We start from the raw sequence: 243,950 nt of genomic DNA, 5'->3' as shown, positions 1-243,950 counted from the left end.
TTACCTCTTTCAAGAAGAATCATGATTTCCTGTTTGGTGACTGGTGACTACCTCAAGTTACATATATAAGTTTATATATAAGCTACATGTTCAAAAATGGTGTAGTTGTAGGTTGGTGTGAAACTAGAGATGCTGTGCTGGGGAAGCAGTGCCCTGGGAAATGTGTTCATTCAAAAAGGATGGACAAAACTAGCACAGATGGATGATGATACTTCATTCTGTTGCTCTATTTTATTCTTCTGGTGCAGATCATCTTCTGTAAAAGCTTTGAATTATCATTATATTAGGGCAAACTTACTCTTTTCTGTGTGATTTCTTTAAGGCAAACAGTGTTTTGTAAGTTAGTGGTCTCATGTGCTTTTTGCACGTATTTTAGCTGTATGTGCTGTGTTACATGTGTCTATCCTCCTGCAGAACCAAGGGATGAAACTGTAAAACTTGATGTGGTGTAATTTCTGTGGCGCTCCTCTAATTGCTTACTTCCAGCAGAGTTTCCTTTGAGTCAGAGTAATCAGGCAGGCAAGGAAGGCTGAGAACAGCAAGACTTCAGGACCTGAAATTTGCGAGTAGAAGGTTGTCAGTAGTAGGATGGGCAGGTTCTGGCTGTGCATTGCCAGCAGCTCAGCAGCACTTTATCTGAGGCTCAAGGAATTGTCTGCGCAGCCTGTATCAGTATGGGGCTGTAGGGCTTTAGAGCTCACTCAGCAGAACACTTAAGGATGCCCTTCCCACTGCTTTTCACAGGCTTTCCTTAAAGTATGTGTTGACAGGTGGGCTGCACGGGTGCCTAGGTCAAATATAGCCTCTTGCACAGATCTGAAGAGACTGGGTGAGGTCACAGCCCAGATGTGGTCTGGGTCTGTCCCAAGTGTGAGACAGGAGGTGCTTAACTAAGTAAAGTAGATATGAGACCTAGGTGCTTATGGTAACACAAGCTTCTAGGGGGAAAAAATCAAACAAAAAAACCCCAAACAAACAAACAAAAAAAATCCCAAAACAAAACAATAAAAAAAAACCCCACAGAAAAAAAACCCCAAAACAAAACAAGGAAAATTATCTAGAGAGGATGTATTTAAATGCACTGCTTTCAGTTCCATATTTCTGTATGTTTCCCCAGTTAAATTCAGAATTACTCTTCTGATTTTTTCTTGCATTGGGATCTGAGGAGGCTTGTAAGGTTAGGTGGTTGCTGCTATTCCCAGCTTGAGTTCATAGTCACTGGGACAGTGTCTCCAAACACTAGCACAGTGAAGGGAGGACCAAGTTCACAGTTTCTGAAAACTAAGGGATATCAAAATTGCACTTGCAGTGGCTACTGCACCCCCAGGATGCGCCAAACTGCAAAGCCTGTGAATTCAGTGGGGTTCCCACTTGGTGAGAAAAGCAAGAATGTTGTTTACAGCACAAATCTCCTTTGCTTCTCTTTGCTTGCATCTGAAGTAATTTCCAGTATGGATTTATTTTCAGTGTGGATTTCCCTTTGAGAATTTCCTTCACAGCTTGGAAAGCTCTTCCCAGGTGCAGAGTTCCCTTACCCCTCACACAAAGCAGCTGCCCTGGGGATGGAGCTGTGTTGACCTCTGGAGCCACACTTCACTGCCCTGCTTAAGGCTGTGTCAGCCCATTCAAAGTTTGGGGAAATAGCTCAGGGCCAGTGGAAGACAGTGAAAATATAGTTAGTAACACTTTGACTCACTGGTCATACAGCATACTCTTGACATCACCAGTGTATTCTTTTACTTTCCCTTTGAAGTTTGATGCCTTTTTTAATGTTAATAAACTTAGAATTATCTCACTGACATTACTAGGTGGTCCAGGACTGTGAGATAGGAGATTATATTAAAACTTAATCCCATTTTGCATGTTATTCCTACTTTGCAACCACAGCATGAAATTTAATCACTCCTTCAGAGCTGTGCTCCCTGGGTTAAATGTGGCTAAGCTCCTGGGAGAAGGGGCTGGGCTGCACAGTAACAGTGCCTGCTGGGCACCCACAGAGCTCCTGCTGCTCTCAGTGACCTAGAAAACCTTTTACCTTGCTGGCATAGGTCCTAATACAGCTCTCCCTTCTGAAGCAATGCATGCTTATCTGAGCAGAAGTTAACTTCCCAGTGGGGTGATTCATGTATTTTATTGTGAATCAACTGGTGTTTTAACAAACATTACCAGTCCCACACTCAGGGAATGTTTAATCTGAGTATACTTTGGGTATGGGGCAGAAACATGTGTTAACACCCTCGTGTGCTGTGGCTTCCATTGCCTGCTCCAGCGCTGGATGAGTTTCTGGGAAAGATGAACACACGCAAGCCTGCATGAATCAGGGCTGCTGCTGTGTGCAGCTGTGAAAGGAGTTGTGCAGATGAAGGAGACTGATTCCATCTGAAAGCAAAGCAGTGTTGTACTCTGGTACAGGAAAAGATCAGGAAAAGAGCTCTGGCTGGATTATTGGAGGATGAATAAAAATAATAGGACTGAGGGTCTGAGTGCAAATGGATTGTCTGGTTTTGCATGACTCTGCTATTCAGCCACTGCCTGTGGGGTTTGGGTTGTGGGGTTTGTGTGTGTGGCACTTGCTCCATTTCTGCAAGAAAACAAACACAAGGGAAGACTGACTGCAAAATGCAGTGATTGCTGATGCAGGGAAAATTGAGCAGACATCCTGAAGACCCAGACCCTTCCAGTTCCTATCCCAAGGAGGGATACACAGGTAAGGGGATTTCAGGTGGAATACAAACAGAAGCTGGTTACAGGGACATAAAAGATGGGGAGACTTAAATTGTACTGCCAGGATGTCACCATGCTTGTCCACCCTCTGTCACATGGGCTTTTTAAAGTGACACACTGTCAAGCCAGTATTTGGTGTTAATCCAGCAGAATGTGTTTTATAAGAAGTAGTCAAAGGCAAAAAAAAAAAAAAAAAAAAAAAAAAAAAAAAAAAAAAAAAAAAAAAAGATATGTTGGGGCACTTTAAAGCAGGCAAATTCCATCCAGATGGTGGGACCAAGCAGCAAACATCCTTTGAGGAAATTGGATGGCTGCAGAGATAGTGTCCTCCCCCCCAGCCCCTTTCTCTGCCTTCTGTGACAGGTTTCTTGCAACAGCCTCTGAAATAGGCCTTTTTGAGGCAGTCTGTGTCACAGAACAAGGAGAACAACGTGGACGTTTTCGGCATTTCCAGTATGGAGGACCTGCCTTTTCCCTGTGTAGACCATTGGCAACTAGTGATCTTGAAAGAATAGGCTCATTGTCAAAATCTCTCCTTAAATGATTTTGTTCTCTGGTGGATTTCAGCCTGTGTAACACTATGTATCATCAATGATTTTTATTGCCTTCAGCATTTTATTTAATCAATATTATTTGCCAAAACTCAGAAAGTACTTTCCCCGTTCTGAGTTTTGAGCAGCTCACCAAAAACTCTCTTTTAATGCCATAGAATCCATTATATAACTTAATATCCAAGTATGTAACAGTTAAGGTTTACCCAAACTATTTGGACTAGAGGCTGCTGTCAACCTTGGAGCATCCTCAGATCTTACACCTGCAGTTGTGTGATGGTGAGGATTAAGAGGTTTGTGATCAGTGTGGTTTTGTGTGAGTGAGGCTGGAGTGGTCTCTTTGCTGCTGCCACTGGCTGCAGCCAGTTCCTTATGTTCCCCAAAAGTATGTGCAGTTAAAATTACTGTCGGTCTGTATGGTCTGAGTTGATTTTCCTGGTTTGACTAAAATGTAGCTGAAGGGCTTTGTTCCCAATAGTATCTCCCAGAGCTCAAAAGAGAACTGTTTTAAGTCTTATTGTCCATCATGTCCTGCCTCCCACCACCTACCCCTCCATAAAAACTTCCCCTTCTGCCAAAAGCCTTCTCCCCTCATGGTGGAATTTAAAAAAAAAAAAGCATTGCAGTGAAGCCAGACAGGCATTTACCTCAAGTGATAGCAATGCAGTAATGCCCCCAGTAATGAGGTAAGGAAGAAACACATTTTTTATCAGTATTTCCAACCTCAGCACAAAAGAAGGGAGGTATATTTCTGCATAATGTATGTTTCAGTCAGAAAAGTCATCATTTTTTAATGTCCGTATTTTGCCAGTTTCCTTTTTGTGTCCTGCTGTGGGGTAAAGGGCATTAATAAACTATGGTTTCAAGCTGCTGTTGTGAATGTTTTTTAGCCATACATGATTTCTTGTAGGCAAGCTAGAAGTGTGCTCCCAGAATTTATTTGTTTAAGTGATTGCAGTTAGTTAACTTGCTTTAGTTTAGCTGGGTCACCTTTATCACTCCAAAGTTTTCAATGTCCTTTACTGTATTCAAACTAAGGGGAGGTAATTGCTTCCTTCATTTATTTGAACACATACAGGATTTGCTCATCGGAAAGCAAATCAGAGGTTTTTTTTGTTTTTTTAACAGTACAGTTCAAAGTAAGGTGGCAGATTATGGATGAACCTGGATGCAAGGATCTGAAGGATATTAATGGCATTATTTCCTTTCACACCAGCTACCCTGCAAGGCAGCTGCACAGTGTAGTTATTCCAGGTTTGATAGCCTCCAGAGATCAAAATTAAACCCTCTGTTTGTGATTTGTTAAATGCAAGTAACACACTAAAACATTTTCTGATTTACAGCACTGCAGGCACAAGAACATGAATTTCCCTGCAGTTTGGATGCAAAACCTGTATATCCACAATGAGTGTTATTTAAGATATTCTTTTAGAAACAACAAGGGGAGCTGACAGTGGAGCCTCTTGCTCCTTTCTTTGCTGATTAACCCAGCAGATTGCTGAGATCCCAGCTAACCAGAGAGTCAGGATGACAGGAGGTTTTGAGACCTCCTCTATCAAGAAATATTTCAGGTTGTGCCAAAAATGAAGCCATCATCTTCTAGCTCATAAAAACAATGAAGATGAGTGGTTGGAACTGGTACAGTTAAACTGACGCTCCTGGGTTGCCTTCTGTTTTTCTGTAATCACAGAATGGATAAGGTAGGAAGGGACTACTGGAGGCCATCTAGTCTAACCTACCTGCTCACACAGGGTCCCCTAGAGCATGTTATTCAGGATTGTGTCCAGACAGCTTTTGAATATCTCCAGAGAAGGAAACATTCTTCTTTAAAAAAAAACCAAAACAAATAAGTACCCCTCCTTAGGTTTCTATTGGTGCTTCAGGTGATTAAAATTAAATTAGAAATGTAATTCACTTATCTGTGAATAGTCCAGATAGTTATTTTACTTATATGTTGTCCCCAGTCAAGGTACACAAACGAGGTTTTGTCAATAAAAAACAGTTTTTGTCAATAATGAGTCTCCAGGCAGTTTCATTTCCTAAACCTCTCCAACACAATCAGGGCAGTGCAGTAACTACAATTGGTATTCCTTGAAATGAAGCTATTCCCTTACAAATCATTAAAATTAATCATGTATTTTATAAAAGAGAATATTTAAGATTTTTTCCTCATGAATCTTAACAAACAGCCTACAGTTTTTCCCCCCGTTTCAGACTGTCAGGTTTAGCTCCTTTATGCTGAAGGCAGAGGAGACAACTGCTTCATGTGACAACATCTATTTCCGATTAAACAGCACGGCAATCCCGTCTGCTTTAGCAGTGCTTTTGGTGACATCAGGAATGTTGTCTCTGATCAAAGAGGCATAGGACAGGTAGGCTACTTACTGAAGTATGAATCTAAGGCTTGGTTGCTTCATAGGTGATGTTCTGATGCTTTGTGAGTGTATGGATAGTTTGGGTTGGTATGTAGATCCCTGTTGCATATGCAGTGTCAGAAATTGATGTGAATTGTCACACTAATGAATTCAGGTGTTAGAGAGATTCTGTTTTGCACTGGGAGAAGAAAACCCTTAGGATGACCCCCAAACAACCATCTCCCTTCCTCTTCCTTCACCTTTCCCCCTCTTCAGTTGAAAATAGATGTTTGAGTCACAGGGCAAGCCAAAGCAAATTCAGGCAGGATCAAAACAGGTGGCCCATGAAGTTGCAAGGTCTGTGCTAATGCCAGTGTAATTCTGTGTCGGCAGAGTGGCAGCTGTTGCAGAGGGTGGAGCTGGGCTCTTCCAGAAGCAGTCATCCTGTCTGCCACTGCACCATGTCACAGCTCTGGGCTCTGTCTGGCCACTTCATCAGCTGTGCTGGGGGCCAGGAACTGGGACAGGCACAGCTCTCTTCCTGCACAAGAGAGAAACCTGACACATGATCTCTAGCAGGTACCAAGTGGCAAAAAAAAAAAAAGTTGTCTCTCTAAATTTGCTGATGCAAGGTATCTTCTTGTTCCGAAAGAAGATACCAAGTTCCAAAGCACCAAAAGACTTGGTGCTTTTCCCTGCCTGGATCATTTTCAGCACTTCAGCAGCTAAGGCTGCTCTTGAGACATAGCTTGACCTCAGAGGTGGGAAGCAAAAGTAGAAGGATCCATCAGGAATAAGGGAGACATCCTACAAGTCAAGGCTGCAGCTGTGAGCAGCTCAGCTGAAGTTTGCCAGTGGAAAGGCTGGAATAGGGACACGGCCAAAACATAGAGGTGGGATGGCTGCCTCTGCAAGAGGCTCAGCAGAGTCCAGCCAGCAGGGAGGAACAGGCTCCAGCCAACTCCTCTGTTCTGATGACATTGAAAATGCTTAAATGCATATTATCTGGAAAGAGAACTAGAGTGTATTGATTCCTCACGTTGTTCAAAGTGCTCAACTCCTTTTCTTTACCATCCTGGTAATTTTTGCTGCTGTCCACACTTTGCTTCAAGTTCTCAGATGTCTCTAATATTCACACATGCTGGTGCATGTTATACAAGTCTGCCTGCCCCAGGGTCATGCTCCCTCCTCTTTGCTACTCTGCATTAGGAGGACCTACCCACACACATGGTGCCCCAGAAACACCAGCTAGGGCGGTAAGAAGAAACACATGACATGCTCTTTTATGTTGAAATGCAAATAAGTGTTTTCCTCATTGTAATTTTTCAATCTGCTGTCATTTTAATGATACCCATCCATTTATTTCAATTCCAGAAACTATCAGTATGTTCAGAGTCATCAAGAGAAATTTTTTCTCAGAAAGAAAAGTATACTCACGGAAAAACTTTAAAAATTATCCTGCCTGATGTGAATTACTCACAAAGCTTGTTAATATTTCAGTTCTCAGTTTGCATAATAGCTGAAAAATATAGGTGTGCCAGATGGAGTCTTTTGTGCATTAGAAATTACAGAATTTTGACTTCTAGCATTTCAGATGTGCATACATCTTTCTGAAATTGTTGGGAAAGGGCATATGCAAGAAAAGCGTTTCCAACATCTCTGAACAAGTGCTAAGAATCAAAGATATAGCATGGATGCATAATAAAGAATAATATTCATGCTTAATGATAATGACATGGACCATTCAGAGACAATAAATTTGGTGGTAATATTGATGATATGCTTTGAACTTTTGCAAAAGCATGGATTTAAAGCATTTTATGAGGATGACTTAAGCATCACAGTGCTCTTGTGGCATGTGTCTTACTGCTCTCGTGTTACAGAGAGAAAAACAGGTATGAAGAAACCATCAGAGGATGTTGCTTGGCACTGGTAGAGCCAGAGCACCCAACTTAGCAGGAGCACAAGGCCAGTGATGGGTGAGCTCCAGCACTGAAAGTGGAAGTGAGCAAAGGCAAACTTTGCACCCATGTGGCCAAGACTTGGACACAGGGTTTTTTCTACCAGCCATGCTGTGCAGGCAGCAGCACTCTCTCACTTCAGTGGTGCTCTCAGTGCTGCTGGCTGGCAGGAGCCTTCACCATCTGCCAGGGGCAGGAGGGGCCCTTGTTCGGGGTCCCTCTGGGGACCCACTTCCCCAGAGCTGGCAGCTGGCAGCTCAGGCTGCCTGTGCTGCTGCCAGGAGCCAGCAGAAAGCTTGCTCCTGCTGCTTGGCTTCCCCTGCACCTCTGCCCTTGACGGAGCAGTACAGACACGTTGAAGAGCTCCCCTCATTTCCCAAAAATGCCAGAGAGGTTTCAGTGTAAAGAAGAGGGATTTTGGATACAAGCTTCATCCTTGCATAATTGCAAGTAAAAGAAAACTGTGACATCTTTGTCTCATATTTCTCCCAGAGTCCTTGTGTGACACGTCTTGAAGGGCAGTGATGTGAATTCAATGGAATAACCCATCTTCAAGTACTCCTCAGTATCCAGATGAATTATGTCTCTTCACCCCCATATTTGGACCAGGTCTTTCTGTTCTTAATGAGCACAAATGTGGCATCAATGTCTCACATACCTACATCTGTTGTCTTCTTGGATCCTGACCCCAGAAAGATGGCTTAATACACAGCATTAAAGTATGCTATAAAATCCATGAGGTTTTACCCAGCAGTGCTGTATCAACTGCACACATTTTCTGAGAAGACTGTGCTCTTTGTGCCTGCCTTTGCTAGTGATCAGTTCGAGAATCTTTGGATACAGTTTTAACAGGAGACCATGAAGAAGCTCTGTGCTGGTGAAACCATTCAGGTGAAGCTATTCCTCTCTTCGTACTGTTGACCCAGGAATGCCAGGCTTGCAATGTTCAAGTGGGAGCTTGCACAGTACTTAGTCCAGTGTGATGCTCTCATCCCTCTGGGCTTGTCTCTGGGCTTCTTGTAGAGGGCGGTGTCCACTTCCACCTGCCACTGGCCTGATCATGAAATGGATTTCCTTTGCCTCAGCAGCCCCACGTCACAGCTGATTCCAACCCGTTCCTGGAAGAGCAGAGCTTTAAAGCTGAAATTTGAAAATTTGTGACTGGAAGAGTCAGTGCAACACTATATATTAGCACAGAAATGTTCACTGGGCATGGTAATGACTCAAACAGATTTGGTATTTTAGTGCCCTTTTTTTCATGTTGATGTGGATAGACATTCAACTAGGAAATGGTTTTTCCACTGCCTTGCTGTTGGTGTAGGAATTTGCACTTTGTGTAGATCATAATGACTGTAAAATTAAACCTTACAAGAAATGTGTAGTTTAATGCATTTTACTCATACTTTATTTGTGTAAATAAAACCCTAGGGAGAAAGCAGAAGAAAATCCAGCAATTTTATGTTGTTGACTACCTAATTCAATCACTTCATAATAATTGGGTCTGAAAAAGAAAATCAAAACCTTTATTAAGACAAAGGAATGAATTTAAATCACTAAACAAAGGTGAGGCTTCTGTAGATCATCAGATACCAAATACAATTTTATCACAAATGTCACCTAGTATTAAGCAAAAATTTCCAGCATTCAAAAACACAGGAAGGACCTTCTTTTGTTTTAAACCACTGCAGCTCAAAAACTGATTTTCTAGCTTTCTACCAGTAGAAGTCAGATCAGAATCATGTTTAGAATATTATTAGTCCAAAATATAAATGTTTGATAATGCTTGGTAGGTTTTATGTTGTTGTTGTTATTTTGTTGTGATTTTCTTAATGTGTTTGTTTGTGAGATTTCGGGGGGTTTTGGGTTTTTGGGGTTTTTTTGGTGGTTTTTTTTTTTTTTTGAGTGAGGTATTGGGTGTTCTTTTCCTATAACTACTTTTTGAGACTAGCTTGTTTGAATGTTTGTCTGTTGAGAGCTGCTGATGACTCTGTTAGTTTGCATTAGACTGTGAGTACAGTCTGCTGAAATAAATCTGGCATTCATATTCTCCTCACAGAGCCTCAAGTTTTGCTCTATCAACACTTTTCTTAAGTTCACTTCATTAAGAATTCAATATGACAGGTTTGCACCTGGGGGCAAAGCCTGTTCCCTTCCCTCCCCTCCTTCCCTAAAACCCCAAGTCTTTAATTTTCCTTTGTTCAGGATAAAATGATATGTAAAGTATGTGTTGCCATGGATGCAAAACTGAGAGCCTATTGATCCTCCCCTTTACCAGGTAGATTTCAAGCAGAATATTTGACATCAGAGGGCACTATGGCATGGATTCCCAGACAAAGACAGATTGGGGCAGGAAGAAAATACTTTAAGATTGAAGTTCCCATAGCTCAAAAGTATCTGGTGAAATAAAGCAACTCTTGTGCCCCCCGGGGGAAGCTGCTGGACTTGTTCCCCATGTGCTCGGCAGCATTCCTCTGCCTTCACTTGCTCCCCTCCTCCATGCATTCCCACCATGCCAGGGACATGGTTCATTCCCATTTGCCCCCAAAACTCACTCAGATTTGAGCTGTATCCCAGATAAGAAATTTGTTGTGCGTGCCACAGATGGTGCAGCAATGGTGTTTCAATGCCGTGGGAGAGCACTGGGAAGGTGAATGTCTGCAAGTGCTGCCAGAGGATCCCCCACTGCAGAATAACCCATCAGGTTCAAGCTGCTCGTCCAGCTAGGGCAAGCAGGTAGGGAGAGGGGAATACACTGCCACTCACAGCTCAGGGACTTCTGCTGTGTTTTCCTCTTGCAGCAGATGAGAGCAAGCACCTGGATTTTATGCACAATATATGGGGTAATGCTAAGCCACTGTAAGAGGCAGTCGTCTTACAAGAGTGTTATCATGCCAGCGAGGGACAGAGTCGGGCTGTGGTATAAACAAATACATTTCAAAAGTAGTTTACGATGTTTCCCTAACTTAATTTCAACCTTATTTTTTTATATCTATTGTTTTTGCCATGGCTTCATACCCTTTCCTTTCAGGAACAGCATACCTAACAGAACATCAATTTTCCATTGTAATTACATTGGACTGTGGCCTCCACAGAACTCCTCTAAAATTGTTGTATTTAATTTTGTCTAAAGAGTGTAGCATTGCTTCCACAGACTTGCACCAAAATTGACTCATTTTGCTTCAGATTAATTTTTTCCCCGCAAAATTGCATTATTACAGCTTGCACTTGTTCTTCGTTGCCATAAGCACACGCTTGCATCCAGCCTGGGTCATGTGTTAAATGCCTTTTCAGGAGGGTTTATATTTTTTATTGCTGGGCAGGCTCTGAGTACTCGTGGGCAGAGAACCACCAGAGCCCTGCTCAGCAGTGCCTGGTTCAGAGTAGAGGAGGGCAGAGGTGAGCACCAAGCTGAAATTGGCTTCTCATTCAGGCAGCTCGATGTCTCTGTTATTGGGGCAGAGGAAGGTGAGGGCATATGCAGGAGCAGCAGGGACCATTGTTTCCCTTGTTTCCAACAATCACCCCGTTGCAGGGCCCTTGCTCCTTTGTCATTCATAACAGCCACTGCTGCAGAGAGGCACTTTCTTTTTTCTAACTGAAAAGGGCTTTAATAAAGCTATTGTATTTGATCACTGGCTAAGGAAACAATAATTTAGCATAATAGAAAAAGATCATTAATGTTCAATGAACCTAACACTCTGCTCCAGTTTTTTGTTGCCCTAGAGAGATGGAGTAAACTCTTCTTCCTTAATTGAAGACTAAATAGAGTACATTTCATTTTTCATTTCCAGCACTTTTTCCAATAGGCTTGTGATGTTTGCTAATGTGTGCTGAAAGGGGTGGACTGCCTGGCAGCAGCAGAGAAATTGGGTGGGAGGGTTTAGAGCACATAAAAACTCTCTTGTTCTTCATCAGACAGCTCTCTAGGGCCTTCAACTTCTTTCTTGACAAGCCTAATTTCTAAAGCCCCTAAGGATCATGCCAAGGAGATGTAGCAGTCCATTACATTACAAAATAGAGAGGAACAGAGGACAGTGCTCATGTCCCCAAATGTCCCACAGCCATCTCTCCATGGGACACCCATGTCCAGGGACACTGCTAAAACTGGGATCTGGCTAGCATTTTGATCGGAAATGTAATTTTATATGAAACCAAGCTGATGAAAGCTTACAAGCATAAGGTTTGCAGCACTGCAGCTCTGGATTCAAATCCAAAGCCCACTCCCAGGAAAGTGCAGCCATTGTTCTCTGCACTGGAGACAGCTCAGGGCTGCTTCCATCTCTACAAATCACTTCAAACACTTTAGCATTGCCATTTGCAGTCACCTGCACGCACATCCCCTTCTGGAGGCACAGCACATTCCTGAGCTCTCCCCTCACAGGGGCAGGAAGGTGCCTCTGCATCCCCTTTGTCAGAATTGTTGGCTGCGAGGTTGGCTGTGGCTGCTGCGGCCGGTGTGGGAGTGAGCTCTGGCCACGTTCACCTGTGTAAGACGAAACACATGGCAGACACTGCTGTTTCAGCTCTGCCCAAGGAGCTTGCTGAATAAAATGCCTGAGCTCAGCTGTCATGAAACAAGCAACTCCACAGAAAAAACTGTGGCACAGCTAACAGCATCAGTGTAGCCTTTATTTAGTGCAATAAAAAAGGGCACCGCTAAAGACTGGTTTTCCCCCGGAGTTTTCCTTGATGGATTTTGCCATCGGAGAATGCACCATCCTCAGTCCCTGATGTGCAAGAACAAAATTAGAGGACACAATCAGCAAAGAAGCAAACTGAAGCAGCCTGGGTAGCGGTACTGCAGGAAGAACTTGCCCTACAAAAATAATAAAGGACTGAACAATGCATGTTGCTGCATTGCCTGGTGCTCAGGCTGGACATCACTGAGAAGAGCCCTGCCAATTGCAGTGATAATTAACAACAAGATTAATGATAATTTCTTGTTCCGAAGCCACAGCGAGTGCCTGGTGATGCAGAGCGGGTTTGCTGTCCCTGAGGGGTCTCTGTGTGGGCACAACTGGGTGTCGGAGCGTGCATTGCAGATGCTGCGTGTTTGAGGTGCAATTTTCGGGGGTGTCAGGCTCTGCTGGGCCATGGACTCGCCACAGACTCTTCCCACCAATCCTGGCAGGCAGCGATCCTGGTGTGAGGCCTGGAGGCCCACCCTGGCCCCGCGCCGCAGTGGGAACACCAGGTGTGGGGGATCGCTGTGGCTCCTGGCCCTGAGGCAGCGCTGCGGCCTGTGAGGGAGCGAACATGTCACCACTAACACCAGTGGGTGCTTTCCGTGAGGGGAACAGCTGGGAGCTCCTGGTGTGACATATTTGTGCTCTTGATAACCATCAAAGTGATTTCCTGTGTGTTTGTGCCCCCCAGCCAGCCTCTCCTGGGCACCACCAGGCCACTGCCATGTCACTCCAGGAGCGGCTGAGCCTGCAGGCCTGCGCAGTCAGGCGGCAGCTTAAGGGCTGTTCCAGGAACCTGCTGGCACCAGGTGCCATCATAAACCTGGTAGGTCTCTGTAATGTCTCCCAAGTAGCTTGATGGCTGCTTTCATGGAAGCCAAATGAAAGGGCAAAGCAGTGGCAGGCTTTTAAAGTACTAACTAGACATGGGCAGGGAGGATACTTGGATGAAGTTCCAGGGATTCGAAGTTCATTACTCAGCTGGCTGACAGTAGTGTTCATTGACAGACAAAAGACTCAGTGGAAGAAGCTAGCACTCCCTCTGTTCTTCCATGTTCCTTCACTGCTGGATGCTTTGGGAAGTTCCTCCTCAATCCAGTGTTAGTGAGGGAGGAGAATGGAGTGGTTCAGGGTGGGCTGTTAGCAAAATATCAATCCTCAAGCCTTCAAGTTTCTTCCAAGTGTAACGGGCGGCTGCTGCCATGTGATGATTACTATGGGTAGTGCATGCACCATAAGTGTTGCCTCAGCTGGCAGGGTTATCAGAAAGGCTAATGATGAAGGGTTTTTTTCTGACTGCTAGATTAAATAACGGTGCAAAAAACATGCTGTTATTACTTAACATATTTTTTATGTAAAATTGGAGTTTCAGTCTTCAGGATTTATAAGAACAGCTCCTGTTTTGTGCCCAGGGTACATTGTAACTCTAGTGGGAATTAGGCCTATTAAATTTTTTCTGAGAAATGAAGGCTGTTATCTAGGGGAATTGAAGAAATGTAACATGAAGTCTTCATCTAGGGAGTAGGCTGTGGTCTTCCTTTAATGCTTCAGGTTACTCCTGAAGATCACAACTTTTCTTTATTTATAAAGGAGGTATCACATCACAGACCTGTTCATTCAAGCAAGATTTCTATGTAGCTGTGGGTGTTCTTGTTTGTCCATGTCTACATTTAGACATTAAGCAAACCAAAAGCTCCAGAAAATCAGGGAGAAACCTGACTAGCTGAGTTGGGTTTTTTTGGAGGAGGTAAGGATCCCTTGTTATATTCTGTGCTTTGGTTCAAGATACTACTAGAAGAATGCTAGAGCCTTTGAGACAGCCTCACCTTCTTAAAAAGTTTTCTGGAATTTGGTTTGGAACAAAGTGACCTCTGGCTGACTTGGTGTTGCAGTAAGATTACTGACAGTCCATTCTGTCACTGCATGCCCCCTGGAAGTTGTTCATAATCTGCCTTTGATCTATGCTGACTCTTACTTATAATGTACACAGGTTAAATTAATTGAGTGTTACTGATTTATATTTACCCAAATTTAATCATTATCCACCCATCTCCATTACTGACAAGATAAATAGTTGCTAGCTAAAGCTTTAATTTCCTTAGAGTACCATTTTTCTTGAAATGAGTTTGCAAGCTGGTGTTCATCATGTGTCCTCTGACACCTTCCCAGGCAGTTAGTGCCTGGCTGCAGCATCCGTGTGAGATGGGCTGTGGCTGAGGCCACTCAGGTAAAATTGTTATGAGTTAGAAGTGTTCTGCAGGACAGCATCCACATCTATGTGTTGGTAGGCTTCCTGCTGAGTGGAATGGGGGTTGGTGAGGTGAATGCCAAATATGATGGATTTGTCCGTGCTGGAAAGGCTTTAATGGCCAACACATTTTAGCACTGGGATAGATCACAATGTCTGCAATGTGTGTGTGTAAGCCTAAAGGCCTCCTGTCCTAGCAAAGAAGTGCCCCTGCATGTTGTCGTTGTGCCCACTTATTAGTTTATGAATGCTTCCTTCAGGAGGACAGTAATGCAAAGCAGTTGGGACAGTATCTCATCTTGCAGAAGAGCCTTACTGCAAGGGAAACCAAAGGTGCAGAGGATGCCTCCCACTGATCAGTGGTCAGAGCTGTGGAGCTGCCAAAGTGGAGCCAAGTCACAGCTGAAGCTGGAGTCAGGTTGAACTTGTACATAAGTCTCCCTGATTTCATGTTCAGTGTCTGCAATGTCTCTTGAGAAAGGGAAAAGTGTTCATGTTTTCTCCCTCCATCACTCACTTCATGGGATGTTAGTGGACTACTGGGATTCTTCTTGGCTCATTTAAATAATTCTGTTTTCTATTTTGAGTATTGTAAGTCCCTCAGGATAGTTGACACCAATGGTGCTTGGAAAAGAGTATCTATTTGGAAGCAGTTCTGCCAGCATAGCATCTGTTAGAAGTTTATGGTTTCCTTTGCTTAGCAACTTGCAGCACCTGTGTGAAAACATTGTGGCTTTTGATTTTTATCTCTTGCTGCTGTTTATGCTTGTTATGTCACAAGCTGATTGCTCAAGAGATAATTGTGCTGTCCAAAGTGGAGGATGCAGTTCCTAGCAAGTGTAGTGATTGGCACTCCAGAAACATCCTGACACTTAGGGTGAGAAAGGAGGATGAGGATCAGGGGAAGTTCATTCATTTCCATGCACCAAACCCCAAATACTTGTGAAATTGGATTTTGTTTTGTGACTGTCTGGTAAATGAAGTTTAGAAGGGCTCTTTAGAAGTGGGATGAGTATCTCAAAGACAAAAAGTCTTGAGGTAATGGTAATTGGTGGTGTGGCAAGGGTGCATTCACCCGCATCAGAAGGAATTCTATTAGTGCCAAACAAGGTGCATCCAAAAAACTCCAGACTGTTGGTTCTGTTGTTGGAAGCTAACAGTGCCAGTGGGGGATGATCTCCTTTCCCTCTTCTCATTGTCTCCTGTGGTACAGTTAGTACCACAGTTTACAGTGGTACTGTTAGACACAGGTTAGTCTGCTCTTTGCCCCACACGCACTTTGGAAAACTTCTGTACCAGCACTGATTCCCGTCAACTGTGCTGTGACAAACCCCTGCAAGGTTGAAACCATGGGTAGCTATGGCATCTACACCACTTCTTTGTTTCCACTGGGAGTGGAGGCAAGAACCCAAGAGCCTGATAGCAGAGGATGCCTGTTTGACGTAGCAGTTTCTTTTTCGTGGTGACCCATAGTGGAAGGATAAAGCAAACAGCAGCATATTGATGTAAAAATTCAGTACTCTTGTTAGTACGTGGTCTGGATTACTGGGCAGAAACACAAAGAGGACCTCCAGCATTCTTCCTGCTCTTCAATGTGTGAGCAAGAGGGAGTTTGTCAAGAGTGATATCTATGAGGGGCTAGATTTGGCAAGGAGCCTTAGCTCAAGTGTCACATCTCCCAGCTTTGGAGTTATTAGGCAGCTACTGTAATACCAAATGCTCATCTGATTTAGGGCCTAAGCTTCCCGTGCTATGTTTGAGAACAGTTACTGCCTGAGAGGATGATTTAGGAAACCCAGAATGTAGATCCATGAGGTCGACATATGCTTAGGAGGAATATATAGCTTAAGCTTTATCCTTTATCCTCCATGCCAAGGAGAACACCTGTTTCATCTTGGGAAATGCAGCAGTGGATCCTTTTTTGTATTCCAACTAATTATTTATGCAGAGAGGAGGAGATAGTGAGATATTGAGTCCTGTCCAGAAGGGCCAGCAGACCAAGCACTGGATCACTTGTCTTGAAAGGACCTGGATTCAGGTCTGTCAAACAGAGCATCGCTGAGCCTGACCCTTGTTAGAATGGTGTCAGCTATGCAAGAAAGGCCATCATGAGAGCATTGTTTAAATTTGTTTTACATGTGGCCTGCCTGTGGCAAAGGCAAAAGAATGGTTCAGTGGATGAATTAGATGGGAAACAATGTGCAAGGCTGCTGCCAGGCTGTTTGCTCTCCGAGACTTAAGCAGTCTCCTTGCTAGAGGAGGCAAAAAGAATATCTAGAGTATTTTGTTGGTAGACACTAAAATGTCTTTAGGATTAGATGGGAGTTGAGGATTGACATTTTGGAAGTCAGCATTTGAATCAAGGTTTAGTTATCTAAGCCTCCCTCTAGCAAGGTGTCAGGACATTTTTTGGATTCTGTTCTGTTAAATGCTAAATGTTAAATGTAGATTAAATCAGAAAATGCTCCTGGAAAACAGCTCCATTAGACTTTGCCTCAACTCTTTCATTTGCCAGCAAACTGCTGCCTCTCAAATAAGAGCAACAATTTTTTTGCAGGGAGTTGTTGAAGCAAATTAAACAAATATTTCAGGTATTCCTAAAGTGCCTCACACTTCACATTTTCTCTCCTGAAGCATGAATCCTTGATTGCTTCCCTAATTAGTACTTTTTCAATCTCTCTACATTCCATTTATAAATAAATCAAAATAGATATTCAGAGCATTAATTTATCAGACACTCAATGTGTACCCTAGAAGAGCAAATTTAACACCTGTGCATGCAAGGAATGAGTGCCCCCCACAAACTCCTGAGCCACTGACTTTGTTGGTGGCAGTGGAACATCCAGGATCATCTCTTTTAGCCCAGCTTCATTAACAAGGATGCAAAAAAACCATGAGAAAAATGAATTGCCTATGCAATTACATTTAATTTTCTTTCTAGAAGGTTTCCCAGTTCACTTGGCAGCTATTCTTTCTTCCTTTTTTTTTTTTCTTTGCCAATTCATTCTTTCTTTCATTTTTTCCCATTCTTTCTTGGTCCTTTTGACTGAACAAAAGCAGTCCCACAAGGGCAGGCTAATGTATTCATAGTTTTGCTGCAACTTGGCTGATAAAATAAGCTGAAAAAAATGCTCCCTCCTATTGTTTACTGGGAATCTTTGTTGTGCTTTGTAGAGCTGAAATGAGTGCTGTCTCGTGCCCTCTGCTCCCCATCCTGCCGGAACAGAGCCTGTTGTGTGGAACCTGTTCAGGCTGGAGATGGTGGGAAGGCTAAAGGTCAAGTTCACAGACCCAAAAGTAAGTTACAGAAATGATTGCTTGTTCGAGCGTTCGCTTGCTTGCTGCTCCCTTTCATTCTCCTTGATCTAAGCACAGTGTATTGTTAATGCCTATCTGAACATTGCATTAAACTCTAATTAAGCCTGCCAATCAAAAAACTCAGGAAGCATCCTTCTAATGTGCCTAGTAGTAAGTTGTATTTTCACCCTCAGTTTTCTGACTGCAAACATGTAATGGGTTTGTGAGGGTTTATTGTTGTTTTGTGTTTTGTTTGTTCATTTTTCTCTGAACTGCAGACAAGTACTTAATGAACTTATACCCCAATGTTTACCTTAATGACTAAATTTCATTATAAAATTGCTTTGAACAGCATCACATGAAAGACCTTACCAGCCTGTAGCTAAGGTCACACTGAAGGATCACAGAAAATTCAGAGCTGTTCTTAGCTCCTCATGCAATGTCAGAAAACATGCTAGTGCTAACATGACTGGGACAGGCAAATATAATAAATCATTCCATAAGGCCTTTTTGTAAATAGGAGAGTACTGGATCCTCTATCTGACATTGGAGCAAGAACCACCAATAGTTACAGCTAGTGTAAATCCTAATTTGTGAACCAAAATCCAAAAGTGGACGTTTCAAATTAAGTGGCTTTGGACCTTCCCTTGAGGCATCAGGAGAGAGGAAGCTGGAGGTCAAAGCCAATTTCTAGTAGTACCATTTTATAAACAACCCTAAAAGAAGAGAGGTGGTTCCTAGTCCCCAACATATTTGTCATGTAAAACATAATGGTAGGCTTGACCTAGCAGTATTTGGCACAAGATTTTCATGACTGTAAGGAAAAACAAAAAGGGTTTCCACATTACAAAAAAAAGTCCCAAACCTCAGTCAGTAATTTCCTTTCAGAAAGACACCAGAAGCTTAGCTGCCTTATTTTGATATAAATTGGACAGGATAACATAATAGCATAAACCAGAGTGAGACTATCCAAGTTACCCCAAAAGGTCTTCCCCATCTCTAGCACTCACCATCTATTTTCCTGTGGAGCACAATGGTGATTTCTGCTGTTTGGAACTGCTGACTCTCATACTTCAGTGCTTGTGAAGTTTGCATCAAGTGTGGAAATGGTACAGCATTTGCAAGCCACAGCTAGGTATCTGAAAGGCCATGGAGGAAGGTTGTGTCTGAAAACATGCTGCTCCTAGATAGGTTATTCTGGCTCATGGACCTTAATAAGAGATCTCAAACTAATTAAACTTTAATGCTATGGTTGGGGAAGGCTGACAGCTGTACTCTAGCCTGACCCATTTCTCAAAGTGCTTCAGTGCCTGCCTAATTTTTTCCCCTTCCTTTCCCTGCTGTAACCCTTATGGAACATTTGCCCCGGCCAGAAACAAAGGGACACTTGTTCTCTGGATGCCTTGTCCTTGTGTCCTTGTCGATACTCTCAGGTCCTGAAATCCTCCTGCCCTTTGTTCCTCTGCCACTCCCCCCCACAACTCTGTAAGACTTGATTAAGCCAAACGCTGAGATCCCGCAGGTGCTGTAGTTATTTTTAGCATTAATGTTAGAGCTCTGCAAAGGGTAGAGGAAGATTTATGATTTTATCGCCTACAAATCTCGTGGCTTTTTGTATCTCTTCTACAACTTGGATGGATTCCAACATTCCCCCAAATACTCCAAATTGCCTTTTATTTCTTTAATTAAAGAGCTGTGAGAGCCAGCAGTTTTGCCTCATGACTGTGGGGCAGAGTGGGTCCCTCATCCTTTCTGAAGTTCAGCATGTTGAGCTCTTGTCTGCAGACACTGCAAATCTTCATCCTGGAAAGAGCATTTTTAGCATTTTCTGTGGGAGAAGCTGTGAGCTGGGAGAAGAAAGGTTGCTTAAGCATCTGAGCACTCAAACACAACTTTCATATTGGATGCTTGCATTATTTTCTACTTTGATGTGTTCATCCACTTTTCAATTTCCTCTTGTAGCTGACATATCAGTGCTTGACTTCAGCAGGTTCTGAGTTTGTACTTGTGGAAGAGTTGGGAAAGATTTTTTTCCATTAAGAAATGTCAAGAATTAATTTGTGTCTCTGTTTGCCTGTGCCTTGAATGTTGCTCTCATTCCTGAGCTCTGCACATTCAAGCATGGCCATGGTGTTTCAGTACAACCAGAACACAGCTCTCTCCATGGATTTTTTTCCCCAAGTCAGGCATGCCATACACCAGAGCTATTTCCTGGTACACCTAAGTCTTATATCCCAAACCCATGTTTACAGCCCACTTAAAGTGAATTTGATGCATCAGGGAGGCAGATGTAATTACCATATATTTTCCAGCATGTGTTTAGCCACGCAGGTGCCCACTTGTGCCAGCTGGGAGCTGTTGTTTTCTTCATGTCCTCCTCTGGCTTGCAGGCTTCCTCCTCCCCATATACAGGGAGAGCTACATTCCTGGACTGTGGGGGCACAGAATGTTCCTTGATGAAGAATCAGGAAAAGTTTGTATCTAAATTACTCTGCAAAATTTATTTTTGGTGCAACATTCTCTAAATCCTTGATGATTATCAGCAATGCCTAGTAATGTACCTTTGCAGTGATGCTGTAGGTTTTGGGAGATTAGGGAGGTCTTGTTGCTCTAGATACGGGAGGAGTTGCTGTGTTAGAGGACTCCACTTCTTCCTCCACACACGGCTGTGCTGTGGTGCCAGCCATTGTAGGACTAACCAGCTAAGGGTGTCTCCAATTATACATTTCCGCATACAAACATGAAATCAATATGCTGAAGCAATTAACTAGACTTCATAAACTTCAGCTGGCAAGCTTTCTGGAGTCCGTTCAAAAAGGCAGCTGCTTTGGCTGAGAGGGAAGTGAGCTCAGGGCATTTCTTTTGTTTAACTGGTGAGGAGGACACAGACAAGCTGAAAGGGAAGAAGATTTAATTACTTTGTTTCAACCTCAACTTGAAAAAATTAAAAAAAAATTTGAAAAATATCTCTGTATCTTCAGTGTTATCAGTGGGGAAATTAATCTTTTCAGCATCTGAGTAGGATTAAAAATTAGTCCTTACTCTCTACCATCACAATCACTTCTTTTTGGTAAGAATCAGTGAATTAATTCTGGTAACTTCTAGTTTTCCAAATGGTGATTCTTTTGCCTGAAGAGCTGAATGAGATGACTGCTCTTTTGACAAGCAAACCAAAGCTGTCAGGCTCCTTTCCCCTGTAGGTGACTATACTTCATATTCCTGGTGCCAGATAGTATTTGACATTTAATTTAGGACCCTCAGTGCCTGCATATAAAGCTTTACTATGATAATAATGATAAACTGTCCAAGTGTTGGATTTGACAGTCTTTTCTTTCTCTCTTCTGATACATCCCCATGCCCACTTTGGGCTGAAAGATCTGACTTGAATTAAGGAGAGGAGGAGACTTAACTCTGATATTCTTTTTAATGACTTGAAAAGGCCTTACTTGAAGATAAATATCTACATATGAATCTTATTCTATCTATGAGATCTTTCACTGGCTCATTCCTAAGTTGGCAGGCAGAATTTATTCAGAGGAGAAAGAATGGGTAAGGGATAGGGTCAGCAGAAGGACCTTCTGTATATAATTCACCCAATTACTCATTTTCTTACAAAATAGCACATACTGTATTATCAGTGGAGAATTTCCCACCGGAAAAAAAAAAAAAAAAAGAAAAGAAAACCACCAGTGCTAATAGTATCCACAAGGCTGTGTTTCTACTAAGGAGAAGATAGCTGGATTTTTTCCTGAAATCATGTTTAGCTGCATTTGCATTGAGGGTGCTTCAGTCTATCCTGCTGGGGAAAGTAGGTCAGGTCAGTAGCTCTCAGAAGCAGAGGTCAGTGATGCCATGGCAGCTTGTCCCCTTTGGGGAGCAGGGGCTGCTCTGTTCTGGAGGGAGCCACAGAGGAGAAAATGACAGGGACAATATGTCTGTCTTTCATGAGCAGACAAACTTGGAAAGAGCTGAGGTGGTGATGCTGGGGCCCAGGCCATATCAGTGATGCTTTGTCCTTGCAGCTCCTCTCCCTGGTGCACTTCCACAGGCTCTCTGCAGCAGCAGCATTTGAAGACAGCAGTGTCAGTGCCTCAGGATCTTGAACACATTATTTTTATGCATAACATACACATGGAAGCTGTCCTGTCCTCTGACTGCAGAAGGCAAATTTACACAGTGGTCTTTCAAATTACAAAAGGTGGCACAGAAACAAACCTTGTCTCAGGAGATGTAGGAACACAGTGGAAAATGAGCTAATTTTTTTCTCCTTTTGCCTTCCACTATTTAAAAATGCCCTGTTACTGGGTTCAACACAAGTGCTCTGTCACTTTTGTTAGTTGTGTGGTGAGAAAAATCTGTGGTGAATCATGCTTTTAATGTGCAGATTAAAATATTATTCATTCGTGTGTTGTAGACAGTCCTGGTAGAAAGCAACTGGGAGGTGAATTCTTACAGGAAGATAGAAATTGTTTTACAGGGTGTCTGGAATCTAATGTGTTTCCCATGAAGAAGTTATGTACCCAGTCCTATAGCAGGGACTAGAAAAGTAGATAGATAGTATTGGAAGTCTTTTAATTTAAAGTGAGAGGGTATGGCACAGTATGGGGGAATGGATTTTCTCTGAGCAGAACAAATATTCTACATAAGGTTTTCAAAATACTGCCTGCCTGTCTGCTTGCATGAAGGCCCCCAGTTCCTTGTGTCACTTCCAACCACACACTTCCTCTGTAATTGTGTGGAGTGCACTTGTTTCTCTCCAGCTCTTAGTAGTTAATAAGATTGCTATTTTAAAAAACCTAAACACCCAAAACTCAAAACAAGCAAATAAAACTCAAAACAAGCAAACAAACAAAAAAACCAACCAAACAAAAAAATTCCCACTAAAATTATCCTGTTGTTCTTGGAGAATCCTGTGGCTACTTTAGGATATGTGTGATTGAAAAGGTGTGTAGTTGTTTAAGATGTGGTTAAAGCACAGTGAAGAGACAGCTCACACAGAGGGGCTGAAAGTTCACTGTTGAAACTTAGCTCCAGTGCATTTGTGTATTCTTGAGATTGAGAATAGCCAGTGGAGATTAGCCAAGATCCCCACTGCCAGTCTACTTCATAAACAGTCTGCAAACATGCTGCTTTTTTGCACATATTTTGTGTCAAGGTTGCTTAGCCTGCATTCCAGGGCTTTTAATGTCTCAGCACATAGACTTGTCTGGGGGCTGCCTGGCAGGTCTTGCCTTGCCTTGCTCAAACCTCACTCAGGAGTTGGTTTTAAGCCATCACCACACTTCTGCAAAAGCTGTTGTGTTCTTTACTTTGTAATTCTATGGCAAAACAGCTCCTGACCGTGGCTCAGGCTTTCAGAGGAGACACACCTCTGTGATAGCAGGAGAGGCTCTAGTGAGAACAGGAGCTGAGGCAGTGGGGCTTGCAGGGGGCTGTCTGCAGCAGGTTGTAGCCACTGCCACAGCCATCCCATTGCTGCTGCCAGAGCAGAACACAGAAACCCACAAAAAATTCAGACAGAAAGATATTCCAGGAAGCATCGAAGTCTGCCCTTCCCTCAGGGCAGGATCATTTGTGAAACAGGTATTTGCCTAACCTTGTAATGCAAACCTTCAAACTCCACAGCCTCTTTGGGAAGTGAGTCCAAGTCTGTTACTACCTTGAGCATTAGAAAGCCTTTGCTAATATATTTTTTAAAATATTCCTTGCTGTTATTTAAACCCACTATTATTAGCTCTTGAGTATTCCTACCACTACTACCTTCCATTTTTCATTAAGAATAACTACTGCAAGTACTTATTCCTTATTAATAAGTGGCTTGTTCAGTGTTCCCACTTGCAAAAGTGCTTCATACCAGAAGCTCTAACATGAATTTCAGATTAATTCATTAAGTAAAGTGGGGGGAGGGTTAGCGGGATCTGGTTGAAATGATCTAGAATAATTAGCTGTGCTATTAATATGTCAGGCACATAGAAGAACTATATAATAGTGCCATTTATGAAATGACAAAGCAGAAGAAGACATTTGCCAGTTTTTGGTGGAATTGTGCAGACAGCTGTAAGATTTTCCTTGCCTGAGTGGGAAAGGCAAAAAGTAGGTGAAGGGGCTGATGAGTTGCAGGAAAAGGAAGCACTGGGAGGGTTACCTTACCTCAGGAACATAAGTGGATCTTAGTTCAACCATCAATAGTAAGAAAAGTTATCAGAGTTCCAGCTGTTTGAAAGGCTTGAGTGAGGAAAGCATCACACTTTTTAGTCAACCTAAGGGTAAAAGTTACAGGAAAATAGACTGCAACTTGGAGAACAAAGGTTAAGTGCTATAGAAGACTAAATACACTGAAAGTAGGTCCAAAGAAGTAGCAGATATGAAAATAATTGTGAGGAGATGCTAAGGGCACAGAAGAATAGGGACTGTGGGAAAGATAGTGGAGAGTTTCTCACTACCAGACCGGGTGCCCATACTTTTGTTGCAGCTGCTGTAGAGCAGAGCAGGGAGCAGCAGAGATTAGGTACAGCTAATCCCACACTGCATGGGTTTGGCATGTGCATGTCAATGTTTTGAGTGTTAATTATAACTGGGCAGCCTCACACTGCAGGCCTGCTGGGCAGAGCTGCTCGGAGACCATGTGTTTCTTTATCATTTCCTTGTTGAGGTGTATTATTTCACAGCAGAGAAATTAGAACCTGGTTTGGGATGTTAAATAAACAAATATGCTCTAGCAAGACAAAAAAGTGTCAGCTGAATATGTAGATAACTAAGAACTCTTCAGATGTATAGAAAAAGGACTGTTGTTCATTATTCCTACTTTATACTGGCCCATCTACGTGGCCACTGCAAGCAAACAGCCATCGAAAGGTGAAGTGCACATTGTGCTAAGCAGATGCTGGGCTATTGTTAAAGACATGTCTCTGAGGGAACTAAACTGTGTGTTAAACAGATGAACTTGGATATATGCAAAAGACTGTTCCTGAAATTGCTGAGAGGAGAAAATGTGGTTTTAATTGCCTGCTTTTTACACTCATGAGTGTCTGGACCAGGAACAGAGAAGTGTGTTTGTCCTATTCTGTCAACTGCCTGAAAGAGCAGGTGGGCTGCCTCTTCCCTCTCTCATGGACTGCACAAGGTGTGAAGCAACAAAGAGAGGAGAGGGTCAGGAGGGAGTCAGGAGACATGAAGTCAATGTCATGTCAGCCATAAACTTGATCTGGCCCTGGACAAATCATTCATACTGGGTGCCTGGGTCCCACTCGGCCGTTCGGTGCTGGACATGTCACAGCACCTCTGCTGTGGGAAGGGCCTGTGGATGAGTCCTCTGTAGTCCTGCAGTTGCTTAGTGCACTGTGTCTCACTCCTTGTATTATGTGACCTGTTGTTCTCAAGTGAAAGATTTCCTTTTGTAAAGTACAGGGCTGTGTCTCAGAGGTCCATGAAATTGAATATAAGCCTCCCTTTGAACAGCCAGATTTTTTAAAAAACCTAGTAGGACTGTTAGAGCTATGTTTAAAAAAATCCAAAACAAACCACTAAAACAAGGTAAGTCAGCTGTCCATCTGTATTTTCCTCTTTGAGCACCCAACAATTATACTGCAGGGGTGGTTTGAGAGCAAAGTAGAATTTGATGTCCTGATTGCTTGCTGGTGCTGCTATGTTTTCATTAAGGATTTAATGTGTTCTCAGGGCTTTTGGACAAAGGCTGAGGTCTTTCTCCCCTCTTTAATTCCCTTGTCCACTGAGGGGCTAAGACCCCTTTGACAATTTTACTTGGTACGTATGGAGAGCGTAGACCAGGGTGGATGTGGCATTTATTATCATGTGTGGATTAAAATATCTCCTTGACACCAGTGAGGGTTGTTGTTATCCACAGAGCAGGAAGGGGACCCTTGGCTGCAAGGGGCAGTGGTCCTTCACAACTTTTGCTGGCAGCTTTGCCCAGTGGGGGCTTTGCAGCATGGATGATGAACAATGCCAGGTATGGATCTGGTGAAGAAGGGGAATCTCCTCACCCGCTGCTGGCATCTGCTCCAGTGATGGGGCACAGAGCTGCTTCAGCAGGACAGACACAGCTCTTTCAAATATTTATTTCGTTTTGTTTTTACATTCTGTTATTACTTTATGAGCTGTCATTGTTTTCTGAGGAATACAGCAAGAGAAAGCAAGTTGCCTTTTTTTTTTCCTGGTTTTAAAGCAATAAAACTTGGAAGGTACTTCAAGAAGTAGAAAAAAGGCACTTTCCTAGCTTGAGGGCTTTCCTCCATGACATGAAAAAGATGGATCCTTTCCAGGAAGGTATCACTGCCAGACTTTTGCTGACAAAGATTGGGTTTATTTCTCATTCTGGAAAGTCCCGTTTAGGCAACGTAAGTGGGAAGACTGCCTGCCTTTTTTCTGTGCATTTTGTTGTAGGTGTGAGTACTCTCTAATTTTCCAAGACAGTGCTGAATTTAACCATGCAACAGTTGGTGAGTAATGTGGCAGTCAAAAGTTGTTGGACGTTACAGTAGTTTTACAGTGGTGTTGGAGGTAGGTAGCTCTAAAGTGTAAGACATGGCACTGTCACATTGCTGCCAATTCCCTGATTTCTCAGGAAGCTGCATACAGTGCCTCCTGCAAGACAGACATTAAATTTAAATTCAAATTGAGATTGGAAATGCGTGGTTATTCAGCTATCCTTGTGTGCAGAGAAAATTTGAAGGTGTGTGCTACATGAGCATCTGCAGCTCCAAAAACAATTAGCTGATGAGCAGATACCCAGTGAGTGCCACTGAGAAATACCTCCACCTGACTCTGTCTCTACTTCTTATTTTTTCATTCTCCCAAATGAAAAGCTGGACAGAAAATAGTGTGAGGATTGCAAATTCTCTCAAGGCATGGCCCTTACTTAGAGTAATCAAGTTTTATTTTGGGAAGAGCTCTGTACAGAGGGCATTTTTGGCACTTGGTTCCAGTTACCTAATTAAACTTCTCGAAACAACAACAAGAAAATGCATCACCTCTGGAGCAGACCAGAACTTTGGAAAGCAGCCAGATAAATTGACTGGGAACAAATAGAGAAATTCCCATTGCAAGTTTATAAATTTTAAAACCTGGATATGGTAGATCTCCAGTGATTTGTTGCTGTTGTGCAGACAGGGCAGGACAGCTCCTGGCAGGAAGAGAATGTCCCCTTGTTCTTTGCTTACCTTTCTACTTTTCAAAACAGCAGCCATTCAGATACATGTCTGAAGCTTCTGTCTTGATTTTTATTATTAGATCTACATATTTGTTCTACTATCCTGGTAAGTTTTTGCTGGAAAATGCCTTGTGAGCAGCTGCGAAGAGAACTTTCCGCACAAGCTTCCACCAGTATACAACCATGTTACTTAAAGCAAACCTGTAGCAGAGAAAATTACATGCTGTTACCATTCTAGATACCTTGCCTGTCAGTCAGGGTTAACCTGTGCCAGTTCAAAGACACTGCCTGAGCATACCATCTAGCATGACCTATAAAGGGTTTTATTTGTCTATCTGTGTTTCAATTGTAGTGAGAAATTTTAGTAGTACACCTGTCAAGGTCACCTCAACATTATGTCCTAAGCAGTTCTGAATGGATTATATTATTACCAAATAACAAGCATTTTGGCTGAAATTTTCTGTCTAACTTACCATGTTATTATTTTTGTCATCTATTGTGGCATGTCTTTCTTTAGGTTTTCATATCTTGCCTACTGTCTTATTAGTGAGTTAGTAATCCCTTTGTACTATGACATCTTTATGCTGTTAATCATCTCTGGACCTATCCTCCCCCCACCTTTTAGAGTGGTGTCAACTCTTCATCTATACCCAGTGTGCTAAAATTAGACCTGCACCTTGACTGTTATTCAGTTCTGTTAAATATCAATCCTTCTGTCTGTTACTCAGCTACTCCCTGCGGACTCCCTACTGGTTCGCATGCACTTATCTCCTCCCTAATCTCTTCCCCTCCCAAGCTGTCAATCCTCCCTATCCCTATCCTTTTCTGCAGAACCTTCTCTGCCAATCTCTTGGTACTGAATGCCCCATTTGTTTCTTTGCGCTATTCCCCTCCCGCTTTTCTTGATAGGTCTGTAACATGTTAGTCCCGCCTCAGACTCCTCCTCAGGCATGTCTTCATTGGTTATTTCCCTAAACCACTCCTCCTGAGTTGTGATATATAGCCCTCTGTATACACCCTGGTCAGCCTCTTGGGGTCCGGCGCTGTGGGAGTCTGCAGTGTTGTCATTCATCTAATAAATTATCCCAGTTCTACCCCAAGATCCGTGTCGCTGTTCTCTGTTCCTGTGCCAGATCACCAATATATGGGGTCTGCAGGGCTCGCAGCGGGTATGTCACACCCCTGTTGTTGCACAGCCAGGACACTATAAAATCACGCACAGCGACAGTTATGCAGAAAAAGAAATGTCCAGCCTTTTCCAGCAACAGGACTTGAAGGAGAGCACTGCTTTACATTAAAACAAATGGGCAAACATATCTTGGCAACTGCCTTCTTAGGAGCTAGTGTCCTGAAAGCTTGTTAGCGAGTTCAGGGATTTGGCACAGGGTGGCTTTTGGGGTCAGGAGTGACCTTTTCCCCTTGTGTGAGAAGTTGCCCAGTTTTAACCCATACTGTGTGTATGCAGCACTGATTACCAAGTGTTCTCGATGAACATTAAGGTTTTCTGTTCACTGAAAGGCTAAACCTGTCCCCTCAATTACAGCTGATCAGCCTGCTGAGGAGCAGAGCAAGTGAAGATGGACAGGCTGTGCATTAGTTAGAGACAGGAGAAGAGACAGCTCAGAAGCAGTCAAGCAAGTAGAAGGAAAGGCAGGACAGCCTATGCCTGAGAAAGTGTGCCATGTCCTACATCCTCTGGAGAGGAACCCATGGTTGCTGTCAGCCAGGATCTCAGCCTGCTCTGCTGCCAGAGCTGGCAGCCCAACTCTCCCTCTCTCTTTTGCCATGTTCCTACTGGGCAATCCAGCTAAAATTACCCAAGTTTTCCCCTGCATTAGCTGCCTGATACAACTTCCCATGACATGACATGGCATTTCAAAGGAAGCAGGAGTACGGGGTGAAGAGGCTGCACTTCCCTGCAGACACATGTCGTGTAGAACTTGCTGGCAGCTAGTGCATTTGAACTCCACTGGCAGCTTGTTTTATTCCTTCTCCACCTGATCAATACAAAGGCCAACTACTGTTACTCCTGTAAGATGATATGTTGGTCCAAGTAAAGGAGGTCTGTGAAGAAGGGTGGTCGGCAAATCATTGCTATTGATCTCTAGGGATGACAACATGAGATCATTTTAGGGTACTCTTGTTCTGTTGGTACTTTTCATAATTTCTTCTTGCAGTTAATTTTGATTTTGACTCACATATGAAACAAATGTGGAAAAGATGTTATTGAGACTGCAGGTAGTTTTGACCATGGTAGACCTACTCTGACATTAATGAGGTTAGAGAGCAATGAAAGTTACAAAATCCCTTCATGTTTGTCATAAATGCCATACTCTATGGAGTGGATGGAATAGGCAAGGAGAAAAAAAAATCTAATGATGCAATTAAGGCAATTGCACAAGTTGGTATAGGGATTTTCTCCTTCCCCCTTCTGAAAATCCCAATGGATGCTAGAAAAATATCTCCTGATTATCCTAATATTTAAACATCGTAATCCTCTTTTCACATTTCCAAAGTGCTCAGCCCTCTCAGCAGCTTCTTAGAAGCTCACACAAAGATACTCCTTTCATTTGTGACTTAGTTCTTAAAGTGAGAAGGGGACCCTCTTGGGAGGTTATGTCCTTTTGTCCTGAACACTGAGTCCCAATGTTATTACTCCTTTGTCATTCTGTATGGACCCTGAAGAGATGAGATTTTACCTCACGTACTCTACACAGCTCAAGTGCATGTAGGTGAAGGAGGAAATTAGATCAAAGCTTCTATTTTGCTAAGTCTATGTTCTCTGTCTGTACAAGGCACAAAGACGGTCTCTGCCCTGAAGAGCACTGGAAGCCACTCTGAAGAAAGGTCACACTCCTTTTGTCTGGGGATTTTTCCCTGAGTTCAGGTATCTTTGCAAAATCCATAAAACTATAAGGATACTGCACTGTGCTCTTTGTGGGGTGACCTAGGAACGGAACTCCAACTGCACTGAACGAAAATGGTGGTGCATGCTTCCTTAGGTATCCACAAGGAATATATTGTATCAGGGCCTGGTAACACCATTTTGAGTGGAGTTTAGAGGAAGTTTTGGATAGGAAGTTTTGGATAGGATTGTGTTAACAGACTTGACAGAAAGAGCCTTCTGCCTGAATTCCTGGGTTCTAAGATGACTTCTCATAATGAGGGAAGTAAGATGCGCATTTTGACATTGTTGCACTGGAATTGCTGTAGTCATGCTGCTCTTTCCTGGAAGTTGCCCAGTTTGGACAGCCTCTCACAAACCACGTCCCACCACTTACCTGTAGATAATGTGGACAGCAGCTTCTCCAAGTTTCAGTTCATTGTCATGTCTCACCCCACATCTTATATGAGCATTTTATGACAGAGAAGTATGAGGTCACAGGGTCCAGAAGGCATGCTGTTTCCTCTGCAAGCTCTTGCTCTTCTTCCAGAGGAGGATCTGAGACTGTGCATTTGTAGGACCTTGTGAAATTCCTGTGTGAGGAAACGTGAACACAGTGTACAGGCACTGGGTGGAAACTCCCCTTTATGGACTATAAAGGGGAAAAGGTTTCACTAGTGCTCATCATGTTTTATGCTAAGCAATTTGGCAATATTGGAGTCAATACAGGAACTTAATTGTAGAAAGAGTGTTGGTAATCTTCTTTCTCTAGTAGATTCTCCTTTCTACAGTGAAGAATAATGTTTTGCAGTTTATCCCCAGGATCTTCCGGATCACGAGACTGTGTGTGTCTTCACGCTTCCTAGGAAACAGCGAGACCTGTGGGATTTTTGCTTTGTTTCTGGAGCTACATCAGGGTGTGGAGCCTGCATTGCCCCATAACCTTTGGGGCTAGTTCTGGCTATTCATTATAAAATGCTAAATATGTCCTTGTATTTCCCTAGGTTGTTTCTGTTGCCATCAAATGCAAGTGTTTTACTGTATGAACAGTGTGAGTTAAGGGGAGAAAAATACTTCTTGTTCATGTGCCAGTGGTATGTGTATGGTCTTAGTATCAAGGTCTGAACTTGGAGAACACAGGGCTTTTCTTTGCTATATATGTATAGGCATGTGCAGGTAATGTTTAATTAATTGAAATATAAGGGGCAAGCCAAAGTGGAAAAATGTGTGGAGAATATTGTATTTTGATGGCTTTCAAAAGATGTCCTATTTTAGAGGTGTGAATTTATGCATTTTGTTTCAGGCTCCTGTTCAGAATGAATATTCATCAGGATTAGCAGCTTCTTGTGCATGAGAGGTATCAAACCAGGCTGCCAGCATAATGAAAGCATTCCTTTTGTTCTCTGGTTTGAGACTCATTCTGTCAACTCAATGCACCTTTTAAAAACTTCCTTTTTATTTATGTGATAATTTGTGATGCCAATTATCTGCTGAGGTCTGTAGACACAGGCTAGATAGAAAAAGATGGTCAGTCACCTCACTGTATTCAGTAATGGTTTGATCCTCTAAGCAGAATGACCCCTAATTTGCCTCTGGCAGGAAAAATTCCCCTCTGTCAATCTAGTGAAAAGAGTTTTAGTTTGGCATTGACCCTATGCTTTCACTTCCACAAATATCAGGACAGAGACATATTCCTCAAAGTCCTTTGTTTAGAGATAAATGCAATAAATTTAAAATATGTTTACAGTCTTGCATATTCTGCTTTACATGGTGAGTGGGGAAATAAGTGATAAGAGAAAACTGTTTATTCATATCAGTGACTCTGATGAAACCAGAAAATCAGTCATTATATTAAACTTCATGTCCCTGGACCTTGTGACCCAGCACAGAATATACTCTGACAAGGAAGAAAATCAGTTTAACAGACTTTACTTCTATGAGCATGCTGAATCTGTAACTGCTCTGTAGTTTTTGAACATTATTTGTTTTGTTCATTATTTTTTCTTGGTGTGTTGTCAAGGTTGTGACAATCTAAAGACATCATTAATCCAAGGTTTGTAGAGATAATGTCTTGCATTAAACCAGCAAGTACAGCTGAAAAAGTCAAAGATGCTTTCAAACACTCAGTCAGCACTTAATTATGACTAGTGTGCCCAAAAGCCTCTCTGCTTCTTCCAGCTCTACTGTTTGGTCTTATCTGAGATTGTCTGTCTGATCACAAACCCCGGTACTTAAAGGCCTCAGAAATCTTTCTGATTTCTGCTGGCTATGGTACAGATCCTCCCTCTGCCCACTTACATATTTTTTCCAGGAAAAAATGAACAAAATGGATTTTTCACGGAACAATTTTTTGTAGGTAAGGTAGGAAGCCTTGAAGCAGTGAAGAAATTATACAGTTTTGCTGGGAAAATAGTCCTCCATCCTGCTGCTGCAACTGTTTAAAACTACTTTTTACCATGAGCCCATTTTTTAATATTAGTTTTGAAACCTTCCCAAGTAAAATCAAATTACTTTAATGAAGTTTGTTTTTACTATTTGTAGCCAAATTGTTAGTAATTGAGATATGAAGTTGGGAGGTTGCCATTAGCTGGTAATTGACCGTGCCAGTTTAGTTAAGCCTCTTCAGCTTTAGCTTGTCTCGCCTCTGTATCCCCCAGTCTCGAGCCATGCATTAATTCCTAGATTATATTTTTTCCCCAGAATCTTTTCTTCTTTGCTCCCAGAATATTCTGTAGGACTCCACATATGGTGGTGTTCTTCTCAGTAGGAACAGAGACTCAGAAGTATCCTGAAGCACTGGTATATTATGGATCCTGTCACATTACAGGGGTTTGCATTCTTCTGGGTCTGGTAGATCGGTGCTGTATCCTAGGAACTGTGAGTGCTGAATTCCTAGAGGATACTAATCCTTTTTCCAGAGGATGACTCACTCAAGGAAGGGGAGAATGAGTTTCAGGGTGAAACTCTCCCCTTGAAGGTACAATCCAGTGTGGACAATCTAGTATGTATTCAGTACTGAGGCCATGTCAGAGAGTACAGCCAAAGTCCAGTCACATGTTTCAGCTACACTTTCTCTGCAGACAGGCAGTCCTGTGAGGACAAACAGTGTAAGCTTTACGAAAAGAGGTTTTTCTTCCTAATATCTGTAGGTTACTTGGTGGGGTAAAAATGTATATTGAGCAGCAGCAATATTGATAAACTGTCTGGTAGGAGGACCAGAATGCTCCCCACCTTGAGAACCTGCAGGAAGCAGCAGCTTCTGCTTTTCTGACTGTGGTGCTGACTGGACTCCATGTCCCTGTGGCAAATCTGATCAGCAGAAACCTAAAGATAACCCAACACCTGCCTTCAATGAGGGGGCCTTGCTCAAACCCGAACTAAAAGAACATATGGCTTACTCTTCTTCTGCTTGTATCATCATTTAATATGTTCCTAAATGCCACTAAGTATCCTGGTTGATGAGCCATGACATGAGTAATAATGCAGGAAGTTGTCCAATCACAAATTTAGATGGCCACGTATTGTCAGTGGTTATGGAGGGCGAAAAGCCAAATGTCTTCAGCCACTTAATACATGATTTCTGGTGTATTGTACATAAAATTCTTGAATGCTGCTGTGAAAGAGTGCTTTATCATCTTTATAACTCAGATGACAAATAGAGACACCCAGCTATTCAACACTCACCTATAGTCCAGTAAATATATGTGGCCCTCCTGGCTGCCAGGGCACTGTTGACTCATATTCCCTCCCCTCTCCCAGTGTTGTCCTCAGTTATGTTAACATTTCTGTATCTGTCTTTGAATGTGTTTTTCTTTCTGTTTTCTGAAAGGGAAATATTATGCCTTCATACTTTTTTATTGCCTGCTCACTTTGGTGCTAAGTATTGGGTAGGTAATATTTGAGTTGGATAAACTACCATCCAAAACTCACTCACAGCTGAATTTCATAGCTCATTCACCTGAAGTCTCTTGTGACACTTCTGATTCTATAATTTTGGTCTGAGCCAAAACCACAAAGATGTTTAGGAGAAACTGTGGTTCTGAGAAGGACAGGAGAAGCCTATCCAAACATTTTGGAAATGTAGTTTATATTTTCCTTGAAAACTTTAAAAGCCTGTGATGTGGTTTCTGTGTTTTTTCCCAAGCCTTGACTTTTCCACATTAATCATTTTACTCATCAGTTTGTTTTCCTTTGTTTTCCCCTCAGCAAAAGCTTCGTGAAACCCTTGCTGTTTATAGTTTCAGTATTTGTTGCAAGGTGAGGGAAAATTGCTCTGTTTAGATCAGAAAGCGACCCAAGTGCTGGACACACATGTATGAGTCAGGGCTTCAGGCTGCCAAGCCAGAACTGTGGAGCCTGTTCTTCACATGCAGCTCCTGAATTATGTTTAAGTTAGTGCTAAACCCATACAATGGCTGTGCACATGCTTGAATATCTGTTGTTGTCTTAGTGTGGAATTTAAACAAATTTTCATGCAGTCAATCAAAGTTATATAGGTAGGGTGAGTACATCTTGGTACTGTACAGGCTCTAGGGAAGAGAACAAGAGAGGTTGCAGTTCAATATCAATATTTCCTGAAGGCTTATATATTTCAAGTGGAAACTTATCATCTTAATAAAAGCACTTTTAATTCACATTATTCTTTTAACTCAGTCCCCCAAAACTCAGCTCTGACAAAATTCAGTTCATTGGACATTCAGTTCACTCGTGTTACAGCAGTAAAAGCTGTAAGAAACTCAAATTTGAAAGAGCCCAGCAAGTCTGCACCGGAACTTTAACTTTTCTTAATGCTCTAGGGAGAGGTTAATTCTGCTCAATCACCTTTTATTCACCTGCAGCATAAAAGGAACTGCAGACACTTTAATATCTGAATTGAAAGGTTGTTGAGTCACCATTATATCTCTGTAGGCTTTGTTCACTTGCTATTTTGCAGCTGCTTTTACTATCATTCACTGAGTTGCCACAGAAATCTCTGATAGTGGTACTAAGAGATTTTTATTTCCCTAGCAGTGGGAAATAAAGTGCTAATCCAAATCATTACTGCTAGCACCAGGGGGCTTTGCATTTAAAGTGCAGGTTGTACAGTAGAATTTGTAGCAGCAAGTGACTGCTCCAGGCGTTTGGGAACATATACTGGGTTATGTGTGTGAAGGTCTCTATGATTTTGAATTAGACTTTGTAGGACTTGCATGAAATATGCCTAGTCTGGGACTTGACCCCTTGCCTACTACCATATTTTAAGTCATTAATAACTTGGTAAGTATTTTGTTACAGCTTTGCATTTCTGCTGTATCAGCTGAGCTGGATTTCCTCTTATGTGCAAGTTGTAATTTATGACTAGTACCAGATCAAGTTGCACTGTCATGGAAGAGTACTATATATATCTATGTAATTTGTTATGTCATGTTATATTAATTATATTTGTTATATTTATTATATTCTATTTTGTGGAAAGGTTTATATGTAAAAATGTATATTCAGCAATATTGACAAACTGTCTGGTAGGAGGACCAGAATGCTCTCCACCTCACGAACCTGCAGGAAGCAGCAGCTCCTGCTTTTCTGACTGTGGCAGTGTTACACAGTAAGTTCAAAAGATTCTTGAAGCCATTTTTTCCTGTTCAGATGAGTAATGTTGTATAAAAAAGACACCATTCTGATCTAGAAGTTTGATAATTAGTATATTTCACCATCACATTTAATTTCATAATCAATTTGTGCAACTGTGAGAGCTCAAAGCATGTTGTGTCAAGTCAGACAGGCCTTCTACAACCTGCTTTCTGACAAAGCAGTCAGTGGCTTATACAGGAGCTGGCCTGCTCTTTTGAAAACCAAAGGAGCAGATCAGTACATGCTTTAAACCTAAAGGCTCCGGAGTAGTTCCACCAGTGTCCCACTAACTGGGCCCTGATGTGTTAGGAATTTGGCTTCCCTTAAGCTGTACAAAACATTTGATCAGGTATTAAGCAAATTTGCACCTGGTGCCTAAAAGCAATTGATGATGCACAGGATTAAAAGTTTTATTACTCAAAAGGGAAGGAAAAATATTTTTAGAATGGTTTGTGGGTTTGGATGAGAGGTAAAAGAAACAAATATTTTCCTCTCCATTCAAATGAGTCCATCAATGGGATTCTTACAATGATGATTACAACTTAAGCTTGAGTGTCTCTGTGAAGAGACTTCACAGAGCAAAGTCAAAGCAATGAAATGGATTGCACTTGTGCTCTGTGGATGGATCTCTCTTGTGCTCTCCTCTGAGTTCAGAATTAAAATTAACCGTAAACTTTTCCTGTGAGAAAGTGAAATAAGAAAGACACACAGTACAATAATGAAACAAAAGCCATGTTTTTGGAATTCTATCGCTCATAGCCAGTAGTCTGGTGAAGTCTCAGAGAGGGGGTTTGATTTCTAAGAATCCATCTTGTTTTATGCTTGTGCACAGGCTTTGTGTTTTACTTTGTATCTCAGGTCTTTTGCAAGCCTTTCCCACCTACAAGGGTGAAAAACTGTAGGGTGAGTGAATATATACAGCCAGATTTCTGTCTTTGCCCTGATGGATGATGAGGAATTAGAAGCAAGAGCATAGTTTATATAAATGCCTAAGTAACAAGAATAAAATAATCTGTCAGCAAAGGTGTTTTAATGTAATGTGGTTCACACTGATGTCTACAAGGCTTCAGCTGGCCTAAAAGATGGTCTGAGCTTGAAGTGGTCTGAGCTGTGTTGAGCTATGCTGTACATTTAGTTTCTTAGTTATGCAAAGCATGTCAAATTGCATGCCTGCTTTGGTTTATGTGCCATAATTCATTTCCAGATTGTTCAAGTACTTAGCAATCAATGCCTGCTTAGTGCAGTTCTGTCACTGTTTTCTGGGTGAAAACAGTGGAGAGCAGGGAAGAAGGTATTTTTCATGTGTGCCCACTCCAGTCTGCACAAATCCTGTGTGATTGATGCTGTTACCATCACCTGATACAGGTAATCTTAATTCCTTCTGTAACATATATGGCTTTGGAGAACACTGATTCTCTTCTGATACTTGCTTTAGACCTCTGGTTTTGTTGACTTGACTGGAGTTTGTTCTTATTGCAATGGATTGTGAGAAGAAAGAATCTGTCCCTATGTGTTTTACAGCATTTGCAGTTTAATTTAAACCCTGCTATGAAACAGAAATGGGCTTTCTGGAAAGCTTGGTATCATAAGGCTTGTGGTGTTTACACACCATCTGCTTCAATACACAATGGATAACTGATCAGCTCTTTTCTGTAGCAGCAGGTAACATGGTGTTCCTGTGAGTGGATAATATTGATCCCAATTCTCTACTAGTGTAAGAGGAAAGAAAACAGGTCTTAGGTCTTCCTAAATTGCTATGATCACATATTGTTGAGTTACCTAAATGCAGTAATAAAAAGCATTTGGCCTGTTAGCTCCTCCATGACCCAGTCATCTGCAAGGATGATGCCCTCAGCCATCAGTCTGTAAGATCTCATCTCTGCTGATGATAGCAGGATGAAGACTATCCTGTTGCTAAGTGTTTGGTTCACAAAGTAGAGTTTTCTAAAGTGCTGAATGTAACACCCTTGACTTTCTCTCTCTTTCTCTCTCTTCTTTTTTTTTTTTTCTTTCTGCTTGCAGAGCCAAAATGTGGCGTGTGGGCAAGAATACTTTTTTCCCTGCTGTTTTGTTCCAGCTTTCTTTGATATCTGAAATTCAGTTTTGAGAGAAGCAGCTCTTAGAAACTTGTATGAGCCAGTAGGGACTGGTCACAACATTAATGTTGTAAAAGCTTCTAATTCAGTTTGTGCCAAAAGGTGCTTGTTGTTTAAATGCCCAAACACATCTAAAAGCAGGCTGAAGGGTTTGTTCTTAGCATGTGTTATGCATCCATTAGCTTTGTCTGGCCCTGTGCTTTGACTTTTGATTATTTGGAAACCAGTATATTCTTTTATGCCTGTTAAGCACATTTATACTGGAGTGGGAAAGAAAGTTTCTTATCCTCAGATGTGATAAGTTCTTTACCAAAACACTTGAGAGAACAAGATCCCAACGAGTTGCAGCATTGTTGTGTTTATTAAAGGAATTGTGTGCTTGACTCAAGAAGGTGGCAGAGAGAAATATGAACTGGTGGACACAAAGTGTTTTAAATGACTGTGTTATAAAGGAAAATTTAGCAAATAATCTTCTTGAAGTCTTAGGTGTTTGTGGGTATGGGTTCTTCTGCTTGCAGTATTACTTTCAATTTTATAGCTATAAATCTAAGGAAACCCAGCTAGATGATGACCCATTAGTTACTAGTATTATGTATCACCTATATTCATCCTGAAATATTTTCCCTTAAAAATGAGGAAATTAACAAGCACAAGATGGTGAGAAACAAGTATTGTATATGATGCTTCCTACTACTTTCTATTTTTTATCTTTTTTTTTTAGCATCTCCATCCTCTTATCTGCTTAGAGAATATATGTGCTCAAGTCCATCTGCTAAGGTTGCATCTGAGAAAAAAATTGAGGCTTATCTGAAGAACATCTGTTGTGTCATTTAGGAATCTTTTTTTTCCTAGACTGATGTCAGCTCGTCAGCAATATTTAAGCTGCAAACTTGTAAGCTGACCTGCTGAAGGGCTCTTTCTAGTTTTCGGGCTTTTTCCCAGATTCCTGCTGGACTTTTAGAATGCCTTCCTGTTCTGCACTGAACAGCCTAGTTTAAATCTGCAGGGACAGTCAATGTTCTCAGCTTTCCCAAGGAAACTGATAGCATTTATAGACTATATTTAGTCTATAAATTTATAGTCCAGCTGAGACTCAGGAGAGATGCATACCTTTCTGAAGAGCCACTCTCTTTACCTGGATGAAATCTTGGATATCTTTGACTTGTGGATAGACTGAGTTGAATGCTGCAGTGAGAATGAGTTGGTGAAGGTAACCTTGGGATGGAGCACAAGCAGATTCTTCCCGCTAGATCCTTGTGGGACTCTTGCTCCAGTACCATATGTTTTAATGCCATTTTGAGAGCAGAGCCAGGGAATAGAAAGGAGTGCTAACTTCTCAGAAGCCAGTGATGGAGTGCTGCCTCCGCAGAGCAGCCCTGCTACACTTGTTGGTGCTAATTAGTTTGTGTCTGTTGAGCTTCCTGATGACACAGTCTGTTCTAATTAACACTTCCCTGTAGATTGCTGCTGAACTCCACATATCTCATTCATTTGTGAGACACATTTCACCATCCCAGGGAGACAAATTTATTTTGTTGACAAAGGTGCTGATAACACTATCAGACTGCAGTTTAATATGTGTCTCAGAGATGGAGAGAGGAGACAAGACAGCCTGAGTGGGAGAATGAGTTAAAAATGACACTCAGAATTGCAGCTGTAATTTGTCTACCAGGTTGAATTGTTTGAGCCCCTGTATTGTCTACAGACAGTTCTGGTCAGTGTTTTTTCCTTCCATCTCTACTTCTTTAGTCTATGTAATAACATTAAAGGATACAATAGAATGAGATGATCAGAAATTATATACATGTACTATGTATGTATTTTTAGCTAAGCACACTAAACACAAATCTCTGTCTCTCTCTATAGTCTATATATATCATTTGCTTTAAGAAAAAGTCAGGAGCTACTCTGTAAGTTAAATATAGGCCTTGCAAATAGAATATAGCTGAAACTACTACAAAATTTAGATCAGAGGCAGCAGCACCTAGGGACCTTGCAACAGGTTTTAGAAATAATTTGCAACTCAATAGATGAGACCTTTTTTACTTGGGCTGTGGCACCTGTCAGTGAGGCTGGCTGCTGCAGCAGAGAAAGGAGTAATTGCAATAGGTTGTCTGGCTCCATATGTACAAGGAAACAGAATTGGACAAGGAAACCTGTGCTATTTCCAATGCAGCAAAGAACTCTGGAAATTCTGGAAAGCCTTCCCCTGCCGCCATAACTCCTCCTGCACTCACAGCATAACCACAGTCTATGCAGGCTGAAGCCCTATCTAAAAGTGGGAAATGCTGGCCAAGGATTGGGGCATTTGGTTCCTTCTACTCAGAGTGGGCACCAACTAGAAGGCACCACCCTTCTAGTTTGCATGATCTACTCTATGTGAAAGTCCATATTTTATAGTTATAACCATTGAAGTCAGGAGCTTGTTAGTATGAGTCCTTCCTGAGATCAGCTTTTCCTTGATGCTCATGGTCTTCTCTGCATCTTATATTGCTCCCTTCTGAGTGGCTTTATGTTTTACTACTGTTCTGTAGCATGCAAAAGCTCCTCTGGAAATGCATAAGGCAATTTTTCTGCCTTAATGGCTAACTCAGAATGAGTTGACTTCAGTCCTCTCTGCAACATAACAAATTTCTCATCCCATAGCGTGGTTTCCTCTAGGTGTTGGCAATGTCCTGTACTGTGGTATGCCAGAAACTACACTTTCTTACAACATTTTATTTTTTCCTGGGTCCAGTTATTAATTATTCTAAGCATCAGATATGTCCCTGAAAAAGCAGAAAAGACCAGAGTAAAACTAGCAAGGCTTGAATAACTGGTGCAACACATGTAGAAAGTTTGCATGGAGTTCTCTGAATTCTTCTGATATTGATCTCTAATTCTGTTTTTTATGTCCATGGGTTGCTTTTGCAGCCCCACTTAGAAAGACTTCAATTTTGTATATCAAAGATGATCTCTCTTGTTAAAGTAACTTCCAAAAGTGACTTTGGACACCCATTCAAACTTGGACTGCCTTTGGGGAGTCCAAGCCAAACTAAAGCTGTCTTCCTCACAATAATGAAATGTTAACAGGAAATATAACAGGATCCCAGCAGAAGAATAAATCATGGACCAGAACAATCTGCTCACCTTACACAGACCAGTACTGAGTTAATAGCTTCACTTTGCCACTGGTGAGTGGTTATCCATTGACCTCCCATCTGCCCATCTTCTGTCTCAGCTTGGTTAGAAATGGCTTCACATGTGGGCAGAAATGGAGATTTAACTAATTTCAGTCAATTTAAAAGGGTTTTTGCAAAGAATACCTTTGAAGAGTGGCTGCTGAAACTGGAAGCTTCCTGTTTTGAAGAAACATTTTTGTATTTCTGTTAAAGTTTTCTTTTTGTTTAGCTTGGCTTTGCCTTTCTGCTTAATCTGAAAGGAAAATGGTAAATTTTGGCAGATGCGGAAGACAACCCAAGTCTACCCAAGCCCAAGCACAAAATCTTCCTGGGATCATGAAAAGGCAAGTGGTTTGCTTGATTTGACAGGCAAGTACTTACCCTGTGTTTTACATCTCAAAAAGCAATATTGCAGTTCCCAGCCTACATATAATGCTGACGTCATTTTCCTGTATAAGCCATACTTTGCTTTAGTAGTAAGTGGTATACAAAAAAAGGCACTAAATAGTTGTAAACTTGAGCAATAACTTTTTTGAGTTTGCAGGTGCAAGAATACAGACCTTCAGTGTTTCCTATGCTAGGACTCCTCATGAAAGTTTCTATAGCCTAGCTTTAGAAACACCACTCTGCTCTTGCAGAGCTGATCAGCTTTCCCATACTTGGAACAGAGACCTGCTTCCCTTCATGCTGAGGTAAAATCAGTGTAATTCAAATTACACTGAATGAAAGGTGTCCTCAGATGCCGTAGGAATACGTAACAGGAGATTCAGGCTTCTGTTTTCACTTTAACATTAGGAACATCTAATTAAGATAAGCAGCATCTTTGGCTTTGAAGCATCATGTTTCATTAATCCTTTGCCTGCTGCTGTGCATTAGACACACAAAATGTTTCTTTAGCCACTTTGTGGCTGAAAGAGCAAAACTGTTACTTCAACCACTTTTTTCCATTTTTCACATACTGGTCCATTGCTTGTTTGTTGCATTATCCTAATTTCAGTGCACTTGTGAAGAAGCACATGTGACATGAGGCTAGAGAAGCGTGGATATGGGAGCACAGTCATTCAAGAGATGTGGAGACATTTCTGTAGGACTGACATACGAGGGCCTCTCACAGGGCAGATAAGCTGAGTCCTTTTCCTCTTCTCTTCTCATTTAAGAGAGAAATTTTGTATAAATTTAGGCAATTTTTCTTTTGATCTAATCTCTAGTCAAGCAATTCATTTTCAGAATAAGCAGCTCAGTAATCACAGCTCTCACTGAAAGCTTCAACATGATTGTGACAGACTCTCCTCCAAAGCAGTACATGTGAAGTGGCCTGTTAATTTCTTATTGTATTGATTTAATGAGGCCAGTTTTCTTTGGGGTAGTTTGGATTTAAGAGACATCTTCATGCTTGTATTTTCTACTAGCATATTCAGTGGACTTGCCTACATGCTACAAGCTTCTTAGACACATTTTTTGCATATTAATTAAACAGGAAATATTATCAGCATTCACAACATGTGGCAAAATACCAAAGTAACAATACTTTGCTTTATGTCATGTGCACAGCTTGAGGCACTTTCCAGATGACGTATCTCATCCATACAGAGAAATGGAGACTGGGAAGTTTTGCTAAATTTCTACAAGTAACTGTGGCATAAGCCAATGATTTGAGAGTTCCTTGGCCACATTCTCAGGGAATTAGCACTTTTCTTATAGATGCATGCTCTTGGTTTTGTTGTTCACTACTGCCTTTGAGGAGGAGAGATTTTACAGTAGCTCTAGTTTAAACTTTGGCCCACTAAGGACAAAAATAATTGAAGGGTGTTTAAAGATGCCACAGCTGGTCAGTTGTCTTCACAATGAAGAAATCTACTCTGTTTCTGGTAGTGTTCTCCAGGTGAAGAGCTGGACAATTGTTCAGAGCCATGGCAGCCAGGCAGGGCATTGCATTCCTTTTTGAAGAACAGCAGAACACACAGGATGTGCAACCTTGTCAAAGGGTTTCAGTAAATTCCTCAGTGCAAGTCCCTCTGGCTTGTGTGGGCTATCTTCCTTTTTGATGCTAATTGTTTGTCAAAAGCAGCTCAGGTGTCAGGAAAACTAACAACAACTTGTAGTCTGCTGTGTTCAGGCCATGCCTACATCATCTTTGAAGCAACTTCTTCTATGTTCTTAGGGCACCCCAGTTAGTGAACTCTGGGCAGATCTCAGGAGCGCTCCATCTATCCTGATGTAGCATCCTCTGGTGTGGTCTGGATGACCCCTTGCCACAAATAGGCATGATAGGTAGACTTAGTCTACACATTCGAATGCTGAGACAATTTTTTTAACGAGCACATTGTTTTCAGTGTTAAAATGTTGCTCAACCCACTTTGCACATAGTTAACACAAGCATGTTACAAGGGCTTTTTCAGAGGGTTACCTGTCAGTATGGATGTGGCAGAAATCCATAATGATGGTCTGACTTGTTTTAATTATTGGCCGGTGAACTCTCTTGATTTGTGGAGGTTTGGTTGGGAGACTGTTCCTGTTAAGTGTATGTTGTTGAAGTGATTGTCAGGCTGGGCAGGTGGAGGGAGATCAGAGCTTTAGAAAAAGCCAAGGAAATAAATAAAAGACAATGTTGGAGAAATGTTTTTCTTTTGTGTTCAATATTAAACATCCATGTAATTTTCAATTTTCTCTACTCCTGCAGTCATCATGTGGTTCATAATAAAATTGTTTTTTGGTCAGTTTAGTTTATCTGGAAACTTACATTGTGGCATGTTTGTCAAAGTCTTGTCATTTTGTGTTGCAGTAGGTGCAAGCCAGAGCAAGGTCTTCAATGAGTTAATTTTTTCTCAGTAACTTAATCTGATAATTCTAAAATGACTGATTTTCCCATCTGAGAAAAACCCAAACCCCACAGATTTATCTCTAAGTAAGCAGTTAACAAATCAGAAGCACAGAAAACAAGGCGTATTCAAAATACTTTTGTGCAGCCATGGCAGTACAAAGCTGTAAATTCCTCCTGTCCTGCACTTAGAATTTCCCCTGAACTGGAGGAATTTGATTCCCCAAGCAAGGGTCTATTCTCAGGTGTACAAAGGTCTGAAGGCTGTTATATCTCCTATCTAATCCATATGATACTGCAAAAGGAAATTAAAATAAGGGCCTGCATCCGGCTTTCCTCCTGTATTCAAATTCTCTTTCAGATCTTGCATTAGCTGAATATGGCCATGGCCAAAATATCTCTGCAGTGTCTTTAAAAAGAAAATATCATCAATGTAAAAAAATAAATAATATCTACATGACAAATAGGAGTTAACATTGCTGACTCTTTTTTTTTTTAAGACCAGGATGATGTTTTCTGTGCTGCTGAGTATATCAGGTCTAGGGGAAGTATCTTTTAAAATCCCAGCCATAACTGTGCAGCACTCCTTGGAGTACCTAGACAGCTCCTCAAGATGAGTCTCAAAGATGCAGCTGACAGCATGATATCAAACAGCAGAAGGAAGGAAGTTTGTTCTCTCCCAAAGCTGCAGGGACTGACCCATTAGTGGGGCAGGAGGAGCCAAATGTGTGCAGCATCTGGGAAGGAGGTGGTGTAAGTCACTGCTGAAAGCTTTCCTGGTCCCTTGACTGCAGCCTGTCTCATTGGATCACAAACAGTTTACTGTGGCTGCAGGAGTGTTCCTGCTTCCATACCCACTAAACAAACAGAGGATATATTCCTGCCTTCCTAGCTGAGTTTCTCTTTTCAGCTGCATCCCAGAGGTTCAGCAGCTAAGGAAAGAGGAATGCTCATTAGTCACCCTGTTGATGCAGGGTTTTCTGCTCTTCCCTCCCCAGGGGTTGTGTTTCCCATGTAGTGTAATAAAACAGGATATTGAGGGAGAAGTTAATGGGTGGGTCAGGCCCTCTCAGTGTGAAGGCTTTTTTTGATTAAAAGCTGCTGCTGAGAAACCTCTGGACTCTCACCCACATGTGCCCTCACTAACAACACAATCAGCACCTGAGAAAAAGGACTATAAAATGAGAGAGGTGGGAGAAAATAGGTTTGGTGCTAAGTGTCCCCCAGAAGGGACCTGCGTGTCTTCTGTCTCTGCAGTTTCTTTCCTAAGAATGGCTGAACTAGAGCTATTTAGTGTCCTGCAGTTGATGAGGTGTTATGTAGGATTTGAAGTAAGTAGGTACATATATGATGCAGAAGGATCTTGTGAGGTAACAAGGCAGAGATATACAGAAGGCTGCCAGCTGCTCAGCTGTGAGCTCTGTGGTGACCATAGTAAGGACTGTGATCAGGTCAGTCTGATGTGAGGGTCTCACACAGGGCTCACAATGTGGCCAAGACTTTGGTGCTTTTCCTTCTTCAGCTGTTGCTCTTACATGGCAAACTCACTGGAGGCCACTGACAGAGACCATGGGACAAAAAGAGCACATCTGGGTACATCGCCCTTCTGTGGAATGGCTTTAAAGCCACACTGGAACATTCCTTCTGCCCCTTCTCCTTACCCTTCCCCCACTTTGACTCTCCCTTTCCCCAGGATCTTAGTGGTTGGAGATTCCTTTACTCCTTTGCTCTCAGGCAGATGTCTCAGGGCCCTTACTTCACACCTGAAGGAAAACTTTTTGTTGCTAGGTAACTTTTCTGTTGTTAATACATCTTGTGACTGTTTCCCATTTTTACCCTCTTAGAAATTTATTAAAAATGCATAATTTGGTTTCTTACTATCTTTCATCAATTTTTTTTCCTCAGGCTCCCACTTCTGCTTGTCCATTAACAAGTAAGTCCTTATTAGAAATGCGTTCCTTCTTGTGTACTGTTTCCCAGACTTACTTATAGACTTACTACTTATATGTAGTGTCAGAACTATTCTTCATATACCTGTTCTTAGGAGTTTGTATGTGTCAGCTGACTAACACTTCTGAACTAAGAGCAAGAGTCTGTCAGTTATCCTAAAATTGCCTTTGGGACAGGGAAAAGGGGAAGCCCTCTGTGGTCTGGCAGTTATCTACAATGGTCACCACCTGGATTTCCTGCACAATGTACCTGTCCAATGATTACTGACCCAAAACTGTTAATATTTTACTGAGGTCCAAATTATGACTTGTGCATTTGTATCAAACCTTTTGTTGTAATCCCCATTTTCTGATAGAAGCTCTGGAAGACCAGTATTTTATTGTCTTACGATTCTTGGACAAAGCATGCTTTATGCATTTCTTGCAGTGGAAAGTAAAAGAAGCAGTTATGGCTGTATTTTACACAAACAAGGTGCCAGGTTTTGGGTTTCTTGTTCACACTTGCCTGTGTTTAGTTTCTCAAAGGGCTTGTCAGCTCCATTTTGTTACCAGATGGAATGGCAGGAACATTTGAAATGTGTTTCTTTAAGACCAAAGAAGAATGTCTCAAATTTAAGAAGGGAACTGAATGCCCTTTCTGAACGCAAGTTGGTGACAGGACTGCAGGTGCCAGGTCATCTCACTGTGGCATCTCACCTCCCACCTCTGCCCAGAAGCATCCCTCTTTACCCTTCCTGTGCCTTCCCTGTTCTGGCCTGAGGGGATATTAGACACCTCTAGGAAACAGCTTTTCTTGGTCAGGTCTTATTTTGTAACTCCCTCCCTGTTATTGCCTTGGTCCTTGGCTTAGCGCTGAGTGGAATGACATGGGTGTCACCTACCATGCTTCCTTGGCTGCTCTGGTTTCTCCTCAGCCAGCCCTCTCAAGGTGCAGCTGGGCTTACCTCTGTAAGAGCTAAGTCTTATCAATTCTTACCTCTGTGAGACTTGATGGCTCACAGGAAGCATGATTTGGCTTCATGGGCCACTGCTGGGGCTGAGCTCTGTGGTGCCTCAGGGACTGCCTCCCTGATGGTTTGGGCAGGAGAGGTTTTGGGGAGGAGATGTGGAAGGCGGATGTGCCCTAACAAAGTGACCCACTTCTGACCAGCATGCTGGGATGTCTTGCAGCTCCCATGTTGAAACAACAGACTCCATCCAAGCAAAGCCTCCCAGAGTTGCTGTTGGTTTTACTTTAAAAAAAAAAAAGCCTGGGTTTCTTGCCCCCTCCTCATCCTGGAGTTTTACTGCTTGAGAAGAAGTTGTTAGAATTTGCAGAAAAGCAATTAATGAAGGAATTGGGATTTTTGACTGACATAGTAATTACGCTGGAAAATGTAATTTTCCCTGCATATTAGAGATGGGATTATTTCAAGGAGATCTTATTAATGTGCTGTTCACCAACAAAGAGCCCAGTAACCTCTCTCTTAATAAGATTAGCATGGAGGTCATAATGCAGGAGACTGCTAGGGTGATATATTCAAGGTTTTGCCCTAAAGAAATTATCTTCTTCTGTCTGGTGAGGGCATACAGGAGTTATTTCATTTAAAAGGCATATCCTCATTTTCTAATAGCTAGTGGATAACATGTGCCCAAACTCCTTTGTCCGGATGCTGTACATCAGCAGTGAAATCCCAGGGTTCAGAGAGGAGCCTGGAGCAGAGGTCAGAGCAGGTGAGAATGAGCAGGCAGGTAGTTCCTCTGGCCTCCCTCCTTAGATCAGTGACTTCCTCCTGTAACTGCAAGCATGACCCTCTACCATCTGCTTCTCTCTCTCTGTCTATAACATGTGGATAATAATTGTCCACAAGTCATTTAAGATTAATGGCTGTTTGTGCAGAGCTGCAGCTCCCATGGAGCAAGGTCTGCACCCCTCGTCACGGACTACAGCTACTGCCATCGTATCTGACCTCTCGTGTTCTGAAGTGGGCAGGAAGTGGGAATACAGAGGGATAGAAAGGGGTGCTGACAGTTTGGTGGTAGTTTGATCAATGTGAAAATTCAGGCTTTTCTGGGACACCATGTAGGTGATGCAGATGCTTTTTCTGGTTATACAAAATTTCTTTCACTCCCTGCTGATGGCTGTGGGGTGTTTTTGGATAAGCCAGAGAGTGACACTACTGAAAACATTTCCAGGCAGCTTTCCCCTTCCTGACTCTGCTCACATCTGTCCACCATCTGTTTTGATTTTGCCTCTGTTGTGCTACATGTAAACATCCTCTTGAAATGTTCAGGGCACAGAATGTTTGGGAGATCCTCCCTTCCAGCATGGGGTGTGAGGTGCAGCCTCCTGCTGCTACATTAAACATGGGAGATGCTGCCCAGTGCCATAGAGGAAAACCAGCTGGCATTTATTATCAGCACTGCTGGTCTGTGTGAACCTCAGTTATGGGTCAGGGGTCCTTGTTGTTGGGTTAAATGTGCAAACAGCAACTGAGTCCAGTCCATACTGTCCTGTGCTAACCTTTTCACAGCGAGCTCTACCATCACCTACAAATATTTTAAAGTTAAAACCACAAGTTAACTCTACTTCAAAAAGGGATATATGTCCAACAGTAGTCTTCAATGTCACTATTGATTTTTACCAGAAAGGCACTGATGTATTGTAATAGAGTGCAGTGGTGTTAAACTCCTTGATAGTTTACCAGAGGGACCCAGTACATCTCTTGCATACAAGTTGTGTGCTTAACTGCTTTTGCACTAAAATAAATAAATGAAGCATTGCTTATCCTCTTTGTTCTTGATTTCTCATTACCTTTCAGACAATATGAAGAAATAGGGGTAGGGAAAGGCTACTTCAAATTTTTGTGGGTTGAAATTTTGCTCAGCACAGTGTAGTGACCTGCAGTTAGGAAGTATATTTTGATGCAGTATTAGTTTGCTTATGAGCTTGATAGCACCAGCTTGTAACGTTATGTTTATTATTCTTATACAAGTATAGGTAGAAGTGGTGTAATAAATTGCAGAGTCATAAAGCTTCAATTCTGGGACATACACTGGTCATGTCTGAAGGTATTTGTGCAAGGTATTGTGTGTTAAATGTTATTAATTTGTGGTTTGAGCCAGGAGGAGGGTGGTGTGTCTGAAAATATTGCTTTGCTGGACCTGGTGAAAATTTAGAACACAAGGTTCTCCCTATGCCAAAGAAATTCTTTTTGAAAGGTATCTCATTTAACTTAAATATTTTGCAGTCTAAACAGATAAGCATGTTAGTGATAAGGTAGAAGAGCCCTGAGGTGAGTGAAGGAGGACTTGCAGTAACATTTCTTGGACAAAGGAGAGTAATAGTTTCTCTTTTTCCCCAAAACACCTTTCCTAAAGGCCACAATGAGTTACCAGTTAAGTGAAGTAGTTGTATAGCTGAAGAACATCAACTCTTTAAAAAGTTTTTTAATATACTGCTGTGTCTCAGTGGAGTTGAAAATAGGATTTTCATATTTCTGGATAGGGAAATCATGGGAAGAGCTCTTCTGGCCACACAGTCTTGATTACTTTCTTTCAGCCAGTTGCAGGCATCACAGAATCTATTATGCTGCTGTATCTGCTCGTCCTCTCCTTGTTAAAACAGACTAAATATAAAAGAATAATGGTCAGGGAGTTCATTGGTGATACTGGAAAGAATTGATAGCCGATACAACTTCTCACTACTCCTAAGCCTCAGTTGGAGGTTCTCACTTTCTTCCTCCTAAAATACTGTTGTTACGTCTTTTTTTACAGAAGTCTCATTTGCCAATTGCTATTGCATTTTCAGCGTAGGTAAACCAGGTCAGAGTCAGTACTTTCACTGAGGTCACTCCCTTTAAGTATGTAAACAAAAATACTGAATGTTTCTTTCCTCTGAAAGCTGTATACATTGCTTCATCATCCACTTGAATACTGGAGTGTTATGTATGGCTTAACTTATGATTTCAATGCTAAGGCAAATTAATTCCATTGCTGTTTGTTAGGCAGTGCTTCTTTAGAATAAAGGGAGTGTAAAGTCTCCACTGGATTGGAGTCATAAGAATAGTAAAGGCAAAGAGCATGATTTCAGTGAGTTACTCCATGTTAACTTTAGAAGCGATGGTCGGATCATCCCTCCTGAAGTCCTCAGAAGTCAAGGCTGGGAGTTTTATCTGGTGCTGCTGCACTGGACCTACTTCAGCCAAAGCAAGCTTGTCCAGCAAGATCTCTGCATGGAACACAGGGTTTGAGATACCTCTTCAAATGCATTCTAGCCTGGTCAGAACCAGAAGAGTGATTGGTTGGTAATGCAGGATGGGAGGAGGTAAACTGTCTCATAAGACAAGTGATGTACCAAACTGTGCCTGACGGCCTTCTGCTCTCAGGGTCCTCTGTGAGTATACTAGCAGCCACATCACCCTGGTCTCCTTTGGGCTCAACCCTTTTTGTGGCTTTCAAAGTATCACTTTTTTGCCTGTCAAGCTCTTTGGAGACAGTACTTTTATTATCTGTGTCTTACATATCATTGGATGTTCTCCTGTCAGTGTTTTACTGCCTGCTTTTATGCAGCAAAGCAGAGGGAAGGCTGTTACTGGAAAGATATATGTTTAGTGTTTAGATTTTTTTTTCCCTTCTTGTTTGTTTTACTGTCACAGTGAGACAGATATGGGGGAAATCCACAAAATGTGTACTCAGCTACTGTTGTGGTTGGGTTGTAACATTGTAGAATATTCTTGTGTTTGAAAAACAAAACTTTTCAGGCTATTGTAATTTGACATCCAACCTCAATACATGGCAGGATTTCCAAGTTGACTTTTTTTCTTTTTAAAACTTCCTAATAGCTTACTTTTTAACAGTTTGACTCTGCAAAATTTGCAATTTTAGTGTGATACACTACTTGGTACCGGTCTGGGGTGAAGTCTGGCACAGTGCATTTTTTTGTTGTTGCACTTAGCAAGCAGCCTCTCTTGTGTACACTTCATTTGCCTCAGTAGTGGAGCTGGTCTCTGAAAAAGGGAAAATTGTGTCTTGCAAAGATAGTCTGACCAAAACCCAAGAGTTTTATAATTCTTCCTTTGCATCCAAAAGCTGAGCATAGACAACAGTGTGGAAGGCTCACAGTCTGGGCTTAGTGGACACTTGGGCCATTTCTGGAAAGATCACTGTTATCCTTTGCCAAGGTGAAGTGGGAAGTCAGGCTCAGGTTCTTCTCATTGACTTGGGTCTTCAGAAATGGAACAGGGCAGCTTCATGGCTTTGTTTCAGAACATGGTGAGACAGCTGTGGGACTTGTTATTTTCTTTTATACTGGGTTTGGAAGCCAGCAGAAAAAAATGCGAAACAGGATATCCTTTTTCATTAATTCACTATAGCAGTAATTTTGCATATTATTGAGCGATAGCAGCCAGTCCACAGCCTGCAAATGAATTTCTTGGTTGCTTTCTAGTTCCCTTTTTAGAAAATAAAATGGTGTTTTTTTCAGGCCTGATATACAGCTTCAATGGAATGCAACAATTTTCTACAGAAACATTTATGTTGAAGCAAAGTGAAAGCACAAAAGCAGAGGTGCTGAACAAGAGCCTTTTTTGTATTACAGTCCTCTAACAAATATGAGGTGTTTTTAAGCTAGCTTACCAAGTTCTTGTGAAATTGATTGCAAAAGGAGTCACATTTTAAAAGCACATAGGAACAGCTTCTTCCTTGTCTTCTATTTCCTAAAGCAGCTTAAAACACGAAGACCACTAGCTTTCATAGAAATTTAATGACACTTGATTACAAAGACTGCTTTTGTATACGAGAGCTCAAACCTATTTGTTCCTAGCAACTGAGCTTTTAAATTTTTTAATAAAATTGCTGAGGTTATAAAGATTTTGTTGTCAAAGCATTCTCAGGAGCATCGTCTTAAGACAGCACCACCAAATGGTTCTTCTCATTTCAAGCACAAAAAGTAGAGTCTCTGGATCTTTTTCCTCTTATATGGCAAGCTTACAATGTAACTCCACCACCCTGCTGTGGCCTGTCTGTGTTAAAAAAGGAGTTTTGTATCCCAGGGAGAAGGTAAGGGACAACATAAGAGGAGTAGGAGAGATGTTTTACAGTGGATCATGGGTATTTAATAAAGTGCTGAAGGCACTGAGCCAAAATTAGCATTGGTGGCACTGACGAATAAAACACCTGTTTTTCAGTAGTGCTGTACTCATTTACTTCAACAGTTCCCAGGTGCTCTGCTTCCTTTTGGGTATTTTTGCCCTGAGTTTTTGGGATGAATAGCTAACTACCTGAGATGCTTTTAATCTTCCATTACAGGGATATGGAAAAAAAGAATTGCCAAATGCTGACACAGCTTCTGCTGGTGGTGTGATGGTTACAGCCATTTCTGACTGTATAGATATAGCATTTGCATGGGAAGTCTGAATATCTGTCCCTAGAAATCATTTCTGCCTTACTGCTCTGTACATGCACACTGGCACACTCTCATCTCATTTTTTGCACTGAGGTAGTGCAAAAAATGAGATGAGAGTGTGCCAGTGCTTTGCCTTCAGTGTAACCAGTGCTTTGCCTTCAGTGACATGAATTTGGTCTTTACTGGATGGTTTGATGTAACAGTAGAGATAAAACTTGCATGCTTTAGGTGTCTTCTAATCCTGATTGTAGATGAACAGAGAAATGAGATTTGGCTTGAATCACACGTGCCTGTTCCCACCCTTAACCTTTCTGAGACTGCATAAAAGTTTTAAAATTTTCCAAGGGAATGGTTGAAAGCCTCTCTTTTCAGAAGTCTGAAAATTAGGTTGGATACAGCAGTAGCAAGCATCCTATAGGGAACATTTCAGCATTGTAAAGTGGTCTACATGGCTCAGATTCAGAGACAGAAAAAATCCATTAAGTACAGAGCAACAATAATTGTGCAGCTGAGGTGCTAAAATACACAAGCATTTGCATTTCTCTTTTGAGTCTTTGAAGCAGCAGCTTGCCAGTAGCTGAGTTCCTCTTAAATATATGTGACACAGCCATTTCCTTATTATCACTTTTATAGACAAGGGATCCAGTAGCACATTACTTCTTAAATGTCCTGCTATTGTGAAGGGATTTGCTGTTCATTGTAATAATGCCAATCAAGATGAATTCATTTTGCATTCATGTAGATGTCATGAGCACTTTAGATTATTTTCTCCACTAATTTAAATCAGTAAAGGGACACTTAAAAGCAGTATCCATACACCCATTTCTCTGCCAATGAACAAAAAAAAAGCATGCCTGTAGATTCAGGTTTGCATAATCCCCTGCACAGCAGGGAAGCTTCCTCCTGGCTAGAAATTAGCAACCAGCCCTTCTGGATTGATTGACTCTTCCTTGTGACAGCATGGACCTTAATCAATTTGTTGCATGCACAACGGGCACATCTGTGCCTGCCGAAGGCATTTCACTGTCATTTAGAGGCTGGCTCAATTTAATGGACCACTTACTGTATCAGATACCTGTTTTGAAGGTCTTTTGGAGCTGGGGCAGGGAAGGAACTCCCTGTATTTATCAGAAGAACCATCCTCTTTCTTTTTTTGCAGAGTGCTCTGGGTGCTTCCCCTCACATAAGTGCACTTTATCTGTGAAAGGCCGGCGCTGCCATGATCAGCCTGTTGTCAGTGGATAAACTCCCTAGTTCAGTGATGCAGAATGTCTGCTCAGTGAACTGGGAGAGAGAAATAATTTGGTGGCAGATGTTTGGAGTTCAAACAGCACTGAACTTCCAAGTGCTAATGTGAGTTGCAGAGTGTGTGGGGAGGGTACAGGAAGGGAGAAGCAGGGGGGGACGAGAGGGCTTGTGCAGTGCAGAGGGCCAAAGGAAGGCATTTAAATTACTCCAGAGTTCTCCTACTTAACCCAAGCTCTACCGGGTCATCACACTGCAAAGAAAAACATGCAAGTTTTTACATACCACACACTCCATCATTTCCTGATGCTCTCTAAGATTTTGGAAGGTCTGAGTGCTTCAGATGTCTCTGAAAACCCACCAAAGCTGTTTTGTGTATCAGTGGGCACATAAGTTACTCAAATTTCCCAGCCCTCTTGTGAGTCAGCTGAGAAAACAGTGGTATTGGAGAGCTATGTCATCAGCTGAGGGTCATTGATGAGGTAAGCTACTGGAAAGATTGGAATGTTGAAGCCCCAATCCCCAGATTTCTGTCCTAGATTTCCAGTCTCCTCTGTTCTTTCCCCATTTCTTGGTAAGTAAGTCTAGTGCCATTTTACTGCGTCAGACCTAGCTGTCCCCAAAATATCTGTGACTTCATACCAGGACTATAGGGTTCAGGACTGTGTCCTGAGCACTGAGCCATCAAATCAAGGATTCAGGTACCCAACTGGCTTCATTTTCAGAGCCTGAAAGAGGGAAAGACTGGGAAACAAAAGAACAAGAAACTCAGTTTAAACCAGAACAGCACAGGTAGAGAAAATGCCAAGTAGAAACCCATAGACATTTTTGATAATGCAGTCACGATCTCATCATGAATAAAACAATGTGTTTCACTTGACCACTCCATCTAATAAGGATTCACCTCCACTGGATTCTATCATTTTCAAAATAATGAAATCTCTGTATCACCTTGAAAGAGACCTTTGTGTTTATATGCATTTGCAAGACAGCAGTTTCTAGAGGCACCCAGTAGGTCCATTGCTACTTACCTTTTTGATGCGGGAGAAAGGCTTCTTCTCAGGTTTATTGGTTCAGACAGCTAGCTGGGAGTCATGGGCTTGAAACCACCAGTCTGCCCCTGCTGCAATCAGCACTCTTTTTCCACACCAAGAGGGCTGTCCTGTGGTTTAGGCATAATCACTTCAGACACTGAACTGCAAGGAGGAATTCCTAATGTAAAAAGGTAATGTGCAAATGGGGAGTGAAAGCAAAATAGCTGTTATACTTCAGAAATAGATTCTTAGTTAATTTGGAAATATTCCTTTATGGGTAAGTTCCTACGGGTACTACTACCCTTTATTGGGTTTTTTTTTAGGTGGAAATTTATAATGGTTAATGTCAGCTGCTTTGTGTCTATGCTAGAAGAGACTGGGAGGAAGACAATAAACCTGCCCGAGTCCTGTGGTCACTTCTTCATGTAGTCTTAGCATATCAAGTCAAATAAATTACTGGTGCCAAAACTTCCATATGCCTTATTTCATTCCTGAATCCAAGGTTTATAATTTTGGGACATTTTTCTCTCTGGTTTTGTAGGACTGAAGGGAGCAGATTTAGTTTGGTCATGCCCCTCCTGTTGTGTGATATGTCAGAGCTGTGGAGATTGATCGTACAAGCTGCTATAGCTTTTGGTCCTGGCTCATTTTTAGGCTTTTAGCCATTCTCAAAAAATGCCAAGTATTTCCAGCACTGAAGGATCCTTCCTATCTCATGTTCCAGTAATCTCTTCAATTGAAGTCTAGGTAAATTACACCTTTGGATGGAGATTGTCCTCAGAGACACCTTGGTGATTTTTTTTCTTGAATAGTTTTTATGGGGATTTTTTTGGAAAGGTCCAAGAATCAACTCCAAATTCAATTTAGGAACATCAGCAGGCTGTGCAAACATATGTGAAGTTAGAGAGGAAAGCAGTTTGTTGTGAAAGGAGACTAGAATTTTTCACCTTCCAGCTGTGAGCAGCAGTGGTACACTGAACGTCAAGAGATTACTGTGAGTAAGAGTGTGACTGCGGTGCTCTTTGCTGATCACTTACTTGAGATGCAGAACTCTTTTTGTGTGCTGTGCTACTCTGCAAGATGAAAAAGAAAGGAATTCAATACATAGGCCAATGTTTGCCCCATTATCTCTTAATTTAAGTTGGTCTTTGGCATCAGTATTCACAGGCATGGCATCAAAGTGCCACTCAGCCATGCTTATGGAGATTACAGCTGGGAAATTACATCCTCTCTTAAGACAAGGCCAGTGCTACACGGGACAATTTCCTAAGTGCAGTGACAGCATCCTAAGTGCCAGTGCTGCTTCTGCCAGGATCTTGCATTGCCCTAGAGGCAAAACTTAATGGTGCTCTAGCCTTGCAAACTACCTCAGTGACCTGGTGGTACCAGACTGTGAAATCTGTGAAGAACATTTATGGTAATTAATCCACTCCATCCCCAAGCCACTGGTGGTGGACTGAAATATGGGGTTTTTTTGTCCTGTTTTAATCAGAAGTGGATTGTATGGGAAATGGAAAACAAGAACTGAATCTTATATTGGATCATAGACTTGCTCTAGTTACTTTGCAGGGTTTAGTTTTAATTCCTGCTTTGGCTGTGTTCAGATGAACCCAGCCAAAGTAAGGAAATTGCACTACAAGAGGCCTGGAGACTTGACATTTCTGGAACTGGGGAGGGTTTGAGGATGAAGTGTGGGAATCCTGAGCTGACTAGTCTACCCTGAAGATGAAGAACAAATGATGAAGTTGAGATTAATCTGAAATACCCTGCATAGTTTCAAGGGTGGTGTTTTTTCTAAATAATTTCTAAATGATTCTCACCTTTTTAGAAATGCGTATTTTGCAAGAAATACATAGTACTCACTCTTCAAACAATAAATGTAAATTACCCTCTTTAGTGAAATCATGCATTTTTATATAAGAGAGAACATTTTCCATTTTAAAGCTGCAATTTCTCCTTGTTTCATCTGGTATAAAACCTTTGCATTAGCTGGCAGAATGGCTCATTAAATACTCTCCAGCTTGAGCGTGTGTATGTTGGACAGGCATGGGTGCATGCCACTGTCAGTGGTGAAGAACACTGTTCTGCTCCGGCTTCTCAGGAATGGCAGTTCCTACTCCAGTCCTCTCTGCCCGCAGCAGGCCTGGAGAAACCTTTTTGCTTCAGAGGGAGGTCACTACGCTGGTCCCTGTGTCAGGATTTTGCCACTGAGTTATGGTATATTATCAAGGAAGGGGGTTTATGTGCTGTGTGAGAACAAAGAAGTGTTTTAAGACATCTGGATGCTGAGTTCTCATTAAAAATAGAAGTCTACGGGCATCCATACTATCCATATTGCCCAGGTAGCTTCTGAAACATCAGTTTTAATAGTAATATTAACTCTAATACATTAGTATTAATAGTAGAAGTGCTTCCAGAAATGAGTCAGAGGTTTAAGAGAAGAGTCACTGTTTCAAAGACCTTGGTTAGCCATGTTTATATACAAGAGTCCACTTGACCACAGTGGGAATTTTGGTTTGCTTTGTTTGGGTTTTTGGACAAATGTTTGGCTTTGGCCAGTATAACAGTAGGCTCTTGTCAGAGTTTCACTGTCAGCTGCTTTTTCTAGCTCTGTTGGAGTGCATGTGTCTTCTGAGAAGCATAGCTAGTTCCTGCAGCAGGCATGGAACAGCTGTCTCCTGGGACACTTGGGCAGGGCTCTGGTGGACACATGGGCAACGGGATGAGGCCTGGGTCAACTTGCTGCATCTCAGCTTTGTGCCTGCACACGTGTCAGTACTTCCTGTTGGATGTGCCATTTGTGTTGCTCTATTTGGCTGATCTGCAGGCATACTACCAATTCCGTCCTAGCTACTGTCACATCTAAATGCAGCTCAATTTTGATCAATAATTATTAAAAGTGAAACTGTACTTTTTTCTGTTCGGGCATCTAATGGATTCTGGGGGTAGGTAATTTTATTGTCTGGTCTATAAATTGCAGTGCTACTTTTTTATTTATGGTCCCAAATGGAAAGCACTCAAATCCTGAAAAATGTCCAGATGTCTCTGTGGCACATTTCCTCTACTCTTCTGAGGGCGCATGAGAGGAGGAATTCTATCCTTCATTTAGATATAAATGCTCTTCCATTTCCTCATTTCTTAAATACACTTCCTGGATACTTAATAATGGAAAAAAGTACTGCTCAGTTTTTCTGCCTTTGTTACTCTATAAACTGAGTTTTTGGAAGAGACATTTGTTATTACAAAATAATCTCCACTAAATTCACTGTTCTAGTGAATGAGCCTGAAGATGAGCCAGTTGAGAGCCTGGGACACTACAAGGTACAAGACAGTGACTCTGCCCTTGGATCTGCTGCCCACTGGAAGTGATGGAGAGCTGCCAGAGCTCAGGTTTGTATGGGAGCCCCTCACAGCAGTCATAGGGCCTGTCTAAGGCTCCCTGGCTAAATGGGGGCCTCATGGCTCCAGTGCAATGTGGTGTCAGAAGCCCTCTGAGGACAGGGATTCACTTTGACATAAATACCTCTTTGTCCATTTTGTCCAGTGTTTCTGGAATGGGAATTTGCTAATGAGTCATGGTATTGGGTGGGAGCTCCCACACATTTAAGCAGAGCTAGTGATCAAGAAAAAACTGTAACCATTTGTCTTCTAGTCTTCCTAAATCTTCCAATATGTATTTAGTAGAAAAAAGTGTTCCTGATCCTTGTCATCTTTTATTATTGCTGCTTATTATGTGGGATCCTGGGAGGCATTCCCATTTTCAATGTGAGCCAACGTACAACTTATCAGATATTCATGGTGCTCCCCCTTCATCACTGAGAGGAAGTGGAAGAATTAATTATGCAGACAATCAACTGTTCAGTCTCAAAGACTGAAACAATATCAGAATGTGGTATCTAATGAGGAGTGAAGCAACATGAATGAGATTTGTTCTGTGAGTTTCGCCTGTTCTTCTCAGTCTTCAGGTCATGTAAGTTAGAAAAATCTTATTCAGGATGGATGCTTAAACTACAGTGAACATGATTGTTGGACAGTCTCAGCCTTCACATTACTCTTATCCCAAGGGTGACTCCCACTTTTGACATTAAAAAGTTCTAAAAAGCATAAATTGAATTTTTAGGCCCTAGGTCTAAATAAATGATGTAGCTTAAGTAAGCACAAAAGTTCAAAACTAAGAGGAAAATTTCACATGTCTCCCTAGAGAGAAAGAACTGTCAAAAATCAGCTTGAACTGAACTCAATGCAAAGGCAAATAAAGCAAATAGAAAAAAGATTTTGCAATCAAATAATTACAAAGTGAGGAAAGAGTAGGGAGGATGGGAGAAGATGTACTGTGCAATAAAGGTGGGTTACAATTAAATGTAACATCAGTGGAGCTCCAAAACTAAGAAACTGCTCTGCCTTTCTGTTCCAAAAAAAATTATTTTGTTGGACCTGATCAAGCCAATACTTTTCCACCTTTGTTCCCTACTGGGAGTGGACAAAAGAGAGGTGACAGTACCTCTGAGAGAGCTGAAGGAAAAACAGCTACCTCATTCAAGGCGGTGAGGAATTTTGAGACTTCATGGACATGCCTGAGGGGTTGGTTATATCTTTCCCAGAATCCTGCTACAATTTGTACATGAAGTCCTGGTGTCAAAGAAAGAATTTTGTGGGTTTTTTAAATAAACATGTGAAATCTGAATTTACCCCATTTGACTAAACAACAGGACATCTCATGGATAGGCAGACATACTAATCTAACCTCAGCTCATATTCACTACTATAGATCAATTTGGGAAGCAGAGAACAATCAAGAATGAATGCAAAGTAGGAAAAAATTAAAGATTATCCTGATTTGGAAGAGACCCACAAGGACTGACCAGTTGCTGAGTAGTGTGCATCTTGATTCTCCCACTGGACCAGTGGAATGCCTTCCTGTGGAGAGGCACCCTAGCTATGAACTGCTGTGCCATGCCCTATTTGCCTGCTCCATTCACCAGCAGTTCCCAGGATTACTTAATGTGGCACCAGAGGCATCCACTGTCTCTCCCAATCCTACCTACACCTCTGCAGCCCTTCCCAGGTGCTGGCACTCTCTGTGGCTCCCCTGGCTCCAAAAAGTTGCCTGGTTTGCTGCAATTCCCTGCTCTGCTGCACGATGTGCCTGTGCCAAAGTTGTTCTCCTCGGCAAGTGACCAAATAAATACAACATCAGGTTTTCAGAGATTTTGCCAAATTTATACGATACCTTAAAGTAATGAAATAACTGATCATCTTGGCAAAGAAATGCAATAAACAGAAATTATTTGAAGCCACAATTCACAGGGAGTTGGAGGAACTGGAGAGGATGTGGATTAGAAAGTAGCAGAAGCACATGAGTAACAAGGAGATGCCAGGAAGTGATAGGAAGGTTGGAGGGAGGTTATTGATACTTTATCAGGGAATGGTTTGGGGACCAATCTTACTTAATATTTTTATTAGTGACTTTGGCTCAAAAAGTAGAGAGAGTTAATGGAATAGCTTTATGTTACTGACATGAAGTTGTGAGACACATCGATAAAAGGAAGATCAAGATACTGTGCAAGAAGAATTGGATGACCTTGAAGATTATGCAGTAGAAATGTTGTAAAATGGCATGGTACCAAGTACAAGGTTATTCACCTAAGGATTAAACATAATCTGCTTTGCTGGAAAATGGATTCATAACTTAGAGAGGAGTGAGGCACTAGTGCTTGCGGCTTGGTCCAGATAAGACTAGCAGCATTTGTTTTGTCTAGAAATTCAATTATTTTATTGCAGTAAAGGGTTGAGTTAATTGTACAATATGTTTTTTTGAAAACCTGTACAGTATTTTGCAGCATAAGATGCCAATCTATGTGATGCAGCTGGGGAAAGGGTAAATGCAATCCTCCCTGTGCAGTTGACAGAGAGGAGCTTTACATCTGTTATGTACTTGGAATCAAGAGTGCTGTTCTGGTCACTCATATTCAAGAAGGATGAACTTGGAAGTGTCTTCACTGATGGTTTGCTTTAAGGAAAAGGTAATACAAAGGGAGAAGATTTGTGTCACACAGTAAAGTGATAGCAAAGAGGCAACAGGGGTTTGCCCTTTGTGTTGGAAAGAATAATATACTAACAGACAGTCTTGGCACAAGAACAGCAGGGCATAGATTATTGAGGAATACATTCAGGCTAGCTAATTAGAAGAAAGTTTTTAACTATAGGAAAAGTGAGGCTCTGAAATAGACTTCAACTTAGAGAATTTGGAACAGGACAATATTGTTCCTGACAAAAAACAAAGGTGAAAATATGATTAGTTTAAGATGGAGCCTACAGAATGTATTTACCTGTGAAGGATGGAAATAGAGTTTGGATGGTTCAGAGGGAGTCTTTGCATCCTGGGTTGTTCATTTTATCCCATGATGAGTGAAGAGTGAATGGAGTTATCCCGTGTCCCTGCAAATCTCAGTTTTACACATATATAGTAGGAAACACTGCACACTTGTGCTATGTTATGTGATATGGTTTGACCACATTTGGCACTTCGAGAGCTTGAGGTGAGAGGAGAGATTTGGCTGAGGAGATATTTGGTGAAGCAGGTGAGGGGAGTGTGCCAGCAGGTAGGAATCTACCTGGCAGCAATTAAACAACAGGTTTACAGCAGTCTTTCTAATGAAAGCATCCTTTGAAATCTTGTAAAAGCTCTTGAATATATGATCAATCACTACTCAGTTCTCTCTAGGGAAATGGATATGTGATGAGCCAGTGCATCAGAGTGCATGATGTGGTTTTGGTGAGTGCTATATGTGCTCTAAGGGTTCATCTCACCATCTTAATTATGTGGATTTTTTTTTATCTTCTTTTTTCCTCTTTCTGTAATTTCCCATCTGTCTAGTTATCAGATTGCATCATGAAATTCCTCAGCTTCTCACTTGTTAAGGGGTATATTTATAATTGCTATAATATAATTTGTAGGTGTTCAGTTTTATAAAAAGAAGTGCTTCAGCATGAGCCAAGTGCAGCCTAAATAATTTTCTGATCTGAGGAAGTCAGGGGATTGTTCCTGGGACGAACGCCAAATATTTATGATTTAGCAACCAATCACATTTCTAGGTAAAGAACTTCCAAACAAAAATAATTTTGAGATAAAAATCAACAACTCAAAGAAATAATGTTCTCAAGTCATGCTTCTCTTGCCATTTTTAAGTACAGCCTTGCTTTAATGCATCTTTGTTTACCATAAGCCATGACTTCTCACCCACTGCAGGCACAGCATCATCTCCTGCACTGTCACTTGCACCATTTTGATGAATCAAGGAAGAATGAATCTATTTCAGAAGAACAGTTTGGTCATGTCTCTATTCTAGAAATCTAGCAGGGTCCTGGATATTACAGAAACAACAGTATTGAGCAGTCCATTGGCTGAGTGTCTGCATCATTCCCTTAAACTGTAGAAATGGACAAAGACAGTGTCTTGTGTAATAATGCATTTTTCAGCTGGCCCCAGTGCCCCTGGTTAAAGGCATCATTCCAAGATGGTGAGTGCAACATTTGGAACAGCACATTCTTGTTCTTATGAAAAATCAAGCTTGAATGGCAGTGACTGAGTGACTGAGTCTTTCATGGGGCAATGAACTGACTGCTTGTCAGCTGCTTCTCGCAGGTCACGTCTGTCAGGCAGCAAGAATGAATTGGAACCCACTGTGGTGAAATGCCCCACAGTGCTGTGAGCAGGAACAGCCACTGCGGGAACGGGTGGGGCAGTGGTGCTGCTGGGGGCCTTGTGGGGACTGTTCTGGTCTCTCATCTTTACTTTTGGATTTTTACCTACATCTGTGATATGAACTAAAGGCTTTCATGCTTGTGCTGGAAGTTGGCCTGTTTTAAAGGGAACTGGCCCTTACAAGATCATTCTGCTGTTGAGAGTGCCACAAAAGGTGTTCCACACTGTTAGATGTGGCAGTGTTCCTTGTCCTGTTACAGCTCTGATGCAAATAACTAAGAACACTCCTGCAGCAGTTGTGTGGGAGGAATGATGGCTTTCACTGGCTCTGAAATCACGTGTCTTGTCAGATGTGGTGACAATATGGAAAGAATCAAGTATAGACATATTGTACAATTTGCATTACAATGCCTGTAGTGGTTCACAGAACACAGATAGGAAAGACGTGAGAGGTCTGACTGTTCAGCAATATTTTGTAAATACTTTGAAAAGATGGTAGCCAATCTTAATACAAAAGGCTCTAGCACCCATATTGACTGCAGAGCTTTACCTGCAACATCTATTTAACTTACAGAAACAGTAACAAATAATTTTAAAAGTATCAGCATTAAAAACAGAAATGTGGGCTTCTGTTTACTTTTGTCCCCTCTGGTTCCCTTGAACAGTGAACACCAGCAGTACAAATCCAGTTCCAGCCTGCTTTCATATTTCCCTGTAAGGTGACTTCCAAAAACTTTTAACAGCTCCTTAGCAAGCCCATCTGAGGCTGCTTTCTGTGTGCAGAGCAGTTGACATTTCATCCCTACTGTCACTATTTGGACACTTCATCCTGTAATGATGCCCTGTAGCACTGTTGGGAAGCCAACGTTCCCAGTCCTGTGATGTCTAGAGGTTTTTCATAAGCCTGTGTTCCCTGGGAAAATGAATCACTTCCTCTCAATTTCTCCTGATCCAGCCTCAGTTTAGTGGTTTGTAATATTTAGGAGACACTGTTTCCTTCATATTATCAACTATTATTAATGAGCCATGCTATTGGTGCATTGTCCACTGAGGTTGGAGCTGGTTTCCATAGCTTGGATCACAGTGCACAGGAGAGTGCAAAGCTGTGTTGGCCACTTTACATGCTGGGGTAGAGTCCTGCTCTTTCAGTGTCTTGACAGCTCTTAGGCAGTGACACATTCATGGCCTTTTGCTGTGGACCAGGGTCTGGGTTCATAAGTCCTGGATCATAAAAATTGCTCTCCATGACTCTGAATGTCCCAGCAGTTCTAGGAGTATACTGAAACTACAGAAGTTTGAGCTCACTTAAGGAGTTAATAAAAGCAAACATCCAGCTTGCTGCTTTCTGTCTGTGTATTAATCAAATTATAGGGCACAGCATTCCTGCCCTAGTCCCATTTTGGAAAGTGTAGTTTCAGTACACTGGATCTTATGTTCAATTTGCATCAAAAGCAGCCAAATAGGATAAAAATCGCTTCCTGTGAATATCTATGTTTTGTTTCTTTTTTTCCTGTAAGTAGTTTGAATACAATTTCTCAATTTCTTAGAATATTTGTCCTTTTTCTGAGCAAAATTTTATTGCCTCCTCAGTCTATTGCCATGTGCTTCCTATTTCAGCTGCTTGCTGTGATGAAGCACCACTTGGGTATGTTCTCAATGCTGATCCACGAGGAGCAGTCCAGAAATCTCACTAGAGAGTTGCAAAGACTTTGTGAGGCTGAAACGTCTCCTGTAAAACCATTAGTATTCCTATATAATTTACTTTCCTTGTTCCTTTTTCAGAGCTGTCAAATATCTTTGTTGGTGTCCTCCTTTCTTTAAAAACTTAACCATGACACTATATGACTACTTCTTCTTAGAACAGTGAACCTGTTTGCTCTTTCATGAATTTATAAAATATTTTTAATTATAAATCAAACAATAAGTAATTTTTTTTCCTTGGCAATCCAAAAGAAGAGTCAGCCAACTGACCTCATGTGCTTGGTGAAGCAGCACCCAAAGGAGAAGCAGTACCCTTGGTTTACACAAGCACCACTGAGCCCACTTGAGCAAGTATCTCTGAACTACCAGCCCTTCAGGGTGTAACTAAATTTCAAAAGTCATGGTGTCACAAAATATTGATCTCTATACTTTGCTTTTTTTACCTAAAACTTCACTCAAAGGAAGCGTTTCTTGTCTTAGCAGCAGTGACAATTTTGGTAGAGAATAGTTACAGCTCTTGAATGGTGTGTGTGCCAACCTGTCAAACTGAACTCTCAACAACTCTGGCTTCCTCTTTGTCCTTCTTCAGTGGGCAACTCCTCTTCTTCAGCAGCACACTAAAGGTGGAACAGACCCACAAAGGCACACACAAATAAGTAACCAATCTAATGCAAACAATGTAAGGGGTTAACCAGACCCCAGGGGAACAGGGCTTTACAGATCTTTGTAAACTTCAGGACAATGAACAAGAGGTTGGCTGCATAAGACAGTGTCAGATTAAAATGAGAAACCATGGTTCCCTCTAAAAGATAGCCTGTTAGCTCTGATTTATTTCTGTGATTTGTATGAAAGGTGTCTGTGACATCCTTCTGGTTGTCAGTGAGGTGCAAATCTAGATAACAGTAAGAAACAAGTTCTAGCAGACACAGCACAAGGCAAAGTGTAGATGCCTTGTGACACAGGAAAAATTCCTCCTGGCCAAGCTGGAGGTGCATTATTGTGGGAGGATGGATTGTAGGAGAATAGAGATAGTGCTGAAGGCAATCTCACCCTTGAGGAGTTGCAGCTGTACTAATTACCACAGAATAGGAACAGCCCTGCCCTTAATAGGGCACAGCTATGTCCAATAAGAATGAGTGTTACAAAAGAGTGGGTTAGCTGGTTGAGAGAAGAGCTGGAGTTGTTGTCTGTGCAGAAGGAAGGGTCAGGTGGCTGTGTGAGGGACAGTAAGGGTTAGGCAGTTGTGCAAAGGACAGGAAAGAGGCAACTGAAGAAACAGAAAAGGAGTCAGTGTTGCGAGAAGCTGCCCGTGGGAACTCACAGAGAGAAGGTATGAAAGTTTTAGAGGATGATAACAAACTGGTGATGATAGTCAGTTTCCATCCACCATTGATTGGTGCCAAGCACTGATGCCAGCAATTGGTGGCCTGTGTGGGGATGAGTCCTGACATGTTATTGCAGGAGTGTGAGCATGTCTGCTGAACCAATGAAATGAGTAATTTGGGGACTTTGACTTTTTTCATCCCCTCTTTTCTCATTGTCCAGTTGTAATTCATTTTGTTATATCTGCATGCATCTCATAGTCTTATCCCAAAAACTTACTGTCCAGCTGTGAGGAGCCTCTAAGATTGTCTGTTTTTATGAGGAGATGGTATAATTGTGTGTGTGCTCCAATAAGTGCTGCCACATGCCTGTTTCTGCTGCGTCTGCTTACAATGAGGGAAGCTTTTGTCACCCATCTGTCTTTCATCAAGGACCTTGCATATCTATTCTCCCCTTTTCCAAAAGGAACTGCAGGCAATTAAAATTATCCCAAGGTCTCCTTGGCTTGCTGCTTCTAATCTATATTCTCAAGAATGAAATAAAGCCATGAGAGGTAATTGTCTTTTGGTCCTATAGTTTTTAGAGACCTGGAGTGAAAGAGCAGGGAAGAAAAGAAATAAGATATGTTTATAAACCAAAGACATTCATCAGACAATTCAAGGTCTTACATGAGCACACATGCTGATGTAAAAAATAGGTATGGGTGCAGTGTGTCACTTCTTCTTTCCTTAATAAGAGGCTACCATGCTGTAACTGCTGCTCCAAGTGACTTTAATATGTTTTTCATGTTTTGTCTTATTTTTTTGCTGCAGTGTTTTGTGTTGTCTTTTTGCCAAAGTAAATATTTTTGTAATTTGTTTCCAAATGAAAATAAGGAAAATGTGGTGAAATAAGTTGCTGGTTTAGGCTAATGCAGGTGTGTTTGGTAGGCACTCGCAATCTCTGCTGCTTTTTCTGCACAGCCCCTTACCTCTTAAGGCAAGTAAATGTTAACAAAACCTGGTTTAGGAGAGACCACCACTGAGGTGGTGTGAGGTTTTCCTTTGTCCTGGTTTAGGGCGAATTTGGGAGAAAACCTCCAAGGGGGCCCCTCCAGAAAGCAAACTCACATGGCTCCTCCCTGCAACCAGTTCGGGATGGATTCCTCAGAGAGAAGTGGAAAGAACCTGTTTATTTAACAGGCACAGCATCCCCCAGCACATGAAATGAGCAATACTGGATGACAAAACTCTTTTACTGCCCTGAAGAGATTACAGATTTAGAGTGTCTCTCCTGGGAGTGGTTGCTCTGTTATCGGTCCCTCCAGTGCTGGCAATGGCTGCTGCAGGCCACAAAGTGCAAACTCTTGGTGTTTCCCAAGAGTCCCAATCCGGAGCAGGCTTGAGTGGTTCCAAGAGAAGGGAAAGAAAAACAGTCCAGGGAAATTTTGGACTGCCTAGCTGATCTAACTAACAAGCAAAAGCAAAAACAAAGTGAAAGCAAGAGGAAAAAGCAAAAGCAGCCCTATGTACTACCCCATCTCTATGTCCCACCAACTGTGGGGGAATGAGCAGGCTGATAACAAAACAAAACTTTGCTTTTCAGAGCCAGTCTTGAAGGCACAGGACATAATATTCAGCATAAACAGAACAGATGACTGGGGATACAAGCATCATAATGTCACCCAAGGACATCCTTCTAAATGAAAAGTGGCTCTGGAAGTCAGGTTGCCTATGATCCTTTGTACTGGTGAATAGCCAACAGCAGAAAAAGCCAAGGAGGGATGTTCAGGATGGGGTCTTTGGACACCAGAGTCCCATCTCCAGACCCCAGTTAACAATTGCAGTCTGTTTCAGCTGTGGAGACTGAAATGTTGCCGCCTTAGCACTTCTTCTGCCAAAACTTCATGCTAAAACAACTGCTAAATGGAGGACATTTCTAGTCCACAGTCTATTATTTCAACACAGATAGAAAGGAAACTGAACAAACGAAAAATAAGCTGCCGTAGCCAAGGAGCATGCATCCCTCTTAGTCATCCCTGCTCCACTGGCATCAGAGTGAGCTACAGACAGCTGAAATTAGAAATTTTATCCAAAGGCAACTCTGCCTTTGACTACAAATGCTGTGAAATGGAAGTTGCCTTTTTGTCTATTGCCCTTTCAGGCTTCTTCTCTGGGCTGCTTGCTATGAGTCAGGTGTCTGAGTGAGGGACTGGTGTGTATGAAGCTTTAACACAGCAGGGCCCTGATCTGGATCCATAAGGGCCCTTCTGCTCAACTGTTGAACAAGTTATCCTATTTAAAAATACCTGCAGCTGGCTCCTGCATGAAAAAATAGCATCTCAGTACTTTTATATAAAGGGATCATTGGTTTCCAGGGAGCATGCTCATGTGTGCATTATATGTATTCACACAAAGGTGTGTGAGTGATGCATGAAACCGAGATTGTATTTCATTTACAGAATGGGAAGAAATGTAGCTATTTGTGGGTTTTGGTTTGTTTTTTTCTCTGAAACTGACTGGACACTAAAATAAGGATGAATTCAGAGGAAATTCAGCTGGCTTCCTTGGTAAATCGTGCCTGACACTGTGATCAGGAAAGATGACAGAATCTGAATTTTTCCAAGCAAGTGTGAAACCTCTGGTGAATGAGAAGGCAGATAATAGTAATCATTCAGGGGGAGCAATGAGTTGCTTTGTTGCCATTTACCACAAGTGCTCGCAACAGGCCTGAAGTTTTCCCTCATGACTGCCCTTAACCCTCCCTTTAGCCTCAGGTGCTGCCTCAGTACCACTTGTTATTGCTGCAGTCATGCCAGCAGTGATTATATGTCCAAAGCCTCTGGGCAGCACTGCTGCCACCTTTAAGATATATGGCAGCAATAAAAATCTCCATATTTAAAGGAGAGGTAAAGGCAACTGAATCAGTAGCATTGCTAAAAACATAAAGCCTGATAGTAAATGAAATGCAGGAGAATTCTGGAATAAGCTCTGTGTTCTAAACATGAATTTGAGTCATGTTGAATCTGCTTTCTACAACAGTAGTGACTACAACACAAGTGGAAAAGCAATAAAAACCTCTTTATGCACAGAGTTAATAGATATAGCTGGTTTTTAATAGAGTGGGGAGAATACAATCAATAATTTCTGTGCACCGAGTGAGTGTCCCTTACTCAAAATGTGGTGTGGTGTAGCCCGACGTGATCACCCATGTGGGACTAAGATATCTCTGGGGTCTTGATCTTTCCTAAGCCCAGAAGATTGCTGAAAAGGAGTGAGCTGCTTGCTGGAACAGCAGAGCCTGAGCTGTGTCACTGATTCTTTGCCTTAGGAGGTCAGCTGATCTCCTGACAGTTTGGTCCCTTTTGCTGGAAAGGGAAAATGAAGGTGTTTGCCCTCTCCCTAGAGCTGTGATCCTGATTCAAATCGCAAGACTTATTTCCCTTCCATAAAGAAAATTTCCTTTCCTTTTGGGAAGGGAAACAAAATCTTGAGAAACAGAAAATAACAAGAACCTCAATGAGGAAGACAAAACTTTGAGGGGAAGATATGAGAGATATGGCATGAATACTGGGAAAAAAAAATCTTCACCAAAGTCAAAGCCATCAAAAGGCATTTCATGCCTTCAGGTGCATGGAACATGGGCCAAACCTTGCCCAATTGATTGACATTGAAATCGCAAGATTTCATTTCCTTTTGGGAAGGGAAACAAAATCTTGCAAAACAGAAAAGAAAGACTGAAAAACACTCTGGAAGGAGATAAGATCAAATAAAATGGAATTGAAGAAAAGAAATAAAAATTGGGAAATTTTGAGTGTACATGAAAATGGACTGAGATTAGATGAATTGCAGTGTAAAGGACCAAAACATGCCAAAACTCACCTCACAGATGTGGTAAAAAAAAATCAAGGAGGAAGACACAACTTTGAGGGCAAGATATGAGACACATCGCATGGATACTGAAAAAAAAAAAAATTGCCAAAGTGAAAGCCATCAAAAGGCATGGGATGCCATGAAGTGCAGGGACATGGACCAAAGATTGCCAAAATTGATTCTCATTGAAATTGCAAGATTTCCTTTACCTTCCTGAAAGGAAATGAAATTTACTTTAAAAAAAATAAAAATCAGGAAGTTTAGTGACTACAAGAAAATGGTCTGGGAGGAAATTCAGTGCAGTGGAAAGGACCAAAACATGCCAAAACTAACCTCACAGATGTTTCAAAAAAGGGGAAAAATCAAGGAGGAAGACACAACTCTGAGGGGAAGATGTGAGACACATGGCATGGATACTGAAGTAGACTAAAAGCCATCAAAAGGCATGGGATGCTATGTGGGACTTTACTAACATGCTCATGAATCTGCTAAAAAGCTCAGATAGACTGTCAAGACAGAGCTGTCTGTCTTTCGTGTCTTGTGTCCCCAGACACCTTCAGGACAGAGTGGATAGAGTAGGATAGATGGATGCCTCAGCACCTTGTCTTAGTATTTTCAAACCTGCACATAAAAAACTTTCTTGATGAGACCAGTGTGCTATGGGAAACTGCTTTGAAGGATTTCATCATCACACAGAGACCTGGCTTGTTTTACCTACAGCTTACATGACTGGAAGGGACTAAAAGGTGGACAACTTTTGATTTTTACCATCAAAGTTCCTGGTGGATTATTAGGCACATAGCCATTGTATCAGCACTCTGGGTGATGCTCATCAGCACTTGGTAGCTGCAGGAAAGACTAAGAACTGAAAGGTTCTGGATATCTGACCCAGCTCTCACCAGCAGGACTTTCTTGCAGGGTAGGAGATAGGCTGAATGAGGCATTGACTTCCAGGGCTGTGACAGCAGCATGTTACAATCACTCCAAAGTCAGGCATCTAAAGAAGCAAATTAATTTGTCATTACACGTTAGGAATTTATTTTAAGGGTACAAATTGCAGCTAGACTTGTAGCACTAAAGGTATGGGTCACCCCATTCCTCAGTTGTTCACGAGGACTCTGTCTTTACAGGCATATTCCTTACTTCTGCTAGTTTCCATTTTCTTTTCTCTGCATGTCCTAACTAAGCACTAGATGCATGTAGTTCTGCATGTGTGTTTGCAGACAAACAGGAGCCAGGCTAGTCCATGGATTCACACGTGGGTTCATCCCGCTGAAGCCAGGATGTGCACTCTGGGAGATTCCTATTGATGCACAGTGTCTGTGTGTGCCTACCTTTCTCCTATTATTTTTCTTGCTGCTGATTTTTTTCCCAGCAGTAATGCAGTATTCTTTATTATTAATCTATCACCCACTTGTGTTGGTAGTCCTTCTTGTTTATGGTAACACATTTCTCCGTCTGATCTGCCTCTTAGAAGGTCCAGTTTTTCTTTATTTCATTGTGTTATAGATGCATAATGAGATTATTGGCTTTTGCAATTATGGGATAACTATTGTGTGAATGTTAAGAAAAGCTTTAGTGATGTATAGTTATGTTATTGTAGTTTTGATGTCCCCTATTCTCCCCATAGTTCCCTTTTCCCCCCTGTACTGTTACTGGGGTTGTCTAGGACAGGTAAAAAGAAGGCATGCATGTGTCCCTTCCTTGCATGGGGCAGTTGGGAATGGAAAAGCTTGGTGCTTAGGGGGTGTAGCATGGCAACACGTGATCTACAATCGAGTTACAAGAAAACAGTCTCCACCAATAAATGGCAAAGAAGAGTTGACAGACAGACTTTGGGAGGGGCCAGGGCTGGCTGATGTAACCCCCCCAGGGATATAAAAGACCGAGCATCCATCTTGAAGATGAGCCAGCCATGTGGTGTGCACAATGGGCAATTCCCAGCACTGAGAATGTTTTCCTTATATAGTCCATTTGTTGTATTTTTGTTAAGGTTTAATAAACCTTTTTAAATTTTCAAAGTGAGCAATTGTTTCTCACAAGTGTAAAATGTGTATATGGCAATTCAGTATATGGAAGCTGGGCAATGCCCCAGCTTTATGGATGTTTTCAAACAAGAGGTGAGCAAAAGATGAAGCCAAACTCATTTTAACTCTCTCTTGAAGAAATTGCTGCACAGTCAGGACATGCCTTTGAAAGCAAAGGAGCTGCTGAGATTATGAAATTCTCAAACATTTGCTCAGCATGGCTGAACTGGGGCATAAGGAGATGTGTGAGCCCATTAATCATTCCAGGGCAGCTGCCAGCTCCCTGACTTTAATTGTGGCTTTCTAACATTCACCTCTTTGGAGGTTTTTTTGGTCCTGCTGATAAAGGATTTAATTCCTGTCTCGTGAAACTGTGCAGAGACAGCAGAGGTGTGAGCTTAATTCAAGGTTGCTGAGTGATTTGCAATGGAGGAAATTATGTTACTCAGCATTGTTTTCCTCCTGAAATTGTTGCCTTGGCAGCATCTTGAGGACTTCTGCATATTTGTCTCTCTAAATTTCCTGTTCCTCAGACTGCTCTATCTTCACTGTTTCCAGTCACTGCATTTTTATTAAAGATTTCCATGGAAGTAAACAGTCTCAGAGGGTGCATTCTTCTAATATCCCTGGCTTGAGAGGAGGAAGCAGGAGTGGAAGTGTTTCTTAATAAGGGGAAAATTGGAAAGCATGCTATTGACAGTGTAATAGTCTGAGTTCACATGAATGATTTTTCAACCTATGTCTCAAATGACAGACTATAAAAGATTATTATGCTTAAAAGAGCTCCTTTCACTCACTGCGATGTGTCTGTCTAGGGACACGCTTTGATGCTCACTTGCAAACAAGCCAAACACAGAACTGTGAGTTTTCAAGCCTGCATGTGCCTCTTTTGTGCCTTCCTAGCTGTCACTCACTGCCTTTTTCCCAGCAGGAAAAGCCAGGAATGTTTGTGGGAGGAGAAGGAACAAAACACACTCCAGTACTTGGAAGGTGGCAATGGCCTTGCATAAACTCTGCCTTCCATGGGGTAGTAGGTGAACTGGGTTTTTCAGGGGAAGTTTTCTTCCAGCTTCACCCAGCTGTATAAGTGCAAATAAAATAAAAGAAATTTTCTGGAAACTGCCTTCTCATTTTGCACGTAAAGTGTTGCAAAGTTAATTACCAAATACACACAAGACAATGGAGCTGAATCTGAATGTTTATGCCAGTATATCTGTTTTGATTTTTGTGGCATTGATCACCTCTTTATTATAGAGTTAATGTGAGGGCCAACCACCCCCTCAACACAGCTTGATGCTGCATTGCTTTTGCATCGGGTTGCTCTATCAGTTCAATGTGCAGCCCTTTGTTGGCTCTGAATATCCTTTGTAGGTCAGTTGCCACGCAGGGAGCCTACATGTGTGCAGGGCTTAATTGGTCTCTCAGCTCTTTCCCGTTCTCTACTTTGTTTTGCTTACAGAGCTCATCCTTTCCCTTCCATTTCTCCTTCCCAGGAGGAAGGCAAGACAATGATGATGATGCATCCTCCACTAATGGACCCTGCTGAGACAGTGATTTTGGCTGCAAGGGAGACTTTATGGGCATCTTGCACTTCACATACCAACCTTCCTGAGAGAAAAAAGGAAAAGAATCACACACTTTCACTGATGTGCCTTTTTTCCAGGGACCATTGCTGAAACTCTTCCTGCCCTGCAATATCTGCATATCAGCCTGGACTTGGCTTTTGCCCTCCAATCCCACAGCATCTCCCACAAAGCTTAAGGCAGTATGATCGGTCTTTATTGACTTCTCAGAGTTTCAGAAGAAAATAAACATGAAGGTTATTAGCTGTGAGCTGTGAAAGATGTTACATTAGTTAGGTTTCTAAACCTTTCAGAGCCAAAAGGGATTTTTGGAAGGCACTTGTTTCCTCCTAAAAATCTCTTCTGTACCTAATAAATTCTAGTTAGCTTACAATTCTACAGACTTGATATAACTTCATACAGTGAATGAGTAGGGGCTCATTGTCCTGAAGTCAGGAATAATCTCACTGTGTTTAAGCACCTTACCCTCTCTTACTTTCTGTCATACTCCTTTTGCCATAACAATGATAATAGACCTTCTTATTTTATAATTATGTTTATTCATATTCTAGGAAAAAATGCAGCTCGCTCCTAGTTAATTAGTCAGACTTTTAAAATCTGTTTGGATTTTCAATAGTAAAAGGAAAGACAATAAGATCTCACTTGATGTCTAACACTAGTGTAGGCTGTAGATGCAGTTCAAACTCTGCAAGGCTTCTGGTGGGAATGTTTCACAAAAGACACTTTGTCTCCTTTGGAATAAATGCCACCAAATAGTGGAATTTATTTCTTAGCTATTTTTCCAGGCCCTCTCTTTCCAGCATGCTCTCAAACACTTCACATAGAGATTTGCTTCTTTGGAATGGCATGAGGGAGGACCAGCAGTGGGGGTTTGCTTTCTATGCATGGCATGGTTTGCCTCATCTGCATGAGCTCTTTCTTGTTCCTAGGATACACTAGCTTGACTTAATTTATGGGCTTGCTTTATTATTTTTTCCCTTTGGCTGAGATCTGTTTTGACTTTCCCACTAAGCTCCTTTTGAGCAGGGGCAAAACCAACAACACTGAATTTATTTAAGTGGAATTAAAGGGCAGTCCTTGTGTGTGAGGCTGGGACTGGGCTGCTAAGCATGCTCAGCCTCCTGAGGTGCTAAAAAACCTCATGTTTCATTCAAAAGCCAACTGCACTGAATAGCAGAGGACCACTTCTGAGAACTGCAGTGGGGCTCTAACACCAGCAGCACAGAATGAAAGATAGGACTTTAGGAGATGATGGGATATAAATTTAAAAGAGAAAAGAATTGACCAACCACATTGCTTTAAGGTCCCTAGTTTTGTTGCCCCAGAAGCAATTTGTGGAAGATTAACTACTCCCTCTGCTCCTATGGTGCAATGGTGACTTTTGAAAATGGGTGAGGTAGTTAAAGCACATATAAACATGGAGCCACTTTCACTAACAAAAATGAAATTCACCTTCTTCAATGGCATTATGAATTGCAAAAAGGGACCTTTATGTATTGAACGATCAACAGGTTGTCCTTGAAAATTCGCCCCTACTTTGCATCTGTGGGTATTTTTTTTTGTTCATATGCATGATGTGTTTTGATTTTCATTGTCACCTTTTAAAATGAGAAGCAATCTGAAGCTTTCATCAGAAGCATGTAGAAATGCAGTGACTGGACATGAGAGGAGTGTACAAGAACACAGGGGTTTGTGAGCATACCAAGGGTACTAGGTGTGTAAGAAGTACATCTACCCAGCAAAAGAAGGGGCTGCTGATAGTGTTCAGGCTGGCTCTGGTAGCTGGTTCCTCAGCATGACCCTGATGCTGACCCTGATGCAGTAAATGGAAAACAGTTTTCTGGAGGACTCTCTTTCCATGCAGTGCCCTTTGTATTGGTGGGTGGAGAGAATTGTCCATGTATGTGGGATAAGGTTTATTTATTTTCTTTTTGGGTTTTTTTGCGTGTTTTTTTTTGTTTGTTTGCTTTTTTGGGGTTTTTTTTTTGTTTTTTGGTTTTTTTTCTGCTAGAAAAGACAGACCTGGAGTTCGAGAATTCAAGGAAACATGTTTGTGTCTGTTTATAAAAATTCAGTCTCTCTGTCTGACGTTAAATGAAAAAGGCAACAGGTAAGGTGAATTACAGAATGTTTCAGCTCTACCCTTGAAGGGCACAGATGATGGAGGAAATCCAGTAACTCCAGAGAGGCAAAAGAATAAGATTCCTTCTCATACCTGCAGGGACATAGCTAGAACAAAACTGAAGCTGTTGGGAGTGGCAAAAGAGAAAGTTTTTTTTTTATCCTGTACTTCTCTTGCTCTGCAGATTGAAATGGTGGTTAAGCCTCAGGGGTGATTACTCCTACATTTCCAGCTGGCACTAGATTAGTTTGGATAACTAACAGAACCTTTATATAAATCACCTCCCAAGTATCATTCTGGTGGTAGAGATCCCAAAAAACTGCTTTTCATTGCACCTTTAGTACAGCCACATATGCTGTGGGTTAAAAGTTTTTGACCCAATCACATGTTGGCTGTGTGCAGCTGGGCTTGTGTTTGTCTTTTCTTGTTAAAAAGATTAGAAGAGGAATGAGAAACATCATGTAATACATTATTTGCCTTGTAAAGAAAATATCCAGCATGGTCTCCAAAGATTTCCCTGCATCTTCTACTTTATCTCTATTTTTTGAAGTTATTGTTGGTCTCGGGATTTTTAAAAGTAATGAAACTGGAAGCCCACATGTAAGAAAGCTAGACAGAAAAAGCATTACTCTTGCTGTACAAGGCGGAGGTGAATTTAAAAAGATGATGACTGGATACATGGCTGTTCCCTGAGGAAGAAAGCCCATTACTGTGTTTGACTTTAGGATACTGAGGATGTAGTGCTGGGCATTTTACTGTCTCCCCACATGTGCTCTAACCTGAATACTGGGGATAATTATTCTTGATCAACAGCTATCAGAAATTCCATTAGTGAACCTGACATCAGTTTTCCTGCAAGGCAGTGCCCGTACCATAAATCCATGAAGTGTTATGGCTGGTGTGCAGGTGTGTCCCCATCACGGCCAAGGAATGACTTTGGCACAGGCAGCTGACCTGGGGAGCAAAAATGAAAATGTAGCGTGAGAGGCTTCAGCACAGGCTAACAACCAAGGTAAGGACATTGTCTTCCATACACCAGTGTTTCACTGGTCAGTGTGTGCTGTTTTTTTAAATATGTCTTCTGGTTAGGGAAAAGCAACTGGAGCTTGCTGTAAGGCAATCCCTTGAAACAACCTACACTTTGAATTCCTAAGGAGATCTTTCCAGTTGCCCTGACCAGCTGGCAGGTCAGCAGGGGTCTCTTAAGTGGATTGGGCCACACAGATGACATTTTAAAACATTTTTTTTTCTCTTTTAACATTCCTGAATTTAGTTGTTGCTCTTGTGTACTGGTGCAGAGGAGGTTGTATGTTGGGTGCCCACCATCTAGACCGCTGACAGACCTGGAAAATAGGATTTTCATGATAAAACATCTGTTCTTTGAATCAAAAAAGAGAATGGCAATAGGAAGACTGCAATACTTCATTGTTAGGAGCCATTGGACAGATGAGCATTATTTTGGACTGGAGTTATTACTTGGGTGTGTTCTGTGGCTTTGATTAGATGTGACCTTGATTATTCTATTTAGGAGTTTTAGCTGGCAATTCTTCTTATCCTTTTAGTCCATAAACCCTTTGTTGCAGAAGATCTCTTTTCTCTTTACAGAAAAAAATCTGCTCAGTCCCCTTCTGGTAATGAACACCAGAATAATTTCTTGCACAATGCACACGCTGGCAGGAGAATTAGATGATATTTCCTCCTGTTGCTTCACTTTGACATGTCTTTGGTTCACCTAGATAACATGATCTTTTTTCCACATATTTCTCCTTCAAGAATTCATTGCTTGTCACACCTAATGATTTATGCACTTGTCAAACTTTTTTTTTAGGTTGATAAATACCCTGCAAAGATAAGGCACTGCCCTTTGAAAATATGGTGCCAGTAATTAAAATGAAGAATGCATTACAGTAAAGGCTAGAAATATGGATCTAAAAGCCACACTGGTACTTTTAGTGATGGGAGTAATTGAGAGTTTCATTTTAATAATTCAGTACAGCAGAGATTAATAAATGGTATGAGGTATAACAGGTCTTTGAAGACCAGGGGTATAGTTAACAATTTATTTTAGTATATCCTGAAAGATGCTGCTGGAATTAGTGTATAATAACTCAGCACAGTCCTACAATTTCCAAGTCAGTTTTGTAAAAGGAGGAACACACTTACTGAGTGAGGATTATGCAAAGTGGAGTGCTCCATCTGAGAAGAAGCCAAAAAGGCCCAGTCCTCCAGCCATACCTGCAGTGGGTCACTTTGCATTGGTTTCTGCACAGGAGGGCTGTGTGGAGGACCAAACACCTGCCCAAACACACCTGTGATGAAGTGCCAGTTAATGACACAAGCCTTCCAGGGCAGGCCAGAAGGAAAAATCCTCTCTTTTTCTGGGGTACGTTAATGCAGAGAGTGAGGGAGTAAATATTCAATGTGTAGGAGAAATGTGACTGGGCAGGGGAGAAACCCCACCTACTATCTCCCCCAGCAGGAGTTGCTAAAGGAAGCACTCTACATGTGCAAAGTTCTGGGTAGATGCAGTAGTCATGATCACTATTATCCTCCTTGCTCCATCTCCCAAGAGTCCCAAGAGGTTCCAGGATGGCTTTCCCCCTTACTGAATATCTTTTAGGGTATCCGAACAGTTTTCAAATGGAAGGGATACTTCTATCACTGGAGTCTATCCATGCAAATCTTACTTGCAAACACTGTAAACTCTTTCTTTCATGTGGTCCTGTGGGGTTGTCCTTTCTTGTCCTTTCGAGTGCTGTGTCAGAGCATTTTCCAGTTGGACCCCTTCATTCTTACCATCTCCCACTCACACAGGAATCTGCCAGTGTAGAAGCTGTGAGCTCCATCTGCTTATGTTCCTTGGCTCAGCAAACCTATTTGAAAGGATTAGCTCTGTGGAGCCAGAAGAACCACTTGTCAGGATAATTTGTTGGGTGTTCCTTTAAAGATCCTTTAAGCATCATGGTTGTGTTTGATGAGGATTTTTCTCTAGTTTATGAAAAGACTTACCACAATAAATGATCATGCTCTCTGCTTACAGTGAGGCCATGCAGTGCTGATCTGTGGCTGGTAGGCAGGCTTACAGTCTTCTGTTTGACTACAGAATATCTTATGATCAGAAGATGGCCCTGGACCTGCCAAAAGGTAGAAACCTCCACCAGCTAAGCCCAGTTTAGATTCTGATGGAGCAAGATGCCAAAAGCATGTGAACAGTTGTCTGGGCTTCTTTTTGCTCTGATGTTGATAGGGTTAAACTCAACAGCTTTATCTTGTTACACTCAGACACTGGAAAAACCTTATTTCCTGTCTGTGTGTTAGGTGGGTGAGTTGTATTGCAGATGTATGTTACAGCTGGGATGCATATGTTGCATTCTGCCCTGACTTTGCAGTGATGGTTTTACATGTGGAAATTATTCAGGCTTTCTCCCACTTGCTTTGCCAGGTATATTTTGGGTATCTTTTGTATAACCCTAATTTACTGTTCACAGCAATTGATAGGCACAGGCAAGCACTCTGTCTGCCTTCTGAAGTCATGGAATGATCCTACATGAATGGTCAATTGGTTTGAACATAATGGAGAGTTTAACAACTTTCTATACTTCTGTTTCTCATTTCAGTTTCTAGGATTACCTGAAATTATATGGGAAACTTTTAGGGAGAATCTTCCCCTTTCTCCTTGAAATGCCAGTTTGCATCACAGACTGTTGCATTTCATGGGTTTGGTTGTTTTTTGGTCATCTGCCAGAATGTGATTTTTTTTTTTCCTCATTAGGCTTAGCTTTCTCCTATCACAATAAATTTCAAAGCAAATAAGGTTTTTCAATCCAGGTTCAAATATTTCAGTTTCCTCTAAATCAAAATTTGTGGAACACTAAAGGCTATGATCTGAAAATTCTGTAAAACTCAGTTATCAGATAAGAGGCGTGGCAGTAATCTTAAGAGCGTTTCTAATATTTTTTACAGTTTAATACTGTCTAGGTCACCTGATAAACTGAAAGCAGCAAGTACATTAAATATAGTGCAATGACTTTTACAGACCAAGACCAGGGTTTCTGGTTTACTCATTTTATTGGTTTAAATCCCGTTGTAGTTTTCCTGACTGCCAGAGCAGGTACTCAAAGGTTACACAGTGCTGTCTTAGCTCTTGAGCATGAAAATCACACTTGTTTCCATTTTGTTCCTGGACTGTTCTACTAGTGCATTATTCAGATTTGGACTGAATTATGATTTGATTTGACCTGGCCTACATTGCACTTCTTGCCAAAACACTGAGTAATCCAAGGAGGCAGGTTGCTCTATTGGCCTGCTCTCCTGATCTCAGGATCAATGATCAGCTTTTATTGTTCAGGTTATTGCTGTTATCACAGGCTCATTAACCCCAACTGCAGTGTGTGGAGCTGTGCAAGCAGGGGACAGAGTTGGCTGCTGCCCCCACGAGTCCTCAGACTGCGCTTTGTGCAACAGCCACTGAGCTCCTCTCCAGGTTTCTTTTCTTCTCTGTTAGGCTCACAGTATAGACAATACCAAGGAGGACAATCTGAAAGAAAAACAGTGATGCCACTTTTGAAATGAAACTATCTATGCAGTCTGTTTGGTTCTTGGCAAATAGGGACTCAGCCGCTGTTTGTGTGCAGTGCTTCTGGCCCACAGATGGTACCACACACTTTGTTTAGGCATGCAGATTTTAGCCACTCCATTACACCACTGCAGTCTCTCGTGTAGGTACATATAATATTGTCTCTCTGCCAAAAAGAGCATTTCTTCTAAATATTGCCACCAAAAGAAAAAAAAAGCCACCTCAAACTTGCAAGCATGCTGTGCTGGGTTTGGCTGGGATAGAGTTAATTTTCTTCATTGTAGCTGGCATGGGGCTATGTTTGGATTTGTGCTGGAAACACAGTTGATAGCACAGGGATGTTTTCTTTATTGGTGAGCAGTGCTTATACAGGGCCAATGCCTTTTCAGTGTCCCACGCTCTGCCAGTGAGTAGATCCAGAAGAACTGCAAGGGAGCACAGCAAGGACAGTGGGTATCTATAGGATATTCCATTCCATAGAAGGCCATGCTCAGTATATAAAGCTGTGGGAAGAAGGAAGGAGATGATGTTTGGAGTGACAGTGTTTGTCTTCCCAAGTAACCATTACACGTGACAGAGCCCTGCTTTCCTGGACATGGCTGAACACTTGCCCATGGGAAGTAGTGTAGATTTTTTTTTTTCTTGCTTTCCTTGTGAGCTTGGCTTCTGCTTTGCCTATTGAACTCTTTATCTCAACCCACAAGTTTTCTGACTTTTACCCTTCTCATTCTCTCCCCCGTCCCACCAGCGGAGTGAGCAAGCAGCTATGTGGAGCTGAGTTGCCATTTGGGATTAAACCACAACACATACATGGAATGGGAACACAGTGGGGATTTTCACCACCTCTCTGCACATATTATGAGCCTCTTTGCTCATTTAGCTTCTCAGACTGTTGATTTGAATTAAATTTATTTCTCTAAAGACCACAAATCAAGTCCTGTCATACCTAGAGAGCATGGTGTGTTCCCATTATTGCTTACCTCTGAATGAACATGAAAAGCAAGGTGATCAATACAGACATAATTGCCAGTGTCACCAGTTAATTGTTCCTAAGTGACTGAAGGCCTCTTAACTGGCAGCCTGTCAGTCTCAGAAATAGCAACAGTCTCAGGAACAGCAATGTAATGTGGCAGACTCCGTGTGGGATGAAAAGACCCTTTTGAGCAAATATCAATTATTAGCAGTATGCTCTTATTTCACTGCTTTGCTGCACATTTCAGACTTCACCATCACCAGATGGGGATGTCCTGTGCAGTCTGTACCTTTCTGCATATGGCAAGGATCAACCAATCTTGGGTAAGCCCTGCTTCAGCCATATGTTTAAGCAGGTACTTAGAGTAGAGCATGAGATTAAGTCACACTGAATTCAAAATTAGTCAGATACTTAAAAGCTTAAATCAAAAATTACTCAAATGGAATTCATCCTTGCTCAGTTCTTAATCACACCACTTCTATGGAAATCTCATCCAAGCAGCATCTGGGCTGCTAAAAAATTAACACATGAAGAACACAGTATATTATTTGTAGAAGGTTTTAAAATATTTTTGACACTTCTTAGAATGAGTGCTGGCCTTAGTAACCATGAAGGTCATTCCAGTTAACTGGAATTAATTCCAGCACCGATCTCTGTATCTCCATTAGTGGGACAATGAAACCTAGAACATAAGGGGCTTTCCAGGAAAGCAGTTTCACAGTAGTTATCCTCTGTAAGTTTTTGAGTTGATTTTGCATTTAGCCTTTATCCCTCAATCCATCTCTTGAACACAAATCATTTGTGGCCAAGGCTTACAGTGAGAAGGTCACTTTTTCATAACATGAGTGTTTAAAAAAACCCTCAAGATTTTGTCATGTGGCTTCAGTTTAAATGTAGTTCCCAGCTAATTAGTCTGGTAAAGTATGTATATTTGCAAACAAAGAATGGCTATAATACTATCCCAGCGGAGATCAGCAGAGGAATTTGGGGAATGGAAAGGTTGATAATTGCAGTTCCTGTGCTATAGTTAGCTGGAACAGACAGACGGCTGCCCTTAAGGAGACCTCTCTTGGTGCCAAGAGTGTTACACACAGGACAAAAGGCAGTAGATCCAATTGCAGGATGAAAGGGCAGATTCTGATGTCCTACCTCATTTTATGCAGTCCTTTCTCAGATAAAGTTATTATCTGGCATTTCCTAAAGAAAGCCTAGAAAATTCCCAGGATTCTTAAGCAGATGGAGACCTGGATATTTAATTTCTTTTCTGAGAGGGCTGTAATTCTTCTTTCCTCTTTTTTTTTTTTTTTTTTTAATCTGTGTGACTTACTAACTACCAATATCAGTTAGGTAATTCTGCCTGACTGCACATGTATTCCTGTGTGTGCATGTAGATGCTTTCTCAAGAACTATGCATTTTTAACACTTGCTATTCCTCTGTCTTGGAAAGTAAAAATAACCTTGTTTCTCTTTAAAAGCAAATAAACATCACCACCAACTCAACCCCACTGATAGACTGATGACTACCATTTTGGCTTAGTTTGCATTGAGCTTTTACTTCATAACATAAATTTTACCGAGCATAGGATGGTTTGCAAGTCCCAGATGAACTGGTGAATCAGATGGACTGATTTCAGATGGGCATAAAGGGCCCATTGGAATGAAGCATTAGCAGCATCAGAATTATTTTACAAAATGCTTCCAAAACTTGCAAATCCTGAGGCTCTTTTTTCCTCTGTGTGTGTGTGTTTTCTGGCTCTGCATTGAGAAGCAGTGTGCTGCTATTGGCCGCAGGCTGGTTGTCCAGAGGTGTCAGCTTACAGCTCATTTTGCTCTGACCTCACCAGATGCTTTGACACTGGTGCAAAATTCAAGATATATCAGTTCAGGGAGGCAACAAATGAAGTATTCCAGCAGGCAGTCTTGATGACAGAGGTAGACACAGAGAGAAATACTTCTTGATAGAGCCAGCAATAAGCCTTCAGTGTGGCTTAAACACTGCTGCCCCCATCACAGTCAATCTAACTTGGCTTTTGATCTTGCAGTCTGAGTGTGCCTGGCAAGACATTTGTCTCAACCTTGTGCTTCTTAATTATCCATTTTATAGGAATGCGAAAAAGAGCACGTTGGATTTAGTTCATACTGTTGTTTCTATAGCAATGGAAGAGGGCTTCTCACTTGCTCCTCAGTGCAGCTGAAGCATCCCCACTGGTGCTGATGGCATGTGAGGAGTTCACCATGAGCTCAGTGCCTTTGGGTGAGGTTCTGGATCCTGAATTTGCATTGCTGCAGCACTCACTCAAGCCTCTGTGCACTCCTCCAGCTCCCAGGCACTGTCTGCCTCCCCTCCTCTCCCTCCCTGCTTGCCAGGCTTTGGCTATGACTACAATAGGAAGTGACACTCTCCCGATGGCCACATCAAACCTCTTTAAGCACAGGAAGCTGAATGTTAGCCAAAAGGGCTCCCCTGGCTGACAGCTTTCACCCCCTTGTTCCACTAAGCCTTAAATAATGAAATCTTCTGGCAAAACAAAGAGGTTTAACGATGTAAAGCATTCCTTACTTCCTCCTTCCTTAGAAAGCATTTGGTTGAAGTGGTTCCAACCACTTGATTTAATGATACAAATGTAAGGTTCTAGTTATCTCGTTATACCTCTATAGGCTTTATACCAGAAGGAGACCCAAAGGAGGGAAGCAATTGGAGCAGATGCACGTACATGCAGTGTTTCATTTGCCAGTGCTGGTCAGCATGCACTGCTGGATGGTGATGCTTCACACACCAGCTCCTGTAAATCAAACTGCCAGGAGGAGGCACAGATAAGGGCTATTTTGTGATATCAATGTGGTTGCAGTTTCTGGTGACTTCTGCATGTGTGCAGTGAGCAAGAAGATAGTTGGGTTTCTGAAGCTGTGAAATGTTTAGCAATGAGAGAGGTGAACATGGGGCTGACAAAGAAATGTAGTGATGTGAAAAGATGCCAAAAATGAACAAGACAACTCTTAGCCCAAAAGCAGCATCATGTCTGAGCATGTTTGTGCTTGGTGTGCCAGAAGGGGAGGGGGAGAGAGGAGATGAGGCTCAGGCACAATGATCATCCTGCCACGAAGAGCTGTACTGAGAGATCACAGAATTGCTGGGAACTTTACTCCCTCTGACATCAGCCCCTACTGGGTAGCAGGAGACAGGGATGGTTTTGCTTCACAGCTCATCAAAGTCCAGCATCTGTCCCGAGCAGACCAGTGGGTCAGCTGGGGCATCATCCTGCCAGCAGAACCTGCAGCTCCAGCTGCTTTGAAGGAAGGTGCAGCTTCCTTAAAGGGATATTTTTCCTACCTCCAACCTGTGGACGACTTGGAAGCCCCGGAACCTGAGAGCTGATGAACATTGTCATTTTAACTCGGCAGAGCTGCAGATACAGTTTTGAATCACGTCAAAGCCAGATCTTAAAACTTGCCTGCATGCTTTACCTCCCTAATGGCTGATGGCTCTCACAGGTCACAGAAATTATCTGCTACAGCAGTTGATACCCAGTTTGTGTCTCTGGTGCCTCCAGTGCATCCCGTGCAGCCTGGCCGTGGCTCCCCTCACCCACATCTGCTGTTTGCAAGGCAGGCAGAGAGCTGATCACAGAGGGAGAGCAATGCCAGACAGAGGAGTCACGCTTGCCTCCGTTTCTGTTACAGTCAAGAAGGATGAGAAACATGCTTCTTCCCCTCGGGCAGCTGGAGAAAAAAGAAACCACAGAGGAGCCCCGAACAGTCCCAGCACGGCATCCGCGAATACTGCGCACCGCCCCTAGTGGGCCGGCACACAAGCACTTGAAGACAGCCCTGTGAGGCAACTTTGCTTCAGTTGAACTGTGGTTTGCTTTCACATGAGAGGAATTAAATGCAAGCTGACACAAGATTAGAGCCAACAAAATTATGTTTTCAAAGGCAGAAAAAAACCCAAAACCCTCGCAGACACGGAACATCTCATAGATGTATCCCTTCTCACACAGCTCCCACCTCCTTTAATTGCTGGTTCACAAGTAGCTTAATTAGTCCTCAAACCACAGGAGTGCTTGTGTTCTTCGGCCTGAATCCGTAGCCAAGGGAAGGGGATTCAGCTCTTCACCTGTCCTTTCAGTGTCCAGTCACCTAATGCATATGCACTTCTGTCCTACAGGTGTTTATTTTGAACATACCTATAGCATTGTGCCTATGTTAGAGCAACTTCTTGTTGCAGTTAAATGAGTGCAGCTTTCAAATTCTTTATTAAATGTAACTTCACCTGCTGCTAGAGGGGTTAAATTGTAATATGCTTTAGTACAATCATTGGTGCAGAGAAGAAGGGGAGCCTGACTGGACTCGTGATTTTGTTCAGGGTCTGCTCTCCACAGCACATTCACAGTGAACCCAAACAATGCCAGGCACCTCTGGAAGTTCTCCAAAGGCAGCCTGTGTCAAAATGGCAATTCAACAAAAGCCAGGGTACACAGCATGCATGTCTCCTTGGTGAATAAATTCACACTGTTTCAGCTTTTCCCAAGACTAAACAAAAGTTTAATAATTGCTTCTCCAAAGCTAAGAAAGAGGTGGCCCTGAGAAGGGAGATGGGTTGAGGCAATATTAAATAGTTACTCTTGGAAAGTTAAAATGGTGTTTGGACAGGCAAACAAAGAGACAAACTTGGTGATGCCAAGTGTCTGAAGGAAAACCTTTGGTCTTTAACATCCATGCTCAGTGGCTGTCATGCTCCTGGGCTGCCTAACACAGGGTTTACATTCAGCTGCAAGGCTTTTTAAGCAGCAAAGTATTCGCAGATGGATCTACCCAAACCACTGAAGTCCTGAGCTCTCCTGTGAGCCCTGTGGTGCATGGGTAGGTCTGCAGCACCTGCAGTCGTGCACATGGGGCTGACTGCAAAACACAGGGACATGTGCTGGTGCTGGCACTTCTCTTTTCTATCTAATGCTTCTCTTGGTCTGTTAGTCTCTTTCTTGGCACAATGAGCTTCCTCTACTGCTTCAGAGGGGCTGACTTGCTCACCTGTAAGACAAATGCTGCAAGCAGCAAACTGGGGGCATTTCAGTGCAGTTGCTGAGGCTTCGTCCTCTCTTTTGGATCAGACCGTGCATTTCTGAAGGTATCAAGATGTTATGTTCAGAGCTCCCACATTTATTCTTTGTGGTTGTAGTCCAAAAACTGGTTTGAGGGCTGGTTTTCTTTGTCTGTTTTCTCCTTAAGAAGTTGCCTACCTATGCATAGTTCTCTTCCACTGACTCACTGAGAAAGATACCTGGTTTCAGGGGGCAGTCCAGGTAGATGAGGTGATGTGTTTTGGCTCCAAGACAGGAATTCAGGGTCTTAACAGCTGTTTGAGTGCCTAAACCAGGCTGAAACATCTGCTGAAGCAGTAGGGAACAGGCTTGGGATCCGGCCTGGGAACACATGTATGCCCATCTCCTGCTGTTCCCAGAGTTGCCAAGTATTTAATCCTCTGTGGGCTGGGACTTGAAAAGGTTATATTTGACCTCCTCTGAATGGGAAATGCTCCTGACAGCGTACAACGGAAACAAAATCAAGTTCAAAGGAAGACAGGAATGTGGCTTGCTAGAGTTGGGATTAGGCTGTGTGGATTTATAAGGATGTATCCCACCCTGCTATTTGACCATTACTGTGTTGTAATGTGTGGTGAAAAACACCTGGTTATGGTCACCTTTTCCTTCTGGGGCACCTCCCAGCAGTGTGTTGGGAGGCACTACAGCACATATGAAAACAGATCTCAGACTTTTCATCCTGGATCCATCAGGGTTTAAATGCAAATACTGATGTTTAAAACTTGAAATTCCCTTGTATTTTGGAAAAGTCCATATTTGAATATTGTGCTTCAAGCCCCTTATGGTGCTGCAGTGGTCTGAGTGAGGTTAAACCAACCAAAAAAACCCCAAAAAACAACCCAGCTTTAAAAGAGCAACAGCACCTCTTGTGTAGTAGGTGGCTGTGTCTTTTCTGTACAGCCAAATGTCACAATTTCAGGTAAAAATATTTATCTCTGTAGCATACATCAAGGCACTGTGAGGAGTCATGGCATCTCCTTGCTGCTCTCTGTTCAGCAGCACTGGGGAGGGTAAATACCCTCAGTGTGCAGATGCCCCAACTCAGGCCATTGAGAGAGAGCCTTCCGTCAGAATATGATCTCCCACTACAAAATCCCATTGTTAACTAACACCAGCTGAGATGTTTCCATAGCGAAGTAAATAAATAAGGGCCTTCCTCCCTTCCCTGGCTTGTTGTAGGGAAACCACCCACGATGTGTTTGAGGGCAAAGAAAAGAAACAAGCTCCCTGATGTGCAAATCCAAAGAAACTGAAAATGATTGATTCCTCCCTGTTGAGGTATATTGCAAATAAGGGCTTTGTCTCCCAGCTTTACAAAAGGCAGTGTCTTTAGAGCACGTCCACTTCCTTGTGCCAGAGGGGTTTCAGCAAAGAACAAGGGGGTGAGAGCAAAGCAGCCTAGTTGGGGGTTAGGGAGGAGCCCGTGCTCCTCTGTGGCAGAGGGTGAGGCAGGGGATGTTGATGTGGTTCAGACAGGGCTGAGGAGCTGCCAGAGCTGCCTGCTCACACACCCAGGGAGTGCCATGGCCAGAAGGGCAAGGGTGAACACCCAGGGCTGACTGCAGCTCTGTCTGCTGTGTGCAGTCTTGCCCTGGTGCTAATGTGAATTTATAGTCTGAACTGGCTCCAAAGCCCTGTTTAATATTAGCAGCCAGGTCCTGTGGGGCACCACTGTGTGTGGCCCTGGAGAGACATGCCAGCAGATGGTTCCTATCCCTGAGAGCCATGCAGCAAAGAGGCAAAACATCCCAGAGGAGGCACAAAAATCCTGTGTATTTCTAATCCTGTGTATTTCTAAGTGGGGAAACTGAGGCATGAAGCAACAGCCATTGCAAAAAGTGATAAATAAATCCTCTGCCTCCACTGGCAAGGAGATAGGGAGTGCAGCCATATGCAGGGGCAGGCTGCAGGGAACAGCAGAATTACCCCATATCTGGGTCTTAGAACTATAGAAAAGTTAAGGTTGGGGAAGACCTCAAAGATCATCTGGTCCAACTGTTAACCCAGCACTGCCATGTTCACCAGTAAACCGTGTTCCCACATGCCACATCCATACATTTTTTGAACACTTCTGAGTATGGTGAGTCATCCACTTCCCTGGACAGCCTGTTTCAATGCCTGATCACCCTTACAGTAAAGAAACTTTTCTTAATATCCAATCTAAACCTGCCCTGGTGCAATTTGAGGCCACTTGCACTTGTGCTATCTCTTGTTACCTGGGAGAAGAGGCTAGCCCTTGCCTCTGTACAACTTCCTTTCAGATCATTGAAGAGAGTGATAAGGTCTCCCCTGAACCTCCTTTTCTCCAGGCTAAACAACCCCCGTTCCCTCAGCTGCTCCTCACAAGACTTGTGCTCCAGACCCTTCACCAGCTCCATTGCTCTCCTCTGGATACACTCCACCACCTCAATGTCTTTCCTGCAGTGAGGGGCCCAGGACTGAACATAGGGGCTGAGGTGTGTCTTCATCAGTGGGAAGTATAGGGGGACCATCACTGCTGTTACTGTTTGTTTGTGGCTTTTTTATCTCATTGTTTTTTCCAGTAAATTGCTCTTATCTCGGCCTGTGATCTCTTCCCGGTGTCGCCCATCAGAGGGCAGTAGGGAGGAGCAGCTCATGGTTTTCTTTTTAACGGGAGCACTAAATTGGGTGCACCATTCCTAAACCACGACACGAGGGCTTTACTCTACTCCCTATTTCAGTTTTCCAGCTCAGGGCATGGGTACTCAGGGTTTCAAGCTCCCTGCAGGTGGCTGGGGCCACTCTTGATGCTCACTGCTGTGTCTGGCCAGCTTTCCTGCATCAGCCTGGACATGCTGCATCTTGGAAGTGTCAGTGTTTAATCCTCACACCTCAGTCCTACACTTACCCTCAGTGGTTTCCCTGAGTCCACTGTGACCTCTTTGCTGTGACACCAGAGATGCTGGGTCCCCACTGCATGCAGGCAAGTGGTGAGAGAGACAAGGAGCACCTGATGCTGGAGCTTTGAGGGCCTACCCTGTGTAAGCCACAGAGGACATTTTCCCCACATTGCTCCCCACCATCACATTGTTCCTTCGTCATCTGTTTTGCTGGAAAGAGCCTGAAAAAGAGGCAAGGCAGAAAATGTTACTTACCCTCTCCAATGAAAACCCCACAGTCCTATGGACCCCTCTAGGGCTGAAGAAGCAATTGACATATGAGTTCTACTGATGCAGTCTGATGGATCTTCGTTGGGAGGTAGGAAAAGTAGCAAAGCCCCTCCCAGGAAGAAGATTCACCTGCCTGCTTGACTGGAAGCAAGGAAGTGAATTGATGGATGCTGGTGTGCCTCCTGAGGAAGATACAGCCACAAAGAGGTGCTAGAAGCACTGGGAGAGCAGGGAGGTGGAAGTGGCAGGGTCAGCACAGGGTGGCTGTACTGACACTCTCAGGGTGCTGCTCTGATGGACACCAGTTCCCTCTGCTGCAGTGGGACTTCTTCCATTTCTGAAGTTGCAGTCATTAGTCACCAATCTTGATGGCATCTCATCTCTTATACCAATTTCCTACCCTAGCTGCTGATCTGGGCTATAATCACTTTGTTTTTTCCCAGGGCCAGGCAAGAAGTAGACTGGAAATTAGTTGAGAGCTGAGGTGAAATGAGGAAGTATGATCCCCCAAGGACAAGCATTTCTCAGTTAATGAAGTGTGAACCCAAATAGCAAGGAAGGGCTGAAGAGCAGCAAGCCACCATATTCATTAAACCTCTGCATACTCTGAAACATAATGAGGGTCACAGCCATCCTGGTCAGTAGCCACAATGTGGAGCAAAGGATCAAGCCTGGTACAGTGAGATAGTCAGAGGCATCAGAGTCATGTATCTGCCCATTTCTTGTGTTCCTGTGCTCCTGTTAATTTATTTTCCACTTAAAAAAAAGAGGTGAGATTAGAGAAAAGATGTCATAAGAGTCTCCTTTCAGGTGGGAATTTCAATGCCACTCTGGTTAGTTGTAGGTAGTGTTACTGGGCTGAGGGATGAAATTCCAAAGCCACAAATCCCACTGGCAGGCAGCTGAGTGTGTGGTAAGAGGTAAGCTGGCAAGCAACTCCTGCCCACTGTCCTTTGGGTTCAAGGTGTCTTTTGTGGCTGTTCTGTCAGGGGTCTGACAGCCATACTTCTCACATGCTGGGGCCTAAAAGAAAAATGTGCCACTCATTTTATGGTCAGGAGTAGCCTCTTGATCATGCACTGCACTCAAATATTGTACATATGCACAATACATATGCATACAAATGTTGTGCCCTGTCTACTAACAGCAGTATTTGGTCTCTTATTCTTTTTGGAGATAAAGTAAATAAGGAGATTAATTTCCTCTCCTTTTTTATGGATACCCTTGTCAGCAGTAAAGTATATTAAATACATCGTAAGCAAAAGCCCTCGTGCTACCCAAGAAAATATGTTCATTTAGGGAGACACCATGCCAGCAGATTTTCAGCACGTGTCTTTATTGCTAACTGGTTCTTTGTAGGCATAGAGATAGGTCATGACCACTGGCAAATCACTTGAGCTCCATGGAAAATCTTTTTTCATATAAACCACAGTTTCAGACAGGCAGGATGAACTTACCATCCTTCTTGAAATGTGGAGGGCTCTGGGTGTTGAGCCTGGGGCATTGCTGGAGCAGCAGCAGGATCCCAGAGCACCACATTCAACCTGGGACACCCCACTCTGAGCTCCTGTCCAGGCCAGGGCACCCTGGGGCCAACCTGGAAACCTGCTGACCCCTTCAGTGTAAAGACACTAACACAGTGGCCTGTGTTAGTGTAAAACCCTGTCAACCACCACCACCACCAGAGGGACCAGCCTTGGGGAGGGCAGGGTCCAGGGGGCAGGGTATATCCAGCACCCTTGGAAGCTCTGTTTTGTCAAGCTCCAACCCATAAATCCCAAAGCTCCTCAAACTGCTAACAAGCTCTGGCAATGCCGTGGCTCTGCTCAGAATTGGAGTAGAGTGATGTCCCCGATGGACGGGATTTCAAGTGCACACCCCGAGGCTTCATCCACTGAAGTACCTCCCTGCTCCCACCTCCTACCCAGCCTTTGTACTGCTCCCATGGCTTCCACAGCCTTTCTGGGATGTGGGGTTCTGCTGTGGACTTCTGTCACCCTTGGGGTGGAAGAGCTGTGGTGCTGCTCACACCTTAAAGAGATTATGTCATTCTGAAAGACCAGGATGAGCAACAGTGAGTTATGAGGACCCCAAAGGCAAAACCCACGTCTCTGCTGGGTGGGAGTGAAGCAGGGGTGAAAGGAGGGTCCTGGCAAGATAAACCCTGCTTCCTGGAGGCCCAAGAACTATGTGGTACATCCTGTCACATGGACAGCTGTCAGCTTTCAAGAGGGCAGGAGAGGTCATTGGCAACCCTAAAGAATGCAGAGTAAACCCTTCCCATGCTTCTCTGTTCTGGATCTTGTGGGAATATCAGCAGAGGGAGAAATAATACATCAGTCAACTGACAGATCCACCAAAAAAAAAAAAACAAAAAACCCAAAATAGATTTTCCAGTAAAAAGTGTATTTCTGTGGCTTCTTTCCCATCTGCACAGCAGACAAGACAAATATGACCTAGTTTTCACAGATGCTGGGCACCCAAGGATCCCACTAGCTTTAGCAGGTGGTACAGATGCAGGTCCTCTGGAAGAAAGAAACCAGGTCATAAATCTCCCTTCCTCTACCAGTGTCATCTTCAAACTTTTTAATTAAAAAACTCTCTCTTCTATTGTTTCTGGGATTTGGAAATTAGTTGTCATTAATACAGTTTAAGGTTCTATTGCTCAGATACTTTTGTCCTTCAGGTGAGTGGTATGATCAGAAATCTGGAACAGACTGTATCCCTGTTACCTTAAGGGAAAAAATTAATCTGTTTTTGAAATTCGTTTTGCAAGAGTTGTGAGCCTCGTTGAGCTCTGTGCTGCTGCAGCTCCCCTTTGGTGGCAAGCGGTATTTCAGGTGAGCTGGCTGTGTGACTGTATCAGGTCCACAAAACTACTGCTGCTAAAAGAGGTCCTGTGAATAAATGTGGAGAGGGGAGAGGACAAGTGAAATGAGATATATTTTCACTTTGTGAACCCAGATGGAAATTTTCACATTTCACATCCATAGTCATATTTCTTTTTCTCTCTTTTTTCCTCTTTTTCTTTCCCTGTATGTGTGTGTGTAATCTACAGCACTTTCTGCATTGCTCCTTCATCTTTGCCTGTCAACACCTCCCAGACAGAGACCTTTCCCCTGACTTCTTTCTCCCCACAGCTTAGTAACCATGAGTAACCATGGCTGTGCCTGGTGCACTGTTCCCTGAGCCGTGTGTGGTCTGTTTGGTATGTAGCCCTTACAGCCTCCTGCATTTGCTCAAAAGCAGCTGGTGAGCAAAGAGCGCAACTGCACACACTGGGCTGCTGGGCTGTACCTCCATTTCTTGCTTGCTCTTCTGTGCATCATGGGAGGATTTCTTATTTGCATGTTCTCTACTTCCAGGCGTGCCACGTGTGCCCAGACACACATGCTCAAATGAAAGACAGTCGTGTTTAGTGTCTTTTCTGCATCTTGATCTGAAATTCAGAAAACAGAAATCTCAAGAGTAAATGCTCCATTGGTGTGTATTGCAGCTTATCCAGATACAGCTTTTCTTCACCAGCTTTTCCCTGTCACTTTGTTCTGCCATTTTATATCAGTACTGCACTGCTCTGTGCCCTTGCAGAAGGGCACCATAGTAAGGATGGAGCTATTACTCATTAATAACTAATATTTTTGACATTGGTTACATCTGCAACATGGCGGTTGACTTTGATATGGAGAAGAAAATAGATAATTTCCCCATAACCTTTGTAGCTTTCTTCACTCTGGAAAGCAGAAAAAAATCTGTCAAGGTTTATTCTTCAGAGTCAAGGTTTGGACACACAAATGCTGAATGGCCCAGATTAGCAGAGGGTGCATTATCATTTTCAGCACCTTGCAGGATCATGTCCACATATCACCCTAAAACTTATGGACTCATGTAGCAATCTGATATGCACAATCACACACTTCTACTCTCTCTGTTGAAGTGCAGTCCTACCTGTGCTCACATGGTGAGCATTGCTCAGGCCATGGATGTCTCTGTCCACCAGGCATTGGCTGTCATGGAGAGCAAGGGCAAAAGTGGAACTGATGCTACACAGCTCTGTTAGTTTTTGTCTGACATCAAGGCTGTTGAAGAAAAATGCCTAGATTTGAGCAACAGCTTGAGGTGTCATCTATTCATGTATATTTTCTAGAACACCTACAAGAAAGCAATTATCTTACTCCATGGTTTATAGGTAACAGTACATAACTCCCAAGAGAGAATACTAGAAATTTTGAAAGCTACACGTTAGTAAGTTTACTTGGGAAGTGTATAAGGGAGGATTACAAAATATGTTTGTCTGTAGTTGCAGGAAGCTGGCCTTGGTGATCCATTAAGTCCCTTCCTTACACTCCTAGTAGTCTTCAAGAAATTTACCTTGTAGCCAGTAAATGTCCCAGCAGCTTGTGAAGGATGGAGAAGCTGAACATTGTAGTTTGCCATCTCTGCGGCCTGTGGGTGGGTGGCTCTTCCAGGGCCTTGGCTGTAAGGCTCTGGGTTGTGTTTTCTTGTTAGTCTTTACTGCAAATGAAATAACCATACACACACAAATCATAAAAAGTCCTTTGAAAGCAGACTACTTTTTTTCCCCTTCATAACTAAAGTGACTGAAAATGAACAAAATGCACTCCTTGGTTAGGGATACAGATCAAATCAACCAAGTCACAAATTGGCAGCAGTGTGAAATGAGGTCAACAGCTGATCAAATCATCAAATAAGCACATACAAGATTGGAGAAATGAAGCCACACAACATATGGTGAATTTTATGAAACACTAAGCACTGCTCCTCCTTACTTCAGTTACAGTTGTCACTTGCCCACACGTACTTTCTTTCTCTTTACCTGCCTTAAAATCTTTGCATTTTTTCCCTTGGAAGTAGCTGAAGAAGGTAACTTTGTTCATTTTAAGTCAGCAAGCATCACCTGTTGATGGTGGATATATTTGGTGTGAAACCAGCTGAGGAAATACTATAGTTTGAAAAATAAGAGTGATTAGAATTGCTTCTTGTTATTATATGCAATATAATAGTTTTATTAGATAAGCCTATTTCGCAAAATTGAGGATCCGAGTTGTTTGGAGAAGCAATAGAAGAAACCAAGGGAAACTCTCTGTCTCTGCTTCTTGAGAGCTTAGAGAAGGTCCTGACCACAACTGGCTGCCACAACTTCTGCCTTGGCCTAGCTGCAACCTCTGAACTGCTCTGATGCACCCAGGGCTGTCCTAGGTGGTGAAGGAGAGACAGCACAAGTCAAGTTTATACCCACAAAAACAAAACAAAACAAAAAAAAAACCAACCAACCAAACAAACAAAAAAAAAACCAAACAAACAAACAAACAAACAAAAAAACAGGAAAAGAGGGCTAAAGCACTGAAAACATAATGAGACATCTCATAGTTATTAAGCTATAGAAAGTAGATATGTTTCTAAAAGCAAAGATAAGCTGTGTGAATACAACATTCATATAATACATCCTCAGTTAAATTCTTATTGGCCTAACAGCAGCTTGCTATGATAATACCTACTTCCCCACTGAAAATTATATTAGCTGTCTACACATAATGTTTCTTTTCTCATTCAGATGATCAGAACTGCTCTCTGTGTATGAGAGAGCTTGGGCTCAAGGATTTAAGATTTCTCAGGAAATTCAGAAACATGGCATTTTAGATGCTGTATATCCATGGTTGTACTACTAGTGTAGTTTGTAGGCTCTTGCTGTCACAATGAAGAACAGTCTTGCAGAGGCCCCTCGGCAGTCCTAGTGCCACAGAGGTTTGTTACTCCTTCCAATTTGCATGTCCTATTTGTTCAACGTGACATATTTATTGCTAGCTTCAGTCTTGCATGGTCGACCTACCTTACAGACTGTGCAGTGCAAAGCAGGAGAGAAAACTTAATGAAGGCAAGTCAGATGGCACAAGGTATTCCTCCAGGCTTTTTCTGGGCTGAGGGAGAGACACTGAGTATGATTTCCTTTCCTGTGCAGATAGGCTAAGACCCCACCTGCCAGTATTGCTTGCTGAAGAGATGGGCTGTCAGCACTTTACCAAAAGAGGCTGCTGTTATTTACACTAGGATAGGATTACCCAGATTCTGAGACTTTGTTGGCTACAAGTGCTTCATGCAGTGGCAGGGTCAAGGAATGAAATTCAGATGAGAAGACAACTCATAGAAACGTTGTGGGAAAGTAGCATTGCTACATTTAGTTGGCATCAATCCTGGCTCTTGCTCTTACTTCACAACACTGTCAGTGAGCTCAGGGCTCTGGATTGCTTGTAGTGACCACATGTTAATATGCAGGGAGCATTTCACCACTGTGTTTGCTGTTAATTAGCTGTAGTGATGCTTCAGTGATGCAGAGAAGCCAGGACTAAGTGGCAGCAGAGTCTTCAGCCTGTAGGCATGTCCCAAGGCAATTGCCACCTACTTGGAGGCCACTCCCTTCCAGGCTGCTAATGCTGTTTCCTGAGGTGACTCTGGCAGTTCTCTCCACTGTCCAAGGAGTTCAAGATCACTAGCACAGAGCTGCACTTGGCTTCCTAGTTGCGTGAATAAGAATTTTCCTTTCAAGAAAATTCTTTTTTCTGTTGTATGATATAAAGGATTTGTTTCCTTTCCAACAGATACAAGATTCCTCAACATGTATATTAACAGTTATTTTGTATAACAAAGAGGTGGAGCTTTGGAGCAAAAAGGGAAGCGTCTTCCTAACAAAGTCTGCAGCGGCAATAAAATGGAGAAAATGTTCCTATTTTATACCTTACTTGGGAAACAATTGCTCTCTTGTCAAATAGTCACTCAATTCTGACTGTGAGGAAGATCCACTGTGGTGGCTTCCCTGTGTTGACACTGCTGCTGTCCTTGGTGGAGGAAGAAAATAGCTGGAGCATTGGCCTGCCAGTGATTTACTGGAGCAAAATCACCTTTTTGATTTTCCTGCAGCCTCCCTGGAAGCTTGCTTGGACTGTTGAGTGCTACCCAGGTATCAACAGGTAAGGTCCTGAGGTGATGTGAGCAGCACTCCAGCAGATGAATGTCCATGAGGACAAGTAATTCTTTCACCAAAAAGAGGACTTTCTGTTCTGTAGAAAATCAACTACAAGATATCTCAGAAGAAAATTCAGTTTCCATGAAACGCTTGGGACAAACTATTGCCATTTTGGAGTCTGCTTGCATCTGATTAGGGTTCTTACACTGATGAAAAGGAAAAAGCAGAACATCTTTCATCTCTGTCAGCCCAGCACAAACTGTTCTTTGTTTCTCCCCCTCTGCTCTTTCCCTGCTGCACAGGTGTCCTGTTCTTGAGCTGCAAAGGAAAAACTGGTTTTGTTTTCTTCTTGCTTTAATTGTGCTTTCCGAGTGTTTGTGTATAGCCAAAGGGCAACATGCACCTGCTTGTACAATCTTCAAATAGACCCATTTGCTCCCATTTTTTAAGCAAGAGATTGAAGGGAAGTCAAATGTGGGCATCTGTTTCTCAAAGGAAATAGTGGTGTCAGCTTGCCATAATTCACTCCTGCTCCTGCATCCTGTGTAGTGAAGCAGCAACCCACGCACAGCTGGAATCCTTGCCAACAAAAGAGCAAGAGCAGGTAGGTGAAATCCACATAGTGCCTTATTTGGGTCTTTGAGCTTGGACTCTTAACAAGATTCTGGTGTTGTGTGACCTTTTGCTGGGTTGCCAGACAGAGGTGAATTTTTATTTTGTAGGAAAACAAACAAAAAAAAATCACTTGACTTCAATAGATTAGCTGTCAAAATTCTTTCCATGTGTGCAGTATTCTGTTTGTTATTTGCTTTTGTCTTCTGTTCCCAAGGGGTTAATTAAGACACGTATCCTTCTTGGGCTATATTTTTACTTTAGAGAGACTGAAAACACGGATTTGTTTTTATCTATGACAATGTAGTCATATGTCCTGAATTGCCTCTGGCAGAGCCAGAAGCAACTTAGGAGAGCAGCCAATATATCTCCCTCCTGATGCAAAGTTCCTCCTTGAAGGGCAGTCCTTGTGTTTTAATCAATATGATATATAGGAACTTCGATTGCTTCCCTTGCTATTGCCTGTTTTTCTGTTACTAACAAATCCTAGAGTTATCTGGAAACCCTGAAGATTTTGATTGTGTTTATAATTTTGGCACTCCAATGAAGTCTGATTCTAGTTGCAATTAATGCATATTAAGACTCATACATTCAGATTTGTTTCACCATTTTGCTTTTAAATACTGGAAAGGCTGTACTGCTCTGCTACAACATATCTGCTGGTAAATGAAGCATTATATCCTTTGAGTTTTATCTCACACCAATATTTCCTGATTCCATAGAAAGCTATATGTTATCTTGCAGCTTATAGAGATGCTGGTGAGCATCTAAAAATCCCTGCCTCAAGGCCCTGGATAGCGCAAGGGCTTGTGCAATCTGTTGTATCCTCTTAGAGCCTTTCTCTTTAAAGAAACAAAACTAAGAAGAGCAAAAACAAGAAGCAGGGAGAAAAAAGAGAAATCGAAAATTCTCCAGAAGGGCTGGTAGGTCACAAAGAGGTAGAGGAGGGTGAACCTATAGGCATAGTCCAGAAGACCAGAAAACTCAGTTGGTTTTGGCTTGAGTGTTATATGTAGTGCAAACTCTTTGGCCTCTGCTCCAATGAGGAAAGAAGGATTTGTCTCAAGGCTAATTTGGCTACCCTCATTTGCAACACAAGTACTCATTTGTACTTAAGGACCCTATGAGGACCCTTCAGGTGATGCCAAATGGAAGACTATGGAAGAAACCAGAGCCATACCCACTGCCAGCCAGCTCCAGCTCTGGAAATCATCCAGTGGAATGCTGTGATTCTCAAGCTGTTACAGTCCTACTTGCCAACGGCCTCTTCCTTGCTGGGTCAAGAGATATTTTTTATATCAAGAAAAGGGGCTGTATCACAACTACACATGGGAATGTTTCTTTAAAAAGAGCAAAGGCAGGCTGCCACCAAAAGGAGCCCAGTCCATACTGAAATCTTGAAAAGACCCAGAGAAAGACAATGTCAGTGTAAGGATTTCTGCAGTTCTATATCCAATCTATAAAGACCATAGGCCCTACTTTCTGTCTCAGTCAGCAACATGGAAGATAAGGGTGTTATATCTCCATTGAAAAGATTAATGTCAGGCATGAGAATTAGTTCTCTACAGCGCAAGAGATTAAGTTTGGATTTTGCAAGATTTCCCATTATCAGCTTTCTCCCCAGACAGTCCCCACAGCCTGTACCACCCCCCCCGGACAACACTGGAATTTCGGGGAGTGTCTCTCATTCAGCTGTATTTCCTTTTGCTCCAACTCCACATTAAAGAAACCATTTCACTGAAACTGTCCTTCACTGTGCTGATTTACTGGGCCTCTCCCCCATCCCCTCAAGGACAAAACCTATGTCCTGAATGAGAAAGGGGAAAGCAGCAAGTTTTCTCCTGCCAGGTGGAGGGCTAAGGCCACAAGTCCTGTTGTCAATTCAGATGTGCCAGTCAGAGGTGGTACCTCCTCCTCTGGCTATAGCCACCACTGTTCATCAGCTCACCTGGCAAACTGGTTTGTGTGAGCACTCCTGCTTCTGTTCCAGACAAAACCAACCAGAATAACTCACAGCAGCCTCTTACATTTTAAAAATTAATCCAGATAATTTTGCTCGAAATGGATTAAAGGATGCTTTGACTAGGAAGTCACGGCAGAAGTCAATTTTTCACCCTCTCTGAACCAGCTGAAGGAAAGGCTTCTCCTGTATTCAGATATCTGCACTACCAAGAGCCAGGAGCAAGACACAGGTGTATGCCAGATGGAGATCCGAGTGGATGTGACAGCAAAGGATGTGCTGACAGCCTTGAAATGCAAAGTGCCTATGGCCTGACTTCACCCAGGAGCACACGCTCCAGCAGCTGCGGCTGTTTCGGGTAAGCCTGGGTTCAGGAGGTTCCCTGATTCTTCTGCTGTTCCAGCAGTGCTTTTTGCCTCATGGTTAAACAGCCCTCACTTAAGGCAAGGCTAGATGCAAACCTGCCTCTTGCTGGCCAGGGTGCAAATGCTATTGTGCTGTTATCTCCTATAATTTCAGCATTGTTCTTAGCTTGGCTCTGTTTTTTGTTCTGGGTCTGTGTTCCACTGGCTGAGTAAAGTGCATAGAGAAATATTCTTCCTGTTTGTCTTAAATACTTTAACTTCTTGAGGCAGAGACCTTGAATAGGAGGAGCTCTACCTGTTGGAAAAACTGTACTTGAAGGAAAATCAGGGCTTTGTTTGTGAATATTTGAGTTGCTTTGATTGCATAGGAAGGCTTCATATCATAATAGGATCAAATATGCTTTACAGACAGTAAAACCAGAGTCACAGAAGAGAAACAGATGTCCAACTTTTCACAGGAACACATGCCAAGGCAGAGAACATGAATCTCAGTGTAGAAAAGGTCAGACTCCCAAAATAATAAACCAATTTAATTATCTTTTCATTAATTATGTATTTCTGTGCAAACTTGGGAACAGTTTTACTCTGCCTTAAATTAACATCTTGGCAAGGGGAAAGTACTTCATGGTGTAAGGTGGGTGGCCAGCTCTGATTCAGTGCCTCTCTGTTTCATCTGCCTAAGGTGGGTGGCCAGCTCTGATTCAGTGCCTCTCTGTTTCATCTGCCTAAGAAAGAGCAAGGGAAGAGCACAGCAGCTGTTCTGACTGCCATCAGGAGGCATCACCATTCCAGGACCCACCTGCCCACGTTTGCCCTCCTCAGCAAAATCCTCTGATTTATCCTCTAAAAACTGAAGGAAAAGGAAGGAGGAGACTTTGTATCTTTATTTATCACACTGGCTTTAAAACTCAATGTTTTTTAAATATTTTAATTTATTACATTGTTATTTCCCATAACAACTGTACATCAGGGGCCCAGCATTTAGGCTGATGCCAGGCAGCCAGGGACATTAGCATGACTGACCTGTGTCTCCTTTCAAATTACATCACTCTCTTTGCATACTTAGTCTGCAGGACCCCACGGATTTGTAACATGACCTGGAGCTGCACTGACACCATCCAGTTTATGCTCTGTCCCCATTGAGCTGATGATGTAGCAATGAAATCTGACAGCTAAGAAAAATGCATTCCAAATTGAATAATCAAGGAGGTGTCAAAGGAAAGGTTCTGTTTAATTATGACCTATAAAACAGCAGGAAAAGACCCTGTGCATTTTTCTCAGTTTTTAATAGATTGCTTAATGGGTTGTACTGAGGTAAATACATGTGTGTATAATGATAGCTTAAAAGTTATTGTGTCCATACAAATGGTCCCTCACAATACAAAAAAAAAAGAGTAATAGATTATGTATGAAAATGCAAATACTTCTATATCTTTCTTGTCAGTTTTTATTTTGCACTTGTGGAAGCTTCATTTAATCTCTAGCAATAACAAATTTCCCCTGGGTTCTCAGCCTTGTCCTTCCTGCCTCTAATACCAGATTGGCAGCCCAGTCACAAACAGTTAAAAGCAGTATCATGGGGTGAGTATAATCATGGCCAGTAACTGGGCAACTGCCCGCTTAATCTGATTACTGGCCTGTGACGCACTGTAGCCCGTTAACCTTGTTTTGACCAGCTCCCTGACACTTGTGGCACAAATGAAGTGTGACATGATTAAATGAGACTGATCAGTTTTGCTCACCATGACAATACCCGTCAGCTGCTGTGCTGAGGATTTACAAAGCAGTGAAAGCTTTGAAGTCCCATGATTTAGCTGTTATGATTGCTCTCCTCTGGCTGGTGAGATGGCTGTCCTCTCCAAGCACATGCAGTTCAGTGAGGACATGGCAACTTTTCCATGGTGGCTCCCTGCAGATCTCTGCAGGTCCCAGCTCGTCTCCCAGAAGCATGTCTGCCGTGCAGGGATGGGTTTGGTACATACCTGATGTAACAGGCAGATGATGAACTTAGCAGATGAGAGAAAAGTGGGATAGTGCAATGGGAGAGAGACAAGGAGCAAACACAGCTCTAGGAGTATATTTAGTATTCAAACTATGTTTTAACATGTTTTTGGGGTAGTTTTGGGCCAGATAGTTTAAAACTGAAAATATTGCTCATGTAATAATCCAAGTACTTTGTATTAGGTTGTTTTCTAATGGCTTGAGCTGCATTTAGAGGGTAGGCTTTCTGTTCCAAAAAGATCACTTCCCTTATGCGAAGCCTTGCATATTTTAAGGGCACAACGACTTTTACAGTCATCCTGGTCCTCTGCATAATGTTTTGGACTGTCTCCCCTGGGCACTGGAGGACAGTGCCTTTGCTAAAGAGGACACTGGGTTGCCTGCTGTTGGTGCTATTGATGCAGTATTCTGAGCAGCTACAGATGCTACATGTCTCAGCTAACCTTGCAAGCTCTCTTGTTTGCTGGAAAAGGTTGATAGGGAAAAAGGAAGGAGATACAAAGAGGAGCATTAAATTGAAAAGGAAATAATTACCATGGATGAGATATGAAATCAAGGAAAGTATTTTCCTCCCTGTCATGGCCATTTATTTTTGCTAATCCATGTGCATGCAGGCACAGGACATCATGGGAGATGACTAAACTCACATGGGAGAGCTCAATGCTGGCAGGCCAGGGGAAGTGCTGTCTGGGAAGACAGTAACTCACTTTTCAACTTTGGTAATTTTGTGAAAGATTTCAGGGCCAAACACTCACAAGTTCAGGATTACCTAGCAGAAAATTATATGACTGTCAGCAAACTGAATGATTTTGAGTGAAGATGAACAAGGCATGTAAGCTGAGTCAGAGACTACTGTTAACTTATCACTTGTCTGATCTTAACTGCTCTCTAATTACAGTGTCTAGGTCCCGGGTGCTTTAGATAAATGCCTATAATAATATAATGCCTGTTACAGGAGGACTGTCAGTGCTTTGTATGCTCCACATCAGGTGGAGAAGGGGACTAAGGGCATTAAGTCCTCTGAGACAAAGTGCAGGCAGGTCTGGTGCCTGCTGCCAGCTTCTCCTCCCTGCTCACTGCCTGGGGTGACACTGCCATGGGGCCCAGCAGGACGTGGGGGGGCCACCCCAGCCCCTGTTTACCCTCCTTTCACCCTTCCCCTCTCCCAGCGAATGCTGCCTCAGAAGATGAAGCCTCAGATGGCCCAGGATGGACAGAGGCACTTCATTGCTCCCATGACACGTTGTTAGTGGGCTGTGGTAGTGCAGGGAGCAGGCAGCAGGCCACAGGGCTGTTTTGCTTGGCAGCAAGCACCCCACATTATGGCACTCGTAATGTATAAGCACAGTATGGCATCCAGCTGATGTGTGCCAGGCTGCTACACACTGCCAACCACAGCATGGATGGGGTGGCCTGGGAGACAGGGATGGAGCCTCTAATCTGTCAAATCCAGTCCCATCTGATGGTCCCCTGGTGGGGCATGAATCCCTGGCAAGCTAACACCTGGCACCAGTCTACGCTTCTCTTCTGGAAGTGCTGTAGGGGAAGAAGCCCTGACAGGTACTTAGCCCAGGCTAGAAAAACCAGAGCCTGCGGGTTTCCCAGACAGAGCCTGTGCCCCACGGTCTCTTTCTTTCCTTAGGGAAGGACTGGTATCTACCATGCTGGTAAGCTTTGGCCACCTGAGACCTCAAGCTGAACACTGCCTGAGAGCAGCAGGAAGGCAGCTGCCTGCCTCCCCAAAAACAGGAAGGTTGTCTCATCACCTAAGGCAATTAGCCAGGTGCTGCACCACACTGGCAAGAATGTTTTTACAGCAGCCTTGTACAGAGGTCACAGTCATGGGTAGTGTCTTCTTTGGGCTGGTCACGGGGGCAGCACCCTGGGAAATTGTCATCCAAACGGGTAAAGAGTGGCAGAGAAACAACCACAACGAAACGCTGCTGTCTCCCAAAAGGGAACATGGATGGCATAGGATATCCTCTTGGTCAGCTCATACAACTCACACTGGAAATGGATAACAGCACCCCAGTACTCCACCAAGGCAAAGACTTTCTGGGCTAGTTGTACAGTCTGAAATTATTTTTCCATTCATGATATAAGTCCCCATTCTCTCTTCTGAATGCAGATTAAATTTAATGATTTATTGTATATTTTTAATACCCCTTTTTTTTTTCCCCAGATGCCTGCTCTTGCATTTCTCAGTGATTCCCTACAATGACACTCATGAAGACACACTGTTAAATAGGAATCACAGATGCCGTGAAGAATTCCCCAACATCACTGCCAAAAGGGAGCTGGAGGAGGTAAGAGTTAAGGGCAAGAAGTTGGTTTCGATCCTACATGCTGTAAGAAAGAATATTTTAAAATGTCATTTTGCAATCTTTTGCGAGTATCTCTTTCCTGAAAGGATTTCTTGGAAGCTCTTAAGTGCCTTTGGTAAGTCTGCATTGCATTTAGGCCATACATCTCTGACATGGATGATCTGAGAACTCTATCTCCTGCTTCAGAACAACAGGGCACCTCTAAACATTGGTTTAACTATTTATCTTCCATTTGGGACAAGATTGATGCAAAATCTGTAACAATATGCCAGACAGAAGTTGTCTTGACCTGGAGATGTTAGATTGCCTGATGTTAATAGCTGTTTCTTAGCATTGCTGTTGCCTGGTTTCCTGTTTACTTACCATTTGCTTTAAAGTATCTTAACAGACCTGATGTGGTATCAATTCATTAAGTCCTTCTTCCTCTGCACAGAATAAAAAAAAATTGTGTCCTCCTGACTTAGTGGTGAAGACAGGAAATTTGCCATGAGAGGCTTATGGTATTGCTATGTTCTGTCTCAGTCTTGAAGAAATACTTGTGTTGCTCTTTTAGAGTTTCCAGCTCTGCTTGCCATAGGATTCTCCTGATTAATTTTTCTTTACTAATCCATTTTCTATGCTTTACAATCTTTGCAGATGGTATAGAACCAAAAGTTATACTCAAATGTGTAAATGTGTTTCCAAGCTGGAGCTTTTTTTTTTCTTTTTTGCTTTTTTTTTTTTTTCCTTTTGTTGTTGTTTCCATGCAGAAATTAGAGTATGGACAGCTATCTTCTAAATGACACCTCTCAGATTGTTTTAGGCCAGCTTAATCTGACTTGCTAAATCTCAGTGTGAGTCACAATTTAGACATTAGAAACATCAAACTTGGAAATAATTGATTTACTCAAAAATAAAGTTTTGAAAAGAGGGTTAACAAAGACAAATCCCACTTTCATGCTATCCCAGCTAGTTCAGACACCAGCATTTCAAACAGTTCTGCTTGGCCTGACTTCTGCTAATGTCTGCAAGCTCAGGGAAGCACTCCCTGTGTATATCACTAAATTTTTACAAGCTAACCCAAAGGAATGCCTCTACAGTGCTCTAGTCAATCCAGAATGGCTTCTAACAATATATGGAACAAGCACTTAGCTGCTACCAAATAAATCAATCACCCCTCTGGCCATCTAAGTGCAGGACAATCCCATGCTAAGAATTTGTGCAACATCTCATGCAAAACTGTAACACAAAGAGTAATGAAGCTATTTCATGGGCATTTGCACCAGCTGCTAAAAAATGAACCTATTTGACTTTGGGTAATTTTGTTTTCCCATCCAGATTTGCACTGGTTTTATATGAAATTTCAAACCAGTGAAAACTTTATTTTGTTTTCTGTTTAAGTCTGATGCACACCTATGAGACACTTGGGTCAGCAGAGCTGATTCAGATTCACCTGGGTCCAAGCAAGGAAGTTCTCAGATATCTAAGTATGTACTGCTGAGTGGGGAAACCCAAACCTTCTCCCCTACAGTTTCTTTCCTTTATGCACAACCCTGTTGTTATGCAGCCACATGTGGAGAAACAGGGATCACTCCTGTATTCTGCCACATCCTCTCCTACAGCTCCTGTTAGACTGGTACTTTTCTTCCAGCTTTTGTTCTGAGCTTTGATGGTAAGCCTACATGATAGAAACAGCTTCCCTGGTAGTGATTCTGTGGTGTTTCCATGGGTTTTTTTCCATGAAGTCTGTCCACTGTCCCATGAAGTCAGCTGGATAGTCCTTTACTGAATATCTTGCCATCCCCTTGTGTAATGTGAGCTTCATGTTACCACATGTGGGTGTGTGGCTTTGCACAGTGCTCTGTTAATTCTGGCTGGAGTATGAGAAAAGATGGCTTCTCTCCTCATCAGTGAGACTGGGAACAACATTTCATAAACTTAACTATCCTTTACTGTAACTCAAACCTGCTCTTTTTGTTGGACAGAGGAAGAGAGGTTTTTTTGTTGGGGGAGTCCTGCTGGCCAATGCTGTGCCAGTGGGAATTGCTGACTGGAGAGTTTCAGGTGAGACTGGAGTCACTAGGGTTCAAATTCCCATTCTGGTTTGTGGCAAAGTCATTCATTTTGTTCTTGGCCCTGCTGACCTTGCAAGTAGCTCCTGGACCTGAAAAGTATTTTGTGCTTCTGGCAGGTGAAGCAAATACCAATGGATGCATGAGAGAGGTCACTTTGGATTTCCATACAGACGGGTTTTCTTTTTTTTTTTTTTTTTCTTTCTTTAATGAGATTTCAGGAGAGGGTGAGGAAAGGTGGGTGATAGTACATTATGATGGAACTTGTAATTGCTTGTACAGCTTTTTAACCTACCTGTATTAACAAGAGTGTGATGGAAGAGAGGCAAGGGGCTGACTGCTCGCTGTAGAGTTGTGGGGAAGGGCAGGGATACATGCAGGGGTAGAGAAGGGCCCTTCTGACATTGCATGCATAATCTAATCTAGGCCATAATAATTTCCTACTGGCTCAGCATCAGTCACATTGTTAGCCTAATGCTGAAATTAGATCTTGTCTGTCACTGACATTTGTTTTCCTATCTGCACCATCTCTGTACTGCAGTACTTCCTGGCTCAATTCATGTGGGACCAACAATCCCAGTTATGTCGATCCAGACGTAGCAGAAAGCTTTTACTGAGCACTCCCTGCAGACAAGGCAAACCATCAAAGTGAGTGTTTCAATATGCCATTGATCTCTTGTGTAAAATAAGAGCAACTCCCCATTACAGCTTGGGGTCTAATTCCCATCCAACACCCTGCACTGGTTGCAAACAGAGTCGATAATAAAAATATCACAGAATCATATCTCTTATTGTCCTGGGTTTGGCTGGGATAGAGTTAATTTTCTTCAGAGTAGCTGGCATGAGCTGTGTTTGGATTTGTGGTGGAAACAGTGTTGACAACACAGGGATGTTTTCCTTGCTGATGAGCAGTGTTTACAGGGAGCCCAGGCCTTTTCTGCTCCTCATGCACCCCACCAGTGAGGAGTCTGGGGGGGCACAAGAAGCCTTGAGGGGACACATCCGGAACAGCTGACCCCAGCTGACCACAGGGATGTTCCAGACCACAGGACCTCACGCTCAGCATGTGAAGCTGAGGATGCAGAAGGAAGGGAGTACATCCAGAGTGATGGTGTTTGTCTTCCCAAGTCACTGTTATGCGTGACAGAGCCCTGCTTTCCTGGGGATAGCTGAACAGCTGCCCATGGAAAGTGGTGAATGAATTCCTTGTTTTGCTTTGCTTTTGTGCATGGCTTTTGCTTTACATAGAGAACTTTAACACAGAAATTTTCTCATTCTGACCCATCTGATTCTCTCCCCCACCCTCCAAGGGAGAGTGAGTGAGTGGCTGTGTGGGGCTGAGCTGCTGGCTGAGGTTAAAACACAACACATGTCAAAATCCATACCTACCTGTGTCTATGCTGTGTGCAGTCAAGCTGAGATGACTGAGCGGCAGGGACACATTCATTCAGTTGCTGCTCCTCTTCCTCTAAAGGTTCCTCTCTAGGATATAGAGAAGCAGTTTTTCTGGCCCCTGCATGAAACCTTGGGTCATACAAGTTTGTGCTGTGATCTTATATATTAAACACAATTTAGCCATTACATTTCTCAGTTAAGAAGCATCAAAGTGTTCAGAAGTTATAGCAAGGAAATAGAAGATGCAGTTTCCTAAAATCAGGGCTGCTAGAACCACCACACTGAGAATGCTGCAGATACTGAAGTTTTCTTTTTTTCCCAGAAAGGGAATGGACCCAAAATTACATTTCATTATGGGTTTCTTGCAATAACCAGTGAGTTTTTCATCCTTCAGAAAATTAGAGGAACCTGGACAATTTTCTGTGTGGGTCATAAATTTCTGTTGAGCCTCTTGTGCTTCCCAGGGTGCAAACTTCTTTCTGTACTCACTACTCATGGTTGTGCCTCAGGGGTGGGAGAAGGGATCTGAGTTTCAGTTTAAGCACCCTCTCTTGCCCCAGGAAGGCTGCAGCTCACAGGGTGTTGGCTCTGCACCTGTATAAGCTTCAGATATTTCCAGTGCACTTGTTTCCACTGGAGCCAGACATTGTGGACTTCTTTCACATTTAATTAAGAGAACTAGGCATTTCTAGGGATTTAGCTCATCCTGAAGGAGACATTTAAAAAGCTACATAAACCCTAGAAGTGCTTAAGAGGACTTTATCCATGAACAGCTTGAGGAACATTAGCCATTGAAAAGAGTGAATATTGGACAAACTCCAAATTTCAGATTATCATTTAAAAATAAAATATTTTAAACACACATTTTAATGTAAAAAAACCCCTTCAATTTACCCTTGTTAGCAAACACAGAATTACTTCATTCACAGTTTTTCAAATACCAGCCATGTTCCCAGTTAGGAACTGCAAACACCATGTAGGTTATCTTCTTCTGACATCTTGTTGCCTTGTATACCAGGAGAGCTTTGAAGAGATAAGATGCGTTCCTTCCTTCACTTCTCACCTTATCACAAAGTAATTTTGTGGTCAACATCATTTTAAAGGACTGATTTAGAACCTCAGGGTTCAATTCCAAAAGAATTAATTTAATATCTGGCACTCAGAAAATTCAGTTTTAGCTTAGGGCTTATTTTCCTATGAAGTTTTAGGATCCTGGCTACTCCATTGCCTCCCACTTTGTGTTTTTAATTACTTGCCTGCTTCTGGTTACATTCCCTCTGCCCTGTATATAAAGGCATCAGTGTGAGATAGCAACAAATGTTTTGTGAAAATATTTAGAAAAAGATTCCCACATATACACTTAAAAGGCAGCTTTCATGATGTGATGTTTTTTATGCCTGGAGAAAAAGACAGGCACTCTACTTCTAAAATAGGCATTAAACCAGAGGCAGGAGTTAAACTTTCAGACCTTCAGGTGACATAGACACCATGGGAGCTGTAACATTTACATTAGCAGGGGATTTACATGCATAACATAGTTTTGGGTCATTTTGCTGTAAATTACAGCAAATTTTCATTATCTAGACAAATAAATTTGACTTTTATTATTTATCTGTTCGATTCTCTTTAAGGAACAGCTGGATCTAAACTGCTAGGGGATATGCATTGATCCATTCATTTATTGATGAGCTACTTTACTGCCAAATAATCCCCCTGTTTACTTGTCTTCATCTACTTTAGATTCTGGAAGCAGACTGGAAATTTCACACACTGCCTATTACCTCAGTGGAAAGTATTGATATGCTGATTGTCCAAGATGTGATTGGAAGGCTTGGTAACAGCATAATCATCTTGCTGTTCTACATGCTGTTTATGATTACTTCTTTTGAACTCATTGGCTGAAAATATTGACATGTTAGCTAATGACTAAAACTCACATTTTGAATTAAACCCACCCATTTTCCCCTCAAATGCAATGGATTTTTAATAAGTCCCTCAGAAAACACAAATACTCAGAAGATCAAGCATAATAAAACTGTGTTCTGAGTGGATAAGAGGTGGGGAGCTTGTAAACAAGAACTCTGTCTGGCTTTGTAGCTAGAGAACTGTAACTATAGAACTTCCTAACTGATGTCCATATTTATAAATAGGTGTCTTGGTTTGACCACAGACACCAGCCACTCCCACACAGCCACTCACTCCCTTCCCTCCAGTGGGATGGGGGAAAGAATCAGAAAAGCAAACGTGGGAAAACTCAGGGGTTGATATAAAGACACTTCAATAGGGAAAGCAAAACCCACACACATGAGGAAAGCAAACCAAAGTTCTTATTCATCACTTCCCAAGAGCAGGCAGGAGTTCAGCCATTCCCAGGAGAGCAGGGCCCCCTCACATGTAACAGTGACTTGAGAAGACAAATGCCATCACTCTGAATGTCCCCCTTCCATCGCCCTCAGCTTTTTATGCTCAGCATGATGTCATATGGTCTGGGCTACCCTGTGTCAGCTGGGGTCAGCTGTTCCAGCTGAGCAACCTCAGCCTGCTTGCTGGTGGGGCGATGCACTAAGCAGAAAAGGCCTTGACACTGTGCAAGCACTGCTCAGAAATAACAAAAACATCTCTCTGTTATTAATGTTTTCAGTGCAAATCCAAGACATAGACCCATGCTAGCACTGTGAAGAAAATCACCTCCACCTCATCCAAAACCAGCACAACAGGTAAAATAGAAAGGTTGCAATAGTTTAGAAAGTGTTTTTATTTTGCAGTTGATTCTGCTAGTGTAGCCCCCTGTCGCTCCACAGAATAGGATTAAAAGATAAAACAGGTATCAGAACTTTCCACTAGCATGTCTGATTTTGAACGCTGTTCTTTGAATCAGACTAGTTGGAACTGGGAATTTGCTTGGCAAGCAATGTGGAATAGACAGACTGGTGCTGGCAAGTATGGGGCTGTGTGTGTTTTTGTGTGGGTGGCTGGAAGAGGGAAAACTGCTTTGAAAATGACCCAGCTGAAATTTAACATAGCTCAGAGTAAAATAAGGATGAGGAGAAACAGCTGTGTGCCACCTGAGTGATAAAAATTAGGGGTGGTATCCTGCACCTTTTGTGATATCAGGGAACACAGAGACATCACCCAGTAATACTCTCAAGTTTCATCATGGTAGGCAGAGTTGTGAGCTAAGCCCCTTGCCCTGCTTTCAGGAAATGGTGCTACTGCCAAGGCATTCCAGCCTCCTACCATGGCAGTATGGGGCAGCTCAAGAACAAAGCCATTGCACTATCAGTCCTACACTGCCCAGGTTATGGACAAGATCTCACAAGACTTGTCATCTCCGGTTTCCAAGTCCCAAATGTGGAGTATTGTTAGAGCTGCAACTCAGGTCAAACAGGAGCTGCACAGCAGAGGGCCGTTTGCAGACTGGGCAAAGAAAGAAATTAAAGTGAATGGGCCAAAGCTTTGGGACCTCCCCTTTTTAGAGCACTAGAGCAGAAAAGCCAGTGGCTATTGAGAGCTACGAGTCTCTAACCTGCTGAGCCCAGAAGCTGGCAAGAGAGGAGGAAGAAGGTTCCACACTTTAGATAACCTCATGCATACCAGCAGAACATCACAGATTTGGTCCGTCATAATATACTCTTTCTGGAGGCTCATTAAATCCCTTTTGTGCACACAAAGTATGGAGTAGCTCACATCTCTAGAGACCTGACCTAGAATTAACCATTTGCATGCCTGAAGAAGCGGTGAGGAGTGTACTGCACAGAGGCAGGCCAAGGAGGTTGGGTGGCTCCCTGAATCCAAGCCTGGTACTGCTGGAGCTCAAGGGAGGTGCAGGAGTTTGCACAGGTGCTTCCTGTCACTGCAGGCTCTGGAGGCCATGGTAAGCAGGGGGCAGGAGAGGCTTCTCTCAGTCTTTGAGCTCCATCCTAGTTCAATTTGCTTTCTTTGAGAAGGCTGCCAATGTAATTGCATATGTATGAGAACTGTCCCTTGCTTTTGGTTTGATCCTTATGTTTTTAACTGGCACATTGATGAGTACCAATGCAAACAGTTAATAGCCTTTCACAGGTCAAGATGAGAGAAGCAAATGAGTAATTTTAGGGAATCTGAATGCCTGGTATGATTCCTCCTTTAAAAATTGATCTCCAGCTCTATTTTGCAGAGGTAATATTGCTTCAACAGGCAGGAGAACTAGAGATCAGAACATTACAAAGCCATAATGAAGATGAATTCTAATGGATAGATGGATATAGACCGATATGCTAATATACCTGTTTAACTTGATCGATGTTAATGCTGATGACAAGTTCATAAATATATTTGGATCTACATTTATTATTTTGCTGCAGTGTGTTAAAAATGTGATTATTTTTATATTGAATCCTTCAAAAAGCTGTTGCTAACCACAGCGTCAAACTCCTAGGCTTGCTAAGTGGCAGTTCTGTCACATACAAAATATTGCAATACATTAGAACAAATTTTTATCCTTAATTGAAACAGTCCTGACTTTTCATCATTATCAATCCTGTCACTGAGCATGACACATATAAACAACTAGTATTAATTTCATTCAGAGTACTATTTACAGATTGAAGTCAGCAAATTTAGATTGTACCTAGACACATTACTGTATTTTGCTCTTTTGCCTCAAACCAACATCAGCTCCCTAAAAAATCAACTTCTACCTTATAAGAATGATTGTGAAATTAAATATGAGTTGTATACTGAACTGATTAGAAACAAGAAATGAAAAATTTGAGCTTCAGCTTACAACATACTGAGAATTGGTACTTTCTAGAGAGGTCAGGCTCTCTTGGGGATGCAGATCCTTTGCAATGTACTTAGGAATAATCATTTGTCCCCCTAGATAAGAGCTGGCAGGTCTGCCAATGTGTTGGAGACACTCCATGGCCTGCAAAACCTAAAAAAGAACAATTTTATGCTCAGGCTTTCTGCCACCACATCTGGAACACTGGGTCCAATCTGGGCTCCACAGTACAAGAAGGCCATGGAGCTCCTTAAGCAGGTCCAGTGGAGGGCTACAAGGATGATCTGGGGACTGGAGCATCTCTCTTACAAGGGTTGGAGGAGGGAACTGGGCCTGTTCAGCCTGGAATAGGCTGAGAGGATAGTTCATCAATGTATCTGTACTTCATATCTGAAGGGGGTCACCAAGAGAATGGAGCCAGGCTCCCTTGCTGGCTCCAAGCATTGGGATGAGAGGCAACAGGCACAATCTGATGCACTGCAAGTTCCACCCGAATATATGGAAGAATTTTACTGTGTGGGTGTCTGAGTACTGGAACAGATTTCCCAGAAAAGTTCTGGAGTCTCTCTCATGGCAGATACTCAAAAGCTGTCTGGACACAGCCCCAAGTGATGTGTTCTAGGGAAATCTTACTTGAGCAGAGAATCTGGACCATATGGTCCCACCAGCGGTCCTTTCTAACCTTACCCATGTTGTAATTCTGTAATTCTGTGATCTTGTAGGAATACCAATGAGTCTTCTTTGATAAGCTTGTTTGAAGAAAGTTTCCATTTCCAGCCTTTAACCACAGCGCACAAAGGTAAAAGATGTGGCTTCTTCATGATGGATCCTATGACAACTTGTCATTACTTCAGCATAATTTACTATAAAGCTAATCTCTTTTTCAGAGTATATTCCTTGTTTTTCCTGATTATAGCCTGCTATCCTGCATTACTGCTAGCCATTCAGAATCTAACCACATTCTGCGCAATCTGAAATTATTTATTTAGCCTTTATCTTTGTGGTGTAGATGGCTGGTAGTTTCATCGAGAGTCAAAGCATGGGTTGACAAGAGTGACTTGCTTGAGGGCACACAAAGTCTGCAGCAGAGCTGGGATCACATCTTGCTTTGAGGAACAAACCCAGAAATCTCCCCTGGTGAGAGGGGAGAAGGCAGTTCATGTGAGGATAAGGAGAAACAGAATGTGTATTGTTGACCTGAGGCCTGTGGTCCTATTAACTTACACATGCTCAGACCGTTTGTTTGTTGGCTAATCTAGCTGGAAGTTCGCTAGTGTTCACACATATCCCCTCAGAAGTGAGAGTGCACCTACATGTAAGATAGCTAGAAACAGGATTTAATTAGAATATAAGATAGGCTGTGGTGATCAAACACAGGGCTCAGCTAGATCTGGCTTTCATCCCCTTTTTTCTTTATTTTCCCACATTTTCATCTCCTCAATCCACCTCATAGATTTCCTTTGCCCTTCCTGTGTTCTTTGCCCTAAACATTGCATGATAAATCTTGCAGGTTCCCAAAATGCTGTTCCCATTGCATCCCTTCATGTGTCCTATACCAGAGGCAATAATCACCTTTAGCTTGCAAAGCATTTGGGAGACAGTTTCTTGGCAGACTTCACACCAGCTACCAAGATTTAGTCAGTTTTGTGCGAAGTTCTTGGGAGCAGCCAGTGTTGTCCGGTCCATTTCCCTGACAAAGTTACTGAGGTTTCTCTGCCTGTCTTTGCTCTCCCTGCATCTTTGTGTTAACAGGTAGTCACACAGCCCAACATCTGAAAGGTAACGAGGAATCACACTGGACCTTTTATTCTGTGCTGGCTAAGAAACTGAGGTGTACAAAATGCTTTTATAGACGAAGAGCTTCCCACTTATTCTCTCAGCAAACTAGAAGATCCTGCTTTTTGGGAACCGCTAAGGAGGCTCCCATCGCCCTTGCTTTGCCTCTGAACCCCAATTGCTGCATGTAGTCAGCGTGAGTTGGCTGGAGCCCACCAGGTGGTGAGATGGTCACGCTGGGATGTCACACTTGGACCCCAGGAAGGAAGGGCAGCAGCTGGAGATCTGTGTCCTGGCAGGCAGAGGAAATTCCCAGAGCCACATCCCTCAGGAGTCAGAAACCACTCCTCCTTCTCAGACCCCCTTCTGGAAGCTAGTTCCCAAGCTGACTTCTATGTGGGAATTAGCTATCAGTGGTTAAAATACCACTGAAAAACTAACAGAAGCTACATCTAAGTATTCCAATAAATACTTGTAAAAGCCTTATTTTAAATAAAAAATTAAATTTATATTTCCAAATGCTGTGAAATCCTTATCAGTAAATCTCCACAAGCTCCTCTGAGTATGTTAAACACAAATTGTAAGAATTCTACTTGAAATATTATTATTGTGCTGATCAGCTGAGCACAGTTTTAGAAATCATTTGGCAGCTTCTTACTGCTATAAACTGACTTTAATTCTTACTGAAATACCTTGTGCACTAAGCCTTCCTCTTCAGCTCATAAATACATGCTGCAAGCTTTTTAGAGTTAAACTTTATTCTATACACATGCAGATCTACTTATGTACTTGACACTCACACAGGGGAATACTTTACAACCAAAAGGTACCACTTAATGAACCGCTCATGATTTTTGCATGAGAGCGGAATGGCACATGGTAACGTGAGTTTCTTCCTGGTCATTGTATACTGAACAATGTTGTTCCTTAAAACAAGGCCCACTCCTGCTCCCTCTGAAACCAAGTAGGGTCAGGATTGGGCCCCTAGATTGAAAATGCAGTATAAATTTCCCAAATGCTGTGTCTCAGAGCTTTGCTAGGATAGTAAACCCCACAGGCTGGCTCAGATTTCCCTTTGTACTTGGCACTTCCCCCTGTACTGGGCACTGGTGAGGCCAAACTTCAAGTACTGTGTCCAGTTCTGGGCCTCTCAATTCAGGATGGACATTGAGGTACTGGAGCGTGTCCAGAGAAGGGCAACAGAGGTGGGAAGGGTCTGGAGCTCAAGCCCTGTGAGGAGTGGCTGAGAGAGCTGAGATTGTTTAGCCTGGAGAAAAGGAGGCTCAGGGGAGACCTTATTGCTCTCTATAACATCCTGTAAGGAGGCTGGAGCCAGGTGGGGATTGGCCTCTTCTCCCAGGCAACCAGTAACAGGATGAGAGAACATAGTCTTAAACTGAGCCAGAGGAGGTTTAGGTTGGATAGTAGGAGGAATTTCTTCACAGAAAGGGTGATTAGGTACTGGAATGGACTGCCCAGGGAGGTGGTGGAGTCACTGTCTCTGGAAATGTGTAAGTAAAGACTGAATATGGCACTCAGTGCCAAGGTCTAATTGACAAAGTAGTGTTTCATCATAAGTTGGACTTGATGTTGTCAGAAGTCTTTTCCAACGTAATTCTGACTGACTGGCTATGGAAATACCTGGTCTTCTAGTTCGGGAATGAAGTTTAGAGGAGCATGCATCCGAAGATATAAGGGGAGGCTATTGAAAGCAATATACCCCACTGTCGTTGCAGAAGGTGTTGAATGAGCACGTATGCCTCTGCATGTCCGCAGGGGCGCATCTCTGACCCAAACTCTTCCAGGTGTTCCTAAAGGGTTCCTGTCCGCCGCTGCACGGCAAGCGGAGAGTTTGTTGTAAGGCACTCCAATGCCACCGCAACCCGGCCGCCAAAACTGGCCGGGGGTGTCTGATGGGTAGCAGAGGTGAGGAAGAAGAGGCGGCCCCCCAGCCGTGCGGGCCGGGGCGGCGGCAGCCGCGGGTGGGCACGGCCGCCCAGCGGGGCGGGGCGGCGGCGGCGCCACCCCCGGGCCCTCCCCCGGGCCGGCCCCGCACCGCCGCTCCCCGCCGCAGGCTCCGTCGGGCCGGACTGGCGGAGCAGCCCCGAAGTTTGCGGGGCGGCCGGCGCGGGGCCATGTGGCTGCTGTGGCTGCTGCTGGGCTCGGCGGGTGAGTGCGGGCGGGGGCGGTGCCCCGGGGCGCTGCCCGGGAGCGAGGGGGCGGCTCCGCTCGGCGGGGGAGGGCGCCGGGGCCTCCTCGCCACCCCCGCCTCCCTGGGCGGCTCGTGGCGGGCCGGGGGCGCCGCCGGCCGCCCCTCCCCGGCTGCTCTCTCTGCGCTCCCCTCCCCGGGCGGGCCGGGCCGGGATGCCCGCGGCGGGGGTGCGGCGTGTGCCCCTCCGCCCCTCGGGGCGTGCTCGGCGTGGTCCGGCCCCAGCGGGGCTGAGCGGCGCTGGCGTGGGGCGAGGCGCATGGAGCGGGCAGCGGGGTCGGGCTGGCTTTGGGGTCGGGCGCCCTTGGGCCGAACCGGGCGTCGAAGTCGCCGCCGGGCCGAAGGAGCCGCGGCTCCGCTGGTACATCCCCGGGCGGGCCCACTTCTCCTCTGCGGGGCCGCCTCGGGGCGAGCGAGGCCGCGGCGGGTGCGGGCGACCCTGCGGCGGTGGGCCCGCGGCGGGATACGGCCGAGAGAAGCGCTCGGGTCCTGCCTGCCTTTACTTGGGGTGCCGAAAGGGGATTTCATACTTCTTGTTCGTATTCGTCTATATAAAAACTCTTTCTCCCAGCCACGGTAGGCATATGCCTGTCAAAATTGGCGAGTTGATGATGTTTTGTGCAGCTTTGCTGCAGGTGTGAATTATTTCTGCAACATGATCTTAGCGGGCGCTTTTCCAGGCAGTGTAAGTAGCCTGGCTGCATGCTGCTGTGTCTGTTTCCGAATCACGCCTTGGCGATGAAGTGATGACACACAGTGTGTAAAACTCAAGATTATCAAGCTCAAATTATTTTCTTTTCTTGTCTTTTAAGAGTATTTGTTGTCATGAAGAACTCGTAAGTTTCACAGCTTCTGTGGTAAAAGTTTGAGTTCGATGTAGATGGGTAGGAAGGAGAAGAGTTATAGGACTTGAACTGTTTTGAAATTAGACAACTGTGAACTTTGACTGTGACATTTGTAAGTCTTTGGACGTTTAGGTGTCTTTGCAAAACTATTTCCGCCATTCCATTTTTGGGAGGCTTCAGACGAAGCTCAGGTTTGTTTACCTGGATTGTGTTGCCTTCTTCCTTATTAATTTCCATTCTACTACTGCCAAAATTTCATCTAATTATTCACAGCAAGTTACATGTTTCCATGTGTTGAATATATTTGCTTGTAATACCACCCCTAGATTAACACGGAGGGTTCCCATCTACAAGATACTGATCTTTACATCTGAAGGTTTCCCAGCCACCCACACCCCATGTTCCTTCTCCACCTTGGCTTGGGGGCAGTGACAAAGACCTGTTTCTTGTGTGGAAGTTGGTACTTCAGCTTTTTGACTGCTGGCTGTGGTTCTTGCACAACAATCTTGCAGTTACTTAACCAGAGACTCTGGCTTACTTTGGGGCAGGTTCAAAGAAATTTCTGAAACTTCTTTTTTCATGTGTTCTGTTTTTCTTTTGAAAAATAAAGTAGGGGGTCTTCAGGGATTTGTTTTTTAGATGTTGCTTCCTCTGTATATTTTGGCACCCCTGCAAGCTTCCCACAGGGAGCATAAGTTTGTCTCTGCCTGGCCTTCACTCTATTTTGAATTTTACTTCTGGTAACTCCTGATATAAAATATAAATACTTCTTTTCCTATTGAATCTTTTTTGGGTACAGATGGGAAACCTTGAAACCCTAGGGATGAATTTCAGTCAACAGAAGATAAACAGCGTATAGTGTCCCTGTCTAAACAGTTGTTCTGCCTGCGTGCAAAAGTAACTGTTGACTTGCATTGGCAGTGAATATTTGCAAGGCAAAGTTGATCTTTTATTTTTGTCTTTATTCATAATATTGTGGTTGTATCAAATAGTGCTTTTCATCCTGAAAGAGCCTATCTGTGTGGAAAAGGTTTTACTTTGTTATGATACTCGAGTTTGAACTTGCACCAGGCTTGTTAATTTCAGTTGGTTTCTAACTGGTAATTGATCAGAAAGAGACTATGGATCTGAAGTTTCAGCTTCTGTTCCCTGCACAGGAGCTTCCCGGTTACCTTCCTTTCCTCTTCTACTCCCCATCTCATTTCAAGTCTCATCAAGCTCTTGGGCAGCTCACACACCAGGCACCCAGTTTCTTTCATCTCTCGTGCTCTTGCCAGTGTAAGCAGGTCAGGCTGAGCTCCGATCCCCTCCTGCTGCCCTGTACATGTCATAGTGTGACCCAGTTTCCAGCACTTTTCTTTGGCTCAGTGTCAGCCCAGGAGTTCCTGGATGTAGGTTAGGTCCTGTAAGGATTCCTGTTTCCAGCTCAGACTGTAACAACATTATTGGGTTAAGTTAATATAGAAGAAGGTCTGTTAGTTAGAAAACAGACATCTATGTTTATCTTCTACTGCTTGTATGAAGTAATGCAAGCTGATCTACACACAGTTACAGTGAGGTTTGTAAAGGATTGTTTCAGAGAATTGCAAGTACACTACAGCTGAAAAACCAATAAAATGTAAACAATCCCTAACAGAAAAATGTGTTCTGTAATCCTGACTGCCACTGTACTGTGTATTCAAGACAATTTTTTTATTTAAAGAAACTTCAATCTATTGAACATGTTTTGAACATAGATTTATGTATTTTTTTCTTCAAGCTGTATATCATCCATTAAGAAGATAAATGATGGCAGGAATCACAAACATTCAGGTAAATTAACTGCTTTTACAAAGTGAGCAAAAAAGGGACACTTTTTTTCTGACAATTACAGACCATTCTGTTTTAACTGAAGAAGGTTTTAAAATGTTAGTCTTCAACTGGCTGGAGAATCAAAATGCAATGCACAGTTGGGATTTCTAAGTATCTTCCCCAGGTGTCACAGTTCAATAAAAAGGCCTTTCTGATACATTATTCAAATATATAATGTAGGTATTATGCCTCTTAAAATATACTCAGCTTGCTTGTATTAAGAGGAGGCTTCTGTGTCTTATTGCCTCCAGTCTTGTGGTCTGAGATTGTTAGAATCAGGACCCATTCCACAGACAGCATAAACATGAAGGGCCACACGTGTGCTTTCATTACATTGTGCAACTTCACCTCAAAATCTTGCAAAAAAACCAGAACATCCCTAAAATCAAGCCAGGGGTAGGAGCTATTTGAAGAGTCATGTTACCGCATTAGTCGATGTTGTGTTATATCTGCTAACTTAAAACTTCCACATGATGTTAAGGAAATAGCCATTACTTCTTTACATGGGTCTTCATTTATACTGACATTCAGAGGTATTGCTGGTAGTAGAATTTCTTTGCTGAAAACCTTATGTACTGCATGGCGGGGGTAATCAGCAGTGCTGAGTAGTGGTCTCCACTGTTGGATAAGCAGCGAGAGAAAAAAAGCACTCTCTACTTGAAGACTTATGTCTGTATTGTGTATTCAGTAGGTGTCTTCTGTGTTTTTCAGGCAGTCCTCTTAACTCTTAGGCTGAGCCTAGTACTTCATAACCAGTGTTTGTCTTTCTTGGTACATAAGCCAGCTGTGGGTGTGGGTAGCACGTCAGTGTGAGAGAGATGGAAAAAGATTCCTGTAGTTGGTAAGTAAAGAAATTTCCAGCTTGGGACAGTAATAAACAACGCACTGGATATTTGCTGAAGATGTGAGTCTGCTAGTACTCATAATGAGAGCAGCCAGGAGTATTCACTCCAATGCAAAGCTCCCAAGCCATGCTGAGGAGAATGTGGGATTTCTCACAGGAGCCTGTGCCCACACATAAGTTGTTTTGAATCAGTTTCTGGTTATTCGACATTTGATGTTTGAGGCTGTTGTCAGACTTTACTCTTGCAAGTACATTTTTTGTGCAGGGACTGAAATAAGCAGAGGATGATTCGGGGGCGGTGTGTCCTTGGCTAGATTTAAACAGATTTCTCTTACTCACTGAGTGTGGGGAGTTGCAGGGCCCAGGAGCTTCCAGCCATGCCTTCTCACCTGGGATAATTGCTGTAAAGAGTCTGCAGTTGCCAAGTTGAGAGGGTGAAGCATGACTGCAATGTTGCAGTCACATGTGATAGGAAGGGGAGATTGTTAAAAAGAGAATGGGTAGTAAAAATGCACCTTTCATACAAATATGAAATAAATTGTTACAGGCATGCAGTCAGTCTGTAGTGCCTGATGTACTGAGACCAGCAAGCTCCATACCTCTTTAGAGAAAAAGTTTCCAGGTGATACTATAATATTTTTATTGTGAAAATAGGAACCTGCATCCTGCTTTCATTTTTATGCTGATTATCTACTGTGTGAGGAATAAAATGGCTCCTTTTGCTGTAAATCTGGTAAACTGTTACAGGGATATGTTGATTTGTTAGGTAGCAGTGATGAATTGATGCTTGAGATTCAAGCATCTCTGTGTTTCAGGGCAGTGTGGGAAGGCCTAATTTTTGTCACCTGGAGAAATAATTTGTTTCAGTTTTTGTTTGTGTTATGTTTTTTAGATTTTAATTTCTTTTTCCAAACTGGTACATTTTACCAGAGTAGTGTCTGCCATATATCCTGTTCTGTGGTTACTCTCTCTGTCCATGTGAGCAGAAATGCAATAATGGAGTAGGCCTGAAAAATCTAGCATGAGATCTGCTGTGATGGTAGCAGTGCTCTCCATTTCAGTGTCTTGTCTGTTGTGGAAGCTGATGAGTTTTATTAATTGCTAGAAAGCCTGGTACGCTGTTCAGTTGTCCTGCTTGCTGCAGACTGGAGCTGGAGGATATTCTAGCTTTGATACAAGGCACTTTGTGATAACTATTTCAACTGGCATTTTCAGGGTCTGGACTTGAAAACAGCTTCATTATCAGCTGGTAGGTCTTGAAGATGAGGAAGGAGAAACATGTTGGGTCTCAGTAGTTAGGTTTTGGCATTTTTGTCTTTTCAAGTATTAAAACAACTCTTCTGCCCTGGCAGGACCTAATAATGGGCTATATCTAAGATGCGGAATAGAATATTTCAAGTGAAAACAGTTTTAATTATGTATTTTAAGGTAGCTCTCAAGTGCTACAGAATGACAGACTGCCCTTTGCTTGAAATGTAAATAGATCATGGCTGGAGGTAATTGTACAGTCAGCCATTAGGATAATCGGTTTATTATACATTTACTGGCTGCTATAGAATTTTTGAAGAGGAGCTCATATATATTAAGAAACCAAAAAAACCCAGCAAAATTGAAAATTAAACAAATAGCTTAACAAGCAAACAGAACACCATGGCAGAAAGCATTTGTCTAAATTAGTTACCTCTGATAGTGAAACTTTTGATGTATGTGATCAATGGGGTTGCCAGGACTCTCTGTGTGTCCAGATTATATGACATGTAGAATCTTGTAAGATGCAGTAATTTGATGAGATGTTTAGTTTCTTTCATGTACCTCTTGTGCTAGTGAAACTGTCAGACTAAAAGGCATTTTAGGCCAACCTCACCTTGCATGCAGTTTTGTCTATCAGGACAGAAAAATCCTTTTAGGGGAAGAGATGGTGTAATAGTAGCTGCCTTGGTGTGTGGGTGTGTTTTAACTTGCGCATGGGAAATGCTGAGGCAGTGAGATTTCTAAATTGAGCCAATGGTCTCTCCTTGTTCTTGTTCTCAGCTGCTTGTGCAGATCCCCACTTAACCACTTATTGGCTGCAAAGGAACTTGTGGAATCACATACTTATTTTAGTTGCAGATTATAGAAATGAGTACTCTTTGGAAGTTGGAGACAAATAATAGGTAGCTCCTGTTAGTGCAAGAAATGTGGAGGATTGGGGAATCATATGGGTGGATAATCAAAAGGCCCCAGATGAACAAAATGAGAATGGAAGCAATTTGGGGGCGGTGAGGTGGCTGCTGATAACTTTTTCTTAAAAGTGTTTCTTAAGCCTTCTTCCAGCCATGGGCAGGACAGCTGTGAACTTGTCACAATTAAAATATATCAAGCAAAGCCACTCTTTGTCGATGTGTAAATGGTTGAGTAAGTTGCTGTGTCACATGTCAGAGTGAACAGGGAGCTGAGGTAATGAATGGAAGGTGATGTGGCTGTGAAACTGCTAAAATCTGGGATCATTTAGGATTGGAAGGTAATGAACTCTGAGGTCCCAATACTATGTCTTCTTAGCCAAAAGATTTCCATTTTAAAATGGCTTTGGTGTCTCTCAAGGAGCCTGTGAGACTTAATTTATTAAAGACTGGGAAGTGCGTAAGTTGAATATGATTGAAGTATGCTGTTGTGTTATGAAATGGCTTGTTTCAATAGGGGCAAAAATACACTTTTTCAGGTTTTAATGCTATTTTTATTTTTTTTAGTAGGGATTCTGATTAGTTTTTTCCTTTTAAATTAAAGGAGAAGTACCTAAGTGCCACACCTTGCTCTGGGTCTCTGGTGTTGTGTTGTTATCTTTCATCTGCTTAGACAGATACCAGGTGGCTCCTAAGGAATGTGATTGGGGAGATTCCTGGTTCAGAATTCTCTTATTGAAAATTTTAGATGGAAACCCGTTACATCACATGAGGTATCCTATGTTGGTCTGTTGTGAAACTGTTGAGTTTGTTGGATGAAAAGTTTGGTTTTAGGTAACGTTTTCCTGTGAGGCCTTCTCCGTTTTGATAAAATGTAGTAATGTTACTGCAGCAAGTAGGTTGTGGTTCCATTAAAAATTAAGATTTGAATTTTGGCTACTAAGTATTTGTCTTCAGATTCCATCATTCCTTGGAGTAATTTCTCTTGCTTTATGTATTTTGGATGAATTTATCATTTCAATTGTTAATGAGTCAGATGATGGTTATAGCTCCAGACAGAGCACCATTGCCAGCCGTGTGTATCTGTGTCAGCTGAAGACTTGTATTCTTCTGGACAAAGCTGTTCATGGTCTTAGTGCTGCAGGATCTACTCCAGGTTGTGTTACTGATCAGTGGTATGACTTTGGGCAAGATACAATTCTTTCCTCGCTGTATTCCCTCCCCTTTTACTTGTTTAAACTTTTTTTTTTGACACCAGCTCTCTTGATGCTGTTAGTGCTGCCCTAGTTGTAGTCAAAAGCTATATGCCACAAATGTCAGGCATATGTTTTTGCAGTTCAAAATAGTGGTTTTGGCCTTTATAAGATGTTCTGCCGTACCTGGTATGGATTTGATGTGAGGTAAGTAGATTTTTCTTGATATGATAATTTTTAGTCAAGTATTCCTGGTTTTTTTTTCTTTTTGTTGTTAGCGTAAAGGCATTAAGATTCCTCTGACACAGGAGTGTTAGGTGTACAAAGATGTGAAGCATGATAGAGACACACAAATTGATGTACTTATGAAAATCCATGTATTTGTCAAGGTGCACTTTCTCTCCCTTTTGTAAGGCAGGGCAGGAGTTGACACCTTGAAGTACTGTTGCTTGCCTGGAGTGCTCTGCACAGGTAACCTGTGGCTCAGGACCATGTCAAACCTGCCAAATAGTGGCTGCTTGACAGGGAATGCAGTTATTGCTCACACACGGCTGCAGAAGGGAATACTGGAGCTTGCACTTTCAAGTTTCGAGGCTGCTGATTCAGTCTCAGGGCTGGTATTCTGCTGCTGTCTCCCAGTGCAAAAAGTTATGTTAAGGGCTATTAAATGTTTCTGCTGCTCTTTGTATAAGCTTAGCTAAAATTCTGCCGCTACAGATAGCCATCATTTATTCATATATTGTGAGTCCCTTTCTTCTCAGATTCAAACTCCTTTATTTTTCTTTCTTTGCCTGCATCCTTGTTCTCTTGTTGTGAAGCTACATGCTGATGACTTAGTCTTTACATGCTTCTTTTCATAGATGATTTGTGTCACTTCCTTCCTCCTCTCAGTATCCTTTTCTCTTTTTTTCCTTTGTGCCTCATGACCTCACCAAATTGTACCCATTGATGCATAGAGCTAGCCATGGATTTCCTCATCATGCCTCTGTAATTAAAAAGAAGGATGCTGTTATATATACTTATTATATCTATGCCAAACCTGCAGTTAGGAATTGCCATTTTTCCATCGCCTCTATCTATTGGAAGTGCTCTGCTTCACTCTGCCACCAGTGCTGTGCTTGCTTTTCTTCTCCCTGTCCTCCCTATCCATCCCTTAGCTATGCTGTGTGCTAAGGCTCAGCTTTAGGCTGTGTAGGACTTTGCTGCTGAGTTTGGGAGGTGGAGTTTTGTAAGAGCAGACTACTTGGGACTTCGTCTTACTCAGTTTCTGGGATAATTTAAAAGGGAATTTTGCATCTTAAGCAAATGAGCCATTTCTCAGGGATGATATATGAAGGACAGGTAATATTTACTGGACACAATGCAAGGTGTGATTTAGAAATTGCTAACTCATTAGTACTTTTGCAGTCAGGTGGAGGACTTCCCTGTTATCTGCAAGCAGTATTTAAATTTCAGGAACTTATTCTTTTTATTTCCTATAAAAATGGCACTACCATGTGCAGTATACAAATCAAGAATGTACTTCTGTCCAAAGATCAAAGTGGTCTGTCTAGAACATTAACAAAGTACATGGAAGATAAAAAGGACGTTGACAGTAGAGTTGCTAAGAGTATTTTTAAACAATACAAGTTGGCAGTCCCAGTTGTACCCTGAAAATCTTCCATGAGGAATATGAGTTTCTGAATTGCAAGTTTGAAGTAGAGTGTTGTCAGACTTTTTTCCCTATAGGAATTACTGACAGCATCGTGTTTTTGAAATGTTTTCCATTGCAACCTTTCTTTAAAAAAAAAAAAAAAGAGTCCAGAATAGTTTCAGTGAACTTGCTTTGAACTTGAATTATGTGTCCATTAAGGTTAAGAGCACAATAGCCATTTTTCTTCTTCAAATTTTCATAAAATGAGACAAAATGTTTTGCAGTGTAATTTCCTATTTGCACTGTAATTTCAAGTGATTGAAATGCCTGCCCTTTTCAACAGCTGAGGTATTAGACATTTCATGGAATACTCCTGATTCAGAGGTCCTGCATGTAGGCTTTTTTGAGGTAGCATGTAGGAGTGTCTGTCTCTTAGTTACATCAACAGAGTCCACCCAAAAGTGGTGGGTACTTCATGACATTGGTTTGCACAGCTGTACCTTTTCATCAGTCTCACATTTTTCAATATAGTACAGAAAGGGTTTGCCATTCTTATGCAAAACTGTGCATGTTAGTTACACAGGAAAAGCCCAGTGTCTCTTCCTGCTGTGGCTTTGATAATGTTCAGGCTTTCAAAGTTAAAGGCTCTTTACTTATTAATGGTTTCTACGTGAGGTAGACTTCAGTGTCTAATCAGATTGAATATCCTTAAAATTTCTAATGGGATCCTTGAAAATCTGCCAATGGACTGTATAGGTTTTCTGATGAATTGTTTTAATTGAGCTCTGCCTTGCTATTTGGTTAACAGTCTTCAGGGTAGCCTCAGGCTGCTTACTTTCCAATTTCCTTGTGTTATCTGTAGATAAATGTCCACCTCATTGGAGCTTAATGGCCAATTAGCTGAGTCAAATAAAATCTGGAAACCCAAGAAACAGTGCTTATCATTGGCAGAATATTCGTGTCCTAACTGAGGTTGAATCCAGAGTTGCTGACCTGGTGACTGCCACTGCTCCTTGTGAGCAGTTTCATGGGGAAACTGTTCAGCCGTGGTTTAGCTCATTTTTCCCTGTGGTGTTGGTACTTTGTTTTCTCATCGGTAGTTGCAAAATCAGGCAAATCTCTATTGTGAGCAAACTTTCCAGTTAAAGAAGCAATCAGTGTAACTTCCTTTGGGCCTGTATCTAAGTGACCTCTGTAAGGCCCATTAGATCCTGTTAAAATTAAGCCCACATGCAATCATAGACTCATCAAGGTTGGGAAAGCCTTCCAACACTGAGACCAGCCGTTGACTGAACACCACCAAGTCAACTAAATTGTAGCACTAAGTGTCATGTCCAGCTGCTTCTTGAATACTTCCAGGGATGGTGACTCCACCATCTCCCTGGGCATTCCATTACAGTATTCACCCTTATAGTGAATAAATTCTTCCTAATGTCCAACCTGAACCTCCCCTGATGCAGCCTGAGGCTGTGTCCTCTTGTCCTGTTGCTGGTTGCCTGGGAGAAGAGGCCAAACCCCACCTGGCTACAACCTCTTTTCAGGTATTTGTAGAGAGTGATAAGGTCCCCCTGAGCCTCCTTTTCTCCAGGCTATGCAACACCAGCTCCCTCAGGACCCATCACCTCACCTTGCTGAGCCTCACGCAGCTGGCTTTGGCACATTGATCCAGCCTGTCCAGCAGATCAACACTCCTGCCCAGTTTAGCAGTGTCCACAAACTGGCTGACACTTGGTCCTCTCGTTCAGGTCATTGATAGAGGTATTAAACAGGATTAGCCCTAACACTGAGCTCTGGGGAACATCACGTGTGACTGGCCACCAGCTGGATGAATGTTCATTCCCCACCGGGCCTCACTATCCAGCCGTTTTTAACCCAGTAAAGAGTGCATGATTTAGACTTCTAAAATGTCAGCTGGTTATCTCCATTTTTGAAAACAAGCATCTCTGGTATGGGAAGTCTCAAAGGAGCAGTGACACTGAGGAAATAGAATGGTCTTTGCACCTTTGCCAGTCTGGCCCTTGAAGATGGAATAAGTTGGGTGTTTGCAAACACAAGCCTTCCAAGCTACTTTGCACGTTCCTGTAAGAAAACTAACTTGGCACAGGTTTAGTTACTGTTTCAGCATTGTTTGCTTTGGTTTAGAAGGATTGTGTTGGCCTGTTGTGTTGGAAAAAATGTGTTACTGAAATGCTGTAGTAAATGTTTTGGTTAGAGAGCAGTTTGAGTGAGCTCAGCTGGCAAAATTAAACCCTAGGTGTAAGGAGCTATACCAAGAGCTAGTCATTGCATGTTTCCAGGGTGGAGTGATTTTTGGATACTTTGAAATGTACAGATTCATAATCTGTTTTCAAACAACCTTCCCAAGTTGTTCCCTTTTCCTACTAATCAGTTCCCAGCATTAAACGAAGTAAAGGGTAGGTGCAAAAGGAGAATAGAAATCGAACCATACCACGTGTTCTTGTTGGACCTGTAAGTGTAAATAAGAGGGCAGTTAATTTCTGTGTCTAAAATGATTAGATTTTTAGGTCTAGGGGATTACATATCTCTATAGAGTTACTATGTGAACTGAGTCTAGTTAGTAGTTGAAGCTGCAATTTCCCAAACTCCTTTCTGCCTGTCTGTTACAGGGTGGTCCTCCTACCTATTTTAGTCAGAATCCTGGAACTGCATATCAGCTGCATACCTCAAAGATTTTTGGTTATAAAAACAAAAAAATGCCTGTTTACTGATGAGGAATAAATGGAGTTTGCAGACAACCCCAGGCTGGGTGGGAGTGTTGGTCTGCTGGAGGGTAGGAAGGCTCTGCAGAGGAATCTGGGCAGGCTGGATCAATGGGACAAAGCCAATTGTGTGAAGCTCAGCAAGGCAAGGTGCTGAGTCCTGAGGCAGTTGGGTCACAACAACCCCAATACTGTAGGCTTGGGGGAAGGTGGCTGGAAAGATGTCCTGTGGAAAAGGACCTGGGCATGCTGGTTGACAGCAGCTGAACAAGAGAAGGCCAGCGTCATCCTGGCCTGAGTCAGCAGTAGTGGCTTGCAGGACCAGAGCAATGATTGTCCCCTGTATGCTGCACAGGTGAGGCCACACCTTGAATCCTGGGTTTCACTGCAAGAAAGACATTGAGGTAGTGGAGTGAGCCCAGAGTAGGGCAGCAGAGTTGGTGAAGGATCTGGAGCACAAGTCTTGTGAGGAACAGGTGAAGGAGCTGGGCTTGTTTAACCAGCAGAAAAGAAGGCTTGTGGGGAAATCTTCCTGCTCTCTACAACACCCTGAAAGAACGTTGTAGTGAGGTGAGGTAGACAGAGTAACGAGCAATAGGACAAGAGGAAATGGCCTGAAGTTGCACCAGGGCAGGTTTGTATTGGGAATAAGGAAAAAATTCTTCACTGAAAGGGTGACCGGACATTGGAACAGATTGCCCAGCAAAAGGTGGAATCACAATCCCTGGAAGCGTTCAAAAAACATGTAGATGTGGTCCTGAGATATATGGTGTAGTAAGTGAACTTGTCAGTGCTGTGTTAATGCTTGGACTCAGTGCTATTGAGGCCTTTTCCCTCCTTAATGATTATATGATGCAGAGGTGGGCTTTAATAGTTTGTATTTTTAATGATATTTCTTTAGAAACGGTTTATGTATTTGGCAAACAACTGATCAGTATTTGTCTTCAGGCACCCGTCTTCTCAGCATCCAAGCAGGATAGAAACATAAATTATGGATGCTGGCAATATTCCCATGGGATAGGAGAGCATTAGTAGTCATTAACAGAAAAGGAAAACTGAAGCCAAGGAAAGCAGAACAATATGATCATGTAAGACATCTGTGGCAGGGCTGAACCCTATCTCCAGGCATCTCAAATTCCACACAGAAAGCTGCCCTTCCCTGAAAGGCATCCTCTCTTCAAGGCTGGACTACATGGCAGGTACTGGCATTCATCTTCCTCCTCCTGAAGCTTATGTCACCAGCATTTCTGTCAGAGAGCTGACCACAAGTCAGCACACTCGCATGAGTGTAACCATTGTGGTGTTTGAAGGGACATTGTGGTGTTTCACACCAGTTGGATGACATACGGCGGCTAATTTGTAAAGCTGCATCTGTGTCTGCCTCAGCTCTGGCAGCTGCTGTTGAGGGTGAAAGCTGTACAAGTGTGAGAAACTTACCTTTAAGTGCATGTAGACAATAGCCTGTCTGCTTGCTAAGTCTGATGAAAAATTGTGAAGGGGCAGGATAGATAATGTGCAGTGAATGCTCACGGCCTCCTTTGTCTGTTGGGTTTGTAATGTTATAAATAGATAATGGCATCAGTTGGAAGGCTCAGGTGTGAAGTGTGGTAGGAGTTGAGTGAGTTCTCTTTCCTAGATCACTTTTATGTGTTAGTGATAGGAAATGTTCCTGTATGGCATTACTGACAGCCTTGAGTGGCTGGCAAGAGTGTTTTAAATCCAAGACTGAATTCTTGGCTTTCTTCTGAGTTTCTAGTTGAATATATTTGCATTGGCAAAATAAGTTGGCTGGCTTAAACACATGTTAAGCACAGACTTAAAGTATCTTGAAATAGTAGAGCTTGAATACCTTCTTTGCTTTCTCAAGGGCAAATTCTGCCACTGAACATGTGTTGTAGATCACATTTTAAAGTGGTTTTTCCCTGGTTCCAATATTGCTGTCCTTTACTTTGAGTAGCCTTTTTCTCTCCACCTCTGAAAAGGTAGTAGGATGTGGTTACTGAAATTATTAAGTTCTGTACCTGGAGCATTCATTGTGCCTCTCTGAAGCAGGAATATGTTACAAATCAAGGTGAAGTGTGACCATGTACAAACAGAACTGAGATAACATGCTAGAGATAAGTGATCCTTGGCAAGGGTAATGTCGCAGAATTGTTTGCTGTCTGCCTGGCTTTGTGTTGTCTGCAAAATGAGAATAGCACTTATCCACCTCAGTTTCTTTAGTTTCATAAATGCTGGTAAGTGCTCAGTTCCCCAAAGTGAGTGTCATCAATAATTCATTATCACTTAATTGCTGGAGCTGATTTCCGATTGATTTGCTAAGTAAGACGCTAGGAAGTGGTAGTTGCCACTGTTAGTTCTACTCTGCTTTTCCCAATGTTTTATGAGATTGTTGTGCACATGACTTTTCCCTTCTCCTCTGTGAATGCTTTGCCTTCGAGCCCTAATAAAATTGGAGTAGCTTACAAAAAGAATGGGGCAAGGTGCATCAGATGAGATGGTGGATTTCTTTTTGCATCAGCAAAGCAGCAGGTCCAGGAAGGGCTGAAATGCAGGCTGAGCTTGGAGGACTCAGCTCTGCATGTGTGACACACTGTCACTGTTTGTTCTTTTCTTTTTTAAGTAGGCTACTTCTAGACTGCTGTCTTTTATTCTTGCAGGTCCTCAAAGTGCTGGCTTGTCTCTAAGCTTGTGTGAGAAGGCTGTTTCAATTGTCCCTTTTATATCCCTACTTTGAAACATATGTGAGTTATTTCTGATAGTTTTTCATTATAATCAGACTGTGTAGGTTGAGAATGGGTAACAGTTGTACATGTTTTGCTTTTTTGTGTGAGAAGTCATAGATGAGGATTTGCAATTGTGTAGGTTCTCCTTCCAGTGTTTCCTGATAGCAAGAAGTTAGTGCCTCCAGTCTCCTAGGGTGGAGCAATGGCAGATTTCTTTTCTGGGTGCTAGAGGGGGAAACTTTAAAATAGATGTCCTGAAAAAATATGTGATGCTTATTTTTATTAGCATAGGGTCGTCTCTGTTCTGTGTAAGATACGAACTAAAATACAAATGAGGAAGCAGGGCAGTATCCCACTCTCTGATATGTAGAAATGAGAGATGGGGAAGAAGTATTCATTTAGCTATATAGCTTATCCCCTGGGACACTGTAAGCATCTTTCATCTACTTTCCCGGATGAAGATCCAAAGATAAATAGCTACAACTGGACTTTATTTGTATGTTTTCTGATCACTTTTTCTTAAAATTTGGGACATTGCCTTACCTTGCAGAATCTGAACTGTTTAACACTTGTGCAGGGTTTTGCAGTGCTGAATATTTTCAAACACTGTGCTGCATCCTAAAAACCAGTGCACAGTCTGTTGGAGCATGTCTTTCATCTGAGTCTGCTTTGCCAAGTAGGCATTAAAGGGAAATACGTAGTTTGTTTTTTGGGGTGGGTTTTTCGGTTTTTTCTATAAACATACGTAGCTTTCAGATTGATTCAGTTCTGTCTTAAACACACATGAAGAATGATTCTGTTACTATTTTTATACATTCTTGAGAATTTGCATCACAATTCTTTAAAAGAACCTCGATGGGTTTGTTCAGTGCATTAACTTTTTGCCTTCAACTGCTATGGGAATAAAAATAAATTGACATCTCAGTTCTCAGAGATGACAGAATATCCTGATTTGGAAGGAGCCCACAAGGATCGTCAAGTCCAAATACTGGCCCTGCACAGGACACCCCCAAGAATCACACCCTATGCCTGAGAGCATTGTCCAAATGCTTCTTGAACTCTGTCAGGCTTGGAACTGTGACCATTTCCCTGGAGTGCCTCTTCCAATGCCCACACACCCTTTGTTGGTTTTGTTTTAATGTGTTCTGATGTCTTTAAACTTCATTAAAGGGACTGGGCTGGAAGGAGTATCAGTGTCAATCAGCTGCTTTGTGGGATTCCTTAAAGACCTACTGCAGTCTTGCTTCAGTTTCCGTTTACCAAGCTTCCTTTAACAAGTGTTGGTTTTGAAATGAAATTTCAAATGATGATATTTCATTAAAATGAAAAAGTTAATTTTTTCAGCCTGCTGCACTTTGTTAGGTCTGTAGTCACTCTTGCCTCTCTTCAGGGAAAGATGAAACAAATGATGCTGCTACTTTGAGTAAATAGTTTTCCATGGAGGAGTTGTCAAACTGAGAGTTTTGACTTGAATGTGTTGCAGCTAGGATATTTTGCACAGCAGTGTACCTGCATTTTGCACAGCAATGTACCTGCCTTATGTTCCTAAATCCGTTCTTCCATGTATTAAAAGGAATATTTTTTGTCAACCTGTCTAGGCAGCAAATTCAGAAAGGGAAAAGAGTATTTTTTAAGTATGTACAATGGCTTAAAACTTCACTTTCCACAAACAAAAATAATCCTTGAATCAGTGCTTTTCTCAAAGAGATTTTAACATCTTCAGTGGAAAAACTCTGGTATAAAGGTGCAGCAGAAGGAAGAATTAATACTTGGGGAAGGAATAATTAGTAATTAGTTTCTGCACAATGAATTTTGGTTTGGGAATTTTTTTTTTTTGGTTTTGTTTTTTTGGTGTGGGGGTTTTTTTTGTTTGTTTTGTTTGTTTGGTTTTGTTCGTTTTTGTTTTGGTTTGGGAATACATGGGGGAAGGAAACTTTTTCTGCCATACATTTAAATTTTTTCTGTGGTTTTGATCTTGCTGTACAGATTTTTTCAGTGCTAAGTGTTTGATCACAAAGCATCTCTGTCAGCGTGTGCTTCTTGTTGCCAAGATGCTTCTGAAACACAGAAGGTATGTGGACCTACTGGAAAAGTTGTGTCACCACCCTTCTCTGGCAGTCGCTGTGATTGGCAGTCTGTTGTATCTGAGTGTGATGAAGAATGTCAGCCAGGTAGAGGGTAATCTGCAATACACTTAAAAATTCATAATGGCCACTCAGATGATGGCAGTGATGAAGCTGCAAAGTTACCTTGTGGTAGCAGTCTCTGAGAACATCTTCCTGCTTTTCAGATGAAGCTTCCAGGATGCTGGAGGATACTCTGTACCATTTCTGATCATATGAATGAACTTGATGATAAGGCGAAAGGAAGCAAGAACTTCTATCCTCACCTTAAGGATGCCTGTATTAGGGGTGTTGTATCATAGACATTTTCACATGACCCTGTTTTGAGTTCACACGTGGAACAAACAGATGTTGTTTGATGGAGGTAACACTTCAGTTAAGTTTGTTTGTGCAGTCATCAGCTGTAATGCAGTCAATACTTAGTGCATTACTTCTTAATTTATGGAAAATCTGGAGAAAACACAGCCATAGTTCAAGAGTTAGTATTAAGTGCTTCTAGTTGAGCCATATCATCTGCTTTGTGCAACATGATCTAGGACACAGCTTGAACAAAGTTTCTTGGTCCTGGGGGAATCTTACCACTCCATTAGTTTTCCCTTTATACTTTCAGATTGTTCACAGAATATGGGTCAGTGTACATGGTCAGAAGGAATGCTATTTTTGTGTTAAGCCCTGAATCAGAAATATCCATACACAAAACTTGTAGTGAAGCAACAAGTGCATAAATATTTCCTTTCTATGTTATAGACTATATTGTGATTGAATATGTAAAAATTAATTGCCTAGGAGATGAGGAGAATGTGAAAGACTATAGTAATCTCATTCAGCCTTTCTTGAGTCATTAATAATGAAGTTAAATTAATTCTATTTATTAGTTGAGCTTCATCCCTTTTTTTTTCCCAAAGGGACTAACCCTTGAAATAAAGTGAAACCCTGTTGCTTAAGTAGAAAGCAAACACAATTGAAGTGCTTTCAACATAATGGAGAACTATACAGTTAATTTTTCCTGCAGCCACTCCAGTTACATGGCTGTTAACAGTTAAATTATGAAGGAAGCCTCTCCTGACTCTCAGCGTCCTCTTTTGTTTGGGTTGATCACCAGGGTCACAGGAGTCTCATTCCACATGAAGCAGTATGAGATGCAGACAGGCTTTCTTCCAGACTTGAAGAGAAAGCAACTGAGTTGTCAGTGCCATTCACAAAACTCAGTTCTTCTGGGTCTTGAATGCAAGGAGTTTAGGTTCTGGTGCAGTGAATGATGAGCATTCTTGTACAGACTGATGATCAAAGGCGTGTCTGGAATGATTCTGGCTGCGAGGCGCTTGCTTGGGGGCGTCTCTGAAAACAGAGCAGCCTGGTGTCTTGTATAATGTATGAGGTCACAGGTTAGCCAGTGACATCACTGTGCTCATCATGTTGCTTATCCTGTGTCCTAGACACTATGGCTTATTGTCTTTTTGTGTTGTGTAATGTCTCCTGCTAACAGAATGGCACAGCTGACCTGTTAAATTGAGCATTAGTGATAATAACAATGAAAACATCAATTTTTTGGAAGCATCTTGAAAGATAGTGACCTTTTTTGTGTGTAATAAAAAGAATATTGAAAGTGGTCCCAAGTTCATGGTCTTTATGATATAAGCACAGGATTTGTCTTCTTGGCCAAATATTTTTTGCTTTTGTGAGAGTCATTTTTTTACTTAGGTGCTGATCTCCACATACTTCAGTAACTTGCCAGTATTGGGAAATAAAACTGAAGGGAAAATTTAGGGAAGATAATTGTGTTAAATGAAAGCCCCCTCCTACTTGTCTGGTAGGAAGAGAGTCTCTGCTCTCTTTAATCTTTTTTTTTTCCATTTGCTTTGCAACTTGTCTCATGCAAAGTATGTGAAACCTTTCTGAAGTGTTTAACTAATTTTCCAGTTATAGGAGGGTCTGTTACCTCAGAGCTTTGTACCTCACCTTTGAAACCTGTTTTCCTGATGCTAATGGAGTAGCTTCAGAGAATGGGCAAAGCCTCAGTGTATGGATGGTTGGAGTTTATTGGGCTTTCCAGCAGTAAAGGTAAGGTGGCAACTGTGACTGCGACCCTTCAACAGAAGATCTGAGCAGAATCTGTCACCTTGACTTATAAGACAATTACTGCAGTAACTGGGAGTTAAAATTAGAGAAATGAGTCTGTGAAGAATCTCAGGTGGCTTTTTAAGAACTCTTTTGCTCCCAAGTGTCTTCAGTTCAGGTTTCCCCAGGAGAAAAGTGAGTTTTCAATGTTTGGCAAGATTCCTGTTCTTTTAGTACAGGCCTGTGTTTAAGGAGAGGATACGTGTGACAGAGGCTCTGGTGCTGAAGGACTCAAAATCTCAGTAAGTCTGGAGTAAATCTGCTTAGGTATTGGTTAGAAAATTCAACCCCAAATGAGCAGAAGAAAGTAAGGACTGCGAGTGGGTTGAGACATTGTTCAGCCAAGGAAGAATCAGAGTTGTCATAACAGCAGTGGTGCACTGCCATGCTGACTTGGAAATGCAAAGGCTGGAGGCTGCTTTGCTTTTGTTGCTTCTGTTGCACACTTCTGTTAAGTAGGAGAAACCTCAGCTAGTGTCTGTATGCATTGAACTAGTGGTCTTTTTGATGGCAGTGGCTGTCAGTCTGGCACTGTGTATTACTTAACAAAGTGTCCTTAAAAATACCTATTATGTACAGTTTTCATTGTCTTTTGAACTTCTTGTAGTGAGTGAGAAGGACAGGAAGGTGCAAATGTGTATGTGAGTAGTACTGGGAGAGCCACAATTAGAGCTAGCCGGTCGCTGATTTCTTGGGGCTGTGAAAGAAAATTGAACATTGTTGTTACAGAGAAAATATGTTCAGGTTGTCCTTGTATTCCAAAGACGACTCCTGCTGCTTGTTTTTTCTTACCAAGATTTGATAGCTGCTTGGCAGAAGTCTTGGCATTGCTTGGCACCAGCAATTCTCTGCTTATCAACTTGAAAAAAATGACTGCTGAAACTCAGAAATGCACAGTTTTGAGCTACACTGTTTTCATCATTATCAAGTCAATACAGTTTGATTTTTCTTACTTATTTCTTTCCAGAGATTTGGGGAAAAAACAGAAAAGCTTTCATAAAGTCAGGTATCTTCCTTTTAATTCTCATTAATCAAATACAGTCTCCAGCAGTAAAAACACGATGTGGGACCCACTATGCTAAATTTACACCCTGCAATTTTCAAACATTAGTTGCCACTAAATTGGCAGAGGGACTGGAACCAAATATACCTGCTTTGCAATTATATCTGCTGGGTTGGTATTTATGGAAATAGCCAACCAGGCCAACAAGAGTCAAATTAAAATTAACCCTTATGGCAGCATGCTGAAACTGCTGTTCATTACTGTGTTGAGCAAGGTTCTGGAGAACCTCTGTTCTGGCCAGCCTCGGGTGCCACTACAGCGATAATGCTTACTTTCCAAGAAACTTGAAGAAAAGATTGGCAAATTTATGAGCTTAGTGCACCCTGAGTTCCAGCCTGGATTTTGTGTGGAAACAAATGTATCCTGCCTTGGAACCAAGTCGTGTGCACTTTGAATCAGAAATTTATTACTGACTATGTAGAATCCATGTCTTTTGTCTATGCATTTTGAGTTCTCTGGCTTACTGTGATATTAAGATTTTTGTTTTGTTGAAAATTTTCATGAGATTCCTGAGATCTCATGTGTTTCTTCTGATCCCCGTGTGTGCGGCTCTGTAGGTGATTCCCCAGCTCATGGGTTTGCTCTGCAGCCCTCACGGCGTTTGCCAGTTTGGCGCGCTCTGCCTGGACACGTCTTCGCCCCAGCTTCTACAGAATATAGCATACAGAAATATGATGGGTGCCAGAAGGAATGTGGACCTTTCAGTTTGTTTAGCCAAGAAAATGATGTGTGGCTTTATAGCATTGGGTTTTAGAGATCTCCTGAGTTTTGATTTGGCTTAGTGAAGAATACCTGATAGAAAAAAATGTTGAGTGAAGCCTTAAAAGGCAAGAATGGTTTTGTAGTTAACGGGAAAGGTATTCATTTTTGTTAGCTGAGTTTGTGCCCGGGATTGACTCATCTGAATGAAACACATCCAGGTTTGGAAGCTGCAAGAGGGCTCAAGTGAGACACCCAAAATTTTTGGATTAGGGGCTGAAATATGTAATCTTTCTTAACTAGAGCCTAGTGGGAAGCTTTTTTCTTAGACTTTTTGTGTCATAGGCACTTTGAGTAGGGTGGATAGGAAATTTTTTCTTTTGGGAGGAGGATAGGTATCTAAAAAGCAGATGTCACACTTTTTTTTTTTCTTTTGAGAAATTTTTCAGAGGATTGTAGGAAATAAAGGAACCAGAACTGTCAGGAAGCAAAAAGTGGAAAAAGGAAGACAGTACACCACACACACTGAATCTTTTTGTTTAGTGGCCCTTTCCAGAGTCACTTGTCTATAGCTGCATCCACTGCCTGCAGGGAAAATTCATTTTTCTCATGCTCTTGTGAAAAGCTTTTCTCCTTTTTGCTGAATCTTGCTCTGTCTACCTTCATTCCAGTATTTTTCACTCTTTGCTGTGCTGTTAAATACAGCAACTGTTGAAAGAGCTAAACTCCAAGATTACCTGTGTTGCAGTGACCCCCCTGATTTTACTGCTAGCTCAAAAGCAGTTTGGGGTACGTGGTGTGTGGAATGGTATCTTGCTGTGGCAGTATTTGCTGGAAAGAATCAGTCACCAGTGCCTTGCAGGAAGATTGCACAGCCCTACTGTGCTCCCCATGTTAATGTCCTGTTGTGTGGAGGCACTCTGTACATTCCTCTACAGGGAAACAACATCATTGCTCTTGGCTATGGCTTCTGGTACAATGAGTGAAAGGCAAGGTGAAACTAAACTCCAGTGAAAGAGTGAGACCCTCACTTCAGTGTAATCCCTGCCATATATCTGCCTAACAGCATGTTTTCTATTGACAAAAGGCAAATCATACTTATTTTTCTGGTTTTGATTTGCTTACAGAAAGCATCAGCAGTCTAATCCATGCAGCAAACACCAAGTAACTTTATCTTCTGGATAAATTTTTATTATTGCTGTATAAAGCACATCATAGAGCTCAGTTTGAATGGGAGAAAATTATACTTTAAGTGGTTATAAAAGCTGTTATTTCTCACTTGAAACTTTTATTTTCTAGGTCTCTGGTAGTGATTTCCAACTTCAAATAAATAACCATTACTTGCATACGTCTGTCATTCCTGAGCCCCATCTTCTGCCCCCACTTAACTCTCTTTGAGGCTTACCTAGTAGAGGACGTGTAATCAGAGGTAGAGGAAAAGGGCAAATACACAGTCTTCTATAAAATGAAACCTCTCAACTCTAAAGTAATGGCAAAATCTCTTCAAGTGGACCTGGAGCATGACATTTGAAGAGACTTGTGTCCTGTGGTTAAATTAGACCAGTATGTTAGCGGGGGTCTCCAGAATACTGTGAGAGCAGTGAGAGCTCCTGGACTGTGAAGGGTGTTGCTGTGGCTGCCCCATGGCTTGTCATGGTTTCATATATATAGGGTAGCTGATTATAACCCAGCCTGGTGATGCTCTGAAATCAAGGCTCTGTTTTGGCTTGTTTTGTTAAAATTGTTTTTTTTTTCCTAACAGGGTCCAGTTCTGCATTCTGTAGCTGGTGAGCAATGAGTTGCCTTTCTCCTTAAAGATTCAGGGATGTTCCAAGTTCACTTTGCATCATTTTTTGTCACCCAGCACACATGGTCTTCATGTATGCCCTCTTTAGTGTCTCACTCTTACCTCTTTGTTGGATATGCATGTATATGAAGAGGTTATAATCTATTTCCAGGTGATGATTCTGTTTAGGAATACTATCCCATCTTCACTGTCTGTGTGCTATCACTACCGCCTAGTACAGTCTGTGCCTTTTCTTATGCTATTGCCTTTCCTTGGCTCTGATTGTCTTCTGGTAGTTCTTATTTTAAGAACTGTTGATTCAGTGTATTTAGAACAGTGTTCTTGTCCTTCTTCCTTTTTAGGAGCCTCAGGAGAGAGGTTTCTGGTCTCCTTGTTTTCTTTTCTTAGGGCAAGACTTCAAAGCAGGAGCCGAGTTGCCTTCCTAGGGTAGGGAAGTCTGCAGATCTGTCTCTTGTCTAGATGAAAATCATGGTTATCTGTCATCAATCTCCTTGCACCTGGAAATTAGCTCAGTGTTGTTGAGTGAAGGGTTATGAGTTTTTTCTTTATTGTTAAGGACAGTGTTGACGTTTTGTTTTGTTGCTCTGTCCTGCATCCTGGCCTTCCTTGGGCTTGGTTCCTCTGTGGAGCCTCACATGCATCTGTCTCTTCAGGCTCTTTTTGAGGTGTGGCCTTTTCATGCAGTGTCAGAGCCCAAGTTCACCCCTCATTACCAGTAGCACAGCTGTCACATCCTAAATGCAAACTCTGCAGAGGGGAAGGTCCCTCTGCCAATCTCTATCATCAGAGAGATAATAATTACCACAACTTCATCTTGGTTTGCCTTCACCATTGTTCCACAGTGAGTTTGCTTTCAGAGCCCTGCACTTTTTGTCTCTAGCTCACCTTTGAAATTGTCAGTGACCAGTGCTGGGGGATACACTTGGAGCAGGTACTGGGTGTGCAGCTGCAGTGAGAGCTGCAGGTTGTGCCCTGCATAGGAGAAATGTTGGGAGCCCCAGACAAGGAAGGGTGACCTGGTGCTGACCCTTTGCCCAGCAGAAGGCACAGGGACCTGTGGCACTGGCCAGGTGACCAGACACTGGGACACAGCAGGAGCCAAGGACTCAGTAGGAAGACCCCCAGACTATTGGCAGCACAGACTAAGGGTATGAAAGGACAGGAATTCCTTTGTTCAGACTCCCTCTCCAGAAGCACCAGCTCAAGCTGGTTTTGTTTTACGCACCATGATTAAATTACTTAAAGGAACTAGAGATTTGAGAGTGCACTATGGGAAAACAGGGTTAAAGTGGTAAGAAAACCTTGTCTTTTGGTGTGAGTGTGGGGTGTGCAGAGTCAAGTGCACCCATTAGGTCACTGGAGCCAACTACTGTGTAGGGGTTTCAGTCCCAGCAGTGACAGCGTCTGGTAGTAGGAGTGTGACTGCCAGAGTGACTCCTGGGTAGTCAGACAGGAAAGTTCCTGTGACACCAGTAAATGTCAGTGCCTTCACCGTTTACATGTTTGCTGGGACACAGAGTGGCATGTTTGGTTCTGACAGGCACTTTCCTTGCTGGAGAAGACTGATATATAGCTACCAAGAAGAAATTAGTGCTCTTGAAAACTTTGCTGCTTAAAGAAGCAATTGTGGCATAGTTGTTAAAGATAAGCAACTTTGTAAGACTAAGTGGTGTCTATTGCAGTTGAAAATGGAAGAGGTATTTACTTTTAGGTTACCTGACTTAGCCTGAGAAAAGGCTACAATTCTTACTGTGTTCTTAATCTGGAGGGGGCATGCATGTTTCTTTCTCTCTTCTGTGATGGCATAAACTCTTGAAACTTTGTGGTGGGTTGATTCAGGCAGGACTGAGAACTACAGGTCTAGGTTAACTTATTTTTAAAGCTTGCTGCTCACCTGTGGTGGAGTAAGAGGAAGATAGGAATTTATTATGAGGGTTAAAGAAAGCCGGGGCTAGCTGCTGTGATTTAAATTAGCTTGAACTGTTGAGGACATGCACCTTTAGCTAATCAGCTGTGTACAGAAATCAGCATAGAAAAGTTTGACATTGTGTTTCTGCACTGAGCAGCAATACCATCCATACTATCCTCATTGCATGGACTTGGACTCTGGGGGCTCTCTGTAGGTGCAGAAGTTGTCATTTTGTATGGTTGGGTTTTTTTCCTTGCTGGTTGAAACATTCTTTTGCCTACCAGTTAACAATATCAGTTTGTTTGTTTTTCCTGTAACATGTAGCTCTTGCTTAAACTGCATTCACTTGCAAAGGTTGATTCTATGTCTGATCTGTGTGCTGAGACATAAGACTACAGAAATATTAAATATGGTTAGAAGTGCTGAGCAACTACTCATTGAAGAAGAGGAAAGATGATACTTTGCTGAAGGACTCTTTCTCCCCTTCTGTTTTTGTACTGCTGTATATTTGGGCATTGTTTTTGTTTTCTGGGATATAAAGGAGGGAGGAGTGTGTCCAGTATCAGCTACCAATTCCAAGGTGGTTTTTATGCCTATAAGTTAGAGTGTACTTTAACCATTGCCATAGTAAAATGTCCCTAGAGCAACTGACATTATGGAGTTGCTTTTTTATTTTTCAGAGAATTAACACTTTTACAGCCTTACAGTTAACTTTTGCCAGTCCTTTTGATTACTTCTCATTGGAGCAGCACTTTAAGTGATTGCCATGTGACATAACAGAACAGCTTGAAGTACCATTTGCCTGTGAGGAAATAACCTAATAGTGAATTCAGTTGTTTTCTCCAGACAGAACAACTGTGGGATTTTTCTTACGTCATGTGTAAGGCCTAGATGACTTTGGCCAGATAGCAAGGCTGAACATCCCAGATTTTGCACAGCTAACCATCTTCTCTGAAGATCCCAAAATGCAGGTAATTCAGTACATGTTTTTAAGCAAGAAAATATGGTTAACAGCAGCCTTTTATGATCTCTTGCATCTGTACACTGCAGAAACAAGTCTCAAAAGGCAATTAAAAGCTTTTGATCTTTGAAAGCTAATGTTCTAATTCTGATTGGGAAACTTAAACTTAGTTGTGGTAGGTAGGTTTTTATTGACATAGAATGCCATGTGAGGAAATTTAAACCTAGCCCCTCCCAATTGTTAGAAAAACAATAGAATGCCCATAGTGCTTCCTGTTAAATGGAAGGGTTTTTTAAATCACTTCTGTTGCTTTTCTGTTACTCCTTTAAATTTTATGCTGAATGAATCAGACTCAGTCTTGCTGCTGTCACATTTCAGGCACGATCTCAGTATTTTCTGGGCAGAATGTTGAGCTTGGCCTGTTTTTGGGAAATTGGAGTAGTGTGATGGATCACATGAGCTTATTATCTACTTGTTTACCCCTACTCCCCATTTAATTTCTTATAGGCACATCTGTTTGATACAAAAAGTGATGCCAAGTAATTACAAGTGTATTATTAAATGAAAGACAGGAATAATGAAATCTAAATTCTGTCCTAAGATCTTTTGTAGGTTTTCTCCATAACTGTGCATAAATCCTTTAGTCTTTTGTTTTTGTGGAGACAAAAAGAATGTTTTTCTTAGGATGTTGTTGTAGCAACATGCCATAGAATCATAGAACATGCTGAGTTGGAAGGGACCCATCAGGATCATCAAGTCCAACTCCTGGCCCAGCACAGGACACCCCAAGAATCCCACCCTGTGCCTGAGGGCATTGTCCAAACACTTCTTGAGCTCTGTCAGGTTTGGTGCTGTGGCCACTTCCCTGGGGAGCCTGTTCCAGTGCCCAGCCACCTCTAGGTAAAAAATCTTTTTCTAATATCCAACCTAGACCCGCTCTAACACAACTTCAGGCCATTCCCTCGGGTCCTGGCACTGGGCACCAGAGAGAAGAGACCTGTACCTGCCTCTCTCCTTCAGAAGAAAATGGCAGACTACACTGAGGTCTCCTTTCAGTCTCCTCTTCTCCAGGCTGAGCAGACCAGTGACCTCAGCTGCTCCTTGCACGGCTTCCCCTCAAGGCCCTTCACCATCCCCATGGCCCTCCTTTGGACACTCTCCAATGGCTTCATGTCATTTTTCTTGTGGCACCCAAACCTGCCCCCAGCACTCGAGGTGAGGCCACCCCAGTGCAGAGCAGAGTGGGACAATCCCCTCCCTTGCCTGGCTGTCCCTGATGTCCCCAGGACAGGGTTGGCCTTCATGGCTGGCAGGCCCCTGCTGGCTCAGATCCAGCTTCCCATAAACAGGACCCCCATGTCCCTTTCCTGTGGCACTGCTCTACACCCTCTCGTTTCCTAATCTGTACACATAACCAGGGTTGCCCTGTCCCAGGTGAAGAATCCGGCACTTGTGCAGGGTCTGGCACTTGCCCTTGTTAGACTTCACATGGTTGGTGTCCTTCAAAGGTATTAGAAATAAAATGTTTTTTATCTTTGCTGCTTCTTTAAGGAAGCAGTGGGGGTAGCTCTGGCTTGGATAAGAGCAGCATAAAATCTCCATTTCACCTTCTTGCTGGGGAATGCTTGTCTTTCGAGGTGCACCAAGTTCAGTAATCTAAGCTATTTCTTCCTCCTTATTTATTTTTACTTCCTTTTTCTATTTAAACCTGTGCTAGTTTGGAGCTGTGTTCACTCTGCACTGTTAGTGGCCCACAGCCTCTTTCCCTTCCATCATGGTAAGTGTGCTGAGAGCCTGCAGACCTGGGGGATATATTTTTGGTGTGTACTCAAGCAGCTGCACTGCTGCTGAGACAAGCAAATGGGGAGGCTTTAGTGAAACGTCCAGTTCTCCAAATATAGAATCCAGCCATGAAGGGTGCAGGATTTAAGTAAGCCTGTTCACCTCTGCTCGCTTCCTGCACATGTTATTGCAAGGAAAAAGCAAATGGTTGTTTAATAGGGAATGGTTTAGAAGATTATATTTAATTAAGGTGCTTCCATGGTTAAGTGCTGAAATGCAGCCACCTGCTACAGGGCATGTGTCAGTTGCTTCAACTAATGCTGTAAGATATTTAAAAGAAGATAGTCTGTTCTATGCATACTGTGTTATTTATGGTGGGGACCATGATGGATTAATTGATCTCCAGTTCAACAAAGTCCGGTTTTGCAGTGAGGAATTAATGGGTGAATATGGGCATTGGATAGTAGTCAATGTTCCTTGTCACAGTAGTTTTTCTGTCTAAATCAAAAGAAACTATCTGTTTTAGTGCTCTGAGAGGGATGGTTTTCCCACTGTCTTTGACTTGCCTCAGTAATATTTAGTGTTTAATTTGAAGTTAACATAGGAGTTTCTGGTCTTTTGGCTAAGACTGTTCCATTCAAATCTTGAAAATGCCAGATACCAAATATACCACATCTCATGGAAAACTGAAGGAGGGGAAGTTGAACCTGATCAATGAGCAGTTCCTCGAGTAATTACTAATTAGCTGCTGCTTCAGTGAAAAAACATTTTTGAGCACTTGTATTGCAGTGGGACTGTCAATCTGCCTTTACAAATAACCCTCATAACTTCTAATACAGCATGAGCACTGTAATCATCAGGCAGTTTAAATGAGGATGGGGGAGAATAGTGATTAAAACTATTCTGGGGGATTTAAGTTGTCAGATAATTAGTGGCAGGTGTCCTTCACTTGTGGCAGATGGCTTAGGTGTTTTGTCAGAGGTTTCACTGCAGAGCAAGAGAGCGCTTGTCTTATTCTTTGCTTCCCAGAGCCAGCCTGAATGCGCACAGGCATGCTTTTCTTCTGTTCTGGCAAGGACCTTTACAGCAGTACACAGGAAAGCAGATTAAACTGAAGTCTGGCATTTTTGCTGATTTACATGATACACTTATGAACATTGGGCTGCAAACAACTTTTTGGGTAATACCAAAGGTGTTTATTTGGGAGATGGAAAGTAAACTTCACCATCATTGATGTATTTTCCTTACCTTTTTGGTGCTGTTAACAAGCAATCTTTTTATATCCTACGTGCTTGAATTCAGTATGGGTGCCTTCCTCTTCAAAACCAGTGCCTTGTTTTAATTCTAACAAGGAGTGAAGTGTTATAAAGAGGTTGAACATGTTTGTCTCACAGTCTCTCTGGGTGACTGTGTGAGTCCTGACTTTCTCCCATAAGCAGAAATTGTCTCTGCCCTCTGTTTCAGTGCAGTGAGCATTACTCCAAGTCTGCTTAATGCCACTGGTGTTACCTTGCTGACAACATATTTCTATTGCTAGTGAAGTCTGTGCATGCACATGTTAAACTGAAGTTTATAGGCAAAGCACTTTCTTCGTGCTCAGTTTTTGAATTCCTCCTCTGAATGCATCACTTGTATTAGTAGATCTCTGTAAAGTAGATATGGAGTGAGTCACATGCTTCATGTGAACATAAAGAGGTATGAAAAGAAACATTTGTCCTCTGGGGCTAAATTCACAGAAGCAACTGGGCCTGAATGTAAGCGTTTGGAAGTAGTTTTGTGTTCTCTGAGGAATCAAATCTTGTAATAGCCTACCCGTCACTTGACAGTGCTTATTTACGGTCTTTTAAGATGACAGAGGAAGATCAAATTATGTTTGTTCAAGTTTGCTAATATTGCTGGCTTTTCTTTATTTGTGATGTGTTTTGCTGGTGATCAAATATTGGCAGGTATTGAAGTTATGTCTTTTGGATGCCATCTCACTGCAAATGCCAGTTACTGACTTGCTGTAGTCTCTCTCCATTTATTTTCATAACATGTTGCAGATTTCAGTAGAGTTAAAACAGATTTCTAATGTGCTTAAATCAAGCCTGGTGTGGATTTATACCTGGGAAGGGTTTAATCAGAAATTAAAAATGAGTATGGAATATAACGTGTGCATGGTGTGACAGGAAAGTATCATCAGTAACTCTTCAGCCTCACAGCTACATACCAGCCTGATGAAAATAATTCTCTTCACATATGTAAAGCTTAAAGCAGCAATCCATTGAAAGAATCCTGTGAAGATATCATGATTCCCACAAAAGACATGCCATGAAGAGTTCATCTTCATCCTTGGTCATAGATCCCTTTTGCCATGAGGCTGACACTACTGGCATTGTTCATGTGGGCAGTGAACACATAAGTGTCCTGTATTTCTTCCTCAAAACCTCCTTGGCCAAGATGATTGCCTGCTCTTACTGATTATACTTTCTGATACAGAGCTGTGTGATCAGTAATGATCTGTTCTGTAATGTACACAATTCTCTGGAGTGCTTTCAGGTAAAGGTGGTTTTGTGAAGGATATCCTTGACTTGCTTTCTTAATACAGTGTGAAGTTCTTGCTCAGTAGGAATTGTCATTTCATTTATTTTTCCCTGATTCTTTTTTGGGGAATATTAAATATTTAGATACCAACATTTTTGCAAGTGGCTGCTAAAACAGATTGATTTTCCTTACTCAGTCCCCTTCAGAGTGAAACACGAGTCCGTTTTTTTATATTCAGCCCAGATGGTATGCTGCTTAAAGTGAGCAATGTGTTGCAGTGAAAATGGACTACTTTCCCCTTCTTTCCTTCCTCCTTTACTTAACTGAAGACATCCATGTAGCTCCTATTTGGGTCGAATTCAAAATTAATCAAAGAGGCTGCAGGGTAAATATGTCAACTTTGGAATGCCAGCTCTGCCAGATTGAAGGAGTTTCTGCCCCTGCCAACAGGCAGTGCAGCAAGTTGGCTACACAAAACCTGACATCTTTATGGACCTTGTTAGAAAAATGGACATGATGATGTGGTTTGGTCCTTTCCATGTCTGTTCTGAGTGTGTCTGTGACACTGCTCCTCCTTGTGCGTGTGCAGCCCTGCATTGGGCCGTGTGCTGAGTGGGCTGGAACATTGCATTCCTGGGCTGGGAGCTGAGCACCGCCCTGAGGATTTCTTTGAGGGTTTTTTAAAATATCCGTTAGGGGAGACTTGCAAAGTGTGAGGGAAGCAGAAGGAGTAATACCATTTAAAACAGTTCCACATGTGCCATTGTTTTGATAGTTTTTTATCCACCAATGGATTTTTTGGGCATGGAGTAATGCACGAAACAAGTTTCTAGATGTGTTGGCTGTGACTCTCAAATTGCTCTCTGTAACATGCAACTCTCCCAGGAGCTGGTGAAGGTCATGTTTTAAGAGAAGTATTGGTTGAAACTGGATCGAGTCAGAGTTCCCATGTTCCCATTTCGCAGCAAAGGTTGGGTAGGGCTGTCTGCAAGTATCTTGATCTGCCACTATCTTTTGTTTGTTTGGTGAAAGGGTTAATAATACATCCTTGCTTTAAAATAATATTGAGAATAAGGTTATTATATGACAAAGGAAATCCTGTAAACAACTTACTGGGCAACAAAATTTGATATCTGTTCCTGGAAAGTTGCTTCAATCTAATAGGGTAGAAGTATGGCATTTATTTAAAGGAGCTGTTTAAAGGAATAGAGACTTGATAATGCTTTTTTAGGGAAGTTGTTTTTTGTTCGTGCTTTTTGGTTTTTGAAACTCTAAAAATTTCTAAAATTAGTTAGCTTGGTCAAAATTTTTTTCATTAAAGGGGTGTGGAGATCACGGCTGAAACTCTTCAGCAGGACAACAGCAGTAGATCTGACAGGAGCTGACGTTTGGTTATTCTGCACAGAAGGTGTTACAGTGCTTGAAGTGTGTCCAGTTATGTTTTCTCTTGGGAACACCAGGATGCTTCATGGGGTAAAGGCAGTTCTGTAGCTGGGACAGGTGGCTGTGAGACCTGCTGCTGGTTCTTAGCTAGCAACTTGCCCAAGTCAAGAAGAAATCTCGCTTAAATATTCACAGAAGGACTTCTTATTTTAAATAGGTTCTGCTTCCATGTGGAAGGTGGGAGGAGCAGGTTGGATGAGGGATATACGAGGTTAGATAAGAAGGTAGTGCAGAACAATGGAGAGAGATGCCACGAGGTTGGCTCCTTTTTGATGTTGCTGCCTAAATGTACTGCCTTAGTTGCTTAGGTTCTGAAAGAGCAAAAGCCTTGGTAATTTCTAGTTCTCATGTCTAGCTTGAATAAGCTCTGTTTTATATCAGAGATTTATTCTTAGCCAGGTCATTTCTGTTTTGTAATATCTGAGAACTTGTAAATTCTAATGAAAGTTAAGAAAATTACAAGGAAATCTCCCAGTAGTACCATACTGATATGAAACTGCTTTTAGGGGGGCTGTGGAGAAGGGAGTTGCATTCTACTTTTAAAACTCTTGCATGCCTTATAACTAGCTTGAGTACATTGACTGAACTTCTGCATTGCAAAGAATACCGAGCTCTCTTTCCTATCTTGATCTGACAATGCATCCTGTAATTTTGTATTACTGCAGTAGATTTTCTCTGGTTGCAGGTAGAGGTTGTTGTTTGTGCATTGGGACTGGTTTGCTAAGGAAAGGTTGTGTAAATGCTGAGAGCTTCACCCTGCAGCTCTTTGAGTCTGGCGATTTTCATTTGGTCCTTACTTAGCAGGTACATGTCAGTGATACAAAGACTGAGCTGAATGTGTTTAGTTACCGTTGTAAGGGGAAAAAACTGCCATAAACAGCATCAAAGTCCTCGCTGGTTTAAAACACAGGAGTGCAGAGCTCTGTTAACAGTGATGCTGTAAGGCTGCACTAGCCTGGGGGTGCTGACTGACAGCACGGTACCTGTTCAGTGTTGCATGGCATGAGTAGCCAAGGACAAACTATTACCATTGCTGATTTAAAGTCAGGGACTCCAGCATGAGGCAAAGTTGGGTGTAGCGTCTCCCCAGGAGCTGCTGGGAGCAGTGAGGGCCGTGCCTGACTGGGCTGGAGATGAGTCTGTTCCAGTGTGGTGTAGGCTGTAACAGTGTGGAGAGCAAACCTGCCGTTTCTCCATGGGAAGAGCAGTGATCCAGGGAATGAAACTGAGGTTTGAATGACACTGCTAAAAGATATCTAATTACCAGCTGTATGCCTGGGCATGCTTTTTGGTGGCTGTCACTCTCTTTCTTTAAGGTGCTGCATACAGCATGAGAGTTACGGGTGGCTCTGGAGACCTTATTTCCACCTTTTTTTTCTGAACTACATTGTCTTTTAACAGCTCAGGGCAAATTTCCATTAAGGCATCTGCTCTGTGCTGGCAGATTCTTGAAACACCCCCAGGAAAATCAGCCATTTGCAAGAAATAACATTTGAAAGGAAATACATTGTTTGAGACAGACATAGGTTTAAAGAGACTGCCTCCCTGAAGTGTTCCTCTCCTATCTTTTGAAATAGTGATGTGAAACTTAGCAGTTTTGCCTGTGTCATGGATGGAGCATTGTGATACATTGTGGGGGAGGGTGGGAACAATCTACATTTGACTGATTCAGAAGTTTCCGAAAAGCCTCATGTGCTAATCATGCTATAAAAATTATTTTGGTAGATGTGTTCTCCAAAGGTGCCTGTACAAAGCAGAATCCTCCCTGGCGCTTCAGAAATGAGCTAGGAAAAAGGTCTTACCTGAAACTTCATATGCTGTTAGTTGTGGTCTGCTCTGTGCCCTGTGCAGCACTGAACAATGAGGCACTCACCATGTTGTGTTCATAATATTTTTCCTTGCTCTTGGTGTTCAGGCCTTCCTTTCTGTGAGAGAAAGGAGTTGAACTCCAAGAGCAACAGGAAGCAAGATGGTGTAGGGATGGGCAGTGGAGGGAACCAACTACAGCTCTGCCATTCCTCCAGAGTTCCAGAAATAATGTGGTTATCCTCAAAATAGATAATTGATAGGTAAGTGGTTAAGCTTAGTGTCAGCTTAGCTTGTTCTTCCTGGTTCTAACCCATGAAGATATGCAGGTTGGCAGGGGGACATGTTTTTGTGACATCCTTACCTGGAAAGGTTTGTATTTCTAGGGTTTTTACCTAGTCAAGTGTATGTTGCCTGGAACTAGTCTGGAATATGACAGGAAGACAAGGGGAATATATTCTTTTTCTGCTTTGTCTTGCAGCTTCCCCCCAGTTCTGTGACAGGTCATGCCATTTTTATGCTTATTAAAGCCATTGATTGTGATTATCCTTCCTTCACTGAAGTTCATTCATGTTTCTGTGATATCTGCATTCCAAATGATGATGCGCAAAGTGAGAAAAATGGCAGTCTAAAATGGCTGACTAGTGCTGTGTCTAACCTTGACAGCAGATCTCTAGATTTCTTTCTTTCACTGTTCTCTTGATCTCCAGTATCCTGCTACTGTGCCCTCTCCACCCAGCAGACTCAGTGTGCCAGTTGCCTTAGTGCCTGTGGACAAGTTGTGCCAGGGGACTGTATTGACACCAAGATGCTCAATTCTAACTTTGACCAGAAACACTATATTTAAAACTTAATTGAAAATATAGTATGAAATAGTCAGTGTGTTACCTTGCGCATAGCCCTTGGCTAATAACAGCAACAACAAAGTATTCTGCAGGCTAAGTACTAAGTTGACAAAAGCTTGGGAGGATAGAGTTGAGTTCATGTAGCTTCATCATTTTCACTTCTGTTTAGAATGACCCCCTGAAAAAGAGATATTTTTCTTTTAAACAAACATTGCTTTGACCAGCATAGAGGCTGCATGTGTGTTCCTAGGAAGAAAATAGCAAGAGCAAATTGGCGAAATAGTGTGTGAGAATGGGGAACAGATAAAATGAGAATTTAAGTAAAAGAAAGTGCTACCATGTACCAGGCGCAGGATACTGATAGGATAATGACAAAATAACCAGGATCAGGGTCCATTTGTTTAATCTTCATTCAACCGCTGATAAACAGCTTGCTCAGTGACAGCTTTTGCTGCCTTTGTTAAATCCTCAATGAACTTACCTCTCTTTCATTTGCCGCAGACAGCCAACTGTTGCCTGGGAATAACTTCACGAATGAATGCAACATTCCTGGAAACTTCATGTGCAGTAATGGACGCTGTATCCCAGGAGCCTGGCAGTGTGATGGGCTGCCAGACTGCTTTGATGACAGTGATGAGAAGGAATGCCGTAAGTAACCATTGCTGTGACCTTATCATGCTTTTTATCACAGGGCTTTGCTAACTGGTGTTACTGCTGTGTTCTGTGTTAGGGAAGGAACAAAGCTGCTGCCATTTTCCTCATTTAGATCTTGTTGGAAAAAACATGTAGGCTTTAATGTTTCAGGTCTTTAATGTTCTTCAATGTCCCGTTTTAATACAGCACTTGGGGAGGTACCTGAGCTGATGGATAAATTGAGATGGACTTGACATACAATTCTTCCATGATGCTCTGTGATTTTTAGGGATCTTGTATGTACTGCTTCTGTACACTGGTGTAGTGCTGTAAATTGACCTTCACTACTATCAAACCTAGTTCCTTCCGTTTCAAAATTGTTGACTGTATCCTGTGATTTTTGTTCCATCCAATCAAAATGCAATTCTTAACTCTACAAACTTTAACAATGACTTTCTAAAAAGTAGGCTGAATTATTTTGCTAATTGGTGTTTTTTAAGTTTCCTAAAGAACTTCTAGTTCTAGAGAGCTAAATAAGTCTGATCTGGTTCTCATCTGTGATTTCATCTTTTTCTTAGTATTAAGCAAGATTTAGTTAATGTTACTCAGCCATAACATGAAACTTTCCAGCCTACTTGTGTTAACCAGACAGCAAAATTATGTTGTAGCATAATGCTGTGATTTGAAATCCACTTGAGAGTGAAAAAAATAAAATTTCATGTGATTCTAGAGCAATGGAGAAATTTCTGAGACATTACTTGTTTTCATGTAGCAAATGTGGTTTCTCTATGTGTATACTTTACAGAGGTTTTTGTTACACTTAAACTGAATTTATAAGAAGCTTACCTTTCCCAGGACATTTCCAAGACAGCATTAGCTTTGCTGATAGAGCAGAAGGAAAAAATAATTGCTTCTTTCAAATTACCTGACTAGAAATACTTGAGTTGTTAAATGCTATTGCTTTTTTAAACTTGATTCCTCTTCTTTAACCCCAGTAATCCATCCCTTTTTAAATAATGGGGCTTTAATACCTGTGCTGTGTAAATTTCCATATATAGTTTTGCTTTAGGCCAGTGAGCTTTCCTCACTTTCTAAAGAATTAAAACTGTCTGTATGAAGTATCTAATGTTTTGCAGTCTTTGTAAGACGTCAGGCTTGTGTTGAAACATTGAAGACAGGTTAATTTAGTTTGTTTTTCACACTTAAAAGTTGACATGAAAGGATAGGCCTGTTGCAAGGATTGATCAGTGTCATGCATATCTGTTTAAACCCTAGCAGAAATTATATCAGTGGGAGCTTTGGCAAGAATAAAAATACCTAAAGTTCAACCTGTACCTTTCAGTGAGATGTTCCTGATGACAACAGCTGTGTGATTCAGGTTCCTCATTACTTGGCTCCTGAATAGACTGCTGGCATGATTTTGGTGTGCTGCTTCTACTTTTTAAAACAAGCTGAATGACAGTACTTCTTTGTATTTATAGGATACACACCAGGAGTTTTTGTGTCTCTAAGAATGTTGTCATTGTCTGCCTTGTATAAATTTTTTCATTTGATACAATTAGATGATGTTTATGGAGACTTTCTTCATGAAGGCTGGACTGGGTATTTACTCAGGAATCAGTAAAAAAAAATATTTTTTGTGACTTTCTGTTCAAAAATTTCCTTACCAAAATCAGTTGGGTCTGGTGAATTGCAGACAGTAATAAACATAGTAACTGACAATAAAATATAAATAGCTGTAAAATGGCAGTTCATAAAAGCTATTCTTGTCACCACAGACTCAAATAAACCTCAGTGATGTAGGCTATGCTGCAGCTCTGAATTTTAAGTTGCTGCAGAGCTGTCCTTCCTACGTTTTTTTCAGATACTTTTATCCGGCTTGATTGGCTGACAGTTTCCTGGATGAGCATCCTTTTGATCCTACACAAATTGATGGAGATAATTAGACTGTTCTTTCCTCTTGCCATACATCTATCTGCTATTGGATCACCCTCACAAATGTAAAGCTAGCATACAAAAGAGGCTTGCAGGGAGAGCAATCGATGAATCCTATGCTGGCCTGCTGTTAACAGGTCAGATAAGCCAAAACAGAATGGAGATAGTGCTCATTTGAATGTCCCCATTTGTAGTGTTTCCAACCAGTCTTTTACATTATAAAGTAATCAGAAATTGGATGGCTTGTACAGACCAAATCTGGTGTTAGGTTTGTTCCTAGCTCAGAGACAAGGCATTGAAAAGCAGCTTTATAGGTGTATATATTTTTTTTTTCCTCATAATTTTAGTCAATAGTTTGTTACTTTCCTTCTGTCAGAACAGGGCTCTGCTTCCTAAAACTTACCTTGCAGCAAAATTAGAGTTTGTTTTCTGCTGTGATTTTGCTTTGCAGTAGCCGAGCTGTTGATGGTGAGCACAAAGCCATAGGAGTTGCATTAGCAGCATGAGATGGCTGAGTTCCCAGTGTGTTACTACTCACAGCTGTACTTTAAGCTGCTTTGACTGTGATTCCTCATCAAGTAACTATTTCACACTGAAAAGTGTTAACCTTGCTTAAAAATGTCTGTGTGTGAGTAGGAGTTTGGTTACAGGGTTCATTTGTTGTGAAGAGGAGTATGCTGTGTTGTGGCATGACCATGAGGAAGTAGTCATGCACATGTATGTGGTATCTGGAAAGTTTCTCTTCTGATTTGTCTTACCGTTGAATGTGGATGTCCAACAACATTTTATCAATTCCCTTGCTTTAGCATCTCATCCTGTCTGTCCCCCTTTAAACAGGAAAACTTTGAACTCTGGGTCTGGATTTTTGTGGCCAGCAGGTGGAGAAGTGATGGTCTGTGTGTGAGGAGGAAATAAGATGCAAAGCACATTGTCCATTCATGTCTGATCTCTTCCCTCTCTTCCTTTTTTCCCTTTTCCATCTCCTCTTCTGCCATGTCACTTTGCTTACGGCCTTTCCTTCATCTCCCACTCTTGCCAGAACCCACATACTCGTACACCACCTGTCATCTTCCGTGCTTCCTCTGTGCCCTTACCTGTCACCTTAACACATCCTATGCCGGCTGTCTTTGTGCTGTTTAGTGCACTGAGCATTTCTCATACTCTTGCCTTCTGTAATGGTGATGTGATGACTGAAAAATGTTACCTGATTTTATGTGGGAAGGAGGGTTGAGGAAAAGCATGGAAGGGAGGGAATAAGCTGAGACAGTGACTTCTCATTGTTGTAGTAAGAACTACTTCTTGAAGAACAACCTTGCTTTATTTCTTCCTCCAAGCAACTAATTGGGCTTGAAAAAGATCAATTTACCATATCAAAATGAATGTTTTGTGAGTACTTCCAGTTCTCTGTAGTTTGACTAAACTGCTGTCATCAGTGTATCTCCCGGTGGAGAACTGTTTTGTAGTTCATTCCCATCTTGTGGTTCTCTCCTCAGCCTGTCGTCCAGTATCTGTCACGTACATTTCTTTGAAGTGTTGCTATTACTACTGCTTTTCACCGTGTAGATTATATACAAAGGAAGCTGAGGCTCTTCTTCACCAATGCAGAATCTTTACCTACAGGACTTTCCTGTGAAGCCTGGAGGGATTGATTGCATAGATCGTAAATTCTCCTCTGGCTGCATATCAGGCTTTATAGATATCTGGTGTTAGTGCCTGCCCTGGTCAGGTTGGGAGCTGCATGTTGTCAGCACTCAGTTCTTTCTGTTATCAGGAATGGAAGATACAAAATTTTGCAAAATGAAGAGCCTGAATGAAAGGAGCCTAGAAATGTGTGCTTGCATGTTTTGAAACATTTTGAGGTAAATGGATTATCTCAAATGCTGACTTTTATACCTACCTGCTGCCCTGTTCCTTTGGAGCCAAGACGTGTGTCTTGCACTTGGAAGGATTCTCATCATGAGATTCAAGAGTGCACTAATATTCTTAGTTAAGCTCATAATTTACTCTGTCATCTCTGATTCCTCTTTCCTTTGCTCTTTGTACATCTTTGTATTAGATTATTACAGAGAGAACATTGTGAACACAGAATGGCTTTTGTCACTAATGAGCAGCAGCTAGTGGGGAGATGGCATGTGCTGCCTTTGTCAGCTAAACGAGCAGCAGATGGTGGGGATTCAGAGCATGGCACATCATCCACGCTAAGTGCCTGGCATGACAGCAGCCAGAATTAGAGACATACCAAATACCCAGGAGTCTGGATTTTCCTTTGTCGCTCTTCTGAGAGATGCCAAATTTGTATGTTTAGCTATGAGCAAATAGTGGCACACAGTGAATCAGTAACTATCTGTGTTAATCCAAGGACCGAAGAGTGTATGCTGTGGGCTAGAAGAAAGCTGTGTGCAAGGATAGCCTCGGGGCAGCATGTTCTCACGTTCCAAGCCTCCTTGTCTCGATTGTTTCTGTTTCCGGTTGGCGCTGTTGCTCATTCAACACAAACATAAAGGTAAAGCAGGTTTTTTCAATGCTAAAAGCTGTGACCAAGTTATATAGATCTCTGAACAATGGACCATCATCCATGCTTGTAAGAATGTGCTGGCAACACACTCCTGGGCTGGCTATCAAGGGCTGGTCTTAAGGAACATCCAGAACTGTGGTAATAAAAAGCTCATTTCATCACCAGCAATCCATCGTCATCAAACCTTGATCTCTGATCGTCCTTCAGACAGAGCAAGTCTCCTCCATGGGGGAGAAGGTCTTTATTAAATGAAGTGCTGCATGAAAATGGTCCATTATAATTAGGATTCCCCAGACAGGTATTGAAGCCACCTGCCAAGCAGGCTTCTGCTAAAGGTCAGTTCTATCTCTTTGCCTGAGACACATGTGCTTGCAGGGAACCCAGTGCAATCAGAACTGAAGGTTTTGTAATACCTGCAGTCCTGGGTTGCACTCAGCATGGGGTGATGAGCCAAGCTTTTCTGCAGTTTTGCAGCAGCAGGCTCACTCAAGGTCCTGAAAACTGACTTGTATTTGGGCAATCTGAGAAACCAGTTTAATCCAAGTGTCCAGTAGATCCGTTAAGAACATTTCCATTTCTGTGTCAGGAAATTGAAGCCCTTGGCACCCCTGCTGAAGCTAGGGTCTGGTGACAAACACTAAAGGAACTTCTACACCTGGCAGGCTGCATGCCATAGTGGAAGGATGAAGGTGTGAGGTGGGAACATGTTCTGGTTATGCTTGTGACCATGCTTCTGTTGCTGATTTTGCGAGAATGCAGAAGTATTTTTAACTGTCTTTGTCAGGTAAGTAGAATAACATTTGAGATAGTCCTGTAATTACTTGTTCATTGCTGATATGTTAGCATATTAATCTTTGATTTCATATTCTCTTGTGTGTCTCTTAACTATGTTCTTGCTCTTACCCTGTAGAGTTGGAACTGTGTGTTTATGTATAGTAAATATGACCTATTTTGTCACATTCCATTCTGTGTCTATCTTTTCTATGTTGAGTATGTTTGCATTTCCATTTAATCTATCTAAATGCACACAGGGTTTTGTATAAATGCTTTATAGTTGCAGAAGATTTTATAGCTCTGGTGTCCTTGGGGTGTGGAGTGCTGGGGTGGGAGATGTGGCACAAGTAAGCCTCCATCATTCAAAGTGTTTGTGTCTGCACGCTTGCTCTAAATCTTCATTGTCTCTGCACTGGTGAGGACTCGAAACTGGATTAGCAGTATATTGTAGTTTGAAAGTGCAATACACAATAACCATTTTTAAGTTTCCCCGAGGTTTGCTGTACCTTATTTTCCTTGCTTTTTCCATCTCCAATGTGAAGCTTTCTTACCAGACAAGTGTTTACTGCTCCCTCTGGCGTTCGCCTGCGACAGGTGTTGGAGCTCCCTACGCTGAGGAGCAGCGAGCTGCGGGTTCGCAATGATCAGCTACACACGGCCCCGGGGGAGAGAGAAAGAGTCCTTTCACAGGAATGCCAAATGAAACCCACGCTCTGCAATTAGTAGCCCGGGTTTCCTAGATCATGTGAAGAATACTTCACTGTGCTCTAAACCCTTTCATTTGGGAAACTGAAACTCTTGGAGAACAAAAGCAGATTAGCTAGGTTTTCATCAGGTGAATTTTAACTGATTTAATTGCATTCAGTTTCTACAAAAGAGATTTTTTTTTTTTTAACAACTGCATCTGAGGAATGGAAAGTATTTAAAAAACAAAAAATCCCACTGGAACCAAAGTCAAGTCTGAGGAAGTTTGTCTGTCATTGGAGAAGCTCTTGAGTGCAAGAACTCCTACACTTGCTGGCAGGGGCTGCAGTAGGAAGAAGGTGGTTTGAGTGGGGGCTGCAGCGGCTTCAAAGCCTTGTCATATACTTGGAAGACTCAAATGAGGACTGTCAGACTGCCTTGTCCTGCTTTCTTTGATGTAGGGTATATTTCAGGAGGTGGCCTTTAGATTTGTTGCTGTTCCCTGCTTTAAAAAAAAAAAAAAGGTAAATCATGAAGTTTACCCTCAATCAAGAGCACACTTTGAGTCTGCTCTACAGGAATTTCACAAGTTGGTAGACTAAGGCACATTATGTCTGCTTTTCCCTTTGTAAGTCCCAAAATTACAATAGAGGCAAAGGCAAAATTTAGTACTAAATGGTCATTTTTAACAACTCAAATATTTCTGGCGACAGTCTGAATTTAGATGTGTGTCCTCACCTTGTTAAGGTTTGCTCTGAGAGCAGTCAAAATCATGACTTCCACACTGCTAAGAATAAGTACCAGCTTTAATAGCCACTTTTAAAGACAGAGAAAAAAATCTTGTAAAGACAATGATTGCTACAATCTTTATAAGGTATTTAATAAGTGCTTATTAAGACAGTACGGTTATTACAGCAGAAGACATTTTGCTTGGATTTAACCACTTAGCAGGGTCAGTCTAATGAATGGCTTTCATGTACAGGAACAAAGGTCACAAAGTAACTCTGGCTCCCATCATTTTAAATACTAGACTTACAGTTTGACAAGCAGAGCTCAGTGCACTGAAGAATGAGATGTGGTGTTTTGTTACAAAGAAATGTCTGCGTCATTCAGAAGGGATTGTCTAAACCAGCTGAGATCTAGAAATACAGCAGTGGGTCAGGATTTGGGCAGGACTAATCTTACCTATCAGTAAAGATTGCTCACTTTGAATTAATATTCAGTAGCCCCAGAAAATGAGTCTTAAAGCAGAAGTTAGGTGTAGACTAACAGTAATTCTACAGAAGATGAGGGGCAGGATGATATTTTGAAGAGATGCTTTCAGATTCCTGGGATTAAGGTCCAGCATTGCATACCTGCAACGAATTTTTGGACCGCCCCATCATGTATAAAGGTGACGGCATCTCAGCTGCTGCAGTCTGTAGCTGCTAGCCAGGTGCATTTTTTAGCTTTGAGAAGTTACCATTGCTGATAAGTTGTATTCTGTCTTGCTAGTGAACAGCTTATAGGCAGTGTAGCTAAATAGCTGTGAAATGGTCTTGTATGAAAGCTCACTACATTTTGGAGAAGATAAGTATTCATTAGTTGCTTATTTGCAAGTAAGTGGTTTAGTGACCTGGCACTTAAAGAAAACCTAAGTAAACAAAAAAATCTTAAAAGGGGAACTCCAGCATTGAGATAATTTTTTCACATCTGAGGATTTTGTTACAACTTTATGATTGTAACATAATTCAAAAGTATTCTATCTGAACTTGTAGTCTTTAGTTCATCAAACCTCTCTCTGCTACTTTGGGAAGTGTCGAGTGGCTGTGATAAGGTTCAAAGTACTTATCAGAGAGTTAGGTGGCTGTGAACTTTGGTCATTGTCTATGTGTAGTTGTGGAGGTGATGACAAGCCTCTGCTGCAAATGGATGTGCACCAAGACAGACGAATGGTTGATACAAAAAGTGGAGCTAGCTGTCAAATACTGACAGATTTTAAGTGCTCTGTGATTGCCTATGAGCATGAAGGAGGGTGATACAAGAACAACGAAAAAGGTAAATAATAAATACATTAATATAAAAGCAGTATGTTAAAATAAGTAGTATAATTACAGCAGATGGAATAATCAGTAGTTCGAAGTAGTGCTAACGTAAATGTGAAAGGTGGAAATGTGAGGCTTGCGGCATTTTTTTTGAGTGTGATCTGGGAGTTTGACTTTTTTTGTAAACAGGACTAACAGTCTGCCTTTGTGGTGCCCTGCTTTACACTACATCTCCATCTAGTGCATTTAAAATGCTTCCAAAGGAAACAGGAGCAGCCACAGAATCTCAGTGTCACGCAATGATTGGAATTAGAAGGGGTTTCTGAAGGTCACAGTCAAACCCTGCTGGTGAATCAGGTTCACCTGCAGCCAATTGCACAGGATCATGTTCAGGTTGCTTTTTAAAAGTTTCAGAGGAGGAGACTCTAGAGCTTCTCTGAGCAGCACTAGCTCTGGACAGAGTACTCCCAACACAGCCTCACTAGGGCAAGGTAGAGGAGAATTGGCTTTCGTCCAGAGCTCAGGTACCTCTCCTGTTCTCCATGATCTTTCAGAGGTGATAGAGAATGGCTTAGCAGTGGCATCTCGACACATGTTGGTGCATCCCACTGTGCCCCATGGATTTATGCGTGTCAAGTTTGCCTGATCTCTTACCTGTTCTTCCTCAGCCAAGGGAAAGTCATTTTTTATCCAGACTTCCTCTCTTACTTCCATGGTTTAGGATTCCCAAGGGCTGGCCTTAGCAAAGACTGAGGCAAAGAAGGCATTCAGTATCTCAGCCTTCTCTGTATTCTTTGTCACCAGGGCACCCACATCGTTCCCAAATGCATGGACTCAAATTTTCCCTGGTCTTCCTTTTGCTACTGATGTACTTGAAGAAGCCCTTCTTGATATTCTTGATATCCATTGCCCATTAATTCTAAATGGACCTCAGCTCTTTTTTACCATTTTCCCCTGTCTTCTCTGACAGCATTCCTGTGTTCTTCCTGAATGGCTTGTCCCTTTTTCCACATTCCACACTATTTCTTTTCGAGGTTGCTAGAAGCTCCTTGCTTATTCATGCAGGTCTTTTACCCTCTTCACTTGATTTCTTACTCATAGGGATTCACCTGCCCCCTTTGGTGCATCCCTATGAATAAGAAATTAAACAGTCTGGAGGTTGAAGGAAGTGCTACTTGAGTATTAAACAGTTCTCTTGGACCCTGCTACCTTCTAGGGCCATAATTCATAGGATTCTGCTCCAGATTCGTTTGGCCTTGAGGATGTCAGAGTTAGCTCTCACATAGTTCAGTAATTCTAGTTACTGCCTGGTTTCCTCTACTCAGGATCTTGAATTCCACCATCTCATGGTCACTGCAGTCAAGGCTGTCCCCAGTCTTCACATCCCCAGCCAGTCCTTTTTTGTTTGTCAGTGCACCTGTCCAGCAGCACATCTCTTCTCCACCAGCTGTGTCAAGACATTACCATCAGTGTCTGCCCATGAGTTGTTTCTCCAGCAGAGATCAGGGTGGCAGAAGTTCACCAGAGCTTGTGGCTGTGAGGCTCCTTCCAAATGACTGGAGAATTCCTCATTGACTTCATCTTCCTGACAGGGTGGCCTGTAACAAACACCCACAGAAGTGTCACCCATGTTGTCCCTTACATGTTGACTTCTTACCTGTAAGCTCTTGTCTGGTTCTTTACCCAGCCCAAGGCAGAGCTCGATAGATCCCAGCTGCTCTCACATAAAGAGCAGTTCCACCACCTCACATTGCTGGCCTGTGTTTCCTAGAAAGGATGTAGCCATCCATGACAGCACTCCAGTCATGTGTGCTATCCCACCATGTCTCTGTAACTGCAGTGAGAATGTGCACACAGATCTCTAAAGCTGCCTGATTTTTCTCAGTGCTGTGTGTTGGTGTACAGGCATTTCAGAGAGGTAATGGTTCCTGCAGGTTTTCCTGGAGGAAGTGGTGCAGGAGGATCCACCGAAGCCACAAAGACTCTTGAGGTGGTTTTCCTTCTGGATCTCATCTTGGTAGTCAGATAGGGAACATCTGTTGTTGCTGTGGTTGGCCTGTTTTATTCCCCAGCTGGATGTGATGTAGTGAGTGTTGCCGCTTTGAAGCTCACACTCTTGAGTCCTTCAGTTTAATGCCTGCTCACTGGGTTGGCCAATCTTTGCCAAAGATCCCCTTGCCTCTTCTAGACAGGTGGATCCCTTACAGGACAATAAATAGGGATTATTTTTTATATTGACACATTTTGGTGGGGATTGTGTTAATATATGGAAGGAGAAAATATAACAGCAGGGCCTGAACTTATTAAGAGAGAAGCCAGAGGCTAATTAGCATCCTGAAAGGATCATGGCAATGAAAAGCTGCTGTCAGTAGATTTTGTATATTAACATTAACGGAATAAGCATTGTCATGTGCTAGGATTCCAGCAAACCAATCTTTAGATGTCTCATTCTTACTTAGAACCCAGTAATAATTTGTGTAAAAATCTAATGAAATTAACACCTCTTCGTCTAGATAACTAGTGTATATAGCAGAAAGCTAGGAATTTCTCTATTAAGGTAGTTGTATGTTTTGTAGTAGGTGCACATATACACATGGAAGATCTCTGGACTTCTAGTCACATCTCAAAGTCAGTGAGTGCTTTTAAGTCTCCTGTTTCTTGCTGCTTCCTGTCATCTCCTGGATAACCTGGAATATTTCTTGCAGGTATGTAAAAAACATCAGAATTCTTAAGCAAAGCTGGATATTAAACAATGCATGAAATGAGTATCAGCATTAATTGGGAAGATGCTGTAAGGCAGCTGCTGATCTTTTTACCACTTACTCAGATGGCTCTCAAACTTGGAATATCAAATTGGAATTAGCTCTTGTTTTTACTCATGATTAAGCAACCAAATACTTAGTAGTTATAATAAGATTTGTAATTAAGTGACCATGGTGAATGTTTCATTTGAAGCTCAATTACACATGAGTAGGGGCAAGTGCAATAGCTGCTTATGTTTGATGGCTTTTTATGCAGGGAGATCAGGAAGGTTTGTGGTGCTAATTATTTAATCCTCTTGATGGAGGTCAGTAAATAGCCCAGTTGGAGAGCTTGGAATTGGACGGGTTTAACTGTTGGATGGAATCAGTGGCACAACTGAAAGAAAAAGAACAGGTAGGTGGAATCCCAGAATAGAGTGAGGGATTGTTGCCCATCAGGCACACAGTAGTTGCTGAGGAGTACTGCCACTGAAGTGCCTTAAGGGTGGTGTTCTGTCCTGCCTGCTTGCATCCTGAGTAACTTAACAACTCTGAAATTGTGTTTACTTCGTCCTTTAGTGTGATGTTATTGTTTGGGTTGTTTAGTGAGTAGTAACTTCTAAAATACTTCTCTTACTGAGAAACTGCTTTACTGAATGATTGAAAACCAAGGTTTTTGTCTGTGCTCTCCTCTGACATCTCTGCTTTCTGATGATTTTGAAGGACTAAAACTGACTCCTAGACCATGAAAGATTATTTTAGGGCCTTACTGTCTGGCAAGAATTAAAGGCCACCAATACATAGTAATTCAGCTCTGAAGTGCTTTCTTTTTTTACCCTTTTAGAAGGAAGCCACTTACTCTTCATAGCAGCAGACTGCTTTAGCTTTTTTTGCTTTAGTACTGTCCTTTCTCTCTTACTGATAACTATAGTGTAAATATTACTCATGTAGGTGGTTGATAGTTTACTATATTGGAGGCAACCTCCTTGCTTCCTGCTGGGCTAATTTCACTACTGAAAAACCCATAAAATTGCTTCCTTTAAAATAAAGCACGTTTTAGGCTCTTTGTGTTTGCATTAGCAGTTTAAGAATAGCAACTCTTTCACTTGCCTTGTTAAACAGCGAGCAAAAGCAAGAGTGACCCAAGGGCTTTTTGTAAGTGCAGTGAATGCTCTGCAGTTGGCTGTGTTTTGTATCATAACTCAGTAACTTTAATAATTGTTTAGTTTTGAATTGGAGAAGTTCTGTCATAGTGGACTGTTGAGGGCATTTTAGACTGGCAATATTACTCAAGTGCTAGGTTTTTTCTAGATAGGAAAAAGCAAGCAGAGGAAGTCAAACTTCTGTGTTCTGCAAGATGGCCCTGTTCCAGAGCTCTGTGAACCAACAAATTATGCATTTGCCTTCAGTGCTGAGGCAGCTGAATGACTGCAGGTAGCAGTGGCTTTCCCACTGGGAACAGAACTGAAAATGCTGTAGGGTCCAAAGAGTAGTTAACTAACGCAAAATAACTGTAAGTGTTAACAGGGTTAGGGTTTATATTGATTCTTGGGGTGAAAGGAATCAGATCCTGGTGCTATCCAGTTGGTGTTGCATATTGTTGTCAAATCAATCCTTCTTTGTAAATTGAAGTTGAAAGCTTTATCTCCTTCCTGTGGAGCCTTTACTGAAATGCTGCATCCCACCACGCATTCATCAAACGAATCTGGTTTTACAGTGCTGTCTGATGTGGCTGTAGCATCCCTTACCTAAAGTAACCACAACAGAGGAGTTTAAGGTGGTTTATTATCAAAGTCAGGAAGATAGTGATGGCTGTGCAGTAATGCAGCATCTGCACGCAGTGGTTTCTGTCTGGAGAGTTGCTCTTGTCGCATGCAAGTAATCAAGTTTTGATTAGCTGAATAAATAATTATCTGTTGTTGAGTTGAGATCCGTAGCTGTGAAGCAGTATAAAGTTACTTTGCTTGATTGCTGCTTGGAGAGGTTCTAAGGCAACAATTTAGTACAAAGACTCTCAGGTTCTGTGCAGTTTACTTCTGTCTGTACGTTGTATCTGCTACGTCCTGATTCCTCACTTCAGATTACAAAATAATTGAGAAACATTTTAAAACGGAAATGTTTGTTAAATTAAAAGAAGGAAATAGGCTCCTCTGCTGGCCACATCGTGTGGGGTGCCTGCTGTGTGGTCTTTGCATATTGCATGCAGTATTTAGTACCCAGTTCACTCTAACTACCTGTGAAATGCTTGAGGTGTGGATAAACTGACTCAACAGTAACAGTCATAGAATCACAGAACAGTTCGGGCTGGAAAGGATCTTAAAGATCATCTAGTTCCAGTCCTCCTGCCCACGTGCAGGTGTACCTTTCTCCAGACCCCATCCAACATGGCCTTGAACACTTCCAGGGGTGAGGCATCTGCAGCTTCTCTGAGCAGCCTGTTCCAGTGCTTCACCGCCCTCACATTAAAGAATTTATTCCTTATATCCAATCTAAATCTACTACTCCCTTTCAAGTCCTGTCACCACATGCTCTCGTAAATAGTCCCTCTCCTGCTTTATTGTAGATCCCCTTCAGCTACAGAAGGGTCACAGTAAGGTCACCCCAGAGCCTTCTCTTCATCAGGCTGAGAACCCTAGCTGTCTCAGCCTGGTCTCATAGGAGAGGTGCTCCAGCCCTGTGATCCATTCTCTGGCCTCCCTCTAACAGGTCAATGTCCCTCCTGTACTTAGAACCCCAGAGCTGGACGGAGCACTCCAAGGGTCTCACGAGGACAGAGTAAAGAGGCAGAATCCCCTCCACTGCCCTGCTGGCCACACTGCCCAGGATGCATTTGATGTTCTGGGCTGCAGGGGGACATTGCCAGGTTATGTCCAGTCTCATCCACCAGAATCCCCAAGTTGTTCTTGGCAGGGCTGCTCTCTGTCTATTCACCCACCAGCCTGTCTTGACATCAGGTTTTTCCTTGACCCAGGTGCAGCGCCGTGAGCTTGGTCTTGTTAAACTTAAATATATATTATAACTTGTTAATTATAAAATACATTTGATGTCTTTGCTGCTTTTATCTATGAAAAGAAAAATCACCTGCCCACTGTAGATCAGTTGTAGTCTTCTAATCAGGTTCCAAGTCATTGTAGCCATTAGTATCAAAATTGCTTTTATTCAAGAGTGTTACCTATATACAGCATAAGGTTTTACACAGTATTGCCAAATCTAATTTCTTTTTCTCTGCTATTGTGCATCTCTGCTCAGAAATAATAAAATGGATGACACTTTTTTTAAAAATAGTACAGTTTCACACTTGGAATCCTAAAGATACCAAAATGTTTTTCTGTTACTGCTGTAGAGCTGTGCCTGCAAACTGTCACATTGTCAGTGGAGTGTACTACTGGTCCTGATGGGAAGTTAGTATTTTTTTTAGAGCTTTGAAAGTAGAGGGTGGGAGGATTAGGTTCTGTGTAGCATAAGGAGCGGCTTCACGCACTCACATGTACAACTGCCAAAATAGTTTTTTTTAACTTGAGCAAAGCAACCTGGAGGGAACATTTGGTGAACTTGTATTGTGGCCAGCAACTCTCTGCCACCGTCTTCACCATTTGCTTCATGTTTCAATTTTAAGAGATGAAAAGAATATTTTAGTGAAGAGCAGTTTCTTCCCATGGGTGATGTAGTCATAGGAGGCTCCTCAAGTTCATGGTAGTTCACTGACACCTCTTTTTAAATACCATGACAATTCCCTTTTGTGTAATGTAAATACAGATTCACATTAATCTTCCAGTCCTGGGTCACTTCTGCCATGAGCAGGTAACAAATGAAGAGTGAAACTGGAGTGAATTATTCCTTCTGCCATAGGCTCACAAATTGGTTGAATGGCAGGTTTTTTTCAGTGTTTTTGTACTTACTATATTGAATCCAGAGTAACAGTTGCTCTGTGGTGTCTTGCTGTATTTCACCCCTTCCTGTCCAATGTGTGGTTGCTTGGTTTCTTCCTTTCTGGAGACATGGATTCAGGGGGACTTGCCTGCAAGTTCCTTTAGAAACAACCAGCTTCCTCCCCTCCCCTCCCCTCCCCTCCCCTCCCCTCCCCTCCCCTCCCCTCCCCTCCCCTCCCCTCCCCTCCCCTCCCCTCCCCTTCCCTTCCCTTCCCTTCCCTTCCCTTCCCTTCCCTTCCCTTCCCTTCCCTTCCCTTCCCTTCCCTTCCCTTCCCTTCCCTTCCCTTCCCTTCCCTTCCCTTCCCTTCCCTTCCCTTCCCTTCCCTTCCCTTCCCTTCCCTTCCCTTCCCTTCCCTTCCCTTCCCTTCCCTTCCCTTCCCTTCCCTTCCCTTCCGCTGGTTGTAATACCTTGGATAAATAAGGTCAAACAATCCACATGTGCTTCTACATTTTTTTCACTTCTCTTCTGTCATTTCCTGATATCCTTGTAATTCTTGATTACCCTGAGCCTGTTTCAACCAAGCTTAGCAGAGAAGAATATAGATTTTAAAGACAATGCTGTCCTTGAAAGCTTATTGAGGCTGGAATCTCTGAAATAGCCAAATAGATAGCTGCTGTTAGATAAATATAAAGCTTCTCACATACAGATCTGCCTGAATACTCTTAACCTGTGCAGTAGAAGACACAATGATGAGCAAAGGAGAAGAAAACTCTTTTTGTAACAGTCATGTAATGGGAGTTGGAATTGCAGAGGAATGCTGGGATAGTGCAGCGCATGACTTGAATGTGCTATAGGCTGTCAGGATCCTGGTATATGGATCTGTTTCTTGTTAAAGAAAGGTGCCAAAGACCTGAAGAAAATTACAGCCCTTCATATTTAGAGTATTTCCAGAGATCCTGCAGAATGGGAAGGTAGGCTTCTGCTCTGGAAGAAATGATTGTCCTTTCCATAGGAACTTTATAAGCAGTGACCAAAAACCACTTACTTGAAAACCTTGGGAAAACTATGCCAGGGGACAAGAAGGATGTCAAATTGAAAACAAAGCTGAAATTCTTCAGTGGAGTTCTCCAGAGTCAGGGGACGTGACTTGGACTTAGCCTTTACTGGTTTCTAATTTTACCTGCATTTGTGTACAGCATATGAAAAATGCATTTTGTGTCTGGAATTGGAACTTGGAAAAGTAAGTTCTGTTTAGGAGCAAGACTTGTGTCTAGTAAGCAACTGACTGACTCGTGAATCACCTTGGTGGTTGAAATGCTCCTTTATACTCCTAGGGTCTCTAATATAAGTGTGAGTTGTAGTTGGGATTGGTTTATAGATCATGGCTGTTGCAAATATAGAGAATTGAATTTGAGTTTTGTTTGTTATTTTTTCCTTCTCTCCAGTTAAAAAAAAAAAAAATCAGTGGACTATAGAAAATGGAAACTTAGAGATAATTTGAAGGTGTTCAGTTCCTTGTTTGTTTTGGGTCTGTGGTTACTAGTATGTGTTTTTAATGAACAGTTATTTTAAACCAGAGTTTTCTTGTGCTCTGGCTTCTGTCTCTGGAGGAGGAAGAGAAGATAGAAAGACGTCTGGGGATAAAATGTTTAACTAAATATTATATAACTATCTAACTAATACTTTATTAAATAATTGTCCTGAATGGTTTCTCTTTTTTGGAGGGTGTCTTTGTGCTTTATACAGAAGAAAAAGTTCTTGACTTTGTCCCTTGTCATTCTAGCATGGTTTTCTTCCAGGTGTGGCCCAACATAAAATACTATTTTGGCTTTACTGTGGTAGCTCAAGGCAATGTCCCAGATGTATTTTGTACCCTTTGGGGCCAGAGCAGCTGAGGGTATTGTGACCTGTGCCTGTCATACCTGAAACGGGGCTCATGCCACTTCTGGCTGCACGTTCACTCTGCTTAGGAACGTGCAGCCACATGACCTCTTCAGAGGGCGCTGGTTCTGATGACTCACAGTCTGAAATCTGTCAGGAATAATAGGCTACAGGAGTAAGAGAATGGTCCTTGCTAGAAATGTTAGAAGTACATAATTTTGAAGCCTTAATTTGTCAAGATTTTCAGAGAGGACAAAGAGCATCATTGAGTATGATTTGCCAGAAAGCTGATAGCCTCTGAATTCAGAACCCAAGTGACAAAAGTAAACCTGCTTGGAGAAATGGGATCCAGTAAATGTTAAAAGAGGCAAAATCAGTTGCTTCCCCCTTTTCTTATTTCTTCTCCTTCTTGAAACTCTCGGAACTTCTTCCTTTTGTCCCCTCTGGAACTGTTCTGGCTCAAAATTAATCTCTAAAGTAAGTTGTCTGGAAGCACTCGGGGAATGTTTACTTGGTTTCAAAAAGATGTTAGCTCTTATAGAAAGGAAAACAACGACAAAAGCACAGCATGTGAAATATTGGGCACCTCTTCACATACATGTGCTATTATCACTCTCTTCCAGCAGCATCGTGGCTGGCTTGTTAGTGCATTAATACAGACTGTTTGCTTTGATGACACTGAATCAGTTGCTGAGGTTGTTTTGCTGCCTTTGTTTTAAGACTTTTGGGGGTATGATGGTGCCTCACACCTTGTGGCTAATGAATTATTTAGCTGAGATCTGTCTGTTTCAGAACTCTAATACAGAAATTGGTCTTTGAAGTGTGTGAAGAATTGCTGGGACTTCAAATGTCTCTGCTGATGGTTTTCTATTACCAGAGGTGTGAAGCACAGTGGCCACTTCAGGGTAATTTATCATACTTTTCTGCAAAGTAATGGCTCACTTTCTTTTCCCCAAGTGGACCTTGGATACTCTTCAGAAAAAGTGGTAGTTGAATATATGAAATTTAGTGATACATCTTATTTTGTACTTCATAATTCTAATTGAAAACTACTAATAAAATGAAGAAAAACATGTAAGAGAAGAACTGTGAGAATTTGATTTTGGAGGACACTAAAGCAAGTGAGAATGACTGTGGTTGTGGTTTAAAACAATTTGTATGCACTCTGTTGAGTGGTGGAAGAAAGCTTTGCTACAGTACTGTACTTAGTAGTTAATCCTGGAAGAGAGGATTCCTTCCAAATTAATGCTGTTTATCCCTATCAGATATACTTTTTTCTTTGTCTGAACACTGATAGTCCCTGACCTTGTCCTGGCTTTGTAAAACTGTGCAGATTGGTGTATTGATGTGCCTTAGGGCCACATTAAAAAAAACTTGCCTCTTGCTGTGGTACCCAGTTTGTCATAGTTCAAAACTTGTGAGTTGTAAGCATGTCTTAGATTTGGTATAGGGGTAGGAAACACTTGCTTAAAAGGCCAGCAAGCTCTGGATCTGGCTTCTTTCCTGGTGTTCTCCCCTCAGTGGCCTTAGCACATTGCACCATACACACCTTCCTGCAGTTACTAGCATACTCCTCCTGCAGAGACTGCCTTTAGAGTGGACTGTGTGAAGTCTTCAGTGTCCTGTGGTGTGGTCTATCAAGTCATGAGATAATTTGAAAAAGCAAAAATGTAATCATTTGTCTTGTAAAATTACTTTTTTGGTTGGGAGTTGTTTTGTTTTAGGCTGGTGATATGATAGGGAACTACTTAACTGGTGCTTGCCTTGAGCATCATGGTGGAACCATCTGCATTACTATGGCTGAGGGCAGTGTTCTCTTGCTACGAAGAATGGCTGTGCAGTAAAGTAAAAAATGTGTAGTACTTGAGATCATAATGAGATTCTGTAATCATGTGTTAAACACATTTTGATGCTATTGTTAGTATTTAATGTTTTATAAATAGCTGTGCTGTGCAGCATGAGATACAACAGTCGTTTTGCACCCAGTTTTATATAAATCATGTTGAATAAAGGCAGTGTTATTTGTGTTTGCAGCCTGAAAAATATTTTTATGATGGTCTCTTGTGTTTTGTAGTCTCACAAAGACACTAATTTGCTTGTAAGGCATCTAACATCAGTGCCAACAGCACTGCATAGAGCACCCTTAACTGTACTGCCACAACAGGATCTCTAACCATTGTAGAGATTTCCCTCACTTCTGTCTCTTCTCACAGCAAAAGCCAAATCCAAATGTGGTGCCACGTTCTTCCCCTGCGCCAGCGGGATCCACTGCATCATTGGCCGCTTCCGGTGCAACGGCTTCGAGGACTGTCCCGACGGCAGCGATGAGGAGAACTGCAGTAAGTGGGAGCCTGCTTGCAAGTGAGGGCACTGCTGCTTACTTCCACTAATTGGTGCTACTTAGAAAGGAAACATTTGGTAGCCTTCAGTTTCTGAGTCAAATATTCCCCCTGTCATTTACAACCCAGATGATCATTGGCTTTTCACTTCGTGAAAATGAGTGCATTTTTTTTTGGGTCCATCTTAGTCTTGCTTTGTATATAATGCCTGTGTGATACTCCAAGCCCTTGAAATTAGTTTTAAGCTGCATGTTTGCTTTGAACATGTTCTCTGTACTCAAATGTAACTCAGATTGGCTCAATTTTAATTGTTCCATTTTTATTTGCCTGGTTTTTGTCACTGAAGAATATGATGTATTTGGTCATCAGCGCATCTGGGTTTCTCTGTTTAGACATGTTCTCAAACAACAAAAAAGCAAATAATGGTATATTTAGTGAAACAGGTTCTTGGAAGGAGAGGCAGATTCTTGAAGCCAGACCTGCCTGCCAATGCACAGCAGCAGGGAAGTTGTAGCAGAGAGATGATCTGAAGTACTGCTTGTTTTGGGCTAAACCCTCTGCATGTAGCTTTGCAGATCCATTTGTATCTGTAGGTCTAGCAGGGATATATCATAGCAGTAGGGAAACGTTATGTTGAATCCAGCAGCTCTGTTGTTACTATCAAGAGCGGGTAAAAACATGGGTCTCTAAGTGAAAGATTGCAGCAAAATACTTGCTCATTCTCCTGTCAGAGGCATGCTGAGGTTTTGTTTTCAATGACTTTTAAAGGTCAGGAGGAGGACAGCAGACAGCAGCTTTCAGATAACAGATAACAAAAGGAGCAATCTTTAGCGTGATCTGTCACTGTCTGCTTCGTGGAGGACTTGTCTTTTTTGTTAGTGGTTGGTGTGCTTCCGCAGCATGAGCCTCTCTTAAGGTGGCGTCTGCTGTCCTGGAGAGACTGGTTTGGGCCCTGCTAGGACTATGCGGCTGTGGCAGGGAGTCAGCACTTCTGTGGAGAAAGCGAAGCCAGTGAAGCATTGGAGGCTAAGGAAATTAGTCTGGATTATGCTTGAACAAGTGGACTAAAAATTAAATTTTACAAAAGTGCTTTGAATATCCTTAAGGTGGTGGACTGACAAATGGCAGGTCTCAGCTGAAAGTGCACCAGCTTATGGAGTTCATTAGGAACGACACAATTTCCTGTGAGCTTGTAGGGTGTAGCTCTATTGGGACCTTAGAGCTGATGATAACATGCTACTCATCTCCCCATTATTCTATGCCAGTTTGGCGCTTGGTGTTTTTTAGCATGTCTAAATGTCTAGTTACTGCTTATGAAGAAGAACAACCATTTAGGTTCTGGGGTGAACTCAAAAATGCAAGTGTGCAGTAGTTTCAAACCAGGAGTTTTAGCATATTTGTGCTAAACAAGCTCTTGGGGAGCTGGAGAAATTTGGAGTGTTGTTTTTGTCCTGCAGGTTATATGCAGGGTAGACTATTTATTTTTTTAAACTCTTTAAATGTAGATCTTACTTCAAAGACGAAAAAATGGAATCCAGTTAGTATTTGGAAATGAATCTCCTTTGTTATTATGGTAGAGAAGCAGTTTGAAGTAGACAGGGCATCTAAGCAGCCTTTTTAAGATTTTCAGTTGGAAAGTTGCATTCTGTTTCAGTCACCCCATTACCAAAAACTGTTTGGAGTTCAGAGAAGAGTGCCAAAAAGTATTAAAGGACAGAGATTGACTTATGAGTAGATATTAAATCCAGCTAAACTATGCATATCTCAGTGAAATGATGACTGTGTTGAAGGATATGGTTATATATGATGTATATGAAGGGTGCGAACATTTTTCCTTAAAAAGGAGTTGAAATTCAAACAGTGAGAGGCCGAGAGATTTCAGCATTGCTGTTACATCAATTCAAAACAGTGATGAGAATGAGGAAGCGAGTCATAACCACTGCCTGGCAGTTCTCAGTCAAAATTGTTTTCTTACTATATGAAACTTCAGCTAAACTGAGCCTTCTGTAATGGAAATCAACAGGCAGTGTTTATGGTAGGCAGTTCTACCCTCCATATGTCTTCAGTGTGAGCAAATGTGGAACAGTGATCATGATTGGGCTCTCATGAAAATGAACAGAAGGCTTATCACAACTGTGGGTGGGCTAAATCTCTGCAAATTGTAATGAATCTTGCATAAATTAGAGGTTTCACTTTCCCTGGTTAGAGAGCCAGGGCTAGTTTGATTGCCAAGTTACCCCCACATACCCAGCGAATTGACCAGCTGTTGAGTTGTGACCTGTGGTTGATGCTTATCAACTATTTAACTGAGTGAGCAAGAGAATTCCTAATGAAAGGTCTCACTTTCTCTTTTTGCAGCAGCAAATCCCTTGCTTTGCTCTACTGCCCGATTTCACTGTAAAAATGGTCTTTGCATTGATAAAAGCTTTGTGTGCGACAGTCAAAATAACTGCCAAGACAACAGCGATGAGGAAAGCTGCGAAAGCCCTCAAGGTAGGCACAGGGGTTTTATTCTCTTCTGCAATATTATTCCAACTCAACACAGAACATGCTCAGCAGAAAATATGCTTCTATTGGCTTGCTCTGTGTTGGCTAGCACTGCAGATAGTGAGAGTGAAATGTGTGGAGAGTGTGCACATGCATGCACTGCATTCTCAGAAGAGTGGTATATTTTTCAGGTAGTAAAAACACACTTTTGCAGGAAGTGCTTGTAATTTGTGATCCAGTGCTCACTGAAGTTGCTGGGAATCCATTTAGTATTTCTGTGAGATGGATTGGACCCAGGGGGATTGATAGTAAAACCTGAGTTGGAAGTGAATCTGACTGTTTACCAGATGAATAAATCTTGTGTATGCTTAAAGCTTTAGATCTTCATTGCTCAGTTACCTTCTGAAAGATGTGTTTAACTGCACGACAGATCTACAATGAAAACATTTATTCCTACCCTTCCTCTGAAGACAAGGAAGAAAAATTTTATTTGAAAATTCTTGTGTATTGGGTATTGGGAGAATCTCAAAACACAGTGACATTTTTATTCTTTTTAACCTATCATATAAGTCTACAGGTAGTGTTTTTCAGTTTTGTTTTCTTTAACTTAATACCACAGTATTTTATAAAACAAGAAGTATATATTAATGACTTGAGGTTAACGAACGGTGTGTATTGGGCATCTGCTGCTAAACATTTTAATGTCTGAGTTCCTACCAAGAAGCAGGAGTAGAAAAAAATACGGGAGATGGTGGATATTTTCAGGGGAGAGGTGGTGTGCTTCAGCCTATGGAAAGCAGGACAGATGAAGAGAGATAAAGCAGCATGTGAAGGAAGATGTAATTAGTGAAATTGAAGGAGAATTACTTTACTATCTACCTACACTTGATTAATTAGTCCTTTGTGGAAAATAAAATAATCCTGAGCTTAAGATGCTGATAAATATTCTTGACAACTCACAGAGGAAGAGGAAGAACACACAAAAACAATGCTAACAAAACAGGGTTTATAGCAGTGGTGTGTGACAGTCTCTTCTGTGTCATACCTCTGCCTAACCTATGGAGGGGTCATCTTGGTAACCCTTCTGTGCGCTGATCTACATCACAGCCTGGGAAGGTAGCTGTGCTGGGATCAGAGCCTTGGAGAGGGGCTGCCTGCCCCTGCTCTCTGTCGGGAGAGGGACAAAAGGGCTGCCGAGGGCCTAGCACGTGCCCAGGGCTGGACTGCTCTTCACTACGGCTCTAAGGCAGCCTAATCACATTAATGTGGGTGGTAAGGTTTCTTTTGCTTTCTCTCTTTTTTTTTTTTTTTTGGCTTCTGAAGCTTAAAGCAGCAGTGCCATTCTTTTAGATGGGGATCACTGCTTCCTCTGCAGATTAATTGGCTGGATTGCCTCCAGGTTGTTTGTTGTCATGACAATCTGCTTTTGGAACTGTCAGGCTCAAGAGAAGAAAAGAGCTGTATTTCATGAAGCTGTTACTTTTGTCTTCATATTTGGTCCTTCTGGAAATATTAGATTATTAAGAGCGTAAGCAAAGTTATTATTTCTGATTGTATGTGTGAAAGAGGCCCTAACAAGGAAGAAGGAACTCTCTCCATTAGAACAAGAATAGGCATGGTTTTGGGCTAATTTAAGAAAGAAATGGTCCAAGTATGGGGTTGGGAATGAGGAGTTCCCAAAGTGAAATGCTGGTTGTGGAGAACCTGTGTAATTGGCTTTTCCCTTTGTCAGCTCAGAGCCTTCCTGAATTGCTGTTTCACCATCTGTAAGTGGACAATGTGTGGGTACCTGTCTTTCAAAGCTAGGATTAAAACACTGTGATGTGTTCAGCTTCCCATCTGAATATAAATGACGATTCCCTCTGGAGCTTGCAGCTATGGGTATGTCTGTCCTGGCTTGCAAACACAGCAACTACTTTTTGTTAATTGGGAATTAGACACTACTGTGGACAGTCTTTAATTTCCCACAATTCTTTCTACAGCAGATCTAATTACTTTAATTACAATGTGTTCCTGTTCACACAGTACCCAAGAATCCTGGTCATTAGCTAGAAATCAAGTGCCGTGGGTACTTAGGGACAGAGCAAGGCAAATCTGTAGGGTGTTATAAAATGAAGATAGAGAGTTTCTTCCCACTGGCTGTGTTATGTCAAATGTGATAGCTTTAGTTCAGTGTAATTGAGTGTAATCTGACGTATGAGATTGTCCTTGTGTGCTGTTTTTTCTATCTGTAAATGTGTTGATTTAGAAGTCACTAAGCTTCTGAACCCCACTGCATGATAGTGTCATTATCACCATTTAACAGATGGGAAAGAGAGGGCATAGATCAGCTGAAGGAAATGCTCCCAGAGTGCCATCCTGGCTGGTAGGAATAGAGCTTCAGCCGTGCTTGTCTGCTTCAGGGGCATGCCATTAGACTTAATCAATGTTTGCAAACTGTTTTGAGATACTATGACAACATGGGAAATAGAAGTGTGAATTATTAATTGCTACTTTGCTCTCCTTCTGCTCTTGGGTATACTGACAAGCTTTTTAAATTATCACCTCTTCCTGCTCTTCCATGAACTTCAAAGGCCTCCTTTATCCTGCTGTCATTACTGCAAAGCTCAACTAGTTTGGTTTGTGTCAGATACTCCTCCACACGTAAGGATCCTTTCAGTCAAGGAGGGTCACTCTGCAGACAAGAAAAACAGGAATGTGCCCTCCTACTGAAAAACATACTGAACCAGCTTTGACATGGAACGCTCCAAAATGTGCCATCTTCTATGAATAACAGCTTTGCTAGCGTGCTGCAATTTGACATGAACCTGAAGACGTGCATTTATAAAGATTAATTTTAGTCACAAATAAGAGCAGATTCATTTGACAGGAGGGAGGACCCCATGATTTAGTTGTGAAAATGAGAACATCAAATTTTGGAGGATGTTCATGTCTTCCTTTCTCTTTAACACTTGTAACTGACTGTTGTGTATTTTACAAAGGTTTGTATGTCATGAGGCAAGCGTCAGATTAAAAAGTGCCAATTTAGCAGCAAGTCAAAGAATTCTTCTCTAATTCCTTGCAAAAGTTATCTGTAGCTCTTGTCACTGCCATGATGAAGTTCAGACCAATTATTTTAATCCCATTCCAGCTATACTTTGGTCATCTCAGTTTTCCAGCAGTGAGGTAGCGTGGCAAAATATTCCCCTTAATTTCATCAAAGTATGTGCTTGAGTATTGGGATTGGATGGAGGATATAACTGCTAAATTGCTGGGGCATTTATAATTGCCAATTCACACCAGTCAAATACATTAATTACATAAGAATTGTTCTTTCTAGGGTGTTACTCTGGGTTTAACAAAACCCGCAGTGATTAGAAATTTCTGCTCCTGTTCTGTGTTAAATTGATCTCAATTCAATTGAAATCCCCCACACTGTCCCCCACACTCTTTTCTCCTATGCCTCTATTTAGCTGACAGTGTTAATCTTAATCATTCATAGCATCTACTCTGGGTGTACTCGTCAGGCTTATCTGTTGCTGGGGGGATTTCCTCTTCTGTGACAGGCATCCACTCAATTTGGAAGGAATTACTCCTTCTCAGTATCTTCCAACAACCATATAAATTTGTTCAGCTCTAGCACTGTGTTTAATTTATTCTCTTAATTGGTTTGGGTTTTTTTAAATCTAAATGTGTCCTCACAGTTCTTCTTTTCCTCAGTTTTGTACTTTTAGTTTAGAAGACTTCAATGCTAACAAAGGCATACTGGGTTGTTTAATTCAAATTCGTTTTTCTTACACAGCCCTTCTTTCTTCTCCATCTAAGTTGCTAAATACCTTTACTAGCTTTAACCCCGTTGCCTAGGAAAGGGAGTTTTATTGCTGCTAGTCTGTATTCACTCTGTCTGCTGCTCTAAAGAGAGTCTCTTGACTTCAGTAATATTCCTGAAATTCTAGCTCTGCAGTTGTTTGTAAACAGTACTGTTGTGGTCAAGTTATAAACCAAATGTTTTACAAGTGTTCAGAATTTAATTCTTGTCCTGTGTATTTTGTAATGTCCACTGCTGTGCATGTGGATACCACCTCCTTTATTTTTTGTGTATCTTTTCATTGAGTTTGCATTATTATTTTTATGTACCCCAGTATTCTAAAACAGATTTAGAAGCATACACAGTTTTAGAAGTCTCTATTCTTTTCTCTGGGGCATTTACAAATTACTTACATAAAACTTGTCAGCATAGTAAAAAAAAAAATAAATCTGTCCCTGTGTCGAATAAGAGGAAAATCATTCAAAATGATGACTTCCTAAAATGAAACTCTGTATGATAATATGAATTCTGTGATGATAATTTCTGAGGATTAAGGTATAGGCAAAGCTGCAAGTGGGCTGGCTGTAGAAGTAAGCACCAAGGCCATTGTTACTGTTTGCATGATTGAGTTGCAATGCAAAGTGGGTTTTAGAACTGGCAGCTAAGTGGAACACACGTACTCTAAATTTCATTGAAATACCACAAAATCTACTTCATGAAGCACAAATAGCTCCCAGAACATCCCACTCTGTATGGAGCTTGTAACCAGCCCTTTGCACATGATAAATTGAAATTCTGAAATTCCCAAATGCTGTGGTATCACTTAGACATCCCAAGGCTTTGTAGTTTGATCCTGTCTGTATGTATGGTTTTATTGAGTCTCTCTGACTCATTATTGTCTCAGTCTGTAAACTGAAGCTTAACTTGCAATTATTGTGCATAATCTTACCCCGGATTCAGCCTGCAGCAGGAATTTAATACTCAAAGGCAACTGAATAGAAGCAGAAACATAAAGAAGGACACAAATAAAATATCACTGAATGTTTTATTAAATGAAGGCTTTGCCTGACCATATTTAGCTCTCTAATATCCTTCTTTTGTAATATTTACTAATGGAAATGATTTTGTTAGCTGTGAATTTTTTCTTTCCTATGTTTCTTCATTCTCTGAATCCATGCTTCTTCTTTCCCTTTTTTCTCCTCATTTGAGAGGGTTCTTGTCAAGAAAAAGATGTATCCATCTATTTGGGACTAACATGGGGTCTAACAGGTAAGGTGAGCTATGGGAGGCAGGTGTTCATGTGGTTGGTACTGACTTTTCAGGTGTTGGGCGAGTTCATCTCCGTGTTAATTTCGATAGCACGTGGATGGACTCTGTGGTCTGTGCTGCCTCCCAGGACCGGCCATCATTTATAAAATGGATTGTTGATCACTTGGTAAGAACAGCTGATAATAACCAGCCATTACTGTAGATGGGCCCAGACTCATTCAGAAACATGGTATCTTCTGAGTGGCATTGGGAGAAGAACTCTTACTTCACTGTGCATGGAGGCTTTGAATTAAAGCAGTTTAAAATAGATGTGGGGATCTCAGGGAGAGGTCCAGACAGCTGCTACAAGTGGATTTGAGTTGCTGTGCCTCTCAGCTCCCCGAGCTTGTGAGTATGACAAGGTTTTGTTGCAGAACAGGCAAATGTAAATGAGGAACAGTCTCCTTGTAGACCAGCATGTTGCTTCTACAGGCCTGTCATTTTGGCAGAGTAATAAAAGGCATGCTGCCAAAATGTTATGCTGCAGTTGTTCTGTTAAGAGCAAATGTGATGTGGCAATAGACAAGCAATGACTTCAGGTCTTCAAATGGACAAAAAACTTACTTTAAAAGGTGTTTCTAGATCTGGGAGGTGTCCAGACTCTTTACCTAATCTGGTCAGTTCACCTTTGATGACTTCAAGCTCAGAGTTACCAGCAGATGATGACTTGATTACTGTAAAAATTAGTTTTATGGTCTAGGTCAAGTCTTGGATGGGATGTTGTGTCGCTGGGAGTTACCATGTTTACCAACAGCTTTATGAGGGATAATAGGGAAGAATAGGATCTGGCAGCAATCACTTGAACTGAAAGTAATTCCTTTAAGATAGTAAGGATGGAGAACTACCATTATGCCTCCAGCTTGTGTTAAGTATGTTCTGTAGACAGATACACTTCAAAATGTCTTCCCTCAAGGCACAGCTTACTCCCATCATGGAAATGCTGGTCTCACTGGAGTGCTGCACTGGACTTTTATTGTAATACCATGAGTTTTAATTTTGGTTAGTTGCCTTTTTTTTTTTTTTTTTTTTTTTTTTTTTTTTTTTTTTTTTGTTGCTGGAACTGAAATTGGGTTCTCAGGCTACTTACAAAAACAGAACATGCAGGGATACGTTTCTTTCATCAAGTGGCTGATGAGAAGACCTGGGAACTGAGCTTGAAAAGTCATGGGGTCTTCTCACCTGTGCAGAGATGAAATGTGAGCTCTGAATGCTTGTGACCAGCTATTCTTACCTTCACTTTGTGGCATTTATGTCTAATTAAAAGTTTCCAAAAGAGGTGATGACATGGATATCCAGTTTTATTGCCTGTGCTTCAAAACTTCAAAAACAGACTATAAAATGTTACACTTGAGGAAGACAAGTGTGAAATAAAGGACATTCTTTTTCCCCATTGATCTTGAGGCTCATTATATTCTCTTGAGCTCTCATTAGTAAAAATAAATAAATTCCTGTAAAATACATTTCCCACAAGTTTATTACATGATGTTGATGTTTGAAATACACTGTATGTATTGGCATGTCATGCCATGCCCTGGCTGCTGAATTGCATTAACTTTTCATTATGTCAATGTGATTTAATTGTGCAAAAGGCTCCTGTTGCTGGACTGTAGGTGCCAGACCCAAGTCTTTTTGCAGTCACTGGGAGAAATCCAAATAAAAGGCACAGATGTTAATCTTTGACTTGCTGTGAAACAAAAGCAGTTCCACGTAAGGTGACCAAGTATATTTTCTGTAGTTGCTGTAGAAAATGATTATAGCATTTGTATTTAAAATGAAACCTTCTGTTATTGCAGTTTCAGCACAGGGACAACCTGTTTTTTGTTGGAAAATGGGAGTTGTCATAGCAAACATGCGTCATGGAAGAACCTCCACAAAGGTTTTCTGGGTTAAGTACTGAAGAGACACTCTTGCTAGCAGAGTGGGAGTTAGCTTGGCTGTGTCTTCTGTTTTATGTTCTAACCCTCATTCATCAGACTGGCCTGCCCCAGCCTGTAATTCTACTTTCAAGCCCAGCTGGGGGCTGGTTTGTGTGGCTCTCCCACCAGGTCTGGCCACATCAGCCCTGTGCTTTTAGTTAAACCTTACTGTTTAGCCTGATTATTGGCATTAATCTCTGGTAGTAATTATGCTTTAGCCTAAATCTAGCTTTGAGACCTGTGTGCATTAACCAGGTCAGCAAAAGGTGTGAGGTTCATTTATTCTTCAGTGCCTTTGTTAATCTTGGTCTGGCATTGTCATGTCTGTAACCACTGGTTAGAAATTATTTCCCAAGTTGAACTGTTGAGGAAGGTGGCTGCATTCAGCAGTTTGCACTGAGACTTCGGCAGAGAGCACCACTGTCCCTTTCTTTCTTTGTAGAAGTTGGACTGTTTTTTTCTGCAGCACTGGTATTGGCAAGAAGACCAGTTTTGTTGCATATACCTGTGTGTGGGGGGATAAAACAGATCTCAGCTACTTGAGTGTCAGACGTTGGGGTAGTTTTTAAATTTTGGTTTGGTTTTTTCCACCTGCAGCTGCCAACAGTAAAGTTGGAAGATGTGGCTCCTAAAATGTCACACTGCAACTCTGTCCCCAGCTGTAACTAGTTTTGCATGTGGTTAAAATCTGGATCTTTTCACTACTTCAGTTATATCTGGGAATAATTTGTGGCATGTGAGCTCTGTCAGAGTTTGTATGTGTGTTCTTATGCGGAGCTAAAGCCACCAGCAGAGCCAACAGGGCCAGATGTAAAAAGGTCTCTATTCAGATTCTGTAGCAGTTTAGTACATAGCCAGTTATGTGATTGATCTAAAGCAGTGTGTTTTCAGTGTAGACAGTCCCCTAGAGCAGGGTTACCAAGCTCTGCTGTGAAGTTTTACTGACATTTACTCAACAAGTTCAGTGACTCCAGGTTAGCCAGCTGTCCCTTTAGCTAGGATCTGTGCTGCTGCCATGCACTTGGTTTGTAGGGAGGAGAGCAGGTAGAAATGCAGAATTGTCCCCAGAAGTGCAGGTGATCCATGAGTCCAGGACCTCAACAGTGCAGGCCTTGGCAGTTTGTGTCTGTTACTTTGAGGAATCCTTGTTTAGGGTGGTTCTTGTTTTTCTCTAAGTGGTTTCACCTCACTGTGCTAGCATAGCTGCAGTTTTATTCTGCCTTATGAAATATGATTTTGTATCAGCCTATAGGACAAATAAAGGTATGGAAAACTGAATCAAGGGGGATGCCAAATCACTGAGGTGGTATTAATGTCAAAGGGTATCTACCAGACCTTACTGATCTTCATGCCCACTCCTTCCACATGCTGGTCCCAGCCAGCTCAATGGCAGCATTTAACTTTCTGCAGCTGAAGGCATTTGTTTCTTCATTGTAGATCACACTTAAGTTTCTGTGACAGTGTACTGTATTCACTGTGGAGCGCACATTCCTTGAGGATGGCTTTAAAGCCCAAGCCAGTTGCCAGCCGGGGTTCCAGAAAAAGGTATTTCATACTGCCTGATCTAAAACTAGCAAATGAAACTTGATGAGGAAGTGGATTATCATGAAAAAAGGAAGTTTCTTGCCAAGCTTTAGATTAAGCTGAGATTCATCCTCAGTCACGCATTTCAGTACCTGTAAATGTGTGAAGGATGAGGCTGTTGGATTCTAGATTTTCCTTCTTTGCTGCTCTTGCATTCAAACTTGTGTCCCAGAGTCTGATCAGGCTTCCTAGCAAAGATGGGAACTGCAGCAGATTTTCTTCTGCCTGCTGAAAATTGTGAAGTGATGAGAAACATCACACCAGTATTTAGTGTTCGTGCTGTTCCCTGAGCTTGGCAAAGTAACTCATGTTCCCATCTCACGTTACCAGATTTTTGGTGCTAATTTGCTGTAAAGCATTGTGTTAAAAAAAATCCATATTTATGAGGGATATTAAAACATAAAGTAATTATATGGTTTTCAATTACATAAACATCAACATGCAATGCAAATTAGAAGCTGAATAATTAATTTTCTGTTTATTTTTAATATAAAGTCTATGCAAACAGTAAGACCTGGAGAACAAGCAGGGGGAGAAGTGTGAAGGGTATGGTGCCATAAAATGCTTTTAGCATCTCTGTTCAGTTCAGATTTCAAAACAGGTATGGGCTATTAAGGGAGGTCTCAACCCGGTGAGTGGGAAGCATTGGGTTCTGAACTCCTGTTGATATGTATGCCCTATTGTAGGCACACAGTTTATGGTAATTAATAATTGGGGTGGGGCTGCAGCCGAGCCTCATCCCCAATGGCTACAGCTGTGAGCAGCAGGTGAGCTGCACTGACAGCAATGAGCCATGGAGTGCCCAGGGGCACTGACCAACCACCAAAGGGAGCAGAGGGCACACAGGTGCAGTGCATCAACATGAGGGGTATAAAAGGCTGGGCTAAGGAACAAGAAGGGCAGATACTTCCAGCTTTCTGAAGTGGTGTTACTCTCTATGGGTAGATGCCTGAAGCCTTCTGATGTGGTATGGTGTTACTCTGTGTGGGTTGAAGCTTTCTGAAATTGTATGGTGATACTCTGTGTACTGTGGCTGTCTCAACTGTGACATATGCTGTGGTATCCTGTGATTAAATAACGCCTCCATCAACGTGGCTGACGGCAGGGACAGTTGGGAGTGCATGCTTGCATGTCCTGAGCACAGAGGTGGCAGCAGCTGGAGCTGTCTGATGCTCACTGCTACTGGTGTGGTAAATAACCTTGGGCAGTTTGGGTTGTGTGCCTCATCTCTATTCTGAATGGGAAAAATACTGAAATTTTAACTTTTAAAAGGTGTGTAAAAAATCATTTGAAGAAAATAAATTATTAATAATTTCTGAATATTGTCAGCTGCAGTGCACCAGCCAGTCTCTGTTCAGTCTGGTCATTGGTGTTGAAGTACATCCTCTGAGGCTTCAAAGCAGAGGCTTTCAAAGCTTCTAACAACATTAATGCACTACAGTAAATGCAATTACTATTGAGCTCTTAAGCAGACATAATTTTGAGGATCTGGTGTTTTTCTTAAGGAGTAGGAAATGTGTTATCTGTGGGAGTTAAAAACTTGTTCCATTTGTTCAAGTAGTTTTTTGTAGATTGTCATTTCCCTCTGGTTCCTTCATGCTGAATAGTAAGCAAACACCAGCCTTGATTTAGTGATGGCTGTCCAGAAAACACTTTAAAACTTTTTGAGGCAGTTTTTCCATGGTAAATTGTGTTTATGGTTCTCTACAGAAGACTAAGAACAGTGCTGCAGCACAAGTTCTAGACCTCAGAGGTTTTCTGAACTAAAACTTGAACTGTTCTGTCAGTCAACTTTGAAGTCCATGTTGGCTGGAGCCTGGCTGACTGGTTTGTGAGAATGTGGTTTGGAGTTAGTTTGAGGGAAAGGGAACATTATGTGCAATTAAAATGGAAGCTCTGCAAGGTATTGTGCTGGTACTTTTAAGAAACAATAGTGGTGGGAATATTGTTTGGGTCCTTACAGTAAGTGACCATCAAATTTAATTTTCTTATTTCATACTCTAGAATTAAAAAACAATAAATATGTGACTTCGGGAGTGCAGTGCTGTGAGGGAAGTTGTGTCCTTGCTTAGAAACTGGTTGACTGTCATCAACCACAAAAAGGAGAATGAGAAGACCATGTCTCCCATTCAAAACTGAACAGATTCCAGGTTGATTTTCTTTGTTGTTTTTACTTGCTATTAAAGCAGAATTTGTCTGACCAGGTTGAAGCAGGTGTGTTTGGGATCGGTTCGATAGAGAGGTTCTTCAGAGATGGGCTCAGACAGCAGGGAGGCTACTGCAGGAATGAGAGGATGGAAGCAGCTGTTGTGATAAAAGATGAGGCCTGGTGGCAGAGAGTAGAGCTTACTGTGCAAATAGCAGCTGCACATCACAGGCAGAGGCTTAAGCCATGCTCCTTCTTCCTTTTTTTTTTAAATTGCATTTTATGAAAGGCCATGGTCTTGTCAATTGCTATTGTGTGGGAGGCAGCTCATATAATTAAGACTGAGGTGTTAGTAACATGCTGTTCATATGCACACATGATCAGTTTTATGATGAATTAGCTGCCAAGGTTTACAATCCTGAGCCCAAATTTTTACTTTTTTTCATTGAATTCATAGCACATGTGATTGAATCACTGAGTGTTTGTGGAAGCTACTGCTGGCCTCTCCCTTGTTTTCCAGACTACCTTTTACACCTCTTGATATGTAAATCCCAGTTGATGGTTAGTTGGCAGCCATATGAGATCAAGTTCTAGCTATGACTGATAATTGCAAGAAAATATTCAGGGAGTGCCTTCCTGGCCAAGGTGGATGTAATTCAAGACTCTGCATGTGAAGGAGTGCTGGCTGGAAGTGCCTGAGGAAATGTGCAGAGGTGGTTCTGTGAGCCCACATTTTGGAGACAGATCCCAGCAGATGCCTCTGCAAGCTGTATGGCCTGTCTGAGGTGGAAACCAGGCACCTGGAAAACCACTGTGCAATGAGTTAAGCTTTGAATAATGAATTTCCCAGTGAGGTACCTGAATGCTTTTGGTTTGTGTCTCTCTTATCTGTACATCAGCAATATGGTCAATCTTTCCAGAAAGCCTGGTGTAAATTCAGAGTAGAGGAAACATACTGAACCTGTTTCTCCTGTTTCTGTGCTCTTTCATTCATCATTTCACCCTCACCATATTCTCTACTTTCTTTTGTTGGAAAAACTATTCAAGTAAAGAAATAAAGTCAAACTTGTGTTCCCCCCGCCTTTTTTTCTTTAATTGCCTTCTTTCCTGTAAGATATCAGGGGCTTTTCCTCATTTGTTTCTTTTTGTTTGCTTTAGTTTCTTTCTGTCTTCAGATTTTACATCTTGCTTTTTTTGTCACATGTTTGTTTTTGCCTTTTCTGAATGTGTTAGAAAAGGGGATCTCTGCACTGAGCAATATCCAGACTTCACTCTATTATCTCTAGTTAAAACATCTCAAAGTTTTGTTCCCCTGACAGGTAAATCTCTCCTACACAATCATTGTTCTCCTATTTTAATGTCACCTTGGGGGGGCAGGAGATCGTCTAGGCTTAAAACATAAAAAAAATAAGAAAACCCTCAAAACCCACAGGCCGGAGCAATCACACATCTCTCTGAGAAAACTGAGTATAAGTTCTTTTCCATCTCTGGACCACTTCTCTCCAATGTGATTGCCACAGTGCCCCTCTACAAGAACATTGCCAGCTGGCAGTATTCATAGCAGTTGTGTGTTTCTTTCAGCAGAGATTTAGTGTAAGTTTATGATGTCTGCAGTTCACAATCAGGTGAGAAAATGAGTCAGTTTCTGCTCTGGTTGTGCTATAGCTGTTAAAGCAGGAATTTCCTTTCTGCCTTTTTTACCATATTATTTGTACTGCTTATATTTTATAGCCATGATTTATAGCATATGTCATGAGTTTCTCTGATGCTGCTAGCAGTTCCCTGCCTGTGGTTTGCTAGGTGGGGGCAGTGTCCTGATGCTTTTGACATGATGTGTGTTTGTTGGCTGCATTACCTTCCCATTGGACACCAGAACCAAGCCCTTGCAGTGGAAGGAGGTGGTGGGGGGAGTGTCTTGAAAGAAATTACTGCATTAAACATCTGCTAGAGGATGAAGTTTCCACAAGAACTGGGTTAATAGTCTGCTTCTGGAGTGTAAGCTGGGGTCAAGCCTTTGGCCAACCCCAGCCATGTGCAGCACACAGCAGCAAACGTGGCTTTGCAGAGATTGGGGTGCAGAGCAGGAAATGTTGCCCCCTCATACATTAAATGGGAGGAGGGGGAGGAAGCCTTTGCAGCTGGGTTGAGTGCAGGCTTCTGCCAGCAGTTGTCCAGAAACATTCCTCACTGCTGTGAGTTCTGTGAGTGATGCTTCAGAGAAAAATCTCCCTTAGCTTTTTTCAACCACAAGTCTCTGTCATGCGTAACAGGGTGGAGTTCTCTGCTGTGCTCTTCCCCAGGTTTTTCAGTTGTGGGAGATAGGGGAGGGGAAAAAAATTAATCAGACTCCTTCAATTTGTTCCTTTCCAGGGACTGCAGGACTGCCTCTCCAAAACCATTACTTGACTCTTATGGCAGTTGTCTCTGGAATTGCAATCACATAGTATTCTGTCTCTTCTCCTGATAGCTCGGACAGACTTCTTTAGCTTTTTGCTTTTTCTTTCTTTTTTTTTTTTCCCCATACCCTTTTCCCTTCTACTTTTACTATGAAGTGAGAAAGCCAAGGAAGTGAAGAGGGTGTTGCGCACCTCTGCCCTTTTCATATTGAGAAAGGAATGTGTCTCTTTTATGTGTGCTATGGCTCCGTCCCAACAAGAAAGCCAAAAATTATGAAGTAGATTTTTTTTCCAAAACATATGTTTAGATGCACAAGTAAGGTCAACTTCTAGTAGGTTCTGTACTCTTAGACAAGTTTGAGAAGATCACCCTTTTATATAATGTCAATGTGGGTTTTCTTTAAAGGAGGTAAATAATGAAGCACCGAAGATAACTTAATACAAGCAAGGCTTTTTCCTGCTTGAAAGAATGCTGACTGGAGCAGATACCACAGAGTCCTTATTTCCACTTATTTCCTAGTTAGAGGCTTCAAAAAGGATCACTATATCTCAACAATTCAGTTTGCCCTGTCCTGTACCACTCTGCTATGCTTTGTTCAGTCTAAGCTTCAAGGCCTCAGGCTGTGAGGATTTAATTACTGTTTCTGGGGGATTACTGTAACTGCAGCTCTCACATGTTTTTTCTGTTCTAACTTCACCTCTGCTCTAAAGCCAAGGAAAACTCAAGTGTTACATAGCCTATGTGGTTTCAAGGCCTCTACAAGCCTGTAGCGTAGAATTACTCTTAACTTTTACCTTTCCTTTGTCTTTTGCATCCAGAACAAACTCTCTAGATCTTTGATTTATCCTGAGTAGGATAATGAATCTATCTTAGTTGTTTTGGGTGAAAACTGATGCTAAGTGAGGTTTACCCTTCACTGGGCTGCTTCCACTCTTTCTGTGATCTGTACATTAAATGTGCTTCCTGTTTTTAATGAACACTTCATCCCAGCTGCGTTTTTTTATTAAGGACTTGTGGACCAGTTCTTGCTGAGCCTTGCTAAATTAGTCTTGCAAGAAGATTCTCATTGTCCAGAGGTAGGATCATGTTGCGCTGAGCTTGTCTTTTAGCTTATTTTTCCAGTGGTTAGATTAGCTGCATTTAGGCCCATTTTGTCATTAGGAAGTTATTAAATTGCTGCCCTGTGGCTTCATCTTCAAGCATTGACCTTTCTGTTGACATTTTGTGTGTGGTTCAACCTGGCCTGATCTCATTCTATCTGTTACAAGGGTTTTTTTCCCTGCAAGTCTCATGTGTTTGCATAGGTGCTTCATTTCAGAGGAGTACAGGAGGGATACAGATGTTATGACTTCATTTTTTATTATTTATTATACTGTTTGGGCTTTTTTGATCTCTTGAACTCAAAACAATGATCAAACAAGGATTCTCTTTCATTTTTCTTGGACTAGTTTCTCTTTCCATGGATGGAAGTAACTGAGGTTGATTTTCACATTCAGTGACTGGTAAATCACATGAATTCATCCTCAGTCCAGCTGAATTTCTTGCCTATTTATGTTTTTTGTTGGATCTCAATTTCTAAACCTTACTTCTGCCCTACATAGTTTACATTTAGTGTTCCAGACTGAAAGTGTATCTTGTGAGCGTGGGGGTAAATGCTTGGTGTTTCCTTCTCCCTATTTAGCTGGTTCCTTGAGCAAGATCCACTTCCAGGCCCTTGTCCCCTGCCTGGCCCAGAGAATGGCCAGGGTTTGTTGCAGGGAGGGAGCCCTCCCTGGTGTCCAGCTGCTATGGGTAAAGGTAGCTCCGCTGCAGCCTCAGCAAGTGCTCAACAGCGTCTGTTTTCTTAGGCACTTTCAGGCTGCATGAAAATTATTTCAGGCAGCAGCAAAGCATTTGTGCTAGCCAAGTATTGCATGAAACATCCAGAAAACAGATCTGGTTAGGAGACCTTCCATGGGAGGCTAGAAGGAGAAGTGGAAAAAAATAATAGAAACTTTCAGAGGGAATTCAGTGAGGTAGAAAGGGAGATCTCTTAGGCCGTAACAGTGAAGTCTGTGAGTCGTACTTTTCCTTTCTTCCATCCAAGCAATATCTCTTAAAACTTCCAGTTGTTGCTATTGCTTGTTAAAAGGTTTTCCTTCTGTCATTCCTTGCTCTATCTCACATTCATTCACTGGAAGTGCTGTTCCAGCCCCTGTCTCACCAGTGCTGGTGAAAATCCTTTCCTTTGCCTTTCGGGCAGAATGTCTGGAAGTGCAGGTGGATGTTCAGTGGTCTTCATTTGCTGAGACAGGGTGCTCTGCTGAAATGAGGGCATATGTCACGCGATACAGAACACAAAAAGGAGTAGTTATTGCTTGTGATGGTTATTCTGAGGGTTTGACTCTCTTGTCTCACTAACTGGGAAAAATTCTCTGGTGTCCTCTACGCCAACTTATAATTTTCTGATGAATCTGAAAGGGATGCTGACTGTTCCACAGTGTCTCTTAATGACATGAGAAGCTCTAGGTTTTCCTTCTGTGCCTTGTGGGCTTGGTGGTTTGGTGTCACCCTTCCCCTGGGCAGTTTTCCCCCTGGGTGATAAATGGTGCATGGTACAGCTGTGGTTTGGCTGATGTGGTTTGATCCTTTACCACTATGCAGTCTAAGAAAGGAGAGGGAGAGGTCTGTTCTCTGGCAGTAATGTGTGAGTGGGAGCATTTTCAGAAGAGATTATCAACCTGTCTTTCCCTCTTGATTTCATGCTGCACCTTAGCCATCTGTTCTGTCAGCCCTGGAGAAAGCTGCTGCTTTCTCTAGTTTCACTTGCTTAACCAAGGTTGTGAAGGTTCATTCCTTGCAAGGACAAAACTCCTGTCTGTTGTAATTTAAAAGCATTTACTATTATGAATTATGATGCCACCTATGTTCTGCCCAAGTGGGCTTTAAATGAAGCACAGGTTTGGTTCATCGAGGTACAGCTGTCACTGCAGCCAGGAGTCTTTTATGTTGGTGTAGTTCTCATTCCTACATGAGAGAGAGAATTTCCCACTCTACAGATTCACCATCATTTCTTACAACTTACCACTACATCTTTAAAATGCTTCCAAATAGGCTTCCAAAGCTCAAGTTTTTCAGTCTGTCTTCTGTTAGGTACATTCTAATGTCAGTTTTTCCTTGCAAACTACCAGTAGCTGAATTCATTACAGGAGCTTGCTTGGAAGAGACTTGTTCATAGAAGTCCAGAAGGCAAAGTGGGAGTCCTGAGAGCTCACACAGAAGAAGTGCTTTGCTCTCTGTGAACACTTGGTGCTGCGGTAGTGCCAGTTCTGGGGTTTGTTTGCTTTCCAGAGGAATTGCATTGAGGGTGATGGGCCACAGCCTAAGGGAAGTAGTAATCTGTGTCCTGTGAAAAGTGCCAATAAACTGTAATCAGATATTGACACTTTTTAAATACAGGACTATATTTCAGTTAGGATCTTGTTCTTTCTTCTGAGACAAAGCCTTGAATATTGTGACTCTTTTAGCATGGTGGTGTGGCAGTGTTCCTGATGAAAATGAGCATTTAACTTGCTGAATTCCCATTTCTACTGTTGGCAGTAGCTTTTTGATTCCCTTTCTTCCTGTCTTGCACTGTCACAGGCATCTCAGGAAAGTCATTTACCCTAATGCTGTGTTTGACTCATGAGACCCAATGAGCTAATAGCTTGAGAATAAATTGCTGTAGCAATTGCATTCATAAATATCATGAACAGCCTCCTTAAAGTGGTGTTTGATTACTTGAGACAAAGCTTTCAAAACATTAAAACAGTTTAAAATAATCACTTGGCTAAAGCAATAACATTCTGTGGATGCATTTCATTTTTCACAACCCTCTATTTATTTTCCTTTTCAGAAAATGGACAAGAAGCCTGTATTAAAAAGTAATTAAATCTGCAACCCAAGCAAGACACAGAAAATTCAAAATTTAATGCTAATGCAGTTTTTTCATTTTGCAGATGATCGTTGCCCACTCGCATGCACACAAGTATGCACATCATTAACATTGACAAAGAGCCCACTGTTAACTTTGAGATTCTTGGTTTCCAGGAGTTTATTACACAATCCTATTATGTAAATGTGGTTTTGTTAACTTGTGCAGTTGCCAGGAGAATTAGTGTCTGTCTATAGAGCTGCATGAGATGCATCCACAAAAGCTGGGGAGGACTCTCTGTTCTGTTGAAAAAGTCATGTTGCTTTGATTTATAACTAAACTTTAAAAGTTTAAAGTATCCTGAAAATATAAACCAAACAAATCTAACAGTGTGATGGCAGTGTTTGCTAAATGAGACGGTGTCCTGCATGGCATTGTGTGCATCCCACTAAGGCCTGGGGGGTTACTGCTGCATATTTGCTGGCTTTCTTTAAGGAAAGGTATGTGTTGTGAGGATGTGTAAAAGTACATAGAACAAAAACTTCTGGCTATTTGGTTTAAAAAAAAATTAGTGTTAGGTCCCTAATTTTTTTTCCTAGTACAATACAGGGAGTGTTTGTCAGGGGAGTGAGGTTTGACAAAACCTTTATTCCTGTTTTATCCAGAGACCTGATGTATTTGTTCTTGATTGTATGTCCGATCCAACATGAGGGGAATGAGAACACCACATGAAACATCCTACTGCTTGGAACTTTCCTGGCTGGAGGGCAGCTCCCATGTCAGGTAGTTCACCTACTAAAAAAAGTAGAATTAGAAGGCTCATTGGAGTCTAGTTGTGGGTGTTAGTCATGTACAGGCAGGAGCCGGTAGGGACAGGTGATGTGCATGGGAGGATTTATTTACACTGGGAGAATAGTGTTCTTCTGTGAAGGTACAATGTGTGGTACATGGTACCAAAATTACTTTTTCTGAGTGGTGTCAAGTGCTATTGGAAATAGCATTCACAAATTGTCTCCTTCTGTGAAAACAAATTCTATCTAGCTCTCATGGTTGGGAGGGGGATTCAGTAGGCAGATGGTTCAAGACCATGCTTCAAGGCATGTTGGTTAACATGCCTTTAAAATGTTATCAATCCATGAATTCTGACTTTGAATCTTGTAGTGGATGAAGTTGGGATTGCTCTTGAGGATGAAAGTGAATTTCACCTGTTAAATCAAGAGGTTTATGTTTATCAGAGAACATGGACAATGCAGCTTCTTAGCACTACTAAACTTGTAGTTTGATTGTTATATTTAATAAATTATATATAGCTAGAGGTGAGGGTCAGTTTTTTAAAATACTAAATCTGGTCACTTCCATGTGGTTTTAAGCTTAGAGTGAAAAGCAGTAACTTGATAGTTACTCAGTATAACCTCTGTAATATCTTTACAGCACAGTCTGGTTTGAACATTGCTCTTCATCCTCACACCAGCAAGGTAAATCAGTTGCATTTTTTGTTGTCCTGGCATCTGCAGCCAGATAAGGGATGAAGATGAGGCTTCATTGTGAAGCAGTGAACTGTCACAGGTTCGTCCCACCCCAGGTGCTGTCTCGCTGTCAGGGGAGGCTTGTGAGCTGCAGTGTGAGTGTTCAGTGGTAAAACCTGTCACCTTCTGCAACGAGCAAGGTCTTGGCTTCCAGAGAGCTGCAGATCCAGAGCATCTCTGCTACTGGTGGGCTCATTTTCCATGATCTGGTTCGTGCATATTCAGCTCATCACTGTGGGCTTTAACAGTCAAAGCTTTTGTTTTGCTCCTTGTCCAATGCAGAGATTGATTTGAAAGCTGAAGTAATGTTGGCGTACTTCCCATATTTTGCCCCAGATATTTTGCTGTGGCTATTCCTGTTTCATCACATTTTTATGACTTGAAAATAGGCCACTTCAGACACTTTCCTGTGTAAAAATTGAGCTAGACCTTTCTCAAGATGAACCTTTAAAATTAGAAACTTCACACTTGAATGTCAGAGTTGTGTATAATTTCCTGTGTTGACAACTACATTGCCTCTGTCATGGATGAGTGAAATGTCTTGAGCTGTTGCTAAGTTTGTTCCTGTTTCAAGAGCTGCTGTGCCTCTGTGGCACAGATAAAGAAGTCAGCTCTAGGTTGTGTTATGGCTGAGCTTTTCTGGTGTGTTACAGTCACTCTACAGGGATTATCAGCCTTTCACATAATTGTGCCATGCTGGGGTGATGCTAGTTATATTTTAGGTTCTGTTTTGCTGTTCATGGTATCATGTAAGTGCTGAGTTTGTTTGGTGTTTAAAATTGTTAGAGCAAAGGGAAGATCATTTTTTTCTGGGCTGCACATAGAAAACTCTGGAATAACATGTTTGATTTTCTACAGAATAACTTGCCATAGCCTCTGTCACTCCAGTGGGTAATGTTTTCCCTTCTGGTTCCCATTACTATAATTAAATGCATTCAGAGCATTCTGTTTCTGTCTATTAACATGTAATCATGTGATTGATTCTTGTATGCCAAGTAGGTATTTTTTTCCAAAGGAAATATTTATTTACATGAGTTTTCAGATCAGCTATGTAAATCAAGTGCTTGAGAGTGGCATTTTGATGTGCAGCTTGAACACTGGTATTTCCAGCTTCTGTCCTCTGCATTTCTCCCTCATGTACCTCCACAGCTTTCTGCTGCTTTAATTGTTAGTTCCCTCATTACCATGCTTAGTCAGATGTTCATAGCACTGATTATTTAACTTGCCAAGAGAAGATGTTCCTGTATCCTGTGGATTTTTTTATTGATCAGGATTTAGTGGGAGGCTGACTTGCCTTTCTGAACAGATCGCTTGTGTCAAGGAAAGCTGCTGACCAAGGATATTTTTAGACATTGTTAATGATCCAGAGAATGTACTGTCAAATATTTTCTTTCTCATCTGTTTTATTTCTTTGGCATCACATCAGGTTAATATTAAGCTTTTTGTGTTTGCATCCTTTTGTACCATAAATTCTTTGCCTTCTTTGTTATAACTGTCTATGCAGTTAACCCTGATTGTTTCTCTGCTCTCCATTACTTTTGTTCCCTGATCCATGGGAATAATATTGCCCCTGACCTATAGTAGAATTTCTAAAAGTGGCCAGTAACTGTAAAAATGAACAAACCTAAAGCACTCATACAAACACCATATTTTTCAACCCCAAAGAATGAAAAGGTATGCCCATGGATAAGGCATTGATGATCAATACTGTCTTCCTTCAAACTGCCTTGTACTGAGCATAGGATCGGTACGAGACCGTGGTTCCAGAATCGTTAATCCTGGGAATGTTTGCTGTTCTGTCAGTCAGAGGTACAGATTTTGCCAATGTTTTTGTTGTTAACTGCAGCAGTGAGTTTAGGTCAGCTGAAGAAAGACTGGTGGTGATGCCTATCCAGCACAATCTTTTCAGACATAGGCACTTGTTTTTAAGAAATTCCTTAACCCAGAGTAGCACTTTGCATTATGGTCCAGGTGTTTTTGATTTCAGACTACAGACTTGTGCTGGGGATGCAGTGGCTCAGCAGAATGTCACTAGTCTAGGAAAGGTATTGAAGGCAAATCTGTAAGCAGACACTCACTGCATGCTTCTTTTACTGCCATCCTATGCTGAATAGATTTCACCTAAAAGCAGGAGCTGTCTTAATCTTCATAGATGTAAAGAAGGATGTTTCAATGTCATTTGTTTATCCTGAATCTTCCAGTCCATTGTGGCTTCAGAATTTATTGTTGTTTGTACTCCAGACCAATTGCAGAGTAAATGGGAACATCCCAGCTGCTTCTGCTGGTGTAGCCATGGCTGCATTGACAGACTCAGTAGCAGGGTATTGCTAATAAGTCTTGTCATCTTAATCTGCTGTTTTATTGATATTGTAATGATTCCTCTATAACAGAGCATCTTCCTAGGGAAGAAGGATTTTCTAGGTATATTTGTGGAGCTTAGCTTTTTGAATGCGTCCTCCAGAGAAGGAAGAGAGCTGCTGGAAGGAGTCGGACATTTAGTCACACATTTGACAGTGCAATTCAGAGTGCTTCCTTGCTGAATATGTGAACGTGTTCGTTGCTCTTGATCCTTCTCAGTGTTACTAAGAGGATCTACATTGTTGACAACTGGTTTTGCAAATCAAGGAAGATATAGTTTTTATTTTTAAAAATATTTTCTTCTACTCTGCTTTTAGCTAGACGAGAAATATAGGAATGATCTGTCTAAAGGCTTCCTGACACACTGTAATCATCACCAGAGATCATAAAGATGAAACAAGGCATCCTTGACACTTGGACCATCTAATCAAAGAATTGAGAGAATGAGTTTAGTTCCTTGATCATCTGTGATCCTGCTGTGTGACTTACAGCAAGTTTCTGTTGTGATAATTTTTTCCCCAGATTTTTAAGATAGCAGTAGCACTTCCTTTATCTTCAAAGGGTGTAGTTATAGATTTATGTGAACTATTTGTTGATTGCTTACTTAATCATAGAATCATTAACACCAGTTTGGGTTGGGACTTGAAAGATCATCTAGTTCCAAGCTCTCTGCCAGAGGCAGGGACACTTTCTATTGGAAAAATATTGGAAAGGACAGGATGGTGCATCCATGACTTCTCTGGACAACTTCTTCCAGTGCCTCGCCTCCCTGACCGTAAAGAATTTCTACCTAATACATAATCTTAGAGCCACCCCTTTTGTCCTGTCACTGCATGCCCTTGTAAAAAGACAGTAACTATTAGTGTCTTGTCTTTTATATCCAGCAGGACAGAAACGTACTGTTACAAGTTCACTTGAAAGCCTTGCTCAGGAAGAAGTTGTGAATCCATTTCTCCTTTGGACATGCCCTTGGAAAAGTTGGGAGTTAATTCATGCAGTTCCCCAGGGCACATCCAACAAGATATTTTGGAATAGAGTGATCTTGATTGGATCCTGCCTTATGTTTGCAGTTCAATTCTAATCATGTTTCTCCCAGTAGATTATTTCACTTCTAGCAATGTGGAGCTTCAGTATGTGGAGTTTCCCAAAAAAGCTTTTAATACTTCATTATGCTGACTGCCAGCAGAACTGCTGTGTGACCTCTGCATGGGTGAAATGGGCATTTTTCAGTTTGTGGAAAATGCTTGTATCAATCAGCAATTTGAAGTGCAACAGGAAAAATGAAGTTCCCTTTTTGATCAATACAGTCTGATTGTAGACATTAGTCTTTGTTTTTTAGCATGACTCGTTTATGCTTTGTTAATCCTCTTGAGCAGCAAGAAGAGTTTAATTTTGATGATCCATTTCACCTAGGAATTCCTATAAGAACACTTTAGAGTTGTATAAAAAAATCATGTGGTGACAAGAGGATATTTGCAAAATAAGCATTTAAATTATGATCTCAAAATACTTATTCTGGCCACTAAATCTCTCTGTCAAATGTTTGTATCTCTTTTCATATTTTTACATTTCCATTTGAAATTAGTCCGGTGATTAAATGGAAGTATCAGAATATGATTAAGTCACTCTTCTGCTTTATCTGTGTAAGTAAATAATGATGAATTGAAGTTTATAATTAGTGTCTTACTATCTGTTTAGTTTTGGGGTTTTTTGTTGGCTTTTTTTTTTGCTTACACAGATAATTTTTGTCTCTTGCGAAGATAAAGGGCTTGGATAGCCTTTTTGTTGTCTTGACATATAATGTTAATGACTCTAGGTATGTTATCCATGCTTCTGATTTTATGTAGGGGTTTTTTTTTCATTAAGCTTGATGTGCATTAGAAAGTCAGATTTTAGTTCTTTGAAAGACTGTCCTTGTTAATTAAATCCACTAATTATCAGGAAGAGGTTAATACCTCCTCACTAAAGCAGTGCAATTAGAAGTGTTTCTAGAGTGTGCTTCCTCAAGTGGAGTCTGAAAGGATACTTCTAAGCCATTAAAATTTAAAATAATTTACCATTCTGAAGACAACTGTGAATTTTATATGATTCTGTACATACTGAAAAGAATGTAAAAAATAGACCCCACATTACATAAAATACTATGTGGGTTATGCAGTGCATTGATATGAATTCTGTGTTCAATGCTGCTCATTCAGCTGCTTCTGTTCAGTTTCTCTGCATAGCTAAGTGAAATGGTCCTCAGGTTACCCAAATTTAAAAGATGTCATTAATTCTTTCACAAATAAATGTGTTAGAAATGCAATGTCTACCATTTTAAATCATCAGTTCAAAGAAATGACCAGTCAAGCTGAAAATCCAGTGAATGAGGTCAGTATGTTGTGTGAGGCAAAAACATCATTCCCTTAAAGGGTACGAAAGCAGCAAGAAGAATAGAAGCTGGAACAGTTATTAGCATTTATAGTAGTCAATGAGCAATAAAATAGTTTTCTATTTTCCTAACAAGTATGATTCATGTATCATATGCACAGCTCTATGATACTGAGCTAAGCAAAAATTAGAGCAATGCAATAATCAAATCTGAGGAGGAGATCAGATGCTGGTTGTGACAGTGGTTTTTCACCTACCTAGTTGGGTGCTTAGGGGTGCCGTCCTGGGCTCCTCTGGGTTGTGTGGTCTCAGAATTGCCATTTTGCTTGAAAAAGAGTATATTATTATAAGGTTTGTACCAAGATAAATGTTGGGACTTGTATAAATCAGATTTAGACTTTTTTTTCACATCTATAGAGGTGTGGGGGAAGGTAAGGATAAAAAACAGTGCAAGAAAAAATTAATTTATTTAAAATTCCATGAATACCAAATTTTAAGTAAATGTCTTTCTGAGTAGATCTGCAGTGCATGATGTTATCCACCCATGTCCTTTTAATGCAATTAAACAAAATGCATACCTTGTGCTTTAAGGGGAAATGTGCTAAGAAGAAGGTTCTTGGTGTTACCCCTTTTGCAGTTACTCCTCTCATGGGCCAGAGAAGACCTGGTTGGCTATTTTCCTTAACTTTCTTTGAAGTTTTAATAATTTAAAGATAGAAACAGCTGTTGGCCATAAATGAAGCCCAGCAATGAAGGGAAATGAAGCTGTGCAGGTTTATGTGTGTGAACGCATGCCCAACAATACATTGCTAATGACACAGTAATTTAAACTCAGCCATACATTTATGTGCATCTCAAATTGAATATTCAGCTGACAGCTCTGGGATCACTTGGGCTCAGCAGGATGGGAGGAGGCTGAGTCCCTGCCATTGTCTAGGTAGACTTCTACCCAGGATACCTGTCCACATGTCCTACCTGGAAGCTGTTGGCTAGCCTGCAGTCCACAGGACTGGTTTCTCACTCAGATGAAGGCTGTCTAACTTCAGCAGCACAGCACATAAAAAAATTTACATTTGCGTCAGTGCGAAAAATGAAATGTCTCTGTTGTTCCAAGCCTCAGCAAGTGCTTGGAAGTACTGTACTAATATTGGAGCATGAAAATGTTAGCAAGTACTGATCAAATTTGTTGCGAGTGCTTGACAGCCAGTCTTGAAATTTTGTTGGTGGTGATGTTTTAAAAAAAAATAAAATAATGGCTTTGTAGATGTCCTCAGAGGAATTCTGCAAGACTAGATGCTGTGGGGGAATAAATATTAAGGTTGTCAAAATGTTAAGGACCTAGTCTGAGTATAACATATTCCATTTTAAATGAGTAGTAAGTCATCTGGTATTGTAGCAATTAATCTGGTGTAAATGAGATTAAAATCAATATCAGATTAGTGGCTAATGGAACGCCACTGATTGGTGTGGATGTGATTTCAGGGACTGGAGAGAAATTCCTATGGCCTATTCTGCTGTGCAAACTCTTCTTTGTTCTTTCCCCTATTTTCTACTGTGCTTTTTCTCTGTGCCTGAATTTGCAAATTCTCATAATTTATAAGTACAATTGAAGAGCTCTCCTTAGGAGGGAGCATTTCAAAATTGCCTTGTAATCTCTGCTAGGAAAGATAAACCTGAAATCAGAACAGATGGTGAAATTTTATATTTATTAAATAGATCTTGCAAATTCAAATCTTTCTGCCTGATATTGATGCAGTTGGCTTATAGTCTTACTGGTTTTTGTTGAGCCCCAATTCTGTCTGATTTTCTCACACTCTTGCTTTATTGTTCTGTGTTCCTTGCATTCAGGTTGCAGTGCAGCTGGCTGACAGATGAGGGGGAATTGCATTTGTTTTTCTTTGAACAAACTGTATTAATTATAATGCCTCCCACTGGGCTTGCAGTTTGCTTAAAGTAGCACATATCATTAGCTTTTAAAAACTGACAGGATCATAAACTTCGTATTATTTTATCTTAAATGGTGTATGATTTAAATGCATGGTATAACCACGAGGCAGAACAGCAAACATGCACTCACAATTCTGGGTACTACAGAAAAATGTGTTTTTCTTCCTGAGGAGAAAGCATTGGTATTAACTAGAAGGGGTAGAAATTGGGTGGGTTTTTTTAGTTTTTTTTTTTTGTCAGCAGTGCAGGCTAATTGTTAACTGTTTGTCCAGAGCAATGAAAAGTGAACATTAATGCAGTCTTAACAGATGTATTATTTTTTCATATACATGTACATATATTACTGGAGAACAGGTTCCTGTTGTGTTTTCTTCCTGCCAAAAAGCTTTTGGTAATGAACAGCAGAATTCATCCATGGACATGCTGTGGCTTGAATAGTTGAGGTCTGTATCTTCTGTTTCTTGATTTTCAGCCTAGTTCAAAATACTCTTCTAGACAGATGAAAACGCTTGCATCTTTTTCTGATATTTTAATGATCAGGAGCTTGTCAGAGTGGAGGGGTGAAAAGAAAATTCCAGGATACCTAGTTTACTGCAGGGTATCAAGAAAAATAGTTAAGAGCATGTACTATGTGTTTTATAAGGGTGTCATTAGTTACAGGAGAAAGTCAAAGCCTTGGGCTATTTCCATACAATTCAGTCTGAGTTAAGGTTTATTTAAGTCTATAGGATGGATAGGAGCTTTCCTGTGCTGGAAAAGAAGGAATTTGCATAAAGTATTTAAGGTGTTTATCACACACCATGTATTGCCATGCAAATCCTTGTGCTTTGTGGCATGCATTCACCAAGTACAAGTAAATAGATCCAATGTTGGTCTGTAGGCTTCAGATGAAAGGAAATTTTCCTTATTGAAGAAAGTGTTTGCCTTATATGATGTAATGCAACAGATTTTTCACTTGGTGCCTTATTTAAAAGCAGTGCCACATAAAGGGTGTACATTCAGTATAAAGCATGTACAGTTCATTAAGTCAAATGCTGTATATCCTGTAAGCAGTGGAACAACAAGCAACTAGCAAGCAAATGAATAATTACATTAGAGTTTCAATAAAGAAACTATGCCAAAGACATAGTCAGAAATAAAGTTTGTTGCTAACCTAGCTACGATATGCTGATGGTAATGGTGGAGACAACAGAATGAGAAGGATGTGGTTTTGAAAGATCTATGCCACTGTATGGCAAGCAGTTAGTCCAAAGAGGGACCTAGATTAATGCAGTTGAAATGTTCTGTATCTGCTTCCATTTGGGTGGAGTAAAGCAGTTTGGCCTTGGTTTCACACATGTAGCTGACTGAGATGCTCTCAGCTGGAGTTGATTTATCAAAGACTCACAAGGTGGAGGGCTCACGTGCAGAAACAGGATTAATTTCCACCAGAAATGTAACATTTGCATTCACTTACCTCAGAAATACCTATGATAAGCTGATTTTCCCTTTCATCCTCTATCAGGCTTAGTTAAATGTTTGTTGGAGAATGGAGCACCTTGCTGCCCTCATCCTAAAATGTTTATGAGCAAAACACCTTAAGAGAGAACCTTGAGCTCTACAGCTTATGGGTGGAAACACTCTTTTTATGGCATTTTATTGCTTTGTAGGAGAGAATTGGAGAGTCCTTGGTTGGGACTACAGAAAGAGGGAGAGAAAGAGGGAGGATGATCCAAAAGAGGTGTGGAAGGAGGCAGCTCTGTGTCCCATTCTCCATAAGTAGGGTTCATGTGTTTATATGTTGCACTGTATAGAAAAGCGTAAGCAGTCTTTGCAAAAGAGATGACTTGGCATCTCCTGTTTCCTGGGTGAACTCTGTCATTGTTAGGCCACAACCTAAGGGATAGGTTCAGTAACTTGGGGGAGAGGAAAGAATCATACAGCCCCAGTTGCCTTTGTTATCAGATGCTAGTGAAGAAGGAGAATAGAAGAATACTGATTTTGTATTGAATGTCATAATGCTGCAGTTCTGTTACAGAATTAGCATGCAAAGAAGAACATGCATAATATTTGTTCTGTACAATGAGTGTCAAGTTTGGAGTGTTTGTGTAAGATGCAGCATTAAAAAGAGGGTGTGCAGCATAGAATGTCATTGTTTTCTCCTTGATCTCTACAGGTCCTATTACTTCAAAACTGGTTCAGTTATTTTCCTGGATATGATCTCTTGGTACTCATCTTTAAAGCATCATGGGTTTATTCCCAAGGGCAGAAAACCTTTCCTTTACTGAAATTTGGCAAGTCACTTTCAAAAGAATGCAATTTTTCTGAGTCTGAAAACCTGATTTATTGCTTAATCCCCACAGAGGATATAGAAAGTGTCATATGTTGTACATTCTATGGTGTTCTTGTCTAGACAGAGTATTAGAGTAGGGTTGCAAAGATACTCAGGAACATCTGCAATTTTAAATGCAAGAGGACTGTATTACTAAGTACCTTCTCAGCTGCCAGTTGCTTTTCAATGCATACTTAGGTTTTTCAATAAATACAAACTTCTCTGGTTGCTTCCTACTAAACAGCTTTGCCCTGTTTTCAGCTACTCATTTAGATCTGTCACTAAGCAGGTAATTGCTTTCATTGCTTGGGTTTTGCCCAGAACCAGAATCACTGCCTGTATCTGACATAAAGCCTTTGAGATTCTTGGTCAAAAATTTTAGTGCAGAAGAACAGTAAAGACATACACAAACTTTCCTTCACAGAGGTCTGGAAATTAGTGGGTGAGTTTCAGATTGCTGACAGCTATCCCAGAAGTCCCTGTAGGACATAACTCAGGAGAGAACAGAACTTCTTACCATCATCGTAGTGGGTGTGTTCTTGGTCTCTTTCAAACCCCTGGTGTGAACAGGAAGAGACTCTGCTCAAGGTGACAGTCCTCACTCTCATGTCTGATGGGAAATGCTTTGAACTGATACCATGTGGCCTGAAAGACTCCTCTTTCCCCTTTCCTGTACCACCCATTGTCCCCTGTGAGAGCTCTGACTATTGAAGTGACCTGACCCTGACTCCAGCAGTGAGGTGGCTGAGTGAAATGATCACAATGATGAGTAAAAGAGGTCACAATTAGGAGAAAAGTATTAATCAGAAAAGTATCAATGAAGATGTTTAGGGACTTCTGCATCAGGTCTACTCTTGCTGAGCTGACAGAGTTAATGCTGAATAGGCTGTTTCCCTAAAAGAGGTTGATTTATTTCCATCAAATATTCAGTTGCCATAGACCTCAGGTATGTTTGGATTAAACTTGTAAAACCAGTACTTCTTTGTGAGCATTGTATTACTGAGAACGATATTTAAACTGTGCCATAAGGGACAAATTCATGTCCAGCATCCTGCCAGACTGAGGAGTTTCCATTATACTGAGGTCATCCTGCTAACCTTCACTGGCTTCAAGGGAAAATAAGCTCATTTTAAACCACAGCAGTAATTAAATCTGCATGCCTACTTGACTGATTTAATGTTTAATTAAAGCAGAAGTATTGTGGTGGGGTAGTTGAAATAAATGACTGTCACCATTTGAAACGCTGACAGAATCTTTTTTTTCCCTTGTTCTTTTTAGGTTTTAAAATTGCTTCTTAGTGTGGTATGTAGGTATGCACTGAGAAATCCTTAGAACGTCTGAACTAGCATGAAATGTTTGAACTGTGTTTTCTGAGGTTTGAATAAGCATAGAAGGCTTCCATCAGATAAAGGTGCAGAGTACAAAAAAATAATGAATTTCACACCAAATAATTCATTGTATTTTTGTGTATACATCTGTGTAACACTTGCTAGCCATTAGCACAATGAAGTTTCTTGATTAAGAAAATGTGAGACTGGTTTACAAAGAGCTTTGCAATTTTATGTGGGTAGAAGTATTGAACTATAGTCAGTCTATGAAAATGCACAAGTGAATTTGTGTTTTGCTTCAACCTTTAAACTGGATATAATAAACAAGTAGGGATTTTTCCTCATTTTTCCTCATGGGATTGCAAATTATCTGAAAACAGAAATCATTGCTTTCTGATGCTGTACCAGTCTAGTTTGTTCAGAACCTCCTAGCTAATAATGCACATGTGCCTCACAGGTTCACAGCTACTCGCAGGCAGCTCTTAGTCTACTGAGGCAGAATAAATACTGTATTCATTTACTGCTAAGGGATCACTTGTCATAGGTCTTTGACAGTTGCTGAGAGAGCTTTCTTGGCATTCTTGGGCTCTTGAATTTCAATGCTTTTTCTTATTAATTACCTTTTTAATTACTCACCAACCACCCTGATTTTTGTTGCAACATGATACTGAACTAATCTACAGAAATTGAAAACAAAAGATTGTAAGAGAAAAATTACCCATTGAGTAATTGACTTATGGAGACATATAGTGAAGAAACAAGTGCTCTCCTAGAAAAGTTCTCTTGTGATTTTGAAAATTGCAAATTTCTGATTAGAAATTTGCAAGATTTCTTGGCAGATGGAAAAAAACACAGCAAGGTTGAAGCTTTGAAGTTAAAATTGAAAAGGTGTTTGAAATACAGACTTTTTGTTTAAAACAATAATGAATTATTTGAGTGGGCAAACCCCCTAATATTGCCACTGTTATAGGATCCTAAGGACATAGGTTTAAATGAAAATAATAATGAAATTATAAAAACAGTGGATTGAGTTACATGGGCCTATATGGTGTGGGCCCCTGAAATGTCCTCTGGTTTGCTGAGATGTGTCACTGATCCCCTTTGAGTGCCAGTTGTGTTTTGGAAATTGCTGGGATCCCCATCCAGGAGTTCTGCGTCTTCTGTCACAGCATGGCATTTTGGTACTTCTTTAGTTGATGGGAAGGTTTTTGTATTGTACAGTATCCTTCATTAAAGGCACTCCCAAATCAATAAATCACAATAGATTGCAGAGACTACCCTAGAAAATGAGGACACTGTGTGCTTCCTGGGCTAAGTCACAATTTTTCAGGTAATTAGTTTTCTAGACCAAGTGAAATTTTGGCTCTTCCCCTATTTCTTACGGGAGGATATATTTGTTATTTTTCAAAATCACTAGTAGAACTGGACATCATTAGTCACCCTTGAAATATTAGGCACAATGCTTAAACCATAGTCAGATAAAATTCCAGGTTTGATCTTGATCTAAGCTAACTGTGGCTGATAGCAGTCTCTGTCTCAAGGGATGACATGCTAATGCACTGCATGAGAGGTCAAGTGGCACTGGGCAGGCTGAATATTCTGTGGAAAGTGTAGCACTACCAAGCATATGGTGCATATGCATTAGAGCACCGCTCTCTTATTTTAAATGATAACATTTACACTACTCCCCTATGCTGTATTACTAAAAGCCATTAAAATAACATTTTGGTTATGGCACCATCTGAGGTAAAAGCACCGTGCTTTCAAGAATGACTGGTTTGAAAAATTTTAATTTTCAATTAAGCTTGAAAGGACAAAGTGCAAAATTAACTAACTTGCAATTAATTTCAGTAGTAATTATGTAAAAAATTCCAGGCATACAGAAGATGAGAAGCATGGCATAATTAGTTGTGGAGGTTTTTACTGCTGTAATTACAGTGATAAATATGTATGAGGCTGTTTGGGGAAGGGAAGCACAGCAAGCAATTGTATTTAATTAAACTTTTAGCTGGCTTAGTTATGGAGACTGCTCTTTGTTTTAATCCCTTCAAAACTGCAGTGACACTCCCAAGGCAGGGTAGTTACACCCCAGTGTGTGAAAATTGCATTTTAGGATTTATTTTTCCTAGGTAGAGGTCTCCCAGGTCATCTGTCACTTTATGAATCACAGGTAACCACTATGTTCCAATTTTACAGCTCTTGAAACTTTTGTGAAAAGGCCAATGAAAGCAAATTGCACAATTTGTTGTTTGTGTGTTTAAAATGTTCAAAGAGAAGGATGTAGAATTGCACAGGTGAGCATGATGCAGAGGAACAATCAAGCACAAGGTAAGAGTGACTGCTAAGCAGTTCTGTTAGGATCAGTCAGGCCTTCAGCATCCAGAGGTCTTTGTTTATGGAGTGCTTATCTACAGGAACAAAATCAGCTGAAAATTTAAAGCTATTTGTAAAGGGAGCAAGGAGTCATGCAGACCAGTGTGTGTCTTTTATTCAGTATTTTTTAAATACTTGGTGTGTTCCACTTAGACTAGAATCCAGTGTGATTTGGTCTTTTTCCTTTTAATTTTCTTGCCTAATTTGTGTTTAGACAAGTTTTTAAGCTGAGACATAGGCATATTAAATCAGCCTCCATCTTTAACGTGTGAATACTGTATGTAGACAGCTTGTTAAAATATCACACAGTGCTGAGGAGGACAGGACTGGGTTGCTCAAGGATATTTAAGTGCACCTTAAGAGTAAAGCAATAAAGCTGCCTCCTCTTTGATAATAAAGAAAAAGTAAATAATTCATTATGGTCTCTCTGTGTGTGGAGAGTAGGTTATGCCTGATGGAAGCTGAGAATTCCCAATTTCTGATCCTGATTGACAATCTTTAGCTCTGCAACTTGAAGTGAATTGTTTTATTAATTTAAGTCTTGCTTTTTAGGTAAGGAATAGGTTTACCTATCTTGTTGGATTACTGTAACATTTATGTGATTTGTCTTAAAATACTTAAAGGAATAGTACTAAAAAATACTGTAGTTGGCCATTTGCATCTGTTCTAGTAAGGAGTAGTAGTAAATGGTTTTGTTTCCTCCTCTTTCAAATTAGAGAAAGTCTTAACCTTTTTTAAGAATTATTGTTTAAATTTTAGCAGATGCTCGTGTGTGTGTGTAAATGGAAACATGTCTCAGCTATTACAAATTAGGCTTCCTAGAAGCTTTTACCCAGCCCACACAGTCCCCCAGATTTTGTTTAAATTTAGTCATGAAGCATCACTTTACCTATCTTCTGTTCTTCCTGAGAAGTGTTTCATTAAATTTGTCTCACGTCTTTTCCCTTTTACCCATGTCCATCTTTAGTTCTGATCTGTCCAATAATCTAAGAATTAGTCACTGAGCTTATTTTTTATAACCAGTCGCTATTATAAATTCTTCAGTGATATCTCCTTTTAATATTTTCTCAATACTAAATAAAGCATGCTTTTTTCCTCTCTTGATATTTAAGCCCCGTTTCCCCCATTCATCATCTTTGTTTCTCATGCTGTACTCTCCATCAACCTAATTCTGTCTTCAAGTAAGCTGGCCAAAATAGGCTGCCAGTGTTCAAACGTGGTTTCATTGGGGTTTTGCAGAATCATGCCATAATACAGTTAATATCCTTTCCGTGTGATAAGCCAGTTTTCTATTAACCTTCTTTACCACTGCTATGCATTAGCTGAAGTTTCTGTCAATAAAGGTTCGTTCTCATGTGACACATTAGCTAATTCAGTGCCTTTTAAACTATGCTAAGCTGTACTAATCATTATTATTTGCCTCCAGTCTTTTCACGCAGAACGAGAACTATAAGTATGCCACCAAAAATCTCTTCATTTGCCCTTGCATACAGTAATTATCTTGACATAGTGATTAATAATTATGATTCTTGCCTCTTAATACAAATTTAAAAATACATTTCTCTTTCTTGCATTGTACACATGCTTTTCATATCAGGACTTGCACAATTCAGTATGACTAGTTTAGTCAGTCAGCCAGGGTCAAAGGGAAAATAAATGTTTCCACAATCTCTCTGGAAACAAAAAGCAAGACTAAATCTTCAGCAAGAATAAAATCTGGCACTCTCACATTCATTAGGCTGCATTTGTCAGTGCTGAATAAACAGCCTTTCATCAAATGCAGCAATTTTCTCCGTTCTGTAATTAAAGATATTTTTTGCTTAATTTATTTATATGAAAACTTGCTGAAGTGAGACCAAAATTTTTGTAATGCATATTTCAAATAAAAAGGTACTTGATAAAGTCCCAGGTACTATAATATCTTGATTTACTGTCTGAAGTGTTGCACTAAGTCCATTCACAGGGTAAATGTATCCAAGTGTCCTCTGCACTCTAAAGGAGGAGATGAGCTCCTCCTTCTGTTCTGAATGCATGGTTAGCTTCTAAGGCTTATAGAATTTATTGATTTGTCAATGAAGTATGAGCTCCTACTGAACTTGGGAGAATAATGGGATCATGTAACAAGTGATATAAAATTCTTTACAGGAAGACCTCCATCCTCATTGTTAGAAGGTGTTTTTCATATTTTTTCTGTTTATCTGAAGACAGATTTGGTGAAACAAACACAGGTTTGTCAGGTCACCAGGAGAAATAACCAAATTTAGATTTTATGAGGTGTTTTGAGTTATTTGATTGGCAGGGTGAAAGTGTTATTTCTGACTGCAGGCCAGTGTATACATTCAGAACTGTCAGATTTCTCAGGGTATTCCCAAAGCACAGCTAGACCATTGCTAGCTCGAGGGGATCTGTTCCAGTGCTGCCTTCTCCTTGCCATTTTGCCGGTTGCACCTCACACCGGAGCTACGCATGTAGGTAGTAAGTTACTGTGGTGCTTTACCTTTGGAGGTGAGTGGTTCAAATTCAACCTGGGTTGCCCATACTTAAAATCTATAGGTTTTTGGTTTTTTTTTTTAATAAACATCAAGAAAACTTTGAGAAACTCTCCTGAGACATACAGGAATGATCATCCCTGTGGTAAAACCATCACAGTGGTCAGTGTAACTGGAAATCTAAAGGCATGGAGGCATGTGGTGCTAGTAGTGTTTATTCACTGACAGAGATGTGTGAAATAAAGCTGGGATTTCTCACATTAGTAATCTGAGACACTTCCCTGCAGTGTTTGAAATCCCTGCACTTATATTGTTAGAGTAGCCATGGTTTTACTTCTCATTCATTTCAAACTTCTGTATTAAAACATATTAAAAGCTTCACTACAATGTTTTCTTCAGCCTAAACAATCCCTTCCTAGTAGTTAGTGTCTGTGTGGACATCTTATAGTTGATGTTCTCCATCAAGCTCTGGTTCACATTTGCTTTTTTTTTTTTTTTTAAGTGTGATGTCTTGAGCTGGATATATACTCAAGCACATACCTTGCTCTAGAGCTAGATTCTGTTGGTGTTGTATTTTTCACTGCCACTGAATGTACTGTTCCCTGCTGACACCTGACTACATGTGATCTGACCATTTCTGCTATTTTTACATAATTTTTTATTTTGATCTCATCTAGCAGGGTTGGTGTTGCCTAACAGCAAGCTGAATAAGCATTCTCTGTCATTCAGGTAATTACTGAATAGTTTCAGGTTCAGAGCAGAGCCTATTGGACCCCCTCAAAAGCTTTCAATTTTCTAATGAGCCACAGCAGCCACAGCCTTTGAATGCCTTTGAATGTTTCCCTACCACTCCCTATTTTCAGTGTCATCTTTTCTGATCAAGTGAGATTTTTATCAGAGGGTAAAAAGCACATGTTTATATTGTTCCTGGTGTTAATGCCTCCCAGATGCTTGTTAGTGTCCCATTTGTGTACACTAGCTTTCAAATGCAGCTTTTTTCTTTTTCTTCTCTTTGCCTCATTTGCTTCTCTGTTCTTTCTTCCTTTGGCATTTGACAGTCTGGGTCTTGTGATCTGGAAGGCCAAAAAGGGCTGTGCAAGAGCAATTTTCACAGCCAATTGCTGTCTTCTCTGCTGTTGTATTTTGCTCTTTTTTTTCTGTTGCATGTATGTACATATAATATTTAAGGAAATATTTACAATTTGATTTGTAGCCAGGTACAGTGTTTGTTAAGACCTTCATGAAGGTTGAACCTGAACACAGTGAAGCTACTGAGGCCACTGTTTGGCAAGAGTTTCTTGAGTCAAAAAAGCTTGTGGCTGAAAGGAAACATTAGTTTGTATGTCAAACAGTTGTAATGCAAAGTCAGGATAACTTTAAGAGGCAAAGCATCTCATAGTATAACTTTATACAGGGGCGTTGTCTGTTGGAACCAAGCACTGAGCTTGTCTGGGTTTGGACTGAGTGTCTACCCACATTGGTCAGTTGTAGTCTTGCTTTCCTCTCCAGTCTCCTTTTTGATTCCTAGAGCCAGAGGGTGGCCTGCAGGCTCTTGCTGGAGTGGATTTGCTGCTGGCTTCTTCTGTGTCGTCCTGGAGGCAATCATTGAAGGGGCATTGAGTAGGTATGAATGAATGGCTGATGGAAAGGGATTAGGTGACCTGGAAGGTATTTTCTGTCTCTGCAGATTTGTTTCTTTTTTTACTAGGAATCACAACCTGCTCATGGTTTCTAGATTGTTAGTAGCTTCTTGAACAAGTGCAGCTGTGTACCGTGTATCTGGCAACATCTCTTCTTCACAATTCTAGAAAATAAGGAGGATTGACAATATTAATGTGTAAAGCAGGACGTGGATGCTGTACTAACACTTTTTCAAAAATCAGAGTCATTAAAATGGAGTTCTTGAACGATTAGACTAAATTTATAAACTGATTATAAACTTACTCTATAATAGATTTAAATTGCATTTAAGCAGTATTTCTTGCCATGTGTACCTGACTGCAGGCTCCATAAATCCTGCACTGCATTTCTTCAAGCCTTATTATCCTTCTTATGCTCCAGCTGCTCATAGCACTAATCAGCACCCAGGAAAAAGTTAACGTGCACATTTTAGCTGAGCGCTGCGTGTCTCTTCTTGCCAGCCTCCAGAATAAACACTATAAAAATGCAATTCAGCTGTCCTGCACAGCATCCCACATTCAGCTTCTTCCAGACTTTCTGTTGAAATAACATGCATTTTTTTTTTCAGGCATATAGATCACTCAGGATAAATTGGTAACAGTTCTGCAATGGGTGTAATTTCTTTTCACAGTTGATAGATGATAAAGACACAAGCATTTCGTCCACAAATTTTCATTTTAATTAGTTTAATTTTTGTTTTTATTTGTTGTTTTTTTTTCTGCCTCCTAGATATTCACATGATTCCAAGGAATATTAGTGGAGTATGTAAGGGAAACTTGGATTCTAAACAAGCCTCCCGTGGCCTTTGCCAAACCTGTTTTCTGTCATACTTTTGACTCGGAATTGTACTGATGACCTTTCAAAATTAATCAAGGTAGGGCATGCCTTTGCACTGGCAGGGAGCTGATACAATGTCCAGGCTCTTACCTGGCTCAGAGCTCCAATTAACCTTTGCAGAAGACAGGACAGTGCACTTGAACATACATTTGCCAGTGATGCCCAGGTTTTTTGGTAGAAAATAGTATATTTTAGTTAAAGAAGTGAAGATAAATCTGATGCTGTAGAATCAAAGAATCACTAGGGTTGGACGGGACCTCTTGAATGTGGAGATTCCATTATTTCCTTAGCCTGTTCCAATGCTCTGTCACCCTCAATGTTAAGGAATTCTTTCTCATGATGAGGTGGAACTTCTTGTATTTTAGTGTATGTCCATTATTCCTTAAATATTGGAGACTGAGTGTGTTTGGGTCTTGCTGGTTGAATTTCACAGTTCTGTTAACTTCTCCATTAAAACATTATGTTGTTTTAACTTTCAAGACTGCCCTATACTACTCACTAATGGTATGCAAGAGGTTACACAGCAACCAAAGACCCCAGAGAGTTCAGTGCACTTATTAAGCAGTTGGGGAATACTGTGTGAGACTGGAACAAGGTGGGACTGGAATATCTCTTGGGAGATTGGAGGAAGGAGCAGGCTGTGCTTTTAGGATCAGTGGCTGTTACCTCCAACTTAGGCACCTTGCTTGAAATAGCACTAGAGTGTGGGAGGTGTGTAGTTGTTGTGTGTCTCAGCAAGAGCACCAGAGCATGTTTATGCTATGAAGATACTACTGTTTTTCTTCCTTTGAAGCAGATTCTTGATTTATTTTATAAACTTGGTCTACCAAGGAGCCTTGGGTAGAGATTTTCCTTCTGCAGAGCAGGTGTAATTTAGTGCTTGGGAGGGGCCAATAGTAGCACAACCCCCTAAAACTTTCAGTGCCCCAGACTCTTCCTGAGTGGCATCTTGCTGTCATGAAATGTTACAAGAACTCTATAGTAACTAATTTCATGGTAGCCTTCTTGATGGTGACCCTACATTTACAAACCAGAAAGAGATGACTAACAGGGCAAAGTTCTTCCTTTTTATGTTTTACCCCTGCTTTTGGACATGGTTTTTGTAGTGGTTGTGATTTAATCCAAGTACACCACTATCCTATCATGTGTCCAGGAGCTGCTGCATAGATCAATGCTGGAGTAATCCTAAATTACTTCTGAGTAACACTTTAATTTCCTCCTTGGGCTCCCTCCAGCTGCCGAGTCTGGACCTTTTGTTTCTGTGCTTTATGGCAGGTTTTGGCTTTGCAGATTTTTACATTGCTGCCAAATTAATTTTAGAACTTTGGTTGCTATGACTACTGCTAAGTATTTCTTAGTTCTCCACTTATTTGCTCAGTTTGCTGCTTTTCTTTTCTTTGTGTGTGTGTGAAGTGCATGGAGTAATTATCCTGCCCTGCAGAAGAAAAAAAGGATGGCATGTGAGAGGTGAGGCTCTTGATCTTCAGGCTGACTCAGCTGCTCATTTAGAGCAGCTGCAAAGACTTGAAAGCACAGCTCTTGTGGAGTGTGGTCAGGATGAGGATTTAAGTCTGGGGAGGAAGGCACTGGTAATACACCCATTCTGGTGCACTGAATGAGACATGCTGGCACTGCTTCTAATTCTGCTGACTGCTACTGTCCTTAGGTTTATCTCTGTCTTTCTAGCTACTTTTATAACTATATATAGTTCTAAGTCTTACACTTAGCTTTACATTCTTGGGAACAATAAGCATTGTTTTGCTCAGAGCCTCTAAAGTGCATTATACAGAGAAATTCTGTTTCATTGCTCTGAGCTCAAGTTGTTACACTAATACCAATAGTGATGTAAATATATATGTAAATATGGATAGGTATAGCTAACAAGTTCTTCATATCAAGAGGTCCTACTGTGTTTGTGCAGGCAAGGTCATGACTGTCTTTCCAGTCATCTGAAAGAATGGGTAAGACAGAATTTAGTGGTGTTTAAGACTTCTGATTGATATTGGAAACACTTAGACTTTTCAGGAAAATGTAGTTCTTGTCAGTATGAAAGAGCTTTGGAGAATGTCCTTTGAATGTGGGAACATCACTATCTAGTTTTCAGGTGAGGCTAGCCACACAAGGAGCAAGGCAAACATAGAGAAAATTACCTGATGGGCAACTTCACGAGCTGGGAGTAGATCTACCCTTTGCTCCAGCTTCTTGGATCAAGGGCTGTTCTGGTTGCTGTAGTTCAGGTCTGGGCATTAGGGACACTTGTGATTAGGAGGGAGTTAAACACAGGATAACTTTGGTGCCATTTGAAGTCATGACATCTGTGCAGATGCCTGTTGTCTGTCTTTGTCTGTGAAGCCATCATTGTTATAGACCTACCTGGAAGGAGCTTCATCCTGGTGCCTTCCCAGAAATCTTACCCGTTTACCAAGTACCTGTTAAGCAAAAATGTAATCATGTTGTATTCCTCTGGCCAATTCCCATAGATAAGACCTGTTTAGTATGTGTAACACTTTCATTAGTGAATCTCTCTTCTGTGCTTGAAACAGAGAAAGCCATAGCAGGGCAAAAACACGCTTTGAATGCAGTTGAAAACAAATCTTTGTCTCTGGTGTCTATGGGAACTGTGAAGCTGTTCGGGAGGGGAACAGTGGTAACCTAGCAGGAGGCTTCATGAGGTCAAGGTGCTGTGTTGTCTGAGAGAGATCTTGTTTGTAACACTGACAAGGGCAATAGGGAAAAAAGATAAGTCAGTAAAACATCACTAGAATAAAGAACATTCTGAGAGTTCAGTGCACAAAATCTATGAAAAACTTGTTTTGGTGGCACATAAAATCATCAGGGATGAAAAATATAATAAGAGTTTTGAGAGACTTAGCTGGATGCCCTAAGAACTCCAAACACAGAAAGTAAATAATGTGCAGAAGCTCTGCCCGTCTGCATTTGATTTTTGTTGTCTTTAACCTTCCAAGCTGCAGCTCTGCACTTTAACCAGTTGGAATTTAAATGTGTTGTTACAGTAGCATCTTTGTTGGAGATGGACCGTGACTCGTGCTCATTAAGGCTACAGATGTCTGCTCAGATTATGTATTTCAAAAGCTTTTTCTCCAATGAACTGTGAAAAGCCAGGCTTGAGCAGAGGATTGTGAAAGATAAAATAATAGCCTCTCATCCCTATGTCTGGCAGACTTAATGCAGTTACTCTCAGATCTTTTTTTAAACTTTGAGACAGCAAATTTGTTCACAGTCAATAAAATAGACCTCTAAACACAACCTGCTATGTTTCCTTTATCAGTATTTTCCTAAATTATCCACAAGGCTTTTTACACTCCAAAAATCTCTAATCTGTGAATTCGGCATTTCCCAGATACTAGGGTTTAAGTGGCATAAGTGGCATTGATAAACTGTTTATATGTGGCATGATAGAAAATGGATCTTCTTAAGGGGGGAAAAAAAGGCAGAAAATAGTAAATACTCCATGAATTTAAATGAAATTTGTATGCCTACTTACTCTTTTTCATGCATTTGCACTTAGTAGCAGAGCAAACAGAACTTTTTAAACCTACCTGGATAATGCCTGTTTCTCCTGAGAGACGATAACTGAATTACCAAGAAATTCAGTTAAATGACTTCTGTGATGTGTAAACATTTGCTGAAAGTTATTAGAGCAGAGCTAAATAGTCATGGATTTTGTTTCCTTAAGTAGTCGTGCATGTCCAACAGACAGTTTTCAGGTGTTCTGTATATCTCACTTGCTCCCTTTTACATTGAGTGCAAAATGGATAAAGGTTCATCAGGCAGTCTCAGCTCAGTACCCCTCATTCCCTTCCAAACCTCTGAATATTCACCAGGCTCTACATAAAAAACAGAATGTTATCAAGGAATTCTAAAAAGTTACTTATTTCAACACGATCAGGTATATAGGAAGACAAAGCAAAAACTTGATGTAAAAGTCTCCTGTATGCAAAATTGTCTCGTAGTTCTCTACTATGGTTTGTTTTAGCTGTGCCATAGAGCAATTTTCTTGTCAAAGCGTTACTTTGGAAGACCATTAAGGGCAGTTCACCTCTCTAGGACTGCAAGCCAAGCAGTGTTGATAGGCTCAGGTATTGTTACTTTCATTTTTTGCAGGCTTGGATTTATTTGCCTTGCTAGAAAAGAGAGATTAGGTACAGGTTGGTCTTTTCTGGAATAAATTATATCACAGCCAAAGTGAGATGCCACTGAACTTCACTTGTAAGCAGGGATTGCTAAGAGACCTTAAGATTGGCCCAGAAAACCCACTGATAAGGCAAGAATAATACTGGTTTTGTGTGACAAAAGACTTAGTTTTAATGGTAGCTGGAGCTTCCTAGTTAGAACTCCATCTCAGGGTACAGTCTGTTCCTGGACAGATGTAAAGACTGTGCATGTTTAGGGAGCTGGATTCTTTGTATGGGGAGGGTGTCTCTATGCAAATCCTCAGCTCTGCCTGGGGTGCAAGAAAGAGCACTTGACAAATGAATCAGATTCTTCGCTCTTCACAGGATATATCTGTACTCCTCTGTGCTGCTTCGTGTTGGAGACACATGGGCTAGAATTAGCTGAACTGATGGAGGTGCTAATTCCAATTCTAAATTCAGTATTGCTGTGTTGGCTGGTTCAAAGGTTGCTCCAGACAAAACTGTTCAAAACAGCACCCTAATAGCTCTGCTTCTGGTTCAGAGATCTCTACACAGGTCTATAGGCATGCCCTTAGATCGCTCTGGGTTTCAGAAAGACAGTGAACTAAGTGGGAATATGAGAAACAGATCTAAACACCCAAAAAGGAATAGAGTTACTGGTAAATAAATGATGTTTCATTAGCCACAGTAATCCCAAATCTCCAAAACAGCATGTTAATAGCAAAGTTGTCCCAAATCTCTACAAAATATGTCTATGGTTGTTGTATGAAAAGGATTGTAAAACCGGATAAGAGATGTTTTGTTTCACACTGTTCTGAAGCTGGTCATCAGATCCCATCTGACTTTTGACAAAGCAGTTTTTCTTCAGCAGTCTAGTTAACTTGTTTGGATTTATAGAACTGGTTCTTGTAGGACCTAGAAGATGTTATCCTAAACAGGTGGATAACTTTAAAAGATTGGGAAAAAAACTTGATGGATAATTCACTTCTCATTTTTCTCATGTTTTAGTAAGATGGAGATTATACAGAGAAGAGACTGTGCTGCTGCAGAATGACCCCATGGTAACTAATTAGGTCTCATCAAGTCTGCAAAGGCATCCTGTTTTCAGCCTTATGCCAATAAGGCAAGCCAAGTTGAATGAGAGTCTTGTGGTATTTTACTGGATGCCATTTCAGATTTACCTTCCTTGTACTTGCTGCAGGTAGTAGTATTCATGCACAGGTCAGTCCTTGCAAATAAACTTCTTGATGCTTGTATAAAAATGATCTGCTTGTCATTATATTCCCTGCACTGGCCCTTGTCTGTGATGCGTGATATGAATTCATTTCTTAGCTGTTGAATTTAGGGAGTTTATTAAAGGAGCCAGAGTAATATGTGATGAGCTGTAATTAAAATTACTAATGCATGTCAATTCCTTTCCTTCCTTCTGTTCTCATTTACATTCCTTATGCAGAGTTAGTTAACTTTGCTGAGTGAGCCAGAGACCAAATGTTGACTGGAAACAGTGATTTCTGCTTTCTCTAGCACAGTTGCACAGGGAAATAAAGTTAGCAAAGATCCTCCCTAAGGTGTTACACTAAATATCAGGGAAAGTCTGGCTTGCAGCTGGCCTGCAAAGCTCTGGTCTGCAGTTAAAGTGGCATCATCAGTGGAGCAGCTCTATCTGAGTGGTAGTTTTCATAGTTGGTAGCAGGACCACTAATCAAAGAATGGCTTGGGTTGGAATGAACCACAAAGACCGTCTTATTCCAAATCCCCTGCTGTGAGCAGGGAAACCTTTCACTAGATCAGGTTGCTCAAAACCCCATCCAGCCTGACCTTGAACATTTCAAGGATGGGGCATACACAGCTTCTCTGAGCAACCTGTTCCAGTGCCTCACTGCTCTCATAATGAAAAAATCATGTCTTCTTTGTTCTGATACAGTCTTTTTTCCCCATCTCATCTCTTCTTATGTAAGTATATATGCTGTAAAATTGAGATGTTTAAAGGATTAGCCATTTTATGTTGTATTATCTTACTGAGAAATGCAGAAGCTATTTTTAGTGATGCTGGGAATTGTGGTTTGATATTTAACCATGGAAGTGAACTACCAAAATCAAATATTGAGAGACATACCTAAAGCATCTTGGATGAAAACAGTGGGTGGTTGAGTAAAGATCTTCCATTATGCTGGGCACAGTCAGTGTATATTTCATTATCTGTTGTTAGAGAAGTGTTAGTGGCTCTGTTGCAATTCTGAATGACTGAAAAGCAGTTTTGCTTGATAAAGAAAAGAAAGGAAAATCGTATGCCAAGACTTACTGTGCCAGCCTTCTACAGTAGGAAATTAGGAATTTGGATGGATCATGCCCTTGTAATTGTGTGGATTTGAGGTTCTGTTTGTTTGGTTTGGTTTTTACTCAGCCTCATATTTTTCTTGAGGTAGATGAATGTCAGAATAGCCTGTTTGAGGCTATAGGGAATTACAGGCTGCACAGAAAGAGAAATTCCTGCCCAAAGATATATTGCTCAATGGCTGCAAGACCTTGTGGATGTGGGGCTTAAATGGTGCCAGAGGAATGTAAATTAAAAAAAAAAAAATTAAAAAGTGTTGCACCTTCTACATCTCTGATTTTAGTAAGCTTTGTCAGGTGCAGCTGAGGTTGTGGTTATGGCTTGGAACTGGGTGTCTCACTTCTGGAAACCAAAGCTATGACTGTTGGGTAGGGGAGATACTCCCATGATAATGCTCATGCTTCCTACTACAGTGTGTATTTTCCTCTTTCTCAGCTTGTCTCTCCCTAGTGGTTTATGTGCTGGCACTACTGTGGGTGAGGATGGACTCAGGGATGCTCTGCCCTCTCCAATTTGCATGCTTTTAATGAACTCATTTTTCACAATCTGAAGGAAAAAGGAAAACTTTCTTTGTCACACAGTGTATTAGCAGAAAACACAGTATAGGCCAAAAGCAGTTTTATATTGAAACCAATCTCAGGCTTTCTTTTCCTTTTGTCTTGCAGAGGCAGGGAGCGGCCAAGATTACGTGACCTCTGAAAATCAGCTGCTTTACTACCCGAGTATTACGTACGCCATCATTGGCAGCTCTGTCATTTTTGTCCTCGTGGTGGCCTTCCTCGCCTTGGTGCTGCACCACCAGCGCAAGCGCAACAATCTGATGACGCTGCCGGTGCATCGCCTGCAGCACCCCGTGCTGCTGTCCCGCCTGGTGGTCCTTGACCACCCGCACCACTGCAGCGTCACCTACAACGTCAACAACGGCATCCAGTACATGGCCGGCCAGCCCTACCACAGGCCAGTGGAGCTGGACTCCCCGCCATCCTATTCAGAGGCAGTGCTCGACCAAAGGTATGTACAGCAGCTGATTCAGGCCTCTCCAAAGCATCCCTCTGCTGGTTGCAGCTCTGGTAATCTGTGCTGCTGCTACCCACTTACTGCTGCTTTTGACAGAAGTCCAGTGCTGCGCTTCTGTTGCCTGCACAGGATGGAATGTCAGTAAATTTGAGCTCGTTCTTCTGGTGGTGTTCGAGGGTGACAGGACGGGTGAAGAGATGAGAATCTTGACTCCATGTTTCAGAAGACTGTTTTATTATATTATGATATATATTATATTAAAATGCTATACTAAAACTATACTAAAAAGAATAGAGAGAAAAGGATCTATCAGAAGGCGAGAAAGAACAGGAGAGGAATGATATAACAAAAGCTCGTGACTCTCAGAGAGCCCAAGCCCACCTGTCAGTGATTGGCCATTAATTAGAAACAGCCAACTTGCACCAATCACTGATGCACCAGTTGCATTCCACAGCAGCAGATAGTTATTGTTTATATTTCTTTCCTGAGGCTCCTCAGCTCCTCAGGAGAAAATCCTGGCAAAATTCTCTTAGCACATATTGATAGTAAGATTTTGAGAATGGCAGGAGAATGTATCACTTGTCTAGTAGTGATCACCTGTGCCAGTCTGGAATCAAAATATGAAAACTGAATTTGGAGTTTCACCAAAGAAACCCAGGTAGGTTGTAAGGCATAGCACTGAAAAAATACAGCCCTGCTCATTTATGATAAGTGTATAAAGGTGAGAGCTTCTTCAATTCTTTTATGAAGAATTTATATCATTCTTCTGCTCTGTGCTGCTTTACCTTTTACCAAGAGAAGAAAATAACAGAACTCTGGAATGGAAAGAACTGCTCCTAATTTAAATAGCTGAAAGTGCTTTGAAGTTTGGTGTGGGTGTGGCTTGTATGTGATGCTGTTATGACGTATGTTATGATGCAGTTATGATGCTGCATTTATTTGTAGATAATTAACCTTCATTTTAACCTCTGTCTGTAAAGTCTTTCCAAACAAAACTTGTAAGCAGACATCCCCTGTACCTAGAAAGGATACAGTACAAACTTTAACAATGCAGATTGTTCAATATCACCTTGTTGGTATTTACAGTACAAACTGGGATTTAAGAATAATTGTAAATTCCTATTCTCTACTGCTTTTGGCTGCAGGTTCCTTGTCTTAATGTTGACTTTCTTAATAGTTATGTATTTTCATTGTCAAGACCAACTAAATGAACAGGTGTCCAGATTCTCACCTGAGCTGATAAAACCATCAGCAGTTTTGGAGCTACTTGCTCCCAGTGCCTTTTACCAACCTGCTCAACCCTTGCTTGCTTGCTATCAGAACAGTTTTCCTGAATGCAGTGCTCATCTTGCCTGTGCCTACTTAACAGTTGTTCTGCGTGTGATCTCATGACAGCCAAAGTGATTTGTCTGTGTGGAGAACTCAGTTTGTTATTTATTTGTAGACTGTAAGCCATTAATCTCTGTCACTTAGTGGAGGTTTCCTTGGAGCTTTCTTCTGCTCACATCATCATCTATAGGTGTAAATCCGCCACTTAATGTTACTTCTTTTAGTGTTTTCTCTGGAGTAAATGTTAAACAGAAGTGTTTTACCTCTTGCACAGCTGTCTTTGAGCCAGCTTTGTTGGACGTCCATGGCCATCTAATTCAGCGTGTGGATTGTTAAACAGGTTGAAATTACAATGTTGCACTTTGGCCAGAAGCCTTGCTTCCCAGTGGTGGTGTGGATATTTTGAAATTACCTGAGTAATATGAGCAGGTCTGAGATCTCTTGAAATGTGTCATAATTCAAAAGCTGAGAAAGACTGTTTTTTTCATCACTGGAATACCATGTACTATCTTCTGTCCCACTGTTTTCAGTAACTTCTTACTCTGTTGTGTGTCTTGCAGCAGACCACCTTGGTTTGACCTTCCTCCACCACCTTATTGTTCCGAATCTGAAACCCCTAATCAGCCAGACCTTCCTCCTTACCGCTCTCGGTCGGGAAGCTTGGCCAGCACAGACACCCCCGTGGCAGAAAGTCCTGTGGGCACATCCGACAGCTGGACGAGAGACGTCCATGGCAGCATGGATGGGCACAGAACTCTGCTGGAGAGGACAGTAGATCAGAGAGATCCTCTGGTCAGCCACACTGCTGAAAGAGAAGTGTAACTGCTCCGGTAGTTGGGATGGCCAGAAGGCATTTACTGTGTCTGTGTGGGTTAATCTGCTGTGGCTAATAGGTTTCAGGGGGACACGTGCCTGAACAATGACTTGCTTTGAATTCACACTGAGTTAACATTTGAATTCAGCGTTTTGGGCTCGCCAACGGTAGAGCAAGGAGAGCTAAACCTAGAGTCACGTGGACCTAGAGTCACATGAGCTCTCCACAGTATTTCTGTGAGCAAGTTCTGGTTCAGACAAGTAAGAGAAACATCAGTGCTTTGTCAAAAGAACTGATGTGGTGTATTTATTGGACTGCTTACTGTATATGAATGTATATATGAGTGTGTATAATATTTACAGAAGTTGCACACGAAAACTCTGCCAGAAGGACTCTTGTTTTCAGACTGCCTTCCATCCTCTCAAGGTGGGAGCTGTTTCTTCTTACTGTCTGGTGCCAACTGGTGGTCACAGAAGCACATGAGAGACACTCGTGCTGCTTGGAGGTCTGGTGCCCAACGCCAGTCTCCTGGCAGTGCCCAAATTGCAGAAAATCTCCTACTTGACCCATCTCTGCGAGGGCTGGAACATTCTTACTATGAAGGAGGTTTAAGCTTGTGAGGATGCAACAACTCTAACTAACCATGGGGTTTTTTTTTACCCAGATGCCAGTATCTAGGCCAAATTTGCATGGGTTGTCTCAGCAACACCGCAAAGGTTGGCTTATCTGTCAAATGTCAAGGCTGAGTACAAAGGCACTGAAGCCTCTCAAACCAACAGAGCAGGGCTTCTTTTCCTGTGTGGCATAGCATTACTCCGTTTAAAAAAACACCACAACTAAATAACAAAACAAACCCCCAAATTGTTCCAGCAAAAGCTTCAACACTAAAACTGCTATGAGGCAAACACCCGGCACAGAAAGCTTTAGTGTCAGTGAGTAGTTTGCTATATTTGTGAAATACCTGAAAGCAGGTCATGCAGTGAAAGGTGTGGGCTTGGCATCCCGTCTACAGCATGTGTGTGACCAGCCATGGATACCTACCTGTATGTACATAGTGTATCACTTGGGTTTAGTTCTGCTACACCACAAGGACTCTAAACTGTCAACATTTTTTCTTTTTTAATATACTCATTGGTTTTCACAGGTTTGCATTATTCACATTCATTTGGTTGAAATTCTAACTTCTGTAGCAGAATTATTTATGTCTGTTCTGTCATAAGTCTTGTAACGGTCTCCTGTCAAATGTGTTTCAGTGCACCTTGTTGAATCACCATGTGAAAGCACCTCTGAGGTTAAAGGTATTTAGAGTGGCAAGAGGGAAGAAGCTGTGAATTTAAGCACCGCTGCAGTGCTGTACTTGTGCTCAGTATACAGAAAACAGTGCAGTGTCTTCCTCTTCTCTGGGGGAAAATTTGCCTTGAAAAATTATTTATATTTGTCTATCCCACATTTCCCACTCTTTCTATTTAAAAAAGAACAGTGTCATTAAACAGACCTTGCTGTTTAAAGGAGGTGAAAGAAGCTGACTGCCCACACCTTCTTTCTTCTTCCCCATCTTTGTAAGGTAGATTCTTTTGCCCAAAGGTTACATGCTCAGAACCCAAGAATTTGGAGTGTAGGTAAGGCAAGAACTCAAGTTCAGTCTCAGTTCTCATAAATACACCTGATTTTTTCAGGGAGAGAGTTAGAGTGGTGTTTTTTGGTTTTTGTTGTTGTGTTTTTGTTTTTTGTGGGTTTTTTTGGTTTTTTTTCATTTCCAGCTTTGGAGTCTGTTGCCACAATATGCAAGAGACAGGGACCAGATAGATTTACAAGCACAGGTCATTCCAGGACTGAGGACATAGTGAGGAGTCCCGGAGAATTCTAATGCTGATGGGCTAGCTGACTTTGGAAGCAGATTAAGGGCAGCTTTCATTACAGGCTTAGACAACCTGTGGTGAAGTGCCTTGGTGAAGATGCTCCTAGGTCCTTGGAAAGTAATGTACAAGAGAGGCTCAGATTTCATCCTTGCTGAGAACTCAAGCAATGTAATTATGCTGTCCTGCACAAAGCAGGATTTAGCTTTATTACCGACTGACCAAGGTCATAGGCAGACTGTTGTCATTGCACCGAGTAGACAGCTATTCTTTATTTTACAGGTAGATCAGATTCAGGTATGTGAATGAGTTCATAGTACAGATGGGTGCAGGGACGTCTTCTGTGATCACTGGACCCTGCTATCCCTCTTGCCTTTCAATAAGGTTCTGCTTGGCCTCTGTAAGACAGCTGTGTTATGCTGTATCAGAATTAACCTGAATCATTTTCTGTTGCAGTTTTATAAACTTTATATTTGCCTTGAAAACACACCATTGAAGAGTTTGCAGTAATTTCATTGTAATTAGTATCTTTTTTATTTTCAAGTTGCCTATAGCTGTATTAGTGAAACTAAATCTTTGTGTCCATTACCCCTCAAACAAGCCTTCCACAGGGGATTGCATTTCACCATGTGTATTCTAAGACACCAGAGGGTGTGCAGCCCAAATACTGTGTGCCTATGGCATCTGAAAAACATTGCCTCACATTGCTAAGAGGTAGGAGAGGAGTGAATATAGCCTGTTTCTTCTGTCTTGTGTCAGTCACTGTCATATATGTACATATATATATATTTTTTAAAAAAATATACTCTTTCAGGATGTATATATTCATGTATCTTTTGCATTAAGATAATCCATTTGGACTTTACCAAAAGAAAAATAGAAAAAACGTTCTTAATGGTGTGATGTTTTCCCTTCCAGCTAAGGGTGTATTTATCTTTGTATAGGAATCTAGTTTTTGAGAACACAACTTAAAAGGAGATTGTGCCTTTCTGTTTGAATGTTGATTGGAAAAGCTGTTATCTGTGTTTCTGGGTGTTGTTACATATCATTGTCTAGAGATCCAGAAGGGGCAACAAGCCTTGTCTTCCTCTTCATTGTTACTTATGGGGACCACTGAATTTTAAGGACTACAGCAATTCAGTATCTTGTTCAAAAAGATGTGCTAAAACTTGGGGTGGCTCATCTTACTCCAGTTTTCTGGCTTGTAGAACAGGTTTGCTAGGCTGGTTTCTTTGGAAATTGCTGTAGTATCTCACAGAAATTGTTTATGGTGTATCAATTCTAGTGTGCTAATACAGCATTACGCTGCATTATTCAGTGGAATCTTTGGGAAATGTGCTGATGAAATTAAATATTTCATTGAAAATCCTGAAGCTTGTAAGACTGAAGTTAAATGTTCATCCAATACCATGTGGTAGGGTTTCTTTTCAGTAGCAGGTGAAATTGGAATTGATCATCCTATTTTTGCAATTGTTCTTAACCTTTTAGTTTGATGTTAGTCATCCAAGAGCTTTCCTTTCTACTTAATATTTAAACAAATGAATGTTATTTCAAAGACTTATTCTTACAAAAGTAAAATCAATTAAAGTTCTCTTCAAGAGCCAAATTCTGTTTCCACATCTGTACTGAATGGTGACCACTGTATTGAGTAGTTCTCAATGCAGCTATTAATATATTTGAACAAAAGAGTTTGAAGAAATGACTACTTCAGGTAAATGAAGGCATGTCAGAAAGGTCATTTAAATACAAATAAATAAAATTCAGGAGCTTCAGCTGTAACCTCTGCTGAAATCAGCGTGCTGTGTATTTAAAATGAAGCCATTAGTGATTCTGCTAGTAATCTGAAGTTCCTTGTAAGGCAAATTGCCATTTACCTCTCTGATACTGGAAATGGAAAACTGGCACTGATGCTTTTAAACTAGAGCCTGTGAATAATTTTCTTGGCTCTTGTCTGCAGTGACATATACAAAAACACTGACTGCATTGCAATTTTTAAATAACTGTATTCCTTCTTCCTCTACTTTTAAGCCAAATCAGTTTTATTTACACCACTTCACTTTGATACAGCTAATAGGGCCCTTATGATAGATTTAGAAACTGAGCAGAGGAAAGAGATGACTCTCACTTCAATTAATGCTGTAGCTTATTAATCTTCTGCTCTTTCCTTTTAGACATCGTAGCAAAGACAAATGGTTTTAGTAGATAAGGAAAGTTATTAATGATGGAAAGGATGGAGGGACACTGATTCTGATTTTTAATGAATATTTAAAATTGTGTAAATGAAGAAAAAAATTTAATTCTGTATTTTTTATGTGGTGATCAAATGGCAAGTACTGTTTTTAACTGTTGCTTATTGGAAGCTACTTTGCATATAATGCCTGGAACTAAAATTGTAAGACAAGGACTTTTCTTGCCGTTCTTGCTAGATCTGCAGTATTTTTTATTAACACAAGGTTATATTACATCCATGGACTAAAACATTGACTGCAGGAAGAATTTCAATACTGTGCTGGATTCTGCCTGAATGTATCCCAGTACACAACTGTGGCCTTGATTTATCTTTTTTTATTTCTTTTTTTTCTGATTTGAGGGGGTTTTGTCAACTTGAAATTGAGAAGTTACTGAAATGCTTTAAAAGAGGTTGTATGTTGAAAGCCAACCTTGTCTTAAGCTTTTGTAAACTGGAAATCTTCAAAAATGTATTCTGTATTCCTGAATAAAATTGGTGTTTTAATACTGTTCACAAGTGGGCATGTCCCAGGTCTCATAGTCTCAATTCTAGTTCTATAGCCTCCTATATGAGGCTTCTTACAATTTATTTTACATTCCATGTTAAGTTTTGTTAACTCTTTGTGGGTTTTAAATATATTTTTTAAGCAAAGTGACATTGGAAATCACATATACCTGTGTGTATAAAAATTTACTGATCCATATTTATACCAATGAAAATTGCTTAATAACCATAATTTCTCACTTTGCTGTCCTGTTTGTGCTATGAAAGACAAGGCTGGAAAGACCAGTTTTGTTGTCTGCTTTGTTGTAAAGCTCTAGAGGCCACAGCAGAGGTTGGTGCTCTGTGCTGGCTGCTGTATATGGATTTACCAGCAAAGCTCAGGGGCTGTCAGTATTAGCCTTTACCTCCCCTTTCTGCCTGCCACTTCCCCACCACTGGTGTTCCCAGCACAATGTCCCTGTTTATCTCCAGGTCAGTGATCCACGTACTGGCTGCGTGAGCCAGGTTCAAGTGCAGATGCTCTGGGGAGGCAGCGTGTCTGGCTGTGGTCCTGAATCAGGACTCTGCCCTGACAGATGCCCCCTGCAGGCACCACCACTATCAGGGCACAGTCCAGACCCACTTCTTGTCAAAGTCCTGTCGCTCAAAGGATTACTGTAAGAAGTACCCTGATGTTATAAAGTTATTTCCCCAGACTTAAGGAGAACTAATTCAAATGTTATGTCTAAATTGTTGAATCTCTGTTAGTATACAGAAGTTGACATATTCTATGATTCTTTTCCTCATGCTAGCTTCACAAAGGCATGCCAGTTTTATTGTTATCCTTATTAATTAAATCACATGCCCTGACTCAGATTCTCAGATGGAAATCGTTGTTTGGTGCTGGCAAACTGCCCCAAAATAGCTGTGGATCCAGAACTCACACCAGCAGCACAAGGGAGATGGGAGCTGCCACAATGGGCTCTCTGCAGGAGAGGGAATACTGGTCTCAGGGCTGACTCATTCAGTCACACCCAGCAAAAGCTGTGCTTGAGAAATGTTGATAATAAATACCATAGTCTCCAGCTAAGCTCCCTAATTAATCTTTTTTATTCTCTTTCCTTTGATTTGTTTAAAGATCCTAATTTTTACACCTTAAAAATTAAATAGGCAGCAGTGATTTCTGAGTGCAACATCTTTTCTTGCTGTTTTGCAAGCAGTCTGTTAATCAGTCAGCCTCAGTTATTGTTGGAGAGAGAGCTAAGCAGCTTTTCACTGTTTGGGGAGCTGTAGTCCAAAATGATGTACTGTTATTTATTGAAGCAAAGACATCTTCATGTGGAAATTCACAGCTCTTCTTTGCTTTTCAAAGCAAAGTTGAGGGTATGCATATTGCATAAAGCACTTTGGAAAAGTACTGGATGGATCTCTCTGGGGAATTAACTTTTCTGTTTATCTGCCAAACATACTGTGAATAGATAAACTGAAACATGATTCTCTGCTCCCCAAAATCCCAATAGTATTCCTTACAGCCTTATTGCGGGTACCTCTGAAAAAGAAGGGGCAGAGCAGTTTTGGGGCTGATCTGACCCTTAGCATTTCTGTGGGAATGGGGTCAGTGTTTCAGTAGGTGCAGTTGCTTTAATGCTGGATGCCATGCAGAAGATCCCCATTCACTGAGAATTGATTTGGGACCATCACTTCCTATATGCTTCCCAACAGCCTCTGTACAGATGGCTTTTTTTTCCCTAGTCTCTTCTTACCTAAGGTTAATTCCTATCAATTACCCTGAGGTACATCCTTTCATCTCTCATTATTTGATACCACAGCCTGTCACATCTTCAGATTTAAACCACTGTCATTTTTCAGCACACAAAAGTACAATAACCTTCACCTGTGCAGGAACAACAGGAGTAACAGCTCAGCTTCACCCAAACCTCTCACTTTTCCGGGAGTGCCCAGGCAGCATCACTTTGAATTCATCTGAGTCTCTTACATTTATTTGCAACACCTGCTATTTTCTTGACAGATGCAGGTCCTGTAGTTGCACAGTGATGAAGAAGTATGATGTTGTGTTTGACAGAGTAGATTTTTCTTCTCATTTGTTGGTGACAGAGTTATTTCAGAAATGCTCCAAATGCTTCTTGCCCAATGCTGCATCCAAAGCAGCACTATGTCACAGAGGTGTGGGGCAAGGGGAGGAGAGTAAGGTTGGCTGTTTAATGTATATGTTATATATAACTGCTTTGGAGATTTCTTATGTGTTCCAGCTCTTGTACCTGAATAAGAAGTTTTTAAGTGCTGCACAATAAGTGAATTTGCAGACTAAGGAAGTATGGTTGATACTTGGCTGCTCTTTTGCTAATTTCTGTTTACTCAGATATGATGCATAGTCAAGAGCAAAAATTCTCCATGCATCTGTTGCTGTGTTTATTGTTCTCCCTTGGCAATCTGTGCAGAGCAGAGGACTTAGCAGAACCAATGAATTACCTGAAGTGGATTTGGAGAGAGCTTTGCTTCAGAAATGAAGGAGCTGGCTTATGTATCCACTTGCAAGGTGTCATGTTAGATATGCTGGTTGAGACATGAATTACATAAAATAAAATTGTACCTGAGCTTCTACAGGGGAAAAAAAACCCAAGCAAACCACAAAACAGCAAACCTCTGAATCTGAGAGATGCAGCAGATCTTCATCAGCAAGGCCAGTCTAGGAGCTGGCTGCAGGTCAGGGTTAGAAATTCTTGCACTGTGACCCTTTGTGAAGCTGCAAGTGCAACCCTCACAAGAAAAAACAATGGTTGTTTAAGGTTTGGTCGCATGATTTAGTCTGTCTAGTATCTGATACCTGAAATACGTGAAAATCATTCCAGACCAATTGTCAGCTTCCTTCAGGAAGCTACATGGAAATTGTTTGGCTGCTTTGTTTACATCATGTTTCTCAAGCAACTAACTACTCTCTCTCTCCCTTTTTATCCATTGCAGCGATGGGAGGAAGATTTGCACTTTTTAAGTAGGGACAGCTGAGGCAGGGAGAAATGTCAAAATGAGTTTCAGGAATAAAGAACTGCATTTTCCAAGATCCAGCTTCCTGACCACCGGATAATGTTGTCTAATCCATGTATTTGAAATCTTTTAAATCCATTCCATCCAACAGAAGATTTTTTTGCAGCTTTATGGAGGGAAAAAAAAAAAAAGAGGTAAGTCTGGAGGTGCAGGTAACTATTTTAAGTTCTTTTTTTTGGTGAAAATTCATGTAGTGATAAAAAAAACATGAACAAATATTTGAATTCCTTTTTTTCTTCTGTCTTCTAGGTATTTGTTAGGCCTGTTATTCCTGCAGACTCATTAAAACAATTGTTCTGTATAGCTCTTCACATGGAGGAGGATTTGGTTCTAGAATAAGATTCTAAGCTAGGTCTTAATCTAGAGTAGATATTTCTGTAGGTTTCCACAAAGGAAGGTTGTAGCTTAAGGAATATGTGGACTCCAGAAGGGAGCTGGGGGAGTGTGTGGAAATGGGTTGCTGTAAATAAAGTTGATCTAAAGATGCACACTGGAATTACACTGTGAGTAGGGAGGGCCACAGGTACTACAGGCCCTGAAGGAACACTTTTTCAGGTGGCTGGCACCAACATTTTCTGCTTTATGGAACAGGAAAATTGGGGGAGGAGGTGGGAGGGACAAATGTCATTTTGACCCTGAGTTTATAGGCAGCCCAAAGAGATACAAGGAACTACAGAGAGAAGAGTGTGACCTGGCTGCCTTTCATGCTGACATTTGAAAAATTAGCTCAAGATAGTGCTTTGAAGGGTAATATTATTAAAAAAATAAAAGAAGTCCCCTCTTTCTTTTCCTGATACTGATATCAAGAACGAGATGGCTAACGTGGGCGAGCGAGTGATTCAAAATGATTTTTGGATGGCTTTTCTTCTTTTGAAAATTTAGGTGAAGTTAATTATGGAATGGCAGCAGCATCCTAACTAAAGTGAGTGCTTTCATCTCACCTCCTGCTTTTAAAATAGCTGCGCTCTTATCTCTGCTTTGAGGAAGGGGGTGTGGGGGGAGAGCACCCTGGTGCTCTTGCAGCCTGACAGTCACCAGATGAATGAAATGCCTTAGAAGACCTGAGGCCATTAAAACCTGCCAGCAAAGATATTAAGAGCCTGCCAATGTGCTGATAGCATGTTTTGTGTTAATCTGATGAAGTAAGCAGAGGAGCTGTTCCCAGCACAGGCCAGGTGCAGTGTAGGGAAGCATTTGCTGTGCTCAGCGGGATGGGCTTTGAGCTGCTCTGAGCTGTAAAGGGAAGGTGTGGTGTGGCACCAAGACAGAGGACCAAATGCAAAACCCTAAGAGGATGAGGCTGTGGCTGGGGAGGAAAAGGCAGACAGGGACTTGGTGTGCTACTAGCATTGCTGCCTGCTAATCCCATCAGGGCAGCCCCTGCTCTTGGTTTTTTCCCTGGGGGTGTGTGTATATGCCACATGCCTGGTGAAATCCCAGGTCAGGTGAGAGCTGAAGGCAATACAACTGTGTCAGGGTGAGCCTCCCTTCAGCTGCTGGGTAATGAGCCTTATAAGCCCATTGTTGGGGTTCATCCTGCTGCATGGTGGGCTGGTAGCACCAGCAGCTCCAGGGGCTGTTCATTACCTCTTAGTGCACAGGACATGCCTGCACAGGCACACCCAAGGGTTTCACATTCCTTTGAAGAAACAGGCACTTATTTCAGTGGATGCAGTGTGATCTGGCATTCTGCAATCACCTGTAGCCAATGGTTCTGGGATCCATGTGAGGAGAGATCTTGGATTGCTAGATATGCTCAGTACAAGGGCTTTGGACTTCAGCCCTCTTACAAGTGAATGAGGACAGTAGCTGAACCTCTGTGGCAGCCCCAGGACTGAGTCTGTCTGAAAGCCCTTAAACCACATTATGGGATCCAAGTATCTCCCTAAACAGAAGCTGCACAGATAATTTTTAACAAATGGACTGTGACAGGTCTGAAGGGGAAGTGGGTATAGGAACATGAACTGTCACCTGGGAAAGAGGTTTGTGCTGTACTCTTTGGCAAGTGTCTGATTTCACACTGTTAGTCACCTATGAAGGATCCTTGAGACTATGGGAACAGTTCCCCTCACCACTACGTACTGTTAGGAAAATGCTAGAGGATCTGTCTGCCCTTATCTCTGTGTAGTCTGAGAATTTATTAAGATGCCTTGAAGAATTTTGGGTTTTATTTGTGTCTGTGGTTAGATCTCTTCTGTCAGCTTGGTATTACATGTCCATTTAGTGAAGGTCTGGTGCTCCTGTGCATGCTCTGTCTGAAGGCTGCCTTCTGCCCTTGCTTTCTATTCAGCTTGCATGACTGGTTTACAGTGCCCTGCTGATGAAATGTAATTCAAGGAATTAAAGTAACCTCTGAGTTTTTACAGGATATTTTCACAGCCCAACATTCACCTAATATCCAATCTAAACCTCCCCGGCACAACTTGAGGCCATTTCCTCTCATCCATGTCACTTGTTAGCTGGGAGAAGAGGCCAACCCCCAGCTCTGGCTACAATCTCCTTTCAGGCAGTTGTAGAGAGTTCCCCAGGCTGAACACCCCCAGCTCTCTCAGCTGCTCCTCACAGGACTTGTGCTCCAGACCCTCCTGTTGCCCTTCTCTGGATACACTCCAGCACCTCAATATCTTTGTTGCAGTGAAGGGCCCAGAACTGGACACAGCACTTGAGGTTTGACCTCACCAGTGTACTTAGCAGTTCAAGGGGACAGTCACTGCCCTGGTCCATCTGGCTACACTATTGCTGAAACTAGTCCTGATAATTTTGTCCTAAAGCGTGCCAGCATGGAGGTCTGGCAGCACTGTTGTGGCTTCACTAACTGCTTGGGTCTCTGTTCACTGTCTTTAGGTAGCCAGTGGGAAAAAGCAACTAAGCATCCCTCTTCTGAAGTGGCAGGTTGGGAAAGCCTCTCCCTAGCAGCACTCTGGTGATGGTAACTCGAGACATGCCTGGCATCTGAGGCACCACTGATCCTAATGCAGCCATATTTTCATCCAGCAGCCCATGCAAGGGGTAGTGTACTTCTCTGTAAGCAGTGCTCTGCATTCAGACAGATGAACAGTGCATTAGTTATGATGTGTTTGTGGTTTTCACGTGTCTTGTTTTTTCCAGTGGGAAATTAATAGCTTTGGCTGTAGTCTGGTGAGTCCAGGAGTCACAACTTAAGGAAGAACCTTTCAAAACTGGGTTCCAAACCAATAAAACATCTCAGATAGTTACTGCTGAGTTAATGACTCAGTGAATAAACCAATCACTATGTGACTCTTCATGTTTCTAGTCTGCCTGTTCTTCCTTTTCCCCCTGCAGCCTGCATCACCCAAAAATCAAACACATGGCAATGTAATCAAATACAATGCAGTAGTCTCCTTTTCCTTCTCTGGCAGGGCTTGTTTTTCATCCTGTGCTACAGAAAAAGGCGGGCATGAAGACATGAAGCTGAATTTGTTGCACCCCCTCTGGTTCAGCAAGAAATTACTCAGATATTTTTCCAAGATCAATGAGTTGTCATCATGTCCCAACAAGCTTGCACTCCCTGTTAGAGACATGAAAAATGATCCTTTGTCTCTCATGTGACACTGGCACTGTGGGTGACAAACGCTTCCCTCTTTATGCCTGTTTATGTCTCGGCATTGTGCATTTTTCTAGATAAGCTGTGTGGCAGCCCTCTCATCAATCAGACGTGGTGCTGGCCCATGAACTGCAGGCCCAGAGCACTCCTGGCTGGACTTGACCCACTGAAAGCAGGATAGAAGGAGATGGTGCTTCTGGGGGGACTGGGATTGTGTCCAGTAACATCACATTTCTTTGCTGAGAGCTGTGTGCTCAGATAAATAAGTGGACCTGTGGAGTATCAGCCTGATTATTCAGCAACCTCTCCTTGAACTGTGTGAAGCATTTAGTCTTTAGTCTGCAAGTAAAGCAGTGATTCTCAGTTAAGGTAAAACAAAAGGGGAAAGTATAAAGAAATTGGCACTGGGTTGCTTTTACACAAGCTTCTGGAAAACGCCAAAGAGAAGCACTTTATCATTTTCTAGTTGAAGAATATTAGTTCCAAGCTTTTAATTTTGAAATGTTGAATGACCTCCTCAACTGACACCCCACCCCCCAAATGTGACTGCTAATGAAACAAACAGATGGTGATTTGAATAGAGTAAAAGGACATCATAAGGATGTGCTTTGAAACAGCCAGACTGAACAAATTACACAGGAGACGGTGGAAAGTGGTGGAAAACTGAGAGCAAACCACCACAGTATTCATATACAGTTCACCAAATGGTATGTGAATGGAAAGCTGTTTAATTATCTTCCATAATCTGATACGAAAAAACATTTTCTATGTAGAAAATGTTGGGCTGATAGTTAAATAATTGTAATCCTGATCAAGCACAGAGTCCAGTCACAAGCATCTGTCTGTGCCTGTGCATCTCACTGCTGTCTCCAGGGCTGTGCATGTCAGCAATGACATTTGTTTGCTTTCTATTTTAAGCAATGCCTGGGAGAAAACTAACTTTTTTTTGTTTGCCTATCTCCCAAAGTAATGCAATTTGAAATGCTGTGCCAAGGAGTCTGGAAGGCCTGAGGCAAAAGTTGAAACTGTGACCTTCTGAATATTAAACTGTATCATGGAAAGCTGAGCATCCCTCAGTCGGGGAAGGGGCTCAGGATGATGGCCCTTGGGCTGGTTGCTTCATCACTCCCCTCTTTCTGCTCTCTCTGCCCTGTGTCTGAACTCCTTGTGCTTCATGACAGCACTGGCTGAGGCTGCTTGCTGGCCTTTCATTGGTACTTTGTCTCTGGGAATTGCTGACTGCTTTGCAAATACTATGACTTAGGCTTTATAAGCTGCTGTGAGGAGAGGGAATGACAGGACCAACTGATTTACTTATTTCAAGTTCAGAGTAAAAATAGGTGGGAAAATCTGCCCCAGGACTGCAAGCTTAGGAAAAACCCTAAACTGATTTTATTTCTGCTCTTCCCAAAGGCTTCTGGTTCTGAAGCAATGGAGTGTCTCCCCTTTACACCTGCTTTCCCTGTCTCTAGTTCATTGCAGCCTGCTTTGTTGGCCCCTACCATGGCACTGGAAGAAGTTACCTAGGTATGGAACACTTAGGGAAGTTGGAAGTGATTCATTCAAACTGAGATGAAGTCCCTTAGGATGGGAAGAGGGAAGGTGGCACCTTCTTTTGGGCCCAGCTACCAAAACTGGGACAAAAGGAATGTGGTACACTTAACTGCAGAGTAACCCCTATCTTATCTGCATTGACTACATGGAGGTGACAAGTAAATCAATATCCAAGCAGCACACATCTCCAAAGCTTTGATATTTCAGTGTCTGACATTCCAATACTTTCAGTAAAAATTAATTGTGCTCTTCTGTTGACCCAAGTCTCCACAGCAGCCTCATTAACACACAGCCAAAAGTTTCTTTCTTGCAACTTGGAGACATTAGAAATCAGTTTTGTTTGCTTGGCTGGGATCTTTTTGCTGTGAACAAAATGCTCCCTTGTTTCTACTGTACCTGCAGTTGCACCCTGAAAGGAGAAGGAAGGCAAAACAGCCTTCAGTCTCTCCATAATCATCCAACAACAGTTTTGCAGTATTTTAGCATCATCTTTCACCTTCCCTTGCTCTATGGCAAGTTATTTGGTTACCTCCAGCTTCCTTCTGTCTGATTATTAAAATTGTAATGATCTTATCTGCCACAGCAGAAACAAATGGGAGCTGTGGGTACCCTGATGGCCTGGCTTGCTGCTACTCCAAAACAACTGTGGCAGCTGCTTAGTCTCAGAGACAAACTTTAGTGTCACTTTGTGCCTTTTACTAGATTTAGTGAATAATAAATGTGTAACTTAAGCAAGAGCAGATTCCTCTCCTGCAGACACACATCAGTTCTGTGTGCATGCATCCACTCCCATCTCTCTGGAGAGAAACTGAAACATCCTTCAGTCAGTCCTGCCTCAAAATCCTTATACTGGCTATTATACAGTCTCTTATAAGAATTAAAGCTTTTCAGCTTCTGTGTGTAAGCTAGCAGGAAATTATGATCCTGCTTTTACCCTGGTGTACCTCATGGGCAGGGAGAGGTGAAACAGCCTGAGCACAAGGCTTGCTGTGTGAGCCAGGACAGGACCCCTGGATCCTGGCTTGCTCTTTCAACATATGGATTGTGTGCACTGGCTTCAGCTTAAAGGCACTGTGATGGAGAGATCTTTGAAAGCATCTGAGGGATTTAGAAGTGCATTATGTACTCCAAAATGTAGCACTTCATGCATGTTCAGCATGCCACTGGAATGGCTCTGTGTTACTACAGGATGTGTAAAAACATGCATTGCCCACAATAGTTTTGAGGACTAAAGGTGGATTATAACACCGGCCATAAGTAAGTGTCTAGTCAAAAATCTGATGAGCACATGGTTGTTTTTCATTACATGGAATCAGCTTTTTGCTGGTCTGGGCATCATAAGCTCAGTCCTGCTGACAGTGCCTAGAGAGCTTCTTTTAGCAAAGGAAATGTCTCAGTTTTCCTCCTGTGTTCACTGCCTGCCACACGCCCTGATGGCCAGAGCATCCCACCAGCCATTCACTAGTTCTAGCTGTGTTTATTGCTATCTTTCTGCAAGGAGTAGGGAGTCATCCCAGTGATGATGAAAAGTGAATTTTGCTGTACTTTGGAAGACTCTTGGGCCAGCAGCTGAGGTCAAAACCTCAGACTAATGTGATTTGAGGTTGGATTTATTTATTACTTATACTTTCCTAGAGGTTTCTGTGCAATGCCCCTGCTTTTTAACCTCATTTCAGTTTGCCTTGCTTAGACAGACTTTTCTGTGGTCTTCCTGAAGAGCCAAGGCCTGACAGCACATCTCCAGGATGGCAGGGACCAGTTTTCAGAAGTGCTTCTTCACAGCCTCAGGCAAATGACTCCCTGAGCTGGATTGCAGGTGAGGAGCAGTGTCTGCAGTGCCCAGAAGGAGAGTGGGGAGTAGGGACCACAAACCTCTGTGGCCAAGATCACAGATCCATGGGGAAACAGGACTTTGCTTATCAATGGTAGCAATGGTGTATTAAAATAGAGCAGCTGGCTTAACTGGCAGAGCTGATTTCCCTCTGCAGTGGGACTGGGATGGTGCATGGGGTGCCTGCCAGGCCTCATCAGTCTGTGTTGCCTTGGCCAAGTGAGCTTTCAGGGCAGGGAGGGAAGGAGGGAAGACCCTACCACTGGGGCTTCCCATTGTTTCTGCCTGAGGAAATGGCTCCTTTCTTAGGGGTAATAATTGCTCAGGGGATTTTAGTGAGGCAGGAGGGAGTGTGGGGTGGCTGCAGCAGGATGGCAGCAGCTAGAATGAGAGACTGTGGCAAACGACAAGGGGAAGGCAGATGGCTCTGAGCCTCCAGAAGGATGGTGAGATGTCAGGGTCAGGATTGCTTCCTGAGGTGACCTTGAGGAATTCAGTGTGTCAGTGCCTGCTCATTTCACAGGGCCCTCTCAAGCAGCTTCAGGAGCTGGGAGGAGACTTCAGTGGCTGCAGGAAGGGGAGAGAGGGTCCCTTCATCCCACCTGGGTGGGATGAGAAGAAGTTGGCTGAAAATTCACATCCAGGCTGGGGACTGGAAAAAATACCTTTGTGAAAAAGGCAGAAAGACTTTGGGTTGGGCTGCAGGAAATGTCTTGTGCCAGCTGAGGGAGAGTCCTCAGAGACCTGCACGTGCCTTCTGCCCAAGTCACTCTGCAACACTTGCCTGTCGGACTCCTTGTGAGCTGTGGTATGGCTCTGACCACTGCTTCATCATTAATCCTGTCCTCATGTTACACTTGCTGTGGAGTCCACTACAGACATCAGTGCTTAGGTTGCTATCTTACTCTTGCTGTCCTTTCCAGATGTCCACTTATTTCATGGCTTTCAGCCAGTGGTGTGGAAAAAAACAGAGCATGGTCTCTAAAGAAACATTTCCTAGCTTTGGGCAGTTCCCAGCCTGACCTGGTGAGGTGCAGGCAACGGTGTATGGGAGAAGTAATGCTGGCCTTGTAAAGAGTTAACCACTGACCCTTTCAAAGCATTGTAATAACCCCTGATGGAGAAAGGACAGGGAAAAAAATCAAATAATCTTTACACCAAAGGAGGAGAGAGAAGCAATTAACATGGTCAGATGTGGGAAATTTGACAGGGGAGGTGACCAGAACCAGAATTTGCACTGATATCCTTCTCCTATCAATCTTGCCAGGGAACTTGACAGGCAAGAAAAGTCAAAGAGCAGCCAAGGGATTCTGAAATCAAAGGGCTTTGAAAGCTGGATCAGAGAATAGAGCAGTTTTTCCATCTGCTTTGAATTTATTGTTGCTAATGAGGAAGCACGCTCTGGTCTGAGTGAACACGTTTGACCAGAGGGGTCACTTGATATATCCATCACTTAGGTATCGAGGGACTCTCTCCAAGTTAACCCTTTCACTGTCAAGTACTTACAAATGAGCAGTTCAGAGGAGGGAGAGACATGCTGTTTGGACTATCAGATCTATTTATCCATGTGACTGGTGGGAGCTCCTGCAGGCAGAGCTGAAAATCCCAGCATCAGTCCGTCCTGCTGATCGTGTCATAAGCATGTGTGAATCTTCTGCTTCCCTGCTGATGTTGGCTGTGGTCAGTCTTATTTAGCTATGAATCCAAGATCATGACTGAGCATTACTTTGCTCAGTAGCATACAATTAATTTATATACAAAGCTGGAAGGGGTTGTTTGAAACACTTATTTACAACAAGGCCACCTGCTCACTTTGGGTGCTGTCTCTGTCAGCAGGGGTTGCATAAGGGGACCGGCCTCCCTCCCCCAGCATCCCCATCAGGGTTCCTAAGCAGTGGAGACTACAGTGCATTTGGGTGAAGGAGCAGATGGGAAAGTAGGCTGATGAGGAAAAGAGGAGAGTTGGAATTAATTAGAGGCCTTTGGCAACCCATGAGAATTTATCTTGAAATTGGTAGCCTCATTATCTAAATACCAAACACCAACCTTCCCATTCCAGATTCCTAAAAACTCTTCTATGTTCCCTGCCCTTTCCTGCCCTAAATGCTGATGCCATCACATCTGATTTTCTCTGACTCCTGATAATGCTGAAGGCACAACAGCCAGAGATGAAAGCCATGGGGATCTGCTTGCTGAGGTTGTGATCTCCAATTATCACTCCAGGCTGCTGCCTGTCTGCAAGGCAAGAGCTGTAGATGAGGCTCACAGAGCTGCAAATCTTCCGAGTGGGACAGAGTGTGCATGTGAGCCACATCTCTGACTCATCACTGAAGTGATTACCCTGGGACCCTCAGTTACAGCAGGGAGCTTGGTGGCTCACACTGCAGAATTACACTCCATTTCTTCTTCTCTTAAGCGCTGCAGAGCTCTGAGCCAAGCCTGCCATTGAAGCAGATGTGGGTTGCAAAGGTAAGTTCAGGGGGTGTGTTCAGAAAACTTGCAAAGCATGTGACTGGATGCTTGAGTGGGTCCATCTCCTGTGAATTCTCTCCTAGCTGTTGTGTTAGAATTATAGAAATCTGGCAAAAAATTTACCCCCCTGCTTTCCAGCTGGTCCTCAGAGATCGGGGGGTTGGATGTGGCTGGGCTTAATTTCTGGTAAGTCTGGTTGCATTTAATAAGATCCCAGATGCACAGATTCTGTGGGTCACACTAAGTCTGGTCACCTTCACTATTACTGCTGCACAGATAGTGCAGTTTCTTGGAGCAGCAGGTTACAGATTACTGTGAGATTGCTGGTGATAAATTCACCAGACTTGCAAAATAGAAATGGATAGCATTATGTACAAGTGTTCCTGGGAATACTCCAGTGCAGTCAGAGGCAAAATCTTATGAAACAGGCTCCCTGCTTTGCGGAGGAGAGAAGAGCAAGTTGATCTGTTTGTAAGGTAGGGTTGTATTCTCATCCTCTGCCACTGAGGATTTCACATGCCCATTTATGCTTCTGGCAGAAGTGGAGGTAAAACTGTAGTCAAAATATCCTGTTATTCCCATCATAAATGGTAGAGGGGAGGCAGCCATCTTATGTGTCAGTGAGGGATATGGAGAATTACAGAAAGAGTGATTACCCAGTCTGGGGTTTGTGCAAGGGTAGAACAGAACCCTGATGTGTTAGTGTGTCACTCCCTCTTCCACCAGTTCCAGAGAGAAGGGTCCTCCCACCTGATAAACTATCAATCAGCAGGCCATCATGCCCACTCTCATGCCAACATAATCCCTTCACCACATAATCTCTCAACACATCTGATGGAAATCCTGTCACTACTTATCTGGTGGCAGATCTCATTGTTTTATGCCTCCTTCCTGCACTGCAAACACATTTAAACCTTTAAACCGCATTTAAAGCACGGGATGAAACAGATTAGTCCCATCCATTCAGAAGGGGATACAGTATGGCCTTAACTTGGCTTTTCCAACCTGGCCAGTCCTAGGTGGAGGGTGTTGACCTGCCTGTGGCTGCAGGTCAGGTCAGTGCAGCTGTGTGTGCTCTCAGGCACTGCAAGCAGAAGGCACAGTGAGTTGGCATAGTTCAGCTGATGTGCAATAACATTAGAAGGTGGTGGGCTGGGTGTGTGGCTGAACACTGATATTTGCATGAGCTTAAAACCATGAAATGTAATTACTCTTTGGGGATTCATTTACAACCAGTCTCAGTTTGTGATCAGGTGAGGCCGTGTGACAGTGTACTGTACCTTGTCATCCTTTTTCTCTTCTGGAAGACTGCCTTTTCTGAAGTATTTCTACTTTAGTTGTCTCCTTGAATGTCAGGATATGTAGTTTCAGGGCAATATGTCATTTGGCTTCAGCAGTGTTGCACAGAGTCTCTTAACAGCACTTCTGGGCCTGCTTCAGTGAATGGTGATAATGTGATAGATATCAAATAGAAAAGGATCTTGGAGTGGATGAAGGGTCTTGTAGCCATTGGTTAATGAGATATTTAGGATTATGTTTTCAAATAAAGTGTTGGGAATCAAAGAGACAGTTTTCAAGGGCATTTTATCTACTGGGAGTGTTTAAACCTCGAAATACACAGTATTGACAACACAGCAGGATTAAAGTTTGCTGCATCAGATTCAGCACAAATTTGGTTGTCAGCTAGCAGATAGAACACAAAGTCCTTAAGCAGCAGTTAATTCTCTTATTTGGAGGCTTTCTGCTTGCTGACTGCTAAACTCCAAATACTGGCTGACAATTGTCTGTTTGGAGCACTGTCTATTCTTAAATCTCCCTTCCAGACTGCTCCCTGCTGCTGTCCTGGGTCTGTCTCACTGAACAACTGACTGAACTCAGCACTGAAATCAGCAGGACCAGGTGCATTCACTGCATACTCCAAACATGGCGTTCAGACCGGAATTAGTAGATATATTTTTAACACAAATTGTTTTTTCAGCTGAATAGAGGTATTGTTCTTCTAAATCCAAGGCTTTGCTAAGTCCAACTGGAGTCAGATTAGTTAGCAGTCGGGTCATGTGTGTTAAAATAGGCCCACAGTGTGGATTGCTCTCAGCCTGCCATTTCTCATCACTAGGCTGATTGGGGAACATTTTCAATCTGGCTGCTTGCAAAGAGCAGAGCACAATTGATCCTTCCTTTCCCTGCATCTCTCTCTCTCTCTCACTTTCTTTTCTTTTTTTCCCTGTAATGCATCTGGCACCAAATAAAAAAGGGAAGCTGTAGTCACTGGAGCAGTATGGATGTAGTTATTGCCTTGCTAACAGCACCCACCTGGATACAGAGCCCTGAGCTGCCTGCAGTCCTGTCACAGGTTAATTAACACCAGACAGCCCAGTCCTGTGTCCTCACAGCAGAGCTGCCTTCCAGACTGCTCCACACTGGACAGGACGGTGCTACCACGGACCTTAGATGTGAAATACAGCTGGGGGTAAGGAGGAGAATCTGTGGAGCTGGCTTGGGTTTGCCATTGTTTTCAGAGTGCAGAAGGACTGTGTGGTCATGCAAAGGCACTACACAATGACAAGGACTTTGGGGACAAGGGATCTTTTTGGTGATACATTCAGAGGACTCCTGGTGGAGGGCTCCTGAGGGGTGTGAGAGGAGGAAGAGAGGCAGAAACACTGATTAAGGATCTGGTTTATAATTATAAAATGGCTTCTGACATTTTCTTTTGCAGTCAACATACAGTAGGTCTCAAGGGGAAACTAAGAGACCCATGAAGTTCTTTGTAGGTCAGCCCAAATAAAGGACAACACTTGAACATAGCTAGCTCATTTCAGACCTTTCTCTGTCAGGTATGGAATGTCCAAATATCATAAATGCTATAATAAAAGTGAGTTAATAAGGCAATCAATGGCAATGATGAAGTCCCTGGTTGATTTCAGAAGAAACAATAAATCTGTATTTCTGTCTCAGTTAGGATGGCTGAAGGCCCCTTCACTGTTCCCTGCATCTGCTTCATCTCAGGTTTATTTGAGCAATACGTCATCACTCCACCCATGAGACATCCCTGGTGTCTGCAGGCTCTGCAGACCTCATAAAGGCCTGCTGAGGCTGTACAATGTCTCCCAGGGCACATTTATTCTCTACCATGTCCTGTAGTAAATGCCTGGAAACCAGTATTTAAAACAAAATATAAAACCAAAACACCCTAGGCAATAGGGACCTTAGATGTGAAAATGGAATTAATGTCAGTGAATCTATCAGAATCATCCAGGCTTGGTTCAATCCCTTCTCCACTCTGCATGCACATGAGCTTCATACAGCAGGGACTTTAAATACATGGAATTTATTTCCTGTGCCCATTCATCTACCCAGTTACAGCTACATGAAAGGAGAGACAAGATGCTACTGAATAAGATGCTACTGGAGAGGTGGAGAAAGAAACGCAGGGAAATCGTCTGCATAGTTGCCATTTACATGGAAGGTCTGAAATGGAGACAAAGCAAAGGGGATTCCTCCTAAACAAACAGATGGGCCGGTCTTTCACTGTGGCCTTTATTCACAGTTTCCTTCTGAAGCCTTTCATATGAATGAGGTAGAAGGACACAGTGTTAAAGTGGGTCAGGGAGAGGTGAAGAGTTGCAATCAGCTATAAAGCCCAGCAGGATGGGATTCCTTTGAAGAGCATTGTGATAGTGATTTAGGTCCAGGAGTTGAACCCTGTTTTATTTTCAAAGATGTATGGTACTGTGATCCTGAGGAACTTGAGAGAGAGAAATTCTGCAAAACGCTCTTTTCTTTGTAGGCAGCAGAAAATCATTTCAGCCTTCTCTGTCGCAGGGAACACGATACCCCAGTATTGACGTCTTTGTCTTGGCAAAATGCTCAGTACACGTGTAGGATCCTTTACTTACATGCTGCAAGAGGCTTAATAGCAAGTGGATCAGTTATTCTATCACCACTACAATAGGTGTGATGTAGCTTTTTACCTGCTAGGGAGAAGTCAGAGGTAAAGTGAGATATTCAGAGACACTGCAGAGACAAGCACTCAGAAGCCTGTGTTTCTAGACCTCACTCTCACCTCCAGCGGGCTGCCTGCTTAAATTTTACTGTGCTCCCAGAGGTGACATCAAGGCCTTCAGGTTTGCTGTAAAAGCCAAACTTATTCCCACTATCCAGGGTTGGACATGCTGTTGAGCCTGGAGAGCTGCAACTGCTCCTGGGCCCTGTTTATTTCTGCAGCCAAGGAGCTGTGAAAAGTTTGATTTCTTGTAGGGCATACAGAGCTCTCAGCAAAACCAGGCTGTGGTCTAGAGTTGCACCAGTGCCTGCTGTTAGAACAGCCCTATGCTAGAAGGTACTCCTTCCCCAGAACACTGCTGATGTGGGTAAGCTGCCTGTACTTAAGAATAAATATCATTAATGACCAGTGTGTTGATTTTGTATGCAGAGATTGTCCCCAAAGATTTGTCCCTTCTCTTGAGAAATGCTAATTAATTGAATTTCATCACCTGAAAGTCAAGTTCATTTTCAGTTACTAGAAGGCTTTGTAGCTCTCTTCACCATTTCAACAAAGGACAGTCTGTGTATTTTATTTTTTAATTTTGGTGCTTTTCATTTATTACTGAATTTTTGAAATAGGATGCTGTTCTTTCACTGCCAGAGTGTAATCCACTCTGGAGTAGAGAATGACAGTGTGTATGATACAGAATGATATAAGGAAATGGAATTGTAGAGGAAGAAGAAATTTTAACCAAAAATACCACGACGATTGCTTCCCTTGGGGGAAATTGTACTGAGATCCCTTCTGACACTGCAGATGAGATGGGCTTAGAGGGAGTGTTATCAGAAATACATCAGAAGTATCTGAAGTTCCAGAGTAAATATTCCACATCTGAAAATTGGACCATTTCTCTGTGAGCTGCCAGTGGTGACACAATCCACCCATTGAACTGCATAGATCAGCCTTACTTATCTAGGAAAAGATAAGCCTGCTGCTGTGTCAGGCAACTGGAAATCTGATCCTGAAATAGCTACAGTATTTTGGTGGTGCATTAATACCAGGAGACAGAATCCTTGGTGTTACTGATGGAGTACCAGTGGCAGAGTCAGTCTCCTGTATGGGGCTATGAAGACCAAGTCTCTGCCTCAGAGAGTGTGCAGTCTGGAGAGGTGCTCTGTAAACCACAAGGTGGAATGAAGGTTCACCTTGATTAGATTTCTTGCTTAGCTGTTTTATTTTATCACTTTGAAAGCATAGGAAAGGGGTTTTATTTTTTACTTGCCTAAGGCTAAGGGGAAAATGTGGCCAGCTTTCATTTTGTTTAAAAGGTCTTTGCTTCATTGAAAACTATGTTACCACACCCACAAGGGAGTGTTGAAAGTGTCTATTTCAGTGCCTTTAATATTAGCCAGAACTTCCAAGACAGCACCAAAGGGAGAAATGAGGTCACTGGAAAGCAATGGCTAGAAATTGTAAATAAGATTGCTTACAGGGCTTATGTGGTAGATGGGAGTGATAGTGATGTTTGAAGTTTACCATCTGTGCCCAAGAAAAGGAAAACATCCTGAGACACAGATGGCCAAATACACTTTCATGCTGTTCTTTTCAGAGAGGAAAAACACTAGTTTCTGAATGCAATTCTCTTAACTTTCAGTTATGCAGTGCACTAACGACATGCTTTGTGTTTCTTTGATTTCACTCCGATCTTGTGATTATTTATTTGCCATTGGACACAAAAGTCTGTCAGTCGTCTGTTGAGATCCAGCTCAAACTTTCTAGACTTGCTACCATCCTGGCTTAATAGAGCATAGAATAATACTGGCTGACACTAGTGGATTGAAAAAAAAAAAAACAAAAAACCATTCAAAAGTAGGGGTCATGTCTCTGTGTAGGCATGAAAATAAGATAAATGCAGAAACAGGCTTGGGAATGAGGCCCCAGTACCTAAATGCCAGCATGCACTAAGGAACCAGAATACTTCAGACCCTGGGTAATTTTCTGATCTTGGTCATGAGTCTGCAGTCGGCTTTATGTGAGTTGAGCCCTGCCACTGTGTGGAGTAGAGATACAACCTGGAGAGCCTTGCTGACCTGTACGGTGATTTGTTTGGAAGTGAAGGTATCATTTACCTCAAGACTTACTGATACAGAAAGTGTGTTTGAACACCCTGGACCTACACTCACTGATGCAGTCATAAAGAAATCAGCATTTCCAGTTACCCTGTCAGTGCAAAGCATTGGTACGCTGCAGTCGTCTCATCCAGGTTTCTTATCACTTCTTTTCAGCACAGTGCAGAATGTCAAAGCAAACCTGATTTTTTTTTTTTCCCTAAGAAACTAAAGGGCCCACTGCAAGGTTCACATTTTCTGTGTAGACTTCCTCCTGCATCTTATTTACAAGGCTGAGTTATAGCCCTCTAAATTACAAACAAAAGCACTGGCCAACTCTAGCTAACAGCTCTGATGGATGCTATTGTATTTCGACTGCTAGTTGGCACTCAACCCTCACTATCTCATCAGCATAAAGGAATGCTGTCAACATGACAAATTGTGTCTTCCTTAGAGGGGGGGAAAAAAAGCCGTACCTACTATTGTTCCAAAGCAGCCTTTACAAGAACAGTGACTAGAAGAGAGGAAGGATGAAAGCAGGGTACTATTTCACTGCCTCTGTTCTGTGTGTTTACTTTGCATATTTGACAGCACTGTGTGGTGTGTCAGTGTTGCTAGTGTGCATTAGCACTTCCCCTCCCAGAGTGGCAAGATGATGCCTCCTGGGAGGAGGGGGTGCAGAAGGGTCAGAGAGCAGAGGGAATGCTTTCATCCCAGGCCTTGTATTAACAGCAGCAGCAAAAGTGAGTGGAGAGAAGCAACAAGAGAATTTCTATACATTGCACAAGATGCCATTGTGCTTCTTGCACTAAATTGTTTTCTAGCATGCTTGGGAAAGAAGGAACTCTCCTCCCCCCCCATCTTACTTCCTTCTTCAGACATGATTTTTACAGTTTCCTGCTCACCACTATTTAAAGACAAATCTATGCAAAACTCACATTGTCTGAGAGAGGCCAGTTTGGAAGCATTCAAAGTTGTCCTCATCCCTTTAAATGCAATATTGTTCTTACCCTAAGTGCCTAAGCTTTCCCTGGAGGACTGTGCATCCAGCCTGGGAAAAAGAAGGGAGAGTTCCTCCTTCTTGGTGTTTAAAATGACTGGCACAGTCCAGAGAACCATCTGCTGCTTCCATCTCTGCCAGCTTCCCCTAAAATGTGCTCAGCTGCCTCAATCCACAATTGTGGGAGCAGTTGGGAGACCTTTTGCTGAGCAGTGAATAATATCCCCCTTCTGGTTTGGTGCTGTTTAGACTCTGGCAGGCATTGATTTGCTCCCAGAATTCTGAGAACAGCCCAGACTGCTGTGTCCTGCCGAGAAACTGAGGAGGGAAGAGAAATGGGAGACCGAGCTCGCCATCTCCTGGAGAAAAAGTATTTGCGCTTTCAGGAGTGTTTCTTTGTTGTGGCATCCTTTGGTTCTCACTCTTTCATTCACACTTCCCAGCGTGTCGGCGGGAGATGGTCAGGTGCTGTGCCGAGCCGAGCCGGGCCAGCAGTACCAGTTTAGAAGGCTGGAAATACTCAGCTAGAGTGGTTAATTGATCAAATTCTCTCAGTGTCATTTAGGCTTGAGTGTTTAGTGAACAAGGAGGACTGTAAATCTAGGCTCATTTCCTTGTTCTCTGTTAAGTTTAACCTGGTTATTCAGAAAAGGTTCTTTCCCCAGAGGGTTGTTGGGCACTGAACAGGCTCCCCAGGGAACTGGTCACAGCATCAGCCTGACAGAGTTGAAGCAGTGTTTGGACAATGCTGTCAAGCACATAGTGGGATTGTTGGAGCTGTCCTGTGCAGGGTCAGAAGTTGGACTCCATGACCCTTGTGGGTCACTTCCAACTTGGGATATTCCATGATTCTTTCTTTCCTAAAGGCCAATGTTACAGAAAGCTTAGGAAGCTTGTGAACTTGCAGTGCCAGCTCTGAGCCTGTTGTGGTCCCTCTTCCTGTGATACTCAGTAAAATACACCAGTGAATTGTCATAGGGTGGGTGTGCTGTGTTGGTATTTTTGTTACATATTTCGTGGGTACTTCAGCAGCAGCATTGTCAGTGGCACGACTCATAGGCACAAGTCCAGAAAAGAGATTTATAAAGCATCAAGCAGCAACAATCTGGTTCTTATGTGCTTAAAAGGGCAAGGCGTGTTTGGCCACTGATCCTTACAGTGAGGCTTCTAATGGATGCCTATGATTTTTTGAATATAACTGAAAAACTCAAGACCTTTAGCACATTGTCATCAGCCTTGCTATAAATGTGTCCCTGCTGTAGTTTGTGAGGTTTAATTCACTGGTGATGGTAGTGCAGTTGCCTTCAAGCAGGGGCCAGATGAATGTGAGTCATGAGAGCAGATGGAAACGCTGGGCAGGATGAACACATATTTGATCGTGGGTAAGCCAAGGTCTTGCATTGTAATGACACAGGGCTATGTTGATGCAGTGATATTGGAGACTAAATTACATAATGTTAACCAAGTTCTACCTTGGAGAAGTCAGTTAGTAAGGCACGCCCAAGTGTCACAAGCATTATTAATCTCTTACATTAAAACCAGAGCAAAAAATCAGCAACTACTTGCACAACATTTGTGTAGACGGGGAGAAAAATACATGACAGTTTGTGTAATTACTGTGTCATGGACTAAAGTTTCTGACTACAGGGTCAAAACGTTAGAAAAGGGTCTGGGGAGGTGGCATTCCTCAGCTTCAAGTGCTGCCACTCTACAGCATAGTGAGATTAATCTTTTAAGGGTATATAAAAAAGAGTGGCAAATGTATTAAACTGCTACTTTTGTAGGGGTTATTATGACTCAGAATAACCATAGTTATAAAGCACCTGACAAAATTGCACCACTAGCTATGTTGTTCCTAGTACCAAAAACTGAGATTAAGCTGGACTGTTGTGGTTTTTAAGATGTTCATTTAAGAAGAGAACTATCCCAGACTGGTCTCTTGATCCCAAAATGCCTTCTTCAATCTTGATCTGGGCAGGTGGCCCCATCTATATTGTTAAAGAAACTTTATTATATCCAGTGAAAATTAAACAGCAAAAAATTAGAAACTAACATTTTAAATTTAGGTCAAAAACAATTCTAAACCAGATTACTAGTAACAAAATAACTTGTTTGATATGAAACAGTAAGACCTCAGTTATAAACAAAGCAAAAACTTTGTATACATATTAGTTTCAGAAGAGCTTGAATATATAAATTTCATGTATTAAATTCAAAACTTAAATATAGAGTAATTATTAGATCTTTACCAAACCATCATGAGTCTTAGAAAGTCTTCTAGTCTTTTAAACCAGTGTTTGAAGATCAGTAATTGAAGAAGAAGCTAAGAACCTTAAAGGTATTTTCTTTCTAAGCTTTTCTTGCTCTCAATCACATCTACACAATTTTTAGTCTGATCACCATAAAGTGCACATTTTCTTGCAATAGAAGTTAGCATTGTTTGTATTGTTCTGAATAATACAAAGTAGGCTTTAAAGTTTGTAATGCTTTTTGCAACACTTTGACACAGTCAGATTCAACACAATGATTGTGAAATTACAATTTGAATTTCACTTGCATACTGTGTTTTACAAATAAATTTATCACTGTTTTGGTTACTGTAACTGAATTAGCACCATTACCAAGTGTACATGTAGAAAACGAATTTTCTATTTCTCAAACACTAGAATGTGTTTGAGGATGGCGCTTTTAAGCTCCACTTCACAATGAAGGTTTATGGTTTCCTGGCAGGAGTTCATTCAGGTGATTCACATACTTTGACAGTTTATTCTTTAGTAATGTCCTTGGACAATCCTCCAGAAACACTTGTGGTGATGACCCCGTTCAAGGGAGATGCAAACTGTTAAGTGAAGAATGGCCACTGCAATTCTGAAAGGCACAGAATATAGAGCTTACAAGGCTTAGTCATCAGAAGTGGAGGGATTTTACTGCTTAAGTAGGACAGAAAAATGGAAAGACAAGAAAGAAGTAAGCAAAAGAGGACAGTGTTGGCACAGTAACAATCTGGTAACGGAGAAGAGATGAATTCATCATCTCTTAGGCTAGCCCTACCAAATAGCAGCAATATGTGGAGGGAGGATGAAAATCTAACTCATTTTAAGAGAGCAATAATTTTATGAAAAAGATCACGTATGGTTGCCTGCAGTAGCAAGCAATTTATTCTTTCTGTGTAGCAGTCTCCATAAAAAGGACTTTAATGTGAAGTTCTCCTGCTGTCTGGGTAATGACAGTCCTACTCAGCCTCCTTTGTTTTATGTACCTTTTTCTGAACAGTCTCAGCTCTTCTGGCTAAGGAGATGAGTCCACAATAAAATACCTAACAATTTAGGCAAAGATTTGAAGGCAAGCTCTCACAGCTTCCTAAATACTGGTCTAGAAAATACCAGTATTTTCTTGCACCAGATGTTTGGTATGTCTCTGGTCCAGTGGGCACACTCGTTTTTGTTACGACTCCCCAAGCAACTTTTAGCTACCTGCAGAAAGCTCCACTCCGCCACCAGAAAAGCCTTTTCAGTTTTAAATCTTCCTTTTCTTTACAACTATTCTATAGTTGTATAATTGTTTTACGTGAGAACAACCATCAGTTCTTCATTGCATTGGACCCTACGTTTTGACTATAACTTCAGTATTTACCTCAAGGTTTTCCTCTGTGTTTTGACTTCCTCAGCTCCCCTATCACTACAGTACTTCATCCTGAATTATTTACCTCTTCAGTGATTCTTAGCATATAAAACATATTTTTTTTTAAGGCTAGGCTGCAAAGGCAACAAAATTTCCTCAAACTGAAGTACTGTCAGAGATGTTTTTCACAGCTTGACTCTTACAGAACATACTCTTAAATATCCATCTCCTCCATTGAGATGTCCCTATTATACATGAAATGTACCAGTTTGCCTTGATACCATACTAAGCATTACATTAACAAGGGACTTGCCACACAGTTCATCTTGATGCATGAGCTGCATTTCACCATTATATTCTAAAGGCACAGCCTTCACTTACACTTTCACTCTAGCCCGCGCTTTGGGGGGATGTGCAGAATTAACTAACAAAGTTCTTGTAGTTTATGCACACTTGAATGACTTCGTGTTTCCAAACACAACAAACAATGTTTTGTGTCTTGAAGGAGAGCCCAGTGTTGTAGGAAAGATTGGATTTTGTCATAAACACATCTGGATACAGACTTCCATAGAAGCTCATCGGAAAGAAGAAATTGAATTTTGTTGATTTTCTGCATTTAACTCCTCCACACTCACAATGCACAAATATT

The 243,950-nt window shown here is 41.8% G+C and overlaps 1 protein-coding gene and 2 long non-coding RNA genes across 11 annotated transcripts; 2 read left to right on the top strand and 1 right to left on the bottom strand.

The window, feature by feature from the left end:
* The first annotated feature begins 12,859 nt into the window (after positions 1-12,859).
* Positions 12,860-220,132, top strand: LDLRAD3 (low density lipoprotein receptor class A domain containing 3). Of its 6 annotated transcripts, XM_064425022.1 has the most exons (8): positions 12,860-13,101; positions 17,698-17,820; positions 102,362-102,485; positions 148,248-148,394; positions 167,017-167,142; positions 169,501-169,635; positions 213,036-213,381; positions 215,277-220,132. In XM_064425022.1, exons 4-8 carry the CDS (start codon positions 148,307-148,309, stop codon positions 215,536-215,538), a joined length of 957 nt encoding a protein of 318 aa, XP_064281092.1. In that variant the 5' UTR covers positions 12,860-13,101; positions 17,698-17,820; positions 102,362-102,485; positions 148,248-148,306; the 3' UTR covers positions 215,539-220,132. The 6 variants fall into 6 exon arrangements, with proteins under 6 accessions (XP_064281092.1, XP_064281094.1, XP_064281090.1 ...); XM_064425024.1 differs by lacking the exons at positions 12,860-13,101; positions 17,698-17,820; positions 102,362-102,485 and adding an exon at positions 114,537-114,656 and having other exon boundaries at positions 148,252-148,394; XM_064425020.1 differs by lacking the exons at positions 12,860-13,101; positions 17,698-17,820; positions 102,362-102,485 and adding an exon at positions 114,537-114,656 and having other exon boundaries at positions 215,280-220,132.
* Positions 64,730-73,239, top strand: LOC135303328 (uncharacterized). The gene is made up of 2 exons (XR_010364793.1): positions 64,730-64,907; positions 72,272-73,239. It is a non-coding gene; the product is annotated as an uncharacterized LOC135303328 (long non-coding RNA).
* Positions 177,410-179,213, bottom strand: LOC135303332 (uncharacterized). 4 transcript variants are annotated; one of them, XR_010364798.1, is made up of 4 exons: positions 178,739-178,884; positions 178,317-178,452; positions 177,976-178,210; positions 177,410-177,886 (listed from the first exon to the last, which is right to left on the bottom strand). It is a non-coding gene; the product is annotated as an uncharacterized LOC135303332 (long non-coding RNA). The 4 variants fall into 4 exon arrangements; XR_010364796.1 differs by lacking the exon at positions 178,739-178,884 and adding an exon at positions 179,132-179,213 and having other exon boundaries at positions 177,410-178,210; XR_010364795.1 differs by having other exon boundaries at positions 177,410-178,210.
* Positions 220,133-243,950: the final 23,818 nt, after the last annotated feature.

Source organism: Passer domesticus, chromosome 6 (genome assembly GCF_036417665.1).
Source record: "Passer domesticus isolate bPasDom1 chromosome 6, bPasDom1.hap1, whole genome shotgun sequence".
In the NCBI taxonomy this organism is placed as follows: domain Eukaryota; kingdom Metazoa; phylum Chordata; class Aves; order Passeriformes; family Passeridae; genus Passer; species Passer domesticus.
This window is presented reverse-complemented; position numbering and strand designations above follow the sequence as displayed.

What these genes read in the sequence shown, in the direction of transcription:
- LDLRAD3 (XM_064425019.1), top strand. Translation starts at nt 114,623, where the DNA reads ATGTGGCTGCTGTGGCTGCTGCTGGGCTCGGCGG. An exon ending in CAGTGATGAGAAGGAATGCC is followed by an intron (nt 148,395 to 167,016) that starts GTAAGTAACCAT and finishes CTCTTCTCACAG; the next exon opens with CAAAAGCCAAATCCAAATGT. An exon ending in AAGCTGCGAAAGCCCTCAAG is followed by an intron (nt 169,636 to 213,035) that starts GTAGGCACAGGG and finishes TTTGTCTTGCAG; the next exon opens with AGGCAGGGAGCGGCCAAGAT.